We start from the raw sequence: 288,358 nt of genomic DNA on the forward strand, positions 1-288,358 counted from the left end.
AACAATATGTGAATGAAGGCGTGTTTACAATGCGTGGCATGCAGTGCGCATTTAGTTACTGGTGGTGAAGAAAAAACAATTCTATAAAACCACTTTATCATTACAGGCCCAAAAGTATTCTTTCATTTACCAGTTGCGCAATTTATATGGTTATTCCCAACCTTTTTTGTACCTTAATTAAATGCATTTTCCCACTAATCTAATAAGGGTCATAACAATGGGTTTGAAGAGAGTACAGTGGCCTGGTACAAACTAACAATTCCTCTTCTCTATGAGATAGATTAGGACAAAGCAGAATCTAGACGACGGTGATCAATGGATTGGAATTGCTTAATCATTCACAGTTGTGGCACACCAAAATCAAGCAAACAATCGGTTACTTGCAGCTTACACACTGGCCTCTTATTGTGTGCATATGGTTAGTAGGTGTGCAGGGTCATTTAAAATTGTACAAAATTTTAGGATAGAGCTGGCAGGAGGTAGAACGTTAGATTTTTTTTTTTTTTTTTGCTGTGCCTGATCCCACTGCAAGGATTTCCCCCTCTAATTCTGTTGCAGGAGGTGAAAGAGTAAGTAATGGGAAACCTCTCCAAAAAGAACAAAAACGTTAGTTTATTTTGGCGAAATTTACTAAAATGGGAAAAGGTCAAAACTGTTGTCTGGTTCAGTTCACAGTGACTATATTCACCCTCATTTTTTTGCCCCCCTGTGTATTCTGACCCCACTGAAATGATTTCCCTTCGACTTTGTGGCAAGAGGAGCGCCGCCGACATTAACAGAGACGAGTGTACTGTATACTCGGCTCCGCTCGCAGTCATGCCCAGTCCTGCCTCCTAGCCTTTACGTCCCACCATTGGACCGGTGTTGTGCCCATCATAGGAGGCGGGACAGGGGCACGACTGCGAGCAGAGCCGAGTAGACGAGTACACAGTACACTCAGCTCGGCTCGCTCTATGTCCGCGGCAAGGGCAAATTTAAAAACCAAACATGCTGCAATTTTGGGCAAGGCTGCAGGTGGACAACGCTGCAGATGGTCGCTGTGCAAGGCTGCATTGATGGGCAATTAAAATGTATGTTTTTTTCCCTTAAACTTCCCTTCTAAACTTGGGGTGCATGTTATACGTCGATAAATATGGTAATTACAGACTCATGTGTAAATTTTAGCTTAAGCTACTGAGTTCTGTAAACAAGTTTATTTTTTTTTTTATCATGGCAGATGACTGTCTGGAAAACACAAAATAAGCCCAGAGCACCTGTTCTGGCTGCACATTAAACACATCAAATCCATCTATAGATCCATATATTTGTGCAGTGTATAACCATACTGTCAGCATTTTAGCAGAAAGGGAAAGTCATCAGACAATGCAATACTTTTCCAATCTTCATTCATCCAGGTTTGGTCAGAACATGCTCACTCATCATTGCCATTTCCTTATGCCTATTAAATTTTCTAATGAACCGCTTTATTTGCTATGGAAGTGATTAAGTATTCACTCAGCTCCATTTATTACATAGACCTCCAGTGCTTCAATGCAGCTTTCCCAACCCCTCCATTGTATAGAAGCAGTGCTCAGCTCAGAGTTCCTTACTATGCTTATGCATTTGAATTAAATGGAGGAGCTTACCTGCCTAGTCTTGTGATGCCCTGCTTGCTCTGTCCCAATGGTTGCTGGTATATTTGTTTCCTAAACTGACCCAAAGTTGAACTTGTGCCACATGGTCATATAGGTCATGCACTATTCTCCCTACAGTTTCCATAAATGTAATAATTGTGTAGCAAGTGGCTGCAGTACTGCAAATACATACTGTGAAAGTCTTAGCAACTCTTGACTGCAATGGACTATATAAAACTCTAATTAAAGAACCTTGTGAAGATAGATGTATGAGAGGTGTCATTGGCAGCTTGAGTTTTAAAAGGTGCAGCTCCTGGCACTTTCATACAAGTCTTTGCTTTACTATATAACAAGTCACTGTCCGTTATTAAAGTGATTGTAAACCCTTACAATCCACTTTTTGCTACAGGTAAGCCTATAATAAGGCTCAACTGTAGCTACCCCGGATATCTCCTAAACCTGCACGGCTTAGGAGATATCCCTTGTATCAGCATGTGCCGACGTCATCAGCACATGCGCACCGAAGCAATGGCACATTTGTACTGTTGCTTCAGCTGACGCGCCATTAACAGCGGCTCCCACGCACATGAGCGACGTCATCGCAGCTCCAGCCAATCAGTGTCGGAGCCCGCGATACCCAGAAATAACTCCGGGAGTGATGCCGCCGGTGGGACCAGTGTGCGGGGACTTCGATCTAAGGTATTTCATAATAAACTAGTATGTTATGCATACTAGCTTATAATGCCTTTGTCTTTCAGGTTATTTTTTTTTTTGTAGTGGGTTAACAACCACTTTAAGTGGCTTGGACACCTTTTAAATTAAGTCAGCAGTAGCAACTCCCGTATTGCTATTCCAACAGGTTCTGCAAGCTAAACTGAGCAAACTTTGGTTTTAGCACTGTTCTTGTTTTCTGCTTTGAGTTGCCATTTGATCATCATTCCACAAACAGACAAAAATTCCCCAGCACACTTACCAGCTAGCCTGCAAAAAAAGAAAACAAAGTGACCCTAACAATTCACGTTAAAAATTGTGTTTTAACATGAATGCGATGCGCATTGCCCTTCCATCTTTACCTTTACTGCAAAGGCCAGTTATAAATTGGGGTGATTGCCATCTTTTTGTATAGCTTACTTGGTGGATTTGGTGTGGGGACACATTGCATGCCTTCAGCTGCCATTGTGCTCCTGCTGGGCATCCAATGTGTCCTTGTGCCTTTAAAGTGAAATTGTAAAGTTTTTTTTTTCTCTAAAAATAACAAACATGTTTTACTTACCTGCTCTTTGCAGTTGGTTTTGCAGCCCGGATTGACTGGCCCCTCCCTCCTGTTGAGTGCCCCCACAGCAAGCGGCTTGCTGTGGGGGGCACCTGAACAGAGTCACAGCTCCCTGTGTCCATTCCGACATGAAGCCCTGATTTGGCCCCGCCCCCTCTCTCTGATTGGCTGACAGCAGCAGTAGCCAATTGCGCTGCTGCTGTCTCTCAGCCAATCAGGAGGAGAGTCCAGGACAGCCGAGGAACACGTGGACATTGCTGTCAGTAAAGCTCAAGTATCAGGGGGTGCTAGGACAGCTGCTGCACACAAGAGGTTTTTTTATAGAATGCATAAGGATAAAACAACCTTCTCACTTTATAACCCCTTTGAGGATTAGTAGGCTCCCTGAAGGCAAACCTTCCCTTAATTTATCCACTGCTATATATGCTCCAACTTGGAGACTCAAGAATATAAAGTTAGGGCCGCGGTATACAAAGAAGCCTTGGCATGGCCACCGCGGCTTCCACATATATTTGCAAATGTGTGCAAATGAAACCCTCTGTTTTTAACAATGACTATTAGACAGTGTTAGTTTGTTTTTGCAGGCTAGCTGGTAGGTGTGCTGGGAATTTTTTTTATCTGTTTGTGATGTGCATTGCCCTTCCACATACACCTTACTCCAAAGGCCAGTTATAAATTGGGGTTGTTGCCAACTTTTTGTATAGATAATTTGATCACCATTCTCTTCTCTTTCAGCAGCAGAAACAGTGCTGTCAATTCAGAAAGCTTTGGACAAGGCGAGGTGTGATAATTGACAAGCTACAGGTTTGCGAATTAGCTGTACCAATGCGAATACCTACGCCCCCTGCAACATCTAACCATCCCCACTGTACTGCAAGCAGGCAGTCTTCATGAGGGTGGCAACTCTGCTCTTTATTCAGGAGCAATGCAGCATTTACTGCCACACCATTACATGAAGCCGCATTAGGTGGACTCCAAGAGCGGGATCTACAGGGCGCTAATAGAAAACTTTAAGTGCAGATTATATGCACATATAATTAAAAATAAACATTTATACTTAACTATGTGGGTGCAGCATTCAACTGATGGTGCTCCTCCCCCCCGCCACTTCTAAGACTTAGCGATCAAAGATTGCGACTGTCAGTCACCGGCTCTCCACTCCTCCAGTGCTCACTGGAGCACTGGGCTGTGCAGTGGGTGGAAGTGGCTGGCTCGGGCACTCAGTGGCGCCTAGAGGCTGAGTCAGCTGCCAGTCCAGGCTCTGGATTGATCCCGAATTTACAGTTGATATCCACCCAGATGGCCGAGTGAAAATGTGTCACAGAAGTACCGAATGAATTGCACTCCTGTGATCCCCAGGAGAAGTACAGCTAAAATAGCTTTGGATACACTTCTCCTTTTGGAACTGCAGCACATTTTTAATGGGAGGCCATAGTTCTATTTTTAAGCATTTGAAAGATACAGTCAAAGCACCCACATGGCCAATTACTAAGAAAATTACTCTAACGTTTTTGCTATATGGTTTTCACAGTTGTGTGAGCCATTTCCTGTACCTTTCAAACATATAAAGCAGCCCAAAGAGGTATGTAGGAAGAGTGCCAAACTGGAGCATATGCAATGGGGTTTTTCTTTTTCTTACTTCAGAAATTTAGGTGACATGAGCCAGAAACCTCGAAGTGGTCCAAAAAAAAAAAAAAAAATCACAACAAATCCAGAAAAACATTAAAAGAGTTCTTTATTTGTTATTCCTGAAAGTTCAATGTTGGTAATAAAAGTTATCCAATTGATGCCGTCGGTTTTTGAATGTTCTTACATCAGTTAGTTTGGTCTTGTAAAGCTTCAGCCATGAACAGCTTTCCAAGGTTCTGAGAAGTGAACTCCTTTATGTTCTCGATGTATGTGTTAATTTGACCTGTGAGGAAAAAAGACATAGCAGCTTAGTGGTTTATAAAAATACAGCAATTGTACATTGACAGGTCCAACATTTCTCAAGTACATCATCATTTGTACATGAAGCATCTGTCTCTGTTGAAAACTATTCAGCAAATATAACAAATTGGCATAATTTTAAAGGATATACTTTATCCAAAAAAAATCAAAGCTCTGCATTGGCTCCTGCTGCTGTCAATCAAATGCTGTGAGGAGGAAATGGGGTCAAGACGCAGTGCACTGTGTGTGTATGGAGCAGACTCCATACATACACAGCACAGGTGCGAGCACCCACGTTTACGTTTGCCCTCATAGCAAGCAAGGCAACACAGAAGAGGAGCAGCCAAGATTCCCAGCAAGGGACCGGGATAAGGTGGTTTGGGGCCACTCTGTGCAAAACCATTGCACGGTGCAGGTGAATAGGACTAATTATTTTAATTAAACACTGTAAAAAAATATGACATTACACTCTCCTTGGTAAATCCTTGGGTCCTCTAACAGAATATCAAGTCAGGGAGAGCAGCTGCAAGGAGACACATGGGCATTTTGGACAATCAAGATAGAACCTGAAAATAACATATCAGTGGAGCATCCAAGAGATATAAAAAGGTGATTTAGATTGCTGGTGCTCACCCAAGACAGAATTATCAGATACCATGTACCGTCTTTTTTTGTCACAATATGGCTTTAACGCACCTTAGGACACAAACTAAAGGCAATGCTTACAAACATGTACAAGTTCCAGCCTGTCTATTTTGCGCATCAGGATTGGTGCAAACAGGGCATTTGGAACAACAAAGGCACTGTCAACACTGACAGAAGCATCCAATTTCAGCCCAGTGTAGTGAACCATTGACTTGACATGTATACTGTGCCATTCATCTCAACATATTTCCATATTAGCCCTAGATGGGGGACCTCTCAGTGGGTATTCGTAAAGTAATTTTGTATGGAGCAGCTTTAGTGGTGCCCAAGTCTTCTGCCTGGAATTTTTCTAAATATCCAAGAAAGTCACAATTGCAAGTAAAGTCATCAGCTTTCCTCATGGATGTTACAATTTAATCAAACAAGGTCTAAACTGACCTTTGTTAACGGCTCTTCAGCCAAGGTACTGCCAGCGTAATACCTTCATAGGAGGCAAAATGAAGGATATTCCACAATACTGATACCATACAATACACCGTGATAGAAAAATTAAAATCTAGTTGCAGACCTAAAACAATACAGGCCTTTTTGCTTAGAAGAGTTAAAATGTCAGCAACACAGTTTTGCAGTCCTATGTAGTGACAGATTTACAGCATTTAGCAATTAACTGAAAAAAAAAAATGTCCAGTGCACAATTTCTGGTGGTAAGTGGTGTAAAGAGGGTAACGGTTGTTGATTTTGAACCTGTGACATCACTGTCTCTTCAGATTATCATACGAAGTCAGGACAATGAGGTCAGTCATCTGGGTAAATGGCTGCAGTTGGTAGCAATTATCAGCGAGCTTGTGTATACATTTGGGATGAGGTCAAGGAGATTTTTCCTTGAATAGAACTCCTTGTATTTTTCTCCTGCTCTACAATCAGTGTTGAATAGTACAGCATATATGGTTCCACTTTCTACCCAAAGACGGCTTTGCCCAATGTTAAATCCACTCGTTTGTAAGTTTATAAAAAGTCAGCAGCTACAAAAAAAGTGTAGCTGCTGACTCACCTGTCCCACAGTCCAGCAATGCGCCACCCGAAGCCTCACTCCTCTCCCCCGCGGTGCCAGCATTGCAAGTGTGGGCACCCGGCTGTGACAGCTTGTGGTTTCATGCGCAAGTCGCACTACTCTTAGTGGCCAGGCAATCCTCTGGGACCTGTGATGTGTCCCAGAAGATTGCAGAGAGGGAGAGGAAGACGAGCACTGCCGCCTAGGAAGAGAGAAGGAGTCACCTAGACAGAGAGGAGTACGCGCCTAGGGTGCAAGGTGACCCCCCCCCCCCCCCAAAAAAAAAGAATGACATGCCAAAAGTGGCAAATAAGGGGCAAGTAAGGGGCCGAGGAGTGCTTAAAGCGGAAGTTACACTTTTGGGTGGAACTCCGCTTTAAGGCTAAACTCCAGCCAAGCAAATACAAATCTGAAATATATATAAAAATCGCTTTGGCTGCCAATAGTTTTGTAATTCTGTGTAGCCAGTTCTGTGATCCAAGTACCCCTGCCAATACCACTGCCAGGTATTTGAACGTCACTGCAGCAAAGCTTGACCAATTACACCTTCCTTTTTTGCTGGCAGGACAATAAACCATCAAAATACTGATCAAGTCACCTGCTCTTTTTTCTTGCTGGCATGCTTGTGTCCCCTGATGTATGATAAAGAAATAAAAATCCTGATCACCTCCCCAGAGCAGTACAGCATGGGTGCTCAACCTGTAGCCCTCCAGCTGTTGTGGAACTACAAGTCCCATGAGGCATTGTAAGCCGCTGATAGTTACAAGCACGACTCCCAAAGACAGAGGCATGATGGGACTTGTAGTTTCCTTGCAGTATAGTGTCACTATTGGGATGGGGAGGGGGTGCCAAAGCTCTGATCTGAAGCTTAAAGTCATCTTATAGATTGTGTTGGCGTTTTCAGTGCTTCCAGGCAGTTTATTTTGTTTATTTTTTTTAATACTTTGTATACTTTTAGACAGCATTGTGAGTTTTACATACTTTTGTATTAACATCAGCTTCTCTTTAAAGAGAACCGGTCAACCATCTTACTCTTTCTTCTTATACAGGAAGTCAAGGACTTTGTAACAAAATGAAACTAGGATCAGAGTGGCATACAGAAGAAGTTCATCTCCCAACAAAGTTAACAGCATTCACATGTTTAAAGCTTTAAAGGGGTTGTAAAGGTAAAAATTTTTTCACCTTAATGCATTCTATGCATTAAGGTGAAAAAATTTTTGACAGTACCGCCGCCCCCAGCCCCCCCGTTTTACTTACCTGACGCCTCGAATCTTCGCTGCTCGTCCTCGTCATCTTCATTGCAGCTCAGCCTGGTCGCTGATTGGCTGCAGTGGATGGATTGAAAGCAGCGCAGCCATTGGCTCGCGCTGCTGTCAATCACATCCGATGACGCGGCACGCCGGGGGGCGGGGCCGAGTGATACAGCGAGCGGCTATAGCCGCCGGCTGTATCACGGGAGCGCGCCCGCAAGCGCTCACCACCATGTGAGGGAGCTCGCATTAAGGTGGTAAATGCTTGCGGGGAGGAGCTGAAACAGCCGCCGAGGGACCCCAGAAGACCAGGTTCGGGGCCACTCTGTGCAGAACGAGCTGCACAGTGAAGGTAAGTATAACATGTTTGTTATTTAAAAAAAAAAAAAAAAAAAATACCTTTACAACCCCTTTAAAGGGACTGCTCTTTAACCTCTTCATGACGGAGGGCAAAACAAATCTTAGCGCCTGAACACAGTTTTGCAACTTTGAAATAGGTTAGTAAAACTGTACATATCATTGCAAATAGCTAGTGTATCCCAGTGAATAATTGTTTTTTTTTTTTTGTGGGGTTTCTTTTCAGGATGAATTAGGCTTTCATTTGGCGATAAATGGTAATGCTATCCCCTGATTTTCTGTAATCAAAAATTTGGCACAAAATAGTAAAGAATTAAAAAATTTAGCTGCATATTTTTTGCTATTATAAAATCACCCACCACCAGTGAACAACCTAAAACAAATTCTTCCCCCCGATGACAGCAGCAATATGTGTACATATGTGTATATTTGTTGTTTGTACCTGTAGTAGGACCCAGAAACATTGTTTTTTTCCCCATCCTATGTAAAACACACTGATACTGATACTAAATTGAAAAATGCATTTGGTTTTATCCGACCTAAAATACACGGACCATCATTTGGAATCAGAGATTGACCTACTACTACTGCAGCTTTATTTTTTTTCCCACACGCTTCTTTTATAGTTTATAATTTTATCCTCTAGTAAGGAGAAAACTATACAGTGCATCTTTCTCCATTCAAGAGGAGAAAATAAAAAAAACACGTGCAGGCTGTACAGTGACTGATCACTGTGATAGGCCATCACAGTGGTCAGAAGATTGGGAACCAGTCATCCTGATTCCCGATCATTAGTAGCAGACCCAATGCCATTATGCCTCGTTTCCACTGAGCGGATCGGTTCGGTAGGGTACGCTTTTTTGGGTGTTTCCATTATGAAAGTGGCCCATACAACCGAACCGAACCATTCCATTCAGGGTCCTGCTTCAGATGTGGGGCCATAGAAAATGGAACGGTTCGGTTAGGGCGGAGCTACGATACATTCCACTGATTGACTGACAGAAAACCCTCTGCTGTGCTATACTGAGGCATTTTTTCTAAACCCTGTATGGCCCCTTGTGGTCCCACTTGCAGTGGAAATGCTCACCAGAATAGACCGGACCATTCTAGGCCATTCAAACTGTACCGACCTGAACCGATCCGCTCAGTGGAAACAAGGCATTAGTGAGCTCAGTTCCGGTGCTGGGAGCATAGTTAGTCAGGTTGAAAAAAGACCATCTAGTTCAACCAATAAAAAAAAAAAAAAAAAAAAAAAACCCATATACACAACCTTATACCCACAGTTGATCCCGAGCAAGCTCTCAGCACAAGCACAAATGTAGCTCCATGGATAAAGACCCAGAGACCACATTTAAGCTCCGCGGTAAGGAGTCAAAAGGAGAAATTGAGAAAAAAAAAAACACCCTTTTGTGTTCAGTAACGTAATTATTAAATCGCTATTCATGGTTTTCTAAAAGATGCTAAGGCCGGCCATACACGTTTCGAATCTGAGCCGGTTCAGCAGGAGCTGGCCAAGATTCGAACCATTAGTGGGCAGGCTGAATATACCAAGTTGATCGATCAGCCTACCAGATTCACTTATGATTATTGCAAGTGGCTGCTATAGCCGCTAGTGATAATCACATATTCTCTCAGCCGGGGCGGCTTCCCCTATCCTCCCACTGGGAGAAGACAAGGGCCTGGCAGAAGCGATTCTCGCATCAACTTTGTCTGTGTTGCTGGGGGGAATCAAGTGAATTTCTTTCCAGCAACCTGTAGTTGCAGTAAAGAAATTCACTCTGTAGCCAAACAGTGTTTATTACATTAAAGCATGCAGTCAGTGACACAGGAAATCTGCTTGCAAGGGATAGCAGAAGGGGGGGACTCCTTCCATGCACTGATACTTTATAGGTTTATAGATTACCAAGCAGAACAGCAGACATGTGGTACCTGCTTTAAGTTTGTTTTTTGTTTCCTTTTACAAACAGGTTTTCTTATAAAAAGAAAGATGTTCAGGTCTACAGCCCTTGGCAAGCATCCCTTGAGGATACAAGGTATCTAATCCAAATCGGCTAAGCAAAAAAAAAAAAAAAAAAAATCTTGTCATTTGCTGCTTGTCTAGGGTGACAGAGGGGCTTCACAGGCGTGCATGAACCTCAACAGTGTGTGGAATGTAAATACACAATGTAATTACTGCACAATAATTGATTTCACTCACACTGTATCCCAGGGTCTCCCCGGTACATGAAATACTCACAGAATATAATTGTGCTCTACCTCGTAAATGCATTGCTAAGAGGGGAAAAAAAAAACCTCTGTAGCTAAAATCTGCTCTGTATTTATTGTTGCTGAATGTAAATTGTCTTTATTAAACAATATTCTCAGAGTGAGCTATCCAAATCACAGCTCAGCAGCCATCCAAGTAGAAAATGAATCCCGAGCCTTGCGGGGTATCATGGCTAAGCCATTGCATTTTGCACTTCTACAATTCTCCCTCATTCAGCTAGAGGGAATATATAGGCCTAATAAAAAGTGGTTTATTCTGCTGGACTCCATCCACAAGGTGGAAATCATTGAGCTATAATCAGCATTCACCACAACGGTGAACGGGAAAAAAAAAAAAAAAAAAATCATTAGGCCTGAGTGGGGTTAATACATGAAAAATCATTTGGTGTGTACATTGAAGGGGCATTGATTCGGAGCAAATGTACATAGTTTCCTTAACCATTATATGTAATTAGGCTGTAATTACAGAAGGGTAGGAGACCCTAAACGTGTCTCTGGAGAGGGACAATCAGGCAGAGAAATGTGTTGTGTTTTCACGCAGGAAGGGGGCAGCTCCATGGTGACATATCAGCAACTGGTGATGGTTGTGTGTAGAGAAGGGATGTCTGCAGACACTACTCTCTACTCTACAAGTGGAGATTAAGTGTCATATAACCCGAAGAGACCATTAAGGGTGTGAAACTTTCCTAGGAAAGATCTGGATAGTATTAAAAGGAATTTAGCCCCATATAATCTTATATCCTTAATGCATTTAGTAAATATTAGCTAGCAAGCAGCTCATTAATTTAAAACTTGTATAGGTGGTTATTTGGATGAGGAAAGTCACTGCAAGGGTAAACACTATGTAACCCCAGAACTTGGCCTTGCAGAGCATGAAAAGAAATCTAAAATATACCCAAGTGCATGATTTTTTTTATAAAATGTGTCACATTTATCGTTTATGCTGGATTTTTTTTTAACAAGTCTTCGATTGCTGTAAATCTTACTTTTCAGAAAGGAAAACTTTTTTGCTATATACGTCCTTGTGTTGGTGTTTCCATAGATTGGTGGAGGATCACACTTCAAGGTCCCCTTTCATATGACCGTTATGGTCAGGTCTGCCTGTCAGTTTTTCAGGTGGACCTGACCGGACAGTCCATTCATCTGTATGGACCGGTGGGTGTAAATATTTAAACCTACCTATCTCCTACCCAGTCCACTAAAAAGAAATGGAACAGGATCCATCCTCTTCTGTGTACACCCAACCGCCCAAAGAGCAGAGCGGGCGCGGTCCTCTGCATAAATGGAGTGGACACGAACCTGTCAAACGTCCAGCTCAGTGGGGGATCAGCGGACAGATCCCCTGCTGAGCAAAGCAGATCCGCCCCGCGTGAAAGGGGCTTAAAAGGTTGTCTTGAAATGAATGGGGAAGCCTCTCACTATTACTAAAGGCTGGTACACACGGGCCGAATATCGGCTGGTTCAACAGAAACCAGCTGACATTTAGCCTAAGTTGATAACCTGTCTGAACGAGCATGTCAAACTGGCATGCTGTAAAACCAGCATCCAATCAGTGCTGGCAGCCAATGGCTTAATTGCATGCAACGTTTTTATGTAAACGTTATAAACAGGTTTGCATAAGGAACCATTTGCAGGAAAACACAGCAGAGTACTGGGCCAGGTACTGTGGATCTACAGATGGTCCAGTTATCCTAGCATTTCCAAAAACATTATTGAGGCGTTTGTAGCAAACTTCATTCAAATAGGCTTAATGTATTCACATAGCATTACCTGCAATGAGAAGTGAATCCATACGAGGTGGTGGAAGGGGTGGTTTAAACAGTTTAGACACGTCCTCCTCAGGCAGTGGCGGCTCCCCACGACTTTGCCTCTGAAGGTTTTCTTGTTGCCGTCTTTGAATATACTGTAACGAAAAAAGAAAATTTATATTAACAATGTAAACTAAAATGCAAGGAAGAGGCACTGCCTAATCCTAAAACCCACTAGTTGTCTTTAACCACTTGCCGACCAGCTCCTGTACAGGATGGCTCTGCTGCATAAATCATTGTATATGTACAGCAGCTCCTCTAAGAGCCATAGCAGGCGAGTGTGCGCCCACTGCACGCAGGGGGACCCGATGCGCGTGGCAGGCGGGCGCGAGCACGAGAGCCAGAACGGGGATTTGTGTGTGACAAGGATGAGCTCAGGTGTGTTCGCATACGGCACGTGCAGAGCCCGCCAGGAAGTCGGCATTGCCCAGCGCTAATCACAGGCAGTGAGACATTTCCGATCTCTGCAGCCACGCATCGGGAAATGTCTCACTGCTTGTGATTAGCGCTCCGCAGTGCCGACTTCCTGGCGGGCTCTGTACGTGCTGTATGCGAACACGCCTGAGCTCATCCTTAGTGACAAGGGAGTAGACAGAGATCTGCTGTTTGCATTAATTGCAAACAGTGATATGTCTCCTCCCCCGTCAGTCCCACCCCCCCATTTAGAAACCCTGACTAGGAAACACATTTAACCCCTTGGTCGCCCCCTAGTGTTAACCCCTTCCTTGCCAGTATCATTTACACAATAATCAGTGCATTTTTATAGCTCTGATTGCTGTATAAATGTCAATGGTCCCAAAAAATGTGTCAAAAGTGTCTGATCTGTCCGCCGCAATGCCACAGTCCCGCTAAATATCGCAAATCACCGCCATTACTAGTAAAAATACCATAAATCTATTCCCTATTTTGTAGAAATATAATATATGTATAACTTTTGCGCAAACCAATAAATATACGCTTATTGGGATTTGCTTTACCAAAAATATGTAGAAGAATACAAATTGGCCTAAACTGATGAAGAAATTTGTTTCTTAAATTTTTTTTTTTTTTTTTGATATAGCAAAAAAAAGAAAAAAGCTTTTTTTTTTTTCAAAATTGTCGCTTTCTTTTTGTTTATAGCGCAAAATCCATTTCTCTGAGATCATTGACAGACACAGCGCTCCATTATTCAGAACCAGAGGGTTCTATCACCCCCCACAAGGTATAGGACACTAGGCACAAAAATAGACTTGGCTATGCCTATGGGCAGTCCTGGGTGATGTACACCCCCACCTCTCTGCTACAGGCCTTCATTTTGGTAACAAGCAGTGTCAGAAGCATCAAAACTCCTTAGAGGGGTGGGTGCTGTGTCTGCCAATGAACTCAGTAATGGATTTTATGGTAAGTCAAAAGGGGGTCGCCCTCAGAGCCAACATAGCACCATCCCCCTGGAAGGAGGCATCCAGCGTGGCCGTGCAGAATAGCCTGCGGCCTAAATTTTCTGCCGCCCGCCGCGAGTGCACGGTTCCGTAGGGGAACCGAACCAGGCTAGAGCCGAGGAAGGAGGGCAGATGCCCTCAACGGAAAGCACCAGCCTCGCTGCCCACTCTAGGGCCGCCCCACATGTCTCCCAGTTAGGCCGCAAAGCCGCGGCCTAAATTAGTGGAGGGCCGCGGATGCCTGGTCATGCATCCAACAGGTGCCAAGGTGTAAAACCCCCCCCCCCCCCCCCAGTGACAACCCTGGAGGGGACTGGGGGTAGACAGAGTGTCCGAAGCACCTAAGCCAGAGGCCTGGGCCTCACCTGGGGTAAGGGGGGGGGGGATGTGGAGGAGAACTCCAGAGGGACCAACCACCCCAGGGTGTACCTGCGCCCCACACCACTGCAGGGAAGGAGAGGAGGGGGCCCCTTAGTGCTCCAGCGAGTGGTAACGCTTCCAGACAGATCCTCCTCGCCACCGAAGTAGGGGGGCTGATGGCCATGAGGAACTCTGCGACACAGGCCGAGACCCGGTCGTATGTGACCTGCAGGGCCAGCCCCCATCCAGTGGAGCTATGTCGTGGCCGACCTAACGCGTGTTCTGCATGCGCTCGCAGGCCAGACTGGGGAGACCACTGGATCTTACTGTCCAGCACGTCACCCAGTACGGCAGTTGATTGTATATCTCACAGGAAAAAACGCAAGAGAAAATAAGTAGTTTAAAAAGCAAAAAACTGCCAGGACCAGAGATCCCAGCAGGGAACTAGGTCCTAACTTCTGACTAGGCAGAAAAAAAAAAAAAAAAAACTGAAGGCCTGTAGCAGAGAGGGGGGTGTATATCACCTGGGATTGCCCATAGGCGTAGCAAAGTCTTATTTCTGGCTAGTGTCCTACACCTGTAGAGGGCGAAATAACCCTATGGTTCCGAATAATGGAACCATAGTCATGAACGAATGTCAATGAACGAAAAAAATAAAAATCGCAGATATGAGCAAATACCACCAAAAGAAAGCTCTATTTGTGAGGAAAATAAGGACATCAATTGTGTTTGGGTACAACGTCGCACGAAACTGCAATTGTCAATCACTGGCTCGTGCTCTGACCTGCCAGTGCTCACGGGAGCGGCTGGGCCGTGGAGGGAGCGGGCGCGGCTGGGCTGTGGAGGGAGCGGGCGCGGCTGGGCTGTGGGACTGAGCCAATGGCTGGTCCAGGCATCTGGGTGAATCTTTACCATATGGTCAGGATCTTTTCAGAGCCTGGACAGGCTCTTTGACATGAAAATGGGTCACAGGAGTGCAGAACGAACAGCACTCCTGTGATCAATAGAAGTACAGCCACAATAGCTTTGGCTATACTTCTCCTTTTAGCTTCAGCAGAGCTTTAAGATACATTTTGCTTTAAGCATCCTAAGCCTTAAAAAGGAAAGTAAACCCCAATGTGAATCAAATATGTTTCACCCTTAAACACCTCAATATTTGCTTTATGTGAAAAGGTAAAAAAAAAATTAAAATGTAAGCAGTTTTGAATACTGAGAGAGGTCTTGGGTGCGCTCCAGGCAGCAGTCACAGCGTCTGCATTAGATCTTCTAGCTAACAGAGCAGTAAAACAGGTTCCTCACCTCTTACAAAATTAAGTTTGATCTTTTAATTACCTTCAATAATGATTTAAATTTACTTTACTCGGCTGCTCCTGGAGGGATTCAGCTCGGCTGGGCTCTGCGAGGATCCCATAAATGCTTATTATTTGCATGCTGGCCACAGGATGAGAGAGGCATTTATTGCGGGAAACACCGGCACTCTACAAGGCTGTGACAGGCATTAGGCAGGAGAAATTGGCTGCGCGAGGACTGGTGGGAGCCTCTCCAGCACCTGCTCTGTGATGCGCGGTATTAATGCTCATTTTCAATATTCTATTTATTATATGTCACAGATGGCGGCTTATTATTTCAAGCATCGTGCGGTTCCGTATTCTCTTTCGTGAGGCAGGGATTTTATACAACCAGCTATCTACAAAACATATGTGGGTATACTATAGAAAAATGCTGGAGCTCCTGGTGACAAGAGCAAAGGATTGCGTTCAATCATTAGCTAGTTTATAATAAAAATATAAACAAAAAAAAAAAAAAAAAACAGTTATACATTAAAAAAAATAAACAAATAAGTGGGGTGTTTAGTATAAATACCAGATTATTTATATGAGCTTCCCATAATCGCTTGCAAAGCAGCATTCAGCTCTAGATAGGAAGGGACTGGGGCAGTCAGGGTTCAACTACTGTGCACAATGCTCTCAACTTACATGGTTAGATCACCACCACAGGAAAAATTCAAGAGGTGAACCAACCTGCACCCAAACCCCCCCCAACCCAGTCCTCACTGTACTTGCCTTCATGGGTGATGAGCTATCAGTGCCAATGCAGCCAGTGTAGTAGTGATTTGAAACCCCCACTCTTCTTCCTGCAGGGCTTCTGGGAAGTATCAGAGAGATCCTCTGTGCCAATGCTGACCAATCAGAATTGCTCTGATCCATCCCAGATGCCCTGTATAAAAAAGGGGATTTTAAATCTATGGACTTCTACTGATGCTGTATAGGCATCGACAGTTAATCCTTGGTTGTACAATCTCATTAAGATCTATAAGTATGTATTGCAAGGGCCTGCCTGATTGGATAGATTAGGTAGGTCCTCATAATACATAGTTCTGGTAGATCTATAATTTCCTGTTCATTGATTGTACAGTGACCCTTAGTCAAGCAGGACACATGCCTGCAGTAAAGGAGACCTTATGGGTGTGCAGCTCATTTTCCAGTGCGGTGACCAGGGAAGCAGACCTCGCAGTCTATTTTTCCTTATAGTGCCCCCACCCTTCACATTCTGCTCTAACAAGATATGCAGAGAAAGTAGCTTCTAATTGCAGTCAAAAACACTTACATGATTACAGAGTTAGCAGGCTCATTAACGTCCTACTGAGATGGTCTTCCCTATCACTGTCTCAACCAGCAGCTGCAAGAACCGAGGGTCTGTAGAAGCAAGATGGCTGCCGCACTTCCTAAAACCATGGTGGAACACAGTGAGCGAAAGGGACTTCAGCAAGGGGGCAGTGACTAGTTTGGAGTTTCCTTTCCCACTATCTGTGACATCATCCCGCACGAGCAGGCTGGTGCAGACCGCCGCCGCGTCCGATTTATGCTGAACCAAATCTGCCGATTTGTTGTATACTTTTCAGATACATTTTTTAAACGTATTACACTACGAGGCGCTCCTCTTCTCTCCACACATATTGGGAGTACTGCTACCAGATATTTAGCTACTGGCCACTTTGAAGTCACCATCTTTTCCTGTGAAACGGATCTCTCCTCCAGCTTGATCGCAGCGTTCCTTGGAAATTAAACAAGTGCATGTGATCTCTATTATCTGAGATCCACTATCTCTGGTAAGAGGCGAGTGTTTGTGGTGAAGGGATTGTTTACACATCATGTTTTGGATTGCACCAGATTGATTTCTTCACGATATCACTTCATTTAATGTTTTGCTAACTGCCTCTCAGTTTTTTTTTGGACTTATGTATGGACATTTCTTTATCATTATTTTTTCACACAATTTGTTCACATTTTTATGTTGTTTATGATCACAATTTTTGAAATTATTGTGTGGTTTGTATTATGTTCACCTATGAATTTTACCATTTGTTTGGTAACAGATTAGCACACCCCTTTTTTATAGTTTCGGAGCATGCACAGACGCTCCCGAGCGTGCTCCGAAACTAGTCCCCGCCCCCTTGCTGACATCACTTCTGCCCCCTGTTCCACAGTGGTTTCAGGAAGTGCAGCGGTCATCTTGCTCCTCCAGACCCTTGGTTCCTGCAGCTGCTGGTCAACACAGTGACAGGGAAGACCATCTCAGGAGGGCTTCAAACATTGATGAGCCCTGCTGACTCTGTAATCCTGTAGGTGTTTTTTTAACTGTTGCCTTTTAATAAAATTGCTGACATACTGCACTTAGAAGCGCCTTTCTCTGCATATCTTTGTCTATCCAGAGCCGCCTTCTCTCCGTGCTGCTCGAGTGCCAGTCAGCTTGCTATCCTGCCATCTTGGACGATCCTGAATGTATATAGCACCTAGAGGGCCCTTCTAGCAGAAGCACTCCTACTTACCAGTCTTCATTCTGATCTATGCACATGGAGATGGTTGCAGCTATAGGAGTAACTTGGTGCATTTAACTACGGTATGAACAGAGATTATAATTTTGGTCTGGAGCTCTATTTTAAAAATGACAATTGCACAGCAGATATGTTGTAGATCAAATTCTCAAAATTTTTTTTCCTTCAGCAAAAAGGAAATTACACAAACCTAGTAACGGAAGTCTAAGAGTGGCAGGATGGGGTTAGGAATGACATTTTCCATCAGAGTACGCCAAGGAAGATGGAGATGTGGAATACTGCTGAGCTCTCCTCCAAGTTCCCTGGCTGTCATGTTGATCCTCTGGCTTTGGTACTCACTGCATCGCTGGTTTGTTAAAAGCCAGTAAAGGCAGAACTCTTTCTTTCAGAATAATTTAATGTGACAGACAAGGAATCCAGCACATCCAGATGGAGAGGTAAAGGTAAGCTCTGGCAGGTCATCTATTCTTCTCATCACAGGGTCAGTTTAAACACTGCACTTACGCAAACCATTGATTATACGATCTTCTTTTCGTTCCACCATGGGTGAACAGAAAGAAAATCGTTGACTGTATTAACGTGGGAATTCCGCCCTATTGTATTGTGACAGCAGGATTTCTCCCCACAATCAGAATACAGCTATTGCTGCTGGCAGTGATCGCACAAAAAAAACCCAACAGGCTGGTTGCACTGAAGTCGAGAAATAGAACAACATCTACAGTACAACCAGCTTGCCCACAGATGGATCAAAATTTGGCTGGTTCAGCAGAAATTGATCAGTCTTTGGCTAGCCTAATCTAAAACCACTTTTCTTTCTATTAAAGAGGAACTCTGCCCAAAACATTATATTTTTTTATTTAAAGCTTAACTGCAAGCAGCACTACTTGGTTATAATTGGTAAGGTTCTTCTTTTACCTTAAATTTCTTCATCTTTGTAAGATTCTAAAATACAGTCTCTGTCCCTGTTAATTGAGCTTCCCCGGCCACCAGTCTTAACTTCCTTTCTGTAGTTTATTTTTCATTGAGTAGCAAGGTAATTACATTGCCACTTGCTGCAGTGGGTGGGCCCAGGCATCTTTGACCCCCTGTCTGACCCGCCCATCAACATTGCCTGGTTTATGTGATATATTAGGGGGACAGAACCATATACAGCAGTCTCTGCTTGGCAAGGTTTACACGGCAACAAATATGATGATTTTGATTTTCTAATTGATAGTAGAGTCAAGTCGACGTTCGTTTTCTAATGCAGTGATGAGAATTCTTTTCTTGAATTAACTAATTTCTAAACCAGTGTAAGTGGTATTCATTTAGGAAAGTCTATATGTTCCAAAATCACTAACATTCCTCTGAAGCGAGGGAAAATTAGAACATTTTTGGTCACAAGAAAAAGAACAGAGATCTTCCAATGGGGACACTTGTTCTGGTAATAACTATGACAGAGATTTGCCCTCACTTCAGAGAGATTTCCTGTTGTGTCCACACAATGGGTAATCAAGGGAACCCCATCCCCCCCACAGAAATAAAAGTTTTGGCTTTAGTCTCCTTTCACATGGTCATGTCCACTCGGTAGAGAGCAGATTTCCCCGATGAATCAGAGTTGAATAGGACTTTTGTGACATCCATGCCTGTTAAGCTGGTCATAGATGGTTTGAATATCGGCCTGTCCAGCAAGGAGCAGCTGAGATTCGACTTATGTATGGGCAAGCTGAATGTACCCAAGTTGATTGATGAACTTAGGTACCACCAGCCTATCCGATTTTACATGCGATTATTGCTATTACAGCCGTTAGCAGTAATCACTGTGTTCTGAACACAAGGGCTCAGTGGAAGGGACTCAGTCAGGGTTGATATGGGAATTAAGCGATTTACTTTCCTGCACCCTGTGGTTGCAGAAAGGAAAATCACTCCATCTATGGCCCAGTTTTACATATTTTTGTCTGCGTCTTGACAGTGGACATTGGCAGACCAGTGATGGATTATTGGGTGGTCAGATGTAGAGAGACTTGTGTCTATTTTTATCATCTACCTCTGATCCGTCACATTTAGGTCTGGCAAATGGAAAAAGACAGACATGCATGGAGCTTCGGATCAGGTCTACCTGAAAAATTGATAGGCGGTGGGTCTGATTGGAAAGCCTGTGCAAAAGGGTACCAATATATACTTTATTTTATATATTTTAGATCTGCCTGAAGTTCAGCTTTAACAAGCTCAATACACAAACCATTGCAATATGGCTGTCATTTGGCAGATATAAGCAATTTTGAATAAAATAAGCGATATTTTGTTTAATAGTGGCATTTAAAGGCCAAGTCAAAAACAGAAAAAAAACACAACAAAACAACATTTTCTAAAGAAATAAATTCCTCTGGAGCAAATTAGGATTTAGCTGATTGATGTTGGGGATATTAACTATGCTGTAATGAACCAGGACCAAAGCAATTAGAAGTAAATGAGGCCTGAGCGAATGAACTTTTTCCTTCAGCTTCCTACGATAAAATCCTATTCTTCTGAGTGATATTGGTTCAGAAATAACGTTGTAAACATATTTAATGATGGCAGGTCTGCCTGGCTCCTAAGTGCCTTTAAATGTTGTTGTTTTCCTGAATGAAAATCTAAAAAATAGTTTACGGTCTTTTGGCGAGATCGCTTCATTAGCTGACAGAGGAAGGAACCAAGGACATAAAATGAGAACATGAGTCTGGACAGAAAAGATTCAATTTTTCAAATGTACAGCCTGGCTAGTTAGTGGAATTATATGTCAGAGTTCCCAAAGGAGTAATTAATTTCCCTATTAGTGGGGAATGAGGGGCATCTGTAGAACAAGGCTACTGTAAAAGTTCCAACCTGCCCCTTTTAGTGATGTTTAAAATCTCTAAACTTTTTTGGCCAAATGCAATACGAAACCCCCACCATAGGCACTAAAGGGTATGGGGTGTCACCCATAGTCCAATCAGTTTTACTTGGCCTACAATATTCACAAGCAAACTTAACCAAGACAACACGCCTAACTCAAGGTGGAGTGAACCCCAATGCTACAATAACAAAAATGGGGAAATAAGGACCTCCCCACCCCACCAAGACTCTTCTGGGGTCATTGTAAAAGTACACGTCAGTCAATACTGAAAATGAATCTTTAAAATGCATATATGAACAATATAAACAAAGAAATAATTTCTCCTGCGTTTGTGAAGGCGTTGCTAGTACTTCTTTTCTTATAGGAACAATAGTCTACTCCGTTCAAACCCACATGATTATTAATAAGTGGAGACACGGGAACCCACCTGCTTTAGATGCAGGACCACCTGCTGCAGGCTCCCTCCTGCTCAACATACACACAACCTGCCTTTATAGACTAAACATAGTGGAGTGGAAAAATAGGCTCTAGCGGTACAATTCTTCTGCCCTAGTGTGTGCTGTAAGTTTCCTCCAGCATTGTTCCCGTTTCTTCTTGCTGGAGGTGGCCATTTTGCTGAAGCCCAGAGCAACATTAAATCTTTAGTCTGTCTGCAGATCGGCCTCTACAAATTCAGCACAGTGCCTAAAAAAAGAGAGCAACTGAGCAAGTGCAGAGCAGGGTGAAACAGTGTATTACAGGATTTTAAACAGTGTAGGCACTTGTTTTTAAGGTTTTGCTTTACCTGCAAAAGGGGCCAGACTGAAGTGATCTAGTAGGCCTTAACTTTCTGACTAAAGTTCCACTTTAAAGCAAAGATGTCATGAGGGCTGGGGGAACCACTGTGGGCTACAAGTTGTCAGGCTGTCATTCCTAACCCCAGAATACATCTGCTTAAGACGAAACGCATAGGTAAGATCCTCCCACATGACAATCGCGTACAGGAATCGCAACTGGGATTTTTGATGACCTCTTTGCCGGCTTGGGAAATACGTCTATATGTGCATATTTGCCTACATTTGTACGTGCGATTTTATTCTTAATAAAAAGTGTGTTTTATGCGGTTTACACTGAGAGAGGTTTATCTGTTTGCGTCACATGGATACACTTACCTGTGGTGAGTCAATCTGAGTAGTGTCCTTGCTGACCGGTTTTGGAACCAATGTGGAGAGTTGCTATTGGGCTCAAGCCTTTCATGTGTTTTTGACCATCCTGAATAAGGTGGTCTTTCCATCTGGTAAGCCTGCATTTTTTGCACAATGGTGATGGGAAATACTGGTGTTGGCAGAGGAAAAAATAAGTTTTCAACTACCCCCTTTTTTTCTCCTTTAATATGGAGCAAGATTTCACTTATTCCATCATGGACTAATTGCTTTTTATACACATTTATCTTCACTGTATTTGAGCTTCCTCTAAAGGAGACCTATACTGTTTCCTTACAGCGAAAATTTCTTTGCACATTTTTTGTGGGCCATTTCTATTATCATATTTTGTTAGTATATGAACAGTGCAATTTTTTGTACTGTACAATTTCTGTATAGTGGTCTTTAAATTAATTGAACTCATTATTTTGTTCACACTAATATATATTAACGTTTTGTCTGGCTGTTATGCTGACCTAGAGAATTCAATACTTGCTGTGTCACTGATCCGGAAGTATTCAGATCAGGAAAATCAGGAGTGATTTTGGCTACTTTTCCTAGGTCAGTGAAAGGATAAATAGGCAAGAGGGTCAGCTTTTGGTTTACTTGAGGGCACTTAATACTTCACTGACTAATTATGACTAGACTTAAATTTTAAAGCATATTTATTGTTGTAAAAAAAATATATATGTTTAGCCATTAGGCCGACGTTGCACTTTAATGATTGCCGATGACCTACCTGGTGCTTTTGCTGCTGCTGTTTGCTGGCGTTTCTCAAATGTGTGTTGAATTTCACAATGTCTTGGCTCATTTCATCCACCCGGTCCATAAGGAGCTGAAGGCTCTTCTCCAGATGATTACTGTGTACAAACATACAACGATAATTAAAAGTCTGGAATATCTGGTGGTGGTTTAGAGAAGCAGACAAAACATGATTTTGGTAAGTCACTTGAACGGTTGAATGCAAACTAGCAAGTCTGCTATAATATGGGCATTATTACAAAGATTATGCTACACTAATACCTAGTACAATCAGAAAATCAGATTTAAAAAAATACCACTTGTGAAGCAATCGTATGATAATCTGATCGTTTGTACACAGCTTTCAAGAGCCGATCACAACAGTTCACGTGAAAAGGGACAAACACGGAAATGTTTCTCCTACGATACCAGAACAAACGCTTTTGAATCAATCAGTAAATTGTGCAGCAAAAAAAAATTAAAAATTTGAAGAGCATGGAGAAGGGATCACCGCTCCAGGTGGATGTGTGGAAATGGCACTCTCCTCAAGGTGGAAGCATCAGGTGCAGGTTAAGCATATAGCAAATTAGAAGAGGGAAGGTCTGGACAGCCGCACTCCAATAGAAACGCCTTTATTGCGCAAAATAAAAGTACAAACCACAGCAGGGTACAGGATAAAAAATCTGCCATGTTTCACACTCTCAATAGTGCTTAGTTAGCTATGACTAAGCACTGTTGAGTGTGAAACACGTCAGCTTTTTTAGTGCGGCAATCCAGATCGTCCCTCTTCTCAAGACCACGCATGCTCGGAAACAAAATAATACATTATAATACATTGCATCACTTCCGAAGATGTATTCTGTTGTACGAGAATTTCTGTAACCTCTTCATTTTTGATATGAGACTACCAAGCAAAAAATAAATAACAGTGGGCGGCACAGTGGTGTAGTGGGTAGCACTCTCGCCTAGCAGTAAGAAGAGTCACTGGTTCGAATCCCAACCACGACACTACCTGCTTGGAGTTTGCATGTTCTCCCTGTGCCTGCGTGGGTTTCCCCCGGGTACTCCGGTTTCCTCCCACACTCCAAAGACATGCTGGTAGGTTAATTGGATCCTGTCTAAATTGTCCCTAGTATGTATGAATGTGAGTTAGGGACCTTAGATTGTAAGCTCCTTGAGGGTAGGGACTGATGTGAATGTACAATGTATATGTAAAAGCGCTGCGTAAATTGACGGCGCTATATAAGTACCTGAAATAAATAAAAATAAAAAAAATAACAGACAATCATTCGCCTGATATTGTTATCGTGTATACAAGGCTAAGGCTCCTTTTACACTGCCGCGACGTGAGTCACGCAATTTTGCTGCCGCGATGTCAGGGAATGCCTGCATAATCTTGGTCTATGGACCTCAACTCGCATGAAAGTCGGACCAAAGTAGTGCAGGAACTACTTTGAAGTTGCACAGATATGGTTATCATTGGGAATCATGGGGTACGACTTGTCATGCGACTGATGTCCAGAGTCACAGGAAAATTTGCACAAGTGTGAAAGGGGCCTTAAGGAGTACTCCAAAGATTAAACTGTAGATCAGGGGTCAGCTACATGTCACATGTACCATGGTGGAAACACAAAAAACCCTTTTTAAAATGGCACCCAGATCAATAATCATGTCTACAAATTTTGGTACTTCTCGTTAACCACTTGACATCCGCGCTATGGCCGAATGACGGCCACAGCGCGGACCTGAAATCCCGGGAGGCCGTCATATGACAGCCTCCCCTGTGCACGCGCCCTGCAGGGAGGGTGCTGTGATCACTGAGACTCAGATGATCACCGATCCGAGTAAGGGGCCGGTCCCAGACCCTTACCATGTGATCAGCTGTCAGCCAATGACAGCTGATCACATGATGTAAACAAAAGATCAGTAATCATTTTTTTCTACTCACGCTAATAGCGTGAGTAGAAAAAAAAAAGCCGATCACCGGCTCAGATGAGAGGGACAAAGGTCCCGAAGTGGAAGAGGCACATCTGCCTCATCTTTGCCAGCTAACAGTGCCCAAAAGTGCCACCTATCAATGCCCACAAGTGCCAATCAGTGCCACCTAGCAGTGCTGCCTATCAGTGTTACTGATCAGTGCCCATCACTGCCACCCATCAGTGCCCATCAGTGCCATCTCATCAGCGTACATCAATGAAGGAGAAAAATTTCTGTTTTCATTTTTTTATAACAAAATATAAAAAAAAATTATTTTTTTTAAATTCAGTCTTTTTACATTTTTTAACAAAAAATAAAAACCGCAGAGGTGATCATATACCATCAAAAGAAAGCTTTATTTGTGGGGGAAAAAATATAAAAATTTAATTTGGGTACAGTGTTGTATGACCACGCAATTGTCATTCAAAGTGCGTCAGCACTGAAAGCTGAAAATTAGTCTGGATAGGAGGGGGGTTTAAGTGCCCAGTAAGTAAGTGGTTAAAAAATACAATTTTAAAAAAGTTTGTTAAAGAGGAATTCCAGGCATGGCATATTTTTACATAGTTACATTGGTCCAGCTTGTACATGCCCTGAAAGTGGGAAAATCACTGAAATAGACACCGCTACTCCACTAATCTCCACATCCCTGTGCCGAGTGGCTGACCTGATACCTATGAATACAGGAGGTAAGCCACTTGGCTTTGCATATTCTGAAATAAGGCTAAGAATTCTGATTGGAAGAGATGGGGAGTGTGACATCACTGCTGCACCTTGTCCAATTAGAGAATGCTTTGCACTCAAATGCAAACCATTCTCTGAATAGAGCTCATGCTAAGCTGCCGACCTCCTGTGTTAGGAATATATAAGCACGGGAGTACAACTAAACAAAGACAGAGAGGGAGTGCACTGAAGCTGAAGTCCAGTCAACTGTTCTGTAAATGTAAGTACTTAAAGTGTTTGGTACTACAGCATTTCATTTTCCTAATATGTACCATGTACTTGTATGAAAAAGTATCATGTTCTCTTTGTACTATTCCTTTATGTGAAATCCCTAGTGTTCATGACAGATTATCTGCTTTCCTATTAAAAACTGACCACACTAAGCAGCAGAACACACTGGTCAGTTTTCTAGCTCTGCTGGGAACCCAGACTGTTCTCCAATAATCAGACTTGTCCTAACATGCCCCCTCTGCATAGCCACTCCCTGGGAAGCTCAGTGTACCGTTGTTTCTTCTCCCCTCAGCTCTCATGCACCTGAGAACAGAAGGAATGTGATCACTGAAATAAATGGAAAACAAAAACACGATACTAAGGATATATCTAAATATAGAGATATATATAGATATATCTACAGCAATATAGAGATTTATAGATATATCTACATAGAGATAGATAGATAGATAGATAGATAGATAGATAGATAGATAGATAGATAGATAGATAGATATCACATATACAGACACATTGATATATCTCTATACACAAATGTTTTGTCTTTCATTTAAGTTTTTAGTTAATGGGTTGCTTTACAAGGCGATAGTTTACAGTCACTTTAAGGAGTTTAACCTGCCATCAGCAATACAACTATAATGGCAAAAATTATAAAATGTATACAGCTATAGTGCCCTACTGTTAATGGGCATGCCCATCTAATGCTCCTAAATTGACACCAAGCCTGGTACACATAATGAGATTATCGGAATGATCGTCCTTTTTTTGCATGCTAATCCCATATCGAAAAAGAAGAGGTTACTAAAGTTACGCAAATTTTCATACGATAGACTAAAAATATGAAATGGATGTAACGCATTGTAAAGTATTGTATTTTTGGACAAAAGCTGTACTGATTAAATGAAAATCGTACGACTGGGTATCGTAAAAGGAAATTTTTTGTGCTTGTCCCATCAAGAAATTTCGCACGACCTGTCCTCATCGTCTCTCGAAAGCTGTGTACCAACGATCAGATTGTTGTACGATCGCTTCAAAGACGTATTCATAGTATGATTTTCTGATCGTGTGTACTAGGCTTTAATTGTCTAGAACACTGCTGCCTAAAAATGCATCGTCTTTAGGCATACAGCCATTTTTTTTTTTAATGGATGTAAATAAAGACCACCGTTTTCAACGTGCTTGTACACACAGGTGCATAAACACGCACTATGTATAGATCAGTATAAAAAAAAAAGAAAAAAAAAAGAAAAAAAAAAGAAAAAAGAATTCTGCATTGCTGGACAGTATTTTTGCACATATATGTGCATACAGCAAATTTCCTTAATTAAACTTAAAGTGGAGTTCCACCCACTTTTACAACTCTTCAGCATCCCTCACTAAACTGTGCACTGTAAACGAATTGGATATTTTTAAAATTTTTTTCTCAGCACCTACTGTATATCTGCTGTATTCATTTTTCACTTCTTCCTCCCTGGCCGCGGCCCATCGCATCATTTCCTGTTTGCAATGCCTTCTGGGAAGGAGCGGCAACTTCCTCTGACACTGTCGTTGCTATGGAAACCTGACCTGAAACCTATTACACTGCTTGTGCTGCACCGAGCATGTGCGAGATCTGCAAGGATGAGATCCAGGAAGAAATGCAGTCTGGCTTCAGATGCCCACACTTAATATGGCCACGGCCTGCTGTAAGTTTATAAAATAACAAACTACTGCTATAAACTAACAAAACAGACCTTAGTTTACAAACTAACTTTACTAGAATACATTAAGCTTGTGCATTATAGGGGTATTTTTATTTAAAAAGTATAAGTTCGGCCGGAACACTACTTTAAGCAAGAAGACTTTTTATGCTTGTGTATGCGTACATGCAAATATGCACAAAAACATGCAAGTGATATACAACCCATCCTTATATTTCTTTTTCTGCCAGGAATGTCTGATGTTCATACCTCAGTACAGTGTGCAAGTACCCCAAATGTGGAAAATGTAGCCCAGCACCCTGTGGTAGATCATACAATCTGGCTGTTGACAGTGTAAAGTAGTTCTGATGCACCAAATATGACCTCCACAGAACACAAATGGCAAAGTTACAGCCAACAATACAACAAAAGCTTACCCAATATTGTCTGCCTAAAGCAGCTTTTGTCAAACCTGAACTGGACTAGCAATTGTGTGAGAGAAAATGTACCAAGAGACGCGGCAGAAAATATTCTGCTTTTTCTGAAGGTCAATAACCACTCAGGATACGAGGCAGGAGGTTCAACAGGAGGAGAGCACAGCGAAAAAAAGCATCTTAGTAGCTTGGTTTTCAAAAGAACCGCTCATTGTGGAAGTATTGTCTTACAAGGAAACCTAACGCAAGTAATCTGATTAATGACACATTTTTTAATGCTATGTTTTAGGGGGGCGATCGATTATCAGAGTAGACTATTATTAGGACATATATTGGCAAATTTTTAAATATATCGGTATCGGCCAGAAATGTGTCGATAGTACCGATATTGGATAGTGTGCAGTTTATAGGTATTTATGCCATTTTTCTATGTTTTGGAAGACGTTTAATAACTTATTTTTCAAGCACTTTTCTTTTTCCCATTTGTTTACTTTTAATGTTTAATAAACATGTTCATTTTATACCAGATTTGTGTAGAAATTGAGTTGATTTTTCAAAAAACTTTAAGGCCTCATGCACACTGGATGTTTTCTGATGTTTTTACAGCAGCTGTTTTTGGCTGTAGACTTTTTTTCTAGTCATTAAACTCTCCATCATGTTATCCTATGTGTCCATGCACACATAGGCTGTTTATCAGCAGTTTTGGGCAGTGGCGTTTTTGAGCAGTAAAAAAAAAAAAAAAAAAACAAAACTAGTGGGTTCTTAGAGACGTTTTTCCAGCTGTAAAAACTCTCTAACACCGATAAACGTTGATAAACGCTCAAAAACGTCGCTCACCAGCATTTAACGTTTTTGATCCATTGAAAAAAAAAAAATATATATATTTTCTTCGAAAAAAAAAACCGCTAAAACAATGCGTAAACAATGCTAAAAAACGCTCGCTGAGAGGGGTGTCAGTCCAGGCACCTGGTGGATCCAGACTCCCATTGTCAGGATGACACGGTGCCTGGACCAATTCCTGTTACGTCAGCAGAAAGCGGACTTCAGACCGTTCTGTGCTGGAAACGGGTCACAGGAGTGCAAAAAAAAAAAAATAATTGCACTCCTGTGACCCAGAGGAGAAGCCCAGCCAAACGAGCTCAGGCTGGACTTCTCCTTTAAGTAAAAAAGATTTACAAGGATCCTATGATCTGCCTTTTTGGATGTTTTGGCCCTTCCTCCTCCTCAACATCCTTAACACCAGTTACAATACCAGCATGGTCTTCACTATGTCTGTGGACAGCTCACAGAACTATATTAAAACTATAATAAAATCCTGGATATCACCCACTGCTCCCAAATTAACTACGGTGAAAAAGAAACTGAAATCCTTGCAGTATATTGAAAAACTGGACACATTAAGACAAGCTCTTAAAGTGGAGTTCCACCCACTTTTACAACTCTTCAGCATCCCTCACTAAACTGTGCACTGTAAACGAATTGGATATTTTTAAAAAAATTTTCTCAGCACCTACTGTATATCTGCTGTATTCATTTTTCACTTCCTCCTCCCTGGCCGTGGCCCATCACATCATTTCCTGTTTGCAATGCCTTCTGGGAAGGGGCGACAACTTCCTCTGACACGGCCGTTGCTATGGAAACCTGACCTGAAACCTATTACACTGCTTGTGCTGCACTGAGCATGTGCGAGATCTACAAGGATGAGATCCAGGAAGAAATACAGTCTGGCTTCAGATGCCCACACTTAAGATGGCCACGGCCTGCTGTAAGTTTATAAAATAACAAACTACTGCTAGAAACTAACAAAACAGACCTTAGTTTACAGACCAACTTTACTAGAATACATTAAGCTTGTGCATTATAGGGGTATTTTTATTTAAAAAGTATAATTTCGGCCGGAACACCACTTTAACTCTACAAAAAGTTTCTTTAAGCGATGGTAAAAGATTTATGGAACACTCGTGTTCAAACTCGGAAATATCCCAACTGATACACAATTTCTTTATACGGAATGGTACATTAAAGCACATATGAACAATTCTCTAGGCAGACTAAGAATTCCACCAAGTGATTCCTAGTATCAACAAATTTTCTCCACGAAGTGTCTGTGGAAATTCTAAGGATCTGCAACATTGGGAACCACAATACTATCGACGAACAACCATTACCATTACTTTATATTATTACTAATATCAAGGATTTTTCTTCATGCCATTTAATTTGTTTTCATTCTTTGTTCTTTATTTTTTTTCTTGTTCAATATATCATTGCAGATTAACAGTTAAATCCAAATTGTTCATACATGCTTCCACTATAAATGAATATAAATGAATAATTTGCTAATAGTTACCAATTTACATATATGTTAATGTGATTATAATTGCAGGATATCAATGCAGGAAAACATTGGTAGTGGGTTAGATACCCCCTTTCTGTTTGAGGCTTGTAAACTGCAAATTTTCAGTAAAAAAAAAAAAAAAAAAAAGATTCCTGATGAACCCATCAAAAATACATTCAAACTTCCGTCCATGGGTTGACAATGCTGTGCTAAAATTTTATCAGCACAGTATGCTCTCATTTTCTCCAACACCAGCACTCGTGGGTTCCACTAGATGGCGCTTTTCCCTTTCTATCCACACACAGGAGCGATGGGGGAAATTGCATGCGATTCGGGCAGGAATCGCAATGCATTCCAGTTCAGATTGCATGCCATTCTTTGCAGTGCAACTCACGCCTATTTATTCTGTATTGACGCAAATCACATCGCAAAGTATCGGATTTAGTATCGCGGACATTTTCACAAGTACTCGGGAAAATACTTGGTATCAGCACAGATACTCGTATCGGTGTATCCCTAGCTGCAACATTTGAATTTTCTGGCACTTTTGGAAAAACTCAAAGCAGCTACACATTACAATGGAAAGATATTTTTTAACAAAAATGTAAATTAAAAAAAATGGCTTGTGCAACAATATATGTTAAATAATTTCACAGTGGATTTTCTCCTTTAAACCTGGGTTCACACTATTGCGATGTGGGAACCAGAGCGATTCCAGTGCCGGTTCCCCCATCGAATCTCTCCCGGAGGCAGTTCACACCGCCCTCTGTGAACTGGTGCGGGTGTAAATACAAAGTTAATGACACCCCCAGATCGGTTCACAGATGTCAGTGCCGACTGTGAATTTGGACAGGAAGCGGATCGTATGGGTGTGAACACCCATGCGATCTTATTCCAGTGCGGGGGAAAACCAAAAAAAAAAAATAAAGTTTCTGCACTTTTTTTTGTGCGAATCCAACGCGAGTCCAGCCATACAATTGTATGGCTGGATCACATACATCGCATGTGATCAGCACAGCAATGTGGTGTGAATCACATGCTATGTCTGTGTTCACATGTGTGTGTGAACCCAGGCTAAAGTGATTGCAAACCCTTAAGCCCTGGATCACACCAGTGTGACTTTAATGCAACTTGACAGTACAAAGTTGCACCTCAATTGCAGAATGCAAGAAAGAGATAAAAACACCACATTCTGCCTTTGGAACCACTTTAAATTTTAACCGTTATGTCTGCAAGCCATATCCATTGGCTGTTTTAAATATATTAAGAAGAAAATAAGTCAAAATTGCCAAATATTCAAATGAGCAGACTGGGACAGCAAGCATACCACAGAACAATGTACAGCCACGTTAGACATATGTACCTCTGAGGACATCAGCTAGCTACTAAATGAAACATGTTTCCTATACACAGCTGCAATAGGCACAGAGCACCGAAATGTCCTAATATAATGGGTGGATATTATAAATACGTGAGCCAAGCAGATGCTTTTGGGAGCCAACTAAACAGTTTATCCACAGAAGTCTATTCATTACATCCAACAAAATGAAAGAAGGGGATTTGTGTCCAAAAGAGGCTAAGGCAAGATGTATATGGTCAATAATGTACTTTAAATAAAAATTTACTGCCGTTCTAACAGGGGCTTTCATTTGTTTTTGTTCAGGGTTTGGCAAGCAAAAATTATCTTTAGAGAACCATTATGCACAACGTAGCTACATTCACCTTTTGCAAACAAATAATAAACGCACCCACAATTACAGGAAAAAATGATGAGACCTTATTATTTTCTTGCAAATAAGCCTCAAAATCATTTCAACTGTGTTCAATAGAATCCAGATGCAATGCCAGGCTCGTGCATATATAGGTGTATCATGGTGTTAAAGGTGGCACTAGCTTTCAAAGGCTATATCCGCTTTTTTATTTTGGGTGTAACATGGTGCCAAACCATGTCATTCATAGATCTGTGAATTAATAAACAAGTCCCTTTAGCCACCACAGCAGATAGACTTAAAGCGGCGTTCCACAAAAAAAAGTTTTTTTTAAAAGACTTTTAATAAGGACACTTACCTGTCCAGGGAGCCCGTGATGTCAGCCCCCCCGAGGCCGATCTGTTCATCCGTTTCCTAATGCGCGAGTGGTGCAGCACTTTCTGAATGGCCCTGTCCTCTTCTGGGACACACACAGGTCCCAGAGAGCAGAAGGGGGGGTGGGGAGGCGGCAGAGCCAGAAGAGGAAATGACATAGTTCACAGATGTCAGCATGAAACAGTGGCAGGTGACATGCGGTGTGGGAACCTGCACTGGAATTGCGCTGGTTCCCGCATCACATATATGTAAATCGTGACTCAGAGTGCTTAAAATAGGGAAAGTCTCCCAGTGAAGGAACCTACAGCTATCCTGACTACTGCACCGCTTCTAATCTCAACTTAGACACAGAGGAACGTCTGACAAGCTTGTATGTACAGTATCTCACAAACGTACACTCCTCACATTTTTGCAAATATTTTATTACATCTTTTCATGCGACAACACTGAAGGAATTACACTTTGCTACAATGTAAAGTAGTGAGTGTACAGCTTGTGTATTAACTTTGCTGTTCCCTCAAAATAACTCAACACACAGCCATTAATGTCTAAACCGCTGGCAACAAAAATTAGTACACCCCTAAGTGAAAAGGTCCAAATTGGCCCAAAGTGTCAATATTTTGTGTGGCCACCATTATTTTCCAGCACTGCCTTAACCCTCTTGGGCATGGAGTTCACCAGAGCTTCACAGGTTGCCACTGGAGTCCTCTTCCACTCCTCCATGACAACATCACGGAGCTGGTGGATGTTGGAGACCTTGCGCTCCTCCACCTTCCTTTTTAGGATGCTCCACAGATGCTCAATAGTGTTTAGGTCTTGAGACATGCTTGGCCAGTCCATCATCTTTACCCTCAGCTTATTTAGCAAGGCAGTGGTCATCTTGGATGTGTGTTTGGGGTCGTTATGTTGGGATACTGCCCTGCGGTCCAGTCTCCGAAGGGAGGGAATCATGCTCTGCTTCAGTATGTCACAATACATGTTGGCATTCATGGTTCCCTCAATGAACTGTAGCTCCCCAGTGGCGGCAGCACTCATACAGCCCCAGACCATGACACTCCCACCACCATGCTTGACGGTAGATAAGACACACTTGTCTTTGTACTCCTCACCTGGTTGCCGCGACACACGCTCGACACCATCTGAACCAAATAAGTTTATCTTGGTCTCATCAGACCACAGGACATGGTTCCAGTAATCCATGTCCTTAGTCTGCTTGTCTTCAGCAAACTGTTTGCAGGCTCTTGTGCATCATCTTTAGAAGAGGCTTCCTTCTGGGATGACAGCCATGCAGACCAATTTGATGCAGTGTGCGGCGTATGGTCTGAGCACTGACAGGCTGACCCCTCCACCCCTTCAACCTCTGCAGCAATGCTGGCAGCACTCATATGTCTATATCCCAAAGACAACCTCTGGATATGACACTGAACACATGCACTCAACTTCTTTGGTCGACCATGATGAGGCCTGTTCTGAGTGGAACCTGTCGTGTTAAACCGCTGTATGGTCTTGGCCACCGTGCTGCAGCTCAGTTTCAGGGTCTTGGCAATCTTCTTATAGCCTAGGCCATCTTTATGTAGAGCAACATTTCCTTTTTTTTTCCCAGATCCTCAGAGAGTTCTTTGCCATGAGGTACCATGTTGAACTGCCAGTGACCAGTATGAGAGAGTGAGAGCAATAACACCAGATTTAACACACCTGCTCGCCATTCACAACCTGAGACCTTGTAACACTAACGAGTCACATGACATTGGGAGAGGGGAAATGGCTCATTGGGCCCAATTTGGACTTTTTTCACTTAGGGGTGTACTCACTTTTGTTGCCAGCGGTTTAGACATTAATGGCTGTGTTGAGTTATTTTGAGGGGACAGCAAATCTACACTGTTATACAAGCTGTACAGTCACTACTTTACATTGTAGCAAAGTGTCATTTCTTCAGTGTTGTCACATCAAAAGATAGAATAAAATATTTACAAAAATGTGAGGGGTGTACTCACTTTTGTGAGATACTGTGTGTCTTAGGAAATCAGTTTCTTGTATGGCATTGCCAGCTGCGGTTTACAGCACCGAGCATCAGTGTCAGCTCTCTCTGTGCCACTTGGATTTAGCTGCCTTTTCTATCCTCGGGAGCGCAAACTTGAACATCTACTTCAGAAGCAGTGTCTGTCAGTCAAAAAAAAAAAAAAAATATATATGTGACAAGGTACAAGGAGCGAGCTCTGAGCAAAGGACTCGAAATTTCTCCTTGTGTACCACAGCCACAGATGACTTTTTTTTTTTTTTTTTTTTAACGACACAAACACTCTGAAAGAAGGCGAGCTGCATGAGCGGATTTTATATGAATCTCTGGGACTTGGGCCGTGGAACAGGCAGTTATTGTTAGAACTTGCGGTAATGCAGTGTTTGCTTCCGTCGTCAGGGAAACGGAGGCCTGGAAACAGATAGCTAAAACAGATGTGCTGCGAGACATGAAGTAACTGATAAGTATGATCCAAGAGCACGGGGCCCTTTTTCCACAGATCTGCGCGATACGCCCCCACTGCTCCTATAAAAAGGGACAACACTTTTCCACACACACCACAATCTTTTTCGGTGATAGCTGTAATTGCTGCATATACATATATTATATATTTTATTGATTATTAAATGACAATTACAGAATGGACTGATTTCCAAAGCAATATAGTAGTTACTTAAAAGCAAATAAAAAAGCCATAAAAAAAGCATAATGCTCTTTATACTGGACGTAGCATGCTGAAAATTAAGCACGATTAAGGTTTCTGCTTTTTTTATTACTTTCGATGCCAACATAATAGTCTTGCATTTCACGTCCTTTTCACTTTATTTAAACTGTGTGTTCAATTCTAGAGCGCATGTAAGGAAAATGGAGAGAGATGTGTGCTGCCTGCAATAATCACACAGCATTAAAGTGACTGTCACCGCACAAAAAAAAAAACAAAACCCCTTTGTTTTACACCAGGGGTGCCCAAACTTTTGAACAGCGAGGGCCACTTAAGTGATTTGCTGACCAGTCGCGGGCCACAATGAACTATGGAGTTTTACCACCCCTCAAACCGCAAAAGCAGTTTACTGTCCTGAGAACCTTAGAAGTCTGCTTTCACACGGATGCACTTTACCTGCAAGGTCAGTGTTTTAAACAACACATACACACTGCACTTTTGCCAGGGGAATATTAGCACTTATTAAAAAAAAAAAAAAAAAAAGTTATTAGGACGATTTTTCACAGTGCACCTTGCGGCTTTCCTGCGGCTTAGCTAAACTGAGCCATAGACTTCTATTACATCTTGCGGGTGTGGTGCACTTTCTGAAAGTGCACCGAACCTGCAGGATATAATAGTCTTTGGCCCAGTGCAGCTAACCTGCAGTACAGTTGCAGGTGCACTGTGTAAAATCAGCCTAATAACTTTTTTTATAAGTGCTAATATGCCCATTGCATCGTTGATTTGGATGTATGCTTTGGGTTGTTGTCATGATGAAAGATGAAGTTCCTCTTCATGTTCAGCTTTCTAGCCGAAGCCTGAAGGTTTTGTGCAAATATTAACTGGTATTTGGAACGGTTCATAATTCCCTCTACCTTGACTAAGACCCCTGTTCCAGCTGAGGAAAAACAGCCCCAAAACATGATGCTGCCACCACCATGCTTCACGGTGGGTATGGTGTTCTTTTGGTGATGCGCAGTGTTGTTTTTACGCCAAACATATCTGTTGGAATTATGGCCAAAAAGTTCAACCTTGGTTTCATCAGACCAGAACACATTTTCCCACATAATTTTGTGAGACTTCAGATGTGTTGAAAAAATTGCAACATTTAGCCGTGCTTGGATGATGTTCTTCGTAAGAAAATGCTTCCGTCTTGTCACTCTACCCCATAGCCCAGACATATGAAGCATACAGGAGATTATGGTCACATGTACCACACAGCTAGTACTTGCCAGATATTCCTGTAGCTTCTTTAATGTTGCTGTAGGCCTCTTGGCAGCCTCCCTGACCAGTTCTCTTCTCGTCTTTTCATCAATTTTGGAGGGACGTCCAGTTCTTGGTAATGTCACCGTTGTGCCATATTTTCTCCACTTGATGACTGTCTTCGCTGTGTTCCATGGTATATCTAATGCCTTGGAAATTCTTTTGTACCCTTCTCCTGACTGATACCTTGTAACAAATGAGATCCCTCTGATACTTTGGAAGCTCTCTGCGGACCATGGCTTTGCTGCAGGATGCGACTAAGAAAATGTCAGGAAAGACCTACTAGAACAGCTAAACTTTATTTGGGGTTAATCAAAGGTGCTTTAAAAGGATGGCAGGTGTGTACTGACTCCTATTTAATATGAGCTTTAATGTGATTGCCTAATTTTGAACATAGCTACAGCCCCAGTTACAAGAGGGTGTGCACACTTATGCAACCACATTATTTTTTATTTTTACTTCCTCATCCCCCCCCTAAAAGATTTCCAGTTGTTTTTCAATTGAGTTGTACAGTTTAAAGGTCACATTAAAGAGGAAGTAAACCCCGATGGGCTTTACCTCCTATTTGCTCCCCGCAAGGCCTGCAAATGACAAGCATAATGGACTAGTATGCATCGCATACTAGCCCATTATATAACACTTACCTGCAAACAAAGCCCGTGCTGTCCCCTGTGCAGGCCGCATTCATCTTCGCCCCTCTTCCTTCCAGGGCCACGGACTCTGGCTCTGTGACTGGCCGGAGTTGCATGCACGTGGGAACCGTCAGTCACGTCACACGCTGGGAGAAGCTACGGCACAGTGGTCCGTCTCTTCACAGCGCATGCGCTGATGACATCGGCGGACTACAAGTGAAATATCTCCTAAACGGCGCACATTTAGGAGGTATTTCCACTACCTATAGGTAAGCCTTATTCTAGGCTTACCTATAGGTAAAAGTCAACAAAAAGGGTTTACAACCACTTTAAAAGGCGGAAAAAGTTCCGAAATTATTTATCTTTGTCTCATTTTTTTACATCACAGAAACCTGATATTTTAACAGGAGTGTGTAGACTTTTTATATCCACTGTACATACAACTCCAAGCTGCATGTGTATTATTTCACAGTCTCACACAGGCTGGGGTCATCGGGCTCTTTTTTCCAACATCCTCACAACGAAGAAAACAATAGTGCTTTGCAGTGAAACGTAAGCCTCAATTCACATAGTACTGGTGCAGGTGTGAATTTGCCTGTAATGATTTATTATTTGTCCTGTGGGGTCCAGAAACTTTGCTTTAAAAGACTCCACTTCAACATATCAGGTCCCGCACTGAGCGCTCTTACCTGACACATACGCACAATAGATTTTTTTATATATATATATATTCATCTCCAATGTCAGAATGCACAGTTACATTAATGGGCTACACCCCACTTCCATAAAAACAGTTGCAGGCCAAGAAACTTGGCTACAGACAGCGAACGTGTGAACACCGTCTATAAAAGCCGCTGGATCAAGCGGACACTGTGCAGGAAAAGGGGGAGGGCAGCCCGCTAAGAGGAACATATGAAGAGGTACTTTATCCAGCATTTATGTCTTCGGCTTAACCCTACAGCTGCCGGGAAGCCTGCAATTAAATGTCATGGCCAAGTAGTAGAACCAAAACAAAAAAATTTACAACGGACTTTTTCTGCCGTAATCTACTTAAGTGAGCAGAGAAAGAAGCCATACGTTTTTTGTTAAAGGAAAACACAGATCCAGACGGGATGGCTTTATGGTGTGTAGAATGACATTATATTAGCTTAGTCTTATAATACCGCTGGATCAGCTCACAAGCGTTAGGCCCAGCCATAGCGCCCCTCCGCCTCGCTGTTATAGGTTTACATTCACAGCCCATTTTCATCCCGGGGAAAACTGTAACAAACTGACATTTTTCAAAGCCAATAAGATGATCTATAGTGTGTCTTACTGGCCCGCCGGATAACAAGTATTTCATTCAATATATACATTGTGCGGAATTCGATTTCGGAGATGTGAAATGGTAAATGTCTTTGGCAGCGGCCGATATTATTCCCTACCGCCACAGAGCAATAAATGGTAGCCCGCTGCCCTAAGCTGAACCGTAGCCATCACTTTCTACCCTTGTTGAGTTAGTATATAAAAGCTTCATGAATCAGGGAACACATCTGTGCCTGTCAGGCACCGTTGGCTGTAGTTCTGAGGTAGCTTGTACGTCTTCCAGCTAAGGAGCGGCAGAAAAATTATAATAAGGTGATGTCTACAAGTCACGATAAGGCGGGAACATGGCCAGGAGGCACTAAAACGGCCTGAGGCTTCCGAAAATAGAGATCTAATGTGGAGATCACAAGTATTATATGTGCCGAGCACCGAGTGCTATACACAGGAATACAATCCTGCTGCTAAAACCTACAGGGAATAAAGTAAAAAAATCTCCTATGTAAACACCATCTACATCTAAACAATGACCCTTATTTATTGAGTCAAAAAAAAAAAAAGGAAATTTCTGTACAATGCTACAACAGCCAATCAGCATCAAGCACCCATTCCAAAATCGACATGGTAGATATGGATGTAATCATTTTCTAAAAGGCAGCGCAGACTATGCTATTTTCACACACACAGATAAGCGAGATCCATGCCAATTTAAAACATTTCAAAGCTGAAGTTTAAAGGATAAGTTCTTTTTAGAAAGAAAAAAAATAAATGCACATCTTTTTGCAGGTAAAAAAAAAAAGGTGATTTTTTTTTTTTTTTTTTTTTTTAATTATTAGGAGCCTGAAAAGCATTGCATCCACGATCAGCAGAACGCAAGTGCAGCGTCAGCCTGCTACAGACGGTCAGTGTAGCCGTCTGCCTATACCTCATATGGGTAGTTACTGAATGGCAGGAAGAATCAATTTAATCGAGTGATCACCAGCGCCCTCCTAGTTCTTTGAGAACTGCAAGCCATCTGCTTCAGTGGTTGATGGTAGTTGTAGTTCTTTCACTGACAGAACTCTGAGCCCCCATTCAAACCAGTGCAGCTTTGAAATCACGCTACTTCAGCACGATTTCAAAGCTAAACATCAGTGCGACTTGCACTGCCAATTTCATTGCAGCTTGTGATTTCATTTAACAGAAGTCTATGCAGGTCGCAATGCAATCAGTAAAAAGTCATGTAGGAACCTTTCATAATTGCTGCAACATAAACCGCAGCAATATGAATGGGTCCATTGCCAGTAATGGGGTGAGACTTGCGATTCGGAACTGTCAAACTGCACGACCACGTTTTAAAATTGTGACAGCGGGTGCAGAAAGAAGATCCCCCCTGCCCACTGTCACAAAGGGTCTTGGGGGTTTGGGAGCTGCTGATTTAGTAACATGTAACATTATGAAAGGTGAACTTATCCTTTAAATTGTTTTTTGGCAATGCAGCACCAGGATATAACCTGCCTTTAATGAAGTGATCTCCCATGTCCTGATGGCTGCTACTTTGTAAAACTGTTCTGTACAGTGACTCCGAATATTGATGTGTTGGTGGAGAGCTGGTCACTAGTCTATTGATGTGGTTGATGGAGAGCTGGCCACTAGTCTATTGATGGGTTGGTGGAGAGCTGGCCACTAGTCTATTGATGGGTTGGTGGAGAGCTGGGCACTAGTCTATTGATGTGTTTGGTGGAGAGCTGGCCACTAATCTATTGATGGGTTGGTGGAGAGCTGGCCACTAGTCTATTGATGTGTTTGGTGGAGAGCTGGCCACTGGTCTATTGATGTGTTTGGTGGAGAGCTGGCCACTAATCTATTGATGGGTTGGTGGAGAGCTGGGCACTAGTCTATTGATGGGTTGGTGGAAAGCTGGGCACTAGTTTATTGATGGGTTGGTGGAGAGCTGGGCACTGGTCTATTGATGTGTTGGTGGAGAGCTGGCCACTGGTCTATTGATGTGTTGGTGGAGAGCTGGCCACTGGTCTATTGATGTGTTGGTGGAGAGCTGGCCATTGGTCTATTGATGTGTTGGTGGAGAGCTGGCCACTGGTCTATTGATGTGTTGGTGGAGAGCTGGCCACTGGTCTATTGATGGGTTGGTGGAGAGCTGGGCACGAGTTTATTGAAAGGTTGGTGGAGAGCTGGCCATAATCTATTGATGGGTTGGTGGAGAGCTGGCTACTGGTCTATTGATAGGTTGGTGGAGAGCTGGCCACTAATCTATTGATGGGTTGGTGGAGAGCTGGGCACCAGTTTATTGATGGGTTGGTGGAGAGTAGCCATTAGTTTAAAGGATCATTAGCAGGCTAGCAGCAGCAAGGGCAGCTCTCTATAAACTAGTGAGCCCAACGAAGGCCTCTGTAGTGAGCGCCAACAATGTTTTAAGTAACACTAAACCATTAACATAACGCTCTAATTATTTTGATTAAATATTGTTTCTTACTGTGCTTTTAATCCTCCTGTTTAGATCCTTTGCAAGCTCCCAGATGCATCCTCTTCCCCCTCACTACCATTTTACTTTATTTTTTTTTAATGAGCAGTGCATGTACTTCAGTCATGTGTACGGCTTAATTGATACTATAATTTCTAGGGTCCTCCTCCCTTTACTGAGAATTCACTGTAATGAGACGGGTGTATGTTCTGCTGTGCTGGGTCCATCTTTCAATCAAAAGCCCAGGAGATGGAAATGATTACATTAAAACAATATTTACTTTCTGCTATAAAACACAGCCAATAAAAAAATAAAATCTAAAAAAAAAAAAAAAAAAAAAAAATCAAAATTATTCATAAATTTAGGCCAATATGTATTCGGCTACATATTTTCAGTATAAAAAAAAAATCCCAATAAGCCTATATTGATTGGTTTATGTGAAAATGATAGCATCTAGAAGCCATGGTATATATTTATGAAATTTTTATTTATTTAATTTTTTTATACTAGTAATGGTGGCGATCAGCAACTCATACATCACTGTCACTGTAATAATGACACGGGCTGGGAGGGGCTTAAACATTTAGGGCGACCAAAGGGTTATCTGTGTGCCAGCCAATGTTTTTGTGTACTGCTTTTACTAGGGGAAGAGATTGATTTTCCGTGCTTTGCAGGGACAGAAAATCCATCCCTTCCCCCGTCAGAATGGAAATTTGCCTTGTTTACATAGGCAGATCTCCGTTCTGTGCATTTTACCCACGGCCGGTGGGTGCCGACGGACATCCAGTGCCCGGCAACCGCAGATTGGCTTCTATTGTGATTAATCACAGCAGAAGCGGCCTGCTGGGGGTGCACGCGCCCCCTGTAGGTGGAAGTACATAAAAAAAAAAATTATATATATATATATATATATATATATATATATATATATATAGACAAGCACATAGACGGAAACGCTTTGTTCATATTTCATGTCTGAGGTTTGCAACCACTAAGACAAACTTAATGTGTAGCAGGGCTCATTCAGGACATCGGTCAGATAGTCAAACATGGAGGCAGCTGGACCTATCAGTTGTTGACACTCATATACTTGGCCTTTTTGTAGTCAATGTAGGAGCCAGAAAATAAAATCTCAGGGCGGAGTGGTGGACACACCATCTGACACACCTAAAAGTATCGTATAGCAGTGACAGCAAAATACTGTGTAAGAGAGCAAACCTTTCAGTTGTAAGTCACAGGAAAAGCAAATTATTCTTTAACACGATGGCACATTTCACTGTTTTTATGCTAGAAAATACAGTTGCTTTAAGCCAATGCTACTATTTAGGAAAAGGGGGCTTTATGGTTTAGATAATCCCATTCTCACCTGCTGGACAGACTAAGGAGCTCATGTTTCTCGGTCACAGGTGCCTTTCTATCCAGCTCCCAGATCAGCACGTTGATGAGATGAGAGTTCTTAATGACAATCGGAACCTCTTCGAACATGTTTTCGAAGGCAATGTTTGCCTTTTTCAATCTGTAGACAAGAGACAGGTTACAATTGATCAAAACATGGCAATCCATGACTTTCAGCTGTATTAATTGGACTTCCTGCAAACTCCATGGAACAGAAAGAACATGATAAATCCTAATTCGTGCCCTCTGCCAAAGGCCTATAAGACTTTTTTGCTCCAGTGACCGTGCCTCCTACCTTTGCAGTGCTACAACCTCTTCAGTATTCCACATGTCGGGTAGGTATCCAAAGGAGGATGCAGTGCTGGAAACTTTAGAGAGGTAGGAGACACAGCCAAGTGAGAGGGGAGCACAATAGCTTTATTTCTGAATAGGACTTGCATTTGGATTTTTGTCACGCGACTGACAATATGACTTTAGGATAAACCAGATATTACACTACATGTAATTTCAAAGTTCGGAAAATACTAATAGACCCTCAGATAGGGAACTGGCATGCAGGAACAAACTGCTTAAATATTGTTACAAGTTTTTTTATGAATACATTAATGAAGAGTTAGAACAGGGATCTCCAAACTTTCTAAACAGAGGGCAATTTGACTGGCCAGTGGGAGGAACCGTGCCCCGCCATAGGCGTCTGTTGGGAGGAACCGTGCCCTGCCATTGACGTCTGTTGGGAGGAACCGTGCCCCGCCATTGGCGTCTGTTGGGAGGAACCGTGCCCCGCCATCGGCGTCTGTTGGGAGGAACCGTGCCCCGCCATCGGCGTCTGTTGGGAGGAACCGTGCCCCGCCATCGGCGTCTGTAGATGGAATGGTGTTGCAAGGGCCAGATAAAAGGCAAGCAAAGTTCCATATCTGGCCCAGGAGAGACAGTTTGGAGACCACTGTGTTAGAACCTTAAGTTTACACTGTATTCTGTCCCCTCTGGGAAACTTCCTCTGACATCCTGTGCTAGTAGTGACAATCAAAGGTTTCAACTTCTCCTTTTCTAAAATATTTTTTTTTTTGGCAAGGGACCTTCATGTCAAGGGATTGAAAATTATTTAAAGATACAGGAACCAAAAACAGATCTTTCAGTCTTGTATGGTTGCTTGCAGACAATCACGGGGCTGGCTTCTTATATTTAAATCTACAGTAGTAAAAACTCCCCACCAGACTGCTTTCCAGCTACCACACATAGTAATGTCATTAGCCAAAAGTGATTTGATGATGTCCCCCAGTGAAGCCTTTATAATGTAGAAGGAACATATATTTGGAGAATCTAGATGGTAAAGAATGTTATCTTTGTTATTGTCTTGTGGCCAGTGGAAAAGAGTTAAATTACTGTGCAGAAGTCTCATCGCTACAGCCCCCAAAAATATTAGACTGCTACTAATTCAAATCACTTGTACCCATCCAAAAACAGAACATGACATAAATCCCTTAGGCCTTGTATAAAACACCAATCCATGCCACTGACCCACACCCCAGCCTGTTTAATATCTTCAACTCATTTCAATCCAGTGTGGGGAAACAATTTCATTGCAAAATCATGTATTCACTGGGAGAAACAGATCACACTGCAGGCATAAAGCCCTCATGTGTGCAGGGCCACTAACAAGTCAAGAACAGGCAGAGAAATATTGTGATGATTTGCTGATAAATGTATATGGCAGTATGTCAAGTACTTAGCTGAGCAATCAAAGGCAGGCAGAAAAACTGGCATCCAGATTGTTCATGAATGCTGTTTGCTTCTGACAAAGCTATGGATAAAAAGGAGGTAAAGCTAAACTCCAGCAGGTATATATCTTGCCCCATCAGCAGGCAATCAACTAACCAAGCCTTAAAGGGAAAGCTCCGCTTGTTTGCCTACTCGCCCCCCGCACAAAGGGGGGAGCCAGGGCAAACTCAATCGGAAGTTCAGCTAAAGCCTCCCCCCCCACCAGGCCATACACAAGGCTCTGTGCAGTAGGGAACCGGCTGTGAAGCTGCAAGATGGCAGCGGCAACACCTAATAGCCGATTAAAAAATCTGGGTGAAGACACCACTGGATTCGTGGATTGCCCTATTAAAGTGGTTGTAAACCCTAGAAAAACAAAGCAACAAAAAAACAACCTGCAAGACAAAAGGCATAATGAGCTACTATGCATCACATACTAGCTCTTTATGAAATACTTATCTTAGAATGAAGCTGTTGCAGCAGTCCCCGCACACCGATGTGACGGGCGACATGTCTACGGAGCGTTACTTCCGGGATTGCGGGCTCCAGCGCTATGATTTGCCGGAGCCGTGATGACGTCACTCCAGCGCACGCATGCGGGAGCCAACGGTAACGGCACAGCAGCTGAAGAAATAGCAACGTATGAGCAGTTTCTTCAGTGTGCATGTGCCGATGACGTCGGCACATGTGTATACAGTGAATATCTCCTAAACTGTGCAAGTTTAGGAGAAATTCACGGTACCTACAGGTAAGCATTATAGGCTTACCTGTAGGCAAAAGTGGTTGTAAAGGGTTTACAACCATTTTAAAAGTCAGCAGCTATAGTCATTTTTTTCTGAAAGAGCCTGGAGCTCCACTTTAAGCAGTCCATACATGGAGCGAATGTCTTTAATGCAACCATACGTTGCGTGAGAAACAAGCAACACGCAGACACTGGGAACACGTACCCTTCCACACTGAAGTCTTTCTCTTTGCAGACTTCCATCAGTTTCGGAGTCAGCCGATAAGCCTTTAGCGACAGTGAGCCCTGAGCTGTCTTAATGGGATCTAAACAAGCAGGAGAGAAAGAGCGTTATTCATGGGCACAAGATACACTTCTACATCAAAAAAACACCTTTGATAAACAGAATATAAAATCTGCTGTTATTCAAAAATCCATAAATATGCATTATCGTAAACAAAACATTGCTTCAGAGAAAAATGGAGGCAACAAGTCAAATCTTTATGTAATCTGTTAATGCTACCAAGCAAACAGTGACGGTGCATAGGTGAGGAGGGCCGAAACTCGACATTAGTATGAAATGGATTTTTCCATGACCCCTTGCAGCCAGACTAAGCAGGGCTTTGGGCAAATCTTCCAGGTGGGAGTGAATCCTATGGCCACATGACAATGGAAATCACTTTGTTTTCTAAAGTGCCCGTTCACATGAATGCAACTCAGCACTGCGCGATTTTGGAAAAAGTCCCAGTGCTACTTTGGTGCGTTGATTTTAACCCCACAGAAGATGCAAACCACATTCAAACTGCACTGAAAATTGTATAAAAATCAGATTGCAGCAGTGTAAACCTAAAAAAAAAAAAAAAAGGGGGGGGGGGGTTTCCAATGCTACTAAATCAGTTTGCATTCAGCACAAGGACATAATGATGACAATACATGCAATGTTATACTGTAAAAAACTGATCTGATCAGATTTCCGTCAAGGTGGAATACATCGCCAAGCTACTGCAAGCCAAATATTACAATACATGATAAAAAGGACAGGTACACTTCCTTCACATAAAAGAGGGGGGATTTACTCCAGAGATGAAACTGTACAAAACTCTGGTCTGGCCACATCTGGAGTATTCCCCATGACTAAGCTGCAGGGGGCAGAGTGAAACGCGTTGGGTATGTGGTCTGGCAGGAGTCCAAGCTGAGGTTGCCACTATTTAATATTCCAGAACACCGTGGATGTGCAACTTTTAGGCTGCATTCACAACTGTGTGCATCTTTTTTAGGCAGAAAGACGCGCATTTTTGCCGCAATTTTGTACAGGTCAAATGGTCGCCAATATAAAAAGAAAAATGCCTGTAATCTGCCTAAAAAGAAGCTCCAGAACTTGTTTGAGCTTCAGGCGTTTGGAGTGGAGATGTGAACCATCTCCATAGAGAATAGATTTTTTTCCCCCTCCAGGGTTTTGTAGCTTCAGGCTCCAAGCTACAAAACACTCGGGTGTGAATGGGGCCTTAGAGGCTCCCTCTTTTTTCCTTGAATCTCCACAGGAGCCTGAATGGGTTCAATCCCCTGTCAGCACTTCAGCAGCTGCGGATGTATCGAACCACATACACACCGCCCCCCACCCAGCCTGAGCGGCACACACTTTTCCTAGGTCTCACATCTGATGTGTGCCATCCAGCTCTGGTCACCAGTCCAGGAAGAATGAGCTGGAGAGAGTTCAGGTGAGGGCAACAAAGCGAATAAGGGGACCGGAGGACATTTGTTATGAGGGACCACTGCAAGCATTAAACGTATTCTTCCTGGAGAAGAGATGCTTGACAGGAGATACAATAGTGATATACAAATACCATATAGTGATTCTAGCATAGGGAACAATTCAGTCTCAGGGAGCTTAAAAAGACACGTGGCCACTCATTAAAACTGGAGAAGTAGTTTAACCTTAAACTGCTTAGAGGGTTCTTCACTGTCTAAGCAGTAAGGATGCGCAACTCCTTTCCACAAGTGGTGGTGTCAGCAGGGAGTGTTGATAGCTTAAAAAAAAAAAAATATTAAAATGGGCATCTTAGTGAATGCAATATACAGGGATATGGGAAATTATTGGCAGACACACACACAGGATGAACTGGTTGGACTGGTGTCTTAATTCAACTTTACCAACTATGTAACCGATTTCCATTTTTGATGAAAATTATTTAAAAAAGATGATTTAAAGCTAGGCAAAACTCAATTTTTTTCTGAAATCACAAAACATCACCACATTCAAACTGCACTGAAAATTGGATCACAATCAAATTGTAGCAGTGTAAACCTGGCCTGTGCTTGAATGTGGACTTCATTGTCCACATTCAACTGCACGTTTGACTGAACTTTGATGAATGATCGGGCTTGTAAGGTGAAAGATTGCGTTGTTTCTGGCGATTAAATTTTTTTACAAACTTGAAGAAAAATTTTAAATAAATTAGGGGTCCTTTCCCACCTGCTCATTCCACTGGGGTACTATACCATAGGCATGTTAACGTGGTAATTTGTGTGTTGCATTAAACTCATTCAGTTCAATGCATGGCAGCAGACAAAACTGATCCTGCATTATGTACATTGCAGTGCCTTGCAGCACAGTAAAGGGCACGCACTGTACTATAAGGTGCGATCCTAAATGACTTACTTTGCTATGCATAGAACAAAGTGCTGCGCTTAACCCACCAACTCGAGTGAACGGGTCTAACTGGAAAAAATATTTTTCAAAAAGTATGTCATTCTAGAAGCAGTGGCCAGTTAAGCCAACATGCTGTGACTGAATGGAGATGGGCGTTAATGTATGTAAATTACAATGATTATCCCTGTTCAACCTCTCGCCTAGGAAATCTTTGCAAGGTCAAACCCAGAAGGCTCGGGGAGCCGATGCCTGTTCAAACTGACACCAGGTTGAAAAACTCTGTAACAGACATGTACTCCGTAGAGTATACACAGCTGTAAATGTCCTGGGGCTGACAACTAATACAATAAACCTACAACAAGCCAGCAAGCTCCCAAATGTGAGAGCAGCCAGCTACTGCCCTTAAAGGGGCCCACATCCGTTCCCCTAATTCCTACGACATGAAATTATTAGAAAGTATGCATACAGTTGTATGAAAAAAAAGTCTGGCCACCCATGGAAAAGGCATGCTTCATAGATTTTTATTTTTTTGTTATGTTTTTATTGCAAAAAGTTTACAATAACTGCACAGGGAATACATTTAACCTGACCCATTTCTGAAACGTTTTAATGCAGTTATTCTTTACTTACTTAATTGAAATAGGATTAGTCAAAATCTGCAGTCTGCAAGCACATATAGATAAAAAGATATACCAGTCTTAAATTCCAAGCAAGCACATAGACCTCTATCTATATCAGGCTCTCTGGAGGGGGTACTAAACCTTAACGTCCACCGCTGAGAGTGCCCCTCTCGGCTCCTGTGATCGCTCAGTATTAAGGATGAGCTCCGGCGTGTTCGCATGCTGCACGTGCCGAGCCCGCCAGGAACTCGGCACTGCGCTAATCACAGGCAATGAGGCATTTCCCGATGTGCGGCTGCAGAGATTGGGAAATGTCTCACTGCCTGTGATTAGCGCGGCGCATTGCGAATTTCTGGCGGGGTTGGCATGTGCAGCATGCGAACATGCTGGAGCTCATCCTTACTCTGTATAAAGGAAGGTATCCCTGTGACCACACATCCATGTCATCCCAGGTGCAAAAGTGACAGATGAAGGTGGAGGTAATGGAGGACGAAGTGGTAAAGGTAAAAAAGAGTTGACAGGGACTGTGTGAGAGGGTGTTAATGAGAGCGATAAAGTAGGTCTGTTTGGCAGTGTGGAGGACGGAATGGTATTTTTGGAAGGCAGATTTATATTGGCTGAAATTTTGCTGTGACTTAGTCTAACGCCACAGACGCTCAAGAGCGCAGCTATGTTTTATTTAAAAGCTTGATTTAGTTAAAAGCAGAGCTCCACTCAAAAGGGGAAGGCAACATTTGTTTGCACATTACAGGTCCCAGAAGACTATGGGACCATTCACAAGGCACAGCACGGCTCGCACGTGCACAGTGGGAAACCGGCTATGAAGCTACAAGGCTTCACTTCCTGTTTCCCTTACTAGAGATGCCGACGCCTGCACCCAAAGCCGACTGAAGAATTGGCTTGGGTGAGGACATCCCAGGATCCCTGGACAAGTAAGGGTCCTTATATTAAAAGTCAGCAGCTACAGTATTTGTAGCTGTTGACTTATTTTTTTCTGAAGGAGTCTGGAGCTCCTCTTTAAGGGGTATGCAGGGGCAATAAAATGATGAACATCTCTAAAAAACACAAAACATTTGCTATCTATTTATAAATGCTGAAAATGCATACCTGTAAACCAGGTGAGCTCCTAACTTCCATATGAGCCAACACACTACACAGTGGCTCTGGTGCACCGAAATCCCAGGCGGTGTGGTCAGCCGAGAGAGCTGCTACTCTCATGCATATCTCTGGAAGGAGATTGGGCTCAAGTATAAGGGGAGGGCGAGCTGCACTCAGGTTTTTTACCTTAATGCAGAGAGAGCATTAAGGTAAAAAACACTTTTATACTAAAACATATAGAAGGATTTCTTGCTTAACCTTTCAGCCACACACCTAATAACATGCCTTTCATGTATTACAGCTTGAACATAAATCATAGGTACTCAAAACTGTATTTGTGCAATAATTAAATAAAACAAAGTTTAAAAAAAAAAAAAACACAAACAAAAAAAACAAAAACAAAAAAAAAAAAACAGTTAATTTTCCTAGTGTCTGCAGTTTCCACTGGCGATGAGTAGAGGGAGAGAGGGCGTGCTGAGAAATGAGTACAATTTCAATGCTTGGCTTATTAGCATGCAGACTACAAAGTTCGCCAGCACACAGCGTGCCTCCGGTGCATCTCAAATCAGCAATACAATGGCCACTGAGCTGTCTTTCTAGTTCACACAGATACAGATCCCTGCAAACAAACAACGTGTGTCTCATGTCCACAGGCACAGATAGCTGGTCAGGGGTGAGGGAGCAGACAGGCGCTGCATTTATATGTACCGGCCAGTTTGCTTTTACAAGCTGCACTCTTGCTTTGCAGCTGGATATTTACGGTGCGCGGTGCTTTGTGAAACAGCCCGATCGTTTAGGGGTGATGACCTTGCATAAGAAGGAATAAATAAAATGTATTTCATGACTGTGAAGCTGGCAACTGCCTGCAACAATAAACTACATTAGATATTCTGGTTGCACGGTCTATTAATGTGACTAGAGGTTTATAAAACAGACACCATGCAAAAAAAAAAAAAAAAAAAATGAAAATCTATTACCAATAGCAACCAGAATCTTTATATTATCTGAGCTCTATATATACACACACACATAGTGCATTCATAAAGTATTCAGACCCCCTTCCATTTTTTTTTTCAATTTTGTTATGTTGCAGCCCGATACTGCAGTTGTTTACCACTTGCACCCCTTTCCTGCCCAGGCCATTTTTTAGCTTTCAGTGCTGTCACACTTTGAGTGACAATTGCGTGGGGGTGCTACACTGTACCCAAACAAATGTTTTATCATTTTCTTCACACAAATAGAGCTTTTTTTTGGTGGTATTTAATCACTGCTACGTTTTGTTTTTTTGTTTTTTTAACTAAAAAAAAGACCAAAAATTTGGGGAAAAAATGTTTACTTTTTTACTGTGAGTATATTTTCTATCTAAGTAATTTTTTGCCTTCACTGATGTGCACTGATGAGGCAGCACTGATGGCCACTGATAGGCTGAACTGGTGGGCACTGATGAGGCGGCATCGATGAGGAGGCACTAAGATGCCGCACTGATGAGCACTCATAGGTGGCGTGAAAGCGACCGTTCTGGGACACCATCATACGACATCGTCCCAGAATGAGAGCCGCACTGTCCCACCGTCATTTGACGGGTGGGCAGCAAGCAGTTTAATTCATTTTTTCCCCCCTCATTAATCTACACTCAGTACCCCATAATGACAAAGTGAAATCAGAATTTTAGAAATGTTTGCAAATGTATAAAAATGGTAAAAAAAAAAACTGATCACATTGCCATAAGTATTCAGACCCTTTGCAACAATTCTTGAAATTTAGCTCAGGTGCCTCCCATTTCTCTTAATCATTGCTGAGAGGTTTCTACACCTTGATTGGAGTCCACCTGTAGTAAATTAAATTAATTGGACATGTTTTGGAAAGGCACACATCTCTATAAGCCCATGTTCACATCGAGCTGTTTTGACATGCTTTTTGACATGTCAAATCGCAGCCTATTGCCGGCAACAGCACCATCTGAATCGGTGCGGCACCGCACTGGTTCCCAAAAGTATTTCCTGCACTACTTTTGGCGTTGGCTGCACAGATGTCTGTCAAGTCGCCCCCCAAGTTGGACTGAAATGCTGGTTTGTAATTTTGCAAAAACCGGTCCTCAGTGTGAACGTGGGCTAAAAGGCCTCACAGCTGACAATGCATACCGTATCAGAGAAAAGGCCATGAGGCCAAAGGAAATGCCTGCTGGGGAAGACTACAAAAAGTGCTGCACTGAAGGTTCCCCAAAGAACAGTGCCCTCAATAATTCTCAAATCGAAGATTGGCACAACCAGGACTCTTCCAAGAGCTGGTTGCTGGTCAAGACTGAGCATTCAGGGGAGAAAGGCCTTAGTAAGAGCTGACCAAGAACCAGATGGGTCACACTGACTAAGCTCTAGAGATCCTGTGTGGAGATGGGACAAAGTTCTAGAAGGACAACTATGACTGTAGTCCTCTACTAGAGCTGCACGATTCTGGCTAAAATGAGAATCACGATTTCTTTGCTTAGAAAATATTTTGCGATTCTCTCACGATTCTTGCGGCGTAACATCAGCTTTCACCTTAAAACAAAAAAAAAAAAAAAAAAAAAATTGGGCTACCTTTACTGTTTCGTTTTTTGTTTTTATTCATTGAAGTATATTTTTTCCCCAAAAATTGCGTTTGAAAGACCACTGGGCAAATACAGTGTGACATAAAATATTATTCCCTAGGGTCTCTGCTAAAATATATATAATGTTTGGGGGTTCCAAGTAATTTTCTTGCAAAAAATATTGATTTTAACTTAAGAAAGAAGTGTCAGAAAAAGATTTAGACTTTAAGTGGTTAAACTTCCTGCATTTACAGGTTGTTAAAAACTTGGCAGACTGCCTGGATTGTTTCTTTAGACACACATTTATTCCTTTTGATCTAAGAGCTAGTTACAATGTTTCATGTTAAAAACTTGGCAGACTGCCGGGATGTTTTCTTTTGACAGCTGAGTGAGCAGATAAGTCTCTCCACTTGTTATATGAAAGAATCCGCAAACTCTGCAATAGAGATCGTCAATGGGGTTGAATCGAGATCACGATTTTTTTAAAGATTAATTGTGCAGCTCAATCCTCTACCAATCTGGGTTTTTTGACAGGGTGGCTAGATGGAACGCATTCCTCAGTGAAAAACACATAACAGCCTGCTTGGAGTTTGCAAAAAAAAATAAATATCACACGAAGGACACTCAGACTAGGAGGAGCAAGAATCACTGGTCTGATGAAACCAAGACTGAACCGTTTGGCCTCAATTATAAATGATATGTATGAAGGAAACCATCATTTGCTCAATACCATCCCAACAGTTAAGCATGGCAGTGGTGGCATCATGCTGTGTGGATGTTTTTTTTAGCAGCAGGGACTGGGATACTGGTCAGGGTTGAGGGAAAGCTGAATGAAGCAATGTACAGAGATATCCTCAATGAAAACCTGTTCCACAGCACTCAGGACCTCAGACTGGGCCGAAAGTTCACCATCCTAAGCAGACAGCCAAGACAACACACGAGTAGCTTAGGGACAACTCTGTGAAAGTCCTAACCAGTGGTTCTTAACTCCTGTCCTCAGGACCCACTAACAGGTCAGAATTTCAATATTACCTTGGGGAAATGCAGACTAGAATATTGCAATCAATGAGCAGCAAATGATATCACCTGTGATGTATTTCAGCTATCTCGCAAACCTGGCCTGTTAGTGGGTCCTGAGGACAGGAGTTGAGAACCACTGCTCTAGACTGACCTGAACCCTATTGAACATCTCTGGAGAGACCTCAAAAAGGCTGTCCAGCGACGGTCCCCAAAAGATTTGCAAAGAACATCAGAAAATCCCCCCAATCCAGATGTGCAAAGCTTGTCACATTATACGCAAAAAGACTCCAGGCTGTAATTGGTGCCAAAGGTGCTTCAACAAAGTAATGAATAAAGATTCTGAATACTTAAAGTGTTACTAAACCCACAACAGTAAAATCAGCCTGTATATGCAGTAAACCATGCTCGTTATACTCGCTGTGGAACATAAGGGGTTAATTCTCTGCATTGTGTAAAAAGGCTGTTTGATCCTGTATGCACAGATCCTCCTCTTCTTTCCACTGACTACAGAACATGTCCAGATAAGACAGAGCTAATGGAGTCAGGCTGCACATGCTAAGTTTGGTGTGTATTGCTAGAAAGTTTTATTTTTTTTTTCTTGGGAGAGTGCATGATATCAGCACAGCACCTACAAGCTTTAAGCAGGAACTGATAGAAGTCACATGACTGCTATATACTGCTGATGAGTAAAGGTATTTAGCAGTTTACATTTACTAAAACTACTGCATTGCCATGTTCTGTGAGAGACCAGATATAATGAATCAATGGGTTTAGTAACACTGGGGGGTTTAATAAAGGCAAATCCACTTTGCACTACAAGTGCACTTGGAAGTGCAGTCGCTGTAGATCTGAGGGGGACATGCAAGGAAAACAAAAAACAGCATTTTAGCTTGCACATGATTGGATGATAAAATCAGCAGAGCTTCTCCTCATTTTAGATCTCCCCCTCAGATCTACAGCGATTTCCTGCTTGTGTGATTGGCTCCCAAATTTTCCCCAGATGTCTGCCTAAGATACAAGTCAGATTTCAGGCATCCCCTGCAACAAGTCATTTTTGGTGAGATATTTCCAATAGGAACACGTCTAAAGGGATACAGGCCCAGCAGCTTCCTCATTAGTGCCCTGCAGCTGCCACAGCCGACAGATAATTATGAAACCACTCCCATTGGACCCACTCAGAACAGGAGGCACAGACAAAAATACACATGGATTTCTTCAGAACAAAAAAGGTAGGAAGCTGCAACAAAGGTTGTTATCCCTTTCATGACTAAGCCTATTTTTGAAATTTGGTGTTTACAAGTTAAAATCCATATTTTTTGCTAGAAAATAACTTAGAACCCCCAAACATTATATATATTTTTTTTAGCAGAGAATCTAGAGAATAAAATGGCGATTGTTGCAATATTTTTTATCACACGGTATTTGTGCAGCGGTGTTTTAAACGCAAATTTTTGGAAAAGTGACACTTTCATGAATTTTAAAAAATCCAAACAGTAAAGTTACCCCAATTTTTTTGTATAATGTGAAAGATGATGTTACGCCAAGTAAATAGATACCAAACATGTCACCCTTTATAATTGCACGCACTCGTGGAATGGCGACGAACTACGGTACCTTTGAATTTCCATAGGCGACGCTTTAAAAATTTTTTACGGTTACCAGGTTTGAGCTACAGAGGAGGTCTAGGGCTAGAATTATTGCTCTCGCTCTGACGATCGCGGCGATACCTCACATGTGTGGTTTGAACACCGTTTACATATGCGGACGCAACTTCCGTATGCGTTTTCTTCGCTGCGCGAGCTCGCAGGGACAGGGGCACTTTAAAAAAAATTTTTTTTTTTTTTTTTATTTAATTTATTTTTGTACTTTATAAATTGTGTTTAACCACTTCCCGCCTGCCGCACGACTATATACGTCCTAAGTTTGAACGGGGATATCGTTGTTATGGCAGCAGCTAGCTGCCATAACCCCGGTATCTCCGTTTTCATGCGGCGGCCGGCTTTCAGATAAAAGTGGTCCCTGCGGCGGATTCGCCGCGAGATCACTTTTATCGGTGGCGGGAGAGGGCCCCCCCCTCCCGCCGCGATCCGGTGCCCTCCGCCGCTTACCGGAGCCGTCGGTAGCGGTGGAGGCGATCGCGTCCTTCTGCGCGGTGTGTCTGGAGACGAGTGAGGCCAAGATGGCGCTCACTCGTCTCCATGACACTGCTGGGCGGAAGCGACGTCAAAACGTCACTTCCGTCCACGCCTCTTAAAGGCATATTTTTTCAAATGTCATTTTTCTAAATGACTTTTTTTTTTTTTTTTTATTGCATTTTAGTGTAAATATGAGATCTGAGGTCTTTTTGACCCCAGATCTCATATTTAAGAGGTCCTGCCATGCTTTTTTCTATTACAAGGGATGTTTACATTCCTTGTAATAGGAATAAAAGTGACACAATTTTTTTTTTTTATAAACAGTGTAAAAATAAATAAAATATTTTAAAATAAATAATAAAAAAAAAATGTTTTAAAACCCCCCTGTCCCGACGAGCTCGCGCGCAGAAGTGAACGCATACGCGAGTAGCGCCCGCATATGAAAACGGTGGTCAAACCACACATGTGAGGTATCACAGCGACCGGTAGAGCAATAATTCTAGCCCTAGACCTCCACTGTAGCGCAAAATATGCAACCTGTAGAATTTTTTAAACGTCGCCTATGGAGATTTTTGGGGTAAAAGTTTGACGCCATTCCACGAGCGGGCGCAATTTTCAAGCGTGACATGTTGGGTATCAATTTACTTGGCGTAACATTATATTTCACAATATAAAAAAAAATTGGGATAACTTTACTGTTGTTTTATTTTTTTATTCAAAAAAGTGAATTTTTTCCAAAAAAAGTGCGCTTGTAAGACCGCTGCGCAAATACGGTGCAAAAAAAAGTATTGCAATGACCGCCATTGTATTCTCTAGGGTGTTAGAAGAAAAACCATATATAATGTTTGGGGGTTCTAAGTAATTTTCTAGCAGAAAAGCCTGTTTTAAACATGTAAACACCTAAAATCCAAAACGAGGCTAGTCCTTTTTTTTTTTTTTACTTTTATTGCTGTCACAAGCAATGTAAACATCCCTTGTGACAGTAATATGTGGTGACAGGTACACTTCAAAGTATTCAGATCGCCGAAAACGGCGATTCTGAATACTGTGTACTTTTTTAAATTCGGCGCCATTGGCAGCCGAGTAAACGGGAAGTGACGTCATGCCGTCGCTTCCGTGTTTACAACAAGAAGGCTGGAACGAAGCCGCTCGCAGCTTCGTTCCAGCCCGCCCCCAGCCGCCGAAGGGACACCGGTGTCTTGTCGAATACAGTCCCCTATCCAGAAGTGTCCGCCCTGTACTGCGCAGGCGCAGTACGGAGGACAAACGAGACGCCGAAAGTCTCCGAAGTTCAACAGCTGATCGTCAGCTGTACACGGCGCCTGCGCATTTATTCTTACCCTATGTCCAGGATCATTCCCTACTATCCAAGTGGACATAGAGTTAGAATAAATAGTTGCCGAGCGCAGCGAGGCCGTGCCCGAAGCGTGGCGAGCGAAGCGAGCCCGCGAGGGGCCCTCTTACACAGCCATCGCTAACAGGTGCCCAAGCGCCGTGTACAGCTGATGGTCAGCTGATCAACTTCGGACATTTTCGGCATCTCCTGCTGCTCCGTACTGCGCAGGCGCTGCGCCTGCGCAGTATGGGGCGGACACTATCTGATAGGAGGACACTATATGTCAGAACACCGGGCCTCCCGATCGCACGGGAGGCCCGGTAACAGCGGCGGGAGGGGGGGATGTCCCCTCCCGCTCCTCCGGTATAACAGCCGAGCGGCTTTTAGCCACATCGGTTGTTATATACGGGTAGCCGATCGCCCGCTGTAAACAACGGTACCGGGATGATGCCTGCAGCTGTGGGCATCATCCCGGTATAACCGCGGAAAGCCGAGTACGCATATATGCGTACGGTCGGCGGGAAGGGGTTAACATTTTTGCAATAAACATAGATCACCCAGAAGGGAATGTTTTTTTTTTTTTTCCTCAACAAAAGTGGAGTTACGCTTTAAATTATTTTGAACACATGACCAGCAGCAGAGGACTAGAAGCTCCTCCTGCTTATGTTTCCCTGCAGACTGGCTGGGAAAGATCTGGGTCATGTGACAGCTGTAGATTGATTAGGAGAAAAGGTAATTAGGCGTTTCAATAATTAAAATAATAACAACGCCATCATCCACAGGAATAGAAGGGACCATGTAAATTACAGTGTGTGTTTAGTATCACTTTAACACTGAAATGTATCTAATACCCAATTTTTTTTTTTTTAGTTTGTCATAGTGGTAAAGGGTGGCTGTATTTATTTTCTGGTTTGTGTCACTGATGCAATGATTTACCATATTTGTGCTGGAGGTCATTGTCACTGGGACAGAAAGTGAAGAAAACACCAAAAACAAGCTTTCACCAGAACAGGAATAGTGAAGAAATCTTCCAATGGGGACACGTGATAAAGAAGACTTCCCTCACTTTGGAGATATTTCTTCTCACTTGCTGTTGTGTCTAAAGAACAGGAAGTGAAGGGAAATCTTCCCCATCATTTCTATAAAAAGTATTTGCAAATACCCAACTGGCTTCTGCATTCTACAATAATTTGTCCACCCATGGCAGTGATGAGTAGTGTTCCTCACCCAAATAGAAGCTACACAAGCTTTTTGGAAAGCAGTTTCAAGTTGGTTTTGGAGGGCGCTTGTCATGTGAAAGATATGCAACCTTGCAGCCTGTCACTGCTGATCTCCAGGTTATGTCTAGAATCAATACATTCTGAGACACAAACCCAAAATGCAAATGAGAGCAGAACTTCTAATCAGCATAACTGTAGCAGCTAGCACTTTTACATAGGAAGTCAGTAGGAGTAGCTCCTATATTTCTCCCATGAAAGGCTTACGTTAGGTTCGTTACAAGCGCAAAATGTTCTTTTCCTGTTGTGATTGGGCAACAGTCTCACATCTATGAACAGCAGCAGACATCACTGGCTCAAAGATCTCAGGTGGGAAATTGTGATTGGAAAGATCAAAAAAAATCTTCCCAACAGCGGTTTTAATGGATGTAGATGAAGCTGTCTTCACAGGGACGATCGTAAAAGTACATAATTAGGAGGGAAACCATGGGCACAGCAGAGGATGGTTGGATGATGTCCATCATCCTCTAATGGCTATGGCACCCTTTGATATTTAGAAACGTGACTCAGACAAATCGCCTACATAAATGCCTTAAAGCAGATTAAAATCTTTCATAAAGCTGACCTATTTGCCACTCTAGCACTGCTGTAATCCTTTTTTCAATCAAGGCACCCTTTATAAATATGGACACCCTTCAGGCCTCATGCACACTGGACGTTAAAATAACGTTATAAAAAACGCCAGTAGCTTTGCAGTGAGTCTCAACGTTTTTGCAATAGCTTTTTTTTAAAAAGACACTGATGTTGGACGAGAAGGCCTGGCTCGCAGTCTCCACTCTAATTCATCCCAAAGGAATTCTATCGTGTTGAGGTGCACATCAGTGCCTGACCGCACAAATGTGCTTCTGGGAGAATGGTCAAACATTCCCATAGACACACTCCTAAACCTTGTGGACAGCCTTCCCAGAAGAGTTGAAGCTGTTATAGCTGCAAAGGGTGGGCCACTCAATATTGAACCCTACGGACTAAGACTGGGATACCATTAAAGTTCATGTGTGTGTAAAGGCAGGTGTCCCAATACTTTTGACAATATAGTGTACATGCAATAAAAATATACACAAGTATCTTTTTCAAACCCAAATCTTAAAAGTCCATATAAGAAAATTTGAAAGGAATTATGCTTTTTTTTTTTCTCTTTTGACATCCATTGTAAAGAACATGTTTGACTGGACAAAAGAAAGGCACTAAAAGTTTGGACAGCACGTTTATAGGTCAATAAAAGCTAACAAAGCTTTTAACAAAACTGTTTATTTCACAAAATAAGTTATCTTTAACATTGCTATAAAATGCAAAATAACCGTATAAAAATAGATTTTTCATACTTTGTGAAGTCAATAAAAGATCTGCCTTGTGTTTCAGTTGTGCCCGTTTCCTCGCAGAACATAACTGCGCGCGTCAACCGTTCAAGCAGAAAGGTGACAAAAAAAACGAGACAGAAGACACAGACAAGTGGAAAATTCATCAGGCTGTGATGTCATCTTTCCAGCCAATCTAAGTACACTAACAACTTGTTCTTTACCATAATCCAATTGTTAACATACTGAAATAATTTGAAGGCAGCAAGCAAGATTGATCGCGTTCATTAGTACTTTTTCTGACAGATACACAGGACCCAGCACTCGCTGCTCAGCTGGAAATTATAGGCAGGACCAACAGATATGGTGAAGGGAGCGTGTAGAGAGATTAGGGGGGGGGGGACAGGGGAACCATAAAGCTGTTAAATTGCCTATGGTTCTGATACAGAGCAGAACATCTGGTCTGGAGAGCTTGAGGAAACACCATTAAACCAGCAGAAAAAGAGGGGGAAAAAAATGTTTGTTCGAAGAAACAGAGCAGTATTTGTGAGCCCCTGTCAGAGGTATTAAGAGAGAAAGAGCGAGATTGGAGGAAGAGGAGGGGGGACTTGGCAAATGGCGTTATGATTGGTCAGTCACGTATCACAGAGCCAGACATTCTAGTAATCGAGGTTTGTCAGACATCTGGTCTAGTTCCACCAGCCTTCACCAAGGGAGAGAAGACGGATGAATAAAAATGAAGCGGCCACTCTCCAGCATTCCAGAGCGTACACATCAGGTCTCTGATAGCAAGAAAAATAAACAGAGAGAAGGAAACTCTGTCTAGACTTTGCTGCTGCTCGGCCTGCTGCAGACGTACAGTTGGTATTTACTTAAAAGGGACTGCCAGGCTACCTTCAGACGTTTAACCCCCTGCCCCCAACCCCCGATTAGGGAAAATAAAGAGCCTGGCCACACGGCAAATACAGTAAAGATCACGGAAAATCAGAATATCAATATGCAGGAGGGAAAATAGAAAATAGGACCCCCTTACCGTAAATGAGGACCACCGACTCCTCTATGGCATGTTGGTAACTGAACTGGGAATCTAGGAGGGCACGGCTGACGAAGGTGCCATAGTAGGTGGATTGGTACCAGCCAACGTGGAGGTGGTCGATGTTGACGTGACGGAGGCTGCGCATCATCTCCATCTGATACTGGACTAAATTAGGAGAGAAAATAAAGCAATTATAGCAAATCAATAGCACAATTAAATTTGGAATAAAATGTTTATAACTAAAAAAAAATTTTTCGCAAAAAACAAAACCGTTGTGTTTCATCTAGACCTCCAAAACTGAAAGTACACTTGCCCATTACTGTGAACATCAGTACCAAGTAGGTGTATCCTCTAATAAATAAGGCCTATAATAATCTGAACAGAGGAAAAACATAAAACTTGACCGTTAAATTTTACAGTGTTCACAGGATATATATTCAAATAGGGAACTTAAAGTTTCTGACAACAGTGTTTCTAAAGCCAGTGGACCACCTACTGGTACATCCTACCCTACAAACATGATTACTACAAGAAGTGACTTTCCTCCCTGACCCCGATACCTTATGTGCACCTTTCTATGAATCCTTGATATACTGTTGGCTCTGTATCACCAGACTTTAATTGCTAGCTCTGAATTATTTTTTCTTTTTAAGTCATTGCTCAGACTGCTTTAACTTTAGCTGTGTCAGTAGACCGCTCTACACAACCACCATAATCTCTTCAAAAAGCGTAGTCCTATTTTCCCCCCTATACCATTCCTCCAGTTAAAGTACAACTAAAAGGTACATTTTTTAAAATTTTTTTTTGAGTTTAAGATGGAGTGGAGATGGAGTGGAGATGGAGTGGAGATGGAGTGGAGATGGAGTGGAGATGGAGTGGAGATGGATTCTTATATTTGTAAGGTCCTTCTAGCGGTGGTCTGTGTCCCAGTTAGGGAGATACAGTCTATTTGTCCTGGTGACCATTATCACAGAAAAGTGAAAGAATCTCAAAATTATGGATGGCCACCAGAACATGTCCCAAGGGCACACTAGTTCTGGTGACCCTGACTACCAGGGCTTTCCATCACTTTGGAGGAAATTTCTATCACTTGTGGCAGGAAGTGAAGGGCAATTTCCCCAATTGGACAGAAATGGCAAAAACTAAACAAGACAAAACAAAACCAAAAAAATAAATAAAAAAACCAACATGAATATCCCCTTTCCTACTTCCAAAATGGAGGGGGGAAAATTCTTGCCTTTGGGTATCTGGAGACCACTGCTATGGTGTCCAGCTGGATCAGCTTTAGTGGTAGCCAGGAACTCCATATTAGGATTACACAAGGGTCTTAGTTTTTGACAGTGATAAAATTTGCTGAGGCGAAAGTAATGCAGTCCAAGCAGTCAGCAAAGGTGTACCAACATAGATGTGCGCAGGATGTTGCATTAAAGCTCAAACACGTGTGTGTGTGTGTGTATATATATATACACATATACATATACATATATACACATACATACACACACACACACACACCGGCAGTGTCAGTAGAGCAGTGGATGGTGTCAGTAGTTTTTATTTGTACTATTTACTTTTTTATTTTTACAATTTTTTAAATTTATTTATTTATTTATTTTTAGGAGCTTTGGTAAAATATCAAGTGTTTAAACAGGGGACATCTCTACCACACAGGGTGACAAGGGTGTGCCCAGGCACACCCTATGCACACACGCCTATGTCTATCTGCCACAATTTGAGAAACACTGTTCGACAACTATTATCGAGATTAATTAAAATATGGTAGGAAACCAGTACAGCTTAAGCAATGGTGAAGTTACAAGAACATACAACTTTACAAACCAAAAGTAAGCTACAGCAAGAAAGCTGTGTGCCCATAACAAATATGGCTGGTAAATATGAGATGTCATTGTGCCAACACAGCCGAGTATAGTACACAATACTTTATCTGTACTAACAGTTAATTTTTAATGAAAAAAATTTCAGTGTTCTACCACTTGCTTCTAGTTCCAAGCAATACTGATACTCAGATTAAAACCCCTTTCATATGGGGCCGGATCCAGTTTTCGCAGCAGAGTAACTGTCCATTGATCCCCTTCTGAGCAGAGTGGGGTAGGGCCAATGACACGTCTGTGTGCGCTCCGCTAATGCGGAGCGAACACGGACACAGCCTGCTATGCTCTATAGGCAGTCGGATGCAGATGGACCGGCTGTCCATTTACATCCAAACTGCCCTCCGATCAGGCAAGATGGAGGGGAAGAGATGCCCTTCCATTTGCTTTTGTCAGATCAAATTGGAGGGAGGTGGATCAGACACAAGTCTGTTTACATCCATCACTCCATAGAGAAGAATGGAGGGTCTGATTGGGTACGCCTGAAAAAAATCGGACTTCGGACACCTCGTGTAAAAGGGGCCCAAGAGTACTCAACTGTTCTGGTACAAGAGCACCAATATGCCTACAAGGGTAACGACCCTTGTATAATGGCTAACATTCATATTTATTTAAATTCATGATATTAATTAAAAAGTCCATTATAATACAATTCTATATTTTTATTTTTTTAAACTGTCGGTTTCGGCAAAAAGTGCATCCTGAATTTTTGGTTATGGCACCTCTATTTATAAAGGAATAAAAATGATCACCAAAAAAAAAAGAAAAAAAAAATTAGCCCAGGAGGGCAAAAAACGTCTGACACAGAAACGTCTCAAGTCATAGCCACTACAATCAAGCAGTTTCCATCTTCAATACAAGTCTAGAATGAAAGCACCAATTTGCCTGCTACAGACTACACAGACACGAGTAAACTGCCATTTCACAACATATTAATGCATTTTGTGTTTTGTCTAGAAGATGCTTTAAACCCATTGCGCCCTAGGGTGCCACCAAAGCAAGATGATCAACTCATTTCTAGCATCAACTAGTTGCTTATCTCAGAATGTCGTCTCCCCAGGACTGAATAACCTCCCCCGGCTTGCTTTCATTTACAACAGAGTAGAGAATCAATGAAGAATTCAATACTCAATTGGGAATAAGTCTATAATGAAAGTATCATCTATTGCGTACAGCGGCTTGTGAACCTCAGGAGTAAGGGCTTGCAGGCTAATATTTTCAAAGGTGATGAAAAAGAAATCAGAAACAGTGAAGATGGTTAAGAGGGAAGGAAAAGGAAAACATTGCTTGAGGTCTTTTCATATTGGATGCTGCATATGAGAGAGCCGCGCAAATTACATTCTGTGCTACTGAAATATATCTAACTCCGCGCACAGAGGAGCTGCCATCTTGTTCAATGCACAGATAATTATTTACTGTTCTGTTCTTCACTTGAGCACTAACCAAGAAAACAGTTATACTAGAATCCCATTTATACTGGTACGGCTAAAAGAAACCCAACGACGTTCACTTTATAAGGATGCCTGGGATTTTCGAAAACAATATCGACTGGGTTTGAGACCACATCAGATATTCTTGAGTGTAGCGAGTGTTTAAAGTGGAACTCCAGGCACTGAACACCAATGATAATGGCAATTCACTGATCAATGAGGATGGAGGCAGAGAGGTAATACAGGAACAAGAATACTAAACTAGGAGGCAGATGGCCAAAACAGGAAATAAGTATGTCACTTGCCTACTAGCTGGGCAGAACGGTCTCTTTGCAGGAAATCACTGCCACCTATACCCAGCAACTGGTCACCTCTTTGTAATGTCATCTTGCCGGTGCCGCTAAACAGCTAATATGAAGTGTCCATGTTCCCTATGCAGCATTCCCCCACACACACATTCCTGAAAATGGCTATTTGGTATTTGCTGGGTGCTGCAATTATCACAGGCTGGGAACCGCAGACAATCCAAGTGAAGAAATGTCACCAGCGATTCCTCAAAATGGGTCCAACGCTTTATTTTGTGGTCACATGGTAAACATAAGGCAACATTTCAGAGTCACACAGGGCCCCTTTGACTGACAAAGGGGTACTGAGTGGCTCCAAAACGTTGCCCTATGTTTACCATGTGACCACAAAATAAAGCTTTGGACCCACTTTGAGGAATCCTGTGTGTGCTCGTGACATTTCTTCACTATGCAGTGGAAGGACCCTCCTGTCCCATGGAGATAATAGAAGACAGAAGACTCAGGATCCAACATGTCACATGATCTAGGGATTTTGGGCTTTTAAAGGTATTGGGCCCGTCTTTACACGCACATGAACATTAATGGCGTCTTAGTCCGTAGAGCAGTGGTCGCAGTCTCCGCTCTTATTCATTCCAAAGGTGTTAATTTTTTTTTTATCGTTTATATTTTATTTTTAACCAACCCAGAGCTTGGTTGGGCTTGGTTGGGATGGGGGACTAGCTTTAAGCAAAAATATCTCCAACGTGAAATTCACAGCAATAGGAAAAGTCTATGCATGACCACAGTAATTGCGCACTTTTTAAACATGCTATGCAAGCAATAGACAGCATGCTCTTTAAGCTGCAATCGAAAGCTCATCTAAGCTGTGAATGAGCAGCTTCGTCTACTATGAACAGATCGCAGAGCAGGAAACCACAGCAAGTTAAATGGAAAGGAGGAGGGAAAAAAACAAAACAAACAAGGACCTTGTCTTATTTTGATATAGATGTATGAAGATATTGTGTGTGATATTGGGAAAAGGAGCCTCATTTTATGGCAAAGACAGGGAAGTTTTTGTCTGGCAGAAGTCAACTCCAATCATATGGGCATCTGCTTTTGTTTATCCTCAATCTTCCCACACGTTTTAGTTTCGCATTGGCCAGAGGCACCGAATGCAGTATCTCAGATGCGTATCATCAAGATGTCCGTTCGCCTAAGTGAAACATAATTTGTTCCAACTATGTGCCTAGTTCAACTCGAGCGGAGAACGAAGATACAGCCGCTGCATGCTGGAACCAATAACAGTTCAATTATCAAAAGCCAATTCAGTTACTTAATTTTCCAGCCTTTCAGTTTGAAGGAATACCACTGTCCAAATAAAGACTGAAGATTTTTTTTTTTCTCCCCCTATCAAAAATGTCACTGTATTGTACTTGTTCACCTTATTAAAATATGAATTTATAAATGTGACAGCACGCAATGCCTGCTTATCTCCAAACTTCCAGCATATTTTGTTCCTCTTGCACATGAACAAATGAAACACGATCTATAAATTGGTGAATGATCACCTTCCTGTCCGCCATTCATAGATGGCTTTTAGCCATTCAAGATCTAATGCTAGCCCACCCTCATACTCATCTTTAGGGCTCATGTAAACTTGCTTCAACACACATTAAAGCGGCTACCACTTCAACATGCTTTTTTGATGTGTTTTCTATGCTTCTGTGATGCCTCTATGATGCTTTTTTGAAGCTTTAATGAAGCTTGGCAAATTCCCTGTGCGTGTTGATTTTCTATTTTTTTTTTTAAAGGGGCTCAGTAGTACCCCATTTAGATACCCAGCTCATCAGTACCCTATGTCAGTAGATCCCTAGCTATGCTGATGCCCTACTCTGCAAGTACCTTCAGCTTTGCCGATCCCCTGCTCAGTAGTAACCCAGTACTCTGCAGATCTGGTTTGCTGATCCTCCTCTCTCTCTCTCTGTTCCTCGCCCACCTCCCACTATTTTGCTCATACGTTCACCACGAGACATCTGCTACTTCCTCCCGCTCTGATCCCCATCCAGTCCTTCCACCCATCTTCTGCTATAGCTTTTCCATGTTGCACACCACGTGTGCCATCTGCTCCAGTCCAGACCCCGCTCACCTTCCTGCTGCTCCATGCTGCACACCAGATGTGACATCTGCTCCAGACGACACTTCCAGAATATATACACATGAACCAGAACGGAACCTGTTTTCCAGTGCATCCTGGGATATCTCAAACCTGAAATACCACCAATGCAAAGCAAACCTAAAGTTGAATAAATGCCGCTCAAAAGCTTCAGGTGCTGTAAGCAAGTGTCGTCAAGAGTTATATGGATGCTTTGAAGCACCAAAAAAGTGACAATGGGATATAATTGTTGAAGTGAAGCAAAGAAAACAGTGTTAACAGGACTGCAAGGTAACCATTTTATATAGCGACAGGCTCTTCGATTGGCATTCAGAGGGCTTTAAAAAAAGTGTGTCCAATGCCACCATTTTAAAGTGTAAACAAGCCCTGTGTTCCCATGCCCTCTAGTCTCACAAAATGCTAGGTGTGAGCTCCATGCTGAAGCAGCCACCCCTGTGCCATGTGACCGTGTTCTCGACTCTCTATTGCCCATTTAGGACCTGAGCACTGCATCAAGGAAGGCGACGGCATTCTTTCCTTTACGCAGTGCTACAACAGAGGAAGGAGGTATAGAGAGAGTGCCATGAAGACGAGTATAAATGTGTTGGAGGTGGGCTAGCAAGAGAGAGACTCACTTTGTCCAGAATGGGCAAAATGGCAGAATCTTTAAATTCCAAGAGCAGCTGTGGAGACACAGACACACACTACAAGCCTGGCACAGTGGCACCAAATAAAGGCCAAGTTCTAAGCTACTTTTTAATAAGCTGGCAGCTATTAATTGCTGGGGGTTTGCAACAGAATGATCTTCACTTTCACAAAGAAAATGAAAAGGGTTTTCCACATGAGCTTGCAGCAAAGATCAAAAACATTGGCTTTACATCAAAAGCTGAAGTAATCAGAACAGTGGACAACAGCAACCATATTCCCACTGACATTTTCAAAGCAATAGATTTAAGGGGAATCTAAAGTCCAATAAATATAATTTTAGATATACCACATGATTAGGTTTCATCCCAACTGGTGGTGGTGGTTTTGGGGGGGGGGGGGTCCCATTTTAATTTGGAGTAGCACTCAAATTCTGAGATAATCTTGTTATCACTTTATGGATACATTAAAGTGGTTGTAAAGTCAGAAGGTTTTTTATCTTAATGCATTCTATGCATTGGGATAAAAAGCCTTCTGTGTGCAGCAGCCCCTCCTTATCCCCCCTAATACTTACCTGAACCCTATCTCTGTCTAGCGATGTCCACAAGTGTCTCGGCCATCCGAGACTCTCCCTCCTGATTGGCTGAGACACAGCCATTGGCTCCCGCTGCTGTCAAAGTCAGCTAGCCAATCAGGATTGAGAGGGAGCATGGCTGTGCCACGGATGTGTGTCTGAATGGACACAGGGAGCGGTAACTTGGCTCAGGTGCCTCGATATCAAGCTGCTTGCAGTGGGGGCACTCGACAGGAGCGAGGGGCCAGGAGCACCGAAGAGGGACCTGACAAGAGGAGGATTTGGGCTGCTCTGTGCAAATCCACTGCACAGAGCAGGACCCAGGACTGGCATGAAAATCCATGGGGAAAAAAAAAAAAGAAAAGTAGCCAGGTGTGTAAAAAAAAAAAAAAAAAAAAAAAAAGAAAAGTGAAACATGAAGGGACGTCTTTCTCAAAAAGGTGGCAGAATGCCTTTAAGCAAATCCAAGGTGGTCCATGACCGTTAAAATGTAACTACAGAAAATTGTTTGGAACCCATTTTCAGGACTTAATAGCTTTGAGTGAACTGGCAATTGTTATTCAATACAGCAATGTTCCCATCCATAAAGAGGGCAATCATCCCTTAAAATATGAGCTGACACTTTAATTAGAAGCCTTCTCTAACAAGAGCGACGCTCATTTTCATAAGTAGCTCAAGATGTCACCGTTATCTTCAAAACCTTCACATGTCTCCCGCTCCTGTCGACATTTTCAGGAGCGACAAAAAATAAATAAAATCCCGCTACGCAAACTCTTGGCCGATTTTTTTTCCGGTTTTTCTTCTTCCTCTCCTGCTTTGCCTGGAGGAAATGCTTACAGACACTTAGGAGACTGAAACAATCCCACGCAAAGTTATCAGCAGCGAGGTTAATCCATTTTTAATGATAAGAGGCACATCTGCTTCAGGCATTAAGATACATCTGCGCAGATTCCGTGAAAACAAGGGGAAATCGGGATTGTCTACACAACGCCGAAGCAGAGAAAAAAAAAAAAATCAAACAAATATGGAAGGAACTTGACCAATCTCTAGACGGTAATGAGCTCAAATGGTTGGATATGCAGCTGTTTGAGCAGTGAAGTTATGAAAAAAAAAAAAGGAATAATAATTTATCAGCAATATCAAGAATGGACTTTAAAAACCTTTAAAGCCGCACTGGTTAATTGGTTGAAAAATGCCATATAATATAGACCTGACAAGCCATTGCTAGTGTCTTAGCGCGCGGATAGGTTGTATCATCATTCAAGTCCGTTCAAAAATCTTAAAAGCCCCAACAAAAACAATTTTCCACTATATTTGAAAGCAATGAACACACCTAATTCACCGCTCCCAGTCATGTCTTATTTGGCCCCAGTTCCTGCTGGTTCTTCCTTTCATGGTTGTCAATTTTTTTCTTAGGTCTGATTTATAAATTTCTTATAAACGTATGTATCATTTAAAACAGGGACATGCAATTAGCGGACCTCTAGCTGTTGCAAAACTACAAGTCCTATCATGCCTCTGGGTGTCATGCTTGTGGCTGTCAGAGTCTTGCTATGCCTCATGGGACTTGTAGTTCTGCAACAGCTGGAGGTCCGTTAATTGCATATCCCTGATTTAAAAGCACAAATCCCCCCCCAATATCACAAGTTTATTTTATTGCTTTGTAGACACAGTATATACAAACAGATCTTAGACTAGACATTAGGTCACATTTTTGCCTCGTTTCCACTGAGCGGATCGGTTCGGGTTGGTTCGGTACGGTACGCTATTTTGGGTGTTTCCATTATGAAAGCGGCCCATACAACCGAACCATACCGCTCCATTCAGGGTCCTGCTTCAGATGTGGGGCCATAAAAAATGGAACGGTTTGGTTAGGGCGGAGCTACGATACATTCCACTGATTGGCTGACAGAAAACCCTCTGCTGTGCTATGCTGAGGCATTTTTTCTAAACCCTGTATGGCCCCTTGTGGTCCCACTTGCAGTGGAAACACTCACCAGAATAGACTGGACCATTGTAGGCCAATTCAAACTGTACCGACCTGAACCGATAAGCTCAGTGGAAACGAGGCATTAGAAACTCCCCCCTAACCCCGCTAAAAGCATGTATTTTTGGTTAAAAATAAATCTGGAGGAGCGCAGCCATTTTCTGCTTGTGCCAGTCACAACTTCTAGGTAGTGACGCTCACCAAGAAAGATATTCCAATGCAAGTAGTGGGTGGCAGCATTTTATTGCGAGGGGTTGCTGTTTCGGAGGCTTTCGATGTTAAATCACATGAATGGTGCTGATTTATGATTTAGTACTGCTGATGGGCCCAAATAATTGGAAGTGCAAATAAAATTTAAAATGAACTAAAACTCCAGGTAGCTTTAACATACTGTAGGTAGTCAAAGCTATACATCTCTCCGCCAAGCAGGCGGATGACCGGTCCGTGTCAGCGATGCAGAGCAGACACAGCACGCTGTTCTCTATGGGGCGGTCGGATGGAAACGGACTGCATGTCCATTCCATCCGATCCGCCCGACGGACAGCGAACATAACCCCAAACGTCTGTTTTCAGCGGGCTGAATTGGATACCGGCGGGTGACAGTGGGAACATGTCCGCTGACATCCGCTGCCCAAAAGAGAATAATGGGTGGTCCAAACAGGTCCGCCTAAAAAAAAAGAAAACAGACCTGATCGGTCCACTGGTGTGAAAGGGGCCTAATGCTACATGCACTTGTTTATTGTTTAAAGTGGTTGCTTCTGGCAAGAGAAAATCTGCGTTAAAAACGCACCTAAGCTGCATTTTTTCAAACCAGTTTATGCGAGTTAAGTAGCTTTTAGTGTTTGGGTGTTTATTTCAACGGCCATAATAAATTAAAATTCTGACCATTGAATAGATGCTGAAGTGCTAAAATGTGTTTAGAGCTTAAGTGCGTTTCGTCCTTTCGTCCTTTTTTTGCCCAAAAGCTCCACTCTTGGACACGATCATTCTGCGTTAAGGAGAAGGAGCTTTGACTGCCTCTAAACTCTGCTACTACTAAACGCCTAAGTGTGCACAGATACTTATTTAGGTGCATTCAGGGCCATTGGCAAGAAACACCAAGATCCCCCAAAACCTCAGTTTAGGCGCAACAATGTGCATAAGACCGGAGTATAAAACATGAACACCAAAACCAGAAGCATGTGGTCAGTGGCTGAACAGTGTGGAGGCCCAAGAAGTAGCAATAAGCAAAGGATGCCACAGAGGTGAGCCAAAGCGTCAATGTTATAACTTCCTAGCGTTCCACCTAAATCACAGCCATGATTTAACATGATCTGTTATTTAGTAACTCTGCTTTTTTTGTAAATGGAAATTTAACAGCTATGCAGAAATATATTTTTACATATGAAGTATTGTCATTTTGTCTGGTTTTTCTTTCTATAAAACTTACCCTTCCACTGAACTCTTCTACATTAAATGTCATTGTAGACCATTTTGATTATATTTAACCACTTGAAGACCAGACCTTTTTCTAACACTTCTCACATGCATGTAAAATAAATCATTTTTTTACTAGAAAATTACTTTGAACCCTCAAACATTATATATATTTTTTAGAGGAACTAGAGGGGGGAAAAAAAGGGTGTTGCAATTTTTTGTGTCACATGGCGTTTCCACAGTGGTTTTTTAAACCCCATCCCGAGCTGTGGCAGGTATGCTCCCCTGGGCGAGCCATCATAGCTGTACGTCGGCTTTTTAAGGCGCTGTAGGAGGCGCAAAAGTCAAAAGTGCCCGATATGTCTGCCGCAATATCGCAGTACCACTAAAAATCGCAGATCGCCGCCATTACTAGTAAAAAAAAAAAATAAATAAAAATGCCATAAATCACCTATTTTGTAGACGCTATAACTTTTGCACAAACCAATCAATATACGCTTATTGCAAACATATGTAGAATACATAACAACCTGAACTTTTTATTTTTTTTTATTTTTTAAATTGGGATATTTATTATAGCAAAAATTAAAAGATATCACGTTTTTTCAAAATGGTCACTCTTCTTTTGTTTATAGCACAAAAAATAAAAACCACAGAGCTGATCAAATACCACCAAAAGAAAACTATTTGTGGGGAAAAAAAAAAAGACATGAATTTTGTTTGGGTACAGCATCGCACGACCGCGCAATTGTCAGTTAAAGCGACACAGTGCCGTATCACAAAAAAATGGCCTGGTCAGGAAAGGGGTAAATTCTTCTGGGGCTTAAGTGGTTTTTAAACTTTTTTTTTTTTTCCAGAATGAATATTAATGCACAAAAACACGATACCCAATTTTTTGGAAAAATATAAAAGAGGAATAGACACCAGAAATGTCAAGCTTTTAAATTACATACATTTTATATATATATATATATCTCCATAGGCGATGCTATAAAATTATTACTTTTTTGTTGTTTTTTTACACTGTACTTTTACATTTTTTTAAAATCACTTTTATTATCACAAGGAGTGTAAACATCTCTTGTGGTAGCAATAGGCAGTGAAAGGTCTTCTTTACTGAGACATTTGGGGTCTATTAGACCCCAGATCTCACCTCTGCCATTAACCTGTTGGCGCCGAGCGCAAGCAAATATGCAGCCTCTAAGGGGCTGGACTTTGGCACCGATCGGCAGCAAATTTGTGTGCAATAGCGCCAATAGAGTAGTGCCGAGAGCACACGCCCCTGACACAGTGACCAGCAGCTACTGGTATCATGTGACCACCAATCAAGGTGGTCACAAGACCACAAACCCCGCCTCCTGGCATTCTAAAGACCTTAACGGGCCAATGGGAGCCAGCGCCAAGTGGTTAAAAGCTTCAGATCATACCAAGATTGGTGATGCTTTTCAAACCAGTAATGGTTTGTTTACAACTGGCGAAACCAGAGGTGACTAAATACTCATTGCTTCTGGTTTCTTAGACCATAGAGCTGATCAGGGCCTTTCCAGGTTCCCTGGTGTGACGGGAGAGACCAAGAAAGCAGCGGAGGAGACTCCCCGTCAGCTGCTTGTAAAAGCAATCCAACGGCTATTTAGGATTGCTTTTACATGAAAGTCCTCCGCCAGCTCTAAAAAACAAAAAAAAAAAAAAAAAAAAGACAGGGGCGAGGAAGCTGCAGGCATCATCCTGGTATAACCACTAAAGTTTCACGACTTACGGGTACATCTCCCGGTGGCAAGTGGTTAAAATCTCTTTTTTACACTTTAATAGATTGAAAAACAGATTCTCTCTCTAATAGGAATATACTGCATTGGAAATGTATGAGTATAATACAAATTTAAGTAAAATATTTTGATAAAGCACAAATAATTGTACAAAGCTTCCCTTGTTTTGTGCCCCAGTTGACAGGTTTGGATGAAATTCTCAAGTTCCTGCATCTGCACAGATCTGTAACAAATTGCAGAGTATCATAGCAACTGACAAATAGAAGTCAAAACAGGCTTCTACATATGTATGGGTAAGTTAAGCAAATCTACTTGGACTTCTAAATTAACCACAACATTAATGACTAGTTATTTGTGCAAGAGGGGAGACTGGGCAGGATATCCTGGAATTCGGTGACAGAAGGAGGATTAAGTTACCAATGGAGCGCAGGCACCTGAGCTGTATGATCTTCATTGTTTTGGAGATTTTACTTATGGACTTAGGTTGAAGTATCTAAAGTTTAGATACTTCAACCTAACTCCATTAAAAAGGGGTTGTAAAATCAGAAGGTTTTTTGTGTATCTTAATGCATCCTATGCATTAAGATAAAAAGCCTTCTGTGTGCAGCAGCCCCCCTCAGCCCCTTAATACTTACCTGAGCCCCATCTCTGTCCAGCGATGTCCACGAGCGTCTCAGCCATCCGAGGCTCTCCCTCCTGATTGGCTGAGACAGCAACGGCGCCATTGACTCCTGCTGCTGTCAAAGTCAGTTAGCCATGAGAGAGAGGGGGCGGGGCCGAACCGCATTGCCATGTCTGAATGGACACACAAATCTGCAGCTCTGCTCAGGTGTCCCCATAGCAAGCTGCTTGCTGTGGGGGCACTCGACAGGAGGGAGGGGCCAGGAGCAGCGAAGAGGGAGGATCTGGGGCTGTTCTGTGCAAATCCACTGCACAGAGCGGGCAACGCGTGCTCCACCAGAGGCACCTCACCCCCACCCGCAGGACAGGGATCTACCTATGTTAACAAGGAGGATCCCCATTCTGACAGGGGACAATTTGGAGATCTGCTGTTTATACCATGTTTGTTTTTTTGTTTTAAAACAAATCACTTTAACTACAAGTCCCAGCATTTCCTCCCGTTAGACTCCAGACTCTAGTCTAGGCCCCATACACGGGCATGAAAATTAGACAAAAAAATGGGGGTTAAGGTTTTTAACGGAGCTGAATAGCTCAATATAAACCAATTTGTATTGACGTATATAGTTTTATACAGTGCCATCAAAAGAAATATCATGAAGTATCTGTCCAAATTTTTTTCAGCCCACTGCAAATATTTCTAAATTAAACTGCTTGAGTTTTTTTTCATCTCAGCAATTCTAATCAGAGAGATCTTGGTGCTCAATTTCTTGAGCCTGTACACCTGCAGTGGAAATTATGAGGGGTTTCCACTCTAACAGTTGGAGGTTGCAAATTGAGTCAGGAATTACAGCAGGGAGATATCTCTGCTGGAGTATCTAAAGCCAGACTAAAGAGGTAAAATTTCCAGAAATTTTGAATCCAAAAGAAAAAAAACGATGGAAACGATGGAAATTTTCTGAAAAATTGAAAAAATAAAAAATTTAGTGTGTAGCTTTACAAACTGAAAGTAAGAGCTGCTTTGGGAAGTACAGCGTTACTTGAACTGTATCCCAGGATTTGCAATAATTTAAGACTTATGGGAGCCCAGCATCCGATCCAGCGGTTGCGCCAGCTTACAATAGAGGTGACCGGAGACCAGATCGCCTACAATCACCTCTATGAACTAGAAGACCGGTGCATTTTTGTCACTTCTGGCTTCCCTGGATGTAAACGGAGCCATTTAAAAAATAATGAGAGCATCTGATCACAACGATCTTGGTGGGCAGAGGAGACATCTGGGGTCTAACACACCCCAGATCGCTTCATAAAAGAGTATCCGTCACTGCCTATGTTTACATTTCGTGTGACAGCAATAAAAGTGAAAAAAAAAAAAATAGTTGAAAGAAAAATCCCCATGTTCGCACACAGAGGCAAACACATGTAGGTTGCGCATGCATACATAAACGGTGTTCACAAGACCTCCTTTGTAACTCTAAACTGGTAACCTGTAAAAAAAAAAAAAAAATGTTGTCTATGCCTAAAGAGTTTCAATGTGAAGCCTTAATTGTAAGATAAGGGGGTATTCCAAGTTATGAATATCATCTCCCTCCTATCCAGGTTTTATTTTTGTTGGCAGGTTCCCTTTAAAGAAGGCCATATATTTATCTTTCCCCAGACTCAGCGAAGGCACACACCCCTATGCATTATGAATAAGCATGTGCTGATTATTCCTGAGAAAACCCACATGAAATAAACAGAGACCTCCATGGCAGGCAGCCACAGATGCCATGGCTCTCCGTGTGAATGACGGCTGAGGTGGCAGGCTTTTTGTGAAGACTTGCTCATATATGTCCCTGATGTCAGGCACTTCTATAAACACACTGTGATGCTATCTTGCCAGTCGCTTTATTTCCGTAGACACAGGCGCTTGCAGATGATTAAGCGGTACAAAACAAAGGACAGCTCTTCTCATTTGCAAAGCTTTGCCTAGTGGGGTTTATTCTTTTTTTGTGGTTTGGAAACCGCGCCATCGAAATGATTTTTTATAAAGAAGACAAAAAGGCGTATGCCCTGCTCTGGAATGGAGTGATCAAGAAGGAGCTGTATTCTTCTGGGTAATTAGTTTGAGCCCCGTCTATCTGTGACACACACACTGCTCCGGTCTCAGGCAAAGAAATGAAGATTTGTCAGACTCGCGACAGATTGCAACTCACTGCCAATCACCATGGGAAGATGGAGAAGAGAGAAAGCCTTTTTTTCTAAAGCGGAAATAAACACATACACTTATCCAAAGAAAGGCACTTTAAAAAGAGACTCTAAAGAAATCAAACTAGCACTCCCCTGTGAGAGAAGTAGTAGCGTATTCGCCTCCCCAACAGCCCGTCTCTCCTACCTCCCTCTCCATTCTAAACCTTGGTCACTCTTTTTGCCACTCAGATTTCTGTGTTAATGCCCCTACCTCTGTGCACCATGGTTCTTTCCTCCGACTCCCATATTGGAGAGCCGGGGGAAGGAACCCGGGGACGAGAAGGGAGAGCCGGGGGAAGGAACCCGGGGACGAGAAGGGAGAGCCGGGGGAAGGAACCCGGGGACGAGAAGGGAGAGCCGGGGGAAGGAACCCGGGGACGAGAAGGGAGAGCCGGGGGAAGGAACCCGGGGACGAGAAGGGAGAGCCGCCGGGGGAAGGAACCCGGGGACGAGAAGGGAGAGCCGGGGGAAGGAACCCGGGGACGAGAAGGGAGAGCCGCCGGGGGAAGGAACCCGGGGACGAGAAGGGAGAGCCGCCGGGGGAAGGAACCCGGGGACGAGAAGGGAGAGCCGCCGGGGGAAGGAACCCGGGGACGAGAAGGGAGAGCCGGGGGAAGGAACCCGGGGACGAGAAGGGAGAGCCGGGGGAAGGAACCCGGGGACGAGAAGGGAGAGCCGGGGGAAGGAACCCGGGGACGAGAAGGGAGAGCCGGGGGAAGGAACCCGGGGACGAGAAGGGAGAGCCGGGGGAAGGAACCCGGGGACGAGAAGGGAGAGCCGGGGGAAGGAACCCGGGGACGAGAAGGGAGAGCCGGGGGAAGGAACCCGGGGACGAGAAGGGAGAGCCGGGGGAAGGAACCCGGGGACGAGAAGGGAGAGCCGGGGGAAGGAACCCGGGGACGAGAAGGGAGAGCCGGGGGAAGGAACCCGGGGACGAGAAGGGAGAGCCGGGGGAAGGAACCCGGGGACGAGAAGGGAGAGCCGGGGGAAGGAACCCGGGGACGAGAAGGGAGAGCCGGGGGAAGGAACCCGGGGACGAGAAGGGAGAGCCGGGGGAAGGAACCCGGGGACGAGAAGGGAGAGCCGGGGGAAGGAACCCGGGGACGAGAAGGGAGAGCCGGGGGAAGGAACCCGGGGACGAGAAGGGAGAGCCGGGGGAAGAAACCCGGGGACGAGAAGGGAGAGCCGGGGGAAGGAACCCGGGGACGAGAAGGGAGAGCCGGGGGAAGGAACCCGGGGACGAGAAGGGAGAGCCGGGGGAAGAAACCCGGGGACGAGAAGGGAGAGCCGGGGGAAGGAACCCGGGGACGAGAAGGGAGAGCCGGGGGAAGGAACCCGGGGACGAGAAGGGAGAGCCGGGGGAAGGAACCCGGGGACGAGAAGGGAGAGCCGGGGGAAGGAACCCGGGGACGAGAAGGGAGAGCCGGGGGAAGGAACCCGGGGACGAGAAGGGAGAGCCGGGGGAAGGAACCCGGGGACGAGAAGGGAGAGCCGGGGGAAGGAACCCGGGGACGAGAAGGGAGAGCCGGGGGAAGGAACCCGGGGACGAGAAGGGAGAGCCGGGGGAAGGAACCCGGGGACGAGAAGGGAGAGCCGGGGGAAGGAACCCGGGGACGAGAAGGGAGAGCCGGGGGAAGGAACCCGGGGACGAGAAGGGAGAGCCGGGGGAAGGAACCCGGGGACGAGAAGGGAGAGCCGGGGGAAGGAACCCGGGGACGAGAAGGGAGAGCCGGGGGAAGGAACCCGGGGACGAGAAGGGAGAGCCGGGGGAAGGAACCCGGGGACGAGAAGGGAGAGCCGGGGGAAGGAACCCGGGGACGAGAAGGGAGAGCCGGGGGAAGGAACCCGGGGACGAGAAGGGAGAGCCGGGGGAAGGAACCCGGGGACGAGAAGGGAGAGCCGGGGGAAGGAACCCGGGGACGAGAAGGGAGAGCCGGGGGAAGGAACCCGGGGACGAGAAGGGAGAGCCGGGGGAAGGAACCCGGGGACGAGAAGGGAGAGCCGGGGGAAGGAACCCGGGGACGAGAAGGGAGAGCCGGGGGAAGGAACCCGGGGACGAGAAGGGAGAGCCGGGGGAAGGAACCCGGGGACGAGAAGGGAGAGCCGGGGGAAGAAACCCGGGGACGAGAAGGGAGAGCCGGGGGAAGGAACCCGGGGACGAGAAGGGAGAGCCGGGGGAAGGAACCCGGGGACGAGAAGGGAGAGCCGGGGGAAGGAACCCGGGGACGAGAAGGGAGAGCCGGGGGAAGGAACCCGGGGACGAGAAGGGAGAGCCGGGGGAAGGAACCCGGGGACGAGAAGGGAGAGCCGGGGGAAGGAACCCGGGGACGAGAAGGGAGAGCCGGGGGAAGGAACCCGGGGACGAGAAGGGAGAGCCGGGGGAAGGAACCCGGGGACGAGAAGGGAGAGCCGGGGGAAGGAACCCGGGGACGAGAAGGGAGAGCCGGGGGAAGGAACCCGGGGACGAGAAGGGAGAGCCGGGGGAAGGAACCCGGGGACGAGAAGGGAGAGCCGGGGGAAGGAACCCGGGGACGAGAAGGGAGAGCCGGGGGAAGGAACCCGGGGGCGAGAAGGGAGAGCCGGAGGAAGGAACCCGGGGACGAGAAGGGAGAGCCGGAGGAAGGAACCCGGGGACGAGAAGGGAGAGCCGGGGGAAGGAACCCGGGGACGAGAAGGGAGAGCCGGGGGAAGGAACCCGGGGACGAGAAGGGAGAGCCGGGGGAAGGAACCCGGGGACGAGAAGGGAGAGCCGGGGGAAGGAACCCGGGGACGAGAAGGGAGAGCCGGGGGAAGGAACCCGGGGACGAGAAGGGAGAGCCGGGGGAAGGAACCCGGGGACGAGAAGGGAGAGCCGGGGGAAGGAACCCGGGGACGAGAAGGGAGAGCCGGGGGAAGGAACCCGGGGACGAGAAGGGAGAGCCGGGGGAAGGAACCCGGGGACGAGAAGGGAGAGCCGGGGGAAGGAACCCGGGGACGAGAAGGGAGAGCCGGAGGAAGGAACCAGGGGACGAGAAGGGAGAGCCGGAGGAAGGAACCAGGGGACGAGAAGGGAGAGCCGGAGGAAGGAACCCGGGGACGAGAAGGGAGAGCCGGAGGAAGGAACCCGGGGACGAGAAGGGAGAGCTGGAGGAAGGAACCCGGGGACGAGAAGGGAGAGCCAGAGGAAGGAACCCGGGGACGGAGGGAGAGTCGGAGGAAGGAACCAGGGGACACAGTTATCTGACACTCCCAGAAGGGCTGAGAAACTAACAGAGGCTGAAGTGCTGGAATGCAGGCAGGAAATATAGGCCACCCGGGAAGAGCATATACCCATTCCAGTACAACAGCTTCAACTCTCCTGGGAAGGCTGTCCACAAGGTTTAGGAGTGTGTCTATGGGAATGTTTGACCATTCCTCCAGAGGCGTATTTGTGAGGACAGGCACTGATGTTGGACGAGAAGGCCTGGCTCGCAGTCTCTGCTCTAATTCATCCCAAAGGTGTTCTATCAGGTTGAGGTCAGGACAAGGCCAGTCAAGTTCCTCTACTCCAAACTTGCTCATCCATGTCTTTATGGACCTTGCTTTGTGCACTGGTCCAAATCATTTGATGGGGGGGGGGGGTTATGGTGTGGGGTTGTTTTTCAGGGGTTGGGCTTGGCCTCTTAGTTCCAGTGAAGGGAACTCTTAAGGCCTCAGCATACCAAGACATTTTGGACAATTTCATGCTCCCAGCTTTGTGGGAACAGCTGGGGATGGCCCCTTCCTGTTCCAACATGACTGCACACCAGTGCACAAAGCAATTTCCATAAAGACATGGATGAGCGCGTTTGAGATGGAGGAACTTGACTGGCCTGCAAACAGTCCTGACCTCTACCCGACAGAACACCTCTGGGCTGGATTAAAACGGAGACTGAGCCAGGCCGTCTCGCCCAACAGCAGTGCCTGACCTCACAATTGTGCTTCTGGAAGAATAGTCAAACATTCCCATAGACACACTCCTAAACCTTGTGGACAGCCTTCCCAGAAGAGTGGAAGCTGTTGTAGCTGCAAAGGGTGGGCTAACTCAATATTGTACACCCTATGGACTAAGACTGGGATGCCATTAAAGTTCATGTGTATGTAACGGCAGGCGTCCCCCATTCCATTATGATAATATATATATATATCTCAAAAATTTGGGTGGCTTACTATTATTCCTCTGGTTCCTTATAAAGAGATCAGTGTCAGGGTGGACTCCCAATATCCAATAGAAAAAAAAATGAAGGGACACGTTCTCCAATACAAAAATGTATTTATATCAGATGCTCTAACTATTTATGCCCTGAAGAGCATCTGAAAAAAAAACACATTTTTGCAGTGGAGAACGTGTCTCTCATATACATATATATATATATATATATATATATATATATATATATAACAACATTTTTTTGTGTTATTATTGTATAATCCAAGGCAATCAGGCTGGCCTTGCTTTTTACAATGGCACTGAATCCGCTTTTAACAATTCTGTGTCCTCAGTAGTGTCTAACTCTAAAATTACAGCAAACAAAATTGCAGATACTATGTCTGTTGACTAAACTATACTTATTAACAGTAATACATAATAAGGAAGAAAAAACAGCATAAGCAATTGAAATATGAATGATTTTATCTTGTCTATGGAGATTTACCAACAGAAAGGTTATTTATACTTTTACACCAAGGACACGTGGCCCTACATAAGACGTAGCTGAACACACATTCCACTACGACCGTTTTGCAGACTGAGCGAACACTTTTGAACACATCCAATATCACGCACAGTAGCCCTGTCCATGCGGTTTCCGATCTGAGCTCCACCGGGTCACATCTCACATTGGCAAGTCTGAATTCCACACCGCTGGAGAGCTGCTATGGATTAATATATCAGCAAGGTGCATGGTCATGCTGCAAATATATGGAGGGATAAGAGACTTCTGCTGACACTAATCTGCTTCATTCCCGCATTTGAAGCATCTGGAGCCAAAGCTTCAGCGAGCACAGAAATGGCCTCGGCATACAGTGCTCAATGCACCTGCTACAATCTCATCATGGCAGTAAAGACCCCCCACCAGACTGATTCACTGGCGGAGGCCACAGTTCATAGTTCCTGAGCATTAAATCAGGAAAAGTCTACGAGCGGCAGACTTTTCGGCGTACATTCTCAGTCGGAGCAATTATACACACCTTGCACACCGGGAATAGAGAAAATAAGAAAAGTACAGATGGTGGCCAGGTGCTAAGAGGGTTAATGCAGCCGTCTGGAGGAAAAGGTTGAGCTTCACATATGTGGAGCCAGCTACAGAGGAAGGAGAGACAGAGGGAGATGTTTTGGAAGAGGCCGAGGGCCATTTATAACTACTGGTGTCTTCGCTTTTTTGGCCGGAGAGGAAAAAAATTCACGCAGGGTTTGGAAGGTCATGCCAAGATTTGTAGTTTAATAAGGAACTAAAAGATCGCAGGCTGTCTTCATAGAAAAAAAAAATAAATAAATAAAAAAAGCTGGCGGGTGGCTACATACTGCACAGCAGAAGCAAGCAATGGGACCGATTCATGCATTGCATGCAATGATTAGATTGTGAGCAGACTTGCTGAGATCATCACACATCTATCATGAGTGTGCGCCCACAAATTAATTCCCTGATTTTTGTATTGCCGTTTGCAATCGAGGGGTTACCTGGGAGTGGTCTGGGGCCATGCTCAAGTAATGCAATAAAAGCTTGTATCAATTGTTAAGCTTGTCATACACTGATAGATTTTATTTTTCTGTGCTCCAACTACAAGCTGAATGGGAAGGGGGGGGGGGGGGGGGGGAGGAATGTACACTGATCAAAATTTGGCTAGTTCAGCAAGAACCAGCTGAATTCTAACCAGAGTATGGCCAATCCTGCTCAACAGAAGTCAATCCCTTGGCATAAGAAGTCAATCACTTGGCATAATGTCGACTTGCTGGAAAAGGTTTCTCAATCAGCAGCTGCCACCAATCACCTGCAACTTCTGGTCATTTATTCTGACAGCCGTAGGGGGGACTCCACCCCCCACCTCACTTGCGTGGATACAGGAACAGCGTTTAGCCAGCGTAATGGTTTTCTCCATCCACGCTATAGATGGGGGAATCTACAGCACCGGCTATTGTATTCTGTATTCTGAGAGAGTGCAGACAACTCACAGCACACCTGTACAGCAGCTGCACCTACTATTCAGCTGACAATTTATTTCACCTAGTTCCAACGTTTTTTTTTTTTGTTTTTTTTAAAGGATTACATTTATTAAAGTTTTATAAAAAACCCTTTTTTTTTTTTTTAAATCAAAAGGATTTTGGGGCAGGAGAGTGCCAACAGGACCACCCACAAACTGACTTTTTCCTCAGTGCCAGTACAGGGCCAGCTTTACTATAGGAAGCACCAGGCACGATGACCCTTGGCCCAAGTGGTGAACTTAGATACTTGTGCCAAAACATTAATACATCACGGTTTTAATGTCTTTTGGGAAGCACGTTAAAATATACATTTCAAAAGCTTAAAGAATATGTAAACCCAACATTTCATATTCCTATGTGCCTGCTGTACCATGTACTTGTATGAAATTGTATCCTGTTCTCTTTGTATTGCTTCCTTTGTGTGAAATCCCTGGTGATCCTGCCAGCCCCTCTGCCTTCCTTTTAACCACTTAAGCCCCAAACCATTTCGCTGGCCAAAGACCAGAGCACTTTTTTGCGATTCAGCACTGCGTCATTTTAATTGACAATTGCGCGGTCGTGCGACGTGGCTCCCAAACAAAAATGACGTGTTTTTTTTTCCCACAAATAGAGATTTCTTTTAGTGATATTTGATCACCTCTGCGGTTTTTATTTTTTGCGCTATAAACAAAAAAAAGAGCGTCAATTTTGGGAAAAAAAACGCATTATTTTTTGCTATAATAAATATCCCCCAAAAATATATATAAAAAACATTTTTTTCCTCAGTTTAGGCCGATGCGTATTCTTCTATATATTTTTGGTAAAAGAAAAATCGCAATAAGCGTTTGATTGGTTTGCGCAAAAGTTATAGCGTTTACAAAATAGGGGATAGTTTTATGGCATTTTTATTTATTTTTTTTAGTAATGGCGGCGATCAGCGATTTTTATCGTGACTGCGACATTATGGTGGACACATCGGACAATTTTGGTGTGATTTTGGGACCATTCACATTTATACAGCGATCAGTGCAATTAAAATCGCATTGATTACTGTGTAAATGTTACTGGCAGTGAAGGGGTTAACACTAGGTGGCGCTGTAGGGGTTAAATGTGTCTTAGGGATGTGTTATAACTGTAGGGGGGATGGGCTAACTGACACATCACTGATCATAGCTCCCGATCACAGGGAGCTATGATCAGTGACAGTGTCACTAGGCAGATTGGGGGAGATGCTTGTTTACATTAGCATCTACCCGTTCGTCATCTCCGTGAGACGATCGCAGGTGTCCCCGCGGCGATTGAGTCCACGGGACCCGCGACCCGACTCACGGAGCTGCCGGCGTGCACGCAATGGCACGGTGGCAAATTCAAAGGGACGTACGGGTACGCCCATTTGCCCAGCCATGCCATGCCATTCTGCCGACGTACATCGGCGTGCGCCGGCCGGGAAGCGGTTAAAAACTGACCACACTAAGCTTGAGAACACAGCATGGTCAGTTCTTTAGCTATGTTGGGAACTCAATGTGCTTTCCTCCAATGATCAGCCTTGTCCTGGCACCCCCTGCCCCTGAGAACAGAGATTGTGATCACTCAAATAAAAAAAAAATTAACAAATGTTTTGCCTTTCGTTTCTATTTTAAACAGAATGGGCTGTTTTACAAGGTGAGGGTTTACATATACGTTGAAACAGCCCACCCACTTAAAGAGATTGTAAAGGATTTGTTTTTTTAAAATAACAAAAGATCTCTATACCTACCTGCTCTGTACAATGGAATTTGCATAGAGCGGCCTAAAACGTGCTCTTCTCAGATTCCCCCACAAGCGTCCTGGCTCCTCCTATCTGTCCAGTGCCCCCAAAACCACTTACCATGGAGGCACTCGTGTGTGTGTGTGTATGCTCGCTCTTGAGCCCAGCTGATGCATCCATTGACACAGACAGCTGGCCTCGCTGGAGTCTCACTTAAACCACATGCCGACAGGGCCATAGACGAAAGACGGCTACAGCGCGGTCGGCTTATTCTGGGTGGGGGTCCGTGGGACGACCTCACAGAAGCACGCACCTGGGAACATCCGTGACCAGACCATCACGGTAAATGGCCGCTGATAGCGGCTGTTTACCGCGTGCATCACTTGTAAACAAACCGGCGTCATGACATGATCGGTACAGTGTGAGAGGAGAGAGGGAGAGATCATTTGCAGCGCTGTGGGCACTACAGATCCAGCCCACAGCGCTGCTCAGTGCCAATACTCTGCCAATAAATTGTAACAGAAACAAAGAATTTTTTTTTTTTAACCAAATTTTCAGTCTTTTTTGATTTATAGCGCAAAAAATAAAAAACCCAGTGATGATTAAATACCACCAAAGGAAAGCTCTATTTGTGTGAAAAAAAGGACAAACATTTCAAATGGGTACAGTATTGCATGACTGAGTAATTGTCATTCAAAGTGTGAGAGCACCGAAAGCTGAAAATTGGTCTGGTTAGGAAGGGGGTTTAAGTGCTCAGTGGTCAAGTGGTTAACTGTATTTTGCAGCTTACTGCTCAAATTTCAGGTTTAATATTTTAGCGCCAAAAGTTTTACATAATATTTTTGAACAAAAAAAAAAAAAAATTGTTGAAATTTGGCACAGCGCAAATAGAACAAAACATGGAGTAAAGTCATTTACTGTCTAAATTGTCCCTAGTATGTATGAATGTGAGTTAGGGAACTTAGATTGTAAGCTCCTTGAGGGTAGGGACTGATGTGAGTGTACAATGTATATGTAAAGCGCTGCGTAAATTGACGGCGCTATACAAGTACCTGAAATAAAAAAAATAAAATTTAACAAGTGTTAAAAAAACAAAAAAAAAAAAAAAACAAAACAAAACACTTGTCAAATGAAGGACCTGAAGGGATGCACAAGCCCAGCAAGCCAGAGGTTAATAAAGCCCAATCAGCAGAGATTCTACATGAGCGTGGTCGTCCATTCCATCCCACGCTTGTATCACACCCCAGTGAGAAAAGTGTGTCACATTTGCAGTCTTGGTGGACTCGGAAACCTGAAGCACAGCTGTAGAGGGGATGACAGAGGAAGGAGCCCTTCCCCTGCAGGAGAATAACTACCATATGTATGCAGTCAACCCAGACAAGAAAGAAAACACCAGGCACCAATGATTTCTTGTTGCTTAGCAGGCGAAGACTGAACTGACAATGAGTAATGACATGTCGACATTTTTCTAAGGATTCGCTGGAAAGCGCACTTGTTAACCTGCCACCAGACGTAGATGTTTAAGATAATATCCAGCGGTAATATAAACACAGCTACTAGGCAAAACACAAATATGTCTTGGAGTAAATACAAGTACCCTTTCCTTGCTTGTGCCAACTTCACCCCGCTCCGTAATATAGGAGCCGCTACACGCCTATTGTGAACAACTACAGATGGTGTTGAAGCTGTAGAAGTCGTATACATTAAGACATCATGTACTCGGGATATTTTACAACCTCTCCTCAACGATTTAACTTGACAGATAGTAACCGATGTTTAAAAAGTCTGTTGTGCCACGTTTAGAAGCGTTTTTCACATTGAAAATAGTCAAAAAATTTTTCTCCATTAAAAATACCTGTAAACGAAATGCTGCTTACAAACGAAATGCGTTTACAAGCTGCTACAGAGGCGTTTCAAATGCCTCTGAACATCCGTCCTGAACGCATTTGCTTTCCAAAAAAATGCTTCTAAACGTAACTGCCTAGAAACGACTGAAAAAAACGACTCTGTGCACATGGACTGATAACAGAGGAGAGTTCAGGGGCAACTGAAAAAAAAACGCCCAACTGATCCTAAACGTTCGTTTACCAGCAGCAGTGTACATGAGGTCTAAAAGGTGAACTCTGGGCAAAACAGTTACCAGTCAAACATTCAAAGTGAATAATTTACAGCGTCTGTGCTTTACGGATATCTGCGCAATTTCAATTAAAAAAGAAAAAGATCAATACTTTTTTCCCTCACTGTACAGTACACTAAAATGTAACAGACTGCATTCTTGCACACCAAACTTTCCAAGATATATTTTTTACCTGAGTCATCAATAATCTTCACCGTCTTCTAGAAGGGAACAAAACCAGTCTGCAGCAGTTTTAGCAAACATCTGATCAGAATGAGATGTTTTAATTAAAGCATACATTGTTACATTGCAATAGGCAGCCAGACTGGCATCTGACGAGCTTCATATTTATTCTGCGATTTACAGGGGAAAAAAAAAAGGCTACACTGCTGACACATACGTATCTTACAGAAAAGACCAATTTTTTTCTTCCTGATAAACAAGCGAAATCTGTTTATATGGAACTTTGATATATACGCCAGAGCAGAAGACAGCCTTAAATATAATGAAACATCTGGTGGAACATGCAGAAGGCTCCAGGCTCACATCTGCTACCGGAGCCGTGTTCCTCTGTTATCATTTTAGACATGGAACTCAAACCAAGCATCGTTCAGCAGTATGGAAAATGAGACACCACCGGCCTGGCTTTCCGCTGGCTTAGGATGAGTTATAGAAAACATCAGTCTGTTAATGTAAAGAGAGCGTCCTGACATCCAGAGGTGGGGAGAGGTTAACAATGCGGAGAACGCCGTCATAACAAGCCCTGCTCATACAGGCTGAGAACATCCTAGTTACTATTCCCTACTTCTCTTGCATCTCAAAGATGCATTTTTAAAACTTAAATGGATCCAAGGCAACCAGTTTAATTTTTTTCTTTTGCTATAAGTATATACAAACTTTTACTAATAAACATTCAATTTGTGACAAGGGATTCCCAGAGCACTATGGGTTATGTAGAGACAGCACAGCAGACGCTGCGCGTTTTAAGACTCTGAGCCATGGGTTGAGTCAATGATAAATCTCTGCAACAAGTTTCTAAAATCAATCTTAAGGCTCGGTTCACACTGGGGCGACTTGTCAGGCGACCTAGTCGCCTGACAAGTCGCCTCCCGTTCTGTGCTATGGAACCGTTCTAATCGGAGCGACGCAAGTCGCTCCGACTTAGAAAAAGGTTCCTGTATTACTTTGGGGGCGACTTGGGGCGACTTGCATAGACTTCTATGCAGAAGTCGTCTCGCAAGTCGCCCCGGCAGTCGTTTGCAGGTCGCCTCGCTGAGGCGACCTGCAAGTCGTGCCGCCCATGTGTGAACCGAGCCTAAATATAAAGACGCTCCAGCAGAATCTGTCACTTCTGGAGGTGTCAAATTCCTGGTCCCCGACTGCATGCTGAGGTTCCTTCTGTTATCCCCGACATCATTACAGGATACAGTAGTGACATAGAACACAGTGGACTGAACCGCTGAGTGCATTAGAGGACCAAAAAAAAAAAATCAACACCTCTGGAAGTGACAGCCAGCCCAACTTCATAATGGCAGCTTGTGTTTATGCTAAAAGTCAATTTTATTCCCAAACCAGATAACTCCTCCTCCCCACATGCATTTTATTTTTAATTTTTTACATCTTTCCATTTGGATTTCCTAGAGCAGTGGTCTCCAAACTGCAGCCCAGGGGGCCTTTTGCTCACCTTTATTTGGCCCTTGGGACACTTTTCCTCCCACTGATACAAGACCCTATTCCTCCCACTGACACCAACAATGGGGTATAATTCCTGCTACTAACATTAAGAGGACACCATTTCTACCACTGACACTGATGTCGATGGGGCACTATTCTTTACGCTGATACCAACAATGGGAAAACTTTCTTGCCACTGATACCAATGATAGGACACTATTTCTTCTGCTGACACCAAAGATGGGACACTATTCTTCCCAATGATACCAATGAAGAGCCATTGTTCACTCCCACTGATAAAATAATGGGACACTGTTCCTCCCCCTAACACCAAAGATGCATTGTTTACTCCCACTGACACCAGGACAATTTCTACTCCCAATGGCCACAATCCGGCCCCCCTAAAGTCTGAAGGACAGTACACTGGCCCCTTGTTCTAGAAAGTTTGGAGACCTCTGACCTAGAGCAGCAGCTCTCTGCTCACTGGAGATCTAGGCAGCCAGTAAGGGCCCTTTCACACTGGGACGGTTTGCAGGCGCTATTGCGCTAATAATAGCACCTGCAAACCGACCCGAAAGTGTCGCTGCTTTGATTCCAGTGCGAAAGCCCCGAGGGCTTTCACACTGGAGTGGTGCGCTAGCAGCATCTTTGGAGCGGTGAAGGAGCGGAGTGTATACCGCTCCTGCCCACTGAAATCAATGGGACGGCGCGGCTATTCCGCCGGCAAAGCGCCTCCGCAGAGGCGCTTTGCGATGGTTTTTAACCCTTTCTCGGGCTTTAGCGGGGGGGTAAAACCACCGCGCTAGTGGCCGAATACCGATGGTAACGCGCTGCTTACAATAGCGGCGCTTTACCGCCAACGCCGCCCCCGCATGAAAGGGCCCTAAGTGTGTGTGTGTGGGGGGGGGGGGGGGTTCTGGGGGCTGAGACACACACACACCACAGCTCGGGAGCAAGTCCGTACACGTGCCCCAGCTGCTATGGGGAAAAACAGAGCGGGATGGGAGCAAAGAGCGTCTGCAGGGGACCCCAGATTAGGGCTTCTCTGTGCAAAACCATGCAGCAGGTGAGAATTACGTTTATTATTCTTAAAAAAAAAAAAAAAAATAATCCTTTACAATCACTTTAGGGTGCTTTTAGCACATCCCTGCCCCTTTAATAATCGGTGCAAATCAAGAACGTTTGCAAACATATAATCTTTTACCTTCTGCTGCTGTCCCCTGTGAGGCCTACCTCAAATCACAACCTACCGTCACTTGTTTCTGATACCCATCTACACATCTTCAGGCAAAGGACTTCTGCTTATGCAAAATGACATAAAAAGAGAGGCAGCCTTGTAGATGTGCATGCGCCTGCCTTTTATTCTCCTAAAGGGGTAAACTAGAGACTACTATAGATGACCTGCTATACACAACAGATGTGAAGACTATTTCTCCTCCCTCAGGAATTCCTTCTGTCAGCTGCTAGCTTATGTTTTTTCAAGACTAAAGCTGGACTGTGGAAATTTTATGACCGTTTGTCACCAATAACCAATGGACTGCAGAATATATTTTAGGAAGGTTTGACCAAGTGTGAAGAGTTAACAGAACTATATATTTTATCATAAAATATCATTGTTTCTTCAGATTACTAAGATTTTAAAATTACAGATGTACCATTTTCAGAGGAAAAGGAAAACCATCAGGAACAAGCAGGGATCTCAATATAAATTGCTGGAAGGCCTCCGACTCCCGGGAGAAGCAGGACACTCTACTTTGGAGGCTTTTGCTACTCTTTATTTCTACAAGAAATGGAGGGGGGGGGGGGGGGGGGGGGACACACATCTACAATAAAGCTCCAAATATTGGAAGCAAGAATCGGCACACAAAGACTGCTCAGTGAGGGAATGGAAATCAGGAAAGGGAGGAGGAGGGTCATCCGTGTGAAGAGTCATCAGCACATCAGGTGGACCAAGTGGACATTAATTCTGAAAGATGTTAACATGCTGAAGCAGCTGAGTGGACTTGATTGGTGTGTTGTTAGTTGTTTTTTATTGTTTTGTTTTTACTCTTTTTTTTTTTTCTATTGCAGTCCCCTCATCTAAAAAATTTAAATTGCAACAGATCGTGCAATAGAGCACAGAAAAACAAAATTGCATCAACTCACTCAGATTGCCCCATCCATGCTAAATCATCATGGATGGAGGAATCTCCCCTGCCAGCTATTGTCTTCTGACATCCGCTGCTCCCACATCCATCAGAATACTTCAACAGTGACTACATCTGATTGGTTGCAGTGCTTGGATGAAATTTTCACCCAGCTCCAATTTTTCACTTTTACTAAGGCAGGCCATAGACCGTGCAATTTTCTTCTCTGCAACCATGGGCAACTGTAAGTGTAATTGAGGGAATTCCTACTGCGGACCTATTGTGTACTCCTGACGGGGGGGAGCCGTCCCTGCCAGAAGAACAGCCACTGTTGATAGTGTCTATAGTACGTAAAAATCCAACATGCTAGTTGTACCCCAAGTCAATCAATGGATCGACTTGGGTACAATCACTCTGCCCATAGATGGTTCACATCTCTGCCGGTTCAACCAGATCTATGGCCAGCTTAAAGTGATTGTACACAATCACCTTGTAAAACAACCCATTCCATTTAAAACAGAAAGAAAGGCAAACCACTTGTGTATAGATATAAATACAAAAAAAAAAAACTCATTATAAATATCTTTTTTCCCCTCTATTATAAGTGACCACATTCCTTCTGTTCTCAGCTGTATAAGAGCTGGGGATGGAGAAGCAGCAGCACACTGAGCCTCCCAGTTAATGGCTGTGCAAGGGGGGGGTGGGGGTCAGGACAAGTCTCATCATACCAAGTTTCCAGCACAGCTAGAGAACTGACCACGGTGTACTCTTTAGTTTAGTGTGGTCTGGTGTGTGTGTGTTTCTGCACTTCCGCAGGGGGCAAGGATGTGCCACTGCGCTTCTGTTGTGATTATTCACAGCAGAAGCCGATCTGCGGATACTAGGGTTGTCCCGATACCACTTTTTTAGGACCGAGTACAAGTACCGATACTTTTTTTCAAGTACTCGCCGATACCGATTACCGATACTTTTTTTTTAATGTCACGTGACAGTTTTTTTTTTTTTTTTTTTTTTTTTAACAGTGCTTGCTTTTTTTGGGGGGGGGGGGGGGTGAACGTTGTATGTGTGTGTTATTTTTTTTTTTTTACAATTTTTTTTTTTACAATAATATTTTTTTTATTCTTTATTGTTTTTTTTTTTAAATCAGCCCTTTTGGGGGGCTTTGGTGAGATATCAGGGGTCTTAACAGACCTCTGATATCTCCCCCTTGAGACAGAGAAAGAGACCGAGGATAGAGATTCCCCAGTCCCTTTCTCTGCAGCCTCAGCTGCACTGAGAATGAATGGAGAGGAGATTACAATGTTTCAGTTATGTGAATGGACAGAGTCAGCTGACTCTCTCCATACACAAAGGAAGGAGGAGGAGGGGGACGGAGGAACGGAGGGGGAGAACGGAGGGGACAGATAAGGAGAGCAGAACGGAGGGGACAGATAAGAAGAGCAGAATGGAGGGGACAGCTGAGAGGGACAGATAAGGAGAGAGGAATGCAGGGGACAGCGGAGAGGCACAGAGGAACGGAGGGGGCACGGAGGAAGATGCAGTGACAGTCAGCTGTGACCGATCACAGCTGTATGTCACTAAAGCAGCTGAAAGCCACTGGGGGAGAATCTTTGTATCTCCCCCATGCGCCGATCACAGCTGACTTCCAGGTATCGGTGGAAGCATCAGGAGCATTTGCCCGAGTACAAGTACTTGGGCAAATGCTCGGTATCGGTGCCGATACCGATACTAGTATCGGTATCGGGACATCCCTAGCGGATACCATGCACTAGATGTCCTTCAACACCCGCTGATTGTCAGTAAAACACACAAAATTGAGACCTGTCTATGTACACAAGACAGATCTCTGTTCTGACAGCGGGGGAGGAATGGCTTTTGTGTTCCTGTAAAGCAGGGAACAAGCTCAATCTCTCTTCCCTTAGTAAATGCATCTAATAGTACACAAAAACACTGGCTATGCACACAGTTAACCCTTCCCAGCCAGTGTCATTAGTACAGTGACAGCGTATATTTTTAGCACTGATCACTGTATTAATGTCACTGGTCCCCTCAACATTGCAGTCCTGCTATAAGTCGCCGATTGCCGCCATTACTAGTATAAAAAAAAATTCCATAAATATATCGTACAGTTTGTAGACGCTATAACATTTGTACTAAAAATATACGCTTATTGGGATTTCCTTTTACCAAAAACATGTAGCAGAATACATATTGGACTAAATTTATGAAGTAATTAGATTTTTTTTTAAATTTGAACTCAACTTTCCTATTAAAATTTTCTTATTGGATATATGTTTTAGAGCGGAAAGTAAAAAAAAAAAAAAAAAATTGTTGCTTTTTTTTTTTTTTTTTTTTTTAAATTGTCAGGCTTTTTATGTTTTTAGTGTAAAAAATTTAAAAACGCAGTGGTGATCAACAACCAAAAAAAAGAAAGCTCTATTTGGGGGGGGGGGGGGGGGGGGGGGGGAAACGACACATCAATTTTATTTGGGTACAGCGTTTGCCGCACAATTGCTTAAGTAACGCAGTGCGGTATCGCAAAAATTGGCCTGGTCGTGATAGGGGGTAAATCTTCTGGAGGTCAAGTGGTTAGAGCCAATCCTGCCATGAAGGCCCTTGTTCAAACACTTCCTGTTATGTGACAATTCTGTGGTCTTTTTACCGTTTACCTGTGCGGTCACATGCTCCGCCAATGAACCTACAAGCGACTATGCAGACATAAGTTGCACAAACCTGGTCCACTATCAGGGAACCGGCCCTAAGAAATGTCAGACAGCCATCGCTGGGGGGGGGGGGGGGGGGGCATCGAGACAGGAGGTAGCTTCATAGAGGCTGCAGGAGATCAGTAGAATGAAGGATAAGAAAAGTGAAAACTGATTTCTAAAAATGGCAGTTTATGATTTAAAGTGTTTTTTTTACCAAAATTAAAGAGGAACTGTTGTTTGCTCCCATAACTTGTAGTAAAAACATCTTTGCCATTCTGAAGCTTCCCTCCAGCCACTTTGCATTTTTTATATATACTGTGATTCTGTACTTGCCAAATATGCGGCAGAAATCTCCCTCCACTGAGTCTGGCTGCAACCATTTTCACTGTGGGCAGATGAAGCTGCTGCCTGTTCACTTCCTGGATTTACACAGACACAAACCTCCAGCTCTGCAGCTCTCACTAGCCCTCTTATGACTCATTCCCCCCTCTCCCCCCCCCCCCCTGCCACCCCCCACCACCACCACTCACCCTCCCTTCCTGGCAAACTCTCATGAGAGTAAGAGAGAGAGATGTGCATGTCATCATAAGCCTAGACTAATGACCAGACAAGAGGAAGTGGGCTGTATAAGGGATTTACTGGCAGAAAAAAAATGTTTTACTATCCAAAGTTAAAACAACAACAAGGGCAGAAGATTTAATAGACGGAAAGATGAAAAAAGACTGAAGTTCTACTTTAAAGGCCGTTCAGTCAGGGGTTCCATCTACAATATGGAGTGAATTTCTAAGGTTCCAGAATACAGGTGAACATTCTATTTAGACACCAGTGGAGATCAGGCTGAAATCTACACTAGTGGATAAGTGTTCCTGAAAAGCCCCCATAGCATTATAATCAGAAAGAAAGATACAAAGATGTGTATGGCGGGGGAGGGGCGGGGGGAACGCGGTGCTTGCATCTGCCAACAGCTGTTAGAATTCTATCCTCTGGAGCAATTGAAATCAACCACTACCTGAGCATTGTTTGGAAAATAAAATGTCTCCGCCGGCTGGCGTATCCATTAGCAGGGATGACGAGAACAATGGCATTTTACAGGTGTTGGCAGGCAAAGAGCCCAAATGAGAGCTACAAGGCCTGGTCACCTAATTCCCTGTAAAACATCCCACATCAAACCCTCTGCTAGGAGGAAAGACACACTATATACACACACAAGCTTCATTCAGCATTTATAGGGCAGGCTGAGGCCTCCCCCACACTCAAACCTGCATTTATATGTTTATATGCATTTAGAGAACATTTCAAAACATCAAAAGCAGGTAATGATTTTTCAATAGCGTTACTCTGCATTTACCTAAAAGTAATGGACTGTAAAAGTTCAGACTTCACTGCCTACATGCTTGCTTCCGGTCAAAAAAACAAACCAGGATTAGTATAACAGTTGTGGGGCCCTCACTTTAGGACCACCCAATAGAAGATATACTGGCACATGGTAGCCCTCCTGTGCAGAATCTATCTATCCATCTATAGATAGATATATTAGAACTGCACAATTCATCAATTAAAAAAAAAAAAAAAAAAAAAAATTGCGATCTTGATTAAACCCCCCTCATGATCAGAGCTGTCAAAAAAAAAAAAAAAAAGAAAAGGACAGATAAAAAAAGAGAAACATTGTAACATTTTGTTCTTTTAGATCAAAGGGAAGAACTTCTGTCTGCAAATTAGTTCAGATTAACCACTTTTTAAAGACCAGGACTTTTTCTGACACTTGTTGCTTACAAGTTAAAATCAGTATTTTCTGCTAGAAAATTAAATTAGAACCCGCAAACATTATATTTTATATATATATATATATATATATTTTTTTTTTTTTTTGCTGAGACCCTAGAGAATAAAATAGCAGTTGTTGCAATATTTTATGTCACACTGTATTTTCGCAGAGGTCTTTCAATTTTTGGGGAAAAAATACAATACAATGAATTAAACAAAAACTAAACAGTAAAATCAACCCAATTTTTTGTGATAAAGTGAAAGATGATGTTGTATGTTATATATATATATATATATATAAAACTGGTCAGCACACAGTTAACCCTTTGATCTCCCTAGATGTTCAAGCCCTTCCCAGCCAGTGTCAGGGCATATTTTTAGTCCTGGTACCTGCAAAGTGTCAGTTAGTGTCCAACTGTCAGCCATACTATCGCAGTCCAGCGGTAAGTCGCTGATCGCCAGTATTACTAGTATAAAATTAGAAAATAAATAGAAATTCCAGTATATACACACATACCATAGTTTGTAAACGCTATTACTTTTGCACAAACCAACCAATATATGCTTATTAGGATTTTTATTTTAACAAAAACATGTAGCATAATATAGTGGCCTAAATTTATGAAATTTGATTATTACTTTTTTATTGGATGTTTTATAGCAGAAAGTAAAAAAAGGTTTTGTTTTTTTTGGTCTGTTTTTGTTTAAGCGCAAAAAATAAAAACCGCAGAGGTGATCAAATACCACCAAAAGAAAGCTCTATTTGTGGGGGAAAATGACAAATTTTATTTGGGTACAGTCTTGCATGACCGCGCAATTGTCTGTTAAAGTAACGCAGTTCAGTATTGCAAAAAAATGGCCTGTTCATGATGGGGGGGGGGGGGGGGTAAATCTTCTTGAAGTAAAAAAAAAAAAAATTAAAAACCAGCTCCAAGAATTGTATGCTTACTGGTTTACTTTAAAGCAGTATCAACCCTAAAAGAAAACATATTGCAACTTACCAATTCTTAGATGCGATGGCTGCATTCGATTTCTTAGACATAGTCAAAGATCAGATCACTGGACTGGGGAGGAAGGGGTTATGCCAGGTGCACTACACGGGGGGTAGTTGGGGCAATTTATTAAAAGGACGACTTCGCTAAAGGTGAACTTGTTCTGTAAAATAAGCTCTTACTGACCCCTATGAGTAATAATCTTCTTTCTGACTCCCAGAATAATTTCTGCCACAATATGTCCTCAGTCAAAAGCAGGAAGACTGAGGACACAATGTAAGTGTAGGACATAATGGACTCAACAACCGAATATGAAAAAAAAAAAAAAAAATAAAACTTCTGGTGGGGACTTCCGGGGCGGTAATCTGATGAATACTGGGATGCATTACCCAACACATCAATTTGCATGAGTTATGCAAAGTGTGGTAAATGCATTCAGAACAGGTAGATGTTAGGTGTGCATGGTGCACTACAATTACAATGATCACCTCTAAAAGTGAACAAGGAAAGTGGGACCAGCACCATCGCAGCCTAACAGTATTCTGTATTCAGCAGGGGTAAGCAAACTTAGGCACTCCAGCTGCTGGATAACTACAAGTCCCATAATGTCTCTGCCTCTTGGGACTTGTAGTCGCTGTAAGGCCAACGTTTGCCTACCCCTGCTGTACAGGATAGGCCATGCATATGTTGTGGAAATTTTATGAAGATGTATTTAATATGTATCGTCATAGTGCCTCCCAGTGTTAGTTCTCCCGCAACCCACCCTAAAGAGCTGACTGGGGCAGACTGACGCTGGTTGAGATCCGTTTGGTAGTGAAAAGCTCCTTGGAGAAGTAGAGAAGTGTTTGCAGAGTGGAGAAACGTCCGCCGATGAAGGGCCCCTGTGCGATGCACAGAACGATCGTCTTGGGGGGGGTTCGCTCTGCAGAAACATTATTGGTTTAGCGGATGTACGCTCGTGTACCTGATCAACACATTTGGATGGGGTGGGGGGCTGTGGCATGCACCTGCAGATAATCTCCCATCCACACTGGACGGTAGTATAATCCGGGTATGCTGTGTTCTCTGAACAACGCAGAATAAGGATTCATGTCAATGATAAAAACGGGAGTCTTTGACTCGTTGTGGTCGGGGACAGCGTTCATGATCTCAGGCTTCCTCAGGCTTGTCTAGCTGAAGATAGCTTACAGAGACAGGGGGCGGGAGATGGTACACACTGCCCCCGCCCAGACACACCCATAAGACTCCCCTAGTCATTGTTCATTGGTTGTTGTATAACCCCTCCTGTTTGAAGGAATGCCTGTGCTTGATTGGTCGATTGTGAAACCATCAGGCTATAGGAATAAAATTTGCTCAGAGGTTCAGATCAGTTGGTTTGAGCGATGGAGCTAAGAACATCAGGAAGGTGACTATGGAGTTTATTTACAAAAGGCAAATCCACTTTGCACTGAAAGTACACTTGTAAGTGCAGTCACTCTAAATCTAAGCGGTGGATCTGAAATGAGGGGAAGCTCTGCTGATTTTATCATCCAATCATGTGCAAGCTAAAATGCTGTTTTTTTTATTTCCTTGCATGTCCCCCCCCCCCCCCCCCCTCCCCCTCGGATCTACAGCGACTTTACTTCCAAGTGCACTTGTAGTGCAAAGTGGATTTTCCTTTAGTAAATAACCCCCTATGTCTGTTTATTGGGGAAATGCGGGAGATACGGGTTGTTTAAAGATGCATTATACTGAAAGGGCGCTTAATAGCGCAATGAGTATAGTGGTTTTTCTGCGACACATATATACAATAGAACACATACAGTGGGTGACAGCAATACTTTTGCAGTTGTATCTGCAGGTTCCAACAATATTCCTATACTAATCCCTCATTCTGGTGCTGAAGGTAGAAGAAAAGGCACGGAGGGCTTCTTGGACATGTGTCAGATGCCTGCAGTTTCAATTAAGGTGAAATACCGCTGCAAGTTTTAAATAAAGACAGCTCCGTTTGTTGCTAAAGCCGTAGGCAAATGTTATTCCACATTTTTTAATCTGAGCTGATCAATCCAATTCTGTACGAGTCAAACACTAAATCACTACTATTATCTATCCGCTGCTCAATTTGCTCCTAACCAGAAATTACTACAGCTGCTTCAAGGACAACACTGCTTTTTTTTTAAACAAGCAATTAGCTGGTACAGGAGAGCTTCAAAACGCGCTAAACAAGCCCCAGTGACCCGAGTCAGAACCTCCACCTGCCTGGCAGCGTGCGGAGAGGAGGCTGTGCTGTGGGAGGCGAGATTCTTTTATGGACGTTAGGATGACATTTAAGTCTGTCTGACTCTGGAAACAGAACAGCGGATTTCTCTCTCTACGGGACGCCTTCTGAAACTGGAGGCAAGGCTAATCCTCAAGCTTTTATTTACAGGTATCAGCAGAGAGAACAATAAAGGCTGGGATGATTAGATTTTAAGGCTATGAGCAAAATGACAGGCAAGAGGAGCGCATTAGCTTCTAGGACCTTCCAAATTAGATGTTAACCATTTGTTTACCGGGCACTTAAACCCCCCTCCTATCCAGACCAATTTTCAGCTTTCAGCACTGTCACACTTTGAATGACAATTGCGCGGTCATACAACACTGTACCCAAATTACATTTTTATCATTTTTTTTCACACAAATAGAGCTTTCTTTTGGTGATATTTGATCACCACTGGGGTTTTTTATTTTTTGCAAAACATAAAGACAGAAAATTTTGAAAACAAAAAAATATGTTTCATAGTTTGTTATAAAATTTTGCAAACAGGTAATTTTTCTCCTTTATTGATATGCACTGATAGGCAGATAAGGCAGCACTGATAGGTGTCACTGATGGGCAGCACTGGTGATTAGGCACTGTGAGCACTCATAGGTGGCACTGTGGGCACTGATGGGTGGCACAGATGACCCCCGCGGCTGATCTCCTTGATCGGGACCGTGTCCCTCTGACAGCTGCTGCCGATTACCGTCTCTGTTTACATCACATGATCAGCTGTTATTGGCTGACAGCTGATCATGTGGTAAGGAGTCATATCGACCCCTTACTCCGATCTGTGATCCGCCGAGTCTCAGACCTGTGTGCCCTGCAGGGAGCGCGTAGGCAGTTTGAGCACGGGAGGACGTCTATTGGCGCCCTCCGGGGTCCACGCTGTAGCCGTAACTCAGCTATAGCGCAGGCTGGAAGGGGTTAAAGCACGCCTGCTTAAAAAAACTGGGAATGTAGCCTTTAAAAAGGGAACTCCAGTCAAGGCATTAAAAAGGGGAACCTTTGACTAGGCTGTGGACATTCAAGTAACTGAATAGTCTCAGGGGGGAAAAAAAAAGCCTACATATACAAGGACTTAAAGTGTTCTTAAACCCACAACTGTAAAACCTGCCTGTATATTCAGTAAAGCATGCTTGTTATACTCACTGTGGAACCTAAGGGGCCAATCCGCACTGCCCAGACAGAGGGTGCGCTTGCAGGACAGGGAAAAAAAAAAAAAGTCCTGCAAGCCGTATCTTTGGGGCAGTGCGGGAGTGCTGTATTTAGCAGTCCTAAATAGCCCCTGCCATTGAAATCAATGGCCAGCAGCGGCGCTTTTAACACTTTTTCAGCCACTAGAGGGAGTTAAAAGCACCCCGCTTGCGGCCAAAAAAAAGACGGTAAAGCGCCGCTAAAATTGCCTCAGTGTGAAAGAATATCTTAGGACCCCCAAATAATATAATATATATATATTTTTTTTTATATTTTTTATATTTTTTTTTATTTTAGCAGAGACCCTAGTGAATAAAAAGGCAGTTGTTGCAATATTTTATGTCACACTATTTGCGTGAAAAAAAAACAAAAAAAAAAAAAAACTATTGCAGTTTGTAACTACTGGGTTAAGGGAAGCCTTCAAAATGATCCCAAACTTTAAGAAGGTATTTAGGATGGAATACCACTTTAAAGATATTTTCTGCAGTTCTCCACATAATGCAAATCCCAGTATCACTGACAACTTGTAATTGAGTATTACACAAACACCAAAGTCTTCCCGGATCAATACCTCTACTGGAATGTGAATTCATTTAGCCAGCAGTCTGACCTTTGTCAAAAGGTTTGCAGTGAAAAGGTAACCAACATCTAGATTAAGGCTTTAAATTGACATCAAGGAGAATGAGGCTTGTTTGCCAATCTCAATACAGGTGAAGGATGGTTTACAGGTGAAAGCTGCTAAAAAGGTTCTTCTGCCCTGTTTAAAGGAAACGCTCCACTCCAGATTTATTGGACATTTCCTGTTTAAATGGAAATGCTCCCCGTCATCCATATCCCAACAGTTTTACTACTGCCCTCTAGATTTAGGTTACAAAAAAAAAAAAACACACAACAGGTTCGAGGTGAACAGAAGAGCAAACGTTTAGATATTTTTTTTTTTTTTAAAGATATTAAAGGATAAATTCAACTCTAATAAAAAAAAAATAATAAAAGCACATCTTTTTGCAGATAGAAAAAAAAAAAAAAAAAAAAAGTGCATTTTTTTTTCCACTGGAGCCTGTAAAGCATGGCACCCACAATCAGCAGATCACGGTGCAATGCCAGGATCCTGCAGGCTCTCAGTACACTGTCTGCCCCTACCTCTGATACAGGCAAAGTGATACTGAATTCCAGGAAGAATTGTTTGATTATTATAATTGTAATACAAGATTTATATAGCGCCAACAGTGTGCACAGTGCTTTACAATATAAGAATTAACTATGAGGATGCTCACCAGTGCTCTCGCAGTTCATTGGAAACTAAAAGTCATCGGCCGTGGTGGATGATGGTACTTGTAGTTCATTCACATTACTCTGTGAATGAAGTGCCCGTGTGGGCGAAGTGCCCTGCACAGCTGTACTGTTTTTAAATTGTGACCACAGTTGCGGGGAGAAGATCTCCCTTCCGCTGTCACAGGGAGGAGGAAAATTGGGAGAGGTGTAAATGGAGGGGAGGGGAGACAGGAGCTGGAACAGTTACAGTTGATGCCTCATTCAAACCTGTACGATCTGCAATGACAGCTGCTGCAGCTCTTTTTAAGATTTTTTTTTTTTTTTTCTTTTGGTGGAGCATTTTTGCAGCAGCACCATTTGAATGGGCCTCCCTCCGCTCTAAAAACACTCCAAAGAAGATCATGCGATTTTTACCGCAATTGTAGTGTGATTTGTCGTTCGACAATCGCAGCAAAATCACGTTTGGCGTGCCATTAAGAAATAATCGCATCACAAATGCACTGCCCATATTTCCGCAATTCTGCAATCGCTGGCAGAATCATGGCGATTCCACCTGCAATCCGGATCGCTCAGGTGTGAAGGGAGCCTAAAGTGAAACTTCACTTATCCTATATGTCCATGCACACTACTTCAGTCTATTAGTGTTTTTTGAGCTTCAGCGTCTAGCAGCAGAAAAAAAAAAAAAAAAAAAGGTTTTGCACAGTTTCTTGCAGTGTTTTTCCAGCAGAATGGCTGCTAAAAGATGCCAAATAGCATCTTTTAGCCACCCCCCTCCCCCCCCCCTTTACTGCAAAAACGCTAACGCTCCTAAAATGCTACTATAAAAAGCTATTACCAGCATTTTTTATCTGTTGTTTTTTCCCAACATATTCTTTAGCTTAAAAAAAAAAAAAAAAAAAAAAAAAAAAGCTGGTGTGCATGGAGCCTTAATTCTCATGCTGCTAGCATTAGCGAATAGACATTTCATATTTACTTGTTTAAAAATTTTTTTTTTTTTTTTTTTTTTTTTACATTTCTTCAGTTACTTTCTGATTTCTTTTCTTCAGGAGGGGAGGAGGAGTTTTCTCAGCTAAGCACACCCTGATACATGAATCATTCGCCCTTACTCAAGATGGCCATGGCCACAAAGGTTAGGGTGGTGTTTTTCAAAGTGATTTCTTAACAAAATAAAGCATGGAGACGTGGATGGATGGGTGAGTTTGCTTTGAATATTAAGAATGAATGAAATCGTGTTTTTTTTTTGAGGTTCTCAGTAGGGCTGCAACTAACGATTATTTTCATAATCGATTAGTTGGTCGATTGTTTCGATTAATCAGTTAATAACCTTAAAAAAAAAAAAAGTGTGGTGTATAATTTGGTTAATATGTAAAGTTTTTTTAAAAAAAAGCAATTTATTCTTAAATATCTCTATGCAGTGGTAAATATAAACAACCAACTATATGTTAGAGAGCAAAATATTGAATCCACTCTGAGAATGACAGAAGAGATATACTGTATATACACTATTAGAGGATATATACTGTATACACTATTAGAAGAGAAATACAGTTTGTTGGGCAGATTAAAAAATACAAATTGCTGCAAAAACGCATTACATGCTTTTCAGCAGCTTCTCCATTGAAGTATATGGAACCAAAAAAGCACCGTTTTGCGTAAAAAAAAAAAAAAAAAAAAAGTCATTGACCCTTTCCAAATACGCAGCGGCTGAAAAAAAAAGCATAGATGTGAACGTGTCCCATAGAAAACCATGTTAAATGAACTGTAGTGCGTTTCTGCAAAAAGCACCAAAACACAAAGATGTGAACCAGGTCTAAGACGTTTAGTAACATAATGGGGTTAAAAAAACTAAAATGAACCCTTTATAGTACAAAAAATAGCAAATAATCGCTACTGTAAGGGGTTCATTTTTTACTGTAGAACTGTGAAAGTAATATTTACAGTAGCAATTATTTGCTCTTTTTGTACTATAAAGGGCTAATTTTATTATTTTTAACCCCATTATGTTACTGGCCGATTAATCGATTATGAAAATAGTAATTGATTCATTTCCTAATCGATTAGTTGTCGATGAATCGATTAGTTGTTTCAGCCCTAGTTCTCAGATACAGTGAAGCTCCGCTTTAATACAGGTAGAACATGTAACATGTTTCAAAAGGTGAACATAACCTTTAACCTGCTTCTGTCCTGCAGATATTGAATATTGCCCTACAGAGCAGAAGCCAAAACCATTCAAATGAAATGTTGGTTTTTAAACCCTACCACTACATAGCCAGCTCAAGCACTATGCCTTTCTCTCCTGGACGCCTCCTTCACAGCATTTGGTTATAAGTAGAACACGGATGCCTAATAAAAGAATACCACAAAAAGAAAAAAAAAAAAAAAAACCTTGTTTACAGAAAAATGTTTTCAACCAGAGAAAATCCTCCTGTGGAAAATACAGGCCTTCAGTGCCCTATGACTAATTTTGTGCAACAAATACAGATGAAGCCAAGACATCAATCTCCTGGCAAGAAAATGTGGCATGGCACACCGTAAATGTGTAACTACCACTTTGGGTCTTCAGTATGGAAAAAATAAATAAGTTGCGGTTGGTTACAAAGAAGTAAAGAAGAACTGTGTCCATTTAAAGCTTGAAAGCATCCCCCGACTCCCAGCTAACGGCCTCAACAAGGTTTAATATACAACTTCATTATTGCCCGACGCTTCCAAGTTTGTGAAAGAAACCCTGAGAGTTATTTTGTTGGAGAAGTGGTGAATACTTGTAAGTCAATCCAGTAAGCCTGTGAGTAGCGATGAAGCTACTGTAAGCAGACTTATTATTACTGATGCACAATAAGGCAGAATCACAGCAGCTGTACTAAATAAAGTGCAGTCTGGAGAAAGCCTCGAAAAATAAGCAAATGTCTTAGTTTGTAAAACTAGCAACACCAGCAAATCTTTTCCCAGCATCCTCCCTGGAACAATCCTTAAAGTGCAAGTCTACTTTTGTGGGAAAAACATAGCAAATAAAAAAAAAAAAAAAAAATACAGCATGTAGAATTGCTACACAAGCCATATTTTAATTTAATATAACAAATTGCATTTCCTTTTAACTGAGCAGACACGGACACTTTCTGTAAAATTCAAAAAAGTAACCTGGAGGCACTCTGTATACAGATGGTGTACAGAACTTCCCCAGAAATTTTTCTTGCTTGTGTGATCGGCTCACTGATTTTCGCAGAAGTCTGCACTAAGGCTGCGTTCACACCTGAGCATTTTCAGCTCGTAAAACGCCAGAAAAAACACACCCAACAGGCAAAATCCCATTCATTTCAACGGCACTTGTTCATATCTGAGCGTTTTGTCATCTGAAGCAAAATGCCTGAAAAATGCCTTAAAGTGGAGTTCCACCCACTTTTACAACTCTTCAGCATCCCTCACTAAACTGTGCACTGTAAACGAATTGGATATTTTTTTTCTCAGCACCTACTGTATATCTGCTGTATTCATTTTTCACTTCCTCCTCCCTGGCCGCGGCCCATCGCATCATTTCCTGTTTGCAATGCCTTCTGGGAAGGGGCGGCAACTTCCTCTGACACTGCTGTTGCTATGGAAACCTGACCTGAAACCTATTACACTGCTTGTGCTGCACTGAGCATGTGCAAGATCTGCAAGGATGAGATCCAGGAAGAAATACAGTCTGGCTTCAGATGCCCACACTTAAGATGGCCACGGCCTGCTGTAAGTTTATAAAATAACAAACTACTGCTATAAACTAACAAAACAGACCTTAGTTTATAGACTAACTTTACTAGAATACATTAAGCTTGGGTATTAATGGGGTATTTTTATTTAAAAAGTATCATTTCGGCCGGAACACCACTTTAAGCTCAAAAAAAGAACACAAGCTTCTTTGGGGCAGATTACAGGCGTTTTTTCTGCTTTTTACATTGGTGATCTTTTGACCTGTACAAAATCGCGGCAAAAACATGCGACTTTGAAATGTTCAGGTGTGAAAGACAAGTCAGATTTTAGGCATTTTTTGTAAAAAATTAATTATTTGGTGAGATACCCCCCAAAAGGTTACTTCTAGAGGGATGCCGACCCTGCCACTCTCCTCATTAGAACTATAAAAGTGCATCAGCTGATTAATAAATGAAAAAGTCGCTCCCATTTAAATCCACAGAGCACATTGACATAAACAGCTATTTCTTCAGAGCAGAAAAACGAAAGGAATCTGCAAAAAGGTTTGTTAAAATCCTTGCAATGTATATTGATCAGAGGGGATTTTTTTTTTCTCTCAATAAAAGTGGGGTTAATTTAACATCCACAAAACACACCTGTACAAAAGATCTCTCTCTCTCTCGATCTCTCTCTCGATCTCTCTCTCGATCTCTCGATCTCGATATCTCTCTCTCTATATCTATATCTATAGATAGATATCTATATATCTATCTATCTATCTATCTATATCTATATCTATATCTATATCTATATCTATATCTATATATATATCTATAGACACACACACTTAAGTTTTCCGTCTGTTCATGCAGTAAAGAAAAAAAAAATTTCCTCCTACAAGGCAATGTTATAATGAGCTAGGTATACAGGTACATTATGTGAAACTTACCTTAAAGTGATAGTAAAGTCTCTTTTTTTTTTTTTAGTTAAAAATAACAAACATGTTATACTTACCTGTGCAGTTGTTTTTTCACAGAGCAGCCCCGATCCTCCTCTTCTCGGGTCCTCCTTCACTGCTGCCGGCCCCTCCCTCCTGTCGAGTGCCCCCCACAGTAACAGCTTGCTATGGGGGCAGCCGAGCTGTAGCTCTGTGATTTCCATGCAGACACGGTGCTACCGTTTAGCCCCACCCCCGTCTCTCCCAATTGGCTGACTTTGATTGACAGCCGAGGGAGCCAATGGCGCCGCTGCTCTGTCTCAGCCAATCAGGAGCGAGAGTCTTGGACAGCTGAGGGACTCGTGGACATCGCTGGACAGAGATGGGGCTCAGGTAAGTATTTATGGGGCTGCACACAGAAGGCTTTTTATCTTAATGCACAGAATGCATTAAAATGATTGTAAAGCTTCGGGTATTTTTTGTTTTTTTTAAATAACAAACATATCATACTTACCTCCACTGTGCAGTTCATTTTGCACAGAGTGGCCCCGATCCTCGACTTCTGGGGCTCCTCGGCGGCTCCTCCCGACATCGTATAACCCCCTAGGAGAAGTGTATTTGAGTGAGAGCAGCGGGAGCCAATGGATGCGCTGCTATCAATCTATCCAATCAAGAGCCGAGAAACCCGGGCAGAAGAGGAGCGAGCCTCCGCCGTGAGAATTCCAGGGCTCAGATAGTTAAAACGAGGGGGGGAGCGGTCAATGCCAAGTGTTTTTTCACCTTAATGCATAGGATGCATTAAGGTGAAAAAACATGAGGCTTTACAACCCCTTTAAAATAAAAAAAAATAAAAAATCTGCCTTTACAACCACTTTAAGACGAAGCCCTCCAGTGGCGCACTGTCATCGCCGACAGGGCTTCCATCTTCACGAGTGGAAAGGACAGGGTTGGTGGGCTCTGGTCCTTTGATTGGACGAGCTGCGATGACGTCACTCCCGCGTATGCGCACAGGGCTATGAAGAAATGGCACAGGTATGCCGTTCCTTCACAGCGCATGCGCTGGTGATGTCACCTGCAGCTTCACAAGTAAATATCTCCTAAACGGTGCACATTTAGGAGATATTTACAGTACCAACAGGTAAGCTTTATTATTGGCTTACCTATTGGTAAAAGTCAACCAAGGGAGTCAAGTCCCGCTTTAGTTTAACCGCTTGCCGACCAGCCACTGTCATTATACTGTGGCAGGTTGGCACGGCTGTGCGTATCGCTGTAGGAGTGCATCAGCTGCTTTGAGATCGATAGGGGGCGTATGGCGCCCATGCACGTGGCCAGCGGCCGCGATGTCCACCGGCTAGCTGCGTTCGCTCCACAGAGGCAGAACGGGGATCTGTGTATGTAAACAAACAGATCCTTGTTCTGACAGGGGAGTAGAGAGAGATCTGCTGTTCCTAGTGATCAGGAACAGCGATCTCTCTCCTCCTCCTCTAGTCAGTACACACCTCCCCCAGTTAGAAACACCTCCCTAGGGAACACTTAACCCCTTGATCGTCCCCTAGTGTTAATCCCTTCCCTGCCAGTTACATTTATACAGTAATCAGTAGCTATTTTTAGCTCTGATCCCTTTATAAATGTCAATGGCCCCAAAAAACTGTCAAGTGTCCGAACTGTCTGCCGCAATCCCGCAAAAAAAAAAAATAAATAAATCACAGACCACCACCATTACTAGTAAAAAATAAATACCATAAATCTATCCCCTATTTTGTAGACGCTATAACTTTTGCACAAATCAATATACCCTTATTGCGTTTTTTTTTACCAAAAATATGTAGAATACATATTGGCCTAAACTGATGAAGACATTTGTTTTTACATTTTTATTTTTTTGGTATTTTTTTTTTTTTATAGCAAAAAGTAAAAAATATTTTTTTTTTTTCAAAATTATGGCTTTTTTGTTTATAGCGCAAAAAATAAAAAAAAACGCGGAGGTGATCAAATACCACCAAAAGAAAGCTCTATTTGTGGGGGGAAAAAAAGGACGTCAATTTTGTTTGGGTACAACGTCGCACGACGCAGTGCCGTATCGCAGAAAATGGCCTGGTCATTAAGGGGGCAATTCCTGCTGATCCTTAAGTTGTTAAATAAAGTTCAGCTGGGCTTTGGCTTTTCCTCGTGCTCACTCATTACACATAACTTTCTCTACATTCCCCTTGTGGCTGGGAGGGAAAAGCCCCAAGTTGGGACCCTCTCCTGACCCCACATGTGTCAATGCCAAGAACCTGGGTGATCAATTACCAATTATTAGCGCTCTCGGATGGAATGAAGGGGAAAGCTCCCAAAACCCAGAGGCAATGGGTACTTTTCTTTGCCCTCAGAGGCAGGTGAGTAAAGGAAATGAAAGGCCATTGGTTTAGCCGCCACTAAAATGACATGCAAAGGCAAAGCACTGGTGTACTTCAAGTATGTGTCCCATTTAGATTCAAATTGTACTTAAAGCGGACATTGCTCGTGTCACAAACCTCCCCCCCAGTTTCACACAAACACGATCATTGCACAATGTTTTGATTGCGTGGAGGAGAGACATCTGTGTGATGCAGCCTTAAGGCTAAAGAGCAATAAACTGGATAGGAACTTTTTTTTTTTTTTTTTTTTTTTGCACTGTACATTATGGTCTCCACTTGAGCTGTCGACCCCATAAACATTTATAAAGCATTTAAAGCAAGTGTGCGCAGTGTAATTTCAGACATGTCACTGCAGATTCCGAATGGAGAGTGAACAGCGAACTGCAATGAGATTTCCATTGTGCAGGCAGGAAATCAGCGAATTGTCAGCGTGTACCCAAACGCCAATCAATAAAACGTCTGGATAAAATGATGTATGAAGAATGGGGTCACGCAGAGCCTGTACATTTACCAACATATATACAGACACAATATAGGAACACGGAATTGGAAATCTCACTGTGTAACTTGGTTCAAATGATGTCTTGAGCTTTTTATGTCCATTATATGGGCAAGCTTAGGTGTCATTTAAAGAAGATCTCCGCTAAAGAACTATCTGCATTTAAATAGCTACATAGTCGAGGCAATTTCATTACAAAAAAAAAAAAAACACAGCCAAAAAACTATAACCTTTTTTCTAGTAAAGGATCCAAAAGACTCCTTGACCACTCTGCCTCTTTCCTGTTCACCCCCCATGGAGCAGAGCTATGTGTACATTTCTGCTGTGGACCTATTTATCCAGCGATATCTCAGTTATTGCTAAAGGTAATATATATATATATATATATATATATATATATATATATATATATATATATATATATATATATATATATACATACACACACACACACACACATATATATATATACACACACATATACACACACATTTTTTTCACCTTTAATTATTATACAGGATTTATATAGCGCCAACAGTTTACGCAGCGCTTTACAATATAAAAGGGGGACAACACAGTTATAATACAATAAAATACAAGAGGATTATGAGGGCCCTGCTCAGGAGAGCTTACAATCTAATGGTTCATATTCTCAAAGTTTGTGATCCTTTATTATCACCGATTTTCTACTGCACATTGTATATGTTTGTATAGATTACTTGAATTATTGTGTTTTTGTACATTTTTGTTATTTAGTTTTTGAATTTAGCGCTGCCTAATTTTTACGTCTTCTTTTGGTTTCACAATTGAAGAGTTAGCTCATTTTTCCTGTTATTTATATCCCAGCGCAGATTTTATTTATTTTAATACATATATTGGGGGGGGGGGGGGTAAAGGTCAAATCAGGCTTTATTTTCATATTGTCTACAACGTTGAATTTATTTTCACAATCCTCAGTAAATAAAACAGTGTTAGTTAAAAAAATAAATAATGTTACTGCAGATAAGTGTTAAATCTGTTTTTAACGCAAACCATTAGACGGGAGAATTAAGCTGGTTGCAGGCTGGCAAGTTGAGCTAGGGATTTTCTTCGATTTTAACATGGGTCCCCTTTCCATGTGCTCCTCCTTGCTGCGAAGGCCAGTTATGGGTGGGGGCAGTGGCCATTTATTTGTGCTGCAAAACAGCTGTACCCACAATGCAAATCAACGAAGGGAAAACTTTGCTGGCTTATTAGTAAGCACACACAATATACATCTTCAAGAGGACTGCTGTATGACTTGGTGACGCACTAATTAGAAAAAAAAACAAAAAACAAAAAAAAACAAAAAAAAAACTTGCTGTATCCCATAACGGACCATTAATGTTGTATCTTGGACGTGCTGCAGTCAGGCAACACTCAGATCCATAGGGGCTCCAAAGAGCCGATAAGTATTTAATCACCTGCTGATTTTGTACGTTTGCCCACTGACAAAGAAATGAAATGTTTTTAATGGTAGGTTTATTTTAACAGTGAGAGACAGAACAAAAATATCCATAAAAACGCATTTCAAAAACGCTATAAATCGATTTGCATTTTTAGCCCCCATTCACATTAGGCCGACTTCACATTCCAAATCACAGCCTATTGCCGGCAACGTCCATTTCGTGCCGCAGATTCCCAAAAAAGTAGTCCCTACACTACTTTAGGCTGCTTCAATAGACATCTGTGCATGAACCCAACGCCCACAGATGTCTTTCAAATCACCCCCAAACTAAAATGTGGGTTCGAAATTGTGCGCGTTTAGCTGAACAGTAGGGCTGAAACAACTAATCGATTAATCGACAACTAATCGATTATGAAATTAATCGATTACTATTTTCATAATCGATTAATCGGTCAGTAAAATAGTGGGGTTAAAAAAATAAAATGAGCCCTTTATAGTACAAAAAGAGCAAATCGCTACTGTAAATATTACTTTCACCGTTCTACAGTAAAAAAAATGAACCCCTTACAGTTGCGATTATTTGCATTTTTGTACTATAAAGGGCTAATTTTAGTTTCTTTTAACCCCATTATGTTACTAAACGTCTTAGACCTGGTTCACATCTATGTGTTTTTTGGTGCTTTTTGCAGAAACACACTACAGTTAATTTAACATGGTTTCCTATGGGACACGTTCACATCTATGCTTTTTTTCAGCCGCTGCGTATTTGGAAAGGGTCAAGGACTTTTTTTTTTCTTAATGCAAAATGGTGCTTTTTAGGTTCAGTATACTTCAATGGAGAAGCTGCAGAAAAGCATGTAATGCGTTTTTGCAGCAATTTGTATTTTTTAATCTGCCCAACAACAAATTGGCCAAAAAACAGTATTTCTCTTCTAATAGTGTATATACAGTATATCTCTTCTGTCTGTTATTCTCAGAGTGGATTCAATATTTTGCTCCCTAACCATATAGTTGGTTGTTTATATTTACCACTGCATAGAGATATTTAAGAATCAATTGCCTTTTTTTTTAAACTTTACATATTAACTAAATTATACACCACACTTTTTTTTTTAAGGTTATTAACCGATTAATCGATTAATCGAAACAATAATCGGCCAACTAATCGATTATGAAAATAATCGTTAGTTGCAGCCCTACTGAACAGGCACAATTTCAAACCCGCATTCAGTGTGAACAAGGGCTTAATGAGTCAAATAATAATATCACCTATCAGCAAGATTTCTGGCTCCCAGATGTCTTCTATCCAGGTAACGAGCTGAGATTAGGAGCACTCTCAAAGGGAGTGCTCCTAATATCAGCTTGTTACCTGGATAAAAGACACCTGTCCACAGAAGCAATCAGATTCCAATCTCTCCACCATGGCCATGGCCAAGACCAAAGAGGTGTCCAAGGATGTCAGGGACAAGATTGTAGACCTACAAAAGGCTGTAATGGGCTACAAGACCATCAGCAAGCAGCTTAGTGAGAGGGTGACAACAGTTGTGGTACGATTATGCGCAAATGTTAGAAACACAAAATAACTGTCATTCTCCCTCGGTCTGGGGCTCCGTGCAAGATCTCACCTGGTGGAGTTTCAACAATCATGAGAATGGTGAGGAATCATCCCAGCTCTTTGGCATCAGCTCGACTAGCTGTGTTTGGAGGAGGAGGAATGCTGCCTATGACCCCAAAAACACCATCCCCACCATCAAACATGGAGGTGGAAACATTATGCTTTGGGGGGGGGTTCTGCTAAGGGGACAGGACAACTTCACCACATCAAAGGGACGATAGACAGGGCCATGGACTGTCACAAATCTTAGGTGAGAAGTGAGAATATCCATGCCTCAGCCAGGGCATTGAAAATGGGTTGTGGATGGGTATGCTAGCATGACAATGACCCAAAACACACGGCCAAGGCAACAAGGTAGTGGCTCAAGAAGAAGCACATTAAGGTCCTGGAGTGGCCCAGCCAGTCTCCAGACCTTAATCCCATAGAAAATATGTGGAGGGCGCTGAAGGTTCGAATGACCAAACGTCAACCTCAAAAACTTAATGACTTAGAGAGGATCTGCAAAGAGGAGTGGGACAAAATCCCTCCCGAGATGTGTGAAAACCTGGTGGCCAACTACAAGAAACGTCTGACCTCTGTGATCGCCAACAAGGGTTTTGCCACCAAGTACTAAATCATGTTTTACAAAGGGGTCAAATACTTATTTCACTCATTAAAATGCAAATCAATTTATAGCTTTTTTGAAATGCATTTTTCTGGATTTCTTTGTTGTTGTTTTCCTGTCTCACTGTTAAAATAAAATTAACATTAAAATTATAGACTGATCATTTGTCAGTGGGCAAATGTACAAAATCATCAGAGGATCAAATACTTTTTTCCCCTAACTGTATTATGTGGAAGTTTTGTTATTTAAGCTAGGTTCATCCTAGCCCGCCCTGTGTGTTCCGGTTAACGCATCGATACCCGCACCCGAATCGCGCTGCTCTTCTGCGAGATTCGTTCTGAATGGCAACCCCCACACATCTCAGACCGCAGCCCAATTGCGGGAATGGTCAAAAAGACCACGCTGTTTCCTTGTGGCTGCGTTTTTAAAAAGTCGAGCACCTTTTTTGTGCATTTCACACTGCACAGCAGCCCATTGAAATGAATGGGCTGCCGTGTCCGAGCAAACGTGGGGCGCATGGCCAGCACTGGTTTGAACCTAGCCTTAATCATAAAACACAGGTTTAAAAACTTGTAAACATAAAAAAAAAAAAAAAAAAATTTATTCCTAAAAGAACTTAAAAACACACAGAAAGGAGGCTGCAGTTAACTTCATAGTGGTAAGAATACTAAAGATTCAGCACTTGTCTCATCCGTGGCATCACAAAGAGCGAACACGGCAGGCCTCTGATGAACTTGGTACACCGTCCCTCTGACACCAGCTGACAAATCCCCATCAGATAACCTGTTATTGCTGTTCAGTGACCTGAAACAAGCCGACAGTCTGGGTCCCATTTTCAGCTGCCACCTCATTGTTACCGGGATTTTTCTGAAATGTCAGGCTGCCTACAGATACATTTGCAAGTAGTTTATTATGAATAATGATTTGCCAGTGCTGAGTACTCATACGATGCCATCTGCAAACCCCAACTGTACATATCTCTGATGAAATTTGTAAGGAAGGGCAATGATCATATCAGACCAGTAAATAACCAGACTCCCTCGTCCTTATACAGCCTGAAGAAGCTCCCACTGCACCGCTGCTTGGAAATCTGTCATAAAGGAAGACACAACGTACAATCTATGAATTTGTCAGTCAATTAAAGAAGAATGCGGCTAAATAGCACATCATTTTTTTTTTTTCATACCATAGCCACAATAATGGTGAACGATGAATCCAGTTTTGCACCCAGGGACACAGTCATGACATGAATGGAGACTGCCATTGCTGGACTCTGCTTTTCAGTTAGTTTGTCCGATAATTTCACTTTAATGTGGTCCAAAGCTTGGCATACACTGGAAGAATTTGGTTTAAAAATGTTTTATTTAAAAGAACATTTGTTCAATTTTCTGATTGTTAGTCAAATCGACATTTGTTTTTGACTGCAACAAAAAGACGTTATTTCCCCAAACGAATTTCTAATAGTGTATGTGATTATCGTTTGGGAAACTCGATTGACTGCAAAATGGAATGTTAAAAAACAAACAAAATTTTCAAACGATATTCATCAAGCCACTGAGAATTTCCATAGGTATGTTTGTATGAATGTTCATTAGAAAATCTAATCTGCGTTGGTAGGGCCACGCGGAGTCACCACCAGAGGCACATATGACAGTGCAGGAGCACAGTTACCTTACAACAGAAAGTGCTCCAGCAATCACTCTCATTGGTATTGTAATTTAAAAAAGCCACAGATTTTTGATGAAAATAAAAAAAAATAAAAAAGCTGCTCAGGCAAACTATATACATTTCAAAGATTTTAGTTACAGTGGAACCTCGGATTACGAGCATAATCTGTTCCAGGAGAATGCTTGTAATCCAAAGTACTCGCATATCAAAGCGAGTTTTCCCATTTAAGTCAATGGAAACGAAAATAATTCGGGCCTTTCCGTGCATTTCCGAGCGCGACGTTCAGCATCGGGCTTGGCTCCAGCCCCGCCCCCCCCTCAGGCCAAAAGCGGTACTGCACACCACTTTGGCCTGAATCATGCTCGTTTTGCGAGACAACACTCGCAACCGAGTTACAATTTATAAAAATACAGTGCTCGTATTGCGAAACGCTCATTAACCACGTTACTTGCAATCCGAGGTTCCACTGTAATTTTAAATAATTTTATTCCAAATTCCTACTCCACTCATTCTGAATAAATTGATGTTTGACTCTCCATGTCCCTTTTTAAATAGACAGGAGGATCTGCTTTCAATATCCTTTTCCAGCAATGAACAAGCTTAGAAAGTATCTCAGCAATGAGGTGGTTCCTTTTGCAGGGAATGCCTCAAACTTGATTACTAATCCTGTGCAACACTCTGGGAAAATCAACGAGATTGTTTACACAAGCATAAAAAAGATGCCTCGGGTCATTCTGCACACAAATGGGGTACAGAACATCCATAAATGCCATGATGCAAAGATGAGAACATTTGGATTATTTGTCAATTTTAGAATCCATAGCATCTGCGGACTGAAATGTTGAAAAGGAAATATAACAAAATAAATTACAATATGGCTTATGTATCTGATTTATTGAAGATTACATTAAAAGAAAAAGTTCAGGTTTCAGTAAATAAAAAAAAATAAATAAAAAACGATACTCACCTACATGGATACAACTGCGATCTGATGCTGCATCCGTTCCCCGCTGCTTCTAAGACTGAGAACTGAGCGATCAAAGACTATTGATTGCTCAGTCCTCTGCCTTCACTAAACAGGGAGCTGGTGACTGTCAGTCAATAGCTCTCTGCTCTGCCCCCTCCAGCGCTCACTGGAGCACTGAGCTGGGCCGGGGAAGGAGCGGCTGACTCAGTCACCCAACGGCTCACTGAGAGGCTGAGCCAGCTTCTGGTTCAGGCATCTGGGTGGATCCCGACTGTAAAATCAGGATCTTTCCCAAGCCTGAACCAGCTGAGTGGCGTGAGCCAATAACAGGCTTTAGCAGGTCAGAACTGCACTCCTGTGACCTACAGAAGAAGTATAGACAAAATAGCTTTGGGCATACACTTCTCCTTTAAACTAATAAACATTTATAACTGCAGGGGAGTGCTTTGTGATACAGTTTCCAGTTCTTTATTACAGGTACTTATATAATGCTGTCAATTTATGCAGCGCTTTACACGTGTATTATACATTCACATCAGCCCCTGCCCTCAAGGCGCTTACAATCTAAGGTCCCTAACTCACATTCATACATACACATGCTGGTAGGATAATTGGCTCCTGTCGACATTGGCCCTAGTATGTCTTTGGAGTGTGGGAGGTAACAGTAGGAAACGCACACAGGCACAGGGAGAACATGCAAACTCCATGGTTGGGATTCCAACCGATGACCCTAGTGCTGCTAGGTGGAAGTGCTAACCACTTAGCCACTGTGTTATCACATCCAACATGGCCTTTACAAGAACTATTGCAGTATTTGGATTGCTGACTGAATTTTATTATTTTTCAACCTCATAACCAGTGACCAGACCAAAAGCCATGAGGACTCTGAACTTTTGAATTTTGATTTGCTCCATTACCTGGAAGAATTGAAAGCAGGGGAAGAAATAGCCTGTAAGTCTTTGCAGTAAATTTCCCTTCCTTTTGCCGATTACAAACTGAGCAGCTTGACTTGTTCTTTGTGCTCCTTCACAGGAGTACAACATCTACCGCTGTGATAAGAACTGCAAACATTCTCTAAAACACAAACTCCCACATCCACATATAATGACAGCAGTCCTAGCATAAAACCTCAATCAAAGTGCTATAAGCAAACTAGAATTACATTATGTGAACATTTCCAAATCAAAATTTATTTTTAGTTGTTTGCCTTTCATGTGCTGCTATTACCTTGTGCTCTGTGTAAAAATAAGCCCAGCATTCCCTACGCCAGGCCCAGCCAGAGGCACTAGACTAAATGTTAGGAACAGAGCATTATATGGACAACCAGCACAGCGGAGATCTATATATATATATATATATATATATATATATATATATATATATATATATATATATATATATATATCTCTATCTATATCTATCTATATCTATCTATCTAAATATAGATAGGAGGGCAGAGGCTGGTGACGTCATAATCAGGAATGTCAGCGCTGAAGAGGCACCCAATACAAACAAGCTATACTGGCTGCTTATTGCTCTGTAATGCACCAACCAATGCAAGCGCATGGCTGTTTTTAATAAATACTCTTTTTAAAAGACTGTTTATGCATAGATATTTCACAAATTGTTTGGATGAGATATTAAAGTGGTTCTAAAATTAGGGTAAAAAAAAAAATGTTTTATAGCTTTCTTTCCTCTCTTCACACAGAGACTCGGGCAGGAGCAGCCATTGGATGTGGGAACATATAACAGTGATCGTTAGCAGCTCATAAGGAAAGCAAAGACATGGCGATAGCTTAGGAGTAATACATAAATAAAAAAAAAAAATTTAAAAAATCAATTGCGAGGGGTATCTGTTTTGCAGATAAACTGTTGCCTTGTCTTCCTGCCATAACTATGCTCAGTCACCACTTGAGGGCACTAAAGAGGAAATGTCTGCTCATTTATCCAATACAAAGTCTCTGGTCTTCCCTTCGGCTCCCTCTGGTGGTGACTGAAAAGTCCAGCAGGAAGAACTTTCTCCAGGCTGTAGTCATTAAACTGGAATAATTTAATTCCAGTATGCAACAGCGGGCGTTTCCTGTCAGCAAATCCCGGTGTTCCATCAGAATCAGCGACCCATAAGATTAGGTAATGGAAGTGTTGTTCCGTCAGCTGCACGTGCATACACCACTACTAGGTTTGCTAATCTGACAGAACACCTGCAGTCAGAAAAAGGCAGCAGACATCTTACTACACCCAGCTACATCTTGAATTTCAGAGTAATTTTAGCAATAAAGTGAGCGTGTATAAATAAATATAGTGTGTTGACATCTGTGATGCTTTTTTGATGTTACATTTTGAAAGAAGCTGGACGCCAGCAGTAGGAAGGTGGCGGAGGCCATGTTGGTACACCCCGCACTAATCAGCACTAAACCTTTAGGCTTTCAAAATTCAACATTTAAGCAGCATCACAGATGTCAATATACTAAATTTATTTATATACATTCACTTTATTGCTAAAATTGCTCTTAAATTCAAGACGTATCTGGGTATACTAAGTTGTCCGCTTCTACTTACTGCAGGTGTTCTGTCAGATTAGCAAACCTGGTAGAGGTGGAACGTATGTGCAGCTGATGGAACGTCACTTCTGTTACCTAATCTGACAAGTCGCCGTATGCATCGCATACCAGCACATTATGTGAAAAGTACCTGAAAACGAAGGCTTCCAACGATGCAATGTCATTGCTGGAGGTAGCTTCCCGTCTTGCTTCTGGGTTCGCGGTCACGGCATGGGGCTCTGAAGGAACAGCATGGGTGACCGTTCCTTCAGAGCGCATCCACCAGTGATGTCACTGGCTGCATGTACACTAAGGCTACTTTCATACTGAGGTGCTTTACAGGCGCTATATCGCTAAAAATAGCGCCTCTCCAATGTGAAAGCCTGAGGGCTTTCACACTGGAGCGGTGCGCTTCCGAGGCGATACAAAAAGTCCTGCTAGCATCATCTTTGAGGCAGTTTAGGAGTGGTGTATACACCACTCCTAAAGCACCCCTGCCCACTGAAATCAATGGGCAGCGCCTGCAAAGCACAGCAGCGCTTTTAACCCTTTATTCGGCCACTAGCGGGGGGTTAAAAGCTACTCTAAAATGGCGGTAAAGCGGCACTAAAACTAGCGGCACTTTACTACCGACGCCCTGCGCCTCAGTGTGAAAGTGCCCTTAATATCTCCTAAAAGATGCACGTTTAGGAGATATTTACACTACCTATAGGTAAGCCATAATATAGTGATCCCATGACCACTGATTGCTCAGTTCTGTCTGCTCTGAGTAGAAAGCAGTGACCATCAGTTCCTGCTCTCTACCCTCCAGTACTCACTAGAGCAGTGGTTCTCCATCCTGTCCTCAAGTACCCCCAACAGGCCATGTTTGCAGGTTTTCCTTTATCTTGCACAGGTGCTTTAAATCAGAGCCAATGGCTTGGTATTTTGGACAGCTATTTTATCTAGGAGAAATTCGCAAAACATTGCCTGTTGGGGGTACTTGAGGACAGGGTTGAGAACCACTGCACTAGAGGACTGGAATGGTGAGGGGGCAGGTAGAGCTAGCTCTGGTTCTCAGCCATGTACCAAAAGCAGGAACCAGCTATCAATGAGGCATCTGGGTGGATCCCGACCTCTGGAGCCTGGCGCAGCTCTGTAACATCAGTGGAAAGAAGGCTTTGCCTCACGGGGGGCGGATTCTGGGTCACGGGACAGCAGAAATAAGTACACATCTGTGACACAAAATGCTTTGGTCACACATCTCTCTTAACACAACCCAGACCTGACTCTTTTATGCTGTAGGTATGCAGCACCGCTAGATCTCCCTCATTTCCCCAGCCTGCCATTGGAGCTTGAAAGAGTAGCAGGAGACTGGTGAGGTTGTCATTGCCTACTTTGCTCTCTGCTTGGCAGCAAGTTTCATTTTTGTATATGCACATTGCAGGAAACTTAATCAGCTCCTAGTGCTGCTGTACAGAGCATTACAAGAGGCTGGTCTCAAAAACTAACTCCAGTAATTCGACTGCTTGCATTTAAAAATGAACGTTATTACAATGCTTCAGTCACATGACCACAGAGGGCCAATTACAACCCAGGAGGAACGTTTCTCTGCACACAGGAGTCATGGGTGGCTGCAAACAGCCACGGCCAGCAGCTTGTACAAATCAATGACAGGCTAACAGATGCAGCAGCTGTATGCTTGTACCCGCATGTCCTTGTGGTCCTGAATGCAGGGACAGTCATCTGTTCCTGGAACTCGTCCTCCAACCCTGTGAGCAGCTCCAGCAGCCCCGATTTGCTACCATAGACGGACCGGGACACCTATGTCGATTATTTTGCATGTGGCCAGATATATAGTGAGAGTTCTAACATTTTTTTTTTTTAGACTGCCCACTAGATGGCGCTTTAATCACTTTCTATACACACACACAGGAGTGGTGGGGGAATTCACATGCGATTCTTTGCAAGTGCGATTTGCACCAATTTTCTTGTACTGACTCAAATTGCACCGCAAAGTATCAGTATTCAGTAACGACGAGTACTTGACAAAAAGTATCAGTACTCGCTGATAAAAACGATATTGGTGCAACCCTAGTTTAAACGCAAACACCTGTGACTGCTAGACACAGAGATATGCTTCTTCTTGGCGGTGTACAGCCCTCTGTGGAGGAGTTAATAAGCCCTAAATGACATAACTGCTTTCAATATTTCATTTTTATTTCTGCTTTAAGACCTATGCTATGTAGAAATCATCATGGTAGTATTGAATTAACCACATAGAAGAAACATAACAGTTAATACTTATCATAATGGAGCACTTATTCTTTAAACTTCCTGCAAAGATTTTGGGAACTCGTGTAACGCAGGTGTTCAGACTTAAAAGCAGCAGGAACAAAACCGTTCTGCAAATCAACCATCAGATTTAACTCTGCTCACAAGCAGCCTTAATGGAGGAAAGAAAGGGGGGGGGGGTTTGTTTTGCAAACGAACGCAACTTACGAGCTAATTGAGTGAGCTAAATTAAGCTATCAGCGATTTTTTAGATCTGGATTCAATTGTTGCATTTTAGAAAATTCCCCAAGGCAAACTCAAGACAGGCTATTAAAGCAGCAGCTCCGCACTCCATTTCATACAATAAAAAGTTATGAAACGGGCAGCCTGCTACATTTTCTCCTGTTTCAGAGAACTTTTTTCTTTTGTTTTTTTCTTTTTGGCTCCGCTCATGTTTTGCGACCTAATTAGTCCACTGGGAAAGTAAAAAATTGTGCGGCCCAGAGATACATACTAATAATGACCACTAAGCTGCTGAGAAAACACAATACCAACATTGAAAGTTAAGTTAAGGAGCTTTATTTTAACTTCACTCTACTGGCTATGGATCAGGCGGAACACAGAAAATAAGGCTTTTCCATCTGTTAAATAATCTTTTCCATATTTAATGCTTCTTTAACTTCAGGTGACGTATGCCACTACTTATTTTTCTTTTAGAAACCAAAAAAAAAAAAAAAAGGAACAGATAAGTGCCCTTACAAAACACTTTAAGTGGTTTAAAGTGCCCCCTATTCATTTATCCATGCAGGAAAAAGTAAAAGGATAACCCGCAGCAGTATGTACTACCCTGCCAATCCAACAAGCTAGCCCTGTATAAGCTCCAAATTGACTTAGTGGAGCTTACACAAGCCTACAAACTCCTTTTCAAGTCCTATGTGACAGCCCCGGGCCACCAGCACTGTCTGGTACGAAAAAAAAAAAAAGTGTAACACAAGGGGAGAGATCAAACAGGTTCAAGGGCCACCATAGTGTAGTATTAAAAAATTGTAAGTTGCACTCACAAGAGCAAGTAGGAGACAGGTGGAAGTGACAAGATTTGCAGCACCGGGGCTCAGCGTCCAACCGTGAAGGAAGCAGATAGGTGATAGCCAAAGAGATGGTGTAGGGCACCTCCATTTATAAACCGGGATTCATCCATCTAATCGGGAACGGCACAACAGGGAATGTCCCCTGCGCTTTGTGCTGACGTCACTCATGGACCATGCACAGGCAATGAACGCGTTTCATGGCGTATCTGCCTCGTCTTCATCAGTTGAAAACACATTCATTGTCTGTGCATGCTCCATGAGTGACGTTGGCACCAGGTGGAGAAGGACATTCCCTTTCATCACGGACGCTTACCGATTGAATGGACAAGTCCCGTCTTCTATACAGGGACACCCGGTTCCCTACACCATCTCTTGGCCTGGCTGTCACCTTATGACTTCCACCACAGTCGGATGCTGAGCTTCAGTGCTGTGAATCTTGTCACTTGCTCTTGTGAGTGCAACTTACAATTTAATAAAGTTTAAATAAATAAAAAAACTACACTACAGGGGGCGTGGCCTGACCTCGGGAGAAGATGGCGGCTTAAATCCTTTGCTCCCGCTGACAGAGAGGACAATCTGACTAAAACGGAGGTTATTCATACACCCTACCTCGAAGAAAACATGGGGACTTCATCCCGCAGCTCCTCCACCTCCAGATCCAGGTCCCCCCGTGACATGACGGGCAGAAGCAACCAAATTATACCAGAAATGTTCCGCTCCCACTCTGGCAACATGGCGCCCACACGAGGCTCTCCTCAGATAGCAGGCCCAACGGCTGGGACCATACCGCCCCCAGACAATGGAGCGGTGATTCTCACCCCGAACTCACAACCTAGCCTCCAGGACTTGCACTCCGTGGCGCTGGATATAAAAAACACCCTCACGGCAGCCCTGTCGGCAGCAATCTCGGATCTCAGGATTGACATACAAGCAATAGCGGGCAGAGTCCAAGAAGTGGAGAAGACGACTACAACCCATACAACTGTGCTCCGCCGTACGTGTCAGGTCCTAGATACGCATACCCTACAGCTACGGGACCTAAATCGGCACATGGAGGATTTGGACAACCGCGGCAGACGACATAACCTACGTGTGAGAGGCCTGCCGGAATCAATCGAGGCAGATAGGCTGTTAGCAGAGGTCACTTGCTTCTTCAACGGCCTACTGGAGAAACCCCCCTCCACCCCCATAGGTATGGAACGCATCCACCGCGCCCTGCGTCCACGGGGGAGAGATGCAGACCCACCCAGGGATGTAATATGTCATGTAATAGACTATCAACTAAAAGAAGAACTTTTGCGTAAGGCCCGCATAGCTACAAAGCTAACACACAATGGCGCAGACATACGCCTTTTTCAAGACCTCTCCACAATTACACTGCAACGTCGGAGAGAACTGCGCCCCCTGCTGGAAGTGCTACGTTCCAGGGAAATTCCATACAGGTGGAAGTTCCCCTTCGGCTTATCGGCCTCCTATCAGGGTCGCACAGCACTGCTCAGAGTGCCAGAAGATCTGCACTATTTCTGCGACACCCTAGATTTACCTTTCACGGCTGTTCCCGAGTGGTACGCGGAATTCCGCCCTCAGGCTGCCAGGAAGCACCTGCCTGACAACGAACCAATGGAAACCCAGCCACACCGTTATAGGAGGCAGCGATCCCCTTCCGAAACCAGGCTGCGTCACCAAGCGCCAGGCATGGATAGAGGATCAAGCCCGCTGGACACCCCGCAGACCAGGAGAGCACGCCGAGACCGCTGATCAGCAGCGTCGGAACGTGCAACGCGCGGAGAATCGGTTTTCTCACTGCCCTACGTCTCTCAAGTTTTAAGAAGTTCTGTTACAGTTTCTCCCTGGTTTGCGTCAAGCTTCATCAACACCGGCTACTAGATTCTAGTCACCATTCAGCCCTAGACCCTTCAACCGACCTTATCCACTCTACTCTGGACATCACAATACAACTGATGAGTAGGATTCCGCTCTAGACGAAGATGGGGTGCAGGAACAAGAGCTGCGGATCAACGATCTCTTCACAGCAGAAGGACACCAACAGCTAGCAAGAAATGACATTTCACTGCGCACGGCCCGGGTCATTTTTGTCACTCCAGACCACTCTGCCAACGTATCCTTTCTTGTACTGAAACCCCACTCTCTCCCACTTTAAACTGAGGGAGGGGGAGGACATTAAGCTCTCCTATTCATTCGATCAGTTATAGTTCATTCGATCAGTTATAGCTTGCTCGCTGTTATCAGACTTTCATCTTCCTCGGTTTCCCTCAGTCTATTAATAACCCTGCTCTTGTCATAATTAGACATTGTTGATGGGAGTGATGATCCTGTGGGAAGACATTAAAAGATTTCACATATAGCTCTAACACATGCCGATGTACCGAGCACACGTCTAAGAGCAATGCAGTGTGGGCATGTTCAGATGTCACAAGGCAAATACCCCACACACAATTCGTGGTTAACGGGATTGCCTTTCGCACTGACACACGTAAGTTAAACACTAACCCGGCTGCCCCACTTGCTCTCTATAAGTAAGGGGGACGCGATTCCTACGGATCATCACCACCTATATTGTAATAATGAAAAACTCAATATATATAAGTAAGGGGTGTAATCTTAGTGCCGAACTGCATATTAGATGGACTCATAAGTGTATTGAATGGCATAGCCTTGACTTATCCATCGCTCACGGGCGATGGGAGTTGCCTCAGATACATCATAAAACACATACATTATGATAACATACTGCATGATTAGGGTTGCGATCCCCGAATCCGACATCACGATCACCCCCAGTTTTAGTTTTAGTAAAACATTATAAACATGACCTCGATATAATGGGAAACACAACCCCAAATCAACTCTCTCCATAGATAGCTAGGGAGCTCGCTGGTCACATGGTTACATTTCACCTCCTCCAGTTTGGGGTAACTCCCTTGCTGCGCACACTGCTGACCTGGGCGGTCGGGAGACGATGTTTTTGCCAGCTCCTCTTATGCACATACTAACGTAGTAGTTTAGATTCCACCCAGCCTCACAATCCTTTTGGTCGATACTAAGCACCCATATATGTCCCAAGGCACATTTGGTGTGTAGCTCTTGTTCCCACGGGCTTCAAATTTAAGTTTCACACCTTCCAGTTGTTTGCTCGGCAAATCAATGCAACATACCACTGACAAGGTCCATACTATACTCATCCTTGCTAAGATAAGGCATAGGACCCAGACATAACCACCCTGCACATAGGATAGTAGCTACTTCAGTCTATGTAGGTCAGTCCAGGGCTGACAACAGAAGTGTTTGGGATTCAACGGCTGTGAATTTTGTATAGCATGTGTCTAGTATTCGTTTGTTATTCATAGGGATTGTCTAGGAGTCTCTCACACTCATGGTAATTAAACTCCATGCATTACCTATAAGACACTTATTAGTCTAACTTTCACCCAGAAAACTTCCTGAAGGGAGACTGTCACGAACCAGGGACGCTCGGATTGAAAAACTCAGACTGTACTCTTGCTCCGACATACAGTTTTCTCCCTACATACAATTTGCGTTCCTCCCTCATAACACTATCAACTTCGAACCCTATATTACAGGACCCTCCCACCTATCCATACAATCCCCAGGTTTCTTCTTTACGCTGATTCTTCACAATCTTCAACCCTCCCCATAAGCTTCCATACCCTCTCTGTCATGCGGGTAGCCTCTCCTCTTCGAATCACACCTCTTCCTTCCGATCTCAGCCGATCCTCGACTCAGTGGCGCCCTCTAGCACATCTGCAGATCTACATAACTGATTTCATTACTAGCCACTGACTTACTCCGGCTGTACCTAACTGCCGGTACACATTCTATACGGATCAGCGAGCTGGTTCTCGCTAATCGCCGGAAACAACCACACTTACCCGCGAGTTACCAGTCTATCCCCACCCGTATACGCTTCGGACTGAAACACAAAAGTCTCGTAGTTGTAGACCCCCCGCCTCGTTCTCCAACCCCTAAAAGTCATCTAAACCCCCCTCGTAAGCCGTAAACTCTTTGTTATTCCACTCTATTCCCCTTTCTCTTTCTTACCTCCTCCTCCTCCGACAGAGCCTCATAGCTATACGAAACCCTCCTATCTTCCCTAAACAGTGCCACTAAATTTTGATCACGCCATCAAAATGCCGCAAACACCTTCAGCCAACATTAAAACAATCAAAGTAGTATCCCTAAATATACAGGGACTTAACATCCCCGAAAAACGCTCCCATTTACTACTTTCCTTACATAAAAACAAAGCGGACATTGTCTTCCTCCAGGAGACACATTTTAAAACAGCCTCCACCCCCAAATTCTCCAACTATCGCTTCCCAACATGCATACACGCCACTAATGACTCCACAAAAACGAAAAGAGTCTCCATCCTCTTCGCTAAAAATTGCCAGTTTCACATTACTGAAACCTGCATAGACGCGGAAGCACGATACCTTTTTGTCAAGGGCACTCTCCACGGAAAACGAATAACCCTGGCCAACATATATGCTCCCAACACGAAACAAGTACCCTTTTTCAAGTCCACCTTGCAAAAACTCAGTGGGTTCCAAGATGGCCTTCTTATACTAGGAGGAGATTTCAACGTCCCCCTGAACCCCTTACATGATACTTCGACCGGCTCCTCCAGCCTTCCATATAGCGCGCTACGTGCTATTAAAACACAACTGACAGAACTATCACTACACGATTCCTGGCGTACACTTCACCCAAATGAGAAAGATTTCACGTTTTATTCAACCCCCCACAACAGATACTCTAGATTGGACTACCTATTCCTTTCGCAAAGAGACCTGCCGATGCTAATGACGACATCCATAGACCCCATGTATCTCTCGGACCACCATCCAATATCCATGACGCTAGCATTCTCAAACACTATTCCCCGACCCCATATCTGGCGCCTGGACCCCTCGCTCCTTACAGATACCGTAACACTGACAGCCATACAAGAACGCCTCTTGCTTTACTTTAAGGAAAATGACTCCCCCAACATCTCACCTATGATGCGATGGGAAGCACATAAATGCACCATTAGAGGAGAACTAATCGCACTTTCTGCTAAACGTAGGAAGGAAAGACAAGAACACATAAATGCACTGACTTCCCGGATACAATCTTTGGAAAAAGCACACAAATCCTCCCAAGCTTCGTTGTCCCTCTCGGCTTTGCTCCAAGCTAGATCTGACCTATTAGAGGCCCTCAACAAACAAACAAAACGCAATTATATACTCTCCCAAAAAATATTCTATGAGTATGGCAATAAATCGGGCAAAATCCTGGCAAGAGCTCTTCGGACCAAAAAAGCTAAAACAACGATCCACTCCATAATGGACAATACGGGGAAAAGAATAGTTTCCAATGATCAGATAGCTGAGCAATTCGTACACTATTACTCCCAACTGTACAACCTGCATACCCCCAACACACAGAGGGTAGACAGCCACAGAACAAAGGCCATCCAAGACTTTCTTACGAAATATTGTCCTAAGCACATATCTACTGCGGAAGCAATCGATCTGGAACAACCCATTTCCCCAGTGGAATTGGACGTGGTTCTAAAACAATTGAAGACTGGCAAGAGCCCCGGTCCGGACGGTCTAACGACCGGATATTACAAAACCTTTACTGACACCCTCAAACCACATTTCTTGCTTGCTTTCAATTCCCTGTCCACAGATAATCCTCCACCTAGGGACCTACTAACAGCTCATATAACCGTAATACCTAAGCCCAATAAAGATACTTCTAAGGTGTCGAACTATCGCCCTATATCCCTACTGAATGTAGATCTCAAAATATTCGCCAAGATATTAGCTAATCGTCTCCTACCTCTCCTGCCTAACCTCATCTCACTTGACCAGGTGGGTTTCGTACCTGGCAGGGAGGCTAGAGACAACACAACCAAGGCGATCAATATACACAATTGGTTAACTTCAAACCACCAGCAAGGCTTCTTCCTGTCCCTTGACGCGGAGAAGGCATTCGATAGGGTGGCGTGGGACTATATGGCAGAAGTACTTAAGATGATAGGCATACAAGACCGTATGTTGCAATTCATAATGGCCCTCTATGCATCCCCCTCTGCACAGGTCCGTGTTAACGGACACCTGTCGAGTGCCTTCTCCATGTCAAATGGGACACGTCAGGGATGCCCGCTTTCACCATTAATTTTCATCCTTACCTTAGAACCACTCCTTCAACGTCTTCGCTCTAATCCAGACATCAAAGGAGTCTCCATATCAGACACTACATATAAGCTATCTGCTTTCGCAGACGACATTCTCTTGTTTCTGACGGAACCCCATATTACTCTACCCAATTTACTTAAGGACCTTAATTCATTCAACCTCCTGACCAACCTTCAAATCAATTTTACAAAATCCGAAGCCTTGAACGTTTCCTTACAGAAAGAGACCTTAGAATCCTGTAAATCTAACTTCCCCTTCAAGTGGACCCGTGATGCGATTACCTATCTAGGGATTCGCATACCGATCCACCTTTCTGACCTATATCTCAAAAACTACATACCGATCCTCCAACAAATTCAAAAAGACCTTAAGTCCTGGTCAACGGGACTCTTTTCCTGGTTTGGGAGGACTTCAATAATTAAAATGAACATTCTTCCAAGAATACTATATGTACTGCAAACAGTCCCAATAAGATTACCGCAAGCCTTCTTTGCATCATACCGGAGGGCGTGCAACGATTTTATTTGGGGAAAAAACCGTCCTAGGCTTAGTTTTGAAAGACTTTCTCTACCCAAATCAAAAGGAGGAATAGCTCTCCCAGATATTGCCAAATACCACAAGGCATGCCAACTGTCCAGAATAGTCGACTGGAATGTCCACTCCAGCATTAAAGCCTGGACACAAATTGAAAATGAATTCTCAACGATCCCTGTTAAAATACTACCCTGGATTCCCCCACAACAGATTCCTTTGACATGCTCACAACATCCACTGATCTCATCCACACTTCACTCATTTAAGCTAATGTGCAAAAAACATCACATCTCCTCCGCCTCCAGCCCCCTGACACCAATCCGAAACAATGCAGATTTCCCTCCAGGCATGTCCACTACATTCCTTACGGGATACTGGCCCCAAGACGATATACGCGCAATTCACTTTTTTTCCGGAAAAAACTTCCTAGCTATTTCGAACTTGCCCACACACGTGTCTGGTAAACCCTTTCCGCCTTGGATATATAATCAAATAAGGCACTTTCTTAATCACCCCCCCAAAAATACAGATTACTCCAGGCAACTTACACCTTTTGAAGTTCTGTGCTCCAAGACTGAACCACAGAGACATGTGATCTCGGAAATCTATACTCTCCTCTTCTCGGACCACACTCCCAAATCCAACATAGCAACTCGCGGCTGGGAAAGGGAATTAACACTAGATTTATCCGACCGAGATTGGGAAAACATATACACTTACATACACAAGGGTTCGATTAACGTGTCGGCGCAAGAAAACGGATTCAAGATCTTTTCCAAATGGTACAAAACCCCCCTTAAGCTCCACAAAATATCCCCCTCTATCCCCTCCACCTGTTGGAGGTGTTCAGAGGCTGAGGGTTCCATGGTACATTTATGGTGGTCATGCCCTCTCATTCTACCCTTCTGGAAAGAAGTACAACGTATTACCACTGATATTACCACATATCAGATAGAACTCACCCCTGCCCAAATGTTGTTACACCACTCCTCTATCCCAAAAAAACACTATCACCGCTCTCTTGCACTACATATGATCAATGCGGCAAAAATGTGCATCCCGATTCTATGGAAGTCTTCTAAACCCCCCAACCACAGCAGATTGGCTCAAACGTATATCTAAAATAGCTGAAATGGAGGAACTGATCCATCAAGCCAAAGATACTTCCTCCAAATTCATAACCATATGGTCAAGCTGGCAACATTTCCAAACAACAGCTGAATACAAGGAACTCTTGTCCTAAGATCTTATACTATCTTCTGTGACTCTGTCGGAGGAGGACTTACTTTACTCTACTTTACTTAACTTGATTTACTTTACCGTACTCACTATACTCTGTTTCTTTTCTTACCCTTCTTTCGCCTATACTCCCCCCCCCCTACTATACTCCACCCTACACCTCGACTCCCCTCTACCCACTGGGGACTCTTTTTGAAGAATACAAAGTCACAATAGGTACCCCACATCCACTCTAATCCTCCCTCTCCCACCTACTATTGCTAACCTCATATTTACCCCAGCCCCTCCTGAAAGGAATCTCCTTCCTCCTTACCCAACTAAGGTTAGGATTGCTAGTGGTCCGGTGACCGCAATCCTAACACACGTTAACACGCCCAAAGGCACATTACACTAAAGAATAGTATTATTCACAAAAACATCCCCAAGACCCCACACTACTTGTTAACATCTGAACGCGCGATGGAACGACCCCACAAAGATCTTCACGCACTCCGGACGGTCATGTTTCTTTCCCCACGCCATTCATGAGGGGCCGACCTGAGTTAAACGACAACCTATAAGTCCCCCGATTGATTTAATCGCACAAGGCTCGGGATATCCACACAAATCAAAAAAAAAAAAAAAAAAAAAAAAAAAACCCTATCAGGGTCCCCAAAATAAAACATAGTCACGGGACGTACTCCAGACACAGACCTAATGTTTCTAGGTTTACTACCTATATACAGGAATTCACGGTTATGTCATAATTCTGTTTATCAATAGCATAGTTGAACATGCTATGTAATACTGAATAAGATGTTCATTGTATCACTTATTATACACCAAAATAATCTTAAGTATTTTCACTCTGTTAAAATTCTGTGTAACTTGATTTTTTCTGACAATAAACATGATTCTGGAAAAAAAAAAAAAAAAAAAACTACACTACGGTGGCCTTCGCCGCTTTGCTTTCTCCCCTTGTGTAAATCCTAGATGGAGTATTCCCTCCCTGATCTGCGGGCTGTAGCACCCCCGCCAGTGAAGGATTTTTTTTGTATAGTGTTGGCTACCCACTCAACAGATTTCACTTGTATATTAGGTGTAAAGTGATCTGTGGTTATCACATTTCCTTTTTGAGATTATTAGGTGGTATATTGCTACTTTCACATCACACATTACCATCTGGTTTCACCCATTTTATTTTCGCCTAACCATTCTGGGGCTGTTTTGTGGAGCGCTGTGGTCCAGGTGGATTTTTACTGGGCCATTTTTTTGTCATATGATAAAGCAGTAAGGCTAGCCATACATGTTTAGAGGGCTGAATGACAGAAAACCACCTGTTTCCCCCCCAACCATGCTATAGAGCACGGGTGCTCAACCTGTGGCCCTCCAGCTGTTGCGAAACTACAAGTCCCATGAGGCATTGCAAGCTGCTGAGAGTTAAAAGCATGACTCCCAAAGGCAGAGCCATGATGGGAGTTGTAGTTCTGCAAAAGCTGGAGGGCCACAGGTTAAGCACCCATGCTATAGAGCATAGATGGAGAAATCTCTTTTGCCAGCTATTGTACTCAAGCAGCCGTGACTCCCACCGCTGCCTAAATTCCCCTACAGTGACTGCATCTGATAGGATGTAGCCTCTGTTCCATTAAGAAATTTTAACCCGGCTCAAATTATTTTTAGTTTTATTGAGCCGGGTGATGCTCACAGGGACCCATGGCTAAAGCTATGGCTAGCTTTAAGTGATTCTAAAGGCCCAAGGTTTTTTTACCCTCATGCAAATCTATGCATGAAGGTAAAACAAAAAAACGTCTCTGCACTGCAGCCCCCCTCAATACTTACCTGAGCCCGATCTTCCACCCACTGCTGTCAATCAATGAGGAGAGGGGGTGGGGCCTGCGCCGCAGCGATGTGTGTGTGTGTATGGACACTTAGAGCCGTGGCTCGGGAATGAGCCGGCTTGGGTGCTCCCATTGCAAGCTGCTTGCTCTGGGGGCACTTGGCAGGAGGGAGTGGCCAAGAGCACCGGCAAGGGACCTGAGAAGAGGATGATCGGGGCTGCTCTGTGCAAAACCACTGCACAAAGCAAGGGAGTATGATGGTTGTTTGCAAAAAAAAAGTAAGCCTTTTAAGGTTTCATGTACACGGGACGTTTTTACAACCTCTCCTGAACGATTTAACTTGACAGATAGTAACCCATGTTTAAACCGTCCATTTTGCCGCGTTTACATGCCACGTTTACATTCAGAAGCGTTTAAAAAAAAAAAGTTGTTTTCTTCAAAAATAGCCAAAAATGAAAAACGCCTGTAAACGAAACGCAGCTAAACACAAGTTTAGAAGCGTTTAGCGCTTTTATTGCCTCTAAACTCAGCTTCTGAACCCATTTTTTTACGTTCCAAAAAAAGCCTCTAAACTTAACTGCCTAGAAAGATGATAAATGCCCCTGTGTACATGTATTGATAAGATAACAGAGGAGAGTTCAGGAGCAGTTGAAAAAAAAAAAATGCCCAACTGCTCCTAAATGTCCGTTTACCAGCAGCCGTGTACATGAGGCCTAAGTCACATGCTTACTCTTGCCTGCAGGCATCAGGTATTGAACTAAACTCCTGGCAGCAGCACAGAGCAGCAGGAAAGCAAAAACCTTGTTAATTTTGTCAGTTAGCCAATCAGGAGAGAGAGGGGGCGAGGCCAAGCCACAGCTCCATGTCTGAATGGACATACGGAGCTGTGACTCGGCTCGGGTGCCCCGATAGCAAGTTGCTTGCTGTGGGGACACTCAACAGAAGGGAGGGGCCAGCAGCACAGAAGAGGGACCCGAGAAGAGAATGATCCGGGCTGGTCTGTGCAAATCCACTGCAACATAGCAAGTATAACAGGTTTGTTTTATTAATAGGAAAAAAAAAAAAAGAGACTTTACAAATCACTTTAAGCATTTCTGCAGAATTTCCAAACTCATTATATACTCATGGAGTAAAAAAATCTAATATGGTATTATTTATGGTATTAAGGTTTGAACAAACTCACAGATACAGATTTAGCCACTCTGGACGGTCTGAGGAGGCCTGTAAGCTGCACAGTGCTCTGGACGGTGGTCTAAGAGGAGGCTTTTAATTCTACACAGTGCTCTAGACCAGTGTTTCTCAACTCCAGTCCTCAAGGCGCACCAACAGGTCATGTTTTCAGGATTTCCCTCAGATGAAATGGCTGTGGTAATTACTAAGGCAAAGAAACTGATCAAATCACCTGTGCAAAATAGTGGAAATCCTGAAAACATGACCTGTTGGTGCGCCTTGAGGACTGGAGTTGAGAAACACTGCTCTAGACGGTGGTCTGAGGAGGCCTGTAATGCACAGTGCTCTGGGTTGGTGGTCTGACTATGAGTGGCCTGTAATACTGCAGAGTGCTGCATGGTGGTCTGAGGGGAGTCCTGTAATGCACAGTGCTCTGGATGCAGGTGGGCAGAGGAGTCCTCTAATGCACAGACAGTGCTCTGGACGGACGGTGGTCTGAGGGGAGGCCTCAGGCTTGTGTGTAATTGTAATGTACACACTCACAGTGCTCTCTGCTCCTGACGGTCATTGGGAGTGGGACGCTCGTCGGGAGGCCTGTAATGCACAGTGCTGCTCTGGGCGGTCGTCTGAGGACTCTGAGGCCTAAAATGCTGAATGAACAGTGCTGCAACTGCTGTGAAGCACGCTAAGGACTCGCTTGCTTGCTGGGAGTGGAAGCAGGTGGAGCCCCGTGGAAAAAGGAAGTTCACAAGGGTAAGTGTCCCTGTCTCACATTTTCGTTTATGTTCATTAACGAAAAAAGAATTGATTTTTGTCATAGTTTTCATCAGTGGACAGAAATGTGGTGTACTTTTTGTCACTGTAAATAAACTGATCAATACCTGCATGGAGAGAGTATGTTCTCTATGTGTCTCTGGTGGTTTCCTCAAGGATATTTTCCATATAGTCCAAAAACATTCTGTTAAAGTTGCAAGGTTCATAGATGTACATCTGCAGTATGAGATCATCGAAGACACCGGAGCCTCTCGCTGCCATTACACGATTTGGAACAAGCCTTAGTAATGTGCCATTTACTATTCTCCTTGCAGGAGAGAAAATTGTTCCTTAGAAGTTGCAGTGCAAGGATCCCCCTACTTCTTCATTCTGTGGATAAGAGATTCCTCTGCACCTCCCTGCGGTTTATTGATCATTCCCCCTACCAGGAATCAGCAACGCAGCTTTGACATGAGAAGCCAAACCTTATCGCTACCAAGACGGCTGCTTCTACACATGGACATGGTGCAGAACAAGCATGGTAAGTCCATAACGGAAAATATCAGCTGAAAGACCTCAGGTAACTAGCCCTTTGCTTGCCTTTTTAGGCACAAAATTCCACAGTACAGGTCCTCTCATTAAAAAATTTTCCAAGCACACGGGGAGTTTTTGACACAGAAAAGCGCTAATTTTATGTGTTTATATACCTCTGAAATCAAGTGACCATTCCAGGGAGACGCTGTCCAGGGTTCAGCAAGTAGACACCTTTAACACAGCAAAGGCTTTCTTGCAGACACCTGTGAAAACCCGGGGAGACAGATGAAGGCATATATAAGAACGCAAGCTGTCGCAGCTCTTATGATGTATATCTGTATGTAGAGTTGCAAATGAGAAAGCAATGTATTGTAGGTCCCTCTGGCTCATAAGGCATAAGAGGAAATATTTGCTTTGGTTAGCTGCTGACAATTTTCATAAGAAACAATTGCAGCGGATGGGGCGATATATGAAACGTGTAATTAATCAATGTCCTATTGAAGAGGCTGGGATTTGGTTCACCTTCTCCTATGCATGCTAAGTATGCCGTGTTGTACCATGAGAACATCACTGTACATGAATTGTATATGCCCTGAGAGACACTATACAGCAGTAATGTATGACTTATTTGTCAACAAGCAGCTCTCAGCCCACCACGTGGAACACATGAGTAGGCAGAAATAAAATAGTATTACATATTGGAATGTCCCTCTACCACGCTGTATACCGCAGGACAATGCAAGTCGCACATACCAGGCACAATAGAGAACATTAGTAACAGACCGGGTTACACATACACAGGAAAACTGATTAAAACATGTTAAAGGGGAAGTCCACCATAACACTAAAATTGCTACAGCTACGGTCTTAACATTAACCTATCTAGCCCTATAAATAAGAAAATCCCTATACATACCTTTTTTGAAGCCGCTCCGGTCTCCAGCGGTGGAAGCTCTGCAGAGGACACAGCAAACATCGGCTATGAAATGAATGGGGAGTGACGTCACCCATACACTTACTATGGGGCTTCCGTTGTCAGCTGTGTCCTCTGCACCCTCCTCCACAGCGAAGCCGCGGCTGACAGCTAAGCGTGGGATAAGATCGGCTGCAGAAAGGATATGTATACTGATTTCTTCTTTACAGGGTTAAATAGGTTAGTGTTAGATCGTGGATATCTATAGAAGTATCGATTTTAGTGTTAGGCTGGGTTTTAGCCGTTAAAGGCTCTGTTCATTGAAAACATATTTAAGATGAGTGAATGCTGTCAGGTTGATTCATCCACTCGTTCTTATGTCCTTAATGTAGATGTAAAACCCAACGCCAGATTTCACACCGTTACTTTGCAGTAAAACATGCCCATTAAAACAATGCATCTTAATGCAATCATCTGGTTGCATTTCCATCACTTTGTGGTGCGCTGCATCGCTAAGAATAGTGGTCACCTTCCTTCGTGCAACAAACGTGCATTAAATGCAGCACAGAGGTGTAAAATGGGCCTCATGACCGTTTGCTAAGAACTACTGACATTTTTCCAAAGGTGTAACTGTGGCCTTTCTTGTACACTTTTCAAACTGTCATTTATCTTCCCCTTTAGAAGATACAGTACCTTGATTTTTTTCAATCTCTTCTCCCCTCCCAGCTCTGCTGATATCCTGCAGCCTCCTCCTGTGTACATGCACTCCAATTATGATTGTATGGCATGTCTAAAGACAGGTTTTCCTGATGGTGACAGCAGTGGATGGTATCTGCGTAATGAGATTTAACACAGCCACTTTCATGTGACAGGGTGACAACGCTAGAGCTCAGATGGGAGGAAGCATAGCACGCCGTCACCCTATAACCAAAGTGCCGAAAAATATTTAAGGAGGTACTTGAAATTGAAGCGGAACTAAACCTACATTTTTGATTCAGAAGAGACCTGCTTAGTCTTTTCAGCAATTAAAACAAATGTACGTTCCTGTTTACAATCCTCCATTGAATGTGCAGCTCGGTGTACATTCTCATCATGGTGCCCGTGTCCAAGGATGATTGACTCCCACACACACCATCCCCACTGGCCAATCAAGACAACTGAAGCCTGTCACCCTTAAGAAGATAGGGGAGAAGATGCCAGCACCAAGCAAGAGATCTAATGGTCGCATTGCTGGAATATAGGTATTCGCAAACTTCAGTACCCCTCTTAACATTAAACCCCAAATGATATTTTAGCCAATTTGGTTTACATATATATGTTAACCACCTGCCGACCGCTTTTCTCAGCCAGGACCCTGTCCAGACAAATGCAGCCCCGTTCCTACCAGAACAGAATTAGTACTTTGGGGAGATTTAGACATTGCGTCTAAATCTCCCTTGCCTCAAAAGCCCGCTCCACTTCAAGATCGCTCCTCAGGGCTTCGACACCTGTCAGTAGCCTCTGATGTCTCATCACCAGTTATGACCCTATTCCAACAATCACACCACAACCGTGTGCATTAGACGCAGCCGCGGGGCATTTGTGGAGCTTCCCCATTGACTTGCATGTGTAGTGTTCGGTGGGCTTGGCACCCGTCCATTGCTACATGTCAGTTTTATTTAGCCATGATCAAGAAGCAAAGCATCATGGCGGCATGTAAACATTCCTATTGCAGCTTAAAAAAAAAAGGGGGGGGGGTGCAGCTATTTTTTGCAGCCCGCCAAACGCAAGACTAAACAAAGCCTTCAAGTCCTGCCTAAAACTGGGGACAAGCCTGGTAAACCAGGCCAGATTTAACCTGTGAGGAATAGGATTCCTTCCATTGTACCCACCCCTATTACATTGGGAATTACGGACGCCCCCTAACTGTGTAAGGGAACCAGAGTTGTCTGTGAAAATTATTAAGAACAAATACTACACCAAAAGGCTGAGAAGTTTCCTCATTAAAACATTTCCCCTCTATTCCTAGGATTTTAATATTGGATTTACCTACAATTTTATTTTCAGTGACAATGGTGATCAGATCAAATTAGGGAGAGTGAACTCCCCCCACCCCCCTCCAAGCTTTCCCTTTAGTTATACTTCAAGTATAGTAGGGAAGAGACGGGACATGTCTGTTTTTGTTGACCATGCCTTCGAAGGGGAGAGATCACTTCCTCTCCAGGTGACCAGGTCAAAGTGACCTTCTAACCCTCATTAGATCTTGTCCTGGTGTCACAGGAATAAAATGTGAGGAAATCTCCCCAATGGAGTTACAGACAATAAAAACCCAACAGAGGTTCTAACCCTTCTCTTTATAAAAGAAAAAAAAAATTACTTTTGGATAGAGTTCATTTTGTTTATGAAAGCTTTACTATGCAGCCACAATAATATTCAATCTGTTCTTACTAAAAATTATAACAGATTTCTAAGATTTTGCACTTAGAGGGAAAAAATGATTAGTACCCAATTGTAACACTGAGATTATTTCTATTGCACTTGTATTAAAAATTAACCTAGTCAAGCCGTCTGTGCAGGAAATATACCGGCAAGAAATTAGATTAAGATAAGATTGATTTGAAGGAATGTTCCTATTAGGTCAGGCTGCAATTATTTCATTAGTAAGTAGGGCTATTATATGTGGGGCCCGTGGTTCCTGCTTATGCTGCTGATCTCTGACATCTCAGTCCTTTATACACATGGAAAAGTTCTCGTTCTCGCATTTAAAAGCTGCGCAATACAAACATCAAAAACACCTTGCTGACTCCTGTTCTGTAAGAACATTGCTTACAGTGTTTGCTGAATCTATCTTCACTAATGGCATTAATTTTTAAATATTGGTACAAAAGAAAGATATGTATAGGATCAACATCACATTTATATGGCCTAATAGACACCTGTGTATTTAAATATGGGTTAAAGTGTATCTAAACCTAAGCATATTATACATACTCTATCTACACACACACACACACATATATATATATATATTATCAGCCAACTTTAGAACTACCCACCTAATAGAGTAGGCCCCCCTTTTGCAGCCGAAACAGCCCTGACCTTTCGAGGCATGGATACCACTAGACCTTAGAAGGTATGCAGTTTTATCTGGCACCAAGCTGTCAGTAGCAGATCCTTCAAGTCCAGAAAGTTGTGGGGTGGGGCATGCATGGATTGGACCTGTTTTTCCAGCACATCCCACAGATGCTGGACTGGATTGAAATCTGGAAAATTTGGAGGCCAAGTCAACACTTCAAACTTGTTGCTATGTTCCTCAAACCATTCTTGAACCATTTTTGCAGTGTGGCAAGGTGCATTATTCTGGTGAAAGATGCCACTGCCATCCGGGAATACTGTTTCCATATAATGGAGTACTGGGTCAGCAACATTGTGTCAACTAACTTCCACATAAGTGGATGAACCCAAGGCTTCCCAGCAGAACGTTGTCCAAAGCATTACTGCCTTCGTTGGCTTGCCTTCTTCCCATACTGCATCCCCAGGTAAAATGACCCACAAGCACCCGGCCATCCACATGATGTAAAAGAAAACGTGATTCACCAGAGGCAGCCACCTTTTCCATTGCTCCGTGGTCCAGTTCTGGGCATCATGACCGTTCTGCAGCTGCGCAGCTAAATACACGACAAACCGGAGTGTCCATTTCTGCTTTCAATACAGGGAGAACCTGTGTATATATACACATATACTATATTACCAAAAGTTGGAATGCCTGCCTTTACTTGCACATGAACTTTAATGGCATCCCAGTCTTAGTCTGTAGGGTTCAATATTGAGTTGGCCCAACCTTTGCAGCTATAACAGCTTCAACTCTTCTGGGAAGACTGTTCACAAGGTTTAGGAGTGTGTCTATGGGAATGTTTGACTATTCTTCCAGAAGCGCATTTGTGAGGTCAGGCACTGATGTGCACGAGAAGGCCTGGAATGCAGTCTCCGCTCCAATTCATCCCAAAGGTGTTTTATCAGGTTGAGGTCAGGAGGCCAGTCAAGTTCCTCCACCCCAAACTCGCTCATCCACGTCTTTATGGACCTTGTTTGTGCACTGGTGCGCAGTCATGTTGGAACAGGAAGGGGTCATCCTCATGAGGGAACTTATAGTGATTCAAGCAATGCATTAGAAGTCTGTGCTTTTTTAATTCTAGTACTTTATATACCATAATTGAGCACTTTATTAGCACAACATGTAATAAGGTTAACAATATTTTGGTAAGCGAGGCTCTTCTCTTTATAATTTAACCCTATTGAGATATAAAGACCTATATCACAACTGCACACAGCATGAAAGGCGGATTATTATTGATGCCATCCAATGGATACATCAATATATAAAAGGTGATGGGTTCACTTTAATCAGTGGTAAGCTGCAGTGGCAGAAGGCCAGTTATTGCTACAGTAAGCAGGAGCCTCCCATACTATCATCCATCCACTTGACGGTCTCTTGAAGTGTAGTTAAGAAAGCCTACAAGGATGTCTACTTGATCTTCTCTGCTCACATGTACTTCATATCCTGATAGCCTCAATGATGTACAGGCATTGTCAAATCACTTATGTCTTGAAATGCTTCTTCACTCGCGCAGACTACATTTGCTTATTCAAAGGATGTGGCTGCATGTTGCAGTAAAGCGGCTTCATTTGTCACATAGCGCAATGAAACAATTAATCAATCACTGGGCCATGTTTGCGCAGATAAATGCAACTAGCTTGAAAGTGAAATAGTTAAACGAAATTTTATTTGGAATGTATTTTGGCTGGCTTCATACCTTTGCCTTTTTTCCTAATCCGTTAACCACTGAAATCAATGTAAATGCATCAAAACATGTTTATTGTAACACATTTTATACTGTACAGCAACGTATATGTTTCAATGTCAACATGTGCGGTGTTTTATGACGTGTGATTATGTGCAATGTGAATGCACATTTAAATGCAAGTCAAAATTTTGAGATGAGTTTTGATGTTTCAATTGAGTTAAATAGAAAATGCATCAAGCACAAAAAAATGCATCATTATGCAAATATGTGGATTTGGCCTTAATTCGATAAAGCACTGTGCTTCATAAAATATCATTTCTAACCAGCCAGTAAAATCTGTATCTTTGAGTATAGTACAAGATGCAGACTCTGTACGAATGAGTTGTATGGAGCTACCTTCAGATGACTGGACTGACCCAACAAAAAAGATGTAGGGCCATCCCCTATAGAACCCATCCTGGCTAGCCTCAGTTTTGTAGCAAGCAATGTGGGGAGCATAACAGACCTGTGTCCCATATTGTACTCCACAAAACAGATTTCACCGGTAGTTCAAAAGTCCAATTTTCTTAAGTCACAGTACGTGACTCAGGCTCCTTAATCATTCTGACTGGAACAAACAAATGCAGTCCAACAGATGGGTGAGCAACACAGCAAACAAACCCCAACAGGCCCACGTAACAAAAAACAGCTTGTAGCACCTTACGCCCAAAACTGGTATCAGAAGAGGACTAAACATTCACCTGGTAGAACAGAAGCCGAGTTGGCAGTCCTGCAAATCTGGAAGCAGGGAAACTCCTGAGGGAAATCCTCAGGAAGCACAAACTGGGAATCAGATTGCCTTAAACGCAGACGCTAGGAGGTAAACTCTCATAGTGCACACTATGTCTATTCAGTGTCCTTTGGATGATGCAGAGCTGGATATAATAAAAATAAACAAAGATTATGTACTGGTTAGGGTGGAAGGTACCCTCCTTTAGGAGGAAGGAAGCCTCAGGCTTTAAAACTACTTAATCCTTGCGCAACACAAAGAATGGTTCCTTACAGGATAAGGCCGCCAACTCAGAGACCTTCCCTGCAAAAGGTGACAACAACAACAAAAGCCAAGTACTATAAAGGCAAAAGGAATATCCCTAAGGTTGATAAAAAAAAAAATATGAGCCGAGAGAACCTAATTAAGGTCCCAAGGGGGTCACAGGAGAGCACATGAGGAGAGATCTCAAATCCCAAATGTCTATCAAGGCCAGAAATTCCACCAGAGGGAGAGACAATGACCAATCTTGCATGTCCCATGCAAAACGTTTGAGCCCATAGCAGCTAGTTGAGTCTTCAGCTCCAAAATGGGCCAAACTCCTCAATTTGGTTTGGGAACTGTAAAAAGGTTTAGGTAGAAACTTTGAAAACATTCCTTTGTTGGTACTGGGCTAATGACCCCTTGGGACAAGAGCTGCTGGACAGCAGCAAGCAGACCTGCCTGCTATGACGGGACGGACACATTTGAAAGCATGAAGCAAGAAAGTGGAAGAATGCAAAACATGAAGTTTTTAAGGCCCTGGAACACAGGAATCTGAGATTTCAGTACCAGAAGGCTGACAGTGTCCAACCACCACACACTCACACAAATGGGGAGCCTCATTACTAGGAAGAGGTCTTGGAACTAATCTTGGCTGGTTTGGAAGGCCATGCCTGCTTAGGAAAGTACATTCCAGCCTTCACTTTGGAAAAACGGAGCAGGATAAAAAGGAACCCTTCCTGAACGCAGGGCTAGAGGTCCTACCAGTAGAGGCACAAGACATAAGGAAATGATTCTGGATGGCTACACTTCCAAAAATCCTTTTATTGAAGCTTCATATGACAAGTGATTGACAGATGGAGTAGGGGACAAAGAGGTAGACGCGTTTCGCGCAAATGTTAGCACTTAGTCATTTTTTTGGGAAGTGGTGGTTGGGGGGGGGGTAACTGCCCAAGAGGTTTCTTATATGGGAGCTTAGATGACCAGCATGTACGATCCTACGCATGTGGATGGAGTAAAGACTCATCCTGGAGATTTGATGAAGTGCATCCAACTCAGCCATTCATGCAATAGTACAAGGCCATCTGTAAAATATCCGACTGTGGACAGAGGGATTTATTAGGATGGAACTAGGATCAAATTGATCAACTTCCCACGAATGGACTTCTTGGAAAATGTGTTTGATCAGCGCTGCAGCCAATTAGCTGCAGCATTGATCAGTGTATTCTAACAATGGAGGAATCCCACTGTCAAAACACAATAGTGAAGCGGGGGGGCAGGATTCCGCCCATCCACCTCACTTGTGTCGATGGGGGAATCTAAATAGTGGTGAACGTACGGTCAACTTTATTGTGCAGGAGGCAATTGTCTAGCAGTCTACCATAGAAACAACGGCAGATTCCATGGAAAGGCATGTCAAGGAAAAGAACTTTAAAGAAGGCCTTAACCTGAGCTGGGCCTAGAGCAGAATCCAGAGCATGGCAGCAACATTACAGGACAGCCAGGTACAGTTCTCAAAGTCTCTTCCAAGAAGTCAAGTGATCCAGAAGTTGCCTTAGGGGCCACAGTTGCTATGGATCTTGAGATGTCCCTGCAGCCTTATTTATTGCTAGTGTCCTTTACTATCTCCTGAAGGTAACTGCATATAAACCAGTTGCGATGATTAAAGAGCCTGGGCTCCATACTGTACGATTACAAAACTGTCTTTTTGCCTTTTAGTAATTACTGTTGTCACCTTGTTTTCATCCCTTTTCCCCACCACTTCCTGTCTAGATGGCCTAATATGGTGACCACAGTAAAAATGTGCAAATGTTTTATTAAAGCAAACCTTTCCAAAAAGAAACATAAGGCTGCCATTGTTGAATTGCTTTAAGAAATGCTAGTTGCCTGGTTAGAATGATGCTCTAATGGCGATATTTTCAAAGCCCAGGAACAAGTCTGAAGGTCAGGAAAGCCAGAAGAAAGTCAAACGTCCCTACCTATATCAAGGGTTAGCATGACAACCAGGTGAACAGAGTGATCATCACTGGTAGCCTGCAAATTTTAAGCATGACAAGTTTCCTTTTACAGTTCTCCAACTGGCTTTATTCCAATACTCTTTAAATGAAACCTACCAGGATGAAAATATACTCGCTACCATTGCTGACTTCCTAAGTAAACTGCAGGCTGTCTGACATCAGTCCTTTCTGTGTCAGGCCTAAACCAAGCATGTGGCAAAGAGCTCAATCTGCATACTCAGTCAGCAGGGCAGTCCATGACTTGAAATTAGCAATGATGGACCCTCGTTTTTCGCTCATTAATCGTAGGCGTCAAATGACATACAAACACAAACAGTCCTAAATGTAAAGATTTGTGATACCCATGTTACCACAGTGCACCTTCTCCAGCAATTAGGATTTTCAATATCTAGGCCAAGTATTTAAACTGCGGTAAAGTGCTTACTTTCTTTTGCACAGCAATAGTAATATTACAGAACCTTTTTATACAAAAGGAGCATTAAATAGGTACAGGAGGACCCATAACCAGCAAGAGGTTGCAAGCAACTGCATGACATCTCTCGTCTGACTGAGGCTCCAGTATATCGATCAGCAGAGCTGAACCTCCAGAGCGATTGACTTGCTTTTATTACTATGGCAATTAGAAAAGCAGAGCAACACCTTTTATTGGAGATGCAATAAAGTGAAGGCGCTCGGCCATGTAAGAGTCTCACCATGAACTAATGGCATAGCGTGCAGCCATTGTCACATGGCTCAGAGCCCTTGCTTTATTGTTATTCCAATACATGCTTGCCCATTGTGACGGAGGCTTTACACATCGCATGTCCCTCTAATATGTAGCGGCCTGTACCTAATGCTACATACAGCCAATCCAAACTGATCTCTTCAAACTGCTGGAAGTCGTACAGATTTCAACAGATTACTACATACACATCATCTATCGCTGTGTCACTACTATGAAATTTCCTCACAGCACCAGGTTCAAATTTGCCCTAAAGAATAAGGTTATCTGGATGTGTGAATAAGATTGGCAATTGCGGGAAAGAATATCAACCTTTATGCATTTACAATAGCTCTTGTAGTGGTAAAAGAGTAAGTGTTAAGAGATTCAGGCGCTTCGTAATCTAAGACTAGGGTGTCAAATTCATTTTCATTGAGGGCCACATCAGCAGTATAGTTGTCCTCAAAGGGCTGGTTGTGTTTGGAGCGCGTCACGTGCAGGGTCCAGGAGCGCGTCACGTGCAGGGTCCAGGAGCGCGTCACGTGCAGGGTGCAGAGTCCAGGAGTGCGTTACGTACAGAGTTCAGAAATGTTTTATGTACATGAGTGTGGGGTTCAGGAGTGCACTAAGAGTGCAGTCTTTAGGGGGTGTGCTAATGCACAGTGTGCAAACCCCCCTCAAACCTTCCTCGCATCTCCCTCTCCTACATGGCCTAGCTCTAGTACCTCCCCATTTAGGCAGCTCTTACCCATGTATTTGGTTCTAATATCTCCCTGCATAGGCGGCTCTGCTTCACCTTGCAGGTAAATTGTTCTCTCTCAGATTCAGGAGATCTGTCTGTGCCGTGCCATGAGTGCCTGCAGTGATCTATTAGAACTGGGGAGTCAATGAGAGCAAAACTGTTCCTTGTAAACACAGAAGGCATCAGTGTTTACAAGTGACAGCAGGGAGCAGGGTGAGAGATAGAGGTGGTGGAATGAATTTCCGCCATGCTCCGACTGCAAAACTGGGTCTAAGAGCCACATGACAAGGCCTGGTGGGCTGGATTTAGCCTGCGAGCCTTGTGTTTCACATACGTGATCTAAAACAAGGTTAACACATTTACTTAAAGCATATTTATGGTCAAAATGTAAGGGACGTTTCACACCAGGAGCCCTCAGTAAGTGCCTATTCTAAATCATTGTACGCAATCAAAGGGCACATAGTGACACCTACTCATAGGGTGGGTCCATGGCATCCTCCATTTCCAAGACTTCCTCAGTCTTTTAGATTGAATGACACCTAAGACTAAATGACATCTATGAGGTCCAAACGTTAAGGGAAGCAGCACTGAGAGAGCAGGAGCCAGCAGCACTGAACGTTGTAAACAGCAGGTACTGTGGTAAGAATTTTAACAAAATGTTTACAGGGGAATGCTTATTTTATTGTGCTCAATTTATTTAAATGTTATTAAACCCACAACAGTAAAATCAGTATGTATATGCAGTAAAGTATGCTTGTTATACTCACTGTGGAACCTAAGGGGTTAATCCTCTGCATTGTGTAAAAAGGCTGTTTGATCCTGTCTTCTCCGATTCTCTCCTTCAATTGTCCTGACAGAACAGAGGCTAGGGGACAAGCCGCACATGCTCAGTTTGGTGTGCATTGCTAGAGAGTTGTTTTTTGTCTTGGGAGAGTGCGTGTGATCAGCACAGGGCCAATCAGCACTGTCCAGAGAGAGGGTCAGAGGTCCTGCAGCCTCATAGGACAGTCAGACCAGAACGAAAACTCCTCCTACAAGCTTTACCAGACACTGATAGTCACAAAACTGCGATATACTGCAGATGAGAAAAAGTATTTAGCAGTTTCCATTTATTAAAATGATTGCATTTCCATGTTGTGTACTGTGGGAGACCAGATATAGAGAATGTGGGGTTCTGGGTGGAGAAGTAAAATTTCCGGGAAATTTTGAAGCTCGGAAAAAAACAACAACTTCTTTTCCCTTTTTTGGGGGGGAAAATGAAATTTTCGGAAAAATTGAAAAAAATGCTACATTAGCACTTTGTCTTTTTAAGATTGAAAGTCATTCTGTTACTTTAGGAACATAAAATATGACTATGGACAATTTGACTTGGCATAAAATTATCACAACTAGCATATTAAAAATAAAGTGTAGCCAAACAATTCTCACAAACAGAATTTACTTTTTTATAATATTTATTTGTAACAAAGGGAGCAACAATCTCCTTAACTGCTCACTAGTTTATGTGGAACAGTCAAAAAGTCTCCTCAAATCAAAAAAGTAACAATTTTTCATATTTCCTCTCCACAGTATTACATAAAAATAAAAACCCCATTCTCATAAAAAGAATTGAAGATGGGGGAAGCGTTAAAGCGGAGCTCCACCCAAAAATGGAACTTCCACTTTAAGCACTCCTCGCCCCCTTACATGCCACATTTGGCATGTCATTTTTTTTGGGCAGGGAGTGGGGGCTTCCTGTCGCACTTCCTCCTTCGGCCCCTCCCTCTAAGCGATCTCCTGGGACACGCGACAGGTCCCAGGAGATCGCCTGTCCACTCCGGGAGCACAGCGCGACTCGCGCATGCGCCACGCGTGCCCGGCCGTGAAGCCGAAAGCTGTAACGGCCGGGTGCCCAGAGAGGCAATGGAGGCACCAGCAGAGAGGAGGGGGAGAGGAGCGACGCTCCGTTCGGCCGCATCAATGGACCGTGGAACCGGTAAGTGTCTGTTTATTAAAAGTCAGCAACTAAACTTTTTGTAGCTGCTGACTTAATAAACATAAAAAGCCTGGAACTCCGCTTTAAGAAGAGAGTGGGACTAAGTTTCAATGGACACTTAATCAGAATTATTTTCTGAGCGGAAATTGTCAGTATCCGTCTCTGCTTCTGCAGCTACTTTTTTGTCCGTCATCAATTAGGAACTTCTAAAAACTTAAAGGTTTGACCGAACCGGTTCTTGTTACTAGCAGCACAGCACCTCCTAAAGGAAGAAATGCATACTCTTCTTGCATTGGAGGGTTCAGTTTGTTACCTAGGACTTGCTTGTCCTCACTCAGAAATTGCACTGACTCAGTGAACAGAAATTAGAATAATCTGATATCAGACATTTTTTTTAGAAATGATTTGGAAAATTTGAACATCCTGTATTAAAATATTTTATTCATCATGTTAAAATAAAATATTCCACAATTTTTTTTTCTTTACAATTTTTCCAATTTTTTGGAAAAAAACAAAAAAGCCTTCAGGTAAAAAACGGAAACAAAAAAAAAAAAAAAATTTTTTCTGGGCCTTCACATCTCTAGTCCTGGGTTTAGGAACTAAAAAAAAAAAAAAAAAAAAAAAAAGAAAAGGTTTAATACTACTTTAACACCAGCAGCTACCAAAAACTGAAGTTTTAGGTGGCCTGACCTTGTAAGAAAAGTGTACATCAAGTTTCCTGGATAAGGGGAACAGAGCAGAACAAGAGTCATGAAGCACAATACAAAAATGTATTTGGCAAAGACAACACGCCTTGGCTTCTTCTGAGCTTCATATAAAAACATGTGGCCAGAAAGACCTGACAAAAATGACATTCATCTGCACTAATCCACATCTTTTTTCATAATTCCAGCAAAGAAAGGACAGTCTTTTTAGGCTCACTTAATAAATCACATAGCACGCTGGTGACGGCCAAGGGTTCTTCTTTTATTGTTGGTGACTGGGGGGGGGGGGGAAGATGAGGCTGTCTGCATCATGTTTCTCAAGGTGTGGTCTCCGCAGAACGCAATGAGTCCAGCATGCATCGCTCTCACTACACTCATCCAGACTGACACGGGGTCTTTTCTTTAACACTTTTCATACCTGACATGTCAGATCAGCACAAGATATTCACACCTGCCTGCAATCCTAACGACAATCGCATGCGGGAGGATTTGTCTGATCCTGGCTGTTGGAATACATTTGGTAATAGTAGATGTTAGGCAACGGTTACATGTAGCTCTCGCTCCTTGGCCTAGCATGCTTTGCATAGCCACATACAACCATAAAGCAGATCTACTGTATAATCTTCATCCTGTCCTCTCTAGCAGGATTCACGGACCTGAGATAAGCATGTATTGCAGAAGTTTAGTTTAGACTTTTCACACTTTACTGCCTTCATGCTCGTTTCCGGTTCAAAAAAAAATAAAGCTCCCAGAACTGTATGTTACAGATTTACTTTAAAGAGGAGTTCCGCCATAATTTACATCAGTGGCGGTAATCATTACCGATCGCTTCCCCATTAGGTTTCGGATCTTTTATTTATTTTTTTCCCATCTTCTACCTTTTGTTGCAGAAAAACGCAGCACTTCCATCCACAGCGAGGTAAGTCATTTCCCTTTTCCCATAGGCTCCTGGGATAGGCTCCCAAGAGTCAATGGGCATCCACCGCTGCTAGCAACGTATTATTTCCAAAGCCGCGCTTTGTACACAATACACATGTGTGAGATCGGGAGGTGCATGCTGGGTAGCCAGCTACACCTAATCTTGGAAGAAGGACCCAGCGGGCTTCAGATACCCACAATCAGGATGGCTGCTTGCTGGATCAGGAGTTCAAAGTAAGTCCCAAGACATGCACAAAGACCGGAAACTATATTATATACAGCGCATGCCAATTTTTAATGTATAAGCATTGATTGATTGTCACTGGGGTTATTTAAAAAAAAAAAAAAGTCCAGAACTCCACTTCAAAGCTAAACTCTGGGCAGTCAGAAAAAAAAAAAAACATCCAGGGCTTGAAAAATCCCAGGCGCCAGGTCGCCGTGGTGACTAGAAATTGGATCCTGGCAACTGGGCTGGCTTTTGTCAGCCCATACAAATTGTGCATTCCTGCAACAGTGAATCGCCCGATGCCCAGAACATGCAAGTTCCAAGCGCAGGTATTTTTTTTTCCTACATTTAATCCTGCTGCGGGTAACCAGCAGGGCTCACTTGTCAGGTGAAAGCATTCAGGCGGCTTCGCTGCCACCCGATTGCTTCCACACACGCGAGTGTCCCATATGTGATGTAAAAAAAAAAAAGTTAAGTAAAAACAAAATTTTAAAAAAATTACACCCAAACAAAATTATAAATAAAGAATTTAAGAAAAAAAAAGTACTCACTTGGGAGGCTGTATCTGGGGGGGCTCCCTGGTTAAAAGGAGGTTCCTGATTTCGATATGCTCCCCTTCTGCAGACCCCCACAACCTCTGGCCAGGGTTGTAGGGAACAGGCCCTTGTCCTCCCATGTTAAGGGCATGTGGCCTGGTATGGTTCAGTGGGGGGGGTCGCTCGCTCGATTATCTATTATTGCTGCCATTTTTTTTTTTTAACATTCAGAGTCAGATTTTCCCTGGATCAACTTTACCTATAAATGTCAGTACCCAGTTAAATTCTGTACATTTGGGAAAGAATCCAGGCCTTTTTGAAGCAATCTACTGAGCTGGCCAGAACCACCTCTGGAGGGAGTCTATTCCACATTTTCACAGCTCTTAATGTAAAGAAACCTTTCCGTATTTGGAGATGAAATCTTTTTTCCTCTAGACTTAAAGTGTGCCCTCTTGTCCTCTGTGATGACCTTAAAGAGAAAAACTCAACACTATATGGACCCCTTATGTATTTGTACATGTTGATCATATCCCCCCTTAATCTCCTCTTCTCAAGAGAGAATAAATTCAGTTCCTCTAATCTTTCCTCATAGCTGAGCTCCTCCATGCCTCTTATCAGTTTGGTTGCCTTCTCTGTACTTTCTCTAGTTTTCCAATATCCTTTTTGAGAACCAGTGCCCAAAACTGAACTGAATATTCCAGATGAGGTCTTACTAATGAATTGTACAGGGGCAAAGTTCTCTCTCTCTCTGGAGTCCATACCTCTCTTAATACAAGAAAGGACTTTGCTCGCTTTGGAAACCACAGTTTGGCATTGCACATTATTGAGCTATTATTATATTATTAAGCTAATCTACTAAAACCCCCAGATCCTTCACCATTGATTGCCCCAGTTGTACTCCCCCTAGTATGTATGATGCATGCATATTCTCAGCCCCCAAGTGCATAACTTTACATTTATCAACATTAAACCTCATTTGACACTTAGCTGCCCAATTAGACAGTGCATTGAGGTCGGCTTGTAATTCGACTCATCGGTTGTTAGGGACGCGGTGGCTGGCTTCCCGGCCTGCTCCTCAATGACCAGCCATTCAGTTTGTTAAGGAGAGATAAAAAAAAAAAAAAAAACGCATGAAAACCTCCAAGATGACCACTGCCTTGCTAAAGAAGCTGAGGGTAAAGGTGATGGACTGGCCAAGCATGTCTCCAGACTTAAACCTTATTGAGCATCTGTGGGGTATCCTCAAACGGAAGGTGGAGGAGAGCAAAGTAACATCCACCAGCTCTGTGATGTCATCATGGAGGAGGGGAAGAGGACTCCAGAGGCAACCTGTGAAGCTCTGGTGAACTCCATGCCCAAGAGGGTTAAGGCAGTGCTAAAAAATAATGGTGGCCACACAAAATATTGACACTTTGGGCCCAATTTGGACATTTTCACTTAGGGGTGTACTCACTTTTGTTGCCAGCGGTTTAGACATTAATGGCTGTGTGTTGAGTTATTTTGAGGGGACAGCAAATTTACACTGTTATATAAGCTGTACACTCACTACTTTACATTGTAGACAAGTGTCATTTCTTCAGTGTTGTCACATGAAAAGATAGAATATAATATTAACAGAAACGTGAGGGGTGTACTCACTTTTGTGAGATACTGTATGTCCAAGAATTCAGACATCACAACTTCCCAAATGAAATCTTTCTAAATTGGCAAGACACTATGGGAATTTAAAGAGGTAATAACTTCAAGGACCTTCCAATGTAAGGCAAACCAAAAAAATCAGCAATAGGCCTGTGTTAGGTGGTCAGAGTGATTACAAATAGATCTTAGTGGACTTGCACATTAAGCAAGCCAGAGAGCGTATGTAAAAAAAAAAAAAGGTGAGATATGCGATGGCCGTTCACAATTCGGGGCTGTGAAGAGCTCGCTCCTCGAAGAGATTACACAACACAGATACAGGTGAAAACCTCTTTACTGGATGTTGCAGATGAGATGTATGCGGCAACACAAACAGGCTTATGATGAATGAGCATAGGAGGAAAAACCCTGCTGTGACCATATTGTCAGCACATCAGATAATCCTCTCAGTGCTTCAAAGACGACAGGCCCGTCTACAGCGTGTAAAAAATGTGCAGCCAGGGCCGCCAGATAAAGGGCCATCCCTGGCCTGACAAGGGGAGACAGCGGCAGCTCCTCTGAACCTGCGATAAGCCAGTTAAAGCTCAGATTCATTACCTGAGCGCTGATTAATGGAGCTGAACAGGGGGCAGGATGGAAGGCGACATTCCACTTAAATAGTTAACGCCGTAATTTACAATGGGGCTGAGCGGAAAATATAGCTTTCAATACCCCGTGGCCGTGAATCAACAATAAAAGCATTACAATTCATCAAGAAAACACATGAATTCCATCCATACACATGCAGGGCTCTCTCCGCCGCCGTGTGAATGCCGCCAATACACGGGGATCCCGAAATCTCCCCATATACAATGTCTTCAGCCACCACCTTAGATTTTTATCTGCTCCAGTTATAGGGATTTAACCAATAATAAAATTAAAGGGCAGCTCCTCCTTAAGCCCCATACACACTATTAGATTTTCTGCAGATTTTTGTCTTCAGATTTACCAAGGGCCTGCCTGATTGCATACGAATTGAAACTTTGATTGGCCTCCATATTATAAGGTTTTGGTAAATCTGAAGACAAAAATCTGCAGAAAATCTAATCGTGTGTATGGGGCTTTAGTTTAATTTTTTTAATAAAAATACAACTACACAAGACTTTTTTACTTTAGTGAAAATATCCTCATTAGCGGAATCTGCAGCCAGCTATGAATTTTTTAAACTGTCTTTAAACCTCATCAGTAAAATCTCACATAAGCTTTAATAAGTTTATACAATTTTGACGTTTGGAATCTTTTTCTATATACAGCTTTTATTAAAATACTTGATGATGCTGTCATTAAGAGTATTGTACATGCATAGTCCAAATCAGCCCTGATGTGCAGCAGAGGCTGGAGCGTATGCATATAGACAGGAAGCGGGTGAAAGAGGCTGCAAGTGACCAGCAGTGCTGAGGCTCCATTCACATTTGGCATTTTGGGATCTCCAGTGGAATCGCAAAATTGCACTTAAATTGTACTGTGTACTCTGCAGCCTGGCGTCCATCGTACGCTCATCTTGGTTTAACTGCCTCTTTTGTTCTTTGAACATGGAATCACTCCAATCGAATTAAAACATATGTATACATACTCAACTCTCAACCCCTGATGAAGGTATCAAAATACTGGAAACGCGTCGGGTTTTGGGGTACATCACCCTTCGGAGAGTACGTATGTTATTGTGCATTTCATTTTTTGTATTTGTGTTCTGTTTTTTGTTTGATGGATTTTTGTGATGTGTAGACGTTATACGTCTTTTTTATCTTTTACCATTTAATTAAAGGATACTTTTTTATACTTTACAGTTGGTGGTCTTTCAAAGACCCATTCAGGGGGTATTTCTTTTTGTTCAAATTGCACTGTAATCACAAAAAAACATGTTCAGGTGTCATTCATTTTCAATGACATCTAAAAACGCGGTGTGGTTTTGCTGTGACTATCATGCATAAATCCTGCGCAAACTGCAATGCGAGGACCTTGTCATCCAATAGAAGCTTCAACTCCTATTTTGGGTGACAAGTGTGTTGCAGTTTGGTGCAATAACTGTGGCATTAATTGTGGTGTTTTTGGTGGCATTAAAAATGAATGGCACCCAAACATGCATTTTGCGATATATCAGTGCGATTTGAGATCATGGGCAGAATAGCAGAGAATCTGCCCGAGATCCCAATACATCAAATGTGAATGGAGCCCAATATGCAACAAAAAATATTTATGACACACAGGGCTTTAGCAAACTCTTATCTAGTTGGAATTTAGATCTCCTTTAAGGCGGTAGTAAAGTCCGCTTTATAAATTTTTACCTGCAGGTAAGCCTATAGTAAGGCTTACCTGCAGGTAAAATGACTATGTCCTAAATGTGCGCCGTTTAGGAGATATTTACCCTGCGACATCTAAGGTGCATGCGGTAAACGAGGGCTCCCGGGCGCACGTGACGTCATTGTGGCTCCAGACACTCACACGGCCGGAGTCTGCCAACCTGGAAGATAGGCCAGCTGAAGATAGAAGTCCTCTCAGCGGTGACAGGGCGCCTCTGGAAGGCTTCGTTCTAAGGCAAGTATTTCCTAATCTGCTAGTGTGTGTGATACATACTAGCACATTATGCTATTATTTTGCAGGGGAATGTTTTTTGGATTTTATTGCAGCGGTTTACTACCACTTTAAAGTGTTCGTTCACTTTAACCAAAAAACTGTCTATGCAGCCAGGGGCACCTGTATATAAAAAAAAGCTCTGACCAATGTTGCTATAGGTGTAGGCCAGGGATATGCAATTAGCGGACCTCCAGCTGTTGCAAAACTACAAGTCCCATCATGCCTCTGCCTCTGGGTGTCATGCTTGTGGCTGTCAGAATCTTGCTATGCCTCATGGGACTTGTAGTTCTGCAACAGCTGCAGGACCGCTAATTGCATATCCCTGGTGTAGGCCATTTACCTGCTCTCTGAAGCCTGACCAAAAAACTCCCAGAGGTCACATCCTCCCATTTTGAGTTGTTGCTAAGACACCCCCAGCTGATTCAAACCCACTCGCATGTGATCTCTCCCCTACTATCATAGTAGCCGCAATTCAGAGTCACAGAGCTCAGCAATGCGGTGGAGGAGCTTGGAATGCACTTGTGCATTACAATCAAGCTACGGTGGCTTTAGCGGCCACTTTTTCCCAGCACTCACAGACATCTATAAATGCTCCAGCAAGGAAACTCGCGGGAAAGTGAAAATAATGAATATTGGCAAAAAAGGAGTTTAACCCTGAACTCCAGTCTTCCCTTCAGGCTTGCAAAGTTGGGCAGGATCTCTTTCTGTACGGAAAATTTCCTTTCTCGGATTACACTGCACACTGTTCTGCTCACAGTGTGCACTAGAAGATGCCCCTGACCTGTCCCTTTCAATATTTAGATTTCAGTTCCTTTGATTAAGGAGGCTCAGCATCACCAGTGGGCTTTACTTACTGCAGTTCCACTGTTTGAATCAGGGTTGAGCGTTATTTTGGGGGGGGGGGGTGCTATGTTTTCAAAATGCTATGTACTGCACCCTGCTGGCCACTCCCACCAGCCATGACCTGCCTGCACTGCATAGAGAAACACAGAGACCCAGCGATGTCAGAGTGTTTAAAATACAGTATGTAATGAAAATGGTAAGGTTCCACCTATATATTTTATTAGCATGTCAATAAGTAGGAGGGTAGGAACCAGGAGACTCAAAATAAGCAGAATAAACTTGAGCTTTCAAAACAGAATAAGTAAATGGCACCCCCCATTATAAATGTTACACAATACATGATTCGTGACATGACGATCGTATGATTCAGGGAAATCCTTGAGCCCACTACAGCACAAGACTGATACATTGAACAAATCACAATGCTCTCACCTTGAAGAATGTTGTGTGTTTTTTTTTTTTCTTCAAGATGAAGAAAATGATCATTCACAAAAGTAACTCCACACATAATGTAAGCAAAGGGCAAGGTGGGTTAATACAGGAGTAACTTATTTCAAAACTATGCAGAATCATTATTGGGAAAGCTGATGGAGAAAGCAGCAAATTTGCCAGAAAAAAGAAAAATGGTTCAATGGTCTCCCTTCACAGACTCTTAATAAATAGATGATAGGACAGCAAACATTGGACAACACTGCCCTCCAGTGGTCACTCCGAAAGAGCAGCTGGTTGGAAAATATCCCAGAATGGCTGGGCAAATCTATACCTATTTGGGGGGAAAAAAACCCCAAAACAAAAAACGAGTGCAAAAATAAATCTACAGTAAATATTTATTAAGTTACATTTCTTGTATTTAAGTCTTCCTCTCTCATATATATGCGAGAGCCTACCTGACAGGGTTGCCAACCTCCCGCAGCATTTTTTTTACTAACAAAACAGAGAATTTACTGGCAACCTGAGAAATTACAAAACTCCTATTGAAAACTAACACAGTGAATATTTGAACAGTATAAACATGATATGGAAACACTGACAATACCTAGAACAAAGTAATTTGCTTGATTTACACTTAAAAAGTCAACACAGCATGAAATGATCAGCCCCTGATATTTACTAGCAGTTGTAAAAAAAAAAAATCTGATTTTTTTACAAACTGTCAGTTAATTTACTGGCAGTTGGCAACCCTGCTACCTGCTCTTTATTACCCCAATCCTGTACAATCACTGAGTCTTGCTGGTTGTACATTTGTATGTTACTCCAAATTTCGAACATTTACCGAGGTCTTGGTCATTAGATCATACAGAACTTTAAAACATTTTGGATTGCTTCTCCCCCCCCCCCACCCTCCCCTCACTATAATCATCTCAGTTCTCTTCTGCACTCTCTCTGGTTTACACGGATGACAGACAACAAGCCTAAAGCAGCTGCATACAAACTGCAGCCAATGGCTGTGATGAGCGATTTTAGGCTGTACACGAGCTATAAACCAGCAGATCTGGACGCAGAGATGGCAGAGAGAACATAAAGGAATGATCTGCATGATTCTGTCCTCTGCTTTTTTTTTACCCTCCCATTTAGCACTGAAGTGAGGACACACTAGCAAAGCTCTCTGAAGATCAATCTGCATTCGGATCGCTGTTCAGAGAGCATGTCAGGCAGTGATGCGATGTTGTCTCGCCCTCCCCCCACCATCTTCTTTAGCCACCTGATATCCACACCAGCGCTCTGCAACTGTGTTCACTGCGTGAAGTTGCAAGGTGCTTGTGCAGTGGGCCAATTCATTGAATAGGTTGCGTTTGGCGGGTGCTACTTCCATGGAAAGTGAGAGGGGGTATAATTCTTTCCATGGCAGACAAGCCTCTGCAGATAAGAGTAGTGGTTGGGTGGTAATAAAAGCGTGGCTCAACCCCAGTGTTTTGCCCCCCCCCAACCTCACATGTAAATGAGCTTTAAAACCTTCAGTGCAGCTGAGGCGGCAGTAAAAACAGGCAGTTGAGCCACACAGTTTTACCACTCACAGCTGTACACATGCCACGGCAAAACAAACAGTAGGCCGCCTCTGGTAGGTGTTGCAACCACTGAAAGCGACTAATGCAGTTCTATGGTGTAGTGCTGCAACCGCACCATGGCGAGATAGTACAGCAATTCTAGGGTTAATGGGTAAGGTTCACCTTTAAAACATGTTACAGTCGTATTCAGGGTATAACATGTTCATGCAGAACCCCCTCTCCTCCTAACCCCCCCCCCTCTTCCCTGTGACAGCAGCGGGGGTTCCTCTTAGCAGCAGCCACTGTCACATTTTAATTGGCACGGCTATGCAGGGATAGATTTCTACTGAAAGCAGAAGAATCACCACAAGGGACACATCATACTAAATGTAAGCTATGTCTCTTGTGCTGATTTTTCTGATTTTAGATTGAGCTTAAAGAGGAGCTCCAGTCCTCGTCCAACAAAAAAATAAAAGTTTACACATCATCTACAAATACTGTTGCTGCTGATTTTCAATATTAGGGCCTTTTCCTGTCCAGGGCATTCAATGGCGTTCCCCAGGTGGATGACTTGCACCCGTTAACACATTTCACATACAAGAATAGGATACAAATTAATTCCTACAGTCTACGTCAAACACATAAAAAGAGAAAACAGCTAAATAGCTGCGCATCTTTCACACGCAAAAAAAAAAAAAAATAATAATAATCTTCAATTACCCAAACAGTTCAATAGAGCCCTAGTTTAGTGCATTCTTGAAAACCCCCCTAAGCAATCTTAATGGGAGAAAGCATGCTCTGTTGTGTGTGTATTAGATACATTTACCGCATTTGTAACTGACTAGACACATAATAAAACATTATTGGCTCTCATTACCAAGGAAGCAGATTGCCGCCGTCTAACACACATCCATTCAGCATTTCTAAATGCTTTTCACACTAGATATACCAGTCAATACCATTCAGTGGAAACCATAGGGACGCCGCCGGGGTGGCAATCCGAACCAATTAAAGGGTAACTATACCCGGCATCACTGAGCTCAGAGCTACTGCGACAAGGGATACAAAGTGCATGTGAGGGGCTCTGACATGACTGGGAGGGTCTTAGCAACTTACTAGCAACCAAGCATCTCTGGGAGCATTCCAGTCAGGCTTTGGAAGGCCTACACTTCTAGCAAGAGCAATATTTAGCTTTAGACAAAGCAGCACACTTTGTTTTTATTAACATCACCCCTTACCTGCATAGGCACTTTTCTGGTAAAGGAACTAACCCAGGGCTCGACAAATCCAAGGTGCCAGGTCGCCATGGTAAGCAACACAGATCAGACAGTGGTGATGTGCATATTTGCAGGGAGACAAATCAGCACATCCCTTGGTAAAACAGTACACAGTGCCGTTACATTAGGCACAGTTAACCCTTTGGCAGCCAGTGCCAGTGTATAGTATAATCAATGAGAACTATATTAGTGTCACTGGTAAAGTCAGTGTTGGATTGCTAGCCATACTATCACAGCTCCATTAGAAGCCACTGATCGCCGCCATTACTAGTATAAATAGAAGAAAGTTTAAAAATGCACACACACATATATACATATATATCTCTTTATCATAAAGATATATCTATACACACACACACCGTAATCTGTAGACGCTATAATTGTCATGCAAACCAATCCGTATACACTTATTGGGATTTTTTTTTTTTTTTTTTTACCAAAGATATGTAGCCGAATACATTTTTGCCTTAAAGCGGGGTTCCACCCAAATTTTGAACAATATCTGTATGTATTCTCTTCCTTGCCTAGATGCTGACATGCCGTTTAAAAAAATTTAAATCGCCGTAATTACCTTTTATTTTTCTATTCTTCTTTGCACTTCCTGGTTCTCCTCCCGTGGGAGTAGGCGTGTTTCTAGCCTCTCCCAGACTCCTGGGAGCTAGTCTCAGGCTTCCCAGGATGCCACTGAGCATGTGCGGGAACGAGCGGTGAATGCTGGGAGCACAGCATTCACCACATCCAGGAAATAAATGCTTGTGGGCTTCAAATGCCCACAATGAAGATGGAAACCGCCTGCAGTGAATAATATTTATTTATTTATTTATTTCTTTCAGGTACTTATATAGCGCCGTCAATTTACACAGCGCTTTACATATACATTGTACATTCACATCAGTCCCTACCCTCAAGGAGCTTACAATCTAAGGTCCCTAACTCACATTCATACATACTAGGGACAATTTAGACAGGATCCAATTAACCTACCAGCATGTCTTTGGAGTGTGGGAGGAAACCGGAGTACCCGGAGGAAACCCACGCAGGCACAGGGAGAACATGCAAACTCCAAGCAGGTAGTGTCGTGGTTGGGATTCGAACCAGTGACCCTTCTTACTGCTAGGCGAGAGTGCTACCACTACACCACTGTTATTCTTTCCGACGAAATCTGACACAGGCGGACATATTACACACAATATGTGAGTATGTAATGCTGAGAAGAAAAGTTTGTGAATGAACTCAAAAAAAAAAAAAAAACGATAGATAGGTGGACCCCCGCTTTAATTTAAAAAGAAACCTTTTTTTTATGGGATATGTAAAAAAAAAAAAAAATTGGACTTTCAACTTTTTTTTAGCTGACGCCTAGATTTAAAACAAATTTGTCAAGCCCTGAACCAACTCTTTTAGGATACGTTCACACTGGAACGCAGTGCGGGAGACCCACATTGTCGCGCAGCTTCCTGCACCGCATTTCCAAACACAACGCCCTTGCGATCTGCTGCGGGGGTCAGTTCAAGTTAGCGACACCCCAAACACAGGTCGCAAACGCATTGCGTTTGCCAGCACCTGCTCGCACATGGTAACAAAAGCACCATGCGATGTGGTCGCCGCATGTTTCAAAAAGTAGAGCATGCACTAATTTTGGTGCCGTGCAGTTTCATGATGAATGGGGCAGAAATCCATGTTCTAGTGTGAATGGGCCCCAAGACTATAGTATAAAAAATAGTATATATAGTATAAAAAAAACAGTTACAACATTTCAATAACTACAATTTTGCAGACTCCTTGTTGCTGCCCCCCTAGTGCTCTCTGGACTTTCAGTGAACATCCCACTCAAAGAGCTCTAAACTAACCAATACCTCCCTCTTTCCTTTTCCCTACACAGTCTGCCCCTGCAAGCCGGATTTCTATCTTCAGCCACTGTGCAGCAATAAGACGAAGATAGATTCTGGGTTATTTTCAGTTGCTGAACTGAAAAGAACAAACATGGAGCCGAATGATATTCATCTGTAGTTATTCCCCAACAAGGCTAATCACTTGTGGACAAATCAGACGAATCGCAATTCGATTCTCATCAGTATTCGCAGGAAAGTTTCCTATAAAATCACTTCTGAATATTGCAGCCAATACGGGCAAGCTGGCGAAAAAGGCCGATCGAGTTATCCAAACTTCTTCCAGTGGAAGGTTTTGGGTAAGACGACGCCCTCTAGATGAGCGGAAAGATAAAGCCCGGTGCAGCAATGCTGTAAACCACTTAAAAATTTTTAATCCATTCATCAAAAAACAAAGACTGTTTGCAGTAAGAGAAAAGGCTGTTTATCATTCTGTCACATCACACCGCGCAGCATGTACTGCAGTTTGCTCGAGGTAAATTGATTTACTCTTGTTAAATCCTGAGCAGCGGGGGTTTTTTTCTTCTTCTTCAAATCTGATTTTATCATTGTCTCCTTGGCTGCATTATTAACCCTTCAGGTTTATTACCCTCACCGCCTACCCAGCCTGGTTACAAAATGCGGCAAGACTTCTCACGCAGGACAGTGACAAGGAAAGCCGCGGGTGGAATGATAAGGAGATTAGGACTTCTCTCAGAAATCAAAACCCATTCAGTACTAAAGACAACAGTTTAAAGAACCCAAGACACAAACAAAATAGAAATTGCTAAATACAAATTAGGCAGCACTGTAATCTTCTCAGGCACTCTGACTACCTGTGATATTAGCCAATCCCAAATACAAATCAGCTAAATACATTTCAGATGCTAGTTTAAGACAAAAAAAAGGTGTGTAAAGTCCATTTCTTTAGAATGCAGACATAGCCTGGGAAGAAAAGCTCGTCACCTGCAAGCATATTGTAGAGAAGGACCTTTGCGTTCTGTGTGGAAACAGTGGCCTCTCTGCAGGAGCTCATTCTCCCTGCTGGTCGCAAATCCCTAGTTCTAACTTCAGAAAAGGTTATGTTGGATCTATGCAGAGAGACCACTGATTTCAAAGACAGCAAGGGTCCCTTTACAGCACGGGGGCTGAACCTGTGGGCCTCCAGCTGTTGCAGAACTACAAGCCCCATCATGCCTTTGGGTGTCATGCTTGTAACTATCAGCCTGGCAAAGCCTCATGGGTCTTGTAGTTCTGCAACAGCTGGAGGGCCACGGGTTCAGCACCCATGCTTTATAGTATGCTGGTAGTAGAGAGACTATTTTTTGTTTTAAAAAAAAAAAAATACCCTGCAACAGTTCTGTAATCCTCATATCTGGTTACATCTATCCATAACCTGGGTCCTAGCCTTATGCATCTAATTTTCTGTATGGGGTGGGTTTGGAGAACACGTACGCACACGTGTGTATATATTGTACTGTAATTGTGTTGCCCCCCCTATACATTGTAAAGCGCTGCGTAAACTGTTGGCGCTATATAAAATGGTGAATAATAAATATTATATATATATATATATATATTTATTTTTTTTTCTCCTTTTTTATATAGATTTGCTTTCTATTTTTGCTACTCTATACATCTGTACCTTATTTTTTGCATTTGTATACTCAGTTTTTGTTATTGAAAACTTCAATAAACCAATATTAACCACAGATCTCAATCACATTTTTTCTTTTTTTTTTTTTGGCTGCTGTGATTGAATTTTTTGTTAGAGGGTAGTTACATTCGTTCACCATGGTCCCACTATATGTAGGAATGTAGCCACCCTCTCTTGCGCTCGGAAATGGACTCAGCACTATTGACTATGGGATTTGTAGTGTGCATAGAACAGTGTTTTTCAACTCCAGTCCTCAAGTCGCCCCAACAGGTCATGTTTTCAGGATTTCCCTCAGATGAAACGGCTGTGGCAATTACTAAGGCAGTGAAACAGATCAAATCACCTGTGCAAATTAATGGGAAGCCTGAAAACATGACCTGTTGGGGCGCCTGGAGTTGAGAAACACTGGCATAAAGCAATGAACGTGACTAAAAATAATGAAAAACAGTTCTACAGACCCATTAAAGTAGTGGACGTACAGTATATAGATTATTTTTGGAGAATAATGTTATCATTTATTGACAAGACATGTAATTGAACTGGGCCTACCACATGGGTCATTTGGAATGTCAGTTGGAACCATGTTCAATAACACTGACCAATTAATATGAGAATTATTGTGAATTCCAACATCTAATATAACCATTTACATTTATTTTTAAGTAAAATAATATATAATAATAATTTCAATATCTTGTTTTGATGAACCTGGACACATTTAACTAATTTAAAGAATTTTTAGTGGTCTTAATCATAAAAACAAAACATATTATATTGCAGTTTATCAATTCTTTGATGTAGTGGCTGCATTAGCTTTTTTTAGGCTTTTTCCCCATTTGCCATTACAGTAACTTATTTTTCATCTTCCTTCAACAGACCAGTATACCTTTTTTTGAAGCTTCTCCAACCTGACCCCATGCTGAGCTGTCAGCTGCGGCATCGCTTTGTCGGAGGGTGCAGAGGACACGGGCTATGGGTGACATCACTTCCCATTCATTTCACAGCCGGTGCCGGCCGCGTCCTTCCGTCGCTGGGGATCGGGTCGGATCGGGTTCAAAAAAGGTATGTATACTAATTTTTTCTATACAGGGCTAGAGAGGTTAGTATTGGATCGTGGTGTTTAGAGATGCAGGGATTTTAGTTTTTGCATGGACTTCCATCTAAGCTTTGACAATAAAACCTAGATGCCGATTGGTTACTAAGCACAGTTGCACCAGATTCTGCGTGCTCTAGTTTTAGTAAATCTCCACCATAGTGAAAGTTTATAGTGTCTTTAGAAGAGGATGTTTATCAGGATGGTGCCTTAGGGTTATGAACTAGGTGTACATGTTGTAACGTGACCGTTCATGCTGGTGGCCTCCTTTGAAGTGGAAGTCACTTTTATCGGAGTGGTTACCTTCATCGAACTCTGCATCGTCTTCTGTGTGTTGTGGGAATGGAAAGCAGTTTGTGATTTCAAGCCGATCGTCGACCACAAGTCCAAGCAGAACGCCCTGCACCACTTCGCTTCCATGGCCCTCCTCCTGATAGTGCTTAATGATCTTCAATACCACCTGCCAGGAAACAAAGCGGGATATGCTTACAGCGCTCAGGAAGAAACACAATTAGCACCTAATAACAGATGAAAAACACACTTGAGTCATTTCCCCACACTGATCATTAATGGAGGAATCCACTGCTGGCTACCATTAATGATCAGTGGGATGAAAAGAATCAAATTACTCTAATGAAAAAACTTATAAAGTGATAAAAGTATAATGAGATACAGACAATATTGTCACATTTCCACTCCTTGCACCACCAAAAAAGACAAATTCCACTTTTAACCCATTCTACCACAATCAAGCTACTGCAGCCTTTCCAACACGTTGCTACTAGATTAAGGTAATTTAATCCTTTGCTCATATGGCAAGCCACAGGCCAAGCTACCTTATTAGGAACGCTCACATCATTTCACAAGTCAAGCAGTAATGAAGAGTCGCCTAGCTCCCTATGCACATATTAACCTTCATCCTGACCTGGCACTACATACCCGGCCGTAATGACTGGGCCTCTTGAGAAGATGCAACGCCTCCACACTGCGCATTGCATGACTACACGCAGTCTTTCAACAAGTCTGTCTCTGCCTAGGTAGTAGAGGCAGCTCTGGAGGACTTAACAGAAAAATGGCAGCGGTGGAAGGGTAGTTATATATTTTCTGTTTTTCTGTGAAGATGCGGATTTCGATTTGTTTACCCCTCCCCCCCCATTGCTCTAATAACACTTTCCTGCCTGTCCAGAATTACCCATTGACTGGCCTATAATGCCCAGAGGGCAGGAAGGTCTGCCCAATTGGGAGACTACTGTGGCTGGCTGTCACAGTGGTCACATGATCAGGAGCTGGTCCCACCAGTTCCCGATCCTTAGTACAGATAGAGAGCCATCTTTGACAGCTTGGTCCCTGTTCCGGGAGCACACAGTGAGCACGCTCTCAGCACAGAAAACGTTGCCACCCATGGACATTAACGTGCTGTGTGAGGGTGCTGAAGCCCACCCTCTGCCGCCCTACATATACGTTACAAGGGCAGCCAGAGTTTATGCAAGATAATGCCTTATACCTGGCACCTCTGAGGTCACAACTCAGCCTACCTGCCAGCTGCTGCAATCTTATTGCAGCAGCTGGCAGATAACATCTAAACATCAAGGTAATTGTACACCCAACCGCTGGTCTTCCAATACTTGGTGCCAAACTGGCCCATCAGCAGACACACATGGGAAGTATGCTTTGTATTCACATAGTAACTATGAAAGAAAGCAGGGCTGATCAGCGTGGCAGAAAACTAATGGTAAGATGTACAGGGGCTTATGTAAAGTTTATTGTCCAAGTGACGGGCATGCCAAAAGTAGAACTACAGTATAGGCAAAAGGTTTTCGTCATTTGGATAGAGCAAGAAAAAGTTACACAACACCTGTCATTCTCTCTCTCTCTCTCTGATGCATCTCCCATTGAGATTTCCCTTCCTGCCACACAACAAGAACAGGACATGAGTAGAAATCCCTCTAAAATGAGAGAATCTCTGGTCGTCACCAGGTTCACAGAGCCATCGTCCTGATTGTTAGCGTGTCTCTAAAGTCACATGATTTCCAGAGCGCGATTTTGATGAGACTTTACATTCTCTGGACCAAAGGTGCGTCAAAAGTCAAACCAAAGTAGTGCAGGATCCTCTTCTAAATTGCCCCGATTTAAAAAGGTGCCATTGAAAAGAATGAGCTGAGACTTGTCATGTGACTGATGTCCAAGTGTGAACGAAGCCTCAATGATAACAGTAAACAGGACAAACAGAGGGTAATTCTCCCAAACGGGGGGCACAGACGGTAAAAAAAATAAATAACTGACAGGTGGACTTATCCATCTCCACTCTAAACTAAAAAAAAGTTTTGCCTTTAGTTATACTATAAAAACCTGATATGCACCACTCTTTATGGCATTTTTATTTTTTGTTACACAGAAAATTCAGCCCCTTTCACACGGGACAGATTCCATTCTGATCATCTCATAGATCCCCTCATCGGAGCAGGCGGATAACACATCAGTGTCCGCTCAATTTCTGCAGAGTGGACCTGGGCAGCCGGGAGTATACAGACTCCGCTGTCTGTTAATGTCAGACTACCCGCCGACCCACTCCGCCTAAAACGGAAAAAAAACACATCACTTTCCAGTTTTTTTTTTGTTTTTTTTTTTTAAAGTGCACCCGGAGGGAGGCTGGTGTGGAACGGACTTCCGATCAGTATCGCCTAAAAAAAAAATACAAACATACAAAAAAAATAAATAAATAAAAACAGTAAAAATAACCAAATTTTTGGTATAATTTGAAAGATGTTACGCCACAAGAATCTTGATCTTAATTCTAAGAAAAAAAAATTGTGATTCTCAATTTAACCAGAAACGTGCAGCTCTACTTAAAGGAGTTGTAAAGTCTCAGGGTTTTCACCTTAATGTATTCTATGCATTAAGCTGTTCAACCTCCTGTGCTGCAGACCCCCCCCCTTTCTTGCCTGAACCAGATCGTTCCATCGACTAGCACGAGCCCAGCAGCTCCAGCCGTTGTCCCAGGTCCTTACTGGATAGATTGATAGCAGCAGGAGCTCCCACTGCTGTCAATCAAATCCAGTGACACTGGAGCTGGGAGCATCTGTGTCAACAGATGAAGCGGCAGGACTTGGGAGCACACTTGCACGGGTGCTCCCATGGAAAATCGGCTCTCCGTGGGGGCACAGGCCAAAGAGGAGGAGCCAGGGGCGCCGCTGGGGGGACCCCAGGAAAGGAGGCTCGGGGCCACTCTTTGCAAAACCCTTGCACAGAGCAAGTAAGTAGGACATGTTTGTTATTTTTTTTTTAAATAATCGATCTTTACAATCACTTTAAAGTGATTGTAAACAATCACTTTGTAAAACAACTCATTCAGTTTAAAACAGAATTGAAAGGCAAAATATTTTTGTATAGAGATAAAAATGCATTATAAATACCTTTTTTTCCCCCTTTCTTATAAGTAATCACATTCCCTCTGTTCTCAGCTGCATAAGAGCTGGGGGGAGGAGAAGAGGCAGCACACTGAACTTCCCAGTCATAGGCTGTGCAGAGGGGGAGTGTCAGGACAAGTCTGATCATTGGAGGAGAGTACACAGAGTTCCGAGCACAGCTAAAGAACTGACCAGTGTGTGCTCCCTTGCTTAGTGTTGTCAGTTTTTAATAGGAAAGCAGAGGGACTGGCAGGAACACCAGAGATTTCACACAAAGGAAGCAATACAAAGAGAACAGGATACTTTCTCATACAAGTACATGGTACAGCAGGCACATATCAGGTAGGGTTGCACCGATACTGGTATCGGTGCCGATACTAAGCATTTGCATGAGTATCGGTACTCATGCAAATGCACCAATACCTTCGGGCTTGGTACTTTCAGCCGTTAGCGAATTATTGGTTGTTAAGGAATGGGGCCGCCGCGTCCTTAACAACCGGTCACATGTCCTCGGGATTTCCCTCCCTGTCTCCTCCTCCCCTCTCGCCAGCTGTCATCAGGCTCAGGGCCGCATGTCCGTGGAAACTGCCTGCACTGAGGTGACCAAGCCCAGCCGCCCCCATCCCACTGTCTTATTTTTAGCCTACTCCTATTAATCTGAATGATCTTGAGGTTTTAAAACTTTGTGAAGATTACTGCACATTTACCTTCTTGAATGCAGGTTAAATGGCCTTTGGTGTATTTTTACAAACCACTAAAAAAAAAAAACACGCATGGGTGTGAACCAGGCCTTAGCTACCGACTAAACATGACAGTCAGGCAACTAACATTCTAACGTTAGAAATGGCAGCCCTGTGCATGTACTTATTAATGGATCATACACAAACTGATAGTATGGAGATAAACCAAGTGGAATGTGAGGTTATAACTGAAGAAAACCTCAATAATACAACAGACAACTTTTTAACTGAATGATAAAAGGAATATCTGGGCCCAGTGAACTGATCCTTAGTGGGATCAGAAGAATTAGGAAGGATTTTCCTGTTTTTTTTTTTTATTTTGGTACACAAAATTGGCCATATTTGCCAAAAGGGTCTTGAATAGTATCTCTAGAGCCGTTACAGAATCTACGTTTAATGTAGGTCATATGTCTTTTTCAACCTGGTTCTCAATTTAATGAAAATTCTGTCTATATGGAACCGTAAGAAAAAGACTTCTGGTCTGGAAAAACTAAAACAAAAAAAAAACCCAACACAAACACACAAAGTACAAGGAGGCATAATGAAGACTTATCTGGCCACATCTCAAAAGCCAGCAAGATGTAATGATTATGAAAGGGTGTAAACTTGTCAAGATATGAAAGTGGTTAAAAATTGTATTAATTTTTTTCCAGAAAAGGATGAAGAATACATTGAAAGCAAGTCTAAAACAAAAACAGATGGAGGTGAAAAAAAATCATGGCCTCCAGCAAACTACAAGAGTGTCAGTGATAGGAAATATGTCCAGAGGAGCCCCGCAACGTGGCGGGTAACAGGAGGTCTCATCTATCGGAGCTAGTCATGCAAGAAAACGTTTCATTGCTAACAAAGCACTATTGATTTCCATGTCTGTGGGCGCTCTAGCTATGATAATGGATTCCCATTCAACCTAGTTGGAAAAAGACTCCATGTTGTGATTCTGGTACACTGATGAGTTTTCTAAGGCTCGGTTCACACATCGGCGGCACGACTTGCAGGTCGCCTCAGCGAGGCGACCTGCAAACGACTGCCGGGGCGACTTGCGAGACGACTTCTGCATAGAAGTCTATGCAAGTCGCCCCAAGTCGCCCCCAAAGTAATACAGGAACCTTTTTCTAAGTCGGAGCGACTTGCGTCGCTCCGATTAGAACGGTTCCATAGCACAGAACGGGAGGCGACTTGTCAGGCGACTAGGTCGCCTGACAAGTCGCCCCAGTGTGAACCGAGCCTAATACTGCAGTCAACTCTACGGATAATCACAGAGTGCTCTGCTTGGTCGACCTTTAACATTAAAATTACATGTAGAGTTTCCAGATGTCAAACAAACAAAAAAAATAAATAAAGCCATGGAAAACATTTATAGCAAAATAGTCAACATGTGAACCTATAGGTGCCCATAGATGAACATTTGGAACTACCCAGGGTCTGCCAACTGCCATATGCAAAGTGACATTTTCTGGTCCTAAATGCACAACTTCATCCTAATATGAGCAATGTATGAGCTTGCTGGCCCTTATCCAGAGGCTTGAGCATTTAAAACAAGGGGTGCTCAACCTCCTGACCTTCCTGGGTCACATTGGACGAAGAGGAATGGTCTAGGACAACACATAAAATACACTAACAATAAGAATAGCTGATGAGCAGAAAAAGTTGGGCAGATCACAAGTCAACGATCACTGTACCCAAGTAATAAAAAACTTAAAGCATAACTCCACTTTTTTTTTTTTTTTAAACAAAAAAACATTTCTGGGTGATTTATGTACATTGCAAGGAAAACAACTTTTGTTGCAGATTCCTACCTTTTGTTATTCTTAAGAAATGTTTCTCTGTGCCCATATGGGAAAATGAATCTAATGGGGGTGGTTTCATGATTATCAGCTGTGGCACCTGCAGGACACTAATGAGGAATTCTGCTGGGCCTGCATCCCTTTGGACATGTTCTATTGGGAGTATCTCAACAAAAATGACATTTTTGTTCCAGGGGATGCCTGAAATCCGACTTGTATCTTAGCGCAGACTTCTGGGGAAAAAAAATTGGTGAGCCAATCACACAAGCAGGAGATGTTTCTAGGGGGTGTAATGTACACATTCTGTGTACAGAACTCCTCCATGTAGCCATAGTGCATTACATTATCAGAAAATTACAGTGGCTGCAGATTAAAAAGGAAAGGTAATTTTTACTAACATTTAATTACAATATGACTTGTGTGGCAATTACGGTATATACACTATAATGTTTTTTCTTTTTTACGAAAGTTGAGTTACCCTTTAATTTTTAAATTTTGTAATAGTTTTTATTATAAAAAGTAAAAGAGGGCAACCTAAACTAGTGTGCAATTTAACACTTATAAAACGAACACATCAATATCTGGTTGGATGGATGGAGTAGGAATTCTCAATGAATTCTCAAGGTCAAGCTCATTAGAAATTTTGGTTCTAATTTTGCCCTTCATGTGCTTCATCCCTGAAAATAGTTGCTCACAAATATAGGCGCTGCTGAAAACTGATGACATTAATAAGGTATGATTGGGAAGAGTGGGAGATTTTTCTTTGGGAAGATAAAACTCCAGTAAAGAGCCAAAACGCATTTTTACAAATTAAAAAAGCCAAAAAAAAAAAAAATTGTTGAGCCACATTTATAGCCATCTTTGGCCGCAGGTTGGACACCCCTGATATAAAGTATGGGGAAATACAGATGTGCCAATTATCAGACTTGGTATAAGACTTTTCGTAAGCAATTAGGGGACTCATTATTGAAGTACTATCATACTTCTATGGGTGTGAAGATCTTGCATGCGTAGATTGGCTTCTTATTGGCACATACATTGTGGAATTTTATTTCAAAACCACCATTTATTTTCTCTGCAATTTTACACAGCTCTGGCCCAGTAATTGAGGGGTAGGTTAGAAACGTAGGCACTGATTTTTTTCTATATGAAATAAAAACTTCAAAATTATAGCAAGCAGAAGGTGAGCAGTAGTCTGCAACGGACATTCATGGACAGATGCAAAAATTTCAGATTTTAGAAAGTGTTTGTAAATATACCGAAAGTTGGCAACCCTGGTGAGCAGCTAAATATCTCTGAACTGACTACAGCTGCCTCATGCTTCCCACCAACTATAGACGTGCCTGCATATCCAACTGCCCTCAAGGAAGCAAATCAACCTAACAACTTTATTTTAATGAGGACCAAAATGGAGAAGAGAGGTACAAGCAAAAAAGGGAATCACAACATCACGGATCATCCTGTGGGATAAGTAAAGCAATTATGAAAGGCTTTCTAGCTTTACTCATGACTTCCCCAGGAGCTGCTGGCTTGCAGTTTTCCTGCCACCACTAACCTGAGATTAAGTCAACCCAGTCGCCTACATCTTACACATTTTTGGGCTGCTTAAAGTGACACTGAACTCTGATTTAAAAAGAAAAAAATTCTATCAAAGTATGTATTCTTAAAAAAAAATAAAAAAAAAAAAAATAAAAAAAAAGAGAAAGCCTTCTTCAAATTTCCAAATTCACATTTTTTGCTGCTGTGCCCAGACTTCCTATTAGAGTGTGGCTACGTTCATTCTCCATGGTTCCACTGTATGCCAGAACACAGCCACATTCTCTTACTCACTCCTGGGATGGACTAGGGCAGGGGGTCAACACCTGTAGATCAAAGCCGGGTGACTGGTAGACCATGGTCTGGGCTTGCTGACGCACCATCCCAGAGCATTAGAGTGCAATGCAGAGGGACTACTTGTAAAGTTGGAGCTGTAGTAGGGAGCAAGAGTCACATAAGACGATGTCTCCTCTGTAGTGCCGGCTCCTGTACCATGTGGAGTGATACAAACTGCACTCTACCTCTTATCCAGGCTAGTGATCTCCAGAGTGGTGCCAGAAGCAGGAAAGAAGTGATCTTCAGGTCAGTGTGAAGCAATACAACTGGGCATATTATAGAGCTGCTTTCACACTGATGTGCTGCTGTTTACCCACACCATGGGTATAGTACAGTGCACATGCAGCTTTCCTGCGCTTAGCCATAGACTTCTATTATATACTGCCGGTTTGGAGCACTTTCAGAAAGCAGGAGTTATGGTGCACTTTCAGAAAGTGCACCATACCTGCAGGATATAATAGAAATCTATGGCAAAGTGCAGCTAACCAAAAAATTTACAGATGCACTACACCCGCGGTCCAGGTACACCGCAGCACATCAGTGTGAAAGCAGCCTTATAGGGGCTCAGAACAGTAGGGGTTCATTTACATTTGTAGTCTGGGGGAGTAGTAAAACCCCAGTTAAGATGTGTTTTTACCATCCCTCTCCCAACCCTTTAGCTGCCGTGGCCAGGGGAGTACACATGTTGCAGCCGGAGTTATATGCCCCGTCATGGTTGTCGGGTGTAGCACCTGCCAAGCATGACCCATTCAAGTGAATGAGGCCGCTCTGGAAATGCCCTGCAACCTTGTGCAGTACAGAAAACAAGGAGCTAAAGCAAGCAGCATTGTGTTGCTTTCTCACTACCTGCTTTAAACCCGTGGACCCTGCAGAAGCATGCAGTTGCAGGGCACTTGCAGAGTGGCCCTATTTACTTGAATGGGTTTGCGATTAGCAGGCAGTAGCACCCACCTAAAGCAATGGGGAATTTAATTCCTGCTGAGACATGTGTACACCTTTGCCTGCTGCCTCGGCAGCTAAAGTGGGTAGGGAACAGGGGCTGTAAAAGTGACTCAACCACAATGTAACAAAAGTTAATTGGTCCGTCAATGTCTGACAAAGGAGTCTGAAGGAAAATTTTCAGCCAATCCGATGCAGCTGCTGTTCAGGCGTTTTACCAGCTGGCAGGAATGGCTGTCAAAATACAATAGCAGAAGTAGGACATTTGTTCATCAATGCTGTATGATAGAGCCATCTGTTTGCAGGATGAAAAAAAAAAAAAAAAAAAAAAAAAACACAAGTGTATGGCCAAGCTTTAGGATCTCTGCTTGGTTAGTTGCTTTGAAGGGCAGGGGAGACACTGGGGTGACCCCCATCATCTCCATAAAAAATACCTGTCACCTGCCTAATGCTATTACATGGGGGTTTGTTAACCCCTTGTAAAGGTAATAAAGTAAAAAAAAAAAAAAGAAAAATAATAAAACCAAACACAGTGGGTATTATACTGCATTTGTGTGCACTAAAATGTTTTATTTTTTTCCTGAAAATATGCACACTATGTAACAGATTTTTACATGTGTGCAAAAAATAAAAAACTGCTCTAGTGCTGATGTGGTTGAAGACCCTAAATCGTTTTCCAGTCAATCATTCCCATATAAGACCCATTCTACAGAGGTCACCTTTTAGCTGCTTTTGCACTGACCATCATCAAACCTGGTTACTTGAGTTGTAAGAACCCATTGTATTGTGTGTGGCAAGACTACTAAAGCAGCACAGCATGTCTAAGCAAATATCATCCCATACCAAGGGAAATGTATATAATGTGATAAGTGAAAGCATCAGTCTACCCAAGAAAGATACAGTGTGTGCCTGCATGTCAGGTTGGGGAGTGTGCGTGTAAATGGAGCCGTGCAATGCTCATTATACAGCCGCTGGAAAGGTTTTCAGATTTCTCACTTCCTGTGACCTGCAATTCAAACCTGACACTCGCCTCCAGCAGAGCTGAAAACAATGTGGTGCACAGGCTGTGCTACGGGCTGTGAGACAAGAGCTATACAATTCTATTATAAGAGAGCCCTTACACACTATGGAGCCATTAAAGAAAGATTCAGTTAAAACAAAACAAAACAAAAAAAAAAAAAAGCATGATATTGCAGACTATCAGTCATTAGATATGGTGGTTGCATTCATTTTTCACCTGGCAATCCCATGAATAACACCTCCAGTGGCTACATTTATTTCTCCACTCTTAGGAAGGAACCATAGTTGTCACACAGGCTGGCCCTGTTCATCTCTCTTATATTGGTGGGCTGATCAGATTAGTTACAAAGATAAACTGAATTATAGCGCAATTGCCAGAGTAATGGTGAGGAAAAAACCAGGAGCGAAGGTATGCATTGGTCAGTGAAGCCACACAATTTCTTTTTAACACTAAAGGCCCGAGAAGAATCCCACGGCATGAAATGGGGAGGTAATGTCTAAGAAACAAAAACAGGGGGGTTGAGGGGCTACAACCCGAGGGAGCGTACAAAGGCCAGAAGCTAAGAGAGAAAGTGTGTGTGTGGGGGAGTACACGCCAGATTTGAGGGCATGTGCCAGGGTATCTCGGTCAATAGCTTTTTTTTTTTTTTTTTTTTTTTTTTTTAAGCCTATGATCAGATTTAATTGTGATGCCTCATATATAACATTTATGGGAGGTCCAGGGTATGAGAGGATTTGTTAATGAGTTTCATTTTTGCTTTAATTTCAGGGTCTCGTAATAACGTTTTATTGAAGCGCCATGCCATAGATTTTAGTGGCGGTTGAGAGGGCTGCAATTCCACACAGATTGCATGGTCCAATAGAGCGAAACGGCCTATCCCTGCGTCAGAGACCATAGGCAAAAAGGTATGCCTTGGCAAGAAAAATATGATTGTAGAGTATAAACCATGGATACAAAGAGTGGTAAGAGTAGTCCCCATTTTCGGGGTGTAATGCAGTGTACACACGGGCGGACTTTTCGGCATCAAAGGTCTGACGGTCTTACCGATGGACTTTCGAACGAACAGACTTGGCTACACACGATCAAACCAAAGTCCGACGGATTCGTACGTGATGACCTACGACCAGACTAAAATAAGGAAGTTGACAGCCAGTAGCCAATAGCTGCCCTAGCATCGGTTTTTGTCCGTCGGACTAGCATACAGACGAGCGGATTTTTCGACCGGACTCGAGTCCGTCGGAAAGATTTGAAACATGTTCCAAATCTAAAGTCTGTCTGATTTTTAACCGAAAAAGTCCGCTGCAGGTCCGATGAAGCCCACACACGGTTGGATTGTCCGATGGATTTGTCCCATTGGACCAGTCCGGTTGAAAATTCCGCCCGTGTGTACACAGCCTTAGATTCTCCACACATCTAGCAGTTGGTGTACATGTAGGGTTTTCTTGAGCTTCTTCTGGGCTGCTAAGGACATATGGGAAAAAACCTCCCAACGTATCCCTAGATGGGTCCAAAGTTAAGTGAATATCTCCACCCAACACTTCCGTGAACCCTTCAAGCCTGGGCAGGAGAGAAGCCAAAAGGATATGAGGTCAGAGTTAGAGAAAGACATTTAGCAGGGTGCAAGTTTGTTGCAGAGTACAGCCTTTTAGGGATCTGCCTTCTGCATTGAGTCAGAGGCTAAAAACTGCCCCGTTACTGTATTGGAAAGCAAAATGCTTGTTCCTTTAGATTTGGAAACTTGGGAAGTACTATGGTAAACTGTAGGAAAATGACTATTCTGCAGCTTTGGAGTTTTGTTGTACCTTACTTTTTAAATTGCAATTATGGGTGCCCTGTGAATCCAACACTTCGTGGCACCAACTGAATATAAACTGAAGTTGTGGCATTGCTCATAACTAGAAGTCGCCTTTCATCTGCTATCGAGAAGCAAAAAAAAATTACATTTTTGAATTCTGGTTTCCATGCACATTACTTTACTTTCACTTTTTTAATTGACGAGGTTCAGTATGAATATGACGCCTTCAGTTTGCAGCACCTGTGAAATGTCAGCAGAAGTGCTAAAAGCACATGTTCCAGATCCACCGTTATATGCAGGGTGTGGGGTTTCCAGCTTCCCATTAATACATCTCTATGACAACACCATTTTAAAAAGGAGAAAAAAAAAAAAAAAAAAAACTATATGGCCATCACAGGCAATTTCTTAACGACACAGGTGAAAAGCTTTCCACTCATACGTTTTCCAACAATGCATGTATGATTTACTATTGTGTGCAGCTAAAATGCCCCAATTTCTGCAGAGAGGTGGAGGTCCAATTCTTAGCGGATGGGAGAACTGGCCGATTTGGTGTTCCAATCAGTATAACCTCTGCTCCATACTGCAGACTCACAGGGCGCCAACTTTAAGCATAGTGGAGCAATGCGTAAAGTGGAGTTCCACACAAAAGTGGAACTTACACTCGTTGTACTCCCCCCCCCCCCCCCCTCAGGTTCCACATTTGTCACCTTTCGGGGGGGGGGGACGACGGCAGCAGGATACTAGTCTTTCACAGGTATTCACTGTTCCCACTCCTGGGAGCCTCAGCCGCAGGTATGGACGTCACCGCCCGGGCTCCCTCCTCCCCCCGACCAGTAAGAGGGTAGCGGAGCCTCGCACATGCGCAGTAGGGTTCCTGGCGTGAAGCCGTAAGGCTTCACTGCTGGGTTTCCCTTACTTGCAATGGCGGCAGCATGCACCCGACAGCTGATGAAAACATCAGCTGCGGTGCCGACATCGCTGGACTCCAGGACAGGTAAGTGTCCGATTATTAAGTCAGCAGATGCTGGCTTTTAATTTTTTCAGCGGTGGGCGGACCCCCGCTGTAGTTTCAGGAGCTGTAAACTCAATAAAAGAATACTGCATACAGAAATAACTGCTCCTGTTCTCACCCTAATAAAGCTGCTGGGATTTTAATGTGCAGTTATTGTACTGTACTATTTATCCATCTATGTAAATAGAATGTTGGTTTGACAGAGCACTGAATTATAGGAACCAATCACCATGGAAACATGCTACAACTGTTGGAATACTGGTATGTGCCGTGATCCAACACCGATCAGACCAACTCTTCACCACATTCAATTTTTTTATTTTAATTTATGCTTGGAAATCCATAACGCAATAACGCATGACATTCAGAGCAAACACTTCACCTTGCCTCTTCAGATAGCCCAGTACAAGATTGTAACCAGAGACAGCCTATCTGAAAGGAATTGCTGTAGTCTCAAGAGCCCAAGTTTGGAACAAATGACCCTATAAATTTTAGGCTGCGCCTATACTTTAAAGTGGCTGTTCTGGATATACTCTTGACATCCCCCATAGTCCATCTAGATCAGGGTGTTTCGACCAGGCTTCCTCCAGAGGTTGTTAGATAAGTTCCCACTGACACCATTGACCTTTTTAGCTATCTGTAAGGTGATAATTCTTCCCAATGACCATCAAAAAATGTATCAGGAGTCATTTTTAGCAGGGGGTTCCCCAAGACCAGAAAGTTATTTCAAGGGTTCCTTTGTGTTGAAAAGGTTGAGAAAGGCTGATCTCGAGCAAGCGATAGAGGGTGGCTACATTTCTTCATATAGCAGGGGTCATGGAGAAAGAACGCACCCACCCTCTAACAAAAAAAGGCGGAGATCAATAGAAGGTACTTTTTGACTTAAGAAAATATTCTTAAATAGATTTTTCTTCTTTTTAAACCAGAGCTTAGTGTAAATTTTCATTGGCGCTTCATTTTGATTGTATGCATAATAGAAGTGAAAAAATGTTTGGTTTGCCATGGTTTACTTGAGGGCTTCTTGGTTTGCAAACGCTTAACTACAAGTTGGGTAGATTCCCCAACCAGAGCAACAAACCACCTCTTCTCCAGCAAGCTTTTTTTTAGAACTGTTTTCCTTGATCCGTGCAAATTGTTGTAGCTGTCATAGTTACAGCCACATTATGTCCGATTCTTCATCTTCTTCTGGCATGGTGGTCCTGTATGATGCATTGAAGGAGGCTACATAATAGCATGGGAGCTGTTCTCTTCATCATTCTTATTGGAGCCCAAACCAGCTTTATGGGGTATAATGAATCAGATGACAGGATTTTGGGGGGGGGGGATCTAGAACCTGCATGGTTATGCCTTTTCGTTAAGGAACTGCAATTCCTGGATCTAAAAACTGTGGTGAAATTGTATAGACCTGAGTTGTTCTTTAATTCTGCAATCTAAGCAAAACATTGCAAGCCAACAGAGGCCCCAAAGAATCTCTGTCCTTCGTTTGCCAATAGTTGACAGAATGCCAACACCCTAGGGGGGAACATCTAAGAATTAAAAGTAAAAAGTAATTGCGGTGGCATATCTATGCATACACGTTTGTTGCCAAACGGGCAGGCAGTAAACGGCATGGAGAGTTGAGTTAATTAAGCTAATCACCAATATTTGGTCCAATGAACAGACACAAAGTCAGATCCGATGGCAGCTGTTCCCACTGCTTACACTAGAGCGAGACCCTGCGTGTAGCCCCCGGTTCTTGACTCAGGCGTTCTCTCTACTTGGGCAAAAGTGGAAATTACAGTCACAAGAAGATACACACACACTGTCCTCTGGAGCATCAATTTACCTTCATCCATGTTAAAAAAATAAATCAAAAGCCTCCCTTAATTACCCAATTATGCTTAATTACAGGCAGAAAAAAAAGACTCCTGAGGGGGTGTTGTGCGTTAAAGGCCACGGAGGACGGAAGCAGAATGCAACATGAAATAAAAGAACACCGATGGATGAAAACAAATGACCCACTACCTGCTGCTGAGCCATGCCTGGAAGAATTGCAGGAACCAAGTCCAAAAACAAAGACTACTCATAACTGCTTTAAAACAAACAGATGTACAATGTAAACTTTTTACATCACATCAAATGAAGGATGATGCACTTGCACTACACAACCAAATGTCATGTATAATGTTATCAGAATGTAGTCAGTGACCATATAAAACACTTCTCTGCAGTTATGAAAGAAAGACTCCAGTCAAAATTGAAAAGTATGCCTTAGAAATGTATACAAAAAGGGGCACAGTCTACCCACTCAAAGCTTTAGTTCAGTGGTCTCCAAACTGCAGCCCAGGTGTGTCCCACCGACGCCAACAAGGGGGCCCTTACTCCTCCCACCGACGCCAACAAGGGGGCCCTTACTCCTCCCACCGACGCCAACAAGGGGGCCCTTACTCCTCCCACCGACGCCAACAAGGGGGCCCTTACTCCTCCCACCGACGCCAACAAGGGGGCCCTTACTCCTCCCACCGACGCCAACAAGGGGGCCCTTACTCCTCCCACCGACGCCAACAAGGGGGCCCTTACTCCTCCCACCGACGCCAACAAGGGGGCCCTTACTCCTCCCACCGACGCCAACAAGGGGGCCCTTACTCCTCCCACCGACGCCAACAAGGGGGCCCTTACTCCTCCCACCGACGCCAACAAGGGGGCCCTTACTCCTCCCACCGACGCCAACAAGGGGGCCCTAGTCCTCCCCCCGACGCCAACAAGGGGGCCCTAGTCCTCCCCCCCGACGCCAACAAGGGGGCCCTAATCCTCCCCCCGACACCCACAAGGGGGCCCTAGTCCTCCCCCCGACACCCACAAGGGGGCCCTAGTCCTCCCCCCGACACCCACAAGGGGGCCTCCCAATGGGGGGGGGGGGTGTCAAAGCTTAAAGTGTTACTAAACCCAGGAGCCTGCCTTCACTATAACTGGTCTCACACAGTACACAGAACATGGAAATGCAATTTTAGTAAACTGCTTTTCTCATCAGCAGTATATAGCAGTCTTGAGACTTCTATCAGTGTCCAGCCAAGCACTGATTAAAGCTTGTAGGAGGAGTTTTCATTCTCCTCTGACTGTCCTATGAGGCTGCATGACCTCTGACCCTCTGTCTGGACAGTGCTGATTGGCCCTGTGCTCATCACATGCACCCTCTCAAAAACAAAAAAAATCTCTAGCAGTACACACCAAACTGAGCATGTGCAGAGTGTGCCTCCTAGGGCTCTGTGCTATCAGCAGATGGATTGGGGACAGTAAAAAGGAGAGGATCAGAGAAGATGGGATCAAACAGCCTTTTTACACAATGTAGAGTATTAACCCCTTAAGTTCCACAGTGAGTATAACAAGCATGATTGACTACATACTGATTTTACTGTTATGCGTTTAGCAACACTTTAAAATGAACAAGCTGAATTTAGAAGCGGTATGGCTACCATATACAACTGCACCAGAGATCGCACTCTCCAGTTTTAGTAAATCAACCCCAACGCGTACTTAATTTTTACTGCCATCCCTTGTACTAAGGGACACACTCCACAGGTTAATATTTACTGAGATCCAACACCCACAGCATTCCGCACCACAAGTACTCTCTCCTGGCCACACAGGTGCAGTGGTGCCTATAGTCTATGTGGTGCCTATAGTCTATGTGGTGCCTATAGTCTATGTGGTGCCTATAGTCTATGGGGCTGATCTTCCTGCATTTCCCAGCAGAGAGATAGAGGTAGTAGAGCCTCACAGAAGTCTATGGAGCTCTGCTGTGCAGGTGCAGCCAGGACATAGTGAGGACATATCAATTCAATCCTATGTGGTGAGAGGCAATGACATGAGTCCAGTGTATTGCAGAAAAATACACTGCAACCCAACTCAAGTCAGCCTTTTGGTGTTGACAGGGCACATAAAAAAACAATTTCTGTGTCCCAGCAGCAAGCCTGCATTGATCTGTGTAGATTAACATAAGGCATCACACATTGTGTGTACATTACTCAGCATGCATGCACTTACCATGAAAAAAAAAAGAAACTATGCTGCTAGGCCCACTTTAAGGAAAATAGGGTGAATGTTAGCTTTCTGCAAGAGTGTTTGCTGGGCAACATAAAAGTTTACCTGTTGGTCTCACCTGTTCCCTGGAAAAGCCCTCTTCAGCTCTACTTGATCCACAGGAACATCAAAATCACAAATCAAACCCCAGGTCGTTACTTTTACACAGAAACCACCTAAACGAGGGATCTCACAATGAACAAACTGGATTTAGAATAACAAAAAAATAACATGCTTGCATCTTCTCTTGCAATCTAGTGCGATTGCTTTTCTGCGAAAATTGAAAATACAAAAAAAAAGGCCAGATAAAATCTCGATCAGCCGCAGCAATATTAATTCCTCGATGCAGTAGCATTAAGCATCTCTCTGGCTAGGGGAATGGAGAGCCCAATGATAAGAGTGTCTGGAGTGAAAGCATGAAATTCCATTAGCCGAGAGAAATTAATGGCTTCAGAAGGGAGCCGGCGGAGCGATGACGAGGAACTGGAAAACGCCGGAGCTCTGGGTGCACGTGTGTAGCCTAAATAACTTTAGTGTCTGAGAAGCAGAGAGCAAAAAATGACACTGAAATCTTGGTGTCATGGGCCGCTTCCTGGACCTCACAGAACATGTCACCGCCGGCACAGGACGGGTGGGAATGAAAGGGACCATCTGTAAAGGAATTCATAAAACGGCAACTAAAATATATTCAACAGACTTGTGTTTAATTAAAAAGATGAAGCAGACAAGAACAGAGACCAAAAACATACACACAGAAAGGACATGCTGTGGAACTTTGGTCAACGCTTGTATAAGAAAAAATAAGAATAAAAGTTTTGGATAGGGAAAAATTATATTAATATAAATATATATATATATATATATATATATATATATATATATATATATATATATATATATATATATATATATATATATATATATATATATATATATATATACATACATATACACACACACACACATACACACACATACATACACACTGCAGAAATTAATAATTGTTCGTTTTTTTTGATCGGTAGGGGCCGCTTTAGGCCAAGCTGTGGCTGCAGCGCTCTGCTCCCTCCTCCACTATATGTCATACACAGTCTGCGGGCATCTCCCGCTGTGTGACTCCGAGTGAGGCTGCCATTATGGGCGCGGAGAGGCTGCCATTATGGGCGCGGAGAGGCTGCCATTACACGTATGGGCAAGGAGAGGCTGCCATTACGACGTCCTAGCCATGCCCCGCTATGACCGGCTTCTGCCGTTGGCATAACAGTGCTAAATCAACTAAAAGTAGTTGGATCTGTATGTGCATTATAATTAATCGAAATTAGTCGATTGATTAAAAAAAAAACGAATAATCCAACACGAACATTTTAATTAGTAACAGCCCATAAGACAGAGAGGGCAGAATTTTCCCAATCAAAAGGAGACAGAATTCCCTTGCTTCCCTGCTCCAATACTTAAAGCGGTAGTAAAATCCGTTTTTTTTTTTACCTACAGATAAGCCTATAATAAAGCTTACTTGAAAGTACAGTAAAAAAAAAAACCTCCAAGACGTGCACAGTTTAGGAGATATTTACTTTAGTATCAGCCGGTGACGTCACCAGTGAAAGCGCACTGCGCTCTTAACGGATTGCATCCCATCCACTGAGTGCTGTGGTTGGGACTCCCGCTCACATGCAAGGGAGTGACGTCATTGTGGCTCGGCCAAACAGCCAGAGACCGCAAGAAAGACCGGATGAAGAAGATGGAAGCTCTGACTGCGGTGAAAGCGCACTGCTGGAGGGCTTAGTTTTAACGTAAGTCTGTCATAATCTGCTAGTATGCAATGCATTCTAGCAGATTATGACATAATCCTGTAATGTCCTGCATTGTCCGTTATTTCTTTTGCAATTTACTACAAAAATAAATAAATAAATAAAAACACACACACCTTTAAAATATATTTTGAAAAAAGGACCCATGGCCCACAGTAGCTTTGGTGTGGGCACAGATTTTTAGCATTCATTCATTGGCTTTGGCTGAAGAGTCAGATAACAGTGGCCTCCCAGAGCAACACAGTTACTCCAGTGATCTCCACTTGCTTTTGGGTCCTGCACCGAGCAGCTGCCTTGCTGCATTGTGAACACAGTCATCTGCCGCTTAGCAAGGGTGCCATTCAGTGAATGCTTTTCACTTTCTGAATGAAATGAATGCAAAGCGTTCTCCGATTAGATGAGGTGGCGACTGACATCACCACCCCAACTCTCCACCTCAGCCGATCAGAGGAAGCTTTGTAGTCATTCACAGAATAAAAAGCATCCTGTGAATGGCAGAGCAGCACTCAGTCCAGCTCAATTTTGATACAGGAGAGAGAGAGACGGGAGGTTCTCATCCCACCACTAGAACACAGTGCAGTATACAGCTGAGGCCACACACACCCACCCACACACACCCACACACACCCACACACACCCACACACACCCACACACACCCTGCAACGGATAATGAAAGAAATGGTTTGTTTGAACCAGTTCGGTCCAAACAATACATTTAAAGTTCAAGTGTTACTAAACCCACAACAGTAAAATCAGTCTGTATATGCAGTAAAGCACGCTTGTTATACTCACTGTGGAATCTAAGGGTTAATCCTCAGCATTGTGTAAAAAGGCTGTTTGATCCTGTCTCCCCTTCTTCCACTGTCCCCAATCCATCTCCTGATCAGAGGCTAGGAGACAGACTGTACATGCTCAGTTTGGTGTGTATTGCTAGAGAGGTTTTTTTTGGGTGCATGTGTTCAGCAGAGGGCCAATCAGCATTGTCCAAACAGAGGGTCAGGGTCCTGCAGCCTCATAGGACAGTCAGAGTAGAATGAAAACTCCTCCTACAAGCTTTAACCAGACACTGATAGAAGTCACAAGACTGCTCTAACTGCTGATGAGAAAAGGTATTTCGTTTATATTTACTTAAACTACTGCATTTGCATGTTCTGTGTACTGTGGGAGTCCAGATATAGTGAATTCAGGGTCCTGGGTTTAGTAACACTTTAAATGAAACACGGAGATCAGCTTTAAAAGATATGTATACAGATTCTTGTTTTCCTCCTCTTTTTGACTTACTGGTGTGACTGCAAACTCTGAATTCTCAGTCTTCATGATAATTCCAGTTCAGTGACTCAGTAAGCACAGAGCTATGGATCAGGATGACAGGCCCAAAGCAAACTGGTCTAAAAACAAGACAGCAACCAGAGCTTCAACATTTCAGTCTTTCACTGGCACACTAACTTTCCAGCACCTGTTAACAGATACATTTGGATGGACTAAACATTAAAGTTTTAGGACCAGCAGTCAAAAACTGCCAAGAAACAGAAGCATGAAGTGCAAACTGAGATCCAGTCTTCTAAACACAGAACCATAGAGAACAGACCCACTTCCTGCTCCCCATCAGAAGAGATAAACGGTAATCCAAGTGCAAATGAAAAAAAACACACACTGACAGGTAGGGCTTTTATGACTGAAGAGAACCTATTGGTCTTCTGTCATAAATGTTTTTCCTAGTCTGTCAGCAGTATTGTACACCGAGCCACGCATGCACAGCGTACATTTACAGCACCCTGCTGTGCCATTCAAGTGGCCAAACAGACCGAACCCTGGAAGGCAGGCCAGGAGAAGATGGAAGTATCCAGGCAGAAGTGCATGATTTGACAGGTTAAACCTAGCACTACACTCGATGAGCTTATCAGACGAATGATCGTCCACTTCTTTTTTGCATGCCTGTCTTCATATCAAAAACGAATAGGTTACTAAAGTATGAAAAGTCTTATACCACAGAATTGGGAAGTGATGCACTGTATTTGTATTGTCGGACGAAAACTGCACTAATTAAATGAAAATCGTAGGAGAAAAGTTTTCGTGTTTGTCCCTGTGAAAAATGTCGGACAAAGCTGTGTACTGATTATCGTATGATTGCTCTGAAAACAGTATTTTTTGTACAATATTGTGATTGTGAGTACAGGCCTTAAGCCTGCCATTTAGTGCCAATATGTGGTGCATACTAGCACATTTTGGCATGAAGTTGTTGGAGGCAGGCCCCTTTAAAAAGGAGAAGTCCAGCCAAATCTCATTTGGCTGGGCTTATCCTATGGATCACAGGAATGCAATTCGTTTTGCACTCCTGTGATCCGTTTTCAGCAAAGAGCGGTGTGAAGTGGGCTCTCTGCTGACGTCACCAGGATCAGTCCAGGCACCACGTCATCCCGACAATATAGTCTGGATCCGCCAGGTGCCTGGACTGATACCCGTCTCAGCGAGCCACTGAGGGGCTGAGATGGCCGCTCCCCGCCCTTCCAAAGCTCAGCACTCCGGTGAACGAGGAGGAGCGGAGAGCTACTGACTGACAGTCATCAGCTCTCTGCTCGGGGAGGTGAGAACTGAGCCATCGGCGGTTGCGATCGCTCGGTTCTCAGTGCAGAGGCGGCTGGGACAGATGCAGCATCAGACCGATGCTGCATCCACCTAGATAAGTATGATTCTGGGGAAGAAAAAAAAAAAAAAAAAAAAAAAACACCATACTTCTCTTAATAAAAAAAAAAAAAAAAAAATAATAAATAATAATAATAAATAATAATAATAATAATAATAATGCTCCATTCAACCAATAGATCTTCATACCAAATGGAAGGTTTTTTGCAGCCTGGTCGGTTAAAGGAAGTTGAAAAGCAACAAACTTACTGACTGGATCAACAGGTGAAATTAAAATTTAAAAAAAGCCTTAAGAAGAAAACTAATGCAGCCATCACATCTAAGAATGAACTGCAGCTTACCAGAGCTGTATAGGCTAAGGGGTCATTCACAATGTGTTCACTGTCCATATCTTGACTGTAGTTTTGATTGCATGCATACAGCATACATGGACCCTACTGGCCACCACTGCTGTTTAGGGCGGACAATGTAAATAACAATGTGTAGGGGGCAATGTTGACACCTCCGATTATACAGTATTGAGGTTTACATCTTTCAATGCGAATGAGTCACATGACATGTGTGCAGAATGACCTGGGCTGGTTCTGGGTGACTGAAGGCCAAGGATACTGAGCATGTGCCACCGCTCACTGCCACATCAATTACTCATTCAGATGGAAACCTCAATAATACAACAGCAAGACCCTGCCTAAATCAAGCCAATGGAGGCGCTTGGCTCACAGTGCTCACCCTCTACCTGATTTTCCAAAAATAAATTATATGCATGATGAAACTAAAAAAGTTTTTATGTTCTGTGGGAGACCAAATATAGTGAATGCAGGGTCCCGGGTTTAGTAACTCTTTAAATGCTAACTCCTAAAAAAGTCATTATGTCCATGCCTGCCCTGATTTCATCATCTGAAACACGTAAAGCAAGCAAAATAGTTTGGGGGGTATCCAAGGGTTAAATTGACAAGTACGATTGCTCCGACTCCCAGGCAGACGGGAACACAGTGAAATAAAGACCAGGACAGAGCCAGCAGCTATTTTATTTCTCACTGTCAAGCCAGTAGCTGTAATTCTTATAAAAGGCTTTGCTATTACCCATCAAACACACTCAAGGACAGCGGCAAACAGTTTTTACAGTCTGGAAGCTACCAGGCCATCAATCACTTTTTACACCACTTTGGTAAGTGGGGAACTTAACCAGGGATGAAGTCTTTCTGAGGTCTATGCTATCATAACCTGCAGTATTAATCTCTTCCAGAACATGAACAGGAACCCTGCCTTTCTCTGATCTAAAGCCATGCAAAGACAAAATTATGATTTAGCTAGACAATGCAGAACATTCCTGGTGCAACCTCATTCTATTTGTATCTGAATAAAATCTGATGTTCCAAAAACAAAAAGGGCCTATCTGGATATTTAAGACTTCAGAAAAAGAAAAAAAAATCATACAACTACTTCTATTCAGGAACAACTGGCATGCTTAAAGCGCAACTTCAAATTAAAAAAAAAAAAAAAAAAAAAAAAAAAAAAAAAAAAACACACCTATATCAGAAACGTGCCTTAAATAAAAATCACGTGAGGTCATTGTTCTTGTTGTGAAAAGGTTTCCCAGATCACCTAAAGCCAGGAGCCAGGCCTACACTAGAGCCACCATAGCTGGAGTATACTTCATATGTAGACAAAGGTTTCTCCCCAATCTCATCCGACAGACATTTGGCTGAGGTCAGGGAGAAACATGTGGGTTTACAGATATTAAAGTCCTATTTTTGTTTAAAAATAACAAATATGTTGGACTTACCTGCTCTGTGCAGTGGTTTTGCAGATCTTCCTCTTCTCAGGTCCCCCCACCAGTGCTTCAGACCCCTTCCTCCTGCCGAATGCCCCCACAGCAAACAGCTGCTCTGTGTGTCTATTCAGATGCGGAGCCGTGGCTCGGCCCCGCCCCCATCTCCCCTCATTGGCTCACTGAGTTTGATTGACAGCAGTGGGAGCCAATGGTGGAGAGAGTCCGAGATAGCCGACACTTTTGTGCAACATCGTTGGATCGAGATGGGGCTCGGGTAAGTGTTAGGGGGGCAGGGGGGATGGGGGGGAGCTGCACACAGAAGTTTATTTTAACCACTTTGATACTGGGCATTTTCACCCCCTTCCTGCCCCGGCCAATTTTCCGTTTTCAGCGCTGTAACACTTTGAATGGCAATTACGCAGTCATGCAACACTGTACCGAAATGAAATAATTTTTTTTATAATTTCCCCCCCCCCCCAAATAGAGCTTTCTTTTGGTGGTATTTGATCACCTCTGCTGTTTTTATTTCTTGCGCTATAAACAAAAGAAGAGTGACAAGTTTGAAAAAAATAAATAAAAAATAATATTTTTTACTATAATAAATATCCCATTTTTTTTTCCTCAGTTTAGGCCAATATGTATTCTACATATTTTTGGTAAACAAACAAAAAAAAAAAACACACGCACACAATAAGCGTGTATTGGTTTGCGCCAAAGTTATAGCGTCTACAAAATAGGGGATAGATTATTGGCATTTTTATTTTTTTTTACTAGTAATGGCGGCGTTTTTTATCATGACTGACATTGTAGCGGACATAATCGGACACTTTTGACACTATTTTGGGACCATTCACATTTATACAGCGATGAGTGCTATAAAAATGCACTGATTACTGTATAAATGTCACTGGCAGGGAAGGGGTTAACACTAGTGGGGGATCAAGGGGTTAAATGCATTACTTAGGGAGTGATTCTAACTGTAGGGGGAGGGGACTCACAAGGGGAGGGGACCAATCGGTATTCCTCTATACTGGGAACACACCATCGCTCTCCTCTCACCTGACAGGACGTGGATCTGTGTGTTTACAAACACACAGATCCATGATCCTGCTCTGTTATCGGGCGATCGCGGGTGCCCGGCGGACATCGCGGCCGCCGGGCACGCGCATCGGCTCCCAAGTGCGCGTTAATGCATAGAATGCATAGAATGCATTAAGATATATTAAAAAAAAAAGAAAAACAAAAAAAAAAAAAAAAAAAAAAACACCTTCTGCCTTTAAAACCACGTTAAACATAAAAAAAAAAAAAAAAAAAAAAAAAAGAAAACACTAGAAAAAAAAATTCAGTCTGAAAAACGCTGATCGCATTTTTTTGTCGGCTTGTAGTAGCGTTTTTACAGTACATGAAAAAAAAAAAAAAAAGTCAAGTCACTGCTCACGGTGTGACTGAGCCCTCATTGTTCCTCCACCCGTGGTACAGCCAGTAAAGAAACAATTTCTGATCTATAGTCTGTACTGTAAGGAAAGCTCTGCAAGGACAAAAGTTTACAAGGTTCCAAAACAGAGTTTTAGTTACGCACTTTACAAGTGGCATGGGGGGGGGGGGGGGCAATTAAAACTAGACTGCTGATGAACTGCCACCAATAAACAGCTGGGGAAATGGCTCACACCGTGGTATCTGCATTGTAACCAGCAGCTGGTGTCACATCTCCTTTTCTGTAGGAATTACAATCGTCTCATCTAAGTGAAGAGATACAGTTTAGCATAACACTTTCACAGGGTGACCGGCAAAGCATATCCATTACAGCTCATTTCCATAGAAACCCAAGCTGCCCGGCACCTTACTAATATTGCTGATGTAGGGAAGGGAGAGGAAAAAAAAAATGAATTCTATCCGGAATCGCCAGGACACCAATTGTTTCAGCAGCAGGGCATTCAATGTCATTACTAGGCTGTCAGGAGGCAATCATGTGGCTCTGGGGAGATTAAGACCTAGTAAGAGATCTGAAAGTAGCAGGGGGAAAGCAACGATCCCTAATAATTCCAAAGATCTGCTGTGAACTGGCTTTAAAGGGAACGTGGAATAAATATTTAGTCAGTGCATCTTTAGTGCTAATCCTGATGCATATTAAAGAGTATCACTTTATATATTTTTCACAAGCTTGCTTTTTCATAGTAAAAAACAGAATGTTTTGGTTAACCACTAGAGGGAGCCTCTCAGTGGCATGGTGCAATTACTCATTTAATAAAGCTGAACGCCAGGATTTGGTGTTAAATAAAATTGTATTTGTCCAAAACGAAAAAGAAAAAAAAAAAAAAAAAAAGAAGAGGCAAGCAGAGGACAAAGCACCAGTCGACAGTATTGCCTGTAGTCTCCCTACAGCTGATAGTCACACACTATGAGCCATTTTGATAAAGAAGAAGCAGGGCTTTGCTCTCTCATGTCAGAGTTGCCCCACGGATAACTGGTGAACTAATGACTGACGGGGGAATATTCAGGAAGGAGAGATCTACAGAATCAATGAAGAAGGGAGATCCTTGCACTGCTGATCTTCAGGTACAATGTCCTCTCCGGCAAGGAGATTAGTGAGCAGAACAGTAGTGACTCCAAACCTCGGGGGCCAATCACACTAGTTATACAGTAATAAAGTATAACTAAAGGCAACATTTTTTTTTTTTTTAATAAGTTTTGGAAAGAAGGGAGATGGATTGGGACCTCTGTCAGTTTTTACTGCTGTGTTCCCATTGGGGAGTTTCAAACTCCTATGTGTTAAAGGGGTTGTAAACCCCGTGTTTTTTTAACCTTAATGCATCCCATGCATTAAGGTGAAAAAACTTCTGTCACTGACCGCCCCCCCAGGCCCCCTGTTTTACTCACCGGAGACGCACTTTTCCCCTCTGCCGTTGGCTCTTGACTGGACAGATTGAAAGCAGCGCAGCCGTTGGCTCCCGTTGCTGTCAATCAAATCCAATGATGCAGGCACCGGGGGTGAGTGCGGGGCAGTCTGCGTCTATGGATGCAAATGCTGGACTCAGGCGTGCCCGCAAGGTAACCCCCCCAGGAGAGCGCTTCTCCTAGGGCGTCATACGATGCAGGGAAGAGCTACCACCGCTGCCCGGGGACCCCAGAAGAGGAGGATCGGGGCCACTCTGCAAAAAGAACTGCACAGTGGAGGTAAGTATGACATGTTTGTTATAAAAAAAAAACAAAAAAAAAAAAAAATTTTTACAAATCACTTTAAATTTACCATTGTCATTGAAAGTGAAAGTAAAAGCTTACTTTAAATATAAGGACACATACCTGTCCAGGAATCCCAAAATGTTGGCACCCCGAACTGATTCATCAATTGGCTTAGAGTGCAGGCGCCAACCTTGTAAGCAAGGGAAACCGGTTTACTACTGAGAATGCGCGAGTCGTGCTGCCCTTTCTGAATGGTCCCGCAGTCTTCTGGGACTTGTGTGTGTGTCCGAGAAGGCAGCAGGGGAAAGGAAGAAGGGCCAGAAATGTATGTAGATTGACGATCTTACCCGGAAGTGGGAGCTGGTACCTGCCAAAACCCGCTCCCCCCAAAAAAAGGTGCCAAATGTGGCAGTGGAGGATGCAAACAAGCAGAGCTTCCCCTTTTTCGGTGGAGCTCCGCTTTAACAGGGACACTGACAGCAATAAAAACCTGACAGGGGCTCTAATCCCTCTCCACTCTATCCAAAACGAATAAAGTTTAAGGTACAATATGGCTTTGTGTAGAAATTGTATATGAGATTATATATATATATATATATATATATATATATATATATATATATATATAAAATTTATATTCCCCCCCACGAAAGTTATATAAAAAAGTTTGAAGTATCACATTTGTTTGGACTATCCCTTAATTTGAACAAAACAGGAGTTTGCAGATAGCTAAAAGATCATCACGAGCAACCACCGATACATCACTGAGCCAGACCATCACAGCAATATAAAGTTCCACTTCAATTTTCAACATACAGAATAAGATTTGGGTGATTATGTTGTAATGTCTCTTCCTTCCTCCGCAAGCGATTCAAGCTCCAGTCCTAAATAAAATTTGGTGGCTTCATCCTGTAATCAATAACTAGAGAAGCCCGAATGGAAAGAAAAAAAATGCTTACGCGGACAATCTCCTGGGCCTCGTGGAGGGCTGATAAGGGATAATAATACCAGGTGCATGGAACATTAATGAAATAAATGGAAAAGCGAGACAGCCTAAACTCCCAAAGCCGGGAAATTATCCTGACCTTTATCTACTAACACTCAGCAGGCACTCTGCGAGGAGCAGCAGTTCAGTAAATGTCAGACACACTACATAAGAAACTGCATCCAAGATCTGCTGGTCAGCATGTAGCTAAACAGCTACCGCCAGAGAAGCCCGTTACAGATCATTTGCACGCCATTTACATAATCTTTGCTGTGCTGGAGGAGTGATGTACAGTCTGAGCTCAGGCATCATATTCCATTAAGATATATAGAGATAGGGGGCGCTATAAGTGTTCAATTATGACATTCCTTATACATACACAATTTAAAGTGCATAGTGCTTATTAATGATATACAGTTGATAAATCCCGACAATCTAGTGCTGAAGTTAATGACAGCGATACAAAAATACATCAAAACATAAAAATAAAAAATAAAGTCCATACATTTTTTTATTTATTTTTTTTTTTTTGAGTGCAACTTTAATTTTTACAACCGTCACCCAGTAGCAAACATATTGTAGATCACCCCGTGAATGAGTAAAATGCCTACTCACCAGACCACCATGACCTTTTTACGGGTAAAGCTGTTAGCATGGATCAACGGTCCTGCCAGTGTACCACAGGAGATGCCATTGGGAACCTTGTAGTTTCTCCAGCCAGATGGATACTGCAATCGTCGCGCTTGCGCTGTTCATCGGCGTGCGTTCCACCGCCGTGGTGAGATACCGTAACTGTGCCGCTTGCACTGTCGTTGAACGCGGGTGGAACGCACGCCGATCAACAACAGTGCAAGCGGGACGGTTGCGATATCCATCTGTCTGACGACTCATGTCTAAACAATGCTTAAAGTGGTTGTATTGGCTCAAGTTTTTTTTTTTTTTACCTTCATGTAGAGCTGCACGATTAATCGTCAAGAATCGTTATCGCGATATCTTGACTAAAGTGTTTCCCGATTCTTTCTATGCAAAGAATTTTTCCACTCTTCTGAAGCCACAGCCCTCAAAAGAAAGGAAGAGAAAAACTGGGCAGTCTGCCAAGAATCAAAACATTCTTTATCAGTTGAACTTAACTAGAAACATTGTAACAATTTGTCAATGGAATAGACTTTGTGTGCAAGTTTAACCACTTAAACACTAAAACCTTTTTCTGACATTTGTTGGTTTCAAGTTAAAATCTTTTTTTTTTTTTTGCTAGAAAATGACTTAGAACTAGGGATGGGAGATTTTCTGGTCTATTTTTTTCAGCACGCCGGTCCTGAGGAGCTGCGGGCAGGAGTTTTAGGGCGACTAGGCCGAAGCCGCGGACTCGCCTAAAAATTCCTGCCCGCAGCTCCTCAGGATCAGCGCGCTGAAAAAAAAAAAAAAAAAAAATCGATTTGACCTCTCAACTCGATACAAGATTTAAATCGATATTTTCCCCAGCCCTACTTAGAACCCCAAAACATTATTTTTTTATTTATATATATATATATTTTTTTTTTTTTTTTTAGTAGACACCCTAGAGAATAAAATGGTGGTTGTTGCAATATTTTACGTCACACTGTATTTGCGCAGCGGTCTTTCAAAGCAATTTTTTTTGCAAAAAATTACTTTAATGAATTAAAAAAAAAAAAAAAAACTAACCAGTAGCCACTCTACCTTCATGCATTCTATTCATGGAGGGTAAAGCCCTATACTTTTAGGAGATATTTACACTACCTATAGGTAAGCCTTATTATAGGCTTACTTATAGGTAAAAGCAAGAGATGGAAGATTACTTCCACTTTAAACTAAATCAATGATAGCTATCTCATGACTCCTGGAGGCATTCTGGGATCATTAATGAGACCTGAGAGTTTACTGAAGGACCCCAAATTCATCCAAAGAATAAAAGTAAAAGTAATCAGAAGAAGTCAAGCCAGGTCAGACCTCCCAGAGTCAGAAGGTTGTCAGTCTAATCACTGTCATTTACAAGAATCCTTCACTCAGAGCGCTAACTCAGCTGATCATGAATGGAGGAATTTTCAGTTCTTCCTGGAGAGGAGTCATAAGAACTGGCTTGGAACTTTTCCATTGTCATGAATCAATGCCTTTCCTAAAAGAAGTGATTGTATTCTCTCATCACTGTAGAGTACTTTGGCTCCATCTTTGTCCCACTTGTACAATATCTCTGATAAAGTGGTCCAAGCTGAGGAGCAATCAGATGCCATCAAACTTCTGCTTTCTAATGACTTGTAAAATAAAATCTCACAGGTGGTTTTAAATAACCGAGATGTATTCATGGGTGAAGAAACTTATTATGCCTAAAAAAAAAAATAAAAAAAATAAAAAACAACATCTACTGCTGGTCCCCAATACATGTCATTCTAGGTTTGTTGGAGGCCTTAAGGAATATGTAAACCTAACATTAAACATTCCTGATATGTGCCTGCTGTACCATGTATGAGAAAAGTCCCCTATTCTGTGTATTGCTTCCTGTGTGTGAAATCTCTAGTGTTTCTGCAAGTCCCTCTACTTTCATATTAAAAACTGACCACACTAAGCAGGAAAACACATTGTGGTCAGTCCCAACCCTTGCACAGCCCATCACTGGGAATATCAGTGTGCTGCTGTTTCACCTCCCCTAGCTCTTATGCAGTTGAGAACAGAGAGTCTGATCACTAAAGAGAAAAAAAAAAAAGTGTTTATTTTTTTTTGTATATCTAAACACAAATGTTTTGCCTTTCATTTCTATTTGAGCCCCAGTTCACACCGATGCAATTTGTCATGCGATTTCACAGTTCAAAGCCACAGGAGTAGTCGCACCCCTCTGTCGGCAATGGAACCGTTCAAATTGCAGATTTAATTGTAAGTCTTCTGTTATATGACGTCGCAATGAAATCGGCAGTGCAAATCGCACTGATGTGCAGCTTTAAAAATCGCACCAAAGTAGCACAATTTCAAAGCTGCACTGGCGTGAAAGGGTGGTTTAAACTGAATGGGTTATTTTACAAGGTGAGGGTTTACATATACTTTCATCCCAAGGTAGGGAAGTCTAATGCTCCCACACAATGAGAAAATCTCTTTCGGAGGGATCAACCAATAATCTGATCGTTAGCACACAGCTTTCGAGAGCCGGTCACCACAGTTCATGCAAAAATATCTGAAGGGACAATTGCAAAAAATGTTCTTGTACGATATCAGAACAATCGATTTTTCCAAAAACACAAACACACAAAAAAGGACGAAGAAATAAAAAAAAAATTGCGTGACCAAGACCTCCGCAAGCTCAGAAATTAAAGATTACTTTACTTCCGAAGTTGTATTCTGTCGTATGAGAATTTTCCTAACTTTGGAACCCATTTGTTTTTGAAATGAGACTTGCATTGAAAAAAAAAAAAAAAAAAAAACAAAGGAGGTTAATAGTCCAATATTCTTATTGTGTGTATGAGGCTTAGGCTGCATTCACACTACAGCGTTTTGAATCACAGCAGATTTTCCGAGGATCTCCCCGAGATATGACAGCGCCGAGGTGTGAATGACAAAACACTGAACTCGCATTTGAGATGCCATTCATTTGAATGACACCTCAAATCGCGGTGCGGGTCTGCGGCGGCTGTCGAGCAATAAAACGCGATGCAATCGCCGCAACCTGTATCAAGAGACGCATGTTGCCCCAAAGCAGCTCCTGAACTATTTTTGGGCGCTCACCGTGAATTGGAGGTGCCATTCAAATGAAAGGCATCTCAAATGCGAGTTCCGCGTTTTGTCATTCACACCTTGGCACGGGCAGATCTGCCGATTCACAAAACGCTGTAGTGTAAATGCAGCCTTAAGGGGGAACTACGGACTGCAGCTCATGCTGCTTTTTTTAAGCCTCTATGGAAGTTTTTTTTGTAGATTTATTTCTTCAGCACAGAAACAAAAATCGGACTCTGTAGCAAAATCTGCTAAAAGGGATAAAGAAACCGATGGGCGGTTTTCATTGAACGCATAGCTCACAGTATTGAGAATAATTTTATTCATTATGGTCTTCAGCAGGCCCTGGTTTTCCTTGGATTCAAATTCATACCAAGTCTCTCTGTGTGTTAGAACTACTGTCAGTTGTCTACAGCTTACTAGAGAGTAGAGAGAACCTGAGATAAATGACCGATAGGTATTACCACTCCGACACAAGTCTTGTGGTGTTATACTGTGAATGTAAATTATTTAAACAAGACACAGAACGATTCTTCCACACGCATTCATAAAACAACTACGCAATTGCTTGGGGCAAACAGCCGAAATAGCGCAATACCGCTGCTGCAGAAAATTGTCTCTGGAGTAACATTGTGAATGGATGAAAGCAGGGGCTAATCTACACTGCAACATCCCTTCAAAATATTGCCTGAAGCAATATATCCCGATGTAGTTAGCAGAAAAAAATATTCACAGGTGAAATAGGGTAAAACTATACCATACTTCTTACTAGAAGAGATTTTAAATTAGATGTTAAAAATTAAGGCCTTTCGCATGAGGCCACAGACGGCGCAATTTTCTTCACTGCAATCACCGCAACCAGTATCACGAGATGCATGTTGCCCCAAAGTAGCTCCTGAACCATTTCTGGGCGCGCAACGCGATTTTAGGTGTCATTCAAATGAATGGCATCTCAAATGTGAGTTCCGCGTTTTGTCATTCACACCTCGGCGCGGGCAGATCTGCCGATACACAAAACACTGTAGTGTGAATGCAGCCTTAAAGGGGGAATTACGGACTACAGGGAAGAAAAAAATAAATAAATAATAATCGCTTGATTCCCCCATCAACAATGCATTCTATGCATTAAGATAAAAAGCCTCCTGTGTGTAGCAGCCTCCCCAGCACCCCCTAAATACTTACCTGAGCCCCGTATCTCTCTCCAGCAATGTCCACGAGTGTCTTAGCCATCCAGGACTCTCCTCCTGATTGGCTGAGACACAGCAGCGGCGCCATTGGCTCCTGTGGCTGTTGATCAAAGTCAGTCAGTCAGCCAATTAGGGAGAGAGGGGGCAGGGCCGGGTCTGGGCTCCGTGTCCGAATGGACACATGGAGCTGTGACTCAGTTCCAGTGCCCCCATAGGAAGCTGCTGACTGTGGGGGCACACGATAGGAAGGAGGGGCCAGGAGCAGCGAAGAGAGACCCGAGAAGAGGAGGATCCAGGCTGGTCTGTGCAAAACCAACTGCACAGAGGAGGCAAAAACAACATGTTTGGTATTTAAAAAAAAAAAAAAAAAACCCACGAGACTTTACAATCACTTTAAACCCAAAACAATTACATATTTTTAACTGGTACCCCCAACTACAGTAGCTGTAGAATAACATCTCTGAACCAAGAAGCTCCGTAACACAAGCACTTCAGTCTTCACGAGTCACAGAGAAGATTGTGGAAGGGATGATCCCAGAGCTCCTCCTGCTGTTAAATATCTGAGCAGTTTACCAAGGTCCCGGGGCCCCGGAGGAATAGGAGGGCCCGAGAACCACCACAGGTGATGGCAGCAGGGGGAGAGGCGCTTTCAGACCTCCGTAAAAATGATAACTCACGTGAAAGCTGATCACCAGCTGTATCAAGCAATAGCCCTTGAATACTAGGGCATTTATATATGTTCCTTTATTGACAGTGGGTTAGGTCGGCCATAGACAGAGATCAATTAACCAATCAACAGTCAGTGTTAATGGGGGAATCCCTCCTGTAGAGCCATTGGCTTCTGCTGGCGGTGGAAGCTGTCCCCACCGGGAGAACTCTGATTACTGCTAGTGGCTAAAAGCAATAATCACATGAAAAATCTGACAGGCTGGTTGTATCAAAATTGATCAATCAACTTGGGTACCTCCACCTGTTCCTGCTGAACTGGCCAATATTCAAACAGTCTATGGCCGGCTTTAAGCTAGCCATACAGATCTCAAATGTCAAGCCATGGGCGGCCCCTGTCAGCATCACCCAGCACAATAGTCAACTGCAAAATTTAAAGGGCACAGGAGGAAAATGGCTGGCCAGACAATGACTGCATCCACTAAGATGCAGTCACTGTCTGGGTAATCAGGTAGGGGTGGGTGCCACAGCTGTCTAAATATGATAGATCGTATGGATGGAGGAATCTATTAGATTTATGCCTAGTGTGTATTGGTAGCTTCAGATGACTTTGCTAAGCGTGTTCGCATGCTGCACGTGCCGAGCCCACCAGGAACTCGGCACTGCACAGCGCTAATCACAATCAGTGAGTAATTTCCCGATGTGCAGCTGCAGAGATCGGGAAATGTCTCACTGCCTGTGATTAGCGCAGCGCATTGCCGACTTCCTGGCGGGCTCTGCACATGCAGCATGTGAACGTGCCGGAGCTCATCCTTACCGAGAATCACTCGCTGACATCAGTTGGGAGGAGAGGGGCGGCCGATCACGTGAGTGCCACTCAGTAATAAAGGTAAAGGACGGCATTTTTTAATAAGGCACATACACAGGGGCACCTGTCATTAGGAAACACAGAAGATGTAAAAGTTATTTCAGCAGAAGAGGGAGGGGAGGAGGACAGAAGAGCTGCGGATAACAGAAGCAACTGACCACAGTGTAAGGGCTCAGGAGCCATGAAAGAACGTGGTCAGTTCACGGAGGGAAGGGGGGGGGGGGACAACAACCAGGTGATAGAGGGGGCCAAATTACACAGTACAGGCACTGTATAACATGCTTTAAAAAGGAACAGGATTTTTTTTTTTTTTTTTAAAGGTAACAAACGCTACCTGGATCACAGGACTGCTTATACAAACGTAAAAGTCTTTTGGCAGCACAGAAGTTCATTTAGACGCACTCCTTGTATTCGGCCATTTTCTTGAAATTCCGCTTTAGACCTTTATAATAAACACTGTGCTTTCAGCAAGGGTCACACCAGCCACCCATGGGGGCTAAAGCAAGTAACATGCTATCAAAGACAAACCTCTATTATAAGACCTTTGTAGAATAAGGTATATAATGCTTGTTGCTCTACATGGGCAAGTTGGTTGCATTACAGACAATCCCTTACACTGACCACTCAGTCTCTAAATCTTACACACGCACCACACTGACTTTAACTGTCTTGGAATCCAGAAAACCTGACCCCAATATGCCGCCTATCCCTTGTCCCACCCTGTACCCCATTTCCCGCCTCAAATATATCCCTACTCCCACCCTGTTCATAGATACTCTAGACAGATATCCCTTCACGCATACTCTCTCCTCTCCCACACCATTGATACAGGCTCCTAGCCCCTGCTGTCAGATTGTCCTTTCCAACACTCCTATGCCGAGAACCCGGTCACCTAGTGGGACTGCATCTTGCCTCACACCACACTTTAGATTTTGATCCCACTCATTAAATGTCCTTATATCCCGGCCCATTCACAGCGATGGTCCCTTTAGGAGTGAATGGAACCGGGCCTAGCCCTTGTCAAAATTGACGTGACCGGTGCACCCCTTCCGATCTTAACGATATAGAGCCAGCCCTACACCTCAAAAATAGTGCTTTAGCTCTCGGAATTTTTAGAAAGTTGGAAGTGCATTTCCTTTCACCGCGCATGGCACTGACATGTTGTCCACATTAGGCGAGTTGGCTTAATTGGAGAGTGCATACACGCTATATGTCTGTAGCCCTATTGATTGAGATGTATGTTTCATATACTTTGTTAATCTGTAAAAATCAATAAAATCTTTTTGAAAAAGAAAAAAAAAAAAATGTAATGCTTGTTGCTCCATGATGCAGAATGTGAGATGTTAACAGATTACATTAAATGGAATATCCATTGTACAGGGCTGACACAATTAGGGAACTGAAACGACAAGAAAAAGCTAGATTCTGGATTTTGTCAAGTCCTAATGACCAGCAACAAGGTTTTCCTTTGCTCCGGTTTTCATAATCATGGCCTCTCGTCTCAGAGTGGATGTTCTGCCAAGCAAAAACTCTAGCAGGCCACAGCCTGCTCCCAGCAATTTATAACCAGTTCTTATGCAGCCGGGTAACCGCCTTTGCATGCAGAACACCACCTTCGGCGATTTGTTCACAATATGCTGGCAAAAATCTTCTCAGTAATTGCTTCACAAGAGACTCAAAGAGGAAATACGGCTTGGCCAAGACATCGGAATTATTCACGTTCATCTGCTATGCGAGCCAAGGCTCAATCTATTTCATCCGCCGAGCGGCTCTGAGGTATTGTACAACAAAATGGGGCCTTTACCTCTACTGGAGCACTACAATGCACAGCATGCTCCTTTAGAAGGATTGCAAAGCAGGAATTGAGCTTTAAGTAAAACTGACCCAAAACCCCTGAAAGCTTTATATGCTTAAAAGCTTAAAAGGCCAAGTATATCTTTTCAGGCAAAATGTCACTTTTTATAATAGAAGCCCCCACCCCCCCACCCCGCCCAAGCTATCCCAAGGCACTTACCTCTCACTTATCTAGTCCATGGCACCTTTACATTTTCACTTCTCAAAATTGTAAAAAAAAAAATGCATTCTGACAGCCGACTTCCTGTATTGTCATGTGACCTTCCAGGAACTTCATATCCCATCATGAACTGCCTTATGCATCACAGAACAGGGCCTGTTTACCACTCTGGACCACACCCTTCCCTTATTTATTTTCACCCACTTTCCTACTTCTTCCTTTAGGCTGGGTTCACACATGTGCAATAGTTGTTCAGCGCAAGTTTTTGATCAGGATCAAGTCAGGATTTTATCCTGTTCACAACAGAATGCATCTGCGAATCAGATGCGTTCCCATAGAAGATAATGTACTTGCAATTCGCACCGCAATGCCCAGAAAATGCACACTTTTTTGGTCAATGCAGAGTGCGAATACAACGCACATATGTGAACCAGCCTCATTCAAATGAACGTATTTTAAAATGTTATGCGAATTGGATGCGGTGTAAACCGCATCCAATTCGCATAGGTGTGAACCGGGCCTTAAGGTAGTCAATGGTCATACATATCAACTATGTAGTGCAAGGGCCTGACTGACTGGATACTAAGGCTCGATTCACACCTATGCATGTTGCTTTTGAGCATTTTTGGAGGTTTTTTTTTCATGCTTGGCACGTTTTTGAGCAGCGTTTTTGTAGCGTTTTTGCCGCGATTTGCGTTTCTTTTTTCATTTTTTTTACAGTCTTAAAAAAAAATTACAAAAAAAAAAAAAAAATAAAAAGGCAAAAACGGTGCAAAAACGGTGCACTTGCGTTTTTGATGCTTGTCCATTGAAATCAATTACATGCAAAACGCTGCTTTTTGCATGAAAAAAAGTCCCCGACCCTTTCCAAAAACGCAGAGATACAAAAAAGCATTGATGTGAACATGTTCCATAGGAACCCATGTTAAAAAATTCCCATGCATTTCTGCAAAATGCAAAATGCATCAAAAAACGCGCTAGTGTGAATGGAGCCTTAGGGTGGGTATAAAACACACCAATTTCCCTTTCAGGCCCCATTCGCATGGTGTAGTGAGAGGGCACTTTTTTGGTGCGTTTTTGCAACGACACATAGGGCAGCCCATTGAGGTTAATATGCTGTCGTACGTACAAAACGCAGCAAAGTAGCTCATGGGGCATTTTCGTGTGTTGCAATGTGCACATTTACTAAGCAAAAACAAATGCTCATTCGCTTCTGCATTTGGGGTGCCGTTAATGGCACTGAAAGCGCAACTAGCTCATTTTAGGTGTATAAAGATGGCCATACACTATAAAATCTGATTGCACAATCTCTGTATATATCTTTATGTCTTTTAGAGTTACCAAACCTATATAATAGGAGGACACACCTATCTATCCAATCAGGTAAGCCCTTGCATTACACAGGTGATGTAGATCTAAAGGAGATTGTACAGTGTATGGTGAGCTTTAAAGACTTCCAGGGATACACTCCTCACGTTTTCAATATTACAGCTCTGCTCCACATTAGGTTAGGTGATCACTTAGCTCCTGCACACTCTGCCAAATGAACAATCTATGCAAGAGGAAGGTACAAAACAATCGATGGTTGTGTATAGAGGGAGAACAGTGCTCACTGACATTGCCTGCATAGGAGAAGTATGAAACTACAGGAGGTTGGTGGGACCAATCACCTGGAAAGGGAGGGCAGGTGCAGGGAGTGTGCTAATGAGCTGATGAACTTCCATAGTTCTTTACCAGTTTTCCTATCACAAATACCAGAACAGGTAATGGAGGCGTTTTCTATGGGAGACTAGAGGCAGAGGTAAGGCCTGTTCTAAAACAAAGAAAGCTTTTTTCCTTTCTGCAGCAGAAGTACATTAAAGTGGTTGTAAACCCAGTTACACCACTTTTACCTACAGGATAGCCTATAATAGGGCTTACCTGTAGGTACCTGGAATATATCCTAAACTTGCACAGTTTAGAAGATATTCAGTATATGCGCTGCTGCCAATGTCATCGGCGCATGCGCACTGAAGAAACGGGATGCTGGTTCTTTAGGAGTCGTGCCTGGCGGCTGACGTCATCGCGGCTCCAGTCAATCACAGCGCCGGAGCCGCGAAACCGGAAGTAACACTAACTCATTAAGCCTTTGTCGTGCAGGGTTTGGTTTTTTTTTCCCGAGGTTTACAACCTCTTTAATGGTATATTGGTGCATCGGGAATTTAGAGAGAAATAAATAAAAACTGTGAACTTAGCCTTTCCAACTAATCGGATAAAATCAATTATCAAACGTAGCTTTTATTAAAGAGTTCCACCAAACCCCTCGACCCCCCACTAAAAAAATTTAAAAATACTGTAGCTGCTGACTTTTAATATTAGGACACTCGCCTGTCCAGGGTTTGCCGCAATGTTGACACCCCATTCGATTTTCAGATCACCTCTCAAGTGCTGCTGTCGCCATTCATGGTAAGGAAAACCAGCAGTTAAGCCTTTCGGCAAATCGCGCTGCACCAACTGGCCCAGCAGGGGAGGAAGGAGGGGGGCAGCCGCGGGGCTGTCTCCCAGGTGTGGGAAAGGGTACCTGTCCCAAAAAAAAAAAAAAAAAAAAAAAAAAAAAAAAAAAAAAAAAAAAAAGTACACCCCCCCCATTGAACAGGTGCCAAATGTGGCACCAGAGGTGGGGGGGGGACTGGGGGGGGGGGCAGATGTTCCACTTTTGGGTGGAACATACAGTAATTTTTTTTTCCCCATTGACAAACATTTTAACTTCAGACGCCAGTCGGGAAATTTTTTTTTTTTTTTCCTTTTTTTTTTCCCCATCACATATGTTAATGTCGACTGCTGGGACAGGGGGGAAAATGCGGTAGGAGAGGAAGGATGTAATGTGTAGTATGTTTTTTCCTGTGGATTGAATATAGGGGTATAGAATGTTGTATAAATGATGTATATATATAAATGAAATAATAAAATTTTGATTATTAAAAAAAACTTCAGATGCCAGTCATTTAAAGAAAAAAAAAAAAATAAGAAAAAAAAAAAACACACACACACACGACAAAGCAGATGGCTTCAATATTGCATCTGAACACAATGAAGAGCAACAGGTGAGCCGGCTACATATCTCACACACATTACACTTCTTATATCAAGTCTTTGCGCCCTCATCACAATGAAAGAAACATCAATAAAAAATAAAAAAGAAGTCGCAGGAATATATATTATATCCGGCCTTGATTTTTTTTCTTTTGTGCAACAAGGGCTCAACTGTTCTGTTTGTTAACTTTACAGCCCTTTTAACAGAACAGCCACATTTGTGCTGATTAAATCTGATTTTTTATGGGCCTGTTGAAATAGCAGAGATAGTACCAGAGTCAGCGTTTTTACGATGCTGTAACTCCATTTTATCCAGTAATATTTTAGCTGGGAATGAGGATTGCAATCTGCTGTGCAGCAAGGGCTGAAGACAAGAGAAAATAATCAGTCCTGCATCCTTGTAGTGCTGGACGGCGGGATTGTTTTCTGGTGCCGTGCCATATATAACGCGGTGTGCTGACAGACACCACCATCATTTAGAAGGAAATGATGCTGCGATACTCTACTAGAAAACAGTAAGTCAGAAACAAAGACTCTCCCATGCAAAGGCAGAGGTATTCCATAATAAAGTATCAGAGGCCTACTTCATGATTAAAGCTCATTGGAAACGCATCCAAAATTAAATAAAAGTAATTTTCTATTGACCCTGTCCTAAAAGCCTCATCTGAGTGAACATTTCAGGACTAACGCACATCTGACCACCTTGAATCCACAATCTCCTGAATAGCAGAGCTCACAAATCAAAATCAGTAGTGCTTAAAGTGGAGCTCCGCCTGGAGAAAAAAAAAAATGTCAGCAGCTACAAATACTATAGCTGCTGACTTTTAATATACAGTGGAACCTCGGATTATGAGCATAATCTGTTCCAGGAGTATGCTCATAATCCAAAGTACTCGCATATCAAAGCGAGTTTTCCCATTGAAGTCAATGGAAACGAAAAGAATTTGTTCCGCATTGACTTCAATGGGATGCAATACCGCATGTGGCCAGAGGTGGGGAGGCGCCGAAGAGCCTCGGAAATGGCCGAAAAGGCGCGAGGACACTTCGGCGGACCTCGGAAAGACTTCCTTACCCGAGATTTATCAAGGTCAGACGTGCTGTACTCGGGCCTCTCCGTGCATTTCCGAACGAGACGTGCTCGGCTCCAGCGCCCCCCCACCTCAGGTCAAAAGCGGTACTGCACACCACTTTGGCCTGAATCGTGCTCGTTTTGTGAGACAACACTCGCAAACCAAGTTATGATTTTTAAAAATACAGCGCTCGTATTGTGAAACGCTCGTTAACCATGTTACTCACAATATGAGGTTCCACGGTATAGACATTTACCTGTCCAGGGAGCCCGCGATGTCGGCGCTCCAGAAGAATTTCGGAGGAAGGGGGGGGGGGGGGTTGAACCCAACGGAAGTGGGAAAGGGTACCTGTCAAAAAACAGGTCCCCCGTTCCCTCCTCCCCCTGTGAAAGGTGCCAAATGTGGCACCAGAGTGGGAGGAAGCAAATAAGCGGAGGTTCCACTTTTGGGCGGAACTCAAAATAAGGAGGCCACATAGGCTTATGATGGTTTGACAAAATTCAATCTGAATGGTGGCCTGGCAGTGACTGCGGCAAATCCACAACTGTCAGAAGAGAACAGTCAGCAGGGAAGATTCCTCCATCCAGGCAAAACAAGAGAAATCTTCATGTGTATGGCCAGCCTTAGATTGGTCCCCAAGAGTTTTGCATGGACAACTAGACCTCAACACTAACTGGCAGAAAAACAGGCGAGTTTGTAGATGGCGTCTCCTCCATTTTTTATTCCTGTTAACTGTTTCATGAAGTGAAGTTTGTGCGGCGCTCACCCAAGGCATTGTAATCTTTCCCATCCTTTTAGAGTGGCTTACATCAGTGGTTCGTGTGACAAACCGAGCAGTACAGACTTACCCCGCAGCTCCTCAGTGGCGGCTCTCTTACCGCAGAGCACAGCACCGGATTCAATCCTGATACTTGTGCCTGTCACAGCGAATAATTCTTATTATGAGAATGGCACAGGCAGTGAGACAGCAGCAAATAGGAGCTTGTTTCATTCCAGCCAGGAAAGGCCTCAAGCTGCACGCTCATTACAAGCTGTGAACACGGGAGTATTAAGGTGGAAATAAAACCTGCAACTTGTGTGATTTGGAGAATGCACTTCTGCCAGTAAGGAAGACTAACCATTTTCCATCCCCTAATTTATGGGACAGTTCTGAGAACCTCAGCCACAATGACAGCCAATGGTGGTTTGTACCTTAGCTAAAAAATTGACCATATCAGCTCCGGGATGTTTAACACCCCCCCCCCCCATAACCTGACAATTTTTTGCATTACTTTAATGGACAATTGCGTGGTCGTGCGACGCTGTACCCAAATAAAATCTATTTTCCCCACAAATAGAGCTTTCTTTTGGGTGGTATTCGATCACCTCTGCATTTTTATTTTTTTGCGCTTTACACACAAAATTATAGATATATAGATATATCTATCTATATCTCTATTTTCATTTTCTGCTATAAAACAAAAAAAAAATCCCTATAAAGCATATACTGATTGATTTGCCCAACAGTTATGGCATCTACAAACGATGGGAAATGTTTTTTTTTTTTTGGAAGTTTTCGTGTTTTTTGTTTTTTAAACTAGTAATGGTGCCGATTAGCAACTTATAGCGGGAACTGCGACATTGCGGCGGACAAATCAGACACTTTTTGGGGATCAGTGACACCAATACAGTGAGCAGTGCTAAAAAAAAAAAAAAAAAAATATGCACGGTCACTGTACTAATGACACTGGCAAGGAAGGGGTTACCATCGGGAGCTATCAAAGGGGTAAATGTGTCCCTAGGGATTGCTTGTACTGTGGGAAGACCAAGCTCCGTGTTCCCGTTTAGCAGAAATACAGGATCTCTGTCTTTCCTTGTCACAGAACGGTGATCTGCCTTGTTTACATAGGCAGACCACCGTTTTGCCTCTGTCGGGAGCGATCGGCGGGTCCCGGCGGACATTGGGTCCTGCTGATTGGATACAGCAGGAGCCTAACACAGTGGGAGCTGGTCGCCACCAGTGCATGGTGCAATCTAGGAAGAGAAAAAAAACTAAAAACAAACACGTACATGATTACGCCTGTAGGAGCGCAATACATATAGGTGGGGCGGTTGGCAAGTGGTTAAAGAGACCCTGTCATTAACCTATAAAACTGCAGGTAAAAAGCAGACAAAGCACATTATTTTCTATTACTGCCTTTTAGATTCAATGGTTCCCACTGACATCACCTTTTTAGCTATCTGTAAAAAGGCAATTCTTTCCAATGACCACAAGTGTATGGAGCATTCTTCCCACTGATATAGGAGGAGTTGTAGACATGGTAATTTTTAGGTGTTCCCTGAGACTGGAAAGTTATTTCAATGGTTTCTCCACGTTGTGAAGGTTGAGAGAGGCTGCCATAAAGGGTCATTTTTCGATTAATTTAGTCGACAAAAACCATTTGTCCAAATTTGTCAGTGACCTTTTTACAGTGATGAAAATGCAAAGTACACCACACTTTCGTCAACTGATGAAAACTATGATGAAAAAAACAACGCCACCTTCGTTAACGAACGGAAACAAAAGGAAAATGTGAGGGAGGGACATTTACCCGGAGTTGAAACAGGTGGTGAGGAGACAACATAAGGCCTCCACACTGCCTGTCAAACACCGATGAGGAACGCTCTTCAGAGAGTGAAGCTCATGTAAACGAGTCCTCTGGCTTTAAAATAAAGTGCAGCAAAGCAGAGAACATACATGAACAAGGCACTGGATTATCAGCTAAAATGATATATACAGATCTAAAGAATCAAAAAGGGCCGCCATGTTTGTGCAGTTTAGGAACAAAAGGACAAAACTGCAAAAGAAAAGTTTTGCTCGCAACAAAAACTAGGCAGAAGTATAAGCAGAAAGATTGCTTTATAATTCACAGCACACAGGAACGTCGTAATCAGCCAGCAGTTATTAAAGGCAATTGCCAGAGACACAGGTGAGGACCCCGGCTGAAAATTATATAGCCAAGCAGAAGCAGTACATGGGTGTGTAATTACCACTGGTTTCAGCAGAGTGGTTTTTACTAGCAGCCAGTCAATAGGAAAGGTCAACGTAAATGAAACAGGAATGTTGAGAACGGAGCTTGCAGCCCATGTAGCAATCTATGGATCACATACAGCCTCTCTGCAATCTCAACTTCCATTCACTATAGAGAAGAATATGTGCAGAACCTCAAAATGACATCTCTGTATTCTGTAAACACCAGTTTCTTAAAGTGACCCGATCAAGTTAGAGATTACAGATAAAAAAGGGGCTCCAACAATGTAATAGAAGTAGATAGACACGGGCCCCGATAGAGGAGTATCTCTCTACTCTTGCAGAGATCTATCATCTGTAATATTTCCTAACTATGAGATACTACAAAACCATTATTTCCCTTTACTGTAAGCATAGTTGTTGGCAATCTGAAGTTGCTGGGTGCTTTGGCTCAGTGGATCACACAACCACCGGGCCCCGCAGCCCCCCTCCTGCCATCTCCGAGATGGCCAGGACACCACTATTATCAGGGCTGTGGAATTTTTTTTTTTTTTTAAACAAACTATTTGGACAAGGGACTAAATCTACTTGTCCCTTATGACAATCTACTTCCCCTGATGAAGAAAAATAATAATTTTTACTAAAACCGTATAATAAGGTCTTTATTGATATTCGTTTGACAATAAGGCAGAGCTATAGTCGTTTATCCATACGGATTTCACACTCATTTACCCATATAGGGATGTTCAATTCCTATCGCCCAATGCCCGGGACATGTAGGCAAGCAGCAGGGTTTAGAGCCGACTGTTGGCTCTCTAGTAAATGCAATCCGAGCGGCTAACTAGCAGCAGGATCTCTTTGGCAAGCAAGCACACCAACCCAGAGGAGGGATCTGGGGTCTTACTGAACTCAGATCTCTCTATAAAGAGTACCTATCAATGATTATTGCTGTCACAAGTGATGTTTACATTCCTTGTGACAGCAAAAAAAGGTGATACAAAAAATAATTGAAAGTCATCAGCTACAAATACTGCAGCTGCTGACTTTTAAAATAAGGACACTTACCTGTCCAGGGTACCTGTGATATCCTCACCCGAAGCCAACCCGTCCCTCGGCTCCGGGTGGAGGCACCAGCATCTTAAGTAAGGCTTCACAGCCTATTTCCCTACTGCGCGTGCGCGAGTCGCGCTGCACGTTCTGACTGGCCCCTGCTGTCTTCTGTGACCTGTGTGTCTCACAGAAGACAGCGGCGGGGTGGAGGGGCCGGACATGGCATAGATCGCCTCAGATACTGCGGTAATCTTTTGCCGGAAGTGGGAGCAAATACCAGTATTTCAGTATTAGACAGGTATCTGCTCCCCCCTGAAAGGTGCCAAATGTTACACCAGAGGGTTGGGGGGGGACCGGATAAGAGGAAGTTCCATTTCTGGGTGGAATTCCGCTTTAAGAAAAACCTCCTCCAATTTATTCTCTACCGTCTCTGCTTTAAAAAAAAAAAATATATATATATAATGTTTGGGGGTTCTAAGAAATTTTCTAGCAAAAAATAAAAAACATTAAAGCTTAAGTCGCTATAAAGCCCCTTTTGTTTTTAAAAACTGCAGACATTCATAAAACGCACCTCTGCCCAAAAAAAAAAAAAAAACCCAACATCAACCCTTTACATTTTCCTGGAAACTTTTTTTTTTTTTTTTTTTTTTTATCAGGACAGATAGATTGTCATGAGGGACAAGTAGATTGGGACCCCGATTTAGTCCCTTGGAAAAGTTTTTTTTTTGTTTTGTTTTTTAATTCACCCCCAACAAGTGTAACGTATTTGTTATTTGGCTTTACAATCACTTTAAAAGCGGAGTTCCACCTATAAATGGAACTTCCTGCGGCTCGGATTCCTCCTCCCCTCCAGTGCCACATTTGGCACCTTTCGGAGGGCAGATACCTGTCAAATCCAGGTATCTGCTCCCACTTCCGGGGAAAGATCGCCGCACATTGTGCTGCGTTCTACGTAATGTCCGACCCCTACTCCCCCACTGTCTTCTGGGAGAGGCACAGATCCCAGAAGACAGCAGGGACCAATTAAAAAGCGCAGCAGGAAACCGGCTGCGAAGCCGTAACGCTTCACTTCCTGTTTCCCTTAGCAATGATGCCAGCGCTTACAACCGGAGCCGGGTTGGCTTCGCGTGCCGATATCGCAGGCTCCCAGAACAGGTAAGTGTCCTTATATTAAAAGTCAGCAGCTGCAGTATTTTGTAGCTTTTTTTTTACCCAGGCGGAACTTCTGCTTTAAGTTCAGGTCTAGGAGGGGATGGGACTAGACAGCACCAAGTGGGAGAGAAGCGGAGGCCTTGTTAATAGCGTGCACTTGGACATCTGAGGGCTTCCCAGGCACAAAAAAAAAAAAAAAAAAAGACTGAACAGATTATGTAAAGCACAGAATTGCTAATATAGACACAATACTACATATAAATAGGTTCAGTTATATCTTTTGATTCTCTGTAAGATCATTTACCTCTATGGTGCAGGAATAAAAAAAATAAAAACATTACTTCTGATGGTTCGCTATAGTTAAACGGAGCAGAGCACACAAAGTTGTATGATAAAAAGTTTAGTAATCTAATCTATGGTTACAGGACAGATTATGTACACATTGGTATAATCTTTAGTAGAAATTTCCCTGACTAAGAGGCCTCCAAGCATTATCAGTAAGGGTTCCACTGTGCGTTGCACGTTACTCACCCTCCCAGGCAGTATTTCGCTTTCAGCCTCGCCGTTCTCCAGATACCGCCTGTCCTCCGGGAAAAGCGTGCCATTTATCTGCCGGACACTTTGTCCTCATCTTGCTCCCAAGAGTTGTCAAAGGACAAAAGGCTCAATTCATTTTCTCCTGCTGAGATGAGGCCTCTGCAGTGGCGTCCCATCGCTCAGACAATTTTGGCAAGCTTAGGAAAGAGAATCTGTCTTTAACGTAAAAAAAGAACGTTCTTCATCTTGCTAAGACAACCTCCCGCGTTCCCAGAGCGGTAAGCAACGCCGAGAGATCAGAATCCCTCTAAATCCATCAACCTATTTAGTGGCTAGACATGCATATCTAGCCTGGAGGAAAACAGGAGGATACATTATCTGTGTCATATTAAATCGGCCGGGCCTTACACAAAGAATTATACATTCAGACAACCCATTCTCCTAATACACCGACTCCACAGCCAAATGTTTCTTTTTTAGTAAATCTGCACTGACAAAGTTACCACAGGTTTAAAGTGTTACTAAACCCAGGACTCTGCATTCACTATATCTGGTCTCCCACAGTACTCAGAACGTGGAAATGCAATTATTTTAGTAAATATGAACTGCTAATTACCTTCTCTCATCAGCAGTATATAGCAGTCTTATAACTTCTATGAGTGTCTGGTTAAAGCCAGTAGGAGGAGTTTTCATTCTCCTCTGACTGTCCTATGAGGCAGCAGGACCCCTGACCCTCTGTCTGGACAGTGCCAATTGGCCCTGTGCCGATCACATGCATCCTCCCGGGGGGGGGGGGGGGGGGGAGCACTCTAGCAATACACACCAAACTGAGCATGTGCAGAGTGACTCCTAGGGCTCTGTTCTATCAGGCAACAGAGGAAAGGGAGGATCAGAAAAGACAGGATCAAACAGCTTTTGTTCTCTCTTTTTTTTTTTTTTTTTTTTTTTTTTAAACACAATGCAGAGGATTAACCCCTTAACAGAGAATATAACAAGCATGCTTTACTGCATACGCAGACTGCTTTTACTGTTGTGGGTTTAGTAACACTAAGTGTGTGGCAACATGTTCTACTTCTGTAGAACTGGGCCACATGGCACTGGCGTTACCTAGGGCCATTGCATCCATGTGAAAATTTTAATGTTTTTGATGCAGACTAAAAATACATCAGGTGTGAACCAGCACTCACAGCTAAAAAAACACCACACAGTAAACATTTGCACTGTTTCAGGGCACTGCACCACCCGGCAAACTAAACAAAAGCCACAACACTAAGAGCCCTTTCACACTGGGGCCACCTGTGCATTCGTGGTAAAGCGTTGCTCGTTTTTAGTGGCGCTTTACCACTTTTTAAGCGTCGCTTTTCGGCTACTAGCGGGGAGCTTTTAACCCCAAAAAAGGGGTTAAAAACTCCCACGTTGCGGCGCTTCCAAAGCGCTTTTCAGGTGCATTCATTGCAATATGCAGGGGCGGTTTGGGAGCGCTGTTTACAGCGCTCCCAAACCGCCCCAAAGATTCTGCTTGCAGGACTTTTTCTAATGTTCAGCAAGCGCACCGCCCAAGTGTGGAAGCACCCATCGCAATGAATGGGAGGCAGTTTTCAGGCGTTATTTCTAGCGCTAAAATGCTTGAAAACTGCTTCAGTGTGTAAGGGGCCTTAGGACTCGTTCACACTAGCTTTACTTTAAAAGGCAATCTTTGTTCAGAACGCCAGGCTGCGAGGAGGAGTTGTATCATGTGCCTCACTGCCTGCTTTATCCCCTTGAACCCTTTACAAGAACACATTTGCAGGGTGGTTGCAGAGCAGCCACATTCACCTGCATCTTATGGGCAACAGCTCCCCACTTAAACCAACTGGAGGTATAATATCTACACATAGCATTGCACACCAGTTTCGTTGATGCGATGCAGTGCCATTATTTTGTATGGCGCCCTAGCACACCTTGCAGACGGAGATGTGCAGCACACTAACGTGTAGTCCGGTGAACTGCTAGAAAAGACGCAGGTATCTTATTTTAACCGCTGTGGTGTATTGTCAGTTCAATCATTCTAACAATGCAAGAACATAGCATTCAAAGGAAAAAAAAAAGCACAAAAAAAAAAAAAAAAAAAAAGCGCATGCTTTATGCAGTGCACCTCAGCGGTTAGGAGCGAATCTATTCTGAGTACTGTTCAGAGGCTGAGATGATGTTTACAGAATGCCTGAGTAGCTCTACAGTGAGAGAAAAAAGTCAATGTGTACAAAGCAGACATAAGACTGATCTTGTGAGCAGCCCTTGAGGTTAGTAGAGCAGTCTGCTACATCCCTGTACAAAAACTTTACAGCAGTCTGTGATAAAAAGCAAGGTAGAAAAAAAAAAAAAGGGAAAAGAAAATGGTGTCTGCATCATCTGTAAAAACTCTCACACAATCATAAACCAGGTCAAATATAAAAAAGATGCCAAACAAAAGTGCTCTGGTCTTTATGACACAAATAAAAAAGGTAAGCTAATATTTAGTGCAGATGAACAGTTACGGCCTGTAAGAGCTCGATCTGCGCTAGTCACAAAGGATTTTCGAGAGAAGGCTCCATGAATGCTTAACAAAGGGCACTTTACAGAGTTGATGGAGGAGAACATGGCAAGGTTTTACTGGATGCGGGTGGAGAGTTGTTAGGTGATGATAGCGTTATTGCATAAATAATAAACTGCTGAGCGGAGCACTTGAAGAAAAAGCAATAATGTATCAGGATATTGCCAGGTGTAACGCCTGCCAAAAAGCAATAACTAAAGTATGTTTGGTAACTTGCTGGAAATGTAAAATGTTCACGATGGCCTTCATAAAACCTCTGTCAACACTTTCCAGGGTGCGAAAGAAGACGACCTGAGCGGAACACAAGATGCTAAAATCATACAGAAAAAATGCACCGGTTTAAAGTGGATGTTTACTGTCCACTACTTTTGAAAGGAAACCTGTCAAAAGAACACAAAGGCGGCTGCTGCTGAAAATACTAGTCATCTGGGTGTCAGGATGGTGCACTGCAGTTCCATCCTCTGTCCCCAGGTGGCTGCAAGTCACAGCACTGATGTAGGTGTCAGAGGATGGAGCCGCAATACCCTGGCGGGAGCCACAATACCCTGGCGGGAGCCACAATACCCTGCACAATACCCTGGCAGGAGCCACAATACATGGCGGGAGCCACCGGCCAGCTGAAAACACCACCAGAAGTGTCAACTGCCAATCTCACAAATGCAGCAGTACAGGAACAGAAGGAAGGTAGGAAAGGTAAGTACACCATGTGTTTTGCAATGAGGTGGTAGTTTATTGAGTCTTCATATCAGTGAGAAGCTGCCTGGCTGTACGATGTACACGGGTGCACAGGAGCCGTCATATCACCACTCACATCAGCAGTACGTGGTCCCTCATTCCACTGACATTACATAGTATAAGTCCCAGGCCCTTCCATCAGCTGTACATATCACTCAGTACATGCCTGCCCCCATCGTCATCTGAATATACAGTCCCTTTTCCTCTTTAATATAACCACGCATTGCCACCCTGTCCCAGGTTGAAACACACGTCACATCACATTATGATCATCAGACAGCCCTAGTACTATGATAACAAGACATGCTCACACTGTTGCGGGCTAAAGGGCGCACATAAGTGCAGCTCCATGGGAACCCGTAAGGCAATGGAGAAACACTCAAAAACGGAAATTAAACATATAGAAACTTCTACAGCAGAATGTAAAGATGTGACAGGATGTAGACAGAAAGCAAACATAATAAGTCCCATAGTATGCTGCTATACACCACATTTCACAAGAATACCACTTTAACAAGCGTTTGATGTTACAATGTGGAGGGGGAAATCAGTAAAAGTACTGGAACACGTTTGGACCAAAACTTACATAAGCAACTGTGCAGCAAAGCCTTGGAGAAGAATACAAATCTATCCGCTTGAGTGTTCTGGGGGGTGGTAGAACTACTGGTGAGGCGGAGTACAATGATCATCTATAAAATTATTGGTGTGCAATAATCATTAGATAACAAGCAACTATCACCACATGCTACAAAAGTCAGAGACTGAATTACAACTCACAAAAGGTTTTCATTGACTTCAATAGAAGGCTGGATTTTAAAAAAGGTACAACGGAGACAATTGTACAATGTTACATAATTTATAACGGAGGCCAATTCAAATTACATAAGGTTATTAAAACAAAAAGAAGGTCTGATAATTAAAACATTTAGAGCTGCATGTGTTTCACCCCAAACTGCCACTTGACCGGCTTCACCATTTGACACAGTGGTAGTTCAGGGTGTGCACTGGGCATCCTTGCACTCCTTCCTGACTTAACATATAAAAATCAGGACCACAAAAATAAATTAAATTCTGTGTTTCGTTTTTTTCATGCTCGCCCCCACCACTATTCTTGCCTTGACAATGTGTCCAGTGCTGTGAAGCCTCGTGGAAGATGTACGATACATATCACAGGATGCTTCGCTTCCATTTACTAAGGCTGGAGGAGGGTAGGTCTGGTGGGCATCATTAGGGGGCCAGGCTGCCTGAACTAGAAAGAGGCACCTAAAAAATGCCAGGACCAAAGATGGGCGCAAGGGTCACAGCACAACAATGCCGGATAGGTAAACATCAGAATTTAAGACAAAACACTGTACAGTAAGGCCCCTTTCACACTTATACAACTTCAAAGTCGCGCGATTTTACCGTGATTTCTCGGCCGCTATTTTGCCTCGATTTGGGAGCAGTACTACTTTGTACGACTTTGCCACAACTTTGGCATTAACCATTCTCAGCTTGTGCTTACAAAGTAGTGCTGAAATCGTGTCTATATTATTCAGGTACGATTTGCATGCTACCTGAGGGTTTAACATTGAGGTCTATGGAGTACAAATCGTATTGAAGTTGGACCAAAGTAATGCAGGGACTACATTAAAGTCGGCACAACTTAAAGTCATGCCAATATGAATGGTAAGTCATTGAAAATCATGGAGAATGACTTGTCCTACGATTTTGCAGTGCAAAATCGTGGGACAAGTCGTATAAGTGTGAAAGGGGCCTTAGGATGGGAAAAAACAGCAAGGAGGGGGCTTACACAGATCAGACACCACCTAGGTGATGATACCATTTCTTTGTCCAGGTATAGTGTTTCATTGCCAAACCCAGGATGGAAACAAGTCCAGTTATCATTCAAGGTGGATGGGGGAATCCTTCCCGCTGTGGTATCGTATTATAATAATAGGGAGCCTTTCCCACTATCAGAATACAATGATCACTGTTCACAGCTACAGCTGATGGCACTGATTGTCTGGGAAAAAAACAACAAGACTGCTTGTACAAAAGTTGATTGATAGATTGTCCTGTGTACAACCAGCCTACCCAGACAATGATCAAAATTTGTCCAGTCCCTGCTGAAGCACCCGAATTTCAATTCCTGTGTGGCTGGCTTATTTTTAATTTGGGGGAGGGGGTTGTAAACATCAACAGGGGTGGTTGTCTACACATTGTTGATATTTACATAGCGGCAGTATGCACCATTTTTACAGCTTAGAGCCCTTGCACACTGGGGCGGTTTGCAGGCGCTATTGCGCTAATAATAGCGCCTGCAAACCGCCCCGAAAATGCCGCTGCTTTCATTCCAGTGTGAAAGCCCCGAGGGCTTGCACACTGGAGCGATGCGCTGGCAGGACGGTAAAAAAAGTCCTGCTAGCAGCATCTTCGGAGCGGTGAAGGAGCGGTGTGTATACCGCTCCTTTACCGCTCCTGCCTATTGAAATCAATGGGACGGCGCGGCTATACCGCCGGCAAAGCGCCTCTGCAGAGGCGCTTTGCGGTGGTATTTAACCCTTTCTCGGCCGCTAGCGGGGGGTAATAATAGCGGCATTTTACCGCCGACGCCGCCCCCCGCCCCAGTGTGCAAGGGCTCTAATGGACAACGATAAGGCTGGGTTCATGCAGTTGTGCGGTATAAAGACACGTTTTGTGATGTGCTGCAGTGGCGAATTGTTCTTAACAGAATCCCAACATACCTTACAAACACGAAACAAACTACTACTTAAAGCAGAGTTCCACCCAAAAGTGGAACTTCTACTTTAAGTACTCCTCGCCCCCTGACATGCCACAATTGGCATGTCTTTTTTTTTGGGGGGGGGTACATGGTTTGGAGTGGGACTTCCTGTAGGGAAAATATCTAGGAGGGATGGGGCCATGGAGGGGAAGTCCATATGGGTGGGCGTTTCCTATTGGAGTGGGCGTCGCTATCAATTGGGCCTTGCAGACACAGACACACATAAGTAGAGGCAACTATGAGAGACTAGTCATTGCCCGCCTAGGCTCTGAAGAAAGGGGTGCTCCCCCGAAACATGTCAGCCATCAGTCATTCCATTGGTTTGACCCTCTCGACATTAGGTCCTGGTGTGTCGACCTTCAGAACAGCGTATCTGCTCCTTTGTCAAAGCCTTTATGAATGCTTGTTTGTGAGTATATATCTTGCTGTTTTAATGCTACAATAAAGCTTTATCAGTGGTAATGCACTAGGTTGGTGCGCCCTCCTCCTTTTTGTTTCCCTTTAGTATATGAATACCCATTGTTCTAAGGAGGGCTGCAAGACGTCAGGCATTAACTTCACCAAGTTGGTCGCACCACATACGTAGTTACTGGACACCTGAGCGCAGGAGAGAATTCTACTGTTTTTTTGGGACTTCCTGTCCCATTTCCTCCTTCAGACTAGGCGATTCCTCCTCTTCCCCTAGGTGGCCCCTCCCTCCCGGAAATGCTCTGGGACAAGTCACAGGTCCCAGAACATTGCCTGGCTATTGACTGAGCGCGGCTCATGCATGCGCAGTGCATGCCCAGCTGTGAAGCAGCAAACTGTCACAGCCGGGCGCCCACACTTACAATGTCGGAGACGCGAAGGGGAGGGGGGGGGGGGGGGGAGGCTTCGGGCAGCCGCATCGCTGGACCGGGGGACAGGCGAGGGGCAGTTTATTAAAAGTCAGCAGCTACACTTTTGTGTGGAACTCCGCTTTATCGCTGTTGTATGCTGCAAAGAAAAAAATAATCTAAAAGAAAAAAAAAACACTTTACATGCACCTTCTTTGGGCTTCCCCCAATGAAAGGGCAGCCATAAAACAATGCAACAGTTTGAACCCAGTCCATCGGCTCATGCACAAATGCCACTTTCTAAGTCTCATGGCTTTGCTTTTATGCCTCTGAAAGCTGCTCTATATAACCTGTCCCTAAAAATGCTGCTAAACGCCTGTAGGAGAAAAAAAAAGTCTTTAAGCTTACAGTGTTCATGAGGCCTTACAGTGAGGCTCAACAAATCCCAGGCACCAGGTCGCCATGGTGACTAGAAAATGTGTTCTGGCACCTGGGCTTTTGTCAGTTCATTAACTGTTGGCACCAGGTTCAGGGATGCACACTTCCTATCGCCCAATGCCCGGGACATGTAGTTCCAGGCAGGTATTTTTTAACATTGAGCCCTGCTGCAGGCAAGCAGCCGGGTTTACTTGTTGGATTGAAGCATTCAGGCGGCTGTGCTGCTGCCCAAATACTTCCACACAACCTGGGTGCAACCCCCTGCTATGTTTTCCTGGCTCCACTTGCCCATCTGCAGGCCCAGAACAGGCATAGCGGGTGCCACTGGGTAGAGGGGAGGGAGGAGAGCGGACAAGTCTGCTCTCCTCCCCTTCTTGTTGCTGACCCAAAAGATGTCTATAATGTCACTTCCGGGTCACATTGACAATTTCTTCAACCATCAAGGCCGGGAAAAAAAAATGTAATGCAAATCGCACTGGAGCACAGTGTATTAGACCCTGGAAGTCTCACTAAACAGAATTTGTCACCAAAAAAGCATCACATGGGGGGACTTTCTCTCCCCTATGTGATGGGGAAAAAAAAGTTAATTTAAAAAAAAAAAAAAAAAAATGAAGGTTACACCCAAGCACATAAAATCTCCCCCCAAAAAATTGAGGCCCCCCCCACCGTGTGTGTGTGTGTGTGTAATATAAATATATATATTTTATACATACATATTATACATACACACGCCTGAAAAAAATCGACTGTGATACACGTTACCCATCACCGCGCACGCCGGAATGACAGCAATAAATCTGGCACCAGGCCTCCTTTGTAACGCCAAATAAAGCTTTGTTATTTTTAAGAAAAAATTGGCTCCTAACTTTTTTAGCTGGCTCCTAGAATCAAAGCAAGTTTGTCAAGCCCTGCCAGCCAATGTGCCCACGCCCCCGACTTGAATGGGTCATCATCAAGAGGCTATAGTGCCCACCGAAAGCAACAGGGGGTGTAATTCCTACCGTGGTGACAAAGAAAAGGTCTCAGTCATGCACATAGGATGTTTGATCATCTCTCTTGGACGTTTTTTCAACTGGAAGCTGTGTTACGGCAGAAAAAAAAAAAAGCTTGATGCCAGTAAACGTGTGTAATGCGTTTAGGCGCATCATGTATTTTTTTTTTTTTGCCAAAACACCGCTGCTCCTGGACGCACTGGCTGTGGGGTTTTTTCTGTCTCTAAACATCAATGTATGCCTGGACACACAGGCTAACATGCAGGGGTGTTTAGAGACAGGGAAAAAAAAAAAAGCTCCAGGTGACCCCAAGAGCAGCATTGTCCAGTGTGATGAGACCTACGAGTCATGGATGCAGCAGGTGTCCCTCCCCCCCACCTCTAAAGGCAGGAGCAGTAGCAGAGGGGTGGGAGATAAAACAGCCCCCCTTGCTCTTTGAGCTTTTCCATACAGTCATACATTAGAGCAGGGGGTCTCCACACTTTCTAAACAAAAGGGCTAGTTAATTGTTTTTCAGTCTTCAGGGGGAGCCGGACTGTGGCCATTGGAAGTAGAAAATGCCCCGGAACTGGTGCCGGGGGGCCCCATTGTTGGTGTCATTAGGAGGAACTGTGCCCCTTTGCTGGTGTCAGTAAATTAAAAAGTACCCCCTCATTGGTGCCATCGGGGGGGGACTAGAGCCCCCTAAACCGGTGCCATCGGGGGGGGGGGGACTAGAGCCCCCTAAACCGGTGCCATCGGGGGGGGGGGGGACTAGAGCCCCCTAAACCGGTGCCATCGGGGGGGGGGACGGGGACTAGAGCCCCCTAAACCGGTGCCATCGGAGGGGGGGGACGGGGACTAGAGCCCCCTAAACCGGTGCCATCGGAGGGGGGGGGACGGGGACTAGAGCCCCCTAAACCGGTGCCATCGGAGGGGGGGGACGGGGACTAGAGCCCCCTAAACCGGTGCCATCGGAGGGGGGGGGACGGGGACTAGAGCCCCCTAAACCGGTGCCATCGGAGGGGGGGGACGGGGACTAGAGCCCCCTAAACCGGTGCCATCGGAGGGGGGGGGACGGGGACTAGAGCCCCCTAAACCGGTGCCATCGGAGGGGGGGGACGGGGACTAGAGCCCCCTAAACCGGTGCCATCGGAGGGGGGGGACGGGGACTAGAGCCCCCTAAACCGGTGCCATCGGAGGGGGGGGACGGGGACTAGAGCCCCCTAAACCGGTGCCATCGGGGGGGGAAGACTAGAGCCCCCTAAACCGGTGCCATCGGAGGGGGAAGACTAGAGCCCCCTAAACCGGTGCCATCGGAGGGGGAAGAACTAGAGCCCCCCAAACCGGTGCCCTCGGGGGGGGAGGACTAGAGCCCCCTAAACTGGTGCCATCGGGGGGAGGGGGAGGACTAGAGCCCCCTAAACCGGTGCCAGCTATACAGAGCAAAATACGCACCCAAGAACCTCCAAGCTTTGTCATTTTTCCCTCTAACACACATTATAAAATAATCAGGCGCTGTGTGTGGCTCTGTGTATAAATCGCCTCCACTCACCTTTACAGGTGCAATTTTTTTTTTTAAAAAAGGGAAATTATACAGTAAAAGAACAAAACACCCCCATCCCTGCGTTCCAACCGCGAGCAGAGGTGGTTACACACGTATCACCACACACTGCATTTTCCATGGAATAAAAAGAAGAACGTGGCAGCGGTGATCTCCGGGAACCACAACAAAAGGCACATTTCATCCCCCAGAATGAAGGTACACGTTATATGTGTGCACACTTCTACACCATGTACATAACACGAGCATGTCCCCTATTTTATGTGTCATGGTCACTCATGTCATCATCATACTGTGTACAGTCCTGTGTAGAAGATACAGCAAACCCGGGCCTGGGCCTTCACACAACACTTCACCTGCCCAAAGGACCCCCATATATAATACCAGCACTCCTGTAATGTGCCAGCCTCTCCCCTCACTCACCAGGCCGTCTATCTGTACTTGTTTCACCGGAATCTCTGCAGCAGCGGCGGCGGGGGTGGTAGTGGTGGCGGCGGTAGCAGCAGTGCCGGGTTCCTTGCGAGACGCCATGTTCACACTTGCAGCTGGAGCTAAGACACCGGAGAGAGAAAAGAGAGAACACGCGCGCCGGAAACCGGAAGTGGTCGCGGACTATGAGTCACTGTCTGCGTCCTCCGTGCTGTGCTCCCGCCATGTTGGTTATGGGCACGGCTTTGTCCAGAGATCTCCCCTTTTTTTTTGCATACAGTTTGAACCATACAGCATCTTTAACCACTTCAGCCCCGAAAGGTTTTAACCCACTTCATGACCAGGCCATTTTTTTTTTGCGACTTCGTTACTTTAAGCGACAATTGCGCGGTTGTGCGATGCTGTACCTAAAGAAAATGTGTGTCCTTTTTTTTGCCCACAAATAGAGATTTCTTTTGGTGGTATTTGATCACTTCTGTAGTTTTTATTTTTTGCACTATAAACAAATTTGAAAAAAAAAAAAACAATAATTTTTACTTTCTGCTTTAAAACACATCCAATAAAAAAATGTATAAAATCAAAATTTCTTCATCAATTTAGGCCAATATGTATGTTTGTGTAAAATAAAAATCCTAATAAGCATATATTGATTCATATAAATTAATCATATATTTGTATGCTATATGTTATAACATAATCATTTATTATTTATCTATTTACTGTAAAATTACTGGTTGGAAGTTATAACTTCAAACTTCAGTAATTTGTCCGTTAAGCCACCTGCTTGAGTCCAGTTTTTTAAAATATAGTAAATTACCTTAAAAATAATATATAATAATTATTTGTATATTATTATTATTATTATTATTATTATTATTATTTGTATATTACTTACTTATGGTAATTAACCCCTTGCCACCCAGTTCAATTCTGACACTTCTCTCGTCAGAGAGTACGCAGAACCCCCAAACGTTTTTTATATATATGTATATATATATATATATATATATATATATATATATATATATATATATATATATATATATATATATCGTTTTAGCAGAAAGATGATGTTACCCTGAGTAAACAGATACCTGACATGTTACACTTTAAAATTGCGCACACTTGTGGAATGGTGCCAAACTTCAGTACTAGTTTAGAGTTACAGAGACTAGGGCTGGGGAAAAAATCGATTTCAATCTTGAATCGAGTTGAGAGGTAAAATCGATTGAAAATTTAAGCAAATCGATTTTTTTAGATTTTTTTTTTTTTTCACCGCGCCAGTACTGAGGAGCTGCGGGCAGGAGTTTTTTAGGTGAGGCCGTGGCTTCGCCCTAGTCCGCGAGGCCGGACGCCGTGGACTAGGCCGAAGCCGCGGCCTCCCCTAAAAACTCCTGCCCGCAGCTCCTCAGGACTGGCGCGGTGTCCAAAAAAAAAAAACAAACAAAACTTGATTCGAATTGTGAATCAAGTTTTTTTTTACTAACAGAGACCGTCTAGTGCTAGAATTATTGCTCTTGCTCTAACAATCGCAGTGTATGTAACCTGTGTGTATCTGGCTTTGATACTAGCCAGTGCCTCACCAGCCACTGACCTCACCACACACCCCTGGTACTGTAGTGCTTCTAATCTGACTGAGTTCCTGTCAGATCTTCAGACAGTGATCCAGATGGGTTCTGCAAGAAAGTGTGTGCTGGGGGAAGAACTGGAGCTGTATATAGAGACTGTACATAGGAAGAGTGTCCCTGAAGTTTGTTGTTGAAGTTTGCTAAAGACAAGTCTGCATCCCATAACCTCCCATCCCATCCAAGTTATAACCCTCAATAAATAACAAAAATGAACTCACAGACTGTTGTCGTTGGAGTTCCTGTGAAAATTTGGTGTGCCTGGCTGTGATCACAGTTAATTGAGGCTCCTTAAGGGGTGCGCTACACCTGTGTATACAGTATGCATGGTGAAGGCATACTTACCAACTGTCCCGGATTTCCCGGGACATTCCCGGGATTTGGACTCTTTTCCCAAGTTTAATGTTTCCCGGGAAATGTCCCAAGAAATCCGTTTTTTTACGAATTTTCGCCGCCGCTGCTCTCCGCCACTAGAGCTCCGCGGAGACCGCCATTTTTAAGGAGACCAGGAGCGGCGGGGTGGCTAGACGAAGCTCCAGCATCGCCTTGCCCTGCCTACCCCCCTGCCCCGCTGCCGGTCTGTTGTGGAAAGGGGTGGGGGTTCTATTGTAACCACATGGCCGGCGACATAATTTTGTATATCCCCTCCTACTAGGACACCTGAGGTAAGGGGGGGGCACCGCTGGGGACACCTGATGTAAGGGGGGCACCGCTGGGGACACCTGATGTAAGGGGGGCTCTGCTGGGGACACCTGATGTAAGGGGGCTCCGCTGGGGACACCTGATGTAAGGGGGGGTTCCGCTGGAGACATCTGATGTAAGGGGGTCTCCGCTGGGGACATCTGATGTAAGGGGGTCTCCGCTGGGAAGATCTGATGTAAGGGGGGCTCCGCTCGAGACACCTGATGTAAGGGGGGGGCTCCGCTGGTGGCACCTGATGTAAGGGGGCTCCGCTGGGGACACCTGATGTAAGGAGGGGCTCCGCTGGGGACATCTGATGTAAGGGGGGCTCCGCTGGGGACACCTGATGTAAGGGGGGGCTCCGCTGGGGACACCTGATGTAAGGGGGGCTCCGCTGTGGACATCTGATGTAAGGGGGCTCCACTGGTGACACCTGATGTAAGGGGGGCTCCGCTGGGGACATCTGATGTAAGGGGGGCACCGCTAGGGACATCTGATGTAAGGGGCGCTCCGCTGGGGACATCTGATGTAAGGGGGGCTCCGCTGGTGACACCTGATGTAAGGGGGGCTCTGCTGGGGACACCTGATGTAAGGGGGGGCTCCGTTGGGGACACCTGATGTAAGGGGGGGCTCCGCTGGGGACACCTGATGGAAGGGGGGCTCCACTGGGGACATCTGATGTAAGGGGGGCTCCGCTGGGGACATCTGATGCAAGGACTTACTCTGCTGGGACAACTGATGCAAGGACAGACTCTGCTGGGACACCTGATGCAAGGACAGACTCTGCTGGGGGCTCCTGATGCAAGGAAGGACTCTGCTGGTGGCAGGCGACGTGGCAGGTGACACGCTCAGGGATCCCACTGATTCGGCATTATGGTGAGTTGAATGATTTCATTTTATATTACAATTTAATAACAGAAATAATGCACTTCAATCATCCTGACACCATAACAACCATGGTGCCGGGATGATTGAAGTGCTAACACCAGGTGTTTGGAGTATCTTTATCTGCTGGTTGTTAAACTTTCTAGAATACACATATTTCCATTGTTGTGTAGGATCTGGGCCTGCTGTCCCTCCATCCCTCAACCCCCCTTTCCCTCTCCATCCCTCATTCATCTCAGACTCTAACCACACCCCCTTTGAACCATGCCCACTATTTTGCGTAAACCATGCCCATTTTTCACCGCGGCGTGCTGCGCGCACCGCATTTTTACTTCCCCCCTGTGCCACGCCTACAAACACATGCCCCGCCCCCTAACTATAAGACTCCGTCTACAGCCAAAAAAGCGTCCCTAAAAAAATGTTTTCAATGTTGGCAACTATGTGAAGGCAATTGGTTAAGCAGCACATATATTGTACATTCACTTCAGTCCCTGATCTCAAGGAGCTTACAATCTATAGTGTTGAATTTGTGTTCAACTAGCTGTGTGATAGGATAGTAGGAAGGGGACCAAAGTGATTGGGTAATCAGTATAAAAAAGCAATAACAAAGCATTAGCAGCATATAAATGATCACAATAGTAAAATAGAATCATAATACCAAGGGCATAAGTCAATATATTAAAATCAAAGCTGACTTTGTAGTTATCCAGATAGGATGATTGGGGATGGCTAACTAGCAACCTTGCAATAGATAACCACCAAGATTTTTGACTGTATTAGAGAAATTAGGGCCAATAGACGAACTGAGGAGATTCTTGGCACCTGAAATAATAGCATAATGTAATACAGGCCCCTAGAAACCCTTGGTGAAAAGAAGACACTGGCACATATATATAACAGAGAATTATGAGGATTATGAGCCTGTTGAGGGGTTACATTTCTAAAGATTTTGACTCCAGAGTCCAGGCAGAGTATCAAGAACCAAAAGAATCCCCTCAAGTTGCCTTCTGGAGAAGAAAAAGTAAGGAGTAGATCTCATCTACCTTTTCTTCTGCCTTTGAAAGGACAGGGACAATAGCCTCAAAAACGAGTTGTTCTGCCATTTAACTTCTGCTGATTGGCAAAGAACTAACCTCTTGAGGAAAAATCTTAAACAAACAAATCTTCTGATCCAGGACCTTGTATGCCCAAAGGTTCAATCCTACCCTCACTTAGACTGCAAAAGGTTTTTTTTTTTTAAGGCCTCATGCACACTGCAGCTCAAAGAATTATTTGAGTGTTTGCGCTTTTTTTTTTTTAAGTAACTCCCCTCCATGTTAGCTTATGTGTCCATGCACATTAAAGGCATTTTCAAACTCCCAGGGGAGTTTACAAGCAGAAAAAAAACATTGCTTTTGCATTTTTGAGAGGAGCTTTTCAGCATAAAAAATTCTGAAATGAATGTATTCTCTCTTGAGAAGAAAAGATGAAGGGGGATATGATCAACATGTATAAATACATAAGTGGTCCATATAGTGAACTTGGTGTTGAGTTATTCACTTTAAAGTCATCACAGAGGACAAGAGGGCACACTTTACGTCTGGAGGAAAAGAGATTTCATCTCCAAATTCAGCTCTGGTTCTGGCCCGCTCAGTAGATTGTTTTAAGAAAGGCCTGGATTCTTTCCTAGATACACATAACATAACTGCATAGTAATATTTATAGGTAAAGTTGATCCTGGGAATATTTGATTGCCTCTTCATGGATCAGGAAGGCATTTCTTCCTTGCTGGATCAAATTGGATAATGCTTAAAGCGGAAGTCCACCCAAAAATGGAACTTCCAAACTTCCACTTTTCGGAATCCCCCCCCCCCCCCCCCTCCAGTGTCACATTTGGCACCTTTCAAGGGGTAGGGGGAAGCAGATACCTGTATATTCCAGGTATTTGCTCCCACTTCCGGGCATAGATAGCTGCAGTATCGCAGATATCTATGCCATATCCGGCGCCTCCTCCAACCCCCCCGCTATCTTCTGGGAGACACACAGGTCCCAGAAGACTGCAGGGACCAGTAGGCTTCACTTCCTGTTTCCCTTGCCGAAGATGGCGGTGTCTCCACCCGAGAGCTGAGGGACAGATCGGCTTCGGGTGCCGACATCGCGAGCACCCTGGACAGGTAAGTGTCCATATTTTAAAAGTCAGCAGCTGCAGTATTTGTAGCTGCTGACTTTAAAAAAAAAAATTGGCGGAACTCCGCTTCAAGCCTCACAGTTCAGTCTGAGTCTCTGCAGTGTGTGTATCACCTCCAGCTACAGATGGCGGCGCGGTTAGACGCAGCGGCTACTCCGGGTCCAAAAGACGGAGCTTTTATGTCTTCTAATGTTGTCTCTTTGTCTTCAAATAGTCTTACCTTATCACAAAGTCATCTGGAAACTACTATAAAACATAACTACGATTGCCAAAGTCTTTTGGATATCGGCCGTATACACAAACATTAACTTTCACCGGCGGCTATCAAGAAGCTACGAGACCTCTGTTTACTGAAATCTGACCCCGAGACCACAGTTTCGCCTACTGAAGCTTCCCGCACAAGGCAGCGACGCAAGCGTTGTGAGAGGAGATGGAAACGCGGTAAGCGTGGAGGTATACGAACTAGGCTAAGGGCTAAACCCACAAGGCCGGCTCTTTCAACACTTATGCTCTCTAATGTTCGCTCGCTGGAAAATAAACTGGACTTAATTCAACTCGGTCTACACAGCATGAGACAAGAGATTGTTGTGCGTTTATCTTCACTGAAACATGGCTAAATAACAACATCCCGGATTCCTCCATTCAGCTACATGGGCTAACCTGCTACCGAGCGGATAGAGATTCATCACTGTCCGGTAAGACTCGTGGAGGTGGTCTGTGTGTGTATATCAACAAAGAATGGTGTAACAATTCTGTGGTGGTAACAAAACACTGCTCATCACTGGTAGAGTTTATGTTTGTGAAGTGTCAGCCATTCTATCTGCCGAGGGAGTTCACAGCCATTGTTATGCCCTGTACACACGGTCGGACATTGATTGGACATTCCGACAATAAAATCCATCGTTTTTTTCCGACGGTTGTTGGCTCAAACTTGTCTTGCATACACACAATCACACAAAGTTGGTTGGAAATTCCGAACGTCAAGAACGCAGTGACGTACAACACGTACGACGAGCCGAGAAAAATGAAATTCACTAGCCAGTGCTGCTCTTCTGCTTGATTCCGAGCATGCGTAGCACTTTATGCATTGGAATTGTGTACACACGATCGGAATTTCCGACAACGGATTTTATAGCAAGCTCTCAAACTTTGTGTGTCGGAAATTCCTATGGAAAATGTGTGATGGAGCCTACACACGGTCGGAATTTCCAACAACAAGGTCCTATCACACTCTACAGCTCTATCAGCGAACATCAAACAAACAACCCTGATGGCTTTTTCATTATTGCTGGTGACTTCAACCATGCAAACTTAAAGACAGTTTTGCCGAAGTTCTACCAACATGTGAATTTTGAAACAAGGGGAAACAACATACTGGATTTTGTTTATACAGCAGAGAAAAATGCATACAAGGCTGAACCCACCTTGAGTATTCAGATCACATCTCTGTTATGCTAATTCCAGCATACAAACCGTTGCTTACATTTGCAAAACCGGTTCAAAAAGAAATCACAGTATGGACAGACAATGCTAACCCAGTACTGCAGGACTGCTTTCAGCAAACAGATTGGAACATGTTTAAAGAGGCAGCCACTTACAACAATCATACAGACTTACAAGAGTACACTGAAACAGTGACTGCTTACATCAAAAAGTGCATGGATGATGTGACAGTCACCAAGATTATTACCACATGTGCCAACCAGAAGCCATGGATGACAGCAGAGGTTCGTGGGCTGTTAAAGACCAGAGATGAGGTATTCAGATCAGGAGATAAAACAGCTCTCAAAACAGCAAGAGCCAATCTGTCTCATGGCATCAAGAAGGCAAAACAACAATATGCTAAAAAAATTAATAAACACTTTAGCGACAGCAAAGACACACGGGCCCTGTGGCAAGCCATCCAGACCATCACTAATTACAAGCCCCTGCCACAGGCAAATAACAATGATACTTCTCTCCCGGATGCACTCAACCACTTTTATGCACGGTTTGAGATGCAGAACCAAACACCTTCACAAAACTACTCATATCCCAAAATGACCGGGCGCTCTGCTTTTCTCCAGCCGAGGTAAGGATGACCCTGTTCAGGATCAACCGATGGAAGGCTACTGGCCCTGATGACATACCTGGATGTGTACTGAGAGACTGTGCTGTACAGCTGACAAATGTCCTTACAGATATCTTTAACATTTCGCTGAGCCAGGTGGTTGTTCCTACATGTCTTACTGTAAATCCACCATCATAATTCCAGTGCCAAAGAAGACACCTGTGTCCTGTTTGAATGACTATCGTCCCATAGCACTAACTCCAATAATGATGAAGTGCTTTGAGAGGTTAGTCATGCATCACATTAAGTCCAGTCTTTCAAACACGCTGGACCCATATCAGTTTGCATACCGTCCAAACCATTCCAAGGACGATGCAGTATCTTCTACTCTTCACTTGGCCCCCTTTTCTACTCTTCACTTACCCACTTAGAAGAGAAAGACTCTTATGTTAGAATGCTGTTCATTGACTTTAGCTCAGCATTTAATACAATAGTACCTCAGAAACTTATCACTAAATTGAACTCACTGGGCCTCAACCTGCCCCTCTGTAATTGGATCCTGGACTTTTTAACCGGAAGACCTCAGTCAGTCCGTGTTGGCTGCAGCACGTCGAGCCCTACCACACTGAGCACGGGTGCCCCACAGGGATGTGTGCTCAGCCCGCTGCTCTTCACACCGCTGACCCACGACTGTACTGCCAAGTTCAGCTCCAACCATATCATCGAGTTTGCGGATGACACAACTGTGGTGGGTCTCATCAGCAACAATGATGAAACACTCTACAGAGAGGAAGTGGAACAACTGGTTAAATGGTGTAGTACAAATAACCTGTTCCTTAATGTAAACAAAACAAAGGAGGTTGTGATGGATTTCAGGAGAAATTCTGCTGATCACTCCCCACTGACCATCGACAGCTTGACTGTGGAGAGAGTAAGCCGTATTAAATTCCTGGGAGTGTACATCTCAGAGGATCTTACCTGGACAACCAACATTACGTCACTAACCAAGAAGGCACAACAGCGCCTATATTTTCTCCGCCGCCTTAAAAAAGCCAGTCTCCCCCCCACCCATCTTTACTACATTTTATAGGGGAACCATTGAAAGCGTGCTGACCAGCTGCATCATTGTCTGGTATGGGAACTGCAGTTCTGCTGACCGCAAGACCCTGCAGCGGCTAGTGAAGATGGCTGAAAAGATTATTGTGTCTCTCTCCCCTCCATCCTGGACATTTTCCATACACAATGTTCCAGCAAAGCTACCAGTATCGTGAGGGATCCTACTCATCCCTCCCACAGTCTCTTTCAGCTCTTGCCATCAGGTAGAAGGTATCAAAACCAGGACTGTCAGACTGTTCAACAGTTTTTTTTCCCCCAGGCTGTGAGAGCCCTCAACTCCAATCCTCTTTAACCACTTGCCGACCGCCTAACGTATATATACGTCGGCAGAATGGCACGGGCAGGCAGAATCACGTACCTGTACGTGATCTGCCTCCCGCGGGCGGGGGGTCCGATCGGACCCCCCCCCCGGTGCCAGCGGCGGTCGGCATTTGACTGGGAGCGTCGGGAGGCGAGGGGGAGACCATCCGATCGTGGCCCCCCCCCTCGCGATCGCTCCCAGCCAATCGGAATCCTCCCCTGCCTGTGTGTAGTTTCACACAGGCAGAGGATGTGATGTCATCTCTCCTCGGCTCGGCAGTTTCCGTTCCAGCGCCGAGGAGAGAAGACATGTAAGTGCACACAACACACACACACACACACAGTAGAACATGCCAGGCATACTTTACACCCCCGATCGCCCCCTGATCCCCCCCTATCACCCCCCCCCCGTCACAAACTGACAGCAAGCAGTATTTTTTTTTTTTTTTTTTCTGATTACTGCATGGTGTCAGTTTGTGACAGTTACAGTGTTAGGGCAGTGAGTATTACCCCCCTTTAGGTCTAGGATACCCCCCTAACCCCCCCTAATAAAGTTTTAACCCCTTGATCACCCCCCGTCACCAGTGTCACTAAGCGATCATTTTTCTGATCGCTGTATTAGTGTCGCTGGTGACGCTAGTTAGGAACGTAAATATTTAGGTTCGCCGTCAGCGTTTTATAGTGACAGGGACCCCCATATACTATCTAATAAATGTTTTAACCCCTTGATTGCCCCCTAGTTAACCCTTTCACCACTGATCACCGTATAACCGTTACGGGTGACGCTGGTTAGTTCGTTTATTTTTTATAGTGTCAGGGCACCCGCCGTTTATTACCGAATAAAGGTTTAGCCCCTGATCGCCCGGCGGTGATATGCGTCGCCCCAGGCAGCGTCAGATTAGCGCCAGTACCGCTAACACCCACGCACGCAGCATACGCCTCCCTTAGTGGTATAGTATCTGTACGGATCAATATCTGATCCGATCAGATCTATACTAGCGTCCCCAGCAGTTTAGGGTTCCCAAAAACGCAGTGTTAGCGGGATCAGCCCAGATACCCGCTAGCACCTGCGTTCTTCCCCTCCGCCCGGCCCAGCCCAAGTGCAGTATCGATCGATCACTGTCACTTACAAAACACTAAACGCATAACTGCAGCGTTCACAGAGTCAGGCCTGATCCCTGCGATCGCTAACAGTTTTCTTGGTAGCGTTTTGGTGAACTGGCAAGCACCAGCCCCAGGCAGCGTCAGGTTAGCGCCAGTACCGCTAACACCCACGCACGCACCGTACACCTCCCTTAGTGATATAGTATCTGATCGGTTCAATATCTGATCAGATCTATACTAGCGTCCCCAGCAGTTTAGGGTTCCCACAAACGCAGTGTTAGCGGGATCAGCCCAGATACCTGCTAGCACCTGCGTTTTGCCCCTCCGCCCGGCCCAGCCCAGCCCACCCAAGTGCAGTATCGATCGATCACTGACACTTACAAAACACTAAACGCATAACTGCAGCGTTCGCAGAGTCAGGCCTGATCCCTGCGATCGCTAACAGTTTTTTTGGTAGCGTTTTGGTGAACTGGCAAGCACCAGCCCCAGGCAGCGTCAGATTAGCGCCAGTACCGCTAACACCCATGCACGCACCGTACACCTCCCTTAGTGGTATAGTATCTGATCGGATCAATATCTGATCTGATCAGATCTATACTAGCGTCCCCAGCAGTTTAGGGTTCCCACAAACGCAGTGTTAGCGGGATCAGCCCAGATACCTGCTAGCACCTGCGTTTTGCCCCTCCGCCCGGCCCAGCCCAGCCCACCCAAGTGCAGTATCGATCGATCACTGACACTTACAAAACACTAAATGCATAACTGCAGCGTTCGCAGAGTCAGGCCTGATCCCTGCGATCGCTAACAGTTTTTTTGGTAGCGTTTTGGTGAACTGGCAAGCACCAGCAGCCTAGTACACCCCGGTCGTAGTCAAACCAGCACTGCAGTAACACTTGGTGACGTGGCGAGTCCCATAAGTGCAGTTCAAGCTGGTGAGGTGGCAAGCACAAGTAGTGTCCCGCTGCCACCAAGAAAAAGACAAACACAGGCCCGTCGTGCCCATAGTGCCCTTCCTGCTGCATTCGCCAATCCTAATTGGGAACCCACCGCTTCTGCAGCGCCCGTACTTCCCCCATTCACATCCCCAACCAAATGCAGTCGGCTGCATGAGAGGCATTTTCTTTATGTCCTCCCGAGTACCCCTACCCAGCGAACCCCCCCAAAAAAGATGTCGTGTCTGCAGCAAGCGTGGATATAGGCGTGACACCCGCTATTATTGTCCCTCCTGTCCTGACAATCCTGGTCTTTGCATTGGTGAATGTTTTGAACGCTACCATTCACTAGTTGAGTATTAGCGTAGGGTACAGCACTGCACAGACTAGGCACACTTTCACAGGGTCTCCCAAGATGCCATCGTATTTTGAGAGACCCGAACCTGGAACCGGTTACAGTTATAAAAGTTAGTTACAAAAAAAAAGTGTAAAAAAAAAAAAAAAAAACACAAACAAAAATATAAAATAAAAAAAAAATAGTTGTCGTTTTATTGTTCTCTCTCTCTCTATTCTCTCTCTATTGTTCTGCTCTTTTTTACTGTATTCTATTCTGCAATGTTTTATTGTTATTATGTTTTATCATGCTTGCTTTTCAGATATGCAATTTTTTATACCTTACCGTTTACTGTGCTTTATTGTTAACCATTTTTTTGTCTTCAGGTACGCCATTCACGACTTTGAGTGGTTATACCAGAATGATGCCTGCAGGTTTAGGTATCATCTTGGTATCATTCTTTTCAGCCAGCGATTGGCTTTCATGTAAAAGCAATCCTAGCAGCTAATTAGCCTCTAGACTGCTTTTACAAGCAGTGGGAGGGAATGCCCCCCCCCCCCCAACGTCTTCCGTGTTTTTCTCTGGCTCTCCTGTCTCAACAGGGAACCTGAGAATGCAGCCGGTGATTCAGCCAGCTGACCATAGAGCTGATCAGAGACCAGAGTGGCTCCAAACATCTCTATGGCCTAAGAAACCGGAAGCTACGAGCATTTTATGACTTAGATTTCGCCGGATGTAAACAGCGCCATTGGGAAATTGGGAAAGCATTTTATCACACCGATCTTGGTGTGGTCAGATGCTTTGAGGGCAGAGGAGAAATCTAGGGTCTAATAGACCCCAATTTTTGCAAAAAAGAGTACCTGTCACTACCTATTGCTATGATAGGGGATATTTACATTCCCTGAGATAACAATAAAAATGATTTTAAAAAAAAAAAATGAAAGGAACAGTTTAAAAATAAGATAAAAAAATAATTAAAAAAAAAAAAAAAGCACCCCTGTCCCCCCTGCTCTCGCGCTAAGGCGAACGCAAGCGTCGGTCTGGCGTCAAATGTAAACAGCAATTGCACCATGCATGTGAGGTATCACCGCGAACGTCAGATCGAGGGCAGTAATTTTAGCAGTAGACCTCCTCTGTAAATCTAAAGTGGTAACCTGTAAAGGCTTTTAAAGGCTTTTAAAAATGTATTTAGTTTGTCGCCACTGCACGTTTGTGCGCAATTTTAAAGCATGTCATGTTTGGTATCCATGTACTCGGCCTAAGATCATCTTTTTTATTTCATCAAACATTTGGGCAATATAGTGTGTTTTAGTGCATTAAAATTTAAAAAAGTGTGTTTTTTCCCCAAAAAATGCGTTTGAAAAATCGCTGCGCAAATACTGTGTGAAAAAAAAAAATGAAACACCCACCATTTTAATCTGTAGGGCATTTGCTTTAAAAAAATATATAATATTTGGGGGTTCAAAGTAATTTTCTTGCAAAAAAAAATTATTTTTTTATGTAATCAAAAAGTGTCAGAAAGGGCTTTGTCTTCAAGTGGTTAGAAGAGTGGGTGATGTGTGACATAAGCTTCTAGATGTTGTGCATAAAATGCCAGGACAGTTCAAAACCCCCCCAAATGACCCCATTTTGGAAAGTAGACACCCCAAGCTATTTGCTGAGAGGCATGTCGAGTCCATGGAATATTTTATATTGTGACACAAGTTGCGGGAAAGAGACAATTTTTTATTTTTTTTATTTTTTTTTGCGCAAAGTTGTCACTAAATGATATATTGCTCAAACATGCCATGGGAATATGTGAAATTACACCCCAAAATACATTCTGTTGCTTCTCCTGAGTACGGGGATACCACATGTGTGAGACTTTTTGGGAGCCTAGCCGCGTACGGGACCCCGAAAACCAAGCACCGCCTTCAGGCTTTCTAAGGCCGTAAATTTTTGATTTCACTCTTCACTGCCTATCACAGTCTCGGAGGCCATGGAATGCCCAGGTGGCAAAAAAACCCCCCAAATGACCCCATTTTGGAAAGTAGACACCCCAAGCTATTTGATGAGAGGTATAGTGAGTATTCCATGGCCTCCGAAACTGTGATAGGTAGTGAGGAGTAAAATCAAAAATGTACGCCCTTAGAAATCCTGAAGGCAGTGATTGGTTTTTGGGGCCCCGTACGCGGCTAGGCTCCCAAAAAGTCCCACACATGTGGTATCCCCGTACTCAGGAGAAGCAGCTAAATGTATTTTGGGGTGCAATTCCACATATGCCCATGGCCTGTGTGAGCAATATATCATTTAGTGACAACTTTGTGCAAAAAAAAAAAAAAAAAAAATTTGTCACTTTCCCGCAACTTGTGTCAAAATATAAAACATTCCATGGACTCAACATGCCTCAAAGCAAATAGCTTGGGGTGTCTACTTTCCAAAATGGGGTCATTTGGGGGGGTTTTATGCCATCTGGGCATTTTATGGCCTTCAAAACTGTGATAGGTAGTGAGGAGTAAAATCAAAAATGTACGCCCTTAGAAATCCTGAAGGCAGTGATTGGTTTTCGGGGCCCCGTACATGGCTAGGCTCCCAAAAAGTCCCACACATGTGGTATCCCCATACTCAGGAGAAGCAGCTAAATGTATTTTGGGGTGCAATTCCACATATGCCCATGGCCTGTGTGAGCAATATATCATTTAGTGACAACTTTTTGTAATTTTTTTTTTTTGTCATTATTCAATCACTTGGGACAAAAAAAATTAATATTCAATGGGCTCAACATGCCTCTCAGAAAATTCCTTGGGGTGTCTACTTTCCAAAATGGGGTCATTTGTGGGGGTTTTGTACTGTCCTGCCATTTTAGCACCTCAAGAAACGACATAGGCAGTCATAAATTAAAGGCTGTGTAAATTCCAGAAAATGTACCCTAGTTTGTAGGCGCTATAACTTTTGCGCAAACCAATAAATATACACTTATTGACATTTTTTCTACCAAAGACATGTGGCCGAATACATTTTGGCCTAAATGTATGACTAAAATTGAGTTTATTGGATTTTTTTTAGAACAAAAAGTAGAAAATATCATATTTTTTCAAAATTTTCGGTCTTTTTCCGCGTATAGTGCAAAAAATAAAAACGGCAGAGGTGATCAAATACCATCAAAAGAAAGCTCTATTTGTGGGATGAAAAGGACGCAAATTTCGTTTGGGTACAGCATTGCATGACCGCGCAATTAGCAGTTAAAGCGACGCAGTGCCGAATTGTAAAAAGTGCTCTGGTCAGGAAGGGGGTAAAACCTTCCGGGGCTGAAGTGGTTAAAACCTTTTCTACAACCTATAAATTGTGACCAGGAACGTCTCATGTCCCCTCCATTTTAATCTTGAATATGCACTAGACACTTTTATAAACACTTGCTGCTACAAAGACTTTTGGAAACATATATTATATGTACAGTTACGTAGTTCCCAGATGTGTATAGGTTTTTTTATTGGTGTTTTAATTCTTTGTATATTTATTTATAATTATGTTTAATTTGTATGTAGCACCGTGGCCCTGTGAGATATGACATTTCGTTCTACTGTATGTTCTTATGACAATAAGGCTTGACTTGACTTGACTTGACTGACTTGACTTTAATTGTTTTTTTTTTTTGCCTTCCTCTGGATCAACTGTGGGTATATAATTGTATATATAGGATTGTATATTTTTATTTTTTTCGTTCTATGGGTTGAACTAGATGGACTTGTGTCCTTTTTCAACCAGACGAACTATGTATATGTGCCATCTGGATAAAGGAAGGCCCTTAGACGTGGTGTATCTGGATTTTGCAAAAGCATTTGATACAGTTCCCCATAAATGTTTACTGTACATTGGCATGGACCATAGGGTGAGTAGATGGATTGAAAACTGGCTACAGGAGCGAGTTCAGAGGGTAGTAATAAATGGGGAGTACTCGGAATGGGCAGGTGTGGATAGTGGGACCAATCCTATTTAATTAATTTATAAACGACCTAGAGGATGGGATAAACAGTTCAATCTCTATATTTGCGGACGATACTAAGCTAAGCAGGGCAATAACTTCTCCGCAGGATGTGGAAACCTCGCAAGAAGATCTGAACAAATTAATGGGGTGGGCAACTACATGGCAAATGAGGTTTAATGTGAAAAAATGTAAAATAATGCATTTGGGTGGCAAAAATATGAAAGCAATCTATTCCCTGGGGGGAGAACCTCTGGGGGAATCTAGGATGGAAAAGGACCTGGGGGTCCTAGTAGATGACAGACTCAGCAATGGCATGCAATGCCAAGCAGCTGCAAGCAAAGCAAACAGAATATTGGCATGCATTAAAAAGGGGATTAACTCCAGAGATAACACGATAATTCTCCCACTCTACAAGACTCTGGTCTGGCTGCACCTGGAGTATGCTGTCCAGTTCTGGGCACCAGTCCTCAGGAAGGATGTGCTGGAACTGGAGAGAGTGCAGAGTAGGGCAACAAAACGAATAAAGGGTCTGGAGGACCTTAGTAATGAGGAAAGGTTGCGAGCACTGAACTTGTTCTCTCTGGAGAAGAGGCGCTTGAGAGGGGATATGATTTCAATGTACAAATACTGTACTGGTGACCCCACGATAGGGAAAAAACTTTTCCACGTAAGGGAAGAAAAAGTGGTTTAACCTTAAATTGCATAGAGGGTTCTTTACTGTTATGCCCTGTGCACACAGTCGGACATTGATCGGACATTCCGACAACAAAATCCATGGATTTTTTCCGACGGATGTTGGCTCAAACTTGTCTTGCATACACACGGTCACACAAAGTTGTCGGAAAATCCGATCGTTCTGAACGCGGTGACGTAAAACACATACGTCAGGACTATAAACTGGGCAGTAGCCAATAGCTTTCATCTCTTAATTTATTCTGAGCATGTGTGGCACTTTGTGCGTCGGATTTGTGTACACACAATCGGAATTTCCGACACACAAAGTTTGAGAGCTTGCTATAAAATTTTCCAACAGCAAAATCCGTTGTCGGAAAATTTTATAGCAAGCTCTCAAACTTTGTGTGTCGGAAATTCCTATGGAAAATGCGTGATGGAGCCTACACACGGTCGGAATTTCCGACAACGAGGTCCTATCACACATTTTCCATCGGAAAATCCTATTGTGTGTACAGGGCATATGAGCGGTTTGGATGTGGAATTCCCTTCCACAGGTAGTGGTTTCAGCGGGGAGCATCGATAATTTCAAAAAACTATTAGATAAGCACATGAATGACCACAACATACAATACAATACAATGTAATACTGACATATTGTATATAATGACATATATAATGACATATATGACATAATGTAATACACACAGTTTGGACTTGATGGACTTGTGTCTTTTTTCAACCTCGCCTACTATGTAACTATGTAACTTTGTGTGTGGACACACAAGGAGCATGTGTCTGGAACAGTCTGGTCTTGTCGATATTGCAACAAATCCCTCCAACACCAATTTTCCACTTCTTTTTTCAATTGTTGGGAATACATAGCTAAGGCTGATACCGTAAAATAGCCAAAAGAAAAGAAAGAATCACTGACATTTCAGGCCATGGCAGACCACTTTCTCATGGTCCCGAAATGTGTTTTTTTTTTTATTATCATTGCAAAAAGAGCTCATTAAAATGTTGAGGTCTATATGCTGAGTGCTGTCTCTCTCTCTTCTTTTGGCTTTATAGACAGATGCTTTGACATGATCAACCTCTGATGAAAAGCAAGTGGACCAACATCTTGCACAATGAGAGATCATATTTGAATAGGCAGTGAGGCTTTACAGCCCAAGCTGGGGAGTTCCATGTATTGTATGTGTTGGTGTGTTGCCAATGAACCTCTATGAGGGTAAGTCCCATGCAAAAGAACCTTTGGTTGGTGAACAAAATTGGGCAGGAGTCCTAAACCACACCTTTTCTGAGTAGACAGAGTTGCTGGAAAGCTCTCCATCGGGAGCTAAATCTTACAGTACAAAAATATATAATTGGAAATTCTACTTAGACACAAGGACCCCAGCAACTGATAAAAACCCTCCTCCTTAACTCTAGCGTCAGTCCACTTCCTTTGAGCCTAGGCCATCTGGGGCCTGTCCTGAGTTCATAGGAAAATGCTGCTGGTCTACTACATCAATAGGTGGCCTTGCTCTCTGCAACACCAACATTTAGGACCTGCCAAATAAAGAAGAGTGTCAGAATCCATGAATCAGACCGAGACAAAAGTACAGTTAAATCACACTTGTTTAATAATAAAAGTAAATAGAACAAACGTAGTCAAGACATACTCAAAGTTCGGTAACCGGAATGCATAGTCAGACAAGCCAGAAAGTCAGGAAGCCAGGAATCAGTGTAGTGGAACAACAAGCAGGATCTGGAGCCAGAAGGAATGTCAGCCAAGCAAGTCATTAACAGGAGCGCAGGAGAAAGTCTCTGTGATGTTGACCAAGGGGAAGGCAGAGATCATCTGGGCTGGACGGCTTAAGTAAGCAGGACTGACGAGCAGGATATCATCAACAGGTGAGTCACTGTGGAGCGATAGGAACTGGCAATTAGCCGACAGCTGAGTGGCCAGTTTAGAGAAAGAAGGGCTGAGCCCAGCCCTGACAAGGAGGGCTTATTACATTACCAGACCAGACGTCATTGTGGCGCCGGAGCTGTGAACCCAGAAATAACGCCGAGGGAAAATGTCAGCTCCCTCGCCGTTGACCGGGATGTGATGCAGGGACCCCGTTCTAAGGTAAGTATTTCATAATGAGCTAGTATGCGGTGCATACTAGCTCATTATGCCTTTGCCTAATGCCACGTACACACGACCGGACTTTCCAGCAGAAAAGGTCCGACGGAATCATTCCATCGGACATTCCGATCGTGTTTGGGCTTCAACGGACTTCCTCTTTCGAAAATTCTGACGGACCTAGAAATAGAACATGTTTCAAATCTTTCCGGCGGAATCAGTTCCTATCGGGAAAACCGCTCGTCTGTATGCTATTCCGACGGACCAAAAATGACGCAAGGGCAGCTATTGGCTACTGGCTATTGAACTTCCTTTTTCTAGTCCCGGCGTATGTCATCGCGTTCTAAACAATCGGACTTTGGTGTGATCGTGTGTAGGCAAGTCCGTTTCAGCGGAACTCCGTTGGAACGCCGCCAAAAAAAACGTCAGAGTTTATTCCGACGGAAAGTCCGGTCATGTGTACGCGGCATTACAGTTTGGTTTTTAGTTCTTTTTTTTGGTTTGCAGGCAACTGCTTGAAGTGAGAGCACGCATGGGGGCGCAGGTTCAACACGTCCCTCCTAATGCACACATACGAGTTACGGTGTGTAGTGACATGAGACAAGTCACTTTTCAAAGGAACTCTGTACTTTACTTTATTCACTTTATTACTGCACTCATGAAAGGCTCATCTCTAAGTCGGGGAACTGCCTTAATGTTTGATGTTTCACATGACCACACTCTCCGCCTGGTCCCGGGCATTTATAAGTGCGCTCCGCGCGAGTATTACCCCACATTTATGGGCACAGTGGACCCAGCCCACATGGGGATGGGTAGGAGGTTCCAAGCCCAGACTTGAGTTTTAACACACATTGATATGACTTTTTTTTTACATGTCTTTTCAATGTACTGTATATCTAAAAAAAAAAACTCTATATTTCCTTTAATAAAAAGATGAAGGAGATACAGTATAGTTCAGTTGCAGTGTAACATTAATGTTTCCGCCAGATATAAAGCTATATATATTTTTCCTAGCTGGCCATGTTAAACCTGAGGGATTTCACAGAAATGAGTTCCTTACATGTCTATTGTGTTACTGTGTCAGATTCAGGTGGCCAGAGTCTATAAGCTGAAGGCATCACATGGATTTATAGAAAATAGCTGAAGTACGGATCAGCTTGATCCTCAAAGCTTATGTATTGTATTAGCTATATAATAGTAACAGGTCTACTGCTTGTGCACAGCTCATACTGTAACTGTATAATAGAACTGCCTATAGCTAGTTATTATACTGTATATTGTATACACTAATAATAAGTTGATGCATTGCATTGAAAAACCAAGGTAAAGTACAACACTCTCTCTAGGACTCGGAGTATGAATACCCCAGTCACTAGACCTTGTACTTTTACACATGGTGGGCCAATACTGTGTATAGCATGGAGGACCTTGTACATAATTGGCCCTCAGGGACCTGTTCTTAAGGCAGAGGGATATGGAAAGGAGTGAATTGGTTCATGTGAATCTGGGTTTACAGCCAACATGAATGTTCTATAGTAACTAGGGGTTCAATGCAGATCTCTGATTTGCTTTGTTGGTAAAGCATTTATGTTAGAGTGGTAGGGGATTACCTGCACCAATAACTGAAGGATCATTGGAGCACAGGTTTCTTAGGAGGGGGGGGGTCTATGTTGCACATCACCTAGTAAGAGCTAATTTACTTGTTCGCTATATACCTGGGGAATTGCAAGAATACACACAGTGAAACAAATCTCTTGCATTGTTATTGTTGCATAAAACCCTAAGTTTAGGTAAAATTTAAAGTGGTAGTAAAGACCTACAGGTAAGCTATGAATAAAAATGAAACTACATGGCAAATGAGGTTTAATGTGGAAAAATGTAAAGTAATGCACTTGGGGCTAAAAACATAAATGCAAACTACTCACTAGGTTAGGGTGAGAACCTCTGGGGGAATCAAGGATGGAGAAAGATCTGGGGGTCCGAGTAGAAGACAGACTGAGCAATAGCATGCAATGTCAAGCTGCAGCTACCAAAGCCAGCAGAATATTAGCATGCATAAAAAAGGGGATATACTCCAGAGATAAAACTATAATCCTGACAATTTATAAAACTCTGGTTAGGCCACATCTGGAGTAGTCCATCCAGTTCTGGTCACCAGTCCTCAGAAGGGAAGCGCTGGAGCTGGAGAGAGTCCAGAGAAGGGCAACAAAATTAATATGTGGACTGGAGGACTTCAATTATGAAGAACGACTACAAGCACTAAATGTATTCTCGCTGGAGAGGAGATGCTTGAGAGGGGACATGATAGTTATTTACAAACACCTCAATGGTTATCCCATCCCAGCGTAGGAAAAAACTGTTCAGTCTCACGGAGTATAAGAGGACACGGGGCCACACAATGAGATTGGAGGAATATCAGTTTAACCTTAAAATGATTGTAAATTATCTTTTTTTTCTCTAAAAATAACAAACATGTCATAGTTACCTGCTCTGTGCAGTTGTTTTTGCACAGCGCAGCCCAGACCCTCCTCTTTCCATACATAGTAGGTGAGGTTGAAAAAAAGACACAAGTCCATCAAATCCAACACATGTGTGTGATTATAGGTCAGTATTACGTTGTATATCTCTGTATGTTGCAGTCGTTCAGGTGCTTATCTAATAGTTTTTTGAAACTATCGATGCCCCCCTGCTGAGACCACCGCCTGTGGAAGGGAATTCCACATCCTTGCCGCTCTTACAGTAAAGAACCCTCAGCATAGTGTAAGGTTAAACCTCTTTTCTTCTAATTTTAGTGAGTGGCCACTCGTGTCCCTCTTCGGCTCCCCTGGCCCCTCCCTCCTGTTGAGTGCCCCCACAGCAAGCAGCTTGCTATGAGGGCACCCGAGCCAATTCACAGCTCCCTGTGTTCAATCAGACATGGAGCCCTGGTTCGGCCCCGCCCTTTCTCTCTCCTGATTGGCTAACTGACTTTGACTGACAGCAGCTAGAGCCAATGGCATTGATGCTGTGTCTCAGCCAATCAGGAGGAGAGTCCCAGACGGTCGAAGCACTCAAAGACATCGCTGGAGAGAGAGGGGGCACAGGTAAGTCTTAGGTGGTGCTGGGGCGGCTACTGCACACAGAAGGTTTTTTTATCTTAATGCATTGAATGCATTAAGATAAAAAACCTTCTGACTTTACAACCGCTTTAGGCTGCGTAGGGGTTTTTTCACTGTCAGGTTGATAAGGATGTGGAACTCTCTTCCACAATTGGTGGCAGTGAGGAGTATTGATATTTTTAACTACTTCAGGATCGCCGCCCCCTGATATACGTCCTAACTTTGAAGAGGGATATCTTTGTTATGGTAGCAGCTAGCTGTCATAACCCCAGTATCTTCTTCTTCAGCCGGTGGTCCGGTTTCCGATAATAGTGATCTCTGCAGCAGATTCACCGCAAGATCACTTTTATCGGCGGCGGGAAAGGGCCCCCCTCCCGCCACGTTACCGTGCCTTCCGCCGCTTCCTGGAGCCGTCGGCAGCAGCGGAGGCGATCGGATCCTCTTCTGTGTGTGGTATAGAGACAAGGGAGGGGAAGATGGCCCCCACCCATCTCCAGTTTTTATTTTTTCCAAATGACAACATTTTTTTTTTTTTTAATTGCATTCTAGTGTAAATATGAGATCTGAGGTCTTTTTGACCCCAGATTCATGCTTTTTTTTTCTATTACAAGGGTTTACATTCCTTGCTGGACACTCATCAAGAATGCTGACTATGTCACCCCCCCCCCCCCCCCCCGTCATAGGCTATGTACTATAGCTTCCATGAATGAAAAGCACTTGGCCTCCTACCCCAGTCTGCTCTCTTGCACAGCTCAGCGTTGTGAGAGTAAGGCCCGGTTCACTCTGGTGCGACATGCGCTCCGACTTTGAGAGTACGTGTCACATGACAAGCCATGCCCCATTAAGTGCTATGGAACTGTTCTAATAGGAGCAACTTGAGTCGCTCTGACTTAGAAAAAGGTTCCTGCACTACTTCTGGTGCGACTTCGGCCCGACTTGCGTTGACTTCTGTTAAAGAAGTCGTATGCATGTCGTGTCGAAGTCGCGCTGGGATGTCGGCTTTGAGGTCACAGCACTGTGAACCGGGTCTAAAGGAGATTGGACTGTGTGGCGAGCGAAGGAGGGAGGCTGGGAGTGCTCCCTCATTGATTTTCAAGGCCGTGCATCCAGCGGTGGGTGCATTTTGCCATCTCTGGGTGGATTGGGGAGGGCAGTGATGTCAGCAGCTAAAGAGGTGGGCATTCCTTTGGAGAATGGAGCACAGCATTTTAATATATTCAGGGCACTGTGGTGCATGAGGACCATTTGGGGAAATGTGTGTAAAGGTGCACTTTAAAGAGGAAGTAAACTCTCCCACTCTGATGCTTCTTTTCATTTAGTCCATTATAATAAGTAATTATCAAACTATAGCCACTGTAATCCAGCCCAAATCGCATATTACTTACTGTTTAAAGAAACTTTAAAAAACTTGTTTCCAGGGGTAAGGCAGCGCCATCTTAAGTATTGTTTGAATCCACAGTAGAATGTATTTACGCCCTTACATTGAGCACTTCCTGTACTGTTAACCAAGCCTCCTTCTCAATCCAACGTTTCTATGGTAACCCTGCTTTCCTGCTCATAGATGACTTGTTTTATTTCATAGTATTTACTTGTGCCGATTATCTAGTTTTTGCCTATGTCAGTCTTATCAGCTTCATCAGTAATGCTGTCCGATGCCTTTTTTTCCACTCCATGTGATGTCACATGGTCACATGGAGAGTAGTAGGAAGCTCTGAGTGATTATGCAGTCTCGTGGGATTTCAGTGTTGTGCTGTAGGAAGTCCTGATAATAGATAGACAAGCACACAGAGTTTGCTGTAAATCATGGGAGATATGGGCATGCTCAGTGACGTCATTCTAAAGAACAAAAAGGATTACAACAATACTATGCAAGTAAGGAGATATCTACAAGCAGTGTTCATTAGGGTTTTTTATGCCGATTCACATGGGACAAAGTTGTGGGGGGGGTTTACAACCACTTTAAAGTCAAGGTGATCTTGAGAGCTTGACCAACATTTGTTCTAAACGCACGTCAAACGCAGGAAAGCAACGCCCGTCAACATGAGCCTGATATAAAGCTAATGTAAAGCTTTCAATAGTAAGCCTGAATTGTTAAAAGAATGAAACATTGAGACTGACAATGGTTTAGCTGACAAAACGGCTACTTTAGCAACCGGTGCTCTTTAATTCTGCACAAATAGACACAGCCATTACCATTATTACTGGTGCACACATTAATGGAATCCTGTAAAAGCATATTTACGGTTTCCAATATATTTTCTCCTTTCGATCGACAGAACAGCGCCATACCAGCTCCCATATTTTATTATTTGAAGCCAGACAAATTATATTTCTTACTGCGCTGGGCCTGGTGGTGTAACCAATCCATAATGATAAACTGCAGCACCGTACCAATCATAGCTACAAAGAGACAGACTGCTTCATGTCATGGCCCATTGACACCCAGCAAAATAAATTACCTTTTCTCTCCTGGTCGCTAATGCAAACTAGGCGCACCGTTCTCTTTTTTTTTTTCCCGGCTTCCTTCCCTTTTCATTTGTGCCTTGTAATATCTTTGTGACTTAGATGGGTTTTATTTCCGTTCATGCGTTAAAACATATATACAGGAAGGTAGAAATGGAATTTCAGAAGGCAATCTTTTCGCTTTTGTTAACAGCAATCAAACGATTAATTAAAAGTAAACCTCTGGTGATGGAAACATAGGGGGCAATTATACCAGTTAATGGGCACTTCCAGGTGCTTACACACTGCCTTGGATTACCTGTAAAGACATCAAATATTCACAGATTTAAGGTGCTATGAACTACAAATAATAAGCCTAGGGACAGCGTGTAGGCCTTGTCTGTGCAGCGCACTCAGATTGGAAGGGGGGGGCAGTACTGTGAGTCTTTATTGCAGTTTACAGTGCTTTCAGTTATTGTCGTTCATGCATTAAAATATATATACCGTATATACTCAAGTATAAGCCGAGTTTTTCAGCACATTGTTTTGTGCTGAATATGCCCCCCTCGGCTTATACTCGAGTCAAGCACTTTTCAGTAAATTTGGTGTGCAAACCCAGTGGAACTAGCACTACAACATATCCAAAGCTGGGGTTCCTAGCACCAAGTGGCCCCCAGATACCGGGGCCTCAAAGGCGGTTTGGAAAATCTCATTCTCTGCTGCAGAAAAGTGCTTGATTTTTTCTGAACTGACTTTGGGGCCCCGTATCTCGGAGCCACTTGGTGCTAGGAACCCCAGCTTTTGATATGTTGTAGTGTTAGTTCCACTGGGTTTGCATTCCAAATTTGGGGTTCCTAGATACGGGGTCCCAAAGTCGGTCAACTGTGTCTATCTGCAGCAATGTCATTTCGGGACCCTTTGGGTCCAGAGACCCCAAATTTTGGCTGCAGCTAGGGGGCATCTAGGAACCCTTAACTACTGAGTTTGAAGTTCGGGGGACCTATGGCTGCAAATGGGCACAGTGAGGCTGCAAATGGGCACAGTGAGGCATGCAAATGGGCATTGTTGACCCTCTTTTTCCACTTACAGTAGCTGTGCATTTCTCACCCTAGGCTTATACTCGAGTCAATAAGTTTTCCCAGTTTTTGTGGTAAAATTAGGTGCCTCTGCTTATATTCGGGTCGGCTTATACTGGAGTATATACGGTAAATGGGAATGTAAAATTGAATTCCAGATGGTAATCTACCTTTTTGCTTTTATTAGCGCCAGTGAAATGATTAATTAGTGAACCTCTGGTGATAATGAGGGGCCAGTTTTACAACTTAATAGGAGCTTACGCACTGCCATGGACTACCCGTAAATACATTGCTTTGAAAAAGTATTCACACCCCTTGAAATTTTCCACATTTTGTTATGTTACAACCAAAAACCTAAATGTTGTTTTTGGGGAATTTTATGTGATAGACCAACACAAAGTGGCACATAATTGTAAAGTGGAAGTAAAATGATAAATGGTTTAAAACATTTTTTACAAATAAATATATGAAAAGTGTGGCGTGCATTTGTATTCAGTCCCCCTTACTCTGATACCCCTAACTAAAATCTAGTGGAACCAATTGCCTTCAGAAGTCACCTAATTCGTAAATAGAGTCCACCTGTGTGTAATTTAATCTCAGTATAAATACAGCTGTTCTGTGAAGCCCTTAGGGCAGGGATATGCAATTAGCGGACCTCCAGCTGTTGCAGAACTACAAGTCCCATGAGGCATAGCAAGACTCTCACAGCCACAAGCATGACACCCAGAGGCAGAGGCATGATGGGACTTTTTGCAAAAGCTGGAGGTCCGCTAATTGCATATCCCTGCCTTAGGGGTTTGTTAGAGAACCTTAGTAAACAAACAGCATCATGAAGGCCAAGGAACACACCAGACAGGTCAGGGATGAAGTTGTGGAGAAGTTAAAAGCAGGGTTAGGTTATAAAAAAGTATCCCAAGCTTTGAACATCTCACGGAGCACTGTCCAATCCATCATCCGAAAATGGAAAGAGTATGGCACAACTGCAAACCTACCAAGACATGGCCGTCCACCTAAACTGACAGGCCAGGCAAGGAGAGCATTAATCAGAGAAGCAGCCAAGAGGCCCATGGTAACTCTGGAGGAACTGCAGAGATCCACAGCTCAGGTGGGAGAATCTGTCCACAGGACAACTATTAGTCGTGCACTCCACAAATCTGGCCTTTATGGAAGAGTGGCAGGAAGAAAGACATTGTTGATAGAAAGCCATAAGAAGTCCCATTTGCAGTTTGTGAGAAGCCATGGGGGGGGGGGACACAGCAAAGAAGGTGCTCAGATAAGACCAAAATGCACTTTTTACCCTAAAAGCAAAATGCTATGTGTGGCAGAAAACTTAGACCCCTTTCACACTGAGGCGTTTTTCAGGCACTTTTGGGCTAGAAATAGCACCTGTAAAGCACCTGAAAAATGGTTCCCCTGCAGTCTCAGTGTGAAATCCGGAGTGCTTTCTCACTGAGGCGATGAGCTGGGAGGACGTTAAAAAAACTCCTGCAAGCAGCATCTTTGGAACAGTGAAGGAGCGGTGTATACACCACTCCTCCACCGCTCCTGCCCATTGAAATGAATTGCGGGCCATTTTAACCCTTTTCTGGCTGTTAGCGGTCGAAAACCTCTGCAAAAACCACGGTAAAGCGTCGCTAAAAATAGTGGCGCTTTGCCGCCGACGTCCCAGTATGAAAGCAGCCTAACACTGCACATCACCCATAACACACCATCCCCACCGTGAAACATGGTGGTGGCGGCATCATGTTGTGGGGATGCTTTTCTTCAGCAGGGACAGGGAAGCTAGTCAGAGTTGATGTAAAGATGGATGGAGCCAAATACAGGGCAATCTTAGAAGAAAACCTGTTAAAGTCTGCAAATGACTGGAGACCAGGGTGGAGGTTCATCTTCCAGCAGTACAACGACCCTAAACATACCGCCAGAGCTACAATGGAATGGTTTAGATCAAAGTATATTCATGTGTTAGAATCGTCCAGTCAAAGTCCAGACTTAAATCCATTTGAGAATCTGTGGCAAAACTTAAAAAATTGCTGTTCGCAGACGCTCTCCATCCAATCTGACAGGGCTTGAGCTATTTTGCAAAGAAGAATGGGCAGAAATTTCCCTCTCTAGATGTGCAAAGCTGGTAGAGACATCCCCAAAAAGACTTGCAGCTATAATTGCAGTGAAAGGTGGTTCTACAAAGTATTGACTCAGGGGGGCTGAGTACAAATGCATGCCACACTTTTCAAAGATTTATTTGTAAAAAATTTTGAAAACCATTTATCATTTTCCTTCCACTTCACAATTATGTGCCACTTTGTGTTGATCTATCACATAAATTACCAATAAAATACATTTTCATTTTTGGTTGTAACATGACAAAATGTGGAAAACTTCAAGGGGTATGAATACTTTTTCAAGGCACTGTATGTCAAGATTCACAAATTTAAGGCTTCATTTACATGGGGCATATCAATGCATACCCTATGTGGGGGCCGTGTTTACCTGCATTCCGTGTATCCTGTGCAGCCAGTACAGTTGATGTCTGTTGGGACGCAGCGGATGCACAAACACCAATATGATATCTGTGCGGTTGCGGGTCCATGTCCCTGAACTCACACTGTCTGCGATCGGTGCTGTGCAGACTTCTTGCATTCTGCACATTAATCCCTGGGCACATATTGCCCTAAATGTAAATACTGCTAGATGCACCGACCAGGCCCGACCTGCTCCAGCAGCTGTCAGCCTCTTGACAGGCTGTCAGCAATGGGACTGGAGGCAGGCCGCCTTTTTGCATGGGCACGCTGGGCAGTTGCCCGGGGCCCCACTTGCCTGGGGGGCCCCACCAGCCAAGCATCATTCTGCCGCATTGTTCCAGTGCTGTGCAATGGCATCACCAGCGTGGGGCCTGATGGGGCCATGACCCCCCCATATTTACTCTGTGCCCCCCCCCCCAATTAAGTGCTGTACTGTTTTTGTATAACCGAAACAATGATCGCCGGTCAGCGACACGCCACTGTTGTTTACGAGTGTTGTAGTCCGCGGTGGCAGCTGCGTGCTTAAGCTCCCTGCTCCCGGGGGGGGGAGTCAGTCAGAGGAGAGCAGTGCAGCCAGCCTACCGCGTGCTACAACTCCCATCACCGCGGTCGGAATCCAGGATATTTTGCCTGCCCCAGTGCCTCTGCTTGGCTGGACACTGTGTAAAAACACCATGTGACGTGGCTGGCCTGGGCGCCCCGCTTTTGGCTGGTGGTACAGTAACAGTACTGTGGAGTAGATGTGACCCCCAGCCAGGAGCAACATCATCAACCACCCCCCAGGACTGGAGGAAGTCGTGGAGAAGGAGGAAGAGAGGACCTGTCCTGCTGCTGCTGAGCACCGAGTCTGCCGAGCAAGCTGAGGTGAGAGACCCTGACATCTCCACAGGATCAATCATCCCATCGATCTGCCCCTATACACCTCATTTACCTTGCCCATGGCCTGTGAATCCTCCTGAGAGCTGTCCACGGCCTACAGGCCAGCAGGACCCACAGACCATGGCCAGCAAGACCCATAGGCTATTGTTCGCTCCCAGCATGACCCACATGTCAGTGGCCAGATCCCAGCAGGACCCACAGGTCACTGACCAGAAGTCGCCTGCACCGCCAGATTACAAATATCTCCCGCTTACACATAATTAATGCTTTTGTACTGTCCCATTTCAATCTGTAATGTCTTGTTTTTCAATTTGTTTTCTTGCTTTTCAAGCTCATGTTATATTGTCCAAACGTTGTGTTAATGTTTAAACACTGATTTTGTTGGAAGTACCTGGAAGTACCAATAAATATAGCCTTATTGATAATTTGCATTTTTATTCACGTGCGTGATTGTGTAGACAGGGCCCCAGTGCACTGTATTGCACGGGGGCCTATAATGCTCTTAAGATGGCACTGACTGGAGGGAACACCTGTGCCTTCCTCCTGCAGCTAAATGCAGGCTAAATGCCCAGTGTGCCTAGGGCCTAACCAGTCAAACCGCCTGGCTTTGCAGCTCTGGCACTGCACCTTCTCACCAGTTCTGTTTATTGTCCCATAACTGTGGATGCCATGACTGACCAATAGTAAAGGGTTGGTACTGCCCAGTAGAAAGCTTGTCCAATTATGGGTAGTACAGAGTACCACAGATTTGAGGGTACTCTGGGGTGTTATAAAGAAGATCTAAGGTATCATGCAGGCACCTGTAGGTGCCTGTAAACGAGTGTAAAGCTGACCTTACCCAGTATAATCTGACTGTACAAACGTCTTTAGATTTATTAAAACTATGTAATATGAGAATCTACCTAAGCAATCCATACAAATTTTGTCAATCAAACAGAGCCTCACAATTGTAGATCTAGGGGGGATATATTTCCCCACCATTTGAGTTGTGGTCCCCTTAAGGGGTATGAGGGGAACACCTTTTAGTCCTTAGGGGTTCTCACCCATGAAGAGTGAGGGGTGCTAGGGTAGTCCAATTAGAGAGGGGAGGACTGATTTACAGTGCTCTCTAGACTGGTAAGTCCTCATTTGGGTGGGAAAGAGCCTCCAAACCCTGATCACAGGGACTTTGGTCCTATGGTTAAGAAAGGGTTAACCTGCCTGCAGGATTGGCCTGAAAAGGAGCAGAAAGAAGTCAACACTTGTCTGTGAGGTAGAGGTAGAGTGGAGTGGTTCACAACTGTTTGCTAAACTCCTGCGGCCTTTGCAGCAACTCAAAGCAGACGGGAACCCTAAACCATGGGGTATTAAATTAAAATTAAGGGAGGTCTGGTCAGAAAAATCTTCCTACAGCTGAGGTCAGAATCTCATGTTTGTACGATGACTCGGATCCTCCAAATCAGAGCCACCTCCTCTTATCTCTCAATCCAATTCTTACATCAGTGTCCTCAGCCCCCCCCCTGCATTTCACTATCCCCCCTTTTACATCACAGCCCCCCACTTCATTTACAGTTCTTCCTTTACAGTAGTGTTCTCAGCCCCCCTTCACATCACCCCCTATTCCCTTCACAGTAGTCATCTGAACCCCCCTTCATTCACAGCAGTGTCCTAAACCACTCTTCACATCAACACCCCCCAACAGTAGTGTCCTCTGCTCCTGATCACATCTCCCCCCACAGTAATGTCTTCCTCTGCCCCCCTTCAGCCCCCCCCCACATCAGTGTCCTTCTCTGCCCCCTTTACTCCCCCACCCCTACATCAGTGTCCTTCTCTGCCCCCTTTACTCCCCCACCCCTACATCAGTGTCCTCCTCTGCCCCCTTTACCCACCCAAAGCAGTGGCGTTCTCTGCCCCCTTCACATCGCCCCCTATTCCCTTCACAGTAGTCATCTGAACCCCCCCCCTTCATTCACAGCAGTGTCCTCAACCACTCTTCACATCAACACCCCCTCAACAGTAGTGTCCTCTGCTCCTGTTCACATCTTCCCCCCATAGTAGTGTCTTCCTCTGCCCCCTTCAGCCCCCCCCCCACATCAGTGTCCTTCTCTGCCCCTTCACTCCCCCACCCCTACATCAGTGTCCTCCTCTGCCCCCTTTACCCACCCAAAGCAGTGGCGTTCTCTGCCCCCTTCACATCGCCCCCCACATTCTTCACAGCCATGTCCTAGGTTCTTCACTCTCCTACCTCACAAGGGCATACAGCAGAGGGGAGAGCAGGAGGCACAGCAGCACTAAATGGAGGGCGGAAGCGGGACTTGCTGGAGCTAACTTCATATTACCAAGCTGGTGATTGGTTGCTAGGACTGCCCTGCATCCTAGCAACCAATCACCTGCTGATTAACTTAAAAAGTTAACGTGGGCAGCTCCTGCTCCTGCCCTCCGCGTGCCTCCTGCCCTCCACTTTGATGTGAAAATGACAGAGGTGGAGGGTGGGGGAAAGATCCGGCTCCTAAATGGCAATCAACGCAGTTCTGATGGGACAGTTACTCAGTCAGGATTCTGTATGCCAGAATTATGGACTGTTTTTCATTTATTTTGCTGAAGAAAGCTGTCTTGTATGCTTGATTGGGGTGGAGTGTAATAAAGACTATTACAAATGGCGTGCCTGGTGATCCCGAGCTGGCTGGTGATCCCAATTCACTTATGTTCATCACTTCAGTGATCCCCTGCAGATCCTTCCTCTAGCTCAGAAAGTGCAAAATACCATGTGCTTTTGGGTATAGCATTTGACTTCCTCCCATGTGACAGTAATCAGGCCTTCTTAGACAGGGGGGCCGAGGTGTGTAAGTCTAGACAGTGTCTACACACCTCCTAACTGTCCCTGATTTCGAGGGGCTGTCCCTCACTCGGAACAAAATCACTCTGTCCCTCTTTCCTCCTCATTTGTCCCTCATTTTGGTCTGATCTATATAGTTGTATATAAAAAGCACTACTGCTATCAAAAGTGTTTCCCAGTGCTAAACTTTTCATCCAGTTTTTAAATTGCTGCATTTGTAAGTTCCAAAAGCCAATATAAAGGAATAGTAGTGACATACCTCCCAACTTTTTGACATGGGAATGAGGGACACCTATTAACAATGGTATGTAGGCATAGGAAACACCCCATGCCACCAGTGTTAATTTTGGGAGCAAATTTCGATTTAGTTTTAGTCTTAGTCTTAGGACTAAAATGGCATTTTAGTTTTAGTCCCATTTTAGTCTTATGCAATTGACTAAATTGCAATTGCAATTGTTTTCGTTTTAGTCATATTTAGTCGACTAAAACATAGGACATTTTCGTCGACTAAAATGTACTGGAGATTTTAGTCTGCTAAAACATAGGACATTTTCGTCGACTAAAATGTACTGGAGATTTTAGTCTGCTAAAACATAGGACATTTTAGTCGACTAAAATGTACTGGAGTTTTTAGACGACTAAATCTCCAGTACATCAGAAACAAACTGAAAAACTCATTTTAGTCATCTAAAATCTAATGGGTGTAATTAAATTGTTGTGCATTAGTTAACATTTCTCTACAATTTCCAAACTCATTATATACTGCTGGCGTGAAAAATCTCATATATTATTTAAGGTATTGAGGTATGAACATGCACTACAGACCAGTGTTAATTTTGAAGTCAAATTTCAATTTAGTTTTAGTCTTATGCCGCGTACACACGAGCGGACTTTTCAACCGGACTGGACCGACAGACCGAATCCGGCGGGAAATCTGAGAGATTGCTGTTCTTGATCACTAGGAACAGCTGATCTCTCTCTTCCCCTGTCAGAACAGGGATCTGCCTTGTTTACATAGGCAGATCCCCGTTCTGCCTCTCTTTACCACGATCGCGGGTGGCTGACGGACATCGAGTCCACCAGACCTGCGGCATGCGGCGAGCGCGTGCACCCACAATACCACATACACGGACCGACGTAGCCGCAGCATATATGCAGGTCGGCAAGTGGTTAACCAATTATTGTTGGGGGCGTGGCAGGGGGTGTGTCCTATGCCTACATTTACATTTGCATACATTTGCTAATAGATGTCCCTCATTCCCATTTCAGAAAGTTGGAAGGTATGTGTCTGTACAGCACACTTGGATAGGAAGGGGGTGGGGTAGTATTGTGAGCCAATAAGACTTTATTGCTGTGCAGTAGGGGACTGTATATTAAATCTTCATTGGTTGCAGCTCTGGGTCCTCAGTTTGCAATACCACCTTGGATACAATCTGCATGGAGTTTGTATATGGTTCCATATTTGCATAGGCTTCTTTCCACAATCACAGTGGTAGGTTAATTGGCTTCCCTCTATAGGCGTTAGTGATCCTGTCGCTGGTGGCAACTTTTCCAGCAAAAAGTTTACTAGAAAGGGCTAAAGCCCCATACACACTACACACTAGATTTTCTGCAGATTTTTATCTTCATCTTTACCAAAACCATGTAGTGCAAGGGCCTGCCTGATTGCATATAATTTTTTTTTTTCCGACAGGAAATGCGTGATGACAGGCTGTTGTCGGTAAATCCGACCGTGTGTACGCTCCTTCGGACAATTGTTGTCGGACTGTCCGCCAACAAATGTTGGCTAGCAGGTTTTCAAATTTTCCGTGGACAAATGTGTGTTGTCGGATTTTCCGAGCGTGTGTACACAAGTCCGTCGGACAAAAGTCCAAAGTACAAACACGCATGCTCAGAAGCAAGGACGAGCCAGAAATGGCCGACCTTGTAAACTAGCGTTCGTAATGAAGAATTAACATTCGTGACGAGGCAAATTCTGAAATCTCAAAATGCAGCGCACAATTCTCTTCTTCTTTAATGGGATAATAATGAAGCTGCTTTGCTGGTGATACTGATGGAGTTATTGCAAACAAATTTTCAAAGGCTTTTTTTCTAGTGATATCAAGAATAATATTATTATGTTTTTTTTTTTTTTTCATTTGAGCAAGTTACCACAACACCATTATCTCGTAGTTTTTAAGATCAAAGATACAACTATGTTGGTGTCCCTTGTCAATTTTACATTGTATTTTTTAAAATGTAACTGCCTACTCCCAAACTGTCATTTGAAATAAAACACATAGTCAAGTATTATTCTACACAATTTTTTTATTGTGCATTAAAAAAAGAAAACAAATAAAAGACATGCTATCTGCCAATAGAACTTAACCAAAAAGTGCATTCTATGCATCCAAAAATATAGAAAAAAAATAATGAAAAATATAGAAAATATACCAAATCAAATTATTATTCAACCAAAAAAATAATGTCAAAACAATAACTCCAAGGCCAATAATACATAACTCGCTATCTCCTCCGATTCCGCAACATGTCTGGTTGACGAACAGCCGTTCAGAAACGAACTGAAAGGCGCGAACTGAAAAGTGCGAAATGAAAAGTGCAAAATGAAAAGCGCGAATCAACACTCAAACTTCTACTAACACAAAAGTAGCAGAAGGAGTGGCGCTAAAGAGCTGAAAAAACACGTAGTACGTCTAGTATATCACTACGTTCGGAATTGTTGGCCAACAATTGTGTGGTCATGTGTATGCAAGACAAGTTTGGGCCAACGCCTTTCGGACAAAATTCCACGGTTTTGATTGTGAACAATCCAATCGTGTATATTTTATGGTTTTGGTAAATCTGAAGACAAAAATCTGCAGAAAATCTAATAGTGTGTATGGGGGTCTAAGAAACAGGACGAATTGTGGACGCCTTCATATACCTTATGGACTGCATAATATGTTGGTGCTGTAGAATAATTAAAGGGGTTGTAAAGGTAATTTTTTTTATTTTTTAAAAATAACAAACATGTTATACTTACCTTCACTGTGCAGCTCGTTCTGCACAGAGTGGCCCCGAACCTGCTTTTCTGGGGTCCCTCGGCGGCTGTTTCAGCTCCTCCCCGCAAGAACTAACCACCTCAATGCGAGCTCTCTCGCATGGTGGTTAGTTGTTGCGGGCGCGCTCCCATGATACAGCCAGCGGCTATAGCTGCGCGCTGTATCACTCGGCCCCGCCCCCCAGCGCGCCGCGTCATTGGATGTGATTGACAGCAGCGCGAGCCAATGGCTGCGCTGCTTCCAATCCATCCACTGTAGCCAATCAGCGGTCAGGCTGAGCAGCGGAATGGATGTCGGGAACGAGGGGTCAGGTAAGTAAAACGGGGGGGCTGGGGGCGGCGGTATTGTCAGTAGTTTTTTCACCTTAATGCATAGAATGCATTAAGGTGAAAAAATTTTTACCTTTACAACCCCTTTAAATTGTGCTGCTGCTGTGCTTATCAAATGAAGGTGAAGGTAAGCCAATGATATAGAATAAGCGCTCTCTCAGTCTTCTACATATAGGTTTGCCAATGGCTACAATATGCAATCTGCTGACAATAGCTATAAAATGATGTTCGGAAAAACAATGAATTAATTTGCATTACACAATACGAGATGATTTCCGACACTCGTGTACTATGGCAAACACATCCTAGGGAGAAACTGAAAGTGATGCTGAATTGTCAGCTGGTGAAAAAAAAAAAAAAAAAAGGCGCAGCGGTTAAAAACATATTTCATAAACAAAGATTGCTTCGAGGGAGTATGAAAAGACGCATACTGAACAATGCATCAAGCACAAAACGACGTTGGAGAGCCTGAAGTGGTGTTGAGATAATTATCATATTCAAATCCAATCTGCCAATGAGAAGAAGGGAAAGCGTCTGACCCAGTTTTCGCGCTCAGGAGGAAGAAACATTTCAAAAATCTGTCCCCCGCTGTTCAGGTAACAACTTGATAGAGGGAATCGTGCAGGTAAAAGAAAACTCAGTTCTAAACTGCAAAAACATTAAGAACCATTTACATTTGTGCGTTATGTCATGCATTAACGTGCGTTGTATTAAGGCAGCCCATTGGAATCAATAGGCTTCTGAAGCACCAAAATATCCAAAACATCTTCAACATTTTTGCTGCAAGGTGCTATGGTTGGTTGCATTGCGTTTTTCGACACATTGCAATGCATGTGCGTTGCCTTAGTGAGTTGGGTTGCTATTTCAAATGAATGGCACTGCAACGCATAGATGTGAATCAGTGCTTACATTTTGTAAAGCAAAATTACAAATGTATACTTTTCAGAGAACATGCCTTTGGACCCAGGATTCACAGAAATGGTTCTAAAGATACGGACTATTTAGCACAATCGAGTATTTTGAGCAGGAAATGTATCGATGAGGGATATTCTCCTGCCCTTATAGCAAACAGAATATTGGTATGCATTAAAAAGGAGATCAACTCCAGAGATAAAACGATAATTCTCCCACTCTACAAGACTCTGGTCCAGCTGCACCTAGAGTATGCTGTCCAGTTCTGGGGACCAGTCCTCAGGAAGGATGTACTGGAAATGGAGCGAGTACAAAGAAGGACAACAAAGCTAATAAAGGGTCTGGAGGATATTAGTTATGAGGAAAGGTTGCGAGCACTGAACTTATTCTCTCTGGAGAAGAGACGTTGAGAGGGGATATGATTTCAATTTACAAATACCATACTGGTGACCCCACAATAGGGATAAAACTTTTTCGTGGCCACTCATTAAAATTAGAAGAAAAGAGGTTTAACCTTAAACTACGTAGAGGGTTCTTTACTGTAAGAGCGGCAAGGATGTGGAATTCCCTTCCACAGGCGGAGGTCTCAGCAGGGGGGCATCGGCAGTTTAAAAAAACTATTAGATAAGCACCTGAATGACCGCAACATACAGGGATATATAATGTAATACTGACACATAATCACACACATAGGTTGGACTTGATGGACTTGTGTCTTTTTTCAACCTCACCTACTATGTAACTATGTGTAGATAGACTATGAGGGGTGTTCTGGGTGTTTCCCAGATTACATTTTGATCCCCCCCCAGAGCAGGATAAACACAATTTTAGTTTTATTTCAAGATTTCATATACAGTACAAGGAGATTGACGAAATGTTCCATAGATAACGTCCCATTTTGAAAAATTCTATAAGATATTGGAACCTCATCTCCCAAATATAGATCTTTTTTTTTTTTTTATATAGAAGGGCTCCTAATTTTGGTAACACGATAGTGAAAAGGGTCCTTGATACTTCAAGAAGTGGGTGACTTTTCTTGATCAAATAGTATTTTATGCTTGTGGACACTGCGGGGGTTGTAGAAATAGTAGGGTGAACTATAGAAGCAGGTTGGAATTTCGATCAACTAGCACTGGAATAGAGTTGCACGATTAATCATTAAAAAATTGTGATCTCGATTCTACCCCCCCATATTCTCAAAGTGATTGTAAACGATCACCTTGTAAAACAAAATTTTCAGTTTAAAATAGGAATGAAAGGCAAAACATTTTTGTATAGATGTAAAAAAAATTCTAAACACAATACATTCCCTCTGTTCTCAGCTGCATAAGAGCTGGAGGGAGGAGAAGCAGCAGCACACTGAGCTTCCCAGTGAATGGCTGTGCAGCTGGGACATGTCAGGACAAGTCTGATCATTGTAGGAGAGCGGGCTGAGTTCCCAGCATAGCTAGAGAACTGACCATGCTTTGCTCTCCTGCTTAGTGTGGTCAGTTTTTAATAGGAAAGCAGAGAGACTGGCAGGAACACCAGGGATTTCACATAAAGGAAGCAATACTAAGAGAACAGGATACTTTCTCATACAAGTACATGGTACAGCAGGCACACATTAGGAATATGAAGTGATGGGGTAACAATTGCTTTAATCCGGCATTTCCATGATTCTATGTAATAAGTGCAGAGCAGTTCCCTGCTCACAGCTGTCAAAAAAAAAAAAAAGCAGCTGGAAATGTTTATCAACAACATTACTCAGCACTGAAAGAGCGATAAAAAGAAAAGTATCTTTTTGTTCATTTACAGATCAAAGGGATGAACTTCGGTCTGCAAACGAGGTCAGTTTAACCATTTAAAGCGTAAACCTTTTTCTGACACTTGTTCTTACAATTTAAAATCAGTATTTTTTGCTAGAAAATTACTTAGAACCCTCAAACATTATACATATATTTTTTTTAGCAGAGACCCTAGAGAATAAAATGGCAATATTTTATGTCACACTGTATTTGCCCAGCGGTCTTTCAAACGCAATTTTTGGGGAAAAAATACACTTCAATGAATTAAAAAAAGACTAAACAGTAAAGTTTGCTCAATTTTTTTGTATAATGTGAAAGATGATGTTACGCTGAGAATCGTGATCTTTATTCTAAGCAAAAAAATCGTGATTCTCATTTTAGCCAGAATCGTGCAGCTCTACACTGGGAGTGATCACATTATTAAAAATGTTGTGTCTTGTAATACAACACATGTTGTATATATGCTCCAATGCCCGTGTGGGCCTCAGTATGTAGGGTGCATTAAGAGGTATCTAAAAAAAACAAATATCTGAGCAATACAAAACATTAAGAATGGCTTCAAGCAACATAGTATTTCTGTAATTTTAGGCAGGCGTATAATAGGGATTCAAACAAACAAAATGGATATATATTTTGGATACCCATGCCCATAAAGGCATGAATATTGAAATTGATATTAAAGCATTTGTTAACCCCAAAAAAATGAATCCTGCTCCTTTAAAGCATTTTATACAGCACAGTGCTTGTGCTGTGTAATTTGGACCACTGTAACACCTAAAAAACCTGGCTGATCCTGCCAGTTTCTCCCCTCTGTAAACTGACCATGGTAATCATGGCTGCTAACCCCTGACACCGTGGTCAGTTTATGTGCCTCTGTCATCCGCAGCCCTGCTCTTCTCTGTCTCCTCTGTCCTCCCCTGTGCCCCCCCTCTCTGCGTGTCACCTAGTGACAGTGCCACCCCATCCCCCCCCCTGCTGCAGAAAAATCTGTGTATTAGTGCAGTGCCCCGCTGTCTCTTTGTTTTATTAAAAAAATTCCTCCTGGTGGTCACGTGACCGGCCGTGTCTCCTCTCTCCTCTCCTCTTCACGACCTGCTGATGTCAGCGGGGAAACCTCGGTCCTGCCCACTGCTTCTGTCAGACGAGCAGAGAGGATACATGGCTGGTTACATGGGCGCCGGAATACGCCGTGAGATACGGTAAAGGAGGAATTTTTTTAAAATAAAACACAGAGACAGAGGGGCACTGTATATAGAGACAGAATGGATTATGTGCTTTTGTCAAAGTGGGTTAACAACCACTTTAATTGTTTTATCAGTTGTTATTTAGATTTGTTGTTTTTAAGTAGCTTGAGTATATATTTATCCTTTAATCCCTCAGGGCCCCCCAGGTCACCAGAACTAGTGTCCCCATTGGAGGATTTCCCCTCTATGACTTTTTCTGGGGACATACTGCCCACTGTCATACTGTTCATACTCCTCTCCTGTACATACTGCCACTGTCATACCCTCCATACTACTCTCCTGTACATACTGCCCACTATCATACCCGCTATACTCCTCTCCTGTACATACTGCCCACTGTCATACCCTCCACATTTTTCTCCTGTACATACTGCCCACTGTCATATCCTCCATACTCCTCTCCTGTACATACCGCCATGGTCATACCCTTCATACTCCTCTTCTGTACATACTGCCGACTTTCATATCCTCCACACTCCTCGCCTGTACATACTGCCCACTGTCATACCCTCTACATTCCTGTCCTGTACATACTGCCCACTGTCATACCCTCCACACTCCTCTCTGCACATACTGCCCACTGTCATACCCTCCATATTCCTGTTCTGTACATACTGCCCACTGTCATACCCTCCACACTCCTCTTTGTACATACTGCCCACTGTCATACCCTCCACACTCCTCTCTGTCATACCCTTAATACCCCTCTCCTGTACATACTGTCTACTATCATATTCTCCACACTCCTCTCTGCACATACTGCCCACTACCATAACCTTAATACCCCTCTCCTGTGCATACTGCCCACTGTCATACCCTCCACATTCCTCTCCTGCACATACTGCCAACTGTCATATCCACCATACTCCTCTCCTGTACACACTGTCCACTGTCATATTCTTCACACTCTTCCCTGCACATTCTGCCCACTGTCATATCCTTCACACTCCTCTTCTCTACATACTGCCCACTGTCATACCCTCCATACTCCTCTCCTGTACATATTGTCCCCTGTCATACCCTTCACACTCCTCTTCTGTACAAACTGTCCACTGTCATACCCTCCACACTCCTCCCCTGTACATACTGCCCACTGCCATATCCTCCTTACTCCTCTCCTGTACAAACGGCCCTCTGTCATACCCTCCAAACTCCTCTCTGCACATACTGTCCACTGTCATACCCTCCATACTCTTCTCCTGCACATACTGCCCACTGTCATATCCTCCATACTCCTCTCCTTTATAAACTGCTCACTGTCATACCCTCCACAGTCCTCTCCTTTTCATACTGCCCACTGTCATATCCTCCATACTCCTCTCCTGTACATACTGCCATTGTCATATTCTCCACACTTCTCTTCTGTACATACTACCATTGTCATATCCTCCATACTCCTCTCCTGTACATACTGCCATTGTCATATTCCCCACACTCCTCTCCTGTACATACTGCCCACTGTCATATCCTCCACACTCCTCTCCTGTACATACTGCCCACTGTCATACCCTCCATACCCCTCTTCTGTACATATTGCCACAGTCATACCTTCCATACTCCTCTCTGTACATACTGCCCTCTGTCATACCCTTAATACCCCTCTCCTGTACATACTGTCTACTATCATATTCTCCACACTCCTCTCTGCACATACTGCCCACTACCATACCCTCCACACTTCACATCTGTGCATACTGCCCACTGCAATACCCTCCACATTCCTCTCCTGCACATACTGCCAACAGTCATATCCACCATACTTCTCTCCTGTACACACTGTCCACTGTCATATTCTTCACACTCTTCCCTGCACATTCTGCCCATTGTCATATCCTTCAAACTCCTCTCTTCACACACTGCCCACTGTCATACCCTTCACACTCCTCTCCTGTACATACTGCCCACTGTCATACCCTTCACACTCCTCTTCTGTACATACTGCCTACTGTCATACCCTCCACACTCCTCCCCTCTACATACTACCCACTGTCATACCCCCATACTCCTCTCCTGTATATACCGCCCACTGTCATATACTCCATACTCCTCTCCTGTACATATTGTCCCCTGTCATACCCTTCACACTCCTCTTCTGTACAAACTGTCCACTGTCATACCCTCCACACTCCTCCCCTGTACATACTGCCCACTGCCATATCCTCCTTACTCCTCTCCTGTACAAACGGCCCACTGTCATACCCTCCAAACTCCTCTCTGCACATACTGTCCACTGTCATACCCTCCATACTCTTCTCCTGCACATACTGCCCACTGTCATATCCTCCATACTCCTCTCCTTTACATACTGCTCACTGTCATACCCTCCACACTCCTCTCCTTTTCATACTGCCCACTGTCATATCCTCCATACTCCTCTCCTGTACATACTGCCATTGTCATATTCTCCACACTCCTCTTCTGTACATACTACCATTGTCATATCCTCCACACTCCTATCCTGTACATACTGCCATTGTCATATTCTCCACACTCCTCTCCTGTACATACTGCCCACTGTCATATCCTCCACACTCCTCTCCTGTACATACTGCCCACTGTCATATCCTCCACACTCCTCTCTTGTACATACTGCCCACTGTCATACCCTCATACCCCTCTTCTGTACATACTGCCACAGTCATACCTTCCATACTCCTCACCTGTACATACTGCCACTGTCATACCCTCCATACTCCTCCCTTTACATACTGCCCACTGTCATACCCTCTATACTATTCTTCTGTGCACTGCCCACTGTCATATCTATCATACTCTTCTCCTGTACATACTGCCCACTGTCATATCCTCCACACTCCTCTCCTGTACATACTGCCCACTGTCATATCCTCCATACTCCTTTCCTGTACATACTGCCCACATGTGAAAAGCAGAACATTTCCCAGGATATTTCCAGGCTTTCTAGGGACATTTCCAGGGTCATTTCCATGTCTTTATGGACCTCGCTTTCTGCACTGGGCCAAATCATTTGGTGGAGGGGGGATTATGGTGTGGGGTTGTTTTTCAGGGTTTGGGCTTGGCTCCTTAGTTCCAGTGAAGGGAACTCTTAAGGCATCAGCATACCAAGACGTTTTAGACAATTTCATGCTCCCAACTTTGTGGGAATAGTTTGGGGATGGCCCCTTCCTGTTCCACCATGACTGCGCACCAGTGCACAAAGCAAGGTCCATAAAGGCATAGATGAGCGAGTTTGGGGTGGAGGAACTTGACTGGCCTGCACAGAGTCCTGACCTCAACCTGATAGAACACCTTTGGGATGAATTATAGCGGTGACTGCGAGGCAGGCCTTCTCATCCACATCAGTGCCTGTAAGCTCTATGAGCAGGGCCCTCCTGTCCCTTCTGTACTGAAGGGTATTGCATTTGTGCTGCCCCCCCTCTACATTGTAAAGAGCTGCGTAAACTGTTGGCACTATATAAATCGTGTATAATAATAATAATAATAATACATTTAGGAATGCATCCTGCTCTTTTTAAAACAATCCGCTGGTCTGGTCCAGTCCACATTTTCACAGCTCTTATGCCCTGTACACACGATCGGATTTTCCAACAACAAAACCGTGGACTTTTTTCCGAAGGATGTTGGCTCAAACTTGTCTTGCATACACACGGTCGCACAAATGTTGGCCCAAAATTCTGAATGTGGGAACGTGGTGACGTACAATACAGACGAGCCGAGAAAAAGGAAGTTCAATAGCCAGTGCGGCTCCTTCTGCTTGATTCCGAGCATGCGTGAACTTTTGTGCGACGGACTTGTGCACACACGATCGGACTTTCCGACAACAATTTTTGTTGGCGGAAAATTTGAGAACCTGCTATCAAACATTTGTTGGCGGAAATTCCGACAGCAAATGTTCGATGGAGCATACACACGGTCGGACTTTCAGCCAACAAGCTCACATCGAACATTTCCTGTCGGGAAATCGGACCGTGGGTACGCTGCATTACTGTGAAGAAGCCTATAATGGGACTTTTCCAGGGACATTTTAGGAGATATTTCCAGAAGCATTTTTCATGGACATTTGCGTTGATATTCCTGGGGGCCATGCCAGGGAAATTTCTGGAGTAATTTCCTAGGACATTTCCAAGGACATTTTTGAGGGCATTCTAAAAAATGTTACCAGGATAATTTCTAAGGGCATTTTTGGCATTTCCAGGGACATTGTCAGAAACATTTAAGGGGATGTTTCTAGGAACATTTGGGGGGCATTTTCATGGACATTTTCTGAGGCATTTTTGTGGACCTTTTTGGCAATATCACTAGGGCCAATCCCAGGGACATTTCTGGGAACCCTTAAAAGGACATTTTGGGACATTTCTGGGACATCGACGGGGACATTTCTGATATTATCTCTGGGGGTGACTCCAGGGGCATATCTTAGAATATTTCCAGGAACATTTTGGAGACATTTCTGGTATAGTTCAAGAAGCATTTCTGAGGACATTTAAAGGGACGCTTCCAGGAGCATTTCCAGAGACATTTTGGGGGAAGTATCAGAGATATTTCCAGGGTTGTTTTAAGGGACATTTCCTGCATGTTACTGAGGGACATTTCTGGGGATACCCTAAGGGACAGATGTTCTGGAGACATTTTAGGAGATATTTCCAGAGGCATTTTCATGGACCTTTCCAGCAATATTTCTGGGGCCAACACCAAGGACATTGCTAGAGGCATTTCCAGGGACATTTGTGGGGCATTTCTGAGCATTTTACCAGGAATCTTTCTGGGGACATTTCCAGAGATATTTGGGTGGCATTTCTATAGACATTTCTCAAGGCATTTTCGTGGACCTTTCTGGTGATATTACTGGGGGGCAACACCAGGGACATTTGGGAGGGGGGGGGCATTGCCAAGGATGTTGCCAGGGGCATTTCCAGAGATATTTTGGGGGAAGTATCAGATATATTTTTCTGGGTTGTTTTAAGGGACATTTCCTGCATGTTACTGAGGATGTTTCATTTCTGGGGACACCCTAAGGGACAGATGTTCTGGAGACATTTTAGGAAATATTTCCAGAGGCATTTTCATGGACCTTTCCAGCAATATTTCTGGGTGCAACACCAGGGACATTGCTAGAGGCATTTGTGGGGAATTTCTGAGTATGTTACCAGGAATCTTTCTGGGGACTTTTCCAGAGACTTTTGGGGGCATTTCTATAGACATTTCCTGAGGCATTTTCGTGGAACTTTCTGGCGATATTACTGAGGGCAACGCCAGGGACATTTGGGGGGGGCATTGCCAAGGATGTTGCCAGGGGAATTTCCGGGGACATTTACAGAGACATTTTTGGTTATATTTCTGGGGTGATTTTTTTTTTTTATATTTCCAGAGACATTTTGGGGCCACTTCCAGAGACATTTCCAGAAGCATTTTAGAGATATTTACACAGGGACACTTCCAGGAGCATTTCCAGAGGCGGTGAGTTGTAAGGGACATTTCGTGCATTTTATTGGGGACGTTTCATTTCTGGGGACACTTCCAGGGACAGGAGTTCACACACAACTCTGGTTCCCGCCAGTATTCTCTGTACAGCACACTGACACGGTCTCCTAGCAACACATCGCTCAGCTCCCTGCAGCCCAGCGTGTGAAGGGTGCAGGTCATGTGACACCAGGAGGCGGAGTCCCAGTCTAGGAGGAAGGTGACGTATTTCCGGAACACACAGCACGTGTGCGGTGAAGCGGCGGGGATCGGGTGTGGGTGACGTCACGTCGGTGATCCGCCGACAATGAAGATCACTCGGCAGAAACACGCCAAGAAGAACCTGAGCTTCTACCGGAACAATTTCCGCTTCCGGGAGCCCTACCAGGTGCTGCTGGACGGAACCTTCTGCCAGGCGGCTCTGAAGAACCAGATCCAGATTAAGGAGCAGCTGCCCAAATACATGATGGGGGATGTGCAGCTCTGCACCACCCAGTAAGTGTCATTGTAGTGCGGCTTTGTACCGACCGGGTGGGGGGCGCCTCTCTGGTCACTGTACTGCAAATCTGCGCTCAGCCACTAGGTGCCGCTATAGACTCTACTGCAGTTCTCCACCAGCCACTAGGGGCCGCTGTAAAGTAATGTATTGCAGCATGTAGGTGCCGATGCGTTCACTGTAGTGCAAATCCGCTCCCAGCCGCTAGGTGCCGCTTTAAAGCAATGTACTGCCAGGAAGTGTGGCTTTAGTCACTGTTTTCTCCACCAGCCACTAGGTGTCACTATAGAGCAATACATTACAGCTTGTGTAGATTCTGCTATAGTCATTGTACTGCAGTTCTGTAATAGTCACTATGTGCCCTATAGAGCAATACATTACAGCGTGTAGGTTGTACTATAGTTAGTGTACTGCAGTTCTCTACCAGCCACTAGGGGTAGACCCGGACTCCCGGAAGGGAGAACAGGATATCTTGTCCCCCCTCCCCACCGTAAGGTGCCAATTGTGACACCAGAGGGGGAGAGGAGACCAATGAGCGGAAGTTCCACTTTTAGGTGGAACTCAGCTTTAACCGCTTCAGCTCTGGAAGATTTTACCCCCTTCCTGACCAGAGCACTTTTTGCGGTTTGGCACTGCATCGCTTTAACTGACAATTGCGCGGTCGTGCGACGTGGCTCTCAAACAAAATTGATATCCTTTTTTTCCCCACAAACAGAGCTTTCTTTTGGTGGTATTTGATCACCTCTGCGATTTTTATTTTTTGTGCTATAAACAAAATAAGAGTGACAATTTTGGAAAAAAAAACGCATTATTTTTTACATTTTGCTATAATAAATATCCCCAAAAAATATATAAAAAATTTTTTTTTTTTTCCTCAGTTTAGGCCGATCGTATTCTACATATTTTTGGTAAAAAAAAAAAAAAAAAAATCGCAATAAACGTTTGGTTTGCGCAAAAGTAATGTAATGGCGGCGATCCATGATTTTTATTGTGACTGCGACGTTATGACATTTTTGACACATTTTTGGGACCATTAAAAAATGCACTGATTACTGTGTAAATGTCACTGGCAGTGAAGGGGTTAACCACTAGGAGGCAGGGAGGGGTTAAGTATGTCCTAGGGGAGTGATTACTAACTGTAGGGGGGATGGGCTAGCAGTGTCACTACGATGATCACTGCTCCCGATGACATGGAGCTGTGATCAGTGACACTGTCACTAGGCAGAACGGGGAGATGCTGTTTAAAGTATGATGCTGCCACCACCATGCTTCACAGTGGGTATGGTGTTCTTTTGGTGATGTGCAGTGTTTGTTTTTGCACCAAAATATCTTTTGGAATTATGGCCAAAAAGTTCAACCTTGGTTTCATCAGACCAGAACACATTTTCCCACATACTTTTGGGAGACTTCAGATGTGTTTTTGCAAAAATTAGCCAGGCTTGGATGTTTTTCTTCATAAGTAAAGGCATCTTCATATGTCTGCCCACTCTACTCCATAGCCCAGACATATGAAGAATACAGGAGATTGTTGTCACAAGTACCACACACAGCCAGTACTTTCCAGATATTCCTGCAGGTGCTTTAATGTTGCTGTAGGCTTCTTGGCAGCCTCCCTGACCAGTTCTCTTCTCGTCTTTTCATCAATTTTGGAGGGATGTCCAGTTCTTGGTAATGTCACCGTTGTGCCATATTTTCTCCACTTGATGACTGTCTTCACTGTGTTCTGTGGTATATCTAATGCCTTGGAAATTCTTTTGTTACCTTTCTCCTGACTGATACTTTTTACCAATGAGATCCCTCTGATGCTTTGGACGCTCTCTGTGAACCATGGCTTTTGCTGCAGGATGCGACTAAGAAAATGTCACAGAATGCCAGACTCAGCCCCGCCCCCCATTGCCCGCGTCATTGGATTTGATTGACAGCAGCAGGAGCCAATGGCTGCGCTGCTATCAATCTATCCCATCAAGAGCCGAGAACCCCGGGCAGAGAGGAAGAGCACGTCTCCGCTGAGGGAACGAAGGGCTCAGGTGAGTAAAACGGGGGGCTGGGGGGGCCGGCCAGTGTCAGAAGTTTTTTCACCTTAATGTATAGGATGTATTAAGGTGAAAAACACAAGGGTTTACAACCCCTTTAATTCTGAACACGGCTACATCCCCAGTTATAAGAGGGTGTGCACACTTATGCAAAACCACATTATTAGTTTTTTATTCTTACTCCCCCCTCCAAAAGATTTCAGTTTGCTTTTCATCTGAGTTGTCCAGTTTATAGGTCACAATAAAGGTGGAAAAAAGTTCTGAAATGATTTATCCTGGTCTCCATTTTTTTTTTTTTTTTAACATCACAGAAACCTGACATTTTAACGGGTGTATAGACTTTTTATATCCACTGTATGTCTTTTGTGTGGACGTCATTTCCGCCCTTCTTTTATCCCCCTGCCTAAATCCCTTGCGATCGCGTCTAATCCAAGCCTCTATCTCGATTGCCGTTACGGCAACCGAGCTACGCTGTTCATAGCTGGCAATGACTTCCGTAGAGGTGTGTGTGTGTGTGTGTGTGTGTGTGTGTGTGTGTGTGTGTACTGTATATATATTATCTCTCCACCTCCTGAGACAGGAAACACAACGTTCAGATCCATTAAGGGTGGCTTCCGTCCCTCTTCCAAAGTCTTTGTGTTTCCTCCATCCTAGTGGGAGTCAGGGTCTCTTAGGTGCTGTCTTGAGAGGCCAGACTGCCTACCCCACCATACCTTTTTGCCTCCAGAGAGTCCACCCCTCCCACGCCACACTAAGGGTAGCTGGTAGGTGGGCTCTTTCTTCCTCTTCAGCTCAGGGAGAGCTTGAATGTTTCTGGGGCTGCCCCTAGGCAGCAGCAGCCGTTCGCGGGGTTCCCCAGCATGTCGGCGTTGCAGGCCGCCGCCATCTTTTTGGTGGCAGAGTAGAGACTCGGCCGGCTGGAGATGAGGTATCCATCAAGGGGTGGCACCAGGGAACAGATGCAGCGTCATTTCCGCCAGAAATTGCGCGGGGGGAGCGGTCCTGATGCCTATATTCCAGTGCCACTAAGCCACTAACAAGCAGCACCATGATGGACTCTGTGGCACCAGCAAGGCCCAGGTATGGGGGGGGGTCTACCCTGTATACTGTGGTGCCTCTATCTTTCCAATTGATTCCCCCCCCCCCGGTGGCTGGTGCCTGTCTGGGCACAGGGAGTTGGCTGCTGTACTACCTGTGATGAGCCCGTTAGGAGGCAGGTTTGACTCACTGGGATGCTCTGGTGGTTTTTTTTTTTTTTGGCAGGCTAAGAGCTCTGATCCAACGATTAAAAAGAGATGTCCCTCATGTAAAATGAAGTTACCAGAGGGTTGGAAGAAGACTTCGTGTCAAATTTGCATTGACTCCTTAGTTGAGGAGGAAGAAGCTTCTGCATGCAGCGATTTAATCGCATAAGTTAAGAAAGGGCTAGATGCTACTATCCAATCTTTTCGCTCTTCTCTTACAACACCATCCCTGAGTAAGACAACTATCTCAGGATCCTCTCAGGGCTCAAAATTTAATCCCAGCGGTGGAGGCTGAAGCTGGTCCTCCTATCCAAGGGGAGCATCCCCCCTCCTCCCCCACACTCCAGGGAAGAGGAAGAGGAAGGGGCAGCAGAAGCACCTTTAAGATACAAACTGTCCTTAGAAAAGTAGACAGTCTGTTGAAAGCAGTCTATGCAATATTGGGTTTGGTGAAGGAAAAAGAATTATCGCTGCAGGGCTTTGTGAAACAAAGTCACACCTTCCCTGTGCATTCAGTAATCTCTGAAGCCATCAAAAAGGAATGGGCGGATATAGAAAAACTTTTTTCCCAAGAGCGCATAAGACGCTTCCTGTTCAATGAAGACCCAGAGGCGCTTTGGAATAAAGCTCCTAAATTGGATGCTGCATTTTCCCAAGTTTCCAGATCAACCAACTTGGCATTCGAAGACATGGGAATATTAAAAGATCCCATGGACAAAAGGATGGATCAACAGCTTAAAAAAGGCTTGGCAATTCATCATGGGCAGCCTCAAAGCAGCTATGGCTACTACGAGTTCTGGCTAAATCGGCTAAAAGCCCACATTATAGCTGATTCACCCAAGCAGGAGATTCTGGATTCTTTTTCAACCCTAGCAGCAGCTGTGGCTTGCATTTCTGATGCATCTGCAGAATCAATAAGGATATTAGCTAGATCCGTGGCCTTAACTAATTCAGCCAGGAGAGCCCTATGGCTGAAGACCTGGCCAGGAGACGCAGCGTCTAAGGCGCCTTTCACACGGACGGCTATTCTGCTGCAGTTAAAAGCATGTTTTTTTTTTTTTTCTGTGAAATTCAAGACTCCAGGCACTGCGACCAGCTGCATTTGTACAGTGCAATTAGCTGCGTTTACACGCGGTTGAGTTTAGCTGTGGTTTGCCATTTCCATAGCAACCCAACAGGGTACCTACTCTATTTGAACGGGATCTGATTTGGATCCCTGCCAATGCCAGGCACTGTTTGGTATGAATCTTGAGGGGGAACTCCACACCAAATTTTAAATAAACCGGGCATGGGTTCCCCTCCAAGAGCATACCAGGCCCTTCGGTTTTTTATGGATTTTAAGGGGAACCCCCTAAGCCGAAAAACGGCGTGGAGGCCCCCCTCAAAATCCATACCAGACCCTTATCCGAGCACGCAGCCCAAATCAGGAAAGGGGGTGGTGACGAGCGAGCCCCCCCGAACCGTACCAGGCCGCATGCTCTCAACATGTGGGGGGTGTGCTTTGGGGAAACCCCCAAACCCAAAGCACCTTGTCCCCATGTCGATGAGGACAAGGGCCTCTTCCTGACAACCCTGGCCGTTGGTTGTTGGGGTCTGCGAGGGGCTTATCGGAATCCGGGAGCCCCCTTTAATAAGGGGGCCACAAGGTCCCGGCCCCCCACCCTATGTGAATGAGTATGGGGTACATTGTACCCCTACCCATTCACCGGGGGGAAAAAAGTGTCAATAAAAAAAAAAACACAGTAGACAGGTTTTTAAAGTGATTTATTAGGCAGCTCCAGGGGTCTCTTAGGCCTCTTCTCCCTCCCTCCGGTGTCGTCTCCACGCTCTCTGGTTCTCCTCCGGTGCCTTCTTCCTTCTGCCGGGCTCCTCTGCTATCTTCTGCTCTTTTGCTAGCGGAGGAGCCCGGTCTTCTGAGACGTCTTCTTTCCTTTTCTCTTCCTGAGATGTTGACACGACGCTCCCTCTCGCTGTAATGCTATGAGCGAGGTCCGCAACGAATTATATAGGCATGGGGCATGGCCACCGAGTGATGTGACCCCGCCCCTTATGCCCCGGGACTGTGACGTCATGGGGGGCGTGGTCACCGGGTGACATCACCCGGTGGCCACGCCCCATGCCTATATAATTAATTGCGGACCTCGCTCACGGCATTACAGCGAGAGTCTTGTCAACATCTCAGAAAGAGAAGAGGGAAGAAGACTGCTCCTAAGACCGGGCTCCTCCGCTAGCAAAAGAGCAGAAGATAGCGGAGGAGCCCGACAGAAGGAAGAAGGCACCGGAGAGAGGGAGAAGAGGCTGGAGACCACCGAAGTCGGAATAAGACCCCCGGAGCTGCCTAATCACTTTAAAAACCTGTCTACTGTGGTTTTTTTTTTTGGTTTTTTTTCCTTCTTTTCTTTACACTTTTTTTTTCCCCCCGGTGAATGGGTAGGGGTACGATGTACCCCATACTCATTCACATAGGGTGGGGGGCAGGGATCTGGGGGCCCCTTTATTAAAGGGGGCTCCCGGATTCCGATAAGCCCCCCCGCCCCCGCAGACCCCGACAACCAACGGCCAGGGTTGTCGGGAAGAGGCCCTTGTCCTCATCAACATGGGGACAAGGTGCTTTAAGGTGGGGGGCCGCAGGGCGCCCGTTTCCCCAAAGCACCCACCCCCCCATGTTGAGGGCATGCGGCCTGGTACGGTTCAGGAGGGGGTGGGGCGCTCGCTCGTCCCCACCCCCTTTCCTGACCGACCAGGCTGCGTGCTCGGATAAGGGTCTGGTATGGATTTTGAGGGGGGATGCCGTTTTTCGGCTTGGGGGTTCCCCTTTAAAATCCATACCCAACCAAAGGGCCTGGTATGCTGACGTTTTTTTATTTAAAATTTGGTGTGGAGTTCCCCCTCAAGATTCATACCAAACAGTGCCTGGCATTGGTGGGGATCCAAGTCGGATCCCCGTGCTTGTCGCTCATTGGGAAAGGAAAACACATTTTTCCTTTATCAATGAGCAAGCCAGCTCGGCGCTCCTATCCGCAGCTGACACAGTGCTCTGTGATTACCTGCGGTTATGGAAGATCTTTTATTCTGTCCTGATCTAGATTCAGTTTTAAATAGGACAGCTGATAAATCTTTTTCCTGTTAAAAAGAAAAAGCAGCCAGTTAAGTGGCTTTTTTCGACCTCAAACTCAGGAACAGGGCAATAGGCCCCAAGAGAAGAGAAGAAATTGGTCGACACAAAGGGGCAAAAGCAGAGGGAATGTCCTTTTCCATCCACTGACCAATAAATCGCAATGACTCGTCATTGCCGGTGGGAGGAACGCTTCAGAAATGTCTTCCTCACTGGCATGACAGAAAACCCATTTATTCTAGACATGCTGGACAGAGGACATCGCTGGACAGAGAAGGGGGCTCAGGTGAGTATTAGGGAGTGCTGGGGAGGCTGCTACACACAGAAGGTTTTTTACCTTAATGCATAGAATGCAATCTTCTGCTTTTTTACAACTCCTTTAAGTGGTCTTGTAGTAGCCTGTAGGTGGCTCTGCCGTACTGTACAGCTTTGCACTGATCTGTAGATGGCGATAGAGAGATCCGTAGACCTGTGCACCATTCAGTGAGTGGAGCTTTAAATAGCATGTTCTTACAGCTGTCACTGAGCACTGCTATATAACATGTCTCATCTGAGTTATCAGCTTGTAAATAATAATTGGTTTCAACCGATGCGCCTGGTAATATGCTGATTTTCTCTTTCAGCTGTGTTTTGAAGGAACTGGAGTCCTTGGGGAAGGAGCTGTATGGGGCCAAGTTAATTGCCCAGCGTTTTCAGGTGCGGAGCTGCGCTCATTCGAAGAGTCCTGTCGATGGCTCAGCATGCCTGTTATCCATGATCGGAGACAATAACCCACACCATTATTTTGTTGCCACACAGGTATGCCAGATGTATAATTTGAAAAAAGTTGGCCAGCAAGGTTTTTTGTTTGATTTTAGTAGCTGAGAAGCAGAGCATCCTGGGAGTTAAACTAAAGAAAACAAGGCGCTGGGATTGAGTGAAATCAAAGCACCTCGAAGGAACACTTTACTCTTTGATACTATGAGATCCTGCAAAGCTAATCGCCTTTTAGGTTAAGCAGGACTTTATTTGAATGGAAACGTAAAGGATTGTTTTAGACTTTCTGGGATACATAGTGTTGCTGAGCAGCTGAAATACTTATTGGGGCTCATTCACATCTGCATTGAGCAACACAAAGGCCCCTTTCACACTGGGGCGGTGAGTGCATCAGCGGTAATTTTAGTGGTGCTTTACCGTCAATTTCGCTGCGCTATTCGGCCGCTAGCGGGGAGCTTTTACCCCCCCCCGCTAGCGGCCGAGAAAGGGTTAAAACCACTGCAAAGCGCTGCTGCAGCAGCGATATGCCGGCGGTATAGCCGCGTTGCCCATTCATTTCAATGGGCAGGAGCGATGTATACATCGATCCAAAGAAGCTGCTTGCAGGAGGTTTTTTTTTTTTTTTTTTTTTTTTTTTTTTTTTTTTTTTTTTTTTAACGTCCTGCAAGCGCACCACTCCAGTGTGAAAGCACTAAGGCCTTCACACTGGAGAGACAGGAGCGGCGCTATGCAGGTGCTATTTTTTAGCGCTGTAGCGCCTGTAAAGCACCTCAGTGTGAAAGGGGTCAAAGGCGCTTGGGAAACAATCGTTTTATATGTGCCCTGTTAACATAATACATGTATGTTGTGTAATATTTTATCACAGTTATGTGATAGTTTACATTTTTGGGGTTTTATTTGATATGTGCAAAGAGATCACACAAATACTTATAAGTATAACATTTAATTAGATAATGACAGATACAGATAACAAATAGAAAATATAACAAGTATACTTAAAGTGTTACTAAACCCAAAACAGTAAAATCAGCCTATATGCGGTAAAGCATGCTTGTTAATCTTCCGCATTGTGTAAAAAAATGCTGTTTGATCCTGCCTGCTCTGATCCCTCCTTCCACTGTCCCCAATCCATCTCCTGATAAGACAGAGCCTTTGGGGGCATTCTGCACATGCTCAGTTTGGTGTGTATTGCGAGAATGTGTGGGTTTTTTTTTTTTTTTTTTCCTTGGGAGGGTGCATGTGATCAGCACAGGGCCAATCAGCACTGTCCAGACAAGAGGGTCAGGTGTCATGTAGCCTCAGTCCGAGGAGAATGAAAACTCCTACAGGCTTTAACCAGTGTTTGGCCAGACATTGATATAGGTCACAAGACTGCTATATACTGCTGATGAGAAAACAGTTTATATTTACTAAAATTATTGCATTTCCATGTTCTGTGTACTGTGGGAGACCAGACATAGTGAATGCAGGATCCTGGGTTTAGTAACTCTTTAAAGATGCTGTTTTTGCCACAGGTCCCTCCATTTTATATGGCATGGTAGATGACCAGATCAGAAGTATGCATAACGCAGCTCTGAGATGTGTTATTCAAAGTTTTTGCTGTAGCATATATTGGACTTGAATGTAAAGAGATGGTCAACCCATGCCAGTTGGAGCAAAATGACCTTCTAAGGGAGATGGCACATTCCTGAAAGGAGATTAGTAGGGTGGCTTGTCCATATAGTCAGTTTACAATGACATTCCTATAGCATGAAGTCATCTAAGGTAACTAGACTTTAGAGGCTTGCTTTCTTAGCTATTGTGAGACCGTATGCAATTTACCCATCATGTAAAAATGCATCACACTTCAGCACAATAATGTGACTGAAATTTGATTTTGTGACATTTCAATTACGGTAAAGGAGTTGTAAAAGCAGAAGGTGTGTTGTGTGTGTTTTTTTTTTTTTTTAATCTTAATGCATCCTATGCATTACGATAAAGTCTTCTGTGTGTAGCACCCCCTAAGACTTACCTGAACCTCATCTCTGTCCAGGATAATCCCCCCCCCCAATTGGCTGAGACACAGCAACAGTGCCATTGACTCCTGCGGCTGTCCATCAAAGTCAGCCAATCAGGGAAGTGAGGGGGCGGGGCCGAACGGCAGCTCCGTGTCTGAATAGACACGTGGAGCTGCACCGGCTCAGGGGGCCACCATAGCAAGCTTCTTGCTGTGGGGGCACCCAACAGGAGGGGAGGGGCCAGGAGCAGCAAAGAGGGTCCCGAGAAGAGGAGGAACCAGGCTGCTCTGTGCAAATCCACTGCACAGGGCAGGTAAGTATAACATGTTTGTTTAAAAAAACAAGACTTTACAATCACTTTTAAAGAAAAAAGGTACTGGTGCGATTCATTGTAACAATGCTTTGCACCGCCCTACACAACACACACCAGTGGGAGTGCGTTATACCTGAGTATATACTCACAGGTATCAAGGAGCCCTTAGGGCTGGGTCACACCACATGCAGAGGGACTGTCTAGTCTCCTATGTTTCTGATGCACACCATTGTGTGTGGTGGTGTGTGGGTATGTTCAGTACATGCAATTGAACTTTATGAGATAACAGTTTACATCTCAATGAAGTTCCTGGGAAAAAAAAAAAAGTGAAGTGCACTGAGCTTGGCGCATCATCACTGTGCTGACCTTGGCCACATCGCGCACCAGCCGATGTGTTGCAATGTAATGGCCTTTTTACTCCAGAAGAACACTTATTTCAGGTGTTGAGGAACTGCTGCTAAACCCAGTTAATTGGTGGCCAGTGGGAAGAATGCCATTATAGACAGGTAAAAAAAGGATCATTGATGTCATGCAGCTGGCTCTTCCAAATGATGCTGGGCCTGGAACTATGTAGGAATAAATATGTGAATTAATGAGCTTGTCAAGCCCAGACACACTACAGCGCTCAGGAGTAGTCTGATAAATCGGGCGTAACGTGGATATTGGTTGTAATGAATCTACTAAATGGACAGATCATATAAAATGCAAAAAAAAACAAAGTACCAAATAAGAAATAAGGGGTGAAAAGTAGGGATGCACCAAGACTTCTTTTTTTTATTTATTTATTTATTTTTTATATATACTTGCCTAGGAAGAGTAGGTAGAGGAGTGGTTTGGGGAGGAGTTGGGGGGTGGGGGGGGTAAATGAGGGCAGGGTGGGGGGGGATAAGCGAGGATGAAAAAGCACAAGGGTGATGAGTATGCAGCAAAGGACTTCTTTCCGGTCTATGTAATCTGCCCCCCCCGAATTTAGCATGGTGGGAGATGTAGTTCTCCGCTGCCTGTTACTGCCTGTTAGTGTACGGCCGGTGAGTGCTGGAGGGGCAGAGCAGAGAGTCGGTGACTGACAGTCACCGACTCTTTGTTCACTGAATTCTGAGAATTGATCGACGAGCGGTCTTGTTTCTCAGGTTTTAGAGGTGGCAGGGGACTAATACAGCATCAGATCGATACTGCATCCTAGGTGAGTATGTAGGTTTGCTTATTTCAAACCCCATTATTTTCTTGTAACCACTTCCCGCCCGTCCTATAGCAAATTGGCGGCCGGGCGGTGGTTCAGTTATCCTGACTGGGCGTCATATGACGTCCTTCAGGATAACAGCCACCGCGCGCCCGTGGGGGCGCACATCGCGGCGATCGGTGGAGTGGTGTGTCAGTTTGACACACCGTGATCACCCATGTCCAATCACGACTGATCACGATGTCAATAGGAAAAGCCGTTGATCGGCTATTCCTCACTCGCGCCTGACAGATGCGAGTAGAGGAGAGCCGATCGGCGGCTCTCCTGACGGGGGTTCTGCGCTGATTGTTTATCAGCGTAGCCCCCCCTCGGATGCCCGCACTAGATCACCAGGGAAGCGGGCAACATGTGGATGGCCAGGTATGTACCCCATGACCATCCATATGTGCAAATTATGCCCAATCTGTGCCAATCAGTGCCCACAAATGGGCACTGATTGGCACCATTATATCAGTGATGCCCAGCAATGCCACCCATCAGTGTCCATCTGTGCCCACCCATCAGTGCCGCCTATGAGTGCCCATCAGTGCCGCATACCAGTGCCACCTCATCGGTGCCGCCTTGTCAGTGCCGCCATGTTGGTGCCCGTCGGTGCCGCCATGTTGGTGCCCGTCAGTGCCGCCATGTCAGTGCAGCCATGTCAGTGCAGCCATGTCAGTGCAGCCATGTCAGTGCCCGTCAGTGCAGCCATGTCAGTGCAGCCATGTCAGTGCAGCCATGTCAGTGCAGCCATGTCAGTGCAGCCATGTCAGTGCAGCCATGTCAGTGCAGCCATGTCAGTGCAGCCATGTCAGTGCAGCCATGTCAGTGCCCGTCAGTGCAGCCATGTCAGTGCCCGTCAGTGCAGCCATGTCAGTGCCCGTCAGTGCAGCCATGTCAGTGCCCGTCAGTGCAGCCATGTCAGTGCCCGTCATTGAAGAAAACGTACTTATTTACAAAAATTTTTAACAGAAACAAAGAAAAACTTGTTTTTTTTTTTTTTCAAAATTTTCGGTCTTTTTTATTTGTTGCACAAAAAATAAAAACCACAGAGATGATCAAATACCACCAAAAGAAAGCTCTATTTGTTGAAAAAAAAAAATGATAAAAATTGAGTGTGGGTACAGCGTAGCATGACCGCGCAATTGTCATTCAAATTGCGACAGCGCTGAAAATTGGTCTGGGCAGGAAGGTGTCTAAGTGCCCGGTATTGAAGTGGTTAAAGAACAAATCTGGTTAGAAAGAAGAGGAAAAACTTAACTGGGGATATGTTGTAGAGGGGAGAGGAAGGGTTGGGGGTACATTTGGGTAATGCTTAGATATTTGATAGCTTCCATGTAGCCTACAGGAAATCTGATTCAGATCAGCTTCTGAGTATTAGTTGAACTTTCAGTGTAACCTTCATATCTGTGAAGATCATTATTGGTCCTTTACATGTAAGGCGCCTGGTGTTGTCAGCTTATTGGTCCTGGCAGTTTGCAGGATACGGACTGAAATCAAAGTTAGGAATAGTTGAGAAGTTTTGTCTGTGCTCATTTTGTCTCTTGTCTGGAATGAAAGTTATTTGGATCTTCAGTCCGCCCTGGAGACCCATACCTCGTGGATTTAAATTCTTTGGCAATCTCAGATGTAAATTGTATGCTTTGTTGTTTACTGATTAATACACAGTAAGTGAATTAACTTGATTAGGTTTTTCATCTAAATTCCCATCTCGGAGCAATCTGATGTTCCATACAAATGAACTTAATGCCCAAGAAGGTTTTAATTATGGAAGCTTTTGAAGAGGGGGGTTGGAATCTATTTAGCGAATCTTTTGGATTGTGTTTTGCTAAGTGCGAGTGCTGGCAATGGTGAGCGTTTACTTTCTTATGTTTACAGTGTATCTGTCACTCTCGCTGCCCTCATATGACCCGGGATTTGCAAGTCACTGGACTGACCAATCGATCTGTGATAAATGAGCTGTAGAGCAAGGTGCCAACATTGGTCCGAATTTTCCCTCTGCATCCTTAACGTTGAACTATGGACAAAATAAAATGCAGTCTGTTAATAGCATTATCACAGCCGTTCCCCCATAACATAGTTTATTACCTATTGATCCTGTGCCAGTAAGTTTTATTTTTTTCCAAATTACTTGAAAGTGAAACTAAACCTTCCCCCTCCTTTTCACAGCCAAGGAAGCTGTCCTCTTGGCCTCTCCTTTTGATTTGCATTTGCCAAGATGCTACACATGTGATCTGTTATGGCACCAATAATTTCCCTTCAGGATCAATAAAGTAATCTGAACCAGACTTGGCTTGACAGTTCAGTTTAGGGCACAAGCAACTGTGACCGTGTTATCATTCACCGCATGGCTTGAATGTAAATGTTTCGGGAAACAGCTGCTGGTATAAGAGAACAACACACAGGTAGTCTCTGGAATCCATGTTTATTGTATCAAACAACCTCATGTGCTTCAATGACAGTCCCTGTCCTAGAACTGTTCCTACTGACGCGTTTTACACAATAGGGCTTAGTTTTAGAGATCACTATAACTAAGCACTAATGGGTGAAATGGGGAGAGTTGGTCCTGGGTTGGGGACTGTCGTTGCGTTTGTAGTTATGTGGATTCTAGTAACTTCAATTGTGTGGGGTGGTCTTTTGTTCCTGCGCATGGAAGGCTCTGTTTGACTTCCACCCAGCATTCTAGTGGCAGCAGGAAGGAGCGGCCCCAGCAGGGAACAAGCGAAGATAAATCAGTATTTTGGGAAATGGTTAAACCAATGGTTTTAGTTACAGTTTAACAGACCTGGCTGTCCAGCATAAGTGGCAGTTAAAAGTTTGAGACAACCCATGTAACTTTTATTCCAAAAGGGAAAAACAGCGGAAATTTTTTTTTTTTTTTAATTTTTGCATGATCACAGACACCTCCCAAAAAACATGAAATGTGAAACGCATTAAAAACTCGTCCAAAATGTGTAAAAACAAAATGCTCCAGAAGAAGCATAAAGCTACAACCTATGTAGGTCTGAACCTAGCCTTAGGCCCCTTTCCTTCCTTCCCCTTTCATTTATCCATTGACGGGTGAAAAACTGATGTAAACGGTCCGTTTTTGCATTGGTATTGGATGTAAAAAAAACTGATGTGAACATCATCTGTTTTTTTTTTTTTCTTTGCTAAAACAAGACTGAACTGATGAAATGAACGGTCCACATGTGTGAGAGGGGCCTTAGTCAGGAAATGTAACTGGCTTCATCACCAGGTGAAAATTTTAAAGGCAAAAAAAGAAAAGAAATGCAGCCACCACATCTAAGGTCTGGTAAGCTGCAATATATTACATGGTTTTAGGGTTAGATGCACTTAAACTGTTGAACAGCCTATTGTTTACACACCTTAACCACTTGCTGACCATCTCGTGTACATTTACTGAAGGTCGGTTCTCCTGCGTGAACCAACAACATACCTGTACGTTGGTCTCTACATGTGAGATTGTGGGCGTGGCCGTGGGTCCCGCGGACTCGATGGCCGCCCACGATCGTTATGTCAGATGACATTTTACCAAGGCGATTCCCCGTTCTGCCAGATGACATGACAGAGATCTACTTTTCCCAGTGATCGGGAACAGTGATCTCTGTCATGTCCCAGTGAGCCCATCCCCCCCCCCCCTACAGTTAGAACACACCCAGGGAACACAGTTAACCCCTTCCCTGCCAGTGTCATTTTATACTTTGATTTCCTTTTTTATAGCACTGATCAATGTAATAATGTCACTGGACACCAAAAAACGTAATTTGGGGTCAGATTTGTCCGCCGCAATGTAGCAGTCCCGCTAAAAATCGCTGCCATTACCAGCTAAAAAAAAATGTCCATAAATCCTATTTTATGTTTGTAGACACGATAACTTTTGCGCATACCAATCAATATAGGCTTATTGCGTTATTTTTGCATTTAAAAAAAAAATGTAGAAGAATACATATTGGCCTTTAATTTATTAAAATTTTTTTTTTTTTTACTTTTTGCTATAATTCATATCCAAATGAAAAAAAAAATATTTTTTTCCCAAAATTGTCGCTCTTCTTCTTTTTTTCATTTTTATAACGCAAAATATAAAATCCGCAGAGGGGATCATGTACCACCAGAAAGCTCGATTTGTGGGAAAAAAGGACCTTGATTTTGTTTGGGTACAGTGTCGCACAACCGTGCAATTGTCAGTTCGAACGACGCAGTGCCGTATCACAAAAAATGGCCTGGTCATTAAGGGGCAAGTCTTTCTGGGGTTGAAGTGGTTAAAGCAGTATTAAACCTAAAATCACACTTTTTTTTTTTTTTTTTTTTTTTTTTTTTTTTTTTTATTGTGGCTTACCAATTCTTACAAGTGATGACTGTTTTTTTTCTTCTTTTGCTTTTTTATTTTCACCTGGTGATCCAGCCAGTAAGTCTTTTTTTCAACAGAGAAAGTTCTACTGCAAATGTAGCAGTTAGAAGATTGAGACAAGCAATTTACCAGGGGTGCTTACAATAATCAGCTTTTATTTAAAGTGTTACTAAACCCAGGACCCTGCATTCACTATATCTGTTCTCCCACAGAAACATGGAAATGCAATAGTTTTACTAAATATAAACTGCTAAACACCTTTTCTTATCAGCAGTATATAGCAGTCTTCTGACCTCTATTAATGTCTAGTTAAATCCTGTAGGAGGAGTTTTCAGTCTTCTGACTGTCCTGTGAGGCTGTATTACCCCTGACCCTCTGTCTGGACAGTGCTGATTGGCCCTGTGCTGATCACATGCACCCTCACAAAAAAAACCCCAAAAACTCACAGTAAGTAATGCACACCAAACTGAGCATGTGCAGAGTGACTCCAAGGCTCTGTACCATCAGGAGATGGATTGGGGACAGTAAAACAAGGGGAGGATCAGAGAAGACAGGATCAAACAGACTTCTTACACAATGCAGAGGATTAATCCCTTAGTGAGTATAACAAGCATGCTTTACCGCATACAGATTGATTTTTACTGTTGTGGGTTTAGTAACACTTTACTAATGTAAAACCTTTATTACATATAGTCGGTAAGGCTGAAACAAGACAATAGTCCATCCAGTTCAACTTGTGTATCCCAAAAAAAACAACTTTTCACGTAACTGCGTTGTCAGCTGGAGTTTGGCTTTAATTAGTGTATCTAAATCTGCTAGTCCATCTAATTCTAACAGTAATGACGTCTACTGGCGTTTTTGACCAGCTTTAAATACAGGAATGAAGGTTAAAGCTACTGCTGTGCTGTCTTCATAGAAACCCCAGGATGCTTTGAAAATTCTATGTCATTGGTGTTCCGTGTATTTAAATGTTTGCATTATGTAAAATAAAGACTTCATGTGAATAAATTGGATAAAGGGAAAAAAAAGGCTGACCATAAATAAAAATAAAATTGACCCACAATCTGGTTTCCCTTTAACTGCGAGCCGTATTGGAACTTTTTATGGATTGATCGTGAGTTCTCCACGTTCTCTGTGTAGTTATGTTCCTATTGACATTCACACCATGCCGCAAATGAGATATTAGTCTAATTGATACATCTGATTAGCCAAGTTAATGCTTTATTTATTCTGCTGATCACTCTGGGTGTATTGTTCCTTTTATCAACACGCAGCATGTTAATCCCCAGTGTATTAGCAGCTCTGCAAAGCACAACATACCTGCTTAGTGGAATATATGATAATCCCCGCATTGTATCCCATTTCCCCTGTGCTCTCATCTGGTGAGACTTCATTAAGCTACCTGCAGGATTAGTGAGCCCAGAGAAAAAAAAAAAAAACAGCATTGTAATTAGCACAACTGCAAGTATACACTTAGTCTTGTAATCTTGTGTTCCAGGATCACAGTCTCGGAAACAAAGTACGCAATAAAGCGGGCGTCCCTCTGATGTTCATCATTCAGAACACCATCGTCCTGGACAAGCCGTCGCCAAAGTCCGTGGCTCACATCAAGGCCTTACAGGCCAGCGAGCTGGTGCCTGACCATCAGAAGCAGAATCTGGAGCATCTGAAGGATGAGCAGGGGATGGTTCTGGACACAGGACGCAGAGGGAAAAAGAGGAAACGCGTCGGAGGGCCCAACCCACTAAGTTGTCTTAAGAAGAAAAAAACGCCAGCTCAGCCTATCTCAGTGGCTCCCGATCAGAAAAAAAAGAAGAGGAGGAAAAGGAAGAGAGGGATAGGGTTGGGAAAAGACACTACAGGGACTGCATAGTGGGAAATTATTTTATATTTTTATGTTAACTGTGTTATGATGTTTCCAGGAGTTTTCAACTTTTTGTAACTTATTTCAGTAAAAAGAATGGATTTATTTTGAGAATGTGATTCATTTAATTCCCCCCCCCCCCCGTCCGTGTCCATCTGTGCAGCAGCCCTCGCCACCAGTTGAGGTCAGTTTAACCACTTAAAGACTAAGCCTTTTGCTGACACTTGTTGCTTACAAGTTAAAATTAGTATTCTTTGCCAGAAAATTACTTGAAACCCCCAAACATATTATATAATCAGAGACCCTTGAGAATACAGTGGCGGTCGTTGCAATATTTTGTCACACTGTATTTGCGCAGCAGTCTTTCAAAAGCAATTTTTTGGGGGAAAAGTACGCTTCAGTTCATTAAAAAAAAAAAAAAGTTAGCCCAATTTTTTTGTATAATATGAAAGATGTTACACTGAGAATCGTGATCTTTATTCCAAGCAAAAAAATTGGGATTCTCATTTTATTAAGAATCGTACAGCTCTACTAAGTATATAGATTTTTTTTTTTTTACACAGGATAGATAGCAGAAGGGAAGGCAGGATTGGAACATTTTTAAGCACACTTGTTAGGCTGAAATTGTAGTCTAAAGTTACCCATGTCATCATTGGCTTTGTTACATAAATCCTGACTGCAGCAGAGAAAGTCCAACTTCAGTCTGGTTCTTCCACTTTGCACACCTTGCTATAGGTCCCTTAGCGTAATGGGCAACCTCACTGACCAATGGTGAGGTATAGAGGGGTCAAGTAGGAGCTTTAGTGTTGGCTGACATGGGCATCCAAGTGAAGCTGGCCATACACTAGTACATTTTTTAACAAATGTTTGTTCGAACATCCTGATAAAACCTCATAAGTACATTCGATGACATGACAAATGTTTGAAACTACATTTAATTTTGAGTGAATGGATATTGTCAAACAAAAACCACATTCACCGTTAGAAATTTGTTTGAGAACTTTTTTTTTTTTTTTTTTTATCCCGTTCCTTCAAATTTTCTCATCACTAGTCGAAATGGACGTTGCTTTGACCCCACTATTAATTTAAAAAAATGGCCAGCTTAAGAAGCAAGTCAAATGCTGCAGGACCTACGAGCAGGTGGAAGGAACTATTGAACTACGCCTCTGAATCGGTGAATTGGTGGTGTTTCAAGAGATGGACCTCCCCAAAGATAAGTATAAATGGACCAGGGCTGGCCTTCTTTTATAAGTGATGGGGTTTCTTTTTTGCACACTTTTGCTTATATTTTTTTTCCCAAGCAACAACAATCCATTAAGATCTGTGCTGGGATAAAAAGAAGAGCCAGGTAAGTCTTGGTGCCAAACTGGGTTTATACAGGGGGAAAAAAAAATTGCAGGTATAGGTTCGTTCAAACTTTATTATTGAAAGAATGTACAGTGTTTCTGTATTTTGTATATATTTTGTTTAGAGCTAAAATACATTTTAAATACAAATTAAATCCTTAAATTAAACTGTCTATACACACCAGAGGTCAAAATTGGAGAACGATTTATAAACATTTGATTTTTAGGATTTATGTAATCTTCATTGCTCAACATTTGATGGAATTTTTGTTGTGGCTATGCTATGCTCATAGAACAGGGTTTTTCTTCATAACCAAGCCACTTCAAAAAAAAAAAAAAAAAAAAAAAAACCTTTGTTTTGTAGAAAACACAACAATCAAAATTGGAGAACAGCAATAACTGTAGCACGGAGAAAGACTACAACTAAAATTTCTGAAGGTTACAACAATGAACAATTAGTAGGAAGTGGGGGGACCCTTGCCTTGAATGACTTCAGCACATCTGCTTTCCAGAGGACATCACTAGTGTCTCACTCTGCTCTGGTGTGATTTTGTTCCACTCTTCCAGTCTCTTCCACAGTTCGGTGACTGATTCTTGGCCATAACTTTTGTCGCCAAGGATTTTCCAGAGGTTTTCTATTGGGTTTAGATCAGGACTTTGGGTTGGCCATTTCATCAATGTTTTCAGCTTCAAGGATCTGCTTTGCCCGTTTTGTGTGATGTCATGCATGAAAATTACTAGCTGGGTGATGAACGCAGGGAAAAAAAAACACATGTGGTCGAAGAAGGTTCTGATAAACATTTGCATTCACTCTGCCATGTAGCTGTATAAGGCTCAGTTTCCACTTGTGCAACTTGTTTTGCGACTTGGGATTGCAAAGTTGCATGACCAGTTGTACCCCATGATTTCCAATGAGTACCGTTCATATCTGTGTGACTTCAAGTCTCAGCAACTTCAAAGTAGTCCCTGCATGACTTTGGTCTTACTTTTGATGTGACTTGAGGTCCATAGACCTCAAGAATACACAGGCACTGCTTCAAGTCACATGAAAATCATGCGACTTTCAGGTTACAATAGTGGAAACCTAGGCTAAGAGGCCCAACTCCTGCTGCAGAAAACCTCCCCCAAACCATGACGCTTCCTCCTCCACCTTTCACTGACTTCTTTACACTCTTTGGGTTCAGTCTTTCCCCAGTTTAACGATGAACAGACCCAAATAAATTAAACTTGCTTTCATCAGTAAAGTGAACTTTGGATCAATTCTCCTCTGTCCACACAGCATGCTCCTCAGCAAAGGTCAGTCTAGCCTTTTTGATTCTTTTTGCTAATGAGGTTTGGTCACTGCAGAGTGGGCTTTCAGTCCAAATTCTCCTAAACGGCAAGACACTGATGAGACAGATCCTTACTCTGTTCAGCACTGAACTGGTGAGCAATCGCAGCTGCAGTGTTGAATCGATTGCCCATTGAGATTCTATGCATTATCCTGTCCTCTCTTGCGCTTGTCTTTTGTGGATGACCAGCCTTGGGCTTGAATGAGTTTGACATTGCAAAGATGCAAAATTCTAGAAATCACAGATTTGGAATGACAAACTTCTCTTGCTATGGCTGAAAGGGTCATTCCTTTGGCCTTCAACTGGACAACCTGCTGCCAGAGGGTTTCAGTCACTTTGGAATGGCTCACCATCTTTCAAAGTCGGTGAAAACTGGAAATTTAGGCTGCCAGTTATAGGGTTTGTCAGATAACTCAAGAAATTGGCACAAGGTGCCAGATTATTGCCAATAACTGGGAGGTATCTGAAAGTGTTCTCTAATTTTGATCAATCAATTTTTCAAATCTCACTGAAGGTTTTTTTTTTTTTTTTTTTTTTTATTGTGCTTCAAGATATATGTAACTCAAGAAATATGCTTAAAGTGGAACTTCAGCCATTTTTTTCAACTTTCCACCTATTAAATCTTCTGCCCTTGTTTTAACTTTGGATAGTAAAACATTTTTTCTCACCTTCCAGGATGGCAACAAATGAGAGATGAGAGGCTCCTCCCTACAGGAACCACAATCAGATCACAGCTGTTTAAAAGGCCCCCCTTGTCCCTCAGTATTGATTGTGTTTCTCCCACAGCGAAATGTTTGTTTTTTTTCTGACCAGAAGACTAAAAAGAGTTGGATGGGTCCCCCTGTGAGCCAGGTTTAGGAATGCTGGTGAGGGCTGCACTAACCTGCCCCCTCAGAGCTTCTTACAGGTTGCCACCAGGGCATTGTTCAAGCGGTTTGGGTGTAACTGAATCCCCCGCCGTTGCACACTGCTCAGCAGTCTTGGTCTCCTGTCTTCCCCTGCGTGCAGCAGGCGCCATTTTGCTGAAGTCCAAATGATGCAAGACACCAAGGGGAGGACTTGGCGTTCTCCAAGCCTCACAGAATTGGGCTCAAAGCGTGGAGGAGATGCTGGACCCGCGTGGCTGCAGAGGATGAAGCATTCCTGATCTTACAGGGCTCAGCGAGCTGCAAGGAGCTGAAAGTCTGTCTGAGCCCACCTCATGGAGAAGGAGGATGGAAAGACAGCACAGGTGGCTGCAGGTCAGAGCAAGCCGAGGCAGGATAAGTGCTGTTTAGCTACTATGGGGTTGACACCAGATTAAGAAGTAATTCTCCCATGCTCTCATCTCTGGGGATGGGGGCCTGCAGCCATGATACAGGGGTCAGGAAGAGTGACTGTTGGTTGTTCCCTCTTCTCTTGCAGATTCCCCAAGTGGAGTGCAGGAGGTCTCTGACAAACCACCTTCCTCACCTGCTAACACTAGTGCCATTAAAAAGTGCGGTAACTGCGGGGAAAGATTGTAAATCCCACACCAAGCCATTTTATTTAATAGGTGTATTAACAAACTGGCTAGAAAAGAGGCCTCAGAATAATGAAAGATTTTCTTAAATATGTTCAAGAGGAAATGTTGGCCACTATTCAATCTTTCAGCACCTCTGTACCCACACATCAGGTGGTAGACTCGGAACAACTCACCCCTAAAGAGGGTGATGGCCCTGGCCTCCCTTCCCTCCTTCCTTTTGAAAAAAGTTTGAATCCCAGAAGAGGTGTGTGGGTATGCTACTGGTGCAGTGCAGACAACCTAACTTGGCAGCTCCCTAGTGGGGACAGCAACTTGGAAGGGGTGATTTTTGGCTGCTATCCTCTTCTCATGCGACCTTGAGGGGAGCAAAGCAAGCACTGGTGGCTGTGGCAAAGGGAAAGACGACAGTGGAGAGTACTTCCCTTTTTTGCCTTGGGAGATTAGCAGCAGAATCCCTAATGGCAGCCTGGTGGTTTCTGGGCATTGAGATAGGACTCCCTCCCTCAATACAGGGTTCTACCATCCTAGTCCTTGGGTCTGAAATAAATAGCCCAGAAGCTTTAGATAGACCAATTTCCACGGCTCCCTTTTTACCTCAGGAAATGCTGTGGCTAATACAACATTAAGTTGCCAGCATCTCACTATAAATCCATCAATTAGGATAAATATAGTGAAGGGCTGAGACCTGTTGGACACAAATGGTCTCTTTATAGGCTATGTCTGCCACTAGACAAGTTACACATTCCTAAAGGGTTAATTGGAAGGGATGTGAAGTAGTCTGCAGGTACCTGGTGGTTCCAGGAGTAATAGCACAGATTTTCCCTGGTCAGCAATGCACACCAAGTAATCTGAATATATTAGGCCAGCTGCTATGAATTTGGCATGTAGCTGCAAGAGGGTTCATTTAGAGGTTGTTGGCTTTTAAAAGCCTGCCGCCTAGTTTTTCCCCATGGAGGGGATGACAACGACACAGCAAGGGGTACCCTTGTGAACATATTCTTTGTGAGGGTTGCTTGATATGTGTAACATCTTATCAAGCTCCAGCCTATTAATTCCTCCTTACACTGCAGTTATATCTGTGGGTGTGTAAGAGTTAATAGGGACCTCTTGTGGTTTGGGCTACAGCCCACCCCTTATGAATTATGATATGGATGAATTAAAAGCATAAATTATTATCCTGCAAACCCTTAATTGATGGGTTCTGGTCCAAACCTCTATGCAAGCGCTACATATACAAACCTGTATCTAATCATTGCTTAAGTCCTACAGGTGTCTGATTGCCTACAGGCTATAGGCCCTTTCACACAAGGCGGACTCCGCTTCCACAGAGCCCGCCTCGGTCTGCTGGTTCAGCGGGAGATCAGTCCATTGATCTCCGCTGAGCCGGCGGATGACAGCTCCCTCTCTGCTCACTGAGCAGAGGGGCTTGTCGGGCGCTGCTGCCGCCTATGGAGGGATCGGATGAAAACGGCGGCGCTGCTGCCGCCTATGGAGGGATCTGATGAAAACGTTTTCATCAGATCTCATCCGATCTGCCAGGGACGGATCTGGACGTAGGGCCATCCGTCTGCTTTTTGCGGATCGGACCGGGTCGGATATCAGCGGACATATCTCCGCTGACATCCGTCGCTCCATAGGCTAACATGGAGCGCCCGTTCAGGTCCGCTGTCAAAACTGACAGGCGGACCTGAACGGTCCGATCGTGTGAAAGGGGCCATATTGTGACCACCTGTTCTTGAGGCTGGCTTAATTGATCTCCTAGGTCTGTGCTCGTTAGAGTCCAAGCCCCTCAAGCATCTAAGGTCTTTTCACCTGTGTGTGTGGCTAACTACACCTGCTCATACTTTGACAGTGGTAGACCAACAGCTATTACTACTGTGGGGTATTCACACACCTTCGGCCCCTTTCACACTGGGGCGGTGGGTGCGTCGGCGGTAAAGCGTGCTATTTTTAGCGGCGCTTTACCGTCAATTTCGCGGTGCTATTCCCCCGCTAGTGGCCAAGAAAGGGTTAAAACCACCGCAAGGCGCTGCTGCAGCAGCAGCGGTATGCCGGCGGTATAGCCGCGCTGCCCGTTGATTTCCATTCCTTCACCGCTCCAAAGATGCTGCTTGCAGGAGTTTTTTTTTTTTAATGTCCTGCGAGTGCACCGCTCTCGGGCTTTCACACTGGAGAGACAGGAGCGGCGCTTTGCAGGCGCTATTTTTAGCGCTGTAGCGCCTGTAAAGCGCCTCAGTGTGAAAGGGGTCTTAGACGTCCATTATTTGGAACTACCCTGCTTCCCCTCTTGTGATTGAAGGTTTAGTATATAGAGTCCAGGCTTTGCCTGTGGTAGTTTTTTCCCTTTTGCTGGGCAGTTGAATATATCATGACTCTGACTTCATGCTTTGTCTGGTTGTACATCAGAAACACACAATGTGGAAGTTATTTGTGTCTTTTCTGGTTGTCTTGCTGCTCATCAGAAATACAAAACAGTAAATGATACTGTACTTTGTTGCTAATCAGAAAATGCATAGCATTAAGTTTGTTAGCGACATTTCTGTTTATCATAAGACTGTACCCTGTTGCTAACCAGATATGCACAGCATTTCAGTAGCTAGTGACATCTCCGTTGGTTATGGTTATACGCTGTTGCTATTCACAAATGCACAGCATTTAAAGTTCCTAGTGACTTTTCTGTTATAGGACTGTACGCTGTTGCTAACAAAAAATGAACAGCATTTAAAGTAGTTAGCGACAGTTCTGTCTGTCTTAGGATTTGTATCCTGTTGCTAATCAGAAATACACAGCATTTAAAGTTGCTAGTGACATTTCTGTCGGTCTTATAACTATACGCTGTTGCTAATCTAAAATGCACAGCATTTAAAGTCTGTTAGCGACATTTCTGGTGATCATCAGACTGTAACCTGAAGATGCAGTATCAGAAATTATCTGATCCATATACCTAACTCAATAGGTTTACAGTTCTGTAAGTATTCATCGTAGCAGACCAACGTGAGTATTCTGCTCCTGCTATTATTATACAGGATTTATATAGCGGTGACAGTTTTGGCAGAGCTTTACAACATTAACCACTTCAATACCGGGCACTTAGACACCTTCCTGCCCAGACCAATTTTCAGCTTTCAGTGCTGTCGCAGTTTGAATGACAATTGCGCGGTCATCCATCACTGTACCCAAACTAAATTTTTATCATTTTGTTCCCACAAATAGAGCTTTCTTTTGGTGGTATTTGATCACCTCTGTGGTTTTTATTTTTTGCTAAACAAATAAAAAAAGACCGAAAATTTAGAAAAAATATAAGTTTTGCTTTTGTTTCTGTTAAAAAAAATTTGTAAATAAGTAAGTTTTCTCTTTCACTGATGGGCACTGACAGGCACTGATACGGCGGCACCGATGAGGTGGCACCAGTGAGTGGGCACTGGTAGGCGGCACTGATGGGTAGCACTGATATGCAGCACTGATGGGCATTGATAGGCGGCACTGATGGGCACTCATGGTTGGCACTGATGGGCGACACTGGCACTGAAAGGCAGCATTGATGGGCACTGATAGGCGGCACTGCTGGGCATTGATGGGCACCGATACGTGGCACTGATAGGCATCCCTGGTGGCACTGACAGTGGTAGGCATTGGAGTGGGCACTGATTGGCAGCTGCCTGGGCACATAGTGGTATTTCCCTGGGGGTCTAGGGGCATACCTGGTGGTCCAGTGTGGATGGCTTCCCTGGTGGTCCTGGGCGGGATCCGAGGGGGGGGCTGTGCTGATAAACAATCAGCACAGACCCCCCCCTGTCAGGAGAGCAGCCTATCGTCTCTCCTCTACTCGCGTCTGTCAGACGCCAGTGAGGAAAAGCCGATCACCGGCTCTTCCTATTTACATCGTGATCAGTCGTGATTGGACACGGCTGATCACGTGGTAAAGAGTCTCCGTCAGAGACTCTTTACCTAGATCGGTGTTGCGGAGTGTCAGACTGACACCCCGCAACAACGATCGCCGGGGGCGCGCATCGGCTCGATATTCCTGATCACGTCATATGACGTCCGGTCAGGAATATCAAACCACTTTGCCGCCGTTGTTTTGTAATAGGGCGGGCGGCAAGTGGTTAAGGCAGACAGTACAAATACAATACAATACAATTCAATACAGGAGGATTCAGAGGGCCCTACTTGATAGAGCTTACAATCTAGGAGGGAGGGTCAAGTGATAAGAAAGGGTAATAGCTGTGGGGGATGAGCTGATGAAGAAAATAGAAGTGCAGTTGTTAGGTGGAGGGAGAATAGGCTTCTCTTAAGAGAAGTTTTCAGGGATCACCTAAACGTGGATAGATTTGGAGACAATCTGACAGATTGGAGTAGGGAATTCCAGAGGCTGGGAGAGGCTCGGGAGAAGTCCTGGAGGCAAATATGGGAGGAGGTTATGAGGGAGCTAGTTAGCAGGAGGTCTTGGGAGGAACGAAGAGGACGATTAGGTTGGTATTTCGAGACTAGGCTAGTGATGTAGCTGAGGGCAGAGTTGTGGATGGCTTTGTAACTTATTGTTAGTATTTTGAATTTAATTTGTTGGGCGATTGGCAGAGAGGGGTAGCAGACCCCTCACCTGTGCGGTTTGTAAGGTGGATGAGTCTGGCAGCAGCATTCATGATGCACTGAAGGTGGGATAGTCTATTTAAAGGTAAGCCAATGAGGAGGGAGTTGCAGTAGTCAAGGCGAGAGATAACCAGGGAGTAAATCATCTTTGTGGTTTAATCGTGAGTTTGCTAGGAAGGGCGGGGGGATGAATCATAAGAGGGCCAATGAGAGCTGCAGAGCTGGAGGTGTGCCTCTGTGTAAATCCAGGAAGTGAACAGGCAGCAGCTTCAGCTGCCCGCAGATAAAATGGTTGCAGCCAGACTCAGGGGAGGGAGATTTCTGCAGCATATTTGGCAAGTACAGAATCAAAGTATATATAAAATAATATGCAAAGTGGTTGGAGGAAAGCTTCAGAATTGCAAAGATGTTTTTATTACAAATTATGTGAGCAGACTACAGTTCTTTAACAAAACTGCTCTTTTACTCCTGTTTTAGATCATTTCAAAAAGGACTAAACAGTGACCTTGAAATTTAGGAAATTGTAGGCTGTTCTCTAATTCTTTTTATCGTGTGTGTGGTATATCATTTCACAAAAGTGAGTACACCCTCACATTTTTCTAAAAATGTTATTATATCTTTTCATGTGATAACACTGAAGAAATTACACTTTGTTACAATGTAAAGTAGTGAGAGTACAGCTTGTATAACAGTGTAAATTTGCTGACCCCTCAAAATAAATCAACACACAGCCATTAATGTCTAAACCACTGGCAAGTACACGAGTACACCCCCAAGTGAAAATGTCCAAATTGGGCCCAATTAGCCATTTTCCCTCCCCAGTGTTATGTGGCATGTTAGTGTTACAAGGGCTCAGGTGTGAATGGGGAGCAGGTGTGTTAAATTTGGTGTTATCGCTTTCACTCTCTCATACTGGTCACTGGAAGTAAAACATGGCACCTCATGGCAAAGAACTCTGAGGATCTGAAGAAAAGAATTGTTGCTCTACATAAAGATGGCCTAGGCTATAAGAAGATTGCCAAGACCCTGAAACTGAGCTGCAGTACGGTGGCCAAGACCATACAGCGGTTTAACAGGGAAGGTTCCACTCAGAACAGGCCTCTCCATGGTCGACCAAAGAAGTTGAGTGCACGTGCTCAACGTCATATCCAGAGGTCGTCTTTGTGAAATAGATGTATGAGTGCTGCCAGCATTGCTACAGAGGTTGAACAGGTAGGGGCTCAGCCTGTCAGTGCTCAGACCATACGCCACACACTACATCAAATTGGTCTGCATGACTGTCGTCCCAGAAGGAAGCCCCTTCTAAAGATGATGCACAAGAAAGTGCACAAACAGAAGACTAAGGACATGAATTACTGGAACAATGATCTGTAGTCTGATAAGACCAAGATGAACATATTTGGTTCAGATGGTGTCAAACGTGTATGGCAGCAACCAGGTGAGGAGTACAAAGACAAGTGTGTCTTGGTCTTGCCTACAGTCAAGCATGGTGGTGGGACTGTCATGATGTGGGGCTGCATGAGTGGTGCAGGCACTGGGGAGATGCAGTTCATTGTTGGCATTCACGGTTACCTCATGTACTATGACATACTGAAGCTGAGCCTGGGCCACCGGACAGTATGCCACCATAACGACCCCAAACACACCTCCAAGACGACCACTGCCTTGCTAAAGAAGCTGAAGGTAAATGTGATGGACTGGCCAAGCATATCTCCAGACCTAAATTCTACTGAGCATCTGTGGGCCATCTTCAAACAAAAGGTGGAGGAGCGCAAGGTCTCTAATAGACATGTGCACACTGAAATATTTCGTTACGGAATTTAGTTTTCGTCCGAAAAATAAATTTATTTAGTTACCCCCGAAATTCGTTTTTATTTATTTAGTTTTTCGTTAAAAATTGCATTCGTCCGATTATCCAAATTAGGGTCGAATCTGTCATTGAAGGCTTATGGTGTCTGTCGAATGTTCAAAGAAGATTCGACGGAGCAGCTAAACTGTACGACGCTGTATAGTTTACCTGCTCCGTCGAATCTTCTTAGGACTTTCAACGGACACCATAAGCCAAAGTACATGTGTACTTAGTTCTAGCTATTTTACTGCTCCTCCTCTTTGGTTACAATCAGCCAATAACATTCATCATCATAAGTATTTTTATTTATCTTTTCTTCCCTACGTCGAATCTTTCCTCCCCTACGTCGAATCTTTCCTCCCCTACGTCGAATCTTTCCTCCCCTACGTCGAATCTTCTCCCTTACATCGAATCTTTTCTCTCTACGTCGAATCTTTTCTCTCTATGTAGAATAATCTTGGACTAATAGAGCTAAGGTTAGGCACATTCGACCACAGGTTTGATGGACACAGATTGTTATTGTCATCATCATGTCGAATCTCCTATCTATATCGAACTGTTGTAGCAACGAAAAGAAAGCATTTGTTTATGTCGGATCTTTCGTTTTTCGGACTCTGCACTTTCGTTATCGTTTGTTAAAACGATAACGAAAATACCTGAAATTCGGACGAAAATGCATTCGGACGAAATCGAATGCACATGTCTAGTCTCTAACATCCACCAGCTCCAAGATGTCGTCATGGAGGAGTGGAAGAGGACTCCAGTGGCAACCTGTGAAGCTCTGGTGAACTCCATGCCCAAGAGGGTTAAGGCAGTACTGGAAAATAATGGTGGCCACACAAAATATTGACACTTTGGGCCCAATTTGTACATTTTCACTTGGGGGTGTACTCAGATGTTTAGACATTAATGGCTGTGTGTTGAGTTATTTTGAGGGGACAGCAAATTTACACTGTTATACAAGCTGTACACTCACTACTTTACATTGTAGCAAAGTGCCATTTCTTTAGTGTTATCAGATGAAAAGATATAGTAAAATATTTACAAAAATGTGAGGGGTGTACTCAACGCCTTAAGAGTTCCCTTCACTGGAACTAAGCGGCCAAGCATGACCCCACGCCATATCCCCCCCCCGGTTCCACCAAACGATTTGGACCAGTTCACAAAGCAAAATCCATAAAGACATGAATGAGTGAGGTGGGGTGGAGAAACTTGACTGGTCCTGACCTCAACCCAATAGAACATCTTTGGGATGAATTAGAGTGGAGACTGCAAGCCAGGCCTTCTTGTCCAATATCAGTGCCTGACCTCACAAATGCGCTTCTGGAAGAATGGTCAAACATTCCCATAGACACACTCCTAAACCTTGTGGACAGCCTTCCCAGAAGAGTTGAAGCTGTTATAGCTGCAAAGGGTGGGCCAACTCAATATTCAACCCTTTGGACTAAGAATGGTGCACTAAGACTAATGACATTAAAGTTTGTGTTTGCAAAGGCAGGTGTCCCAATGCTTTTGACAATGTCGTGTGTATGGATGTGTATGTGTGTATATATATATATATATATATATATATATATATATATATATATATATATATATATATATATATATATATATATATATATATATATATATATATATATGTATGTATATAAAATTATATATATTATAAAATGTGTATGTGTGTGTGTATGTATATGTGTGTATGTATATATATATATATATATATATATATGTGTGTATATATATATATATATATATATATATATATATATATATATATATATATATATATATATATTAGACATTTTCAGTCCCTGTAAGAAAGTTCAGAACAACATTGAACATTTAATATGTCAGTGTGATGGTAAATGGTAGAATGTTCACCTCGCTGTACGCTGTTAGATAGAAATCGTTCTCTCTCTGCAGGATGGTAAAATTTGTCGGGAACTGCTCCTCTGAAAACAGCACTTTATATTTCCAGATTAATGTCACAGTACAGTGGCCAGGAAGCCTGCTGTCTGCGTGTTCGCTCTGTCAACTGTAAAATAAAGTTTGTTGTAATGCTTAACAAACTGTACTAAATTGATTATACGAGACCTGATAAAGAGAGGCTTGAGCTCAGGTCTATATTGATTTTAGGCTCATTTCAAGTAACCAACGATATTGCATTTGATGTGGGTTTTTTTTCTTTTTTTTTTGCTTATATGGCACCGACAACCTATTTTATGATGTTTTACACAGTTCTTAACCCCATTAATGCCTTCAGGAGCTGGGCCTTAGAGAAGTGCAGCCAAAGCTCATTTGGCTGTACGTCTGTGGATCACAAGAGTGCACTCCTGTGACCTGTTTTCAGCAGACAGCAGGCTAAAACCCACTGTTGGCTGACGTCACAGAGCCAGTGCAGGCTGGGGAATGACCGCAACAATATGGTCGGGATCCACCTACAACCCTGGACCGGCACCTGGCTCAGCCTCTCGGCGAACTGCTGAGCCAGCCGCTCCCACCCCCTCTACAGCCCAGCGCTCCAGTGAGCGTGGGGGGGGGAGGCAGAGCAGACAGCGGTGACTGACAGTCACATGAAGAAATGCGTTGACCAGAAGTGACACCATCCCGCATGCATACTCAGATGTGCCAGTTGAGTAATGTTTGAAACTCTGAGTATTATTTATATAATAAGGCACTTTCGTTTTAATGATATTATTCTATGAAAGTGTTTGTTTTTATTCTGGATTTGAGCTGGGTTGAGCCGGGAGTCAAGAGGAGTGTCAATTTTGGATGTTCCTTTTCTGAACGGGTGATAATGGGAGTGGATTTGGAGACATTCTGAGAAGTGTGTTTGACTTGCTTGAAAAAGAGTAACATTTTTCTGGAGTACATTTGGAGACGGATGAATAATGAAGTAGAGGGCAAGGAGATCCTTATATACATATGGGGAAATCCTGGGGGAATAATTTGTAGAGTGCAAATTGACCTATGGGAAGTTCTCCTATGACTCGATTAATACAAGTCTTTTACATCTGGTGGGTCTTTTATTGTAATCTTTCAATGCAATATTCCCAACGCACACATTCCTGTAGAGCTGGCTGTATTTATAAATGGGCACTGGAGCAGTGTATAGTCAAAGAAAGTAATGTCACCAGCACACCAGGATCTCTTAAAATGGGTCCAAAACTTTAATCAGCGATCACATAATTAGAGCAGAAAGCGATGTTTGGGAGCCACGCAGGACCTCATGATCACATGCCTGATGAAGGGGTCCTGCATGGATCCAAAACATTGCTTTTGGCTGTAATTATGTGATCGCTGATTAAAGTTTTGGACCCATTTTTGGAGATCCTGGTGTGCTGGTGACATTACTTCCTTTTATTGTAATCTTGCACAAGGTCTTTTATATATGGTGTTTCTGTTT

The 288,358-nt window shown here is 43.6% G+C and overlaps 2 protein-coding genes across 2 annotated transcripts; one reads left to right on the plus strand and one right to left on the minus strand.

The window, feature by feature from the left end:
* Positions 1-4,604: 4,604 nt before the first annotated feature.
* On the minus strand, positions 4,605-213,611 carry EIF3H (eukaryotic translation initiation factor 3 subunit H). Its single transcript, XM_073632173.1, has 8 exons — positions 213,412-213,611; positions 158,094-158,250; positions 59,323-59,490; positions 44,519-44,618; positions 41,785-41,934; positions 22,579-22,699; positions 12,154-12,286; positions 4,605-4,798 (listed from the first exon to the last, which is right to left on the minus strand). Exons 1-8 carry the CDS (start codon positions 213,517-213,519, stop codon positions 4,701-4,703), a joined length of 1,035 nt encoding a protein of 344 aa, XP_073488274.1. The 5' UTR covers positions 213,520-213,611; the 3' UTR covers positions 4,605-4,700.
* Positions 213,612-257,117: 43,506 nt separating this feature from the next.
* Positions 257,118-274,440, plus strand: UTP23 (UTP23 small subunit processome component). Its single transcript, XM_073632902.1, has 3 exons — positions 257,118-257,433; positions 264,450-264,624; positions 273,961-274,440. The coding sequence occupies exons 1-3, from the start codon at positions 257,246-257,248 to the stop codon at positions 274,333-274,335; spliced, it is 738 nt and encodes a 245-aa protein (XP_073489003.1). The 5' UTR covers positions 257,118-257,245; the 3' UTR covers positions 274,336-274,440.
* The last annotated feature ends 13,918 nt before the right edge of the window (positions 274,441-288,358 follow it).

Source organism: Aquarana catesbeiana, linkage group LG05 (genome assembly GCF_042186555.1).
Source record: "Aquarana catesbeiana isolate 2022-GZ linkage group LG05, ASM4218655v1, whole genome shotgun sequence".
In the NCBI taxonomy this organism is placed as follows: Eukaryota; Metazoa; Chordata; class Amphibia; order Anura; family Ranidae; genus Aquarana; species Aquarana catesbeiana.

Excerpts from the sequence above, each read along its gene's own strand:
- EIF3H (XM_073632173.1), bottom strand. The coding sequence starts at position 213,519 with ATGGCGTCTCGCAAGGAACCCGGCACTGCTGCTACCGCCGCCACCACT. Across the intron at positions 44,619-59,322 it reads GTCGGTGGTCCTCATTTACG|ATCCCATTAAGACAGCTCAG; the intron begins GTAAGGGGGTCC and ends CTGCTTGTTTAG. Across the intron at positions 22,700-41,784 it reads CTCCTTAGTCTGTCCAGCAG|TAATCATCTGGAGAAGAGCC; the intron begins GTGAGAATGGGA and ends GTTTGTACACAG.
- UTP23 (XM_073632902.1), top strand. The coding sequence starts at position 257,246 with ATGAAGATCACTCGGCAGAAACACGCCAAGAAGAACCTGAGCTTCTAC. Across the intron at positions 257,434-264,449 it reads GTGCAGCTCTGCACCACCCA|CTGTGTTTTGAAGGAACTGG; the intron begins GTAAGTGTCATT and ends TTTCTCTTTCAG. Across the intron at positions 264,625-273,960 it reads ATTATTTTGTTGCCACACAG|GATCACAGTCTCGGAAACAA; the intron begins GTATGCCAGATG and ends CTTGTGTTCCAG.